Source organism: Crotalus tigris, unplaced genomic scaffold (genome assembly GCF_016545835.1).
Source record: "Crotalus tigris isolate CLP2741 ecotype Arizona unplaced genomic scaffold, ASM1654583v1 scf7180000017933.3771270, whole genome shotgun sequence".
Lineage (NCBI taxonomy): Eukaryota > Metazoa > Chordata > Lepidosauria > Squamata > Viperidae > Crotalus > Crotalus tigris.
The window spans coordinates 375123-638922 of record NW_024096726.1 but is presented as its reverse complement, the minus strand read 5'-3'; the positions used below and the strand labels follow the sequence as shown (position 1 = coordinate 638922).

Sequence of the window (263800 nt, the reverse complement as noted above, 5' to 3'; positions counted from 1 at the left end):
ATATTCATCTATTTATATATAGAAATTACAATGATTAAATATAATAATAACTGTTTAAGATTCAACCACTGTCTTGCAAAAAAATTTGTTGGACTATCTTTGGAATTTTAAAAATGTATTAGATAGGAGGGAATGTGGAATGTGAGTTGGCAAAGAGAGCAAAGAATTATTTGCTTTCTGAAGCAACCATAAATCACAGCGATAATATTTACCACTTCACAAACTCCTGTTGTCACTAGAGTCTCTAAGGAATTCACCACTAATTGGGAATAGACTTTCCGTTTTAATGGCAACATTACAAATGATAACTATTCATTTCTTATGTTGCTGACTTCAGCATAAAAGAATGGTTGTGAGCATGTACACGCACACGAACAAACACAAATTTAAAATTATAGCAGAATTCCCACCCACAGGTTGGTACCCTAGGAATCCACATATTCTTGTGTTGTCTAGAGTTTGTTGTTTCTTTGGCTACCCATCTCAAATTCACCATTCTGGGCAGCTAAATCAGCATAAAACATAAAAGAACAAGATACATATAAACTGCAACTGAGATAAAAATATTTCCCCTGAACCAATTAATATGTTGATTAGTGCAATTGTAATAGGAAAGAGAAAAGTAAACTCAGCAAAATTACAGCTTTCAGCTTAGCTGGTTTATCACCAGCATGATTGTTCATACAGTTAAGAAGCTTTCTGCTCTTTACAAATAAGGATGAAAGGTACATGTACTGTAAAGACTGCACAAGGGTTTGGCAGCTCTGCTTTTTAATTCATTTGATTCCTGCTGGGTAGTGGCCTTTTAACAGCTTTAAGTGGTCTTTGCTATATAAGTGCCATGAATCCTTACAGTGTATGGAGATGTAGAAATAAAGGAAATTAAAACTGTGCTTTCATGGACTTTCTTTACTTTTGAAATGAAGTGTTTTCCGGAAATACGCTAACCCTATATTGATTGACCTTATTGTCCATCCTGTTCTTGCCTCTATTACCTCTCTTCCTAGTCATGTCTGGTCGCCTGACTCTCCTTTCTCCCAACAATAATAGCTGACAAAGCCTAACCCATTTTATAATCTGCCCTGGCATAGTATTGGAATAAGGAGGCAAAGGAACCACTGAAAACTTGCTAAGAAAACTGAAGGGACTAATCTAGGCAATTATCAGCACACAACAAAGACTTGAACGCATCAAATATAGGTCTAGTAAACCATAGGAAAGGAGGAGGGAAAAAGACATTGTTATTCACTGCTGATAACGTAAGAAGGTTTTTCTAGCGAGGACGATCACCTGGTTAAAGTAGCTCCAATCCACTATGCAGTGAGGACTTTTTTTTTTTTTTAATCTAGCCATGGCACATCAAATGCCTGGGATCTTCTGCTGTGTTCTAGCCAGGGAGCTTGAAAATATTATATGAAGCATTCCATCATTCAAGCCTATTTGTATTTTTTTGCTATATCAATAGATGTATAATAAACATATTGACATTCATATATTTCTCAATCACCAACCTGATGAGCAAACAGCTGTTCTTCAAACCTCTGCATGGCATCTCCCAAACCCCTTCCCAGGCACACTTGACAAATAAATCTCCCTCTAGTTTTACATTCGTTCTTAATAACTTTTTCTTTGGAACAATAAAAGCATTCATTCCCTCATCCATCACAAATGCAGTCCTCACGAACGGATATTAAATATAATCATTTCGTAAGAACCCACGTTCATATTTTATTCATATTTTAATGTTTCTCAAGTTACACTGACTATATCTGTAACCTTATCATGCTTGCCATGTTCACATCATTTACAATTTCCCTTCCATTCCTTTTTAATGGACACTAATGCTTAGAGCACTAATTCCAACCCTATTTTTGACATATCACTGTTATTACCATGCAAATCTCTAAAATACTCTTTCCGGCATTGCCTCACACCAAATTTAATCACTTTTAGTTTTGATTCTGACCACTGCTGGAGCGGAAGGAAAGAGAGAAAAGGAAGACCGGCAGCCAAGTGAGTAGATTCAGTTATAGTGGTCATGGATGCATTATCAGAAGACATGAAAAACCAAATTAGGAACAGATTGTCATGGAGAAAAATCTATCTATGCGATTATAATGACTCAAGAGCAACTTGATGACACAGTCAGTCAGTCAGTCAATCAATCAATCAATCACTTCTGGAGGGTTTTTGCTTAGTCCCTTTTATTAAGTTCCCAAACACTTTTTTTTTAATTTGCATCAAATTCATTTATTACTTTCCCTGCTGAAAATCTTATTTTTTTTCCTTCTTTTTATGACCTTGTAATCCCTTGATTTGGGGTAGAGTTGGGGCGATTGAATGGAGCTAAACATTTACTGGCTGGATGCCTTTCCTGATGCCTACATGGAGTTCAGTTCACAGCAGATATTTTCTCTTTGCGCTCTAGGAGAGACACATCTGCCACTACCTAGGATTGAACTCTCAACCTTTCAAATGGGAGGCAAGTGTCTTCTCCACTAAGCCACCATGCTGCTCTGCTGAAAATCTTAAGCATTACATTAATTTCATTATGGTCTTTATCTAGAAAATAAAACAGATAAAAAGAGTGGGGAAGAATAAAAATAAACACAAATAACAATATATACAGTAGCAACCCTTTTTAATTCCTACTATGGAAATCCTGCTGAAGCCTTGATGCTAAATAAACTTTGCACCATTGTAAGTAATATAAAAACCTTATCAACAATCAGAAAATCAGTACAGGAACAAATTGCTTGGGGATTGCTGCTACAAGAGAGAAAAAAAAGATTTTGATGTAATGTCACATAAAATTGCAATATAAAAGAATATGTGTTATCGTGTCTACTTCTTTTGTACTATGAGGGCAGAGAGACTGGGCCATGGAGAGTTTGCAATCTGAAGGAAAGGTGTTGTATTTAGCCCCAACAATAGCACAGTTGTAGTTTGAGTAAGTCAGGGTGTAAATATAGCGAACCACACCTCTTTGGTTCATTGTTTTTGATAGCACAAAAAAGCTGGGAAGTCAGTTCAAATTATACTGCAGCTCAATTTTGAGTAATTGTTGGCAGGTCAAGTTTTTTTAGCCCGAGACCAGTCAAGGTTGCCTAAAATGGCCTGGAAGGGCCACATGAAAGAAGCTTCTGCTTAAGGGACTTCTTTCTGACAGAATGAAGTGCACCACTTCGCACAGAAGAGCTAAAATGGACTGACAAAATAAGTCAAAGCCAAGAATTAAATATTAGTAGTTAAGCTTCTGACATTGCTCTGATCAACCCTCACTGCATTGAAAAGAAATAATTTAAAAACACTGAAAAGGAATGAACTGCCTCTCATTTCCTATGAAGAGAAACTCTTTTGACTCACAGTCCAACCAAGCCTAACAATTAATGTTAAAGGAAGTAAATCCCGTGTTTGTTTTGCTATTTTGTATCTTAAGTTTAACTTTTACCTTTAAATGGTTATCACCCACTCCTTACAATGGAATCCTATTTTATCCTCATAAGAATAAAACTTACTGAGCACTGTATTCACCAAAAGGGTTGCTGATCTGGTACCATACTGATTCCTCCTTAATCTTAAATAATTCCTTGCTCTCTTTTATTAATTTTTTGCAGCTATCTTTTTCTCTATATTCTCTATATTACACAATCTCTTACATCCTATTTTTTTTGCAGCAATCATTTTTAATATACATTTGTTTTTCATCCATGGCCTCTTTCATTTAATCATTCCACCAAGCATTCTTTTTCTTATTTCACAAGCATAATTACCCACACTGAAATATAATTGTTTGAACTCTGTTCCAAGGTTTCTTATCCACATTTAATTCATTTTGGGAGATTAATCTTATCTTCTTCTTTTTTGTACTTTCTCTTTCTGCAAGTGTTCTATTTTTCCTCTAGTCCCCCCCTTCTTTCCATCTCATCACTTTATATATTTCATCAACTCTTTAAATATTTCATTTGAAACAATTAAATCAATTGTACTTTTGATTCATTCTTTTTCCATGTATGTAGATGAATGTGCCACATATTGAAAACAAACTGTTTTCTAAACAGCAAATATTTATCAAACAATTCCCATTCTAATTCAGTCTTGGATGTCTGACTGGTCCAATCATTTTCATTGTTTTGCTTCACCATGGTCCCACCCATCTGAAATTCACGACATCTGGATACAATAGTAACCCCCCCTCCCTCTTGGAGTACTTTCATTCAACCAATTACAGTGAGGCCTATGTCCTTACAACATGGCCTCACTTTACCCATCCCATCTCATTGTCCTTTGTGCAATGGTTTAGCAATATTGGCTGAAGTCCACAAATGTAGAAGCCAAGCTGAAGATCTGACACAAAGTCCTTCCCTTCTTTCACGGTGCAGATGTTCAATGCTCTATCTATTGACCATCTGGTGGACAGTAAAATAAGAACCCAGGGTCTATCTTCCCCTTAAACAGTGAGGTGTACTATTACAGCTGATAGCATTGGCCATCTTAGAATAGAATAGAGCTGGAAGGGACCTTGGAGTTCTTCTAGTTCAGCCCTCTGCCCAAGCAGGAGAACCTATACTATCTCAGACAAGTGACTATCTAGTCTCTTCTTAAAAACTTCCAGTGATGGAGCACCCACAATTTTTGAAGGCAAGCTGTTCCACTGGTTGATTGTCCTGTTAGGAAGTTTCTCCTTAATTCCAGGTTGCTTCTCTCTTTGTTCAGTTTCCAACCATTGTTTCTTGTCCTGCCCTCTGCTGCTTTGGCGAATAGTTTGACGCCCTCTTCTTTGTGGCAGCCTCTCAAATACTGGTATACTGCTATCATGTCACCCTATTTCTTCTTTTCTTTAGACTAGCCAAACCCAAGTCCTGCAGCCGTTCTTCATGTTTTAGTCTCCAGGCTTTTGATCATCTTTAGTTGCTCTTCTCTGAATTTTTTCCAAGGTCTCAACATCTTTTTTGTAGTATGGTGAACAAAATTGGTTGCAGTATTCCAGATGTGGTCTCGCTAGGGTTTTATAAAGCGGTACTAATACTTCACATGATCTTAATTCTATACCTGTTTATACAACCCAGGATTGTATTAGCTTATTTGGCTGCTGCTACACATTGCTGGCTCTGCTGGGGGTGGGGTGGGATGGAGAGAAGATGATGAAACACAATATTTTCCTTCTTGGGTGTTTGTTAGAAGGCGATTCCTCTCCGTTTCTTAGTGCAGCCCGTGAAATTGGAAATTGTTGTGTACTCCATCTGAGAATGGTTCTCCTCTGTCCATTTGGATTGCTCCTTTGGAAACTTCTATTGGGTAGTCCTCCTCACCCCTGAAATAATTCGGCTTGGAAGAGTCTATCTTGCCTGCTACTTGTTCAGCAGTTTATCTGGCAGCTCCATGTTCAGTTCTGGTAATATGCAAAACTCTGTATCTATGTTTGATTACACTATCTCACAAAAAAGGGAATTTCTAGCCCAAAGAAACTATAATCCAAAATCTGATAGATGAAGAGCAATATTAATACCATAGTGGTATGCTCTATTTTCAAAACTTTGTTTCATGAGTACAAACTGCATTAATCATCCATCATCCTGGCTATGCCTCAACACTATTTTTATTGTTATTATTGAAGATTGTGTGCTTTTCAGAACAGTTATAATAAAAGTATTTACAATCTGCTTCATAGGAAACACATTCAAAACAACGAATATTGTAACAACACGCACATACCATCTGTGGACATCATTGTCTGTTTCAGTCTGAAGTTTATAAGAGCTTTCCTTCTCTAGTGCCCTCCAAATATCTTAATCCACAAATTCTGTCATCTCTGTTCCCTTTGCTATTTGTGGATGCTAAACACTGTAATCCAACATCTCTGGGGAAGCTAAAGTTTGGCCTACAATGTTTTAAATATAAAGTATTAGAGAGTAGCACTAGTCTTACAACAAAAACAAGATAAAAAATGTTTCCTTCACTCAACCTAAGGGTCTTTGGGGGCTGACAAAAGGGTAATAAGAGGAGGTCTGCATTCAGGGGTAGGCAACCTTGGCTCTTTTATGACTCATGGACTTCAACTCCCAGAATTCCTGAGCCAGCATAGAATTCCAGGAGTTGAAGTCTACGAGTCATATGATAGCCCTAGATCAGGGGTAGGCAACCTTGGCTCTTTTATGGTTTGTGGACTTCATCTTCCAGAATTCCTGAACCAGCCATGCCAACTCAGGAATTCTGGGAGTTGAAGTCCACGAGTCATAAAAGAGCCAAGGTTGCCTACCCCTGGACTGTATAGCTTGTGTCTGAATACATGATTGAGATGGGACATGAACTATGAGACAAGACACCATGTTGAATCACTGAAAAGTGAAGGGCCAATGACCCTCAGAGTTCAGGTTCATGGTATCTTTTTTGCCTTCTCTAACCAGAGATGCCACTTGTACTTGGTCTATTCTACAAGCAATTTAGCATTAATATAACTTTAGTCTAAGCAAATATGTATCTTATACCTGTCTCTCAAGGAAATTGGTATGATGTATATATTGGATTTTTATTTGCTATAAGGGATATCGGAAAAATATTTTAAATAGATTTTTGTTGATATAAATGGAGATGTTGTGAGAACAAGAAGATCAGAATTAAATTATATACAGCCAAGTATCTCCTGAAGATTATAGGTTAAGGTTGACCTTGAGGTTAAATGCTCACTGGTCAATTCGATCTCACTCCTAAGATTTTAAAATACATTTAGATAATGTCATTTTCTGCTGGCAAACTTAATCTTTTTTCTTTTCACAGAACATCTGTTGAAGGAAGACAACAGCTGCACAATGTGGTGAGACGATGATGCTTAGGTGTCATCTGTCTACAACAAATTGAATGTTGCACATTTTTGGGAGAAGGGCCACTAATGACAACAGTGGGTGGGATTATGTTCTGATGACATCACAGAAATACAAAGGAACAGGGTTTAGGGAAGAATTCGTGAACAGAAGCTTTTCTCATTTTTAATTGCTTTCTTTTTATTTTATACCCCCTATCCCAGTGGTGGCGAACCTATGGCACGGGTGCCAGAAGCGGCACTCAGAGCCCTCTCTGTGGGCACGCGCGCCATCACCCCAGTCCTAGGTCTTCAGCTGGGTTTTATAAAACCTTTTCGCTTTAGGCCTCCGCCGCCGTGTACAAAAAAAAAAAAAAGTTCAGTCAATTTCAACTTCTCATGGGAAAAAAAAAGATCTTGCAAAGTTGGAATTGATTGATTGAACTTTTTAGTGCCACCCAGTCTGCTGTTACCACCGCAGCCACGCCCACCCAATGGGTCACACCCACCCAGCACCCAATGAGGCATAAGTGGGTTTTGGGTTGCAGTTTGGGCACTTGGTCTCTAAAAGGTTCGCCATCACTGCCCTATCCTATCACTCGCGTGCCCTTTTCATGTTGTTTTTCCCCCCCACAAGGCATGAAAAACATTGCCTATTTATAAAGGATCCTCTGCGGAAATGTCAATACCACAAATTCTGGAGAATGCAGAAAAGAGATTGGGGACAGATATAGGCTGCCCAATCCTGATCTAGAAGCATCCACTCATGCTTTTGAGGATCTAACGGGCCAAGACTTTGTTGACCCATCTCTTCCTGTCTAGTTCAGTTTTTAATAGTTTTTGGAAGGCTAACAACATGGGGGGCTAGAGGGATTTTTCCTGAGGCTGGTCTATAATGGAGTTGCAGCCACTGAAAAACTGTGCCTGGAGTCCTCAGCCTTCTTCGTTTTGCAGAATTGTGGGGCCATAACAAGTTCTCTGAAAGAACTTGGAGAAGGGATTGGTGCAGGTAAAAAAAAAAAAAATCTTCCTATGTTACAGTGGAAGATTAAAGAAGCATCCGGGGTTATCTCTGCCTGAAATGAAACTCTTCCACAAAAGGGTAGGGAGATTATTTGCTTTTAAAACAAACTGAATTGCACCTCTGGAATCTGCATTCCTCTCGACAAGAGATTTGAAGAGCTGTCAGGACCAAAGGTGGGCTGTACGCGAACGAGCACGAGGCGTGGCAGCCCTAATTCCGCCGGGAGTGAATTCCTTCCACAGGCGGCAGTTGGGGTGGGACGGGGCTTCTTCACTGGGGAAATGAAAAAGAAACATCTGTCGCCGTGGTTCGGGCAAGAAAAGGGCGTCGATCTTCCCCAGAGATTCCAAAGTGTGAAATCGTCCCCTCCCCTCCCGCGCTTAGACAATGCCTGGGCGCGTGGCCTCCGCTCTTTTCCCCAGGCTGGCGGAGAAAGAAAACCTCCTTCCCACCCGCTGAATATTCATCGCTATTTTGCATGGCTTGCCCCCACCTCCCGACGGCCATTTGTAGCCGAAGCGGGGGCTGCTGTCGCTTTCACTCTGTGCGAGGCCGCCGCGCAGGAAAGGAGGAGGAGGAGGAGGAGTCTGGAGCCGCCTTCGAGTCGCGGAGTCGGCTTCTTCGCCCCTCCTTTCGCTACTGTTCGCTCGACGCTCAGAAGCGGCTGGGCCTGCGGTTCTCGCGGCTGGCAAGCTGCGCCCAGCGAATCCACTGCCCGGACACAGAAGGAGCCGCGAACCCGGCAGCGCTGCGCCTCGCTCGCCTCTCCTAGCCTGGGCTCTTCCTCGATGGCCGCGGGCTGCAGGGACGGCCCGGGGCAGGAAAAGTACCGGCTGGTTGTGGTGGGCGGCGGCGGAGTGGGCAAGTCTGCGCTCACTATCCAGTTCATCCAGGTGAGAGGCCCGGAATGGGGCGGCGGCGGCGGCGGTGGTGTCAGTTTTCTCGTCTTCCTCGGCGCTCTGCTAAGGGTGGGGCCCAGAGGAACGGCCAGGCGCCTGGAGCCCCTTCCTCTTCGTCTGTCCTGGCTTCGCTGCTGGAGGGTAGTTGGGCACCTCCTCGGGAGGTGCCCTCGCCCCATAGCGAGAGCAGCGCGCGCTCCGGGGAGAGGCTTCGAGGCCTGGAGGGGCCCTTCTCTGCTTGGAAGCGGGAGAAACCTGGCGCCTAACCTCGGGAATGTTCTGTCTGGATGCCGAGGGGGTTCCCTGGTAGTCTGCCTGGGCGCTCTTTTTTGTCTAAGAGGTATCCGACCTTCGCTGCCGGCTTTTGCGGGACTGACGGGAGCTCCAGGCTGGGTTGAGCCGAGCGCCTTGTAAACCCATAATTTGCCTCATCGCTGTTGTGTGCAACCGAGCTCCAGCTTTCTGGACGCAGCACCGCTCGGGGCTGCCTCGCTTCGCTCCCTTCCTTAGCCATAAGGTCCGCGGAAGCCGGCGCTCGCTGGAGTTGCAGGCTGGTCGCTTCTGGTGCGATGAAAGCGGGACTCTCCGATGCCTTTCAACAGGTTCCCTCGATCGCTCTCCGGAACCCAGCAGCGTCCGGCCGCCCTCGTTGTATTTATCATCTATTTCAGTTACTTTTATCCCGCTTCGATCCATTCCGACCCTCTGCTCGCATCATGGCTGACCAACCACCGTGCAATACTTCCACGGCGATACCCGATGTTTAAACTTCATAAAGTTTGAGATCTTTTACGGTTAATTTCTTTTATCGAAAACGCTGCGCAGCGGCTTTTCATAAGTACGGTGTCATCTGTTTAACCTAATGCACTGTATAAACTTGTTTCCTTTTTGCTAACCGCTGCCCTTCGTGTTAACTATATTGTGGGGAGGGGACTGTGTTCCCTCACCCGCTTCCCGACAAGCTTTTGTGAAACTTTAATCTTGGGTCTTGGAGCAGATGAAGACTGTTACAACTGAGCAGCCTGAATAGAAAACGCAAATCCAGCTGAAGGCATTCTAAAGGGAAAGAGGCTCCAGTTTGTAACAGCTGTTAGTCTCTTATTTAGCACCATTTTTGGATTCCTCTTTCTTTACTCTGTGGTCATTTTAAAAACTTGTTCTAAGGGAAGCCGGGGCCTTTAGCCTGTTCTGGAGGTGGGGGAAATATTTGATAAACAATTTATTTTTAAAAGTTTTGCATTGGCCTTGATAGCATTCATAAAGCCTGTAAACTGTTGCTGCATTTTAAGACAACAAGCTTATATATTCTTTCCATGGAATCCTCCCAACTGAACACATTGTTACTTGCATTTAAACCTAAGCATGCCCAGAATTGAGTTGTTACTGTATCTGGTGACTCTTGAGTTCTGGCTCTCTACTGATGTCATTTTGGATGCCAGACTAATAAAGCTGAAAATGAAAGGCCAGGCAGCATCGAAAAAGTATCCATTTACATTTGAGTCCTGGTTTGAATTAAAGGACTGTTTATGGCTATCCACGCATAGACTGGATTTGTTTATCACGCTGAATGTTTGCTGTCTTCCATTGTCATGTGGCAGCAAAGAGCCGAATAGTTTGGCGTCTCTGAAATACTGGGATTAGAATTATTATAATCCTATTTTGTTAATCTTATCAGTGGATCTTTACCGATGGATGGAGATAATTAGTTTATCCCTGCATGGCTGAAGCTATAGTTTACATTCAGGCAGGCTGTGTTTAGATGGTGCTGTCTGGATGCTGACTATGGCTAGATAGTTTTATTGTACAGAAGGATCGTCTTGATAATCTTTTGTAGCGCAGATTTATTGATGTGGCATTGTAAAGCTGCATGGTAGAAGCTTTTGTGAGCTTAGGATCTGGCCTGCTAAGCAAACTTTCATCTCATGAGGCCCCAAAGACAGAAATACATAGAAGGGAAGCAGTGTTTCATTTGTCCTCAGCAAAGTGATTCTGTATAGAGATCAGTGAGTAGCAATGGCAAGAGATTAGAAAGGGATTTAAACCGGGGTGAGCCCCTGTCTGCGCCTACTGTACATGGTTGCCTCAAAGAGTTTTTGAAGCTCTTAAAGCTGAAAGATTACTGTAGGTTTGAAGGCCAAAAAGAACATTTTGCTCTACTACACACTGTTATATGACACATAGTTTGTTTTAATGTACATTTTCTCATCTAGTGAGAAGAATGTAGGTGCAATCAGTTACAAATTTGCAGGTATATTCAGCTGCCATCCGCTTGCTATGCCAACTGTCCATCCTGTTCTTTCCTTATTGCTCTTGAGTGTTGTGCTTTGATGGATGCTGCAAACCCATCAAAGCAATCTTTTTTTCCCCTCCGTCCACTGAGAACCTACCTGAGGAGCTCATCCTGCTTGTTTTCTTTTGTGCCAGCAGCCCAAACCATCTGCCTTCTTCCATGCTACCTTAAGCAAGCTGGATGCACACTTGGTTGCTTCTTTGCCAAGTTCTCCTGCTTCTCTGAAAAGAAATGTTTGGTTTCTTACCATGGAAATTTAGAAATTCAGGAAACTACGATAGGATAAAGGAGCAACCCGAGTCCTGAAATAAATATGCTTCAATTAATTTTAGATAAAAGCGGAGGTGTACCATCTCTTCTGTCACTGAATTTGCTTGGGGATGGTGTATTTTTAGGATATACTCTTAAGCCTGCAAATAGAAAAAAAACTAGTTTATGGGGGTGGGTTCTGGAGAGAAACCAAGATAGAATCCTCTTGATACATAGTATTCCATGTCATACTTCATTCTCTTGTTTGGTTGCATATATATTTTGTTTTACATTTGGTCATAAAAGACCTAAGCTGTATCTGAAGCAGAATTCTAGAATCAGGTTGTGTCATTTACTATCTGAGAAACAGATCACAAAGCCATTATTTAGTCAAGTTTCTTTGGCTCAGCATGATCGAAATAAAATACCTAGGGAACTACAGTACATCCTCTCCTCCCCACCCCTCCTCTCTCCTCTCCTCTCCTCCCCACCCCTCCTCTCTCCTCTCCTCCCCACACTTCACCCTCCCCTTTACTGGAATCAAGGTATATATGTTTGATGCTGTCTTATCTTCTGTTCCATTGAAATGTCTAATCTGCTATCAGCATTTATTAAGATACATGTGACTCCAGATAGACGTTAATAACTAAATAGGTTATGTTTGCCAAATTAATAATTGACTTTAAATTACCTAAGAAGATGGGAAGATGTATTTTGCTAGATTAACTTTACCCAGTTGGGACTATATTGAACAGTTTTCCTTCTGGATAAAATTGTTTGTTTTTCTTTCATTGTTACATCTGAATGATAAGCAGACTTGTTCTTATTGGGCTTCAGTACACATCTCTTGTCAGCTGTGCAGACTTTGCAAAAATTTCTTTTAGGCAAAGATCACTGGTTTCAAATTTGCTTTGTCTTACTTTAGAAAGTTAATGCTGTTGACAACATTTGCTGTCTAGACTTGAGCTTAGTTTACTTCATTGATTTTATCGTTGACATAATTTTAGCAACACATAATTGAAATGGAAGGAGTCATTTCGTGTGCCGTATCTTTTGGTGTGCGGCAGGTCAGTTGCTGCTTCCACTGGGAAGCGAGTAGAGATAATACAGTTCAGGCATTTATTGGAGGAGCTTCAGCATCAATTATATATTGAACCCCATGAGCAGATTTGAGTCTGAACACTGTTCTGAAGATGTGTGGCACACTGCAATTGTGCCCAATTTTGTAAAATCTGACTATAGTGTGGCGTGGCTTATGAAGAACAACAAAGAAATCTGTAATGCCAATATATAATATATTGTATACAGAGGCAAAAAGGAACTTTAGAATACACAGGGATGCATACCGTCTGCAACTTCTTAAAGCAAAGATGGTTTTTCCAGAAATTGCAGGGCAGCTACAGAGGTGAGTTGCATCATCATGGAGAAAGACACAGTTAGCTTAATGAGTTGCAGGCAGATGCCAGGTTGGTGCCCTCATATTTTCTGTTTTGGCCTTGAATCTAAAGTCTGTATTCGTGTCAGAGCACATACAAAGCTGATCACAGCCCGAATATATAACTAAAATAAATGTTTTGAATATATTTACACCGTTTCTATGATATCTTAGTTATTAAACTTCTTTCTTGCTATAGAAATTTAATTGCTCAGTTGTGTTTATAAAAGGCAACCCAGGTCTTTTAGATGGAGACTAAATAAAATGCGGCTACAAAAAAGCAATATTGGAGGATTATAAAAAGAAATTAAAATATATTTTTAACGATAATATAGGCAAAGGCACTAAGAATGGTTTAGGATACAAATAAGCTTTTATTGGAAGTTATTTTATACAATAAATTACAGTAAATTCAAGAAGAATTAAAGAAATTCCTCAAGAAGATTAATATTTCCTAGAAGTTTAAGCTGTTACAATGCCAGTTATCTATGTTAACAGTAAGAGAAATGGAAATAAAAATGAATTATGCAAAACAAACAGATTTTGAATTTGCAAGTCAACCAGGGTATTGGTTGGCATATAAATTATGAAAAGAAAAAAGAAAGAAAATGATATTGAAATTACAAGAGGGAGATATTGTATTAGTAATATAACCATACAGAAAGCATGTTGTCAATATTATTCTAATTTTTATAAAGAAAGTGACATCTCTTTAGAGAAAATAGATGAATATTCAAAGTTTAGTGAAGATTGCAGAGGAATAGAGACAAATTATGAATAGGCATATAACAATAACACAAGTTTCTGAAACTGTAAAAAAGATTAAACCAGGAAAGATGCCCGGACTCGACCCACTATCAGGTATTTATTACAGACGTCTTAAGGATAAACTTTTACAATCTCTACAAGACACAATGAATTCTATCTTACAGAGAGGAAAGGTGCCGGGACTTGGAAAGAAGCTAATATAGCATTAATACCTAAAGAGGGACAAGATTGAAATTTAACAAAAAACTATAGTTTGATATCACTATTGAATAATGATTATAAATTGTTCATGATTCTAGCTGATAGATTGAAAATAATTATGCAAGATTTTATTCATGAGGATCAGTGTTGTTGTTTTTTACCTAAAAGATAATTAAAGAACAGTGTTAGAAATGTGTTGGACATTTTGGAATACTTAGAGCAACCTAATGAAAAACAAGCCACACTAATCTTCTTGGATGCAGAAAAGGCCTTTGACAATTTCAGTTAGCCCTTTTTTTGTTCAAGGTATTGGAAGATGTGAATTTTGGTGTACTTCTTACCATGCTTGATGGACTTGTAAAAAAGCCAGAAAGTTTTGGATTCAGATACATACGCTAATGCAGAGCACTTTAAAAATTAATATACAATTGAAACCGAAGGCTTTCATTTTGTACTGATAGGTGAACAGTTCTAAAAAAAGTCATGGAACTTTGGTTTTATGCATGACAATTGCGGTGAGATTATGGAAAGATTTGGAATTATCCACAATGGAGGAATGGATGGTGAAGATGATGGAATTTGTGGAAAATGGCCAAGCTGACTTAGTTGATTAAACAGAAGACTTTATCTACATCTATTGCTGACTGGAAAACTCTCAGGGACTTTTTACATGAAAGGGGGGGGGGAATGAACTTACGATGTATGGTTATGATGATAGGGTAGATTATAGGAAAAAAAACCCTGAGTAATACTGCAATCATAGAGCAAGAGGTAAATTTATTACTGTATTTATAACTGCTGTGAAGAAAATTGGAAGCTACCTCTTTGTGTTTTCTTTGCTTCTGGACCCTTACCTTTTTCTTGCTTTATATTAATTTCTGTTCTTTTTTATTTTCTTTCATAAAAGTTTTAATGAAATTATACTAAAAAAGAAATTAATTGCTCAGTAACAATTAAAAATATGGGAAAATGTGTGGTAACTGAGTCAGGTCTAAACAGTAGCTTCATGACAGTAGCAGAGAATTCTAGATCAAAGTTAGTGTGTTAATAGGCTTTTTAATTATGCCAACTATTTCCACAATCCATTCATTGTCTCCACACAAAACCCTTCATAATTGACATAGAAACACAATAAAACATTCATTTAATTTTAGCAATAAAGTGGGGTCTTTTTAAAGGCTAAATAAAGTTATTGCTATTATATAAACCAGCCCCAGTTCTATTCTGAACAACTGGGGGTGGGAAGGAGAATTGCTATCATCTTTCTGGCAGGGAAAGAATGATCTGATTGTACGAGAGTTCTTAGGAATGTCTAAAATTAAGTAGTATTAGATGCATGTTACAGTATCTTTAACAGTGCAAGGACTGTTTGCCATATCTCTGTTACTCAATGCGGGGATAGGTGAAGTGTTTTCAGTCTATGAATTCTTGCACTATTTCAAACTTAAACTGCTTTGTTTTCATTTATTATGCTGCTGTGCTCATAATAATGCTCTCCTTTGTTTTCAACTTATACTGGCCATCCTGAATCAAAGTCCTCCTCCTTTTATGATGGAATAGATCAAGATACGTTTATTGTGTAGCTTGATTAAGCAACAGTAGCAGGGAGACATATTTAAAGGACTGTGGCAAACAGTAGTGTTTACAATGGGATCAGCTTTAAATCAGGAGCAAGACTATTCTCCAAGTGTGCATACCAACATAGTCACTAGACACAATGGGAAGAGCAATAACACAGAGATATTATGATATATTAACTTGCTTGGATTGTTGTCTTTTATTTTTTTTATGTCATTTCAGTCATTAATTCTAATTAGGAATTGTAAATGGACTATTGACTGATGAGGAAATACAGAAAAAATAATTTTCTGGATGTAAGTAATTCTTATCTTTTCTGCTTCCAAACAAAACATCAATAACAGTCAAATATGCCCCAGTTTGGATATCTGAAAAAGAAATGCTACATTAAACACGGGTAAGATAAGGTTAGTTATTTCAGCAGGGAGATGAGGATGGGAACAAAGCAGTTTATATGCTGAACTCATTGAAGAATCTGATCTTAGCCAATTGCTTGGAAAAGTGACCTGAATAAATTGCTTTTGCCTGAAATAAGGTAGAAATGAGCTCCTTTGTGATTTTACTATATAACAAGAGCAGCTGCTGTCACAGAGCTTTCTCCAGCTGTCACACACCAGCCTTTCACAGTATAACTCTGCATTATCTTCCAATTTAACCCTCTTAACATTTGTGCTTCTCTGCTTAGAAGAACGGAGTATAGTGGAATTACTGCATCTGTAGACTACTAAAACTCCCCGTATTTGTCTGTCTGTAACCTTCAGTTAGCCAAAATGGTGCAACAATTTGAATCAATGTATCTCAAGCAGCTAACTTAAAGAACGTGTACAAGACTTAAGACCCACTACTCTAGTGGAATTGAAATTTCAAAGATCTTCAGACCAGTTGTGTTGGCAAAGTTATGGCTGCTGCAGTGCTGCCATACTGCCACAGTCAGATGCAATCATGTGATAGTGATTTCCATGCTTCCTGCCAGCTTCCCACAAGCAAAGCAAAAGGGAAAGCTGGCAGAAAATTGGAAATTGCTTTTGCTCCCACTGATTTTTTTTTTTTTTTTTTGCCCTCCTGGCAAAGTAATACCAGTACCATTCAGAAAAAAAAATAATGTTAATTCTGGTCACATTACACTGCACTACCTTTTTCTCAAAGAATGACCCAACAGATCATAAGTTGTCTAGTAGTTTTTTTTAAACCTGTTAACAGCAACTTACTTTTTACTTATTTTACACACAAAATTTGAAGAGCAGCCTTAAGTTTTTCCCATAAACACATATGTTACTATATGTTTCATTTTTTTTTAACAATCTAAAGGTACCGGTAATTGATTTAACTTCATAAGCATTTTAGCTTATTTTAGTGGGGATATGGTTGTGTAATTGCAGCAAACCTGCCTTTGCCAGCATTAAGTTCATTCTCAGAATATGGAAGGCGAAGATCTTTATTATGGGGGAAGGACAGCATAATTCAGAATAAGCCATTATTCATTAAACTTTTGGAGAGTTGATAATTTATGTGGATGGTTCATAATATAAATAAAGTGATGTGCAAAAAATGGGGTAATAGAAGTTTAAGGATGTTGTATATCTTAGATATTTTCCTTTTTTGCCTGTTCATTAAAAAACAATTGTTTACAGTGTCATTCAATATTTTGGATTGCATATTTGACAGACAGCCTATTGGGATCCTTAAATTAAAACAACACATTTCATGGGCAATCAGAATCCCAAAATTGTATAATATAGCGTTTATCCAAAAATTACATAATACAGCCTTTTACCAACAGTACAATTGAGAACTGTATATATGGATCTGATTGGGGTAAATTGTAGCGTTAACACAGAAATATGATTTATATTTCTTTTACTTACTCTGCTTATAACACATGGTCTTATTATTGTCCTATATTTTATACTTTGATTTTTTTTTACTTTATCTGAATTCTGAACACATTGATTTGCTGTACACATTAACTTAAATAGCACCATATTTCCCAATATGAATAGATTTTAGTGAAATTACAGGATATGCCAATTTTTAAAATTTTAAAAGTCAAGCTCCAAAAGTGGCTTGTTTTTTTCTTAGTAAAATTGCTTTTCCAAGCAAGAAAAAAAGAATGCTTATTCCTCTTACATCCCCAATCCTAATAGATATGACTATTTTTTAAAAAAACCTTCATTTTTGTTGCAGTTATATTTTTGTTTTCACAACAGCTTCTGACAGGTACTTTGATAATCTGTGCTCACTTTTTTCCATTAAAATAGGAATTTAAAATACTAAAACATTACACAATGTGTATGTGATGGTGATGGGAAGACAGCAGAAACTGGTACCTCTATATCACACTGAAATTGTAAAACTCTTAAATGGATAAATATATCGAGAAAGAAACCACTTGAAACTGAGAAATGTTTTATTGTCAATATTTCGATAAGGCTGATGCAAATACATTAACAATTGCAACAAATATAGAAATAATACACAAATGGAGATACACTTTGACATTTAGGATTTCTAAGAGATATACAGGAAGAGGACAGGAAGACCTGGAGGAACATTGTCCATGGGGTCGCGATGGGTCGGACACGACTTTGCAATTAACAACAACAACAAAGAGATATACAAATAGATAGGAGGAAACAATTTTATTTTGGGGAGAATTGATAACTGTTTGAATTGATAAGTATTGATATTGGGTGTTGAAAATGCTTAATTTTCAACAATTTAAAACCAGGACTCTTTTTCATTGGGCTGGTATTTAAGCTGTTTTTGAGGTTTTTACACTTTTCTTTCTGTATGTGTTTAGTAGGGTAGAATAAAGGAAGTGGTGAACAAAGTGTTTAAGACCTGACTTTACCAAAAAGAAAAAAAAGAAGAACCACGTACCCTAAAGTAGAATATGAATGTATGATATACGCTCTTAAAATAACACTGTGGCAAATGGCTTAATAAATAAAACCATACACACATTTGTATACATGGGTTTGTATCTCACATGTTCATATTCTCTCTCTCTCTCTCTCTCTCTCTCTCTCTTTCTCTCTCTCTCCCTCCCTCCCTCCCTCCCTCCCTCTCTCTCTCTCTCACACACACATACACATACACACACAGCGTATATACAGATTCAGCTACTACTATTTAATATAAAGACTACAATTTTATCATTTTGACAGTGAAAAAGTGAATAATAAGCAGTTCCCTTTTCATCTAATTGAAAAAAAATAGCAAAAATGCAGAATAAATTCTAAATATATCAAAGGAAACATTCTAATATAAAGATCACATATTTTATAAATTTCTGGAAGAATAAATTGGCATATAATTTATTTCTGTTAGCTGACTTGGAAAGTAATGAAGGGTGAATTTCCTATGCTAACCTGATGCAAATTTGACAGTTCAAAGAGTCACATATCATAGGGATAGGATATCAAAATATCCAAAATCTGGTTCAATCCAGGGATATATCTGTGAATATAATGCATATACATTTTAAAGTATCTATATTTCCTATCTATATTCAAGGATAAACTGACCCTTGAACCAAAATACCCCTCCCCAAAAATAAAAAATTGCAAGTGAGTGGAGCATTTTTCATATTTTGGATAACAAAGAGGTTGGCTTATCTGTGGATGGGCTTATATGCAAGTATGTATTGTAAATAACCAAAGGAGAGCCACAACTACATCTTTCCCCATCAGACATGGCATAATGCACTCTAGTAGCCACAGGGACTTTCTTGAAAGAACTCCATTTAATGCATGTTAATGTGATATTTGACCTACAAAAATCCAGATGGCATCAGAAGGAAATAGCATCAATATTTCATGTCAAGTTGTAATTTGGATGTTTGCAACCCCAATGCAGGAGCCTTATCTAAGGGCTGCGCATTATTGCAAAGTCTGTCTACTTCAGGACTTTTTCAGATAATAGTGTTTATCCTCATGGAACCACAGCATTTATCCAAATAGAGGAGGCCAGCTGTCACAGTACTTTTAACAAGTGGCCTATAATTACTGCAAACCTGCTGTTAGATAGGACAGTTCTTTTCTTAAGAGAAGTGGGGAAGGAGCCTGATTTGAAAAGAGGTTGGGTTCCAGTCATATTGAGTAAGATTTCATCCTAAATCTTTACAGTGCGAAAGAAGTTGAATTTCCTCATAATATGTTAAAATACTTTTCTGAAATACAACTCATTCCCTTTTGTGGAACTTTAAAAAGAAAGAACTTTTGAATATGTCATGGCTAAAAGATGTATTTACCACAAACACCAGCACGCTTATAGGAATTTTGTGATGGTCAGTTAGGGTAGAAGAAAATGCCATAAAAATGGCTCATCAGATAGAAATGCCAAGGCAACATTAAATGATAACTTGATAGTCTGAATCACTGGATCCAAATATGAGGTACATAAGACACTTCAGAAATGTAGGATGATGATAATGTGCCATCATCTGAGCAACCACATATATAGATTTTCTCCATGACAATCTGTCCATAACCTGGTCTTTCAGGTCTTCAAACAATGTACTCTTTGCCATTGTAACTGAGTCCATCCACCTTACTGCAGAGGTCATCTTTTCTTTCCTTCCATAGGAATGCAGGACCTTTATATAAAATCAAAATTTGGGGGTTTCCAACATTTGGAGAGAAGTGGGTTACAGAACGTTAATAACTGATATACCTTGAGATAAAGCCTGTTCCTTCTGCCTCAGTTTGAGCTACCAAATGGCACATTGACTTACAACAGAGTGGAAGTGGCACATTTTCTTACTAAGAGACTGGATTCTATAAGCTGTGAGCAAATTAATTTTCTGTTCCTTGCATAGATCTTTCCTGTTCTCTACAAACAGCTTTTGAGTGCATTTTCAAGAGTAATATGTGGCAGGATTACACAGGTTTACTATCAAATCCTTGGATAATATTAGCATAATTTATTATCCTTATCATGAAAAAACGTATGAAAGTGGTTTGCAGACATTGTTTCTTGTCAGACAATACAGAAAGCTTCCACGTAAGCTTCTCTTAAGGACATAAATGCAACCTTTGTGAGTAGGGGTACTTTCTAATTCAAGGATCATTTGTGACAGGATAAGGATCTTGAAGTAAATTAATAACTGGACTATATGAGCTAAGCTTATTTTACGAAGCATCTTGTCTTCTTTAAAACTAGCAAGCCAGCAAAATAGGAGTGAGATGTATTATCTCCTTAAAACCTTTTTCTGGAGTTCAGAAACTGATATAATGCTCCAATGCACAAAATTGCAATTTAGTGAATTCTTTTTATTTGCCAAAAAAAGGCAAAAAAGCTTTTATTTTGCAAATAAAAAGAAAGTGGCTTAAGAACTCAAATTGCTTGACAGAAATATTGCATACACATCCTGTATATCCTTTTATTTTTAAAAAAACAAAGCAACCTCAAATACTTATATAGAAAGTAAAAATGCTAAAAGTGTAGTTGGGAAGAACTACATTTCACACACCATTTTTTTTCTTGTGTCAAGTTTGCTTTAAAATTACTTTTAATAAAATAGTTTAAGTTCTAGTTTCAACTTACCTGTACATATAGCCAGTTAGGAAGGTCCTCTGTGATAACACTTAGCTGCCCAAGAAATTTATTTAAGCTTACAAGCCATTGATATCTTAAGTCTGCTCTTTTCTTCTTTACTCTCAACTATTAATATTTTCCTCTTCCTTTCCCTCCCCTCCATTTATTTTACTCTAAATCAGTGGTTCTCAACCTGTGGATCGGGACCCCATTTGGGGTCGAACGACCATTTCACGGGGGTCGCCAAACAATGCAGTCTGACATTTTTTTCCCCTTTTCCTTAGCTGTGCTACTCCCTTTTATTCCATTGGCTTTTGAAAGCCAATAGAATAGACTCTCTGGAATAGAGTCTAATTCTGTTGGCTTTCAAAAGCCAATAGGAATTGTCCAGGCTGTCTCTGCCCTGCTGAGCCCACCAAAAGTCCCATTCTGCAAATGGTGCTGCACCAGTTGAGTAGTCCTCGACTTACGACCGGTTGAGCAGTCCTCGACTTACGACCGGTTGGGGGTCGCAGCATTAAAAAGGTTGAGAACCACTGCTCTAAATCAAGTTAGTTCCAAATGTGCCTAGGAAGTCAAAATACCATTGAGTTGGTTCCACTGGTGATGAAACTTATAAAACAGATATTCTGCTTTAAATAGTCATCTTCTCCAATTTAGAAGGTTGCTTTGTTTTGATGCTTGGATCTGAAATGGGAATAAGTAAATAGTGTTTGGGGAAATTACAAATATCAGTTCATTTTTATGAGAGTGGAATGAAATTCATATGAAAGTTATATTTTCTATGCTCGGGTGAAGTTTGGCAAGCTTCATAGGATTAAGAAGAGGCATTATCTTAAAAAATGAGGATGCCCCTTCTGAATGCAATGGAGCTGATTGTCAGAAGTTAAAGTATAAAAGAGTAACACAGTGGTCTTTTCTATAAAATAATTTGTGTGGAAATATAAATTATAAAATGGTATTAAACTACTTTTTAGGATATAAGGCTGCATGACTATTGCTTAAAATGGTAGAATTAATTTTTTTCCCTCAGTCCTCAGCCTTGCAAAACTGGACCTTTGTGGTAGTTCAAAACAGAATGCTTCCAATTCACCTCCATAAAGGTGGACTTAATTCTAAATTCTACTCTGAATTACATTGTTCCATCCTTACAATCTGGGCATTGAGTGAGTCTATTGCAAACCCTATCAAACATTAATTAACTACAGCATAGGGCAGGGGTCTTCAAACTTGGCCCTTTTATGACTTGTGGACTTCAGCTCCCAGATTTCCTGAGCCACAAGTCATAAAAGGGCCAAGTTTGAAGACTCCTGGCACAGGGCTTGTAGACAGAGTCTTACTGTCATTAGCAAAGCTTGTTCTGTTGTTAGATCTTATTTTGTTATGTATAAATGTATTTATCTTTGTATTTGGCTAGATGTAAGAATCCATTTTTGTTATACTTATTTACAGTACCTAGCTGATGTTAGCTGATCTCAGAAGCATTGGCTGATCTCAGAAATTAAGTAGGTTTTACCTTGGTTAGTATTTGGGTGGGAAACCACCTAGGAATTCCAGGACTGACAGCTAGACAGGGAAGTTGAAACTAAGCTTGATAGTGGTATTCACTTCCATAGTGAATGGTCACCAGGAGTTGAATTAGATTTCAGGGTGTTTTAATTCATGGAATTACTGTTTTTCTACAGCCTGGAATTAATGATCCAAAAATTTTACGTAACTGTGAGAGATGGAAATTGGAATTTGTTAGCAAATGATTCTTATTTGTTTCAAATATGTCCAAACTTAGAGTCTTCAGTATGTACCTTCTTAAATATGCAGGTTACTCTTCATTTTATGTTGCAAACATGGAAGCTTTATGACCATGAAATTCAAAACTTAAGAATCCTGCTGAGAACAACTGTGGTATTTGGTCTGCTTTTCTTTCCCATTCAGATAGCCAACATTGCTTCATTGTTATCTCTGTTTTAGAAGGCAGTTTATTTGTAACCTGAGAACAACTGTTATGCAAAGAACAAGGCATGAAAATTAGTTGGGATGAAAGATATCAAGGGGAAGCACCTTTCTGGAAACCCCCTGCAGTTAGTGCATATGTAAGTTTGTACCTAAGTGTGTATATTCTTATTTATTTATATTTAAATGATCTGAATTTTATTTTGATTTTATGGTACATGTTTTCTCATGCAGCCTTGAGTTAAAGATCAACTCTTAGTGACTTCACAGATATAGTCCAACTCTTGGTGACTTCACAGATACATCCAAGTAGATTTTTTGCAATAGTATGGAAGTGGTTTGCCGTTGCTTTCTTCAGAATCATTTTTTCCCCTCCAAGTTCCTTTTCTGGCCTATAGACTTTATGTTCCCCAAATTCATGTTTTGAAAAGCAAGTTTCTTATTCTTAATTAGTGTTCAAAGATCTAATGTTATTTCTTTTTTGTTGTAGATCTTGTAGATATATTTGCTATTCTGCCCCACTGCATTGCAGTGGTTAGCATGGTTGCGAAATAGTGTGTGCCTTCTAGTGAATGTTGGCTCCTGGTGACTGACTGGCAAGTCCTTACAGCTTTTTTGGTGAGGCTTGGGACTCCTGATTTCTAGTCTGATGCCTGAATTACTACACCAATAGAAGTTATTTTAAATTTGGAGGGTAGGGGATAGGGATAGATGGAAATTATTGCTATATTTGTCTTGCTTCAATGTTGCCCCTCAGTAAATTGGATGGTGGGCATGATTAGTCAAAGCCAGGTTATCTTAAGTATTTTGCCCTGATGTAAATTAATGATTAACATTGTTCCAACATCTAAACAGCGTCCAACCTGATTTGCTGATCTAATCATTAGCAGCTAAAGATTAACCGAGCTGTCTTGTGTATGTGCTGTATGTGAAAACTGTGATGTTATCTGGAGTATGACTACCTTTTTCTCTTTTCCTTTGGGATATGATACGCAATGGGAAGGAATTTCCCAGTCTAACGAGAGGTGCTTTGAATGTATTCTTCTCATGTTCTTTGCTTGATATAGGGCAGGGGTAGGCAACCTTGGCTCTTTTATGACTTATGGACTTCAACTCCCAGAATTTCTGAGTCGGCATGGCTGGTTCAGGAATTCTGGGAGATGAAGTCCACAAATCATCAAAAAGCCAAGGTTGCCTACCCCTGATCTAGGGCTATCATATCTGAGTTTGGAAAATAGCCATTTCATCCCTAGATGGCAGCAAAAAAGATAGAATTTTCTTACTTTTTGCTGCCATCTAGTGGTGAAATTGATTTTTGCAGCTTAGATACAGGATAAATATAAAGTATCATCACTTTTCCACTTATTGTGTCCGCAGATAGCTGCCCTGTTCTAAGTGACACAAGTCTTCCTGGGTGACACAAGCCCTCTTGCAGGGGCATGTGAAGGAATTTGCTCAGTCAGACAAAGTCACTCAGATTTGTTCTCAGTTGGGTGCCAACTTTGTTACAGAGCAGGGGTGTCAAACTGCCGGCTGGTGGGCCAGTTTCATCATACCAAAGCCGTGCCCACCTCATCGCCGGCAATGCAAAAAGAATTGCGATATATCGCGACACATCGCAAGATGTGGCGAGTTTGACACCCATGTTATAGAGCTATTAGAGGAGGGTAGGGAGGAGTCTTGCCCTATTATCTGGGAACGGATTGAAATTGTCGGAAAGTGGACAGGGTCCTTGAGGCTGTGAGCTCAGCCCCTTCTAGCCTGATAAAGCAGCCTGTTTATCATGCAGTGGGTTCTGATGATGGTTAATTCTTTCTTGAGTAATGGGGTTGTTCCTTCCCCTCTTAAGGAAGCTTTGATTCACCTCCTCCTCATAAAGCTTTCAGTAGACCCCCCACTATACTGGATAATTTTTGTCCAGAATCTAACATCCCTTTTTTGGGGGGAAGGTATACTGAGAAGATGATTCCACGACAGCTTCAAAGGACCTTGGATGAAGTGGATCATCTAGATCCCTTTCAGTAGGATTCAGAGTTGGGCATGGGATGGAGATGGCATTGGTTGTGCTTTTGGATGATCTCTGGCAAGGGCAGGATGGGGGTCATTCTGCAGCTTTCAATACCTGACGAATTAAGCATTACTGTGAATGTCTCCCCCTGGAGCCTGGAGAGCTCTGAGGCTCTGGAGGGAGAACAACAGGCTTCCGCTGAACCCTTGAAAGACTGAATAGCCTTGAGTTTTGGGGTCTTCCAGTTCTAGGAACATGCCATACTTGGTATTGGATAGGGTGCCACTGCCCCAGGCGGAATCTAATCTGCAGTATTACATCATCCTGGATTCATGTCTCCTGCTTGAAGAGCAAATAGTAGTCATGGCTAAGAAGGCCTTTGCACAGCTTTGTGTAGTGTGCCAGCTGTGGCACTTCCTGGGTTAGAGAGCGATGTTCATTGTCACTCTTGCTCTAGGAGGTAATTGGAGTTCTAGCTTGAGCTGGTGCAAAATGTACTGGCGTGGGCCTTGGAATGGCACATATTATATCTCTGCTCTGTGAGCTGCTTTGGTTGCCATTGTGCTGGTGGATCTCATTCAAGGTGCTGGTTTTGATCTTAAAAAGCTCTTACGGCCTGGATCGGGTTTCCTGAGGGACCATCTCCCCCCATCTAGTTTGTCAACCAGATCTGATAGAGAAGGCATGCCATAAGTCTTGTCTATTGGGGAATTACACCTGGCTGGTCCTAGGAGGTAAGCATTTCTCTGCTGTGGCACCTGCATTATGGAATCTTCTCCCCCAGAAGTGAGTTTAGCTCCATTCCTTTCAATGTGGCTAGAGATCCCAGGGGACCAGGGACCTCCTGTGATAGCTCCCTTATTAAGGCTTTTCTGCTTTTAAATAGCTTTTCTCATTTTTTTTTAATGATGGCTGCGTTTATACATTGATTAGCTTTTCTTTTTAATTCACTGGGGTAAGCCACCCTCATTCCATGCTTTTGTGAGATTGGCAGCAATATAAATATGATAAATAAATCATAAAATAGAAACCACACATGGCAAGAACATGCATTTATTTGAATATTAAATGGTAAACATTAGCAGGTGTGAAATGCAATGTTACTTTGTCTTAGGCAACGTGCTTCTTAATACTAGTTGCTGGGAATAAAAATAAGATAATTGCTGGCAGATTTCCATAGGTATCTGGTTAGTCATTGTGGGAAACAAGGTCTAAAGTTTTGTAGATCTGGGGCCTGATTCAGCAGAGTTCCTCTCATTGTCTAACTTTTTTGGGGGGGGGGGGAATGTGGCTACATTTCTTTATTCAGTGATGAATAATATGGAATCTGAAACTTCTGCCCAAAGCATCCATTCTTTCAGTTTCTTGCCTGATGCTACCCATTGCAAAACTCTTAGAAATGAATACACCTCCTAATAGAAATATTTCATGTTGGGTTGTTAGAATATAGTAACATTTGGAATAATCCAAGATCTAGAACTAATTTTTTTTTGCCCCCTTTTCTTTCTCTTTTGCCTTTTACTCTGTAAACCAAATACTGAACTATTTTTAAATAGCGTCCAACAAGCGGAGCAGCAATATTTATTTAGTAAAAGCTTTTAAAATTTCAAAACAGTGTTGGTAATGCATCCTAGATTTATAAGGTTTAAAAATCAGAGAAAATTTGAAAGTAGTATTTTCCATATCTTTTGGGATAAAAACTAAACAAATACTTTTGCTTTGTTTATTAGAAGAGAAAGAAATCAGGACTTCAGGGAATCTTAACCAGAGGCTGTCCAGCTTACCATTCAGAGAATTCCATCTCTTAATGTCCTGTATATAATGTTAATTACTTTTTCTGATGGTCTTAGTGCCAAATTAATGCTGTTAATGGATAAGAACATGTGTTATGAGAATTACTCTAAAACTCCAGTTCCAGAGTATATTGGTCCTAATTTCACTTATGTAGAGGGAATATTTTGTTAAATAAGTGCCTTGGACTGAAAAGGAATCACTTTATTTAGATCTTGGAGAAAATCCATTCCTTAAAATAGTTGACTTATTCCTTTAGAAAAATGAAATTATGCCAAAAGGTCCCAAAAGTTAATTTCAAACATAAAAGCTTTAGGATAAAAAAAGGATAAAATTGTTGATGCATGTCCAGTTCTGAAAGCACTTTCTCTCAATTGCCAACAGTTTAGCTGCTCTTAAGAAAAGAAGACAATAATCTACACTACATATAAGTGAATTTTTGTGTGTTTTTCTTTTGTTTTATAATTGCTCCATTAGCTTAACTAGAAATTGCACAATAATATAAGTTCCAAAAATAGAGATTTGGATATGAAGACAAAAAAGTACAAATTGTCAAGTCGTCCTTTTTGATGCTCCAAAAATAGCTGGCAAGCAGGAACGAGAGACAAATGGCAGTTTTAATCACTCCGTACAACGATAAATTCAGTACTGGGAGTAAATTGCTCCCAGTACCTTACATAAGCCACACACGCATTCCCCACCCTCACCAGACCTGCCCCACCCCTCAAGTCACCATCCGGTCTGCAGGAAGAAAAGCCGGCCAACCAGAATGTCCGGTTCTGAGATCCTCTCATTGGCCCTGTGTGACGTCAGCCTGGCTTCCGTTCCTCGCACAGAACAGCTGGCAACACATTGTCTAGGCTCTGTGCCTATCAGTCGCACAGCGTCTCAGCCTGCTTTCGGCCATGGAGGCCAATGGCAGACAGACTCCTCCCTGCCAGTAAGTGTCGACCCCGCGAGGCACTCAGTGACGGCAATGGCGAAGGGCTGCAAGGACGCGGCGGAGCATGCGAGGGGCTGCTGAGTGGTGACGGAGCAGCGCCGAGCTGCCCTTCTGCCCAGACAGGTCAGCCTCGTGTGGCTCGACATGCGGCTCCGTCTACCAGGGTTCCTCCTGGAAGGTAACCAGAACAGTATAAGTAATCACGTACCCCTGTGGCCACAGCTGCCGACCAACCGTCTGGCCTCCCAGGATACTTCAGATGGTATTTCCTGACCAAATGGGGGGGGGCTGAACGTCGGCATCTTTCACCCATGACGCTTCTGACAAAGAGTACCCTTCCAGAGAATGAGATAGTATAGATCACCCCGTTTAAATCGTGAATCAAGGATTTCCTGGACCTCATATTGGTCATGCACAACGGGGCCCGGGGCTTTGGATAGGCGGTCACGGGATATCTCCTCTACTGGTTTCAACAGGCTGCTGTGGAACACTGGGTATATCTCACACAGAAACCGAGGTAAGTGTAGACGCACCGCCACCGGTTGATGACTTGTGCGATCCGGAAAGGGTCTATATATTTTAGTGCCAGCTTTTTACATGGCACCCGGAGTCGTATGTACTTTGTAGATAAATAGACCAGGTCGCCCACCTGGAATGGTTTCTGGGCCCTCCGTTTCTTGTCTGCCTGCACCTTAGTAGTATCACTTGCTTTTTCTAGGGCCTTCCCAACTATGCCCCACAGCCCGCTCACTCGGGCCAACCATTCACTGGGCTGACAAGATGAGGACCTCTCTGAGCTACACTCCAGTATAGGGACATAGTCCCTGCCATATACCACCTGGAAGGGGGTGAAACCGATGCTACTGTGCATGGTATTGTTGTACGCCACCTCGGCGAACACCACCAGATCTACCCAATCTGAGGTAGATCTTGTTGGTGGGAAACATAGCTCCGGAAATATCGCTCCACTGCGGCATTCGCCCATTCTGCAGCTCCATTGGTACTAGGGTGGTATGCTGAACTGAGTCCTTGGGAAGATCCGAGAAAGCGAACAAACTCGCACCAAAAGCGAGCCGTGAACTGAACCCCCTGGTCCAAGATAATCCGATGCGGCGCCCCATGTAGACGGTGGATTTGTGTTAGGAACAGTCGGGCCAATCTCCGAGCCGATGGCAACCCCTTACAAGGGATGAAGTGGGCTTGCTTGGAGAACAGGTCCACTAGAGTCCAGATTACTGTATAACCCAGCTTTCCAGCAGCTCCACAATAAAATCCATTGATATATCCTGCCATGGTTTGCTTGGGTCAGCTACCGATTGCAGCAACCCCAGGGGCTTTCCCATGTGAAGCTTTGAAGTGGCACATACCGGGCAGCCTTTGACATATGTTTCAACGTCCATCCTCATTCGGGGCCACCAAAACTGATGCCTGGCCAAATGTAAGGTTTTAAGAAAACCAAAGCGGCCCGCCTGATTCGCATTGTGACAACGGTGGAAAATTCGGGACCACAGTGTCAATGGGACATCCAGTTTACTGCCATGCCAAGCCAGCCCATCTCGCTTTGTAAGCAAACCTGGATTATCTTATAACTGTGGATCATCCAGGAGAGCTGCTTTTAGTTCGTTTTCAAGATTGGTTGTCACCAAACAGGAGACTGCTTTTGCTTCATTCTGGCTATAAGAGGGCATGATTGCTTGTATTACCTCCTCCTTCCTACTGTCGTATTGTGGTAATCGGGACAAAGCATCTGCCAGGAAGTTCTTTCCCCCTGGCATGTACTTGAGCTGGAACTGAAACCGGTGGAAGTACTGCGCCCACCTGACATATTTAGGAGACAACTGCCTGGGGGTTTGTAGTACCTCCAGGTTTTTGTGGTCAGTCTAGACCTCAAATGCTCCTTTGCCCCCTTCAGCAGATGCCGCCATGTTGATAGGGCCCACCTTACCGCGAACGCCTCTTTCTCCCAAATAGCCCATGCTCGTTCGGTCTCTGTTAATTTCCGGGAAGTGTAAGCGCAGGGCTGTAATGTCCCTTGGCGGTTGTGCTAAAGTAACACCGCCCCACAGCTCCATCGCTGGTGTCTGCTTTTACCACAAATGGCTTTTCCGGATCTGGGTGAAGCAAGACGGGCTTCCTCGCAAACAGGACTTTCAAGGCTTCAAAAGCACTCTGGCACTCCGTTGTCCAGGCCAATGGTTATCCGGGACATGGCTTTGTTGTGGCTTTCTGGGTACGCAGCAGGTCCGTCAGGGGTAAGGCCACCATAACAAATGAAGGGATAAAATGTCTATAAAAATTAGCAAACCCCAAAAAACATTGCAATTGGTGGCGCATCTTCGGTGCCTGCCATTCTAGCACATTCTTAACCTTATTGGGGTCCATTTTGACCCCCACCGCCGAAATCCGATACCCCAAGTAGTCAAGATATGATTTCTGGAACTCACATTTCGACAGCTTTACATACAACCAGGCCTGTAACAGTTTTCGCAACACATCGCTTACCAGTTTAATGTAGTCCTTCATGGTCTTAGTATAAATGATGTCGTTGAGGTAAACGAGCACCTCGTAATGGTGGTCATGCAAAACCTCATTAATGAGTTGCATGAATACCGCGGGAGCCCTTTGCAAGCCAAAGGGCATCACCTGGAACTGGTAACTCCCCAAAGGACAGTTAAAGGCTCTCTTCCATTCATTACCACTCTTAATTCTGACCCGATAATATGCTTCACGAAGGTCCAGTTTCGTGAACACCCGACCCTGCGCCAAATGAGCCAGGAGGTCCTTCATCAAAGGAAGGGGGTACATGTGCTCAACACAAACCGCATTGATGCTGCGGAAATCCACACATAGCTGGAGGCCTCCATCCTTCTTTTCCTGGAAAAGAACTGGCGCTGCTATCTGGGAACGGGCCAGTTGGATAAATCCTCTTGCCAGGTTTTTGTCTGTGTATCACCACAATTCCTCCAACTCTTGGGGTGTCATGGGATACATGCAGGGTTTCGGCAGTTTAGCCCCCGACAGTATATCGATAGCACAGTCAGTTGATCGGTGGGGTGGTACGCTGTTACACTCCTGCTCACTGAACATTTCCGCTAAGTCATTGTACACCACTGGGAAGCCAGGACCTCATTCCATTTGATCCTGGGCCGCTTTTATACCTTCTTTCTCCCTCTCTTCCGCCTCAGGATCCTTGACCATTGGCCGAGGACCAACCCTGAGGCATATGTGGTGAAATCCATCCTCCAACCATATAGTGGGACCCATTTATCTAGCCAGGCAAGCCCCAGAATCACGCCTTCGGTCATTGAGGGGACCACGGTGAACCTGAGGACTTCACAATGCTTCCCCATGTCCATCCTGACTGGTTCTGTTATGAGAGTGGCTGGGGCCTCACCCAAGAGGGACCCGTCCACCTGCTTGAAGTGAATTGGGTGAGCCAAGCAAGTGACCCCGATGCCCACCCTTTCCACCACATCCTTACTGACCAAACATTGGGTACACCCGGAATCAATCAAGGCCTGGTACTCACCAGTATGGCCCGTATGTGGGCTCGTTGGGGTAATAGGGATTGCGAAAGGACATATTGACTGGCTTACCATGGGGTCGCCAGCAGAGTCCATGCTGTCATACTTGGCCAGCAGGCTTTCGGAAGCAGCTGGTGTCTCTTCGATCAGGGACCATTGGGGGGTATCACCCTCCACTTGACGAGCTGCCCGTGACCGTTCCATGGTCTTCTTGAGCATGGGCCCTGGTTTTCTGGAGGTTACCAGGCTGCCTTGCAGCACAAGGACCGGACACTCTGCCGCCCGGTGCCCTGGTTAGTTGCACCTGAAACACCTGAACACAGGTCTAAGAGTAGGCCCAGGGGTCTGGGTTTTGTGACTGTCGCCCTTTGGCCACTCCAGAGCCCGTGGAGGGGTGGGTGGCTCCTCCGTAGTCCTCCAGAATTCCTGCAACCCCGCATCCAGTTCGGTCACCACCCGAAACCACTCTTGGAGCTGGCATGGTATGCCCCTAACCACACATGCCTGATGTAAGTCCCTATCCAACCCAGCTCGGAATTGGTGGACCAAGAGGTATTCTGGCCATGAACGCAATCTGTCGGCTGCCCGTTGGAACTCCTGCACATACTACCTTGTGGGCCGGCCCCTTTGCTTCAACCCCAATACCTCCACTTCCACATGGTGGACCTGGGAGGGATCTTTGAATCTGGCCTGCAATGCATCTAGGAATAGTCTGGCATTGGCCAACTCCTGGGTGTGGTCACTGTACGGGTCCACTGCCCAGGCTGCCGCCTCATCCTGCAGGCTTGCCGTCACCGCCACCACCATTGCCCAATTGGATGGATAAAGAGAGGCAAACCAGTCCAGGTGGCTTATGACATGGCTCATAAACATCGCCAAACGTTCTGGATTGCCATCGAATGAGACTGCAATAGGCAGTGGGCCCCACATGAACCCTGAGGCCCATGGACCCATGGCCTGTGCTCCACACTGACTGCCATCCGTAGGAGAAGAATGACGGCCCCAGGACTCCAGGAACCCGGACGACAATGCAGGCTGCCCAGTGGGCACTGCCACTGAAGCTGCAGCCATCTGGTCCTCCCGTCGAGGCCGGGACTGTGCAGCTGAAACACCCACCTCAGGAGCCCCTGGCCGGAAAAGGCCACTGCTAGGAGGTATACGGAATTTTGGGCTAGTTAGCTGAAACCTGGATGACTCAGCTGGGACCCCGGAAGTGGGAGTCCACTTCCACATGGTGGACCTGGGAGGGATCTTTGAATCTGGCCTGCAATGCATCTAGGAATAGCGGCATTGGCCAACTCCTGGGTGTGGTCACTGTACGGGTCCACTGCCCAGGCTGCCGCCTCATCCTGCAGGCTTGCCGTCACCGCCACCACCATTGCCCTAAAGAGAGGCAAACCAGTCCAGGTGGCTTATGACATGGCTCATAAACATCGCCAAACGTTCTGGATTGCCATCGAATGAGACTGCAATTGAACCCTGAGGCCCATGGACCCATGGCCTGTGCTCCACACTGACTGCCATCCGTAGGAGAAGAATGACGGCCCCAGGACTGGCAGGCTGCCCAGTGGGCACTGCCACTGAAGCTGCAGCCATCTGGTCCTCCCGTCGAGGCCGGGACTGTGCAGCTGAAACACCCACCTCAGGAGCCCCTCTGCTAGGAGGGAATTTTGGGCTAGTTAGCTGAAACCTGGATGACTCAGCTGGGACCCCGGAAGTGGGAGTACCCCTCAGTCATGGTGGCGGCTCCAGATAACCTGCCTCTCTGAACTGATCCCGAAGAATGTCCATCGTTTGTTGATCCGGCGCTGTGGAATAGTCCTCATCTCCGGTCACACGTGTCTCCCTCCATCCAGACAGGGCCTCCCCTGTTCCTGATGCATGCAGCCTGCCAGGGCAGTGCAGAGCAGGACTAAGCCACCATTCCCCTGAAGACACTGGTTCCACGGGCTGCTGGGTCTTCTCCTTGGGCCTCACTAATGGCTGGGCACCCCTGCCTCTGCTGCAGGCACTTGCTCCATTACCACCACCGGCTCAGTGACCTCCTCCATTGGCGCAGCCCCTTGAATTCCCTCTGCCATTCCTTTCACCACCAGGAACCGGAGCAGGTGAACAATAGAAAATGATGAGTGCTGACTTACTGTCAGGTTGTCCTTTTTGATGCTCCAAGAATAGCCGGCAACAGGAATGAGAGACAAACGGCAGTTTTAATCACTCCGTACAACGATAAAGTCAGCATTGGGAGTAAATTGCTCCCAGTGCCTTACATAAGCCACACACGCATGCCCCACCCTCACCAGACCTGCCCCACCCCTCAAGCCACCATCTGGTCCACAGGAAGAAAAGCTGGCCAACCAGAACGTTAGCTCCTCCTGACCCTGTCCAGTTCTGAGGTCCCCTCATTGGCCCTGTGTAACGTCAGCCCGGCTTCCGTTCCTCACACGGAGCAGCTGGCAACACATCGTCTAGGCTCTGCGCCCATCAGTCGCGCAGTGTCTCAGCCTGCTTTAGGCTACAGAGGCCAATGGCGGACGGACTCCTCCCTGCCGGTAAGTGTCGACCCTGTAAGGCGCTCAGCGACGGCAGTGGCGAAGGGCTGCGAGGACGTGGCAGAGCATGCGAGGGGCTGCTGAGTGGCGACGGAGCAGTGCCCAGCTGCCCTTCTGCCTGGACAGGTCGGCCTTGCGGGGCTCGACACAAATTTGGTGTACTTTGGGTACACGTTCTTCCCTTCCCATCCCCCTTCCATTATCCCATTAAGTACTAATAATTTAAGTTAGGCTTGAACATTAAATACTGAATGTTTATTGCTTACATTGTAGCTGCTAAAATAATTTCATTTTATGTTTCTAACTAATCTCTTCACTATTTTCCTAAAAAAATGCATTCTAAATGTCTAATTCACCTTGCTACGTAACACGTTGTATATAAGGGAGCCATTCCTGCTTAAATTTGGTTAAACTTCTGTTATGAATATAGTTTTGATATTGCTGAATATTATTCAATGTTGCACCAAAATTATTCTTACCACTGTAAACATATTTCTTAGCAAATTTTGATACTTTTCATTTACGCTGTATGGAATGATTCCAAACAAAACTCTTTTTGAAGGTGGTTTCCCCCCCAAATTTTATGTTTATTTTTTTTTCTGAATGTTTTGGTGTATATCCTTCCAATATCTTTGAAGTTTATTTACATAACCACCACATGTACATTTTTTTAACTTTAAAAAGGGAGATAGCTTTGCAGGCTCCTTCTATAATTACTTTTAAAGATCTTCTCTTGGTTTACTCTTCTTTCATTTTGTCCATTAGTATATACATTTCTCAGACAGAAAAACAAATCTTGGTTTCTACCAGAAATCAGTATTTGTTCCAAAAATTATTCTCTAGTTTGTTTTTAATTAAAAAACATACTTAGCAAATGGTGACTAAATATATATTTTAATAAGTTATTTGTGAGCCCTGCAAAAGAAACTTATGCTTCATACTGTATTGACTGTATTTTGACCAATGTTATCTGTGTTCTTCCACCACCCTTCCTGCCTGAGTTGTACTGACAAATGGAGACTTTTGGCAACAGCACTACCAGAATAAATGATCAGAAATGAGATCATGGGGAAGGGAGGAATTTAAAATGACAGTGGACAGAAATGGAAGGAATTACAAAAAAGGGATACTGAAATAAAGTTAGAAAAGTGAAGTGCCTTGAAAAAACAGTGGAGTAAGAGGAGATCTCTTCTCCAAACGTAGCTATTAGTAACATATTTTTTAACTTTCCCTCTCATCAGTCTAACTTTGTGTCTGCCCAAGTATTTTAAAAATGTGGTTCCCAGCTGCCCATCAGAATAGACTCTCATTTGGACTGGCATTCCTGAAATTCCATTGAGGCTAACTGTGGTATGATGAAGTAATTACTGAAAGAAAAGAGCTTCAAATTGTTGAGCAAAAGTTTCACAACAAAAATGACATGTTCATTTTATCTGTAGACTTATAAGTAGATGGAAGGAGCCATTTTAAATGTTGATATATAAACTAAAGGGATGAGGATGAGGATTCTTTGCTCCAACTATGTCTCCTTTCCCAGACAGATAGAATGTACTTTGAAAGCTAATTTGTATACTTGTGGACTTCCAGTTGTATTGGAACACAACTTTTGTGGCCATACTACTGGGAGTTGATGGGAATATAACCTAAGTATTTAAATTGACTGGACCATGAAAAAGGCCCAGGCCTAAATCATTACATGTGGTCCTCAACTTGGTGCTTGGTCTGTGGATATGCTCTGATTTTGTTTTGTCCTTGCAAGCTACGATATTACCGTATTACAAGTAGTCCTCATTTAGTAACTTGTTTAATGACTGTTATGACAGTGATGAAGAAGTAACTTTGTGACCGGTCCTTATTTCTGCAATCTTTTCAGGTCTGTAAAGCAAGAGAAAACCTCTAGTAAGCCACAGTCGTGGTTTCACCTAGCGATTACTTCACTTAAGGACTGTTGACTAGTTTTGGAACTGTGAAACCATATAACAAACTTCACTAGCTGTTATTTGTCATCACTGACAGATAGTTTTGATAAATGAAGCCTTTCAGGGCTCAGGATTTTATTATCTATCTCTCTGTATCTGTCTGTAAGTTATGATGAGGTACTTTTCATAGCACTATTGTCATCCTCATCATTGAGAATCATAGTAATAGCTTTTTGTGGTGTCACCCTGACCTGAACTTCTTTTTGCTTTTAGAGTTGACCCCCAGTCCTGGTCGTCTTTTGTAAGACCTTGAAGACTGCAGGGATGAAGGCTGTAGTTTTGGACTTGGGTAGGGGTAGGCAACCTTGGCTCTTTTATGACTCATGGACTTCAACTCCCAGAATTCCTGAGCCAGCCCTGGCTCAGGAATTCTGGGAGTTGAAGTCCACAAGTCATAAAAGAGCCAAGGTTGCCTACCTCTGGGCTTGAGGGTTGGAATGTCTGTGCAACCTATGAATTAGTTTGGTGAAATATTTGTCTTGTTTCTATTTTAATGGGGTGTTTTTGGGGGAGGAGTGTAATTGTTTTTAATTTTGGCTGCCAGTTGTCTATTTTATTTTTCTTGCTTTTTTCTGGTTTTTAAAATTATTGTTAGCCACTTAGAGTTGTTTGAGAATTTTTGATGTAATATGTATAAAACACAACAACCATTGGATTTTAAATGTTGTTGCAAAATTGGGGATTAATATATGGTAATATTATCATGGAGGATAGGGTATAAGAAATTTTATTAATCAGTACTTTTTGTTTTTATTGGATGAAAAAGTGCCACTCTCTTTGTCGATTTGACTAAAGAAACTAAGTATATTATTTAGCTTCTCCAAAGATGCATAAACTCATTAACCTAGACTATTCTATACCGAATATATCACACGTATATTAAGCTTCTAGCCACTGTCTTTGATGGGAAACTCATTACCAGACTCATGTGATGTTATGGATGCTTGTAACTTAGGTATTTAGCTTAAGAGGGATGTAAGATGAGGATAAGTCTGTACCTTTGCACTTTGTAGTGCTGATCTATGACTATAAATAAAATTTAAAAAGTCGTTCTTTTGCCTATATAGAAATTTGTGAAATTTTGGCATCTGTAACAGTCATACTAATTTGTCTTTCTTTCTGTGTAAAGATTCAACATCCAAAGAAAACTTTATGATATGTTTTATATATGTTGTATCTAACCTGGCCCCAGTTGAGGAGTACCTGATCTGGTTCTCTATTCACTTTTATAAATACAAAGTAATTCTCCATTCTCTTCCCAAAAAAATTTAAGCGCTGATGATAGATGTCTTTTCTAACATATACTTCTTCTACCTCCTGCTGTCTCTTAATTAGCTAGAATTAGCTTTGGCTATTTTATATTTGGTTAGAGAAATGGGAGGAGCTGATAGATAACATTTTTCCTAGCTTTGAATATTTCTGGGAACACAAAGCAAAAGTCTAGTTTATTTTATATATATCCAGGGCTTTTTTTTCTCATAGAACGCCCAGAACAGAGTTCCAGCACCTTTTTGGGATGGAACCTTGTAGGGTAGGCAAGGTGGGTTGTATGACATGTGTGAGTTCCAGCACCTTTTTTTTTTTTTTTTTTTTAGAAAAAAAGCACTGTGTATTTCAGTTTACATTCCAGTTTTCTGCTCAGAGGATGCTTAATACATCAAAGCAAAGTTAAGCAAAGCTTGCTGCTGTTTACATATTTGGATCTTTTTTGAAGTGGTTAAAAAAACACGAGTGATGTTAAAATTTGAAATAAAACACCTCTAGTCATAATTGTTATTGTAGACTAACAGTATTTTCTTGAACTTGTGCCAGTTCATGGTGGCTTCTCACGTGCCCTCCCTTATATACTGAACTAAAATTAGCAACAATCAGCAAGTCAGCTTTGGCAAACAATTAAGAATTAGATATCTTATGATTTTGAGCTGGCTTTTGAATGTCAAAGACAGCTTGTGATGTTTACTAACTCTAAGAAAACAGCTTTTCCTGAGATTGCCAACTCTTCAAACCTTGAGGCATCCAAATGTGTTGGACTAATTCTCACAGGTTCTTTTGGGAGAGTGGGAGTTAGTGAGAAATATAGTTCATTGTAGACTGGTAAAATGAATTCATACACCTAATTTGATTTCTTGTGCCAATTAATAGGCTTCTGCAAAAAAACCCAAAACCCTAGGTTTGTGATTAGCAACAGTTTAGTTAATACGATAATTGTTTTTAAGGGCTGAAAGCACGCTTGGGACCAAGGGTGAAAAACAGGAGGGTATGAGCCTGTTTGGTCAATTTTATAATTGTCAATTGTGACCAGAAGACAAGTCAGTGTTAATAAGCATGTTTTTGTAGTAAGCTTTGCTTTTTATACACCAAAAAGAAAAGCTTGGTTTTGACACTGTGGTGTGCAGACTTAACACTATTTAAAGGACCTCTGTTCCTTTAATTACTTCATTCTGACCTCTGAAAGCAGCCACATTTAATTTCCCACTTCAACTTGGTTTTGCCTTTCAAAGATCTGCATTTCTGAAATGTGGGTTGATGTTGACAAAGAACATTTTCTAAGAAATGTCAAAAGATAGATTTTAGTCATCACAGCTTGTTTTGCACTGGTAATCTGCTGATGCAGTCTTTTAAACACTCTGTTTGCATCCAGTTACTCTGTTGTAAGAATATAATATCAGGATCTCTTCTTCCCTACCCTTATCTACTGCAGGGATGAAAAACAAAATGCAGCATCTCTTTTTGCTTAAAAAGAATGTGTATATGGTATGCTCTGTTTTGCTATCTTCTTCAGTGCTGCTGTGATGAATTGACCTGGACAGAGTAAATGTTCTGAATGTAAGCCCATGGGTCCCATCGCTGTTAGGGAAGGGACTATAGAACTTTTTCACAAGGAAAATCTGTTATATGTGGGCTTTCTATGAGCAGCCCTTGAAAATATAAAACTAGTACCCAAGTTCATTTGTTTTTCTTCAAGTTCATGCATTTGGATTGTAAGCCCGAGGAGCAAGGGATGCCTCATTTTTGTTATTATATGAGCTGTTCTGGGAGTCTCTCAGGATGAAATGGAGGATACATGCTTCAACTAAATCTGTGATTTGAAAAAGGGGCTAAGGTCAGGTTCAAGTCCATTTATAGATGAAAATTTTATAGGTTTAAAATAATACATTACAGTGGTTTAATAAATTAAGCCAAATTTTGTTAAGTGTTATGTCTATTTTCACTTTAATCAAGTGTACTTGGATACATGGACATTGTAGGAGAGTCATGCTAATCTGTGGTGGCAAAAAAAAAAAAAAATCAGGAGAAATCTGGTAGCACCTTTTTGAACATTTTATTAAGAAGGCACAATCTTTCATGAGCTACAACATCTGATGAAATGAGCTTACTTCACAAAAACTTTATGTGTCTCAAAAATGTGCTTGTTCCTCATCCTTCTGATTTTTTTGAATATATGAAGAAGATCAAAATTGCTTTGTCTTTAAATTATAGAAAAGAATTAAATAGGGGTGAAAAGTGGGTGTTTAGAAATTATCCATTCTGCTTTCATTGTGAAGTTGGAGCATTGTAAAGAATCTAACAAAGCTTGCAAAGGTCTGACTTGGAATCCAGATCAGGAATGAAGTTTAGAAAAGTGAAATTTCACCCTGTTGTTGTTTAGATAGTTATAACTATTTGCATTGCAATACAATGGGAATGATGGACTTCCATTTTCTTCAATGAAAACGTTGAACAAGCAATGTCAGGCTATGCTTGTTTAAAAACTTCTTTTTAATTTGCCTTTTTCACTGCTTCAGATGTCATGCCCCAATAGTAAAACTGAATAAACTGTGAAACAAAACATTTTTCTTTCAGTGTTTCTCAACTCTTTCCAAACACTGTCACCAATAATGGTCAGTTTAGAAAAGCCACTCTGATTTGACAACAGTGCTATCAGTACATGAAGTCAGTGTAATCCCCATCCTGTCCTGTTCAGTGAAATATTTTATATAAGCAATTTCACCTACTTTTTGCTGATACACCTGCAGTACTCTCAATTTTGGAGAAACAGTTTGATGGACTGCTCTCTGGTAATTTTGTGGAAACTTGGATTTCAACCTATTTGGTCCACCCCATGTTAAAATCTGTTCCAAATTAGTCTGATCCACCTTGGGCATCAGGGAGATGCACCTCTAATAAACTGAGAGTTTTTGTAGGCAATTTAATAATTAGGCTGAATTAAGATTAGGCATTCAGCTTGTTTGAGATTGCAACCAGAATCCTTTCGAAGTTCTGACATGCGGTTCAGTAGAACCTATGAATGGCAACAATAACCCGTAAATACATTATAAGTATAGTATACTTAAATCAGTAAGGCATTTGACAAAGTAGACCACAACCTACTTCTTGGTAAGCTAAAAAAAGGCGGAATTACAACATCACCACCAGATGGATTTGTAGTGGATTTGGCCGACAAACTGTATTCAACAAGTGGTCCTCAATGGCATTACATCCACATGGAGAGAAGTAAGCAGTGGTGTACCATAAGGCTCAATCTTAGGCCAAGTACTCTTCAATATCTTTATAAATGACTTAGATGGGGGAGTAGAAGGGGAACTCATCAAATTTGCAGATGACACTAAACTGGCAGGAATAGCCAACACCCCAGAAGACAAGCTCAGGATCCAAAAAGATCTTGACAAACTTGAACAATGGGCCCTATCCAACAAAATCAACTTTAATGTGGAGAAAGGCAAAGTTTTACATTTAGGCAGGAAAAGTCAAAAGTATAAGTACAAATTAGGTGAGAACTGGCTCAAAAACAATAACTGTGAGAGGAACCTTAGAGTCCTAGTGGATGATCACTTGAATATGAGCCAGCAGTGTGCAGCAGCAGCCCAAAAAGCTAATACAATCCTGGGATGTATAAACAGAGGCATAGAATCAAGATCACACAAAGTATTAGTACCGCTTTATAAAACCCTAGTGAGACCACACCTGGAATACTGCAGCCAATTTTCATCACCATATCACAAAAAGGATGTTGAGACTTTGGAAAAAATTCAGAGAAGAGCAACTAAGATGATCAAAGGCCTGGAGACTAAAACATACGAAGAACGGCTGCAGGACTTGGGTCTGGCTAGTCTAAAGAAAAGAAGAAATAGGTGAGACATGATAGCAGTATTCCAGTATTTGAGGGGCTGCCACAAAGAAGAGGGGGGGTCAAACAATTCTCCAAAGCACCAGAGGGCAGGACAATTTATTTTCACATTCTTTTCAGAACTGATAAAACTGACCAATCCATCTGGAAATATTTTCATCTAGGTACCAATAATAACTGATACTGAAAACACACTTTAAAAAGAGAATCTCCAATTTTATCCCCAGACACAAAAAATAAATATTAACTATTACTTTTGACCTGCTGCAAAGATTTCCTACTGATTGATTTATATAGACCTGTTTTGGTCACACGCAAGAATAAATGTCCTCAAAGATGCCACAGAAAATTCTTTCTATTTATAAGAATTGCCTAGCTGACTTATTTGGAAACTAAAAAAAAAAAACACTTTACTTTTCAGAATGATTAAAAAAAGGAACAACTATTGTAAAGCAATGACTATGGCTGATTCTCATCAGTGCTCATGAGAAGATTACGGTCTTTCCTTTTGTTCTTTGAACCTTTGAATTCAGGAGTTACCAACAGATACTATGATCATACTCCATAGGACCTTTTCTCTTTTGAGTTGAAAGTGTGGCCTAAACCTACTTTCAACCTAAAGTTTAAAAACAAGGCACAGATCAAGAAGTTATCTAAAAGTTATCTGATTGAAAACATTAAATATAAACTTACTTGGAGCCACTGGCCATTCTAGTGACAAGAAACAATGGATCAAAACTAATCAAGGAGGGAAGCAACCTGCAATTAAGGAGAAACTTCCTAACAGTTAACACTGGACAATTAACCAATGAAACAGCTTGCCTTTGGAAGTTGTGGGTGTTTCATCACTGGAGGCTTTTAAGAAGAGATTGGACAGTCACTTGTCTGAATTGGCATAGGGCAGTGATGGCGAACCTTTTATAAGATGACCAACTTTTTTACAATGAAAAGGAGGACACAAATAAATTGAAGAAAAAAATATTGTAAATAAAAGAAACATTTTATTCATTGCAACAATAATACAGACAACTTACATGTGCAAAGTTTGCCCGCCGGGTGTTTTGGCGCGCTCAGCAGCAATTTCTATTGGCTTTCGAAAGCCAATAATGGGAGTAGCATAGCTCATGCAAAAGTTGAAAACAAAACCATCAAAAAAAGGTGCCGGAACGCCGTTCTGAGCATTCTATGAGGGGAAAAAAAAAGCCCTGCAGATTAGTCTTCAAATATCAAAAAGGAGGACATGAAGGAGGACACTTTTTGAGGGAGGACAGAACTTACAAAAGGAGGACTGTCCTCCCTAAAAGAGGATGGTTGGTCACCTTACCTTTTAGTGACCGAGTGCCCAAACTGCAACCCAAAACCTACATGTATCGTCGGGTGCTGGGTGGGCGTGGCCAATTGGGTGGGCGTGGCTGCGGTGGTAACGGCAGACTGGATGGGACTAAAAAGTTCAGTCAATTCCAACTTTGCGAGATCTTTTTTTTCCGCGAGAATTTGAAATTGATTGATTAATTGAACCTTGTTTTTGCACACAGCGGCAGAGGCCTAAAGCGAAAAGGTTTTATAAAACCTAGCTGAAGGCCTAGGACTGGGGCAATGGCGCGTGTGCCCACACAGAGGGCTCTGCGTGCCACCTGTGGCATGCGTGCCATAGGTTCACCACCACAGGCATAGGGTTTCCTGCTTGAGCAGGGGGCTGGATTAGAAAGACCTCCAAGGTCCCTTCCAACTCTACTCTCATTGATTGATAGTGGAAGGATGCTGCATAGAAAAGAATATATGATGGGAATAGGTAATGGTCCCTTTCTGGAAAGTGTCAGCTGACTATAGTACTTATGGAAGAATGTTTGTGGGACAAATGCACACAAATACATGCAGAAACAATTAGCACAGCCAATCCATATAAACATTTCAAATCATTTTATAATGAGACCAATAAATAAAATGTAACAAGAAAAAAATATCATTCTGTACCCAATAGTTTTTTTTCTTACTACAGGCTAGAAGGAGAAAAGTCAACAAGAATAATTTTTGCCACATTTACAGAAACAAGCACAAACTAAAATTTAGCAGGATCAGGTAGGCCACAGCAGGGGGAAAAACCCAGAAGCATAAGATTTTGAGAGTTGAAGAAAACAGTTACATTATCAAGAACCATGACAAATATTTTGTTCTCTTCTGGGTTCAGTTTGGAGAGCAAATATAGAATAATGTTTTAGATATTATAAAAATACATACTTTTTTGAAACATGGCTTGATGGGTGGGTGAGTGAGTAGAGAGCTATTTGGCAACTAGCCAGGTTAGGAAAGTCCCTGAGTAATAACTCTAATTCTAAGTTAATTCAACATCTGTTCTGCTGGGTTTAGTCAAATCATTTTATTTTAATGACTCATCAGAACGTATTTTTTATTTATGGAGTCATACACTGGGACTGTTCCTCATAAGAGGACATTTTCTTTACTAAAATTGCTGTAAAAATGACTTTTATTCATTTTTTTCACTTTTACTAGGAATGCTTGTTTCTAAGTGGTCAGTTGTTGCTTTTCAGGCTCTGTATTATACTTCCAAGTAGTGTTCTGTACAGGAGATGGGAAATATTAAATTTTCTCAAGAATTTCAAAAGATAGATTATATTTTAGTAGCAGTTGTTTCCATGGACCTCTACATGGTGGCTATTGAGTAGCATACACCTCTTAAATATGTTACAGCTATTACCTCAAATGATTCAAAACTTGCTTTTGTTTGGTTTGGGTTGAAAATCCCCTGAGTGTGCTTCAGAGGGAAGTCCATAGATTCATTTGTCTTGCTGGCCTCTGAGAGACTTTCATACCTGCAGCCAAAAATAAAAACAACTGTTGTGCTATAGCAATGTATATTTTTGGACCATCTTTTCTTGTACAGTATGTATGGACACCAGGAAAGGATGATGTCCCCTCTAGAATTTAGAAGTTGTTGCTATTGTTGCTGCTGCTGCTAAACAACATTCTGCAGCTTGCTTTTTAAAACCTAAATTAAGAGTCTGAGGCAGGAAACAGGTTGTCTTCTGAAGTTTTTCCTCTTGGAATACCTTTCAGTAGGTTCTCTGAAAAACGTGGAATAGAAAATTGTAGGTAGCCTTTATTTGACAGGTATTTTAACTTTTGAATTGAAACATCTGGGGAAAAGAGTCTAAGCATATTGAATCTGGGCTTGGTTCTACGTTCAAACCTTTGTGTGGAAATGTTTGCATTTTATGGAGTATTCGTAAATAATAAAGTATAAACAGCTTAATTGCATACACTTTTATTATTTCAACTAACAAAAAAGGAGTAAGAAACTCTTACTCTTAAGTATTACTAAATCCAGCAGGAACACATGAAGTCCCAGTGACTCACAAAAGCACCCAGAAGTATTGAGTGTGGTCCCAGTGTCTTGAAAAGTTGCCACCAAAATTGTAATTTTTTAATGAGAAAGAACAGGAAAGTTAACAATGCATTTTGAAGAAGCATAACCATATTTCATTCAGCTTAATTATATTTAATTAATGAATGAAAATTAAAGCTAACACATTTTCTGTCCTAATCTTGTTTACTTTTAGAAGTATATAACCCAGTATTGACTCAAAAGTGCTTCAAAAGGTGAGGCACTCCTGGGAGCATGTCTGTCTAGCTGCTTTTTAGGTATAATCAGTAATGTAAAAAGAAAAATAATATCTATGTATTTTACATTCAACGGCTATAACACTAATTCCAGTTGTGTGAAGTTGTATTAATTTATTCTAACACGTTACTTAAAAATAGAAACACTTACACCCCACATCACTGGCTGCAGACTCTGGTTTGTTAAAGTGGTTTGTTAAAAGACAGATGGTTTGTTAAAAGACAGATTTGATGGTTTGTTAAACTGTGGTTTATTAAAAGACAGATTTGATGATAGTTTATAAGGATTCCTGGCAGAATCCAGTTACTTTGTTTGCAATGTATTATCTGCATAAGTATGTTACCTTCAGTGAAAAACACTTCTGAGTCAGCCTATGGCTTGGATAGAAATTGTATTCTTTTCAGGCATTATGCCAGCCATGCCTATAAATCTTGTTGGAATATTCATGAGCAGGAAGAGTCATGTGGTAACTCAGTCAGCCAATGTGAAGAAAGTGCTACTGAGTCTGTGTAAAAGGGTATTGAGTTAGGAGCTGAATTTTCAGTCTCAGGTTTGTCTCTGTATCTCTCTGTAAGAAGTCTTCATTAAGCTATGTTGCTGTAAAGAAAAATGTATGGTATTGTAAATATTTTGATATAAATATAAAGAAGTTATTTTGAATCAGCTAAATGCAGTCAACTGTGAGAGCTTATGATTTATTTTTTCACCAACCGAGAAATTAAAATTCTCTAACAGGTTATGGGCCCAGAGCTTACTAAGGACTGCATTGTAATTTAAAGCTGGAAGAAATTGCCTGTGTTTAGAAAGTATAAGAAAAAGGCAGAATTAGCAGAATGGCTGCAATGGAATTTAAGGAAAGCTCTGTGCCTCGTTTAGGCCAGAAGAATTACATTGTATGGGCTGCTAAAATGGAATGTTTGCTGAAAACTAAAGAGTTGTGGTATATCGTATAAAATCCACTACAAGTATTTGCAGTTGCTGATCAGAAAAGTCATGATCGAGCAATGGCTTATCTCATCTTGAATTTAGATGATGAACACTTTCTAAATGTTGCAAATTTAAAGACTGCAAAGGAGATTTGGTTGAAGTTGAGAGCTGTGCAGGTGAATGTTTCTGCATGCAATATAGTGCAATTGTCAAGAAAACTTTACAGGGCCTGTTTGCAACCAGGTAAATCTGTGGAACAGCATTTAAATAAAATGCAAAGTTTATTTTTGGACTTAGAACAATGTGAGATTAAATTCCCTGAGTCCCAGAAAGTTTTATTGGTGTTGAACAGTTTAGATCAGTGGTTCTCAACCTGTGGGTCGGGACCCCATTTGGGGTCGAATGACCATTTCACGGGGGTCACCAAACCATGCTGTCTGCCATTTTTTTCCCTTTTCCCTAGCTGTCCTACTCCCTCTTATTGGTGGCCACACCCACTTGGGAGTCACCACAACATGGGGAACTGTATTATGGGGTCACGGCATTAGAAAGGTTGAGAATCACTGGTTTAGATAAAACCTGGGACACAGTTTCTGCCATATTTGAGTGTAAAGAAGAGCAAGACTTAAATTTTGAGGTTTTAAAGGCATGTTTGCTTAATGAAGAATAAAAGCAACATTTTAGGAACAGCCACAAGGAGGTGAAATTCCTGAAGAGGGGGTCCAGACTGCAAGTCTCTGGAGAAGAAACAAGGAGCAGATGGGACCAAGTTGCATCAAAAGAGATTTTTGCAAGCAGAGAGCTCAGCAAGAAAAGAATTGCTACATTTGTGGAGCAAACACACATCTGAAAAGGAACTGTTTGCAGAGGAACAATTTGCAGCGAAGGACATTTGTGCAAGCAAAAAAGACTGATTTGCAAAAAGGAACATTTTGGTGTTGCAAAAGTTTGTTATAGCAACAACAGAGACAAGTGGCTAATAGATAGTGGGGCAAGTCAAACAATTGTTAATGACTCTGAATTATTTTGTAGGTTTGTTCCAGTAGCACAAGAAGCTGTGGCTTTGGCAAATGGCCAGAAAGCAAAAGTCATCGGAAGAGCGATGTAAAAATTCCATATTTGGAATCAAAGTTTACCAGTGTGCTTTGTGTACCTGAGATGGAACATAATTTGTTAAGTGTGTCTAATTTAGACAAACAAGGTTTTGAGACCATTTTTGTAAATGGGAAGTGTCTCATCAAAAGGAATGGGAATATTTGTGGAGAAGGCATAAAGGAAGATAATCTATATGTATTGCAGGGACAAAAGGTTCAATGTTCCCATATATATTTAAGAATGTTGCAGAGCATGATTCGTGTTTTCATCTTCTACATAGAAGACTTAGCCATGCAAGCTTTAAAGTTTTGTAGCAAATGCAAGAGTTTGCAAAAGGGCTAAATTTGAAGAGATGCAAAACATACTTGGACTGTGCAGTATGCAAAGTATCGAAGTCAAAGGCATTCCCAGTTAGTAAATATAGCACAAGACAATAGCACAAGACAAACAAAAATAGCTCTAGAACTGGTCCATGCAGATCTGGTAGGACCTATGCAAGCCAGTTTGGGAGGAGCAAAATATGCACTGGTAATTGTTGATGATTATAGCAGGTATTCGTTTTGCTACTTGCTTAGAGCAAAGACAGAGGTGCTACAACAATTCAAACAGTGGGTAAGTTTTGTAGAGAGAAGGTACAGACAACAAGTGTGTCAGTTGCAAACTGACAGAGGTACTGAATTTATGTCAAGTAAATTCCAATAATGGTTGGGGCAGTTGGGGATAAGACACAGACGTACAAATCCTTACACAGCAGCAGAGAACAGTGTAGCTGAAAGAAGGAATGGTGTTTTGCAAACAATGAAAGATTCATTATTAGAGGATTCTGATATGAGCAGATCATATTGGGGAGAAGCCATATTGACTGCCAATTATATAGTTAACAGGCTGTGGAGTTACTCCATTAATAATACTCCATATGCCATTCTATATGGGAGAAAGCCATCACTGGCACATTTGAGAATTTTTGGAAGTACTGCATGGGTACATATTCCAAAAGCAATCAGAAGAAAGGGACAGCAAAAGACAAGAAAGCTCAGGTTTGTGGGCTATGAGCCAGGGTCAAAAGGATATCGCTTTAGCGATGGAAATAAAAGAATTGTAATTTCAAGGTCTGCTAATTTTGCAGAACAAAATTGGGACAGAATTAATGCAAATTCTGGGTATGTCTCACTTATTGACGGTGATCTATTTAACGACAATAAGTCATCTAATGATGGAAAAATGATTATTAAAGATGTCAATGTTCAGGGAGAAGAGGCTGAACAAGACATGAAGCCAGAAAGACTTGAGACACAGAAACAGTTAATGCCACATAGATCAGAGCAATGTAACAAAGGAATTCCGCCTGACAGGTATTCTGCCAGCAAGGTAAAGGTTTGCAATGTGTGGTATGAGTCAAGAAGTGATAAAGAGTTGTTGGCATTACCAAAAGCTGAACAAGTCAAGAAATTTGCTGATAAATTAGGAAAGAAATTTGAATTAAAGAATTTGGGAGAAATAAAAAATTATTTCGGTGTAGAGATACAGAAAAATGAAAAAGGTGGTTATATTCTCCGTCAAAGGAGAAAAATTGAGCAGTTATTGGAAAAATATAATATGAAAGATTGCAATACTGCTCCCACACCCATGAGTATGGATTTTTATAAAAGTTTAAGTGCAGACAAAGGTGAAACCTGTGATCAAGAGATATATCAGCAATAGGGAGGTTTTTGTTTTTTTTAGTGCGTGCTCTGCACGTTCAGGCACAAGTAGTTTACAGTCGACAAGAGTTATTAATTATTGGTAGAGAAGGCAGCATTTTTGAACCAGGAGTCTCAAGTTACAACATTCCAGCTGAGCTGGTTAGAATGACGCCATGGATTACTCTGCCTGCTAGAGAGCGAAGGAAACGAAGGAGACAAGGAAACGCAGGCAGAAATGAGGCTGTAGAGCCAGACTGCGTGTAAGGTTAGGAAAAAATCCTCATAAGCCTGCATTGCCAAGTCTTTTTGTTTCAAATGTTAGATCTCTCCCTAATGAGATTGAGGAGCTGGAACTTACTATCTCTCTGCAGAAAAACATTCGGGACTGCTGTGTCATGGTCTTTACAGAGACGTGGCTTGACCCTACCATTCCAGGAGAGGCTATTGAATTACCAGGACGCTCAGTTTATCGAGCAGATAGAACCATGGTCTCTGGGAAGAGTAGAGGAGGGGAACTTGGTGTTTACATAAATAACAACTGGAGCACAAATGTTAAAATAATGGACACTCACTGTTCTCCTGATTTGGAATACTTGGCAGTAAAATGCCGCCCCTTTTATCTGCCTCATGAGTTTAACATTGTAATAATAACTGTAGTATACAGTGGGGCAAAAAAGTATTTAGTCAGCCACCAATTGTGCAAGTTCTCCCACTTAAAAAGATGAGAGAGGCCTGTAATTGTCATCATAGGTAGACCTCAACTATGAGAGACAAAATGAGAAAACAAATCCAGACAATCACATTGTTTGATTTGGAAAGAATTTATTTGCAAATTATGGTGGAAAATAAGTATGTGGTCACCTACAAACAAGCAAGATTTCTGGCTCTCACAGACCTGTAACTTCTTCTTTAAGAGGCTCCTCTGTCTTCCACTCATTACCTGTATTAATGGCACCTGTTTGAACTTGTTATCAGTATAAAAAACACGTGTCCGCAACCTCAAACAGTCACACTCCAAACTCCATTATGGTGAAGACCAAAGAGCTGTCGAAGGACACCAGAAACAAAATTGTAGACTTGCACCAGGCTGGGAAGACTGAATCTGCAATAGGCAAGCAGCTTGGTGTGAAGAAATCAACTATGGGAGCAATAATTAGAAAATAGAAGATATACAAGACCACTGATAATCTCCCATGATCTGGGGCTCCACGCAAGTTCTCACCCTGTGGGGTCAACATGATCACAAGAACGGTGAGCAAAAATCCCAGAACCACACGGGGGGACCTAGTAAATGACCTGCAGAGAGCTGGGACCAATGTAACAAAGGCAACCATCAGTAACACACTACGCCACCAGGGACTCAGATCCTGCAGTGCCAGACATGTCCCCCTGCTTAAGCCAATACATGTCTGGTCCCGTCTGAAGTTTGCTAGAGAGCATTTGGATGATCCAGAAGAGGATTGGGAGAATGTCATATGGCCAGATGAAACCAAAGTAGAACTGTTTGGTAGAAACACAACTTGTTGTGTTTGGAGGAGAGAGAATGCTGAGTTGCATCCAAAGAACACCATACCTACTGTGAAGCATGGGGATGGCAACATCATGCTTTGGGGCTGTTTCTCTACAAAGGGACCAGGACGACTGATCTGTGTATAGGAAAGAATGAATGGGGCCATGTATCGTGAGATTTTGAGTGCAAACCTCCTTCCATCAGCAAGGGCATTGAAGATGAAACGTGGCTGGGTCTTTCAGCATGACAATGATCCCAAACACACCGCCCGGGCAACGAAGGAGTGGCTTCGTAAGAAGCATTTCAAGGTCCTGGAGTGGCCTAGCCAGTCTCCAGATCTCAACCCCATAGAAAACCTTTGGAGGGAGTTGAAAGTCCGTGTTGCCTAATGACAGCCCCAAAACATCACTGCTCTAGAGGAGATCTGCATGGAGGAATGGGCCAACATACCAGCAACAGTGTGGGTCAACCTTGTGAAGACTTACAGAAAACGTTTGACCTCTGTCCTTGCCAACAAAGGATATATAACAAAGTATTGAGATGAACTTTTGATATTGACCACATACTTATTTTCCACCATAATTTGCAAATAAATTCTTTCCAAATCAAACAATGTGATTGTCTGGATTTGTTTTCTCATTTTGTCTCTCATAGTTGAGGTCTACCTATGATGACAATTACAGGTCTCTCTCATCTTTTTAAGTGGGAGAACTTGCACAATTCGTGGCTGACTAAATACTTTTTTGCCCCACTGTATATACCTCCTGATGCTAACACGACCACAGCCATGAGTTACCTGTTAACTGCTATTAGCAAACAGCAACAGGCCTACCTGGATGGAGTGCTGGTGGTTGCAGGTGATTTCAATCAAGCCAACTTAAAGACTGTCCTCCCTAAGTTCTATCAGTACATAGACTGTCCCACTAGAGGGAAAAATACTTTGGATCAGGTATATAGTAATATCCTGCATGGATACAGGACTATGTCTTTACCCCACCTGGGACAGTCAGATCATATATCTGTGTTCTTGATCCCATCTTATAGACCTCTTGTCAACAGAATTAGACCATCAATTAGAGAAATACAGGTGTGGCCAGCGGGTGCATCGGAGCAACTTCAAGATTGTTTTGGGAGTACTGATTGGGCACTGTTTGAGGAGAACAATATTGACATTTACACTTCAACAGTACTGTTTTACATTAAAAGTTGCATTGATGTTTTCACTACCACCAGACAAGTACGGGTGTTCTCTAACAACAAGCCCTGGATGAATAGAAAAGTGTGTCTTTTATTAAGCGCAAGAAATCTGCTTTCCATTCTGGTGATGCGCTACAGTATAGTGAGGCAAGAGCTAAATTGAAAAGGGGCATCAAGGACGCTAAAGCTACATATAGACGGAGGATTGAACATCTTTTTGAGAACTCAGACTCTGGTCGTGTATGGCAAGGTCTGCGACAAATCACAGGACAAAGCAATAAAAATAGTTTGCCTGGGAGTAGTGACTCTTTGGCTGAGCAGCTAAATCAATTCTTCAGACGTTTTGAGGTGGACGCAGGAATGACCATCATTCCAGCATTTACTACTGATAGTGCACCATTAACTTCTACCATCGATAGACAACCACTTCTACTGCAGATCTCTGATGTGAGACGCACTTTCCAGAATGTTAATATAGGGAAGGCAGCTGGGCCTGATGGAATTCTGGGGCGAGTTGTCAGGGACTGCGCTGCAGAGCTAGCTGAAGTGTTTACGGATATTTTCAATCTATCCCTGTCGCAGTGCTCTATCCCTACCTGCCTGAAGACATCTATTATAGTGCCAGTTCCTAAGCAGACAGTAGTGGTATCTCTTAATGATTATAGATCAGTAGCTTTAACATCTGTTGTTATGAAATGTTTTGAGAGGCTGGTGTTGAACTATATCAAGGCTAATCTTCCATCTACTTTGGACCCATTCCAATTTGCATATAGGGTAATAGATCAACTGAAGATGCTATGTCTCTTGTTGTCCATACTGTATTGAATCACTTGGAACAACAGGGGACACATGCAAGGCTGTTATTTGTGGATTATAGCTCTGCTTTTAACATCATTTTACCCAACAGGTTGTTTTTTTAAATGTCCAATTTGGGTATAAATCAGAGGATTTGCTTGTGGATAAGGGATTTTCTGAGAGGTAAGCCACAGTCAGTAAGGATGGGATCTCACCATTCCTCTACTCTGATATTAAGCACAGGAACTCCCCAGGGTTGTGCGCTAAGCCCTTTCCTTTATTCCTTGTACACGCATGACTGCACCCCACTGTATAACACCAACGCAATTATTAAATTTGCGGATGACACAAAAGTGGTGGGGCTCATTAATAAGAACAATGAGTCTGCTTGCAGGAAGGAGGTACAAGGGCTGACATTGTGGTGTAATGAAAATAATCTCACATTTAACACCACAAAAACTAAAGAACTTATAATTGACTTCAGGCGGAAGAGAGATGTTCATCTACCATTGTACATAAATGGTGAGGAGGTGAAGAGGGTGGATAGTTTTAAATTTCTGGGAACTTATATCTTGGAGGACCTCTTATGGACTATGAATGCTAACATGCTTGTGAAGAAGGCACAGAAGAGGCTGTACTTCCTGAGAATGCTCAGGAAGATAAATTTATCTCAGCATCTACTTCTGTCCTACTATCACAGCACCATTGAGAGTGTCCTGACATATGGCATTCTTGCATGGTATGGAAGTAGCTCTGTAGTGGACAAAAAAGCTTTACAGAGAATCATTAAAACTGCCCAGAATATTATTGGATTTCAGCTACCAGCCCTGGGCAACATCTTCGAATCTCGTTGTTTGAGGAAGTTGTATAACATTCTCAGGGACTCTTCCCATCCTGCTTACAATCTTTTTGGATTGTTGCCTTCTGGCAGAAGATACAGAATAATTAAAACTCAGACCACACGTTTTCTGAATAGTTTTTATACCAGAGCTATAATTGCGCTCAACAATGAACTAAAGGGCCACCATCAGTGAACTGTTGGACAGTATTATTTGGTCTGTTGTGTGGATGTTTGGGTGGTCTTAGGGGTGGGGAATTGTGGTGGGTGGGAGTGTGTTTGGGGATTATGTGTGTGGGACCTGGTCTTTGGGTGTCAAGTAAATTTTGTTGTATGTGTACACTGCATATACACATACAATGACAAAGTTTATTTATTTATTTATTATTTTATTTGTTATATCTATCACAGTGGTCCAGACCAGACATAGCTTGCGCAGTAAGCATTTTGAGTCATTTTACTGCTGCACCTACAAAGTTACATTGGATGGGTATAAAAAGGGTTCTCAGATATTTAAAGGGAACCATAAATTTGGGTCTTCAAATACAGATTACTGAGGAATTGAAATTAAAGTGTTATGTCGATAGCGATTATGCAAATGACATAAACTCAAGGAAATCAAATTCTGGGATTATAATATTGTTTGGAGGGACTCTGATTGGATGGAAGTCAATAGGTCTGATGTCTCTTCCTGTCATGAAGGGAGGAGTGTTGGAATATTTATGAGCAGGAAGAGTCATGTGGTAACTCAGTCAGCCAATGTGAAGAAAGTGCTACTGAGTCTGCAAAAGGGTATTGAGTTAGGAGCTGAATTTTCAGTCTCAGGTTTGTCTCTGTATCTCTCTGTAAGAAGTCTTCATTAAGCTATGTTGCTGTAAAGAAGAATGTATGATATTGTAAATATTTTGATATAAATATAAAGAAGTTGTTTTGAATCAGCTAAATGCAGTCAACTGTGAGAGCCTCTGATTTATTTTTTCACCAACAGAGAAATTAAAATTTTCTAACAAATCTCCTCTCCCATTTCTCTGTTTAAAAAGATTCTGCCCCTCTACCCCACAAGGCACTCTGGACACTGTGAACAAATGGAGATCTCTAATGACATTCAGATGGACAATGGACAAGCCTTCCCTTTTAGCCCTGGTAAAGCAGAGAAAGTCCTTGGGGCTGTTGGGGAAACTACCTGTTAAATCCATGCCACCTCCCCGGCTTCCAGAGTGGGATCATGTAAAGGATCCAAACACTGGTAAATGCATCCTTGAGACTTTCCAGTGGCTTTTGCTACTACCGGACATGGTATTCTTTTGGATCAGCTCAGTGGATTGAGAGTATGGAGGATTGCATTGCAGTGATCTTCTTTTCTCCTTCAGGATTGGAGCCATGTTGGAGTCATGTTCAGGATTGGAGTCATGTTGGAGTCATCTTGATTATTGTGATGGTTTCACAATAACTTTAGGGTTTAATGTGCTTCTTTCTTCTTCTTTTTTTCTGCAGTCATACTTTGTTACCGATTATGATCCCACAATTGAAGATTCCTACACAAAACAATGTGTAATAGATGAAAGAGCAGCAAGATTAGACAGTAAGTTTCCTACTCAATTTGTGTTGGGTGTGGAACGTTTATTTGAGGACTGGGTCCATTTTCAGTATTTGTATTCACTTCTTTAATTGTTCTTCTCTTGACTTTCTGCAAGCATGTAGAACTTCTACATACATGGAAGGTGGAACATATCAGCTCCATTTCTCCCCTACAATGATTTTCTATAGTCTTCCCATGCAGAAATTAAATCTATGTAACCTTCTACCTCCTATGTATAGAATTATTATAGAACAGTATTATAGGATGGAGAAAACCTCACTACTCTTGTTCTAGAGGTGTTCCAAGTTCTATAAGGTAGTACTGGACATGGTATATACATGTGTCTGTATAATAAATATGTATCACAAAGTACATATTGCTTTCCCACAAAGTCATGTTAGAGTTCATTTTTAAAGATTAAATAAAGGTATGTGTGATATGTCAGGGAAATATCTGCTATTGTACCTCCCAACATTTGACTGTTTGAAGTTTCCTCTTTGTTGACTTTCAGTATTGCAGTTAATCTGGAGACAAAGTTTAAAAGAAGCATTGGAGTGTGTAGCAGAAAGGCATGGGTGGGGGCATGTTTAGTTTAAGAGAATATGAGCTTGGTTTTAAAAAATAATTTAAACTACAGTTAATGCATGGAGGTTGCAAAGAAGTTTTTTTAGGTAGGAAAACTAACTAGTCTTTTTATTTTTAGTTCTAGATACAGCAGGCCAAGAAGAATTTGGAGCTATGCGGGAACAATATATGAGGACTGGGGAAGGCTTTTTGCTTGTCTTTTCAGTCACAGACAGAGGAAGGTAATGGAAGTGGGTATGAGATCTATCAGATCTACTGTAGCTAGAATAAGTAACATAGATTACTTAGGAGTATTTGGCCCTGGTTTTCAACACAGTGAAATAATCTTTCTGCAGAGATCCACGGAAATGTCTGACTAATTCAGTTCAAACAAGAAAATGGTAGATTTAGTTTTGTTTAGTTTTGTTGAGTTACCATCCCACAAAGAAGAATTTCAGGACAGGACAAGAAGCAATGGATGAAAATTAATCAAGGAAAGAAGCAACCTAGAATTAAAGAGAAATTTCCTGACAGTTAGAACAATTAATCAGTGGAACAACTTGCCTCCAGAAGTTGTGAATGCTCCAACACTGGAAGTTTTTAAGAAGAGATTGGACAACCATTTGGCTGAAATGGTATAGGATTTCCTGCATGAGCAGGGGGTTGGACTAGAAGACCTCCAAGGTCCCTTCCAACTCTATTATTCTTTTAAGTGTTGTGAGATAACAGAACTACCAATTTGGATAGTTCCTAACAATTTTTCTTCCCTTATTTCTCAGTTTTGAAGAAATTTATAAATTTCAAAGACAAATTCTTAGAGTAAAAGATCGCGATGAGTTCCCTATGATTCTAGTTGGAAACAAAGCTGACCTGGACCATCAGAGACAGGTAAGAATTTGGTAGGAATGAAATGCCAAAAAGAATGTGGCGCTTTTTCTTAATACACGTATAGAAGAATATATGGCAGTGAGTTTAGTTCTTAACATCTCCAGATAGAATGCTTCCATTTGAAACTCTGGAGAGGTACTGCTCTAATTTTTCAGGAATTTACCCTCTTGATGAATTAATTATTTGCCATCAAGTTGACATCGACTTTTAGCAACCACATTTTGGCATAAAGTAGGTCAGGCTGTCTTGCTCTGCAGTTAAGAAGTTTCATACTTAAATATTTAGATAAGAAGCCATTCTTCTTAATTTACGAAAGCCTTTCTGCATTAAATCAACTTTTTCTCTAAGCAATTGCCATATGAATGTTATTCAGGACAATATCTAAGCGATGAGACAATTATCATGACATCATTATTAAAGCACGAGTCTCTTTCCAATTATGTTTCCAGCATTTCCGATACCAACAATTACTCAGCATTTGAGACTGAGGATTGTTTTTCATTCGTACTAGTAATAATAATAACCCTTTCAGAAAATTGATTTATTAGAATTAAAAGAGAAGTTATTTTGAAATAAATAAACATGTAAAGAGGAAATCATTTAGCAATATGGATGAAAAATAGTAGAATCTTCCTGTCAGGGAAAGTACTTGGCATTTATGGGAGATGCCTCTCTTCTCCTTTCCCCATCAAACAGCCAGCATCATGGATGCTTACTGAAGGGATGACCCAGATGCCATGGCAATATGATATATAATACATAATTTGCACATGGTGCACATGACATCACTTGCTCTCCCCTCCACCTGAACACCATGTCCATTAGTACATCACAGTGGCTACTGATATGGAATCCTGTTACGTATGACTGTAACATTTATGTAGCATAATTTCTTATAACAAATTGGATATTTGGCTTCATTGGTTGATAGTCTTTATCTCTGCTTTGCTTAATCTCTTGTGGGCTCAAATTAAAAAGCATCTTTACTGTTCAAAATAATTTAATCACAGTTGATGGGAGAAATTGCAGTCCGGCAAAAGAATTTGTTCCATGGTGAGGAGAGAGCCTGAATTAGGTTACCCAAATCACACCAGTGTTTGCTGTTACCTGCAGCATATCTTTTATTTCTGTTCTCAGGTAACACAGGAGGAAGGTCAGCAACTAGCACGGCAGTTGAAAGTAACCTATATGGAAGCTTCAGCAAAAATACGACTCAACGTAGATCAAGCTTTTCATGAACTTGTTAGGGTTATAAGGTAAACCTTGAATTGTAAATACACTGAAATACATTTTAATTTCTTTTCTTTTAAAAAGTAGATTTTTTTCTTTTTTCTTTTATTATTCATGGAGTTTATTCTTTGATTATTTTACATACAGGGAGAGGGCCAAAGTCATACATAAAATTGTCATGTTTTTATAAAAAACCCCAAACTTAACGTGTATATGAATTCTCTTTGCCAAGAGCTATAGGATGCTCTGTTCCTTAGATCAGGGGTCCCCAACCCCTGGTCTGTGGACTGGTACCAGTCTGCAGCATGCCAGCAACCGGTCCGCACAAACAAGCAAAGCCCCATCCGCGGGATGCAGGCAGCACACAAAACCACGCTCCCTCCGGTCCATGGAAAAACATCTCTCCAAGTAACCTTTTGGGCACCTCTGCCTTAGATGATATAATGAGACCATTTCAGTAATGTAACTCTAACAATGGATCAAAATGAACACTTTTTTTCAAATCAGTTTTCACTTCATTTTTAATCAGTTTCTTAAAAGAGAGTGCTTATTTTTTCTATTAGCATGACATTCTTTGGAAAGTTATTTTTGTTCACAAGTCCAATTTGATGGATGAAACTTTTCCCAAGATTTGGAATCTCTTTTCTTTGCCATCCTTGCTTTTTGTTATTAATGTTATCAGTAAAAATTGCCTGCTGCTAAATACTTTGAATATACCAGAGATCTTTATTAACTTTATCATATTTTTGTTAGCATTACTGAATTTATACTTTTGCTAATTTATTCATTAAATAAAATGAAGAGCTATCCATTCAAATAGAAATATCAGGGGAAGTTTGTCATGGTAATGATTTAGAAGCTAAATGATGCAATGTTAGGAATGACTCAGCAGGAGTCTGTATCCCTTTAAGAGCTTGAGTATAAAAGGGAAGGTCTTGCTGGAGTCTCTCTCATCTGTTTCCTGCTGTAATTGCTGTGTATTGAAGTTTACTGAATGGCCACATGTATGTATCTTATTTCTAGTGTATATTTGTAGATAGTATAAGGTAAACCACCATTTAAATACAAACCATTGTGTACTGTATTTACTCCTGGGTTACCTCAGTGCATGCTCTGACAAAGTTAATGGCTAAAAAAGTAAAAAGATATTTTGTACGATACCTGCAATCCATCACTATTGAGATATGCAGAGGAGAGATGGATTCTGAAACATAGTCCATGGAAAAAGACATCAGCATCACAACCAGCATCCAGACGTTAAGAAACAGAAAACAAAATGCCCCACAAAGGTTGTAGAGGCCAAAAAGCCTGATGTAATGGAGAGTTTGCTTGGTCCCAAATTATTAAGGCTTTCTTTGTATACTAATGCAGGCATCTTAGTCTATTCCAACTACAGGCTTCCTGATGATACTCATTCATTAGGATGACTAAGGACTTTCCTGTCCCTTAATTAGGCAGAACTTAATTGGAATGATCTAGTATGAGGATGGTGGGAAAAGATTGTGCTTAACATTTGGGGGGGGGGGCTATAAAGCAGATGACCCTGGTCAGCTATGTGGATGGTGCAGGGTTTGCAGGGAGAAGTCTTGGAACTTTTTGTGAATTTAGCAATCAGGTGAGGCGCTGAGGGCCACTAATAGAAGCTTTGGAGATTTTGACAGATTACCTACTTCAGACTTGTCAAACTTGCGACGTCATGCAATGTATCGGAGCTTTTTTGCCATTGCCGGCAATGGGGGGGGGGCGTGGTTTCCTGATGATGTGCCCGTCCATGGGCTGGCAGTTTGACACCCCTGGCCTACTCCCTATTCTAGATAATTGATGTCTTCCAACTACTTTTGCAGCTGTTTTATCATCACTCTCTTAAGCAGTCTCTAGAAATCTATTTGTTACTAGGCAATAGATATTACATTCCTCTATCCTACAATACCTTTTCTAGAAACAGCTGTATAGCCATTTCTTTATTATATTTGCATATTTGTTTTCAAGTTTGATCTTTCTGTAAAGGAATAAGATAGCATGGCTTATCTTCTTGCCACTTCCCCAAGTACTATTTTGTGATAAGATGGTTTAGGATGGTTCTATGGTTGAATGGTGATATCAACCTGGATCTTCCCAGTCTGAGTCTAAAATATTGGAAATCCAATTCCTGACCTTTCAAATATGACCACAAAAGTTAAGCCTGGAACATAAAAGTTGAGCATGCCAACTAAATATTGGCAGGATATGCTATACCATAAGAGAGGAAGCTAGAATGGAAACATTCAGGGTATTGCTGACAAGACGTGCTGAACAAATATCTAAATGGCCCGTCTCAGTTAAACCCATTAGTGTGAAAAAATTCACTTCCCATCCACTTCACTTTTATGTGGGTGCAAAGTGCTGTAATTAGCCCGGGCTCAATGGATTCCAGTTGGACCTTAAAACAGCAAGACAGGAAGAAAATTGACTCATTTGGGCTGTGGTGCTGGTGAAGACTTCTGTGTACTCCTTGGGACAGCAAAGGTGACTTAACAAGCAAGTACTAGAATGCATAATACCAGACATGTCACTGGAAGGCAAACTCACAAAACTGTGTCCCACTTATTTTTGGCCATGTCATGCGAGGGAATTCACTGGAGAAAGCAATTATGTTTGGGAGAATTAGTGGTAAAAGGAAGTTAGGCCACCAAAGAACATGGGCACCATCAAAGTCAACACTAGCCAAAGCATAGAACAATTCAAAATAGTAGTGCAAGATTGGAAGATGTGGAAAGGCCTGGCCCATAGAATCACCAAGAGTTGGACATGATCAAATGGATAACATCTTTATCAATGAATTTCTAAAATTAAAATTTATTCCCATTGGGGGGTGGTGGATACATGGGAGGAAACCAGGCATTGGTCTGTATGATATAATCAGAGAAAGTTGGAGCAATGCATAAGCTAAACAGACTTATATGTGGAACTGCATAGATTGAATCCTTAAATCTTACCTGATATTTTTTTCTTTCTTAGGAAATTTCAAGAACAAGAATGTCCTCCTTCCCCAGAGCCAACAAGGAAGGAGAAGGACAAGAAAGGGTGCCACTGTGTCATCGTCTAAAAATCCTTTAAAACAAGCTATCGACTGCCAGATTAATTCTCCTCACTTTTCTTCCTGTGTATCTTGATGTTTTGTCTTGCTTTACGTGTGCATGTTGTATAAATGGTCACCAAAATAGCCTTAGTTGGAAAGAATCAGACTGGTCCAGACCTAGAAGACACCTTAGTCATCTCACATCAGAGGTCAATACACTAAGGCTTCTTTTAATATTCCCAAATTCTTTTTCCCTTGAGTCAAGAAACTTGCACTTTGTGGAGTTTTATTCACAATGGACAAAAAAGTAGTTTTAGGAGTCTACTGAGGTCAAGCTTAAAATGGCTGTAGCTGTATGGATATTCTCCCCCCTTCCCCCGTGAGATCTTTGTTGATCATACTCAAGAGAGAGAGAGAGAGTTCTCTAATCAATATGTAGAGTATTTTTTTAAAGAGTAGATTTGGAGGTTTTACCCTTTGATTAGATTAGACAACAAAATTCAGCCTGCCTTACAGGAAGCCAATACACTGAATTTCATTGGCAAAGTTTTGTGTTACAGCTCTTGTTTATGCTGCAGTTTTTTCCCAGTGCTCAACTGTCTACTGTATTTATTTTATGGCTCCAACAATAGCTACAGGATTATTAGTATTACAGCTTTATGGCCAAATACCTGGGCTCATTATGGACTGGAGCATTTTAGTTTTAAATAATGTTACATCATGGTTTGGAATAAAATTGTGTCTTCCTTTTGTATTTCCAGATAAGAGATTCCAGAAAAGTTAATCTGTAGCTTTTGTTTTTCATGTAATATAAAAAGAGGATTTTGCTCTTTCCATTGTCAGATGATTAAATGTTTTTTGCTATATACTTTTATACATTATTTTCTTATCAAACTAGTTAACAAGTATTTTTATATGTTTGTAAGCAAATATGCTTTCACGGCATAAGTTGTGTATATGTAAAGGCGAGTATTTAATTCTCACAGTATACTTTCAACTGATGGAACTACATAATGCAAGATTTGTAGAACTGTGGCAGAACTCTTTCTTATTCCAGCTTTACTGAATGATGGCAAGCCGATGTCTGCCCAATATACAGTATCCATTATCGTATCATGTTTTTCAAAAAACCTTCCGTATGCTCCACAAATGACTGACCATTATATAACTATTAAACTGTACAAACGTTTAACTGAAAGTTCAGTTCAGTGGGCGAAATCCAACTTTAAAGTATGCTAAATATGGTTAAGAATTTTGGGTTTACTCTGTGGGATTACATACTTAGTGGGATTGATAATTTGCCGTTTTCTGATATTGTAAAATTTCTAAAACTGCATGTGTTGGTGATTCTCTACCATCTTTGAATATTCTGATTATTTTACAAAGTTTGATTATTTGATTATTCAGTATATTCTTAAGTAACATTAAACTGAATTTAAGGCAATAATTGACAGATCCACAATGAAAAGGTGAAAAAGACCTCAAATAACCATTTTCAGGCTGAAATTACTTAAAAATCAGAATGTTCCAAATTCACCTAATGAAAACTGAGCAGAGTTGCTTTATAATCTAAATTATGTTGTCAGTATATACTAAACAAATTATTGAAACAGAACTTGAGCATAACATATTTTAGAACTGCACATACATTCACAGCACAATAGGAGATGGAGGCCATAGTTCTCCTTAATACAGCTCCTGGTACTGTAGTTATATATTTATAAAATAAATAAAACCTTCACTCCCTGTGACATTGGGGACACATCCATATAATTTGGGCAACAATATGGAAATGGTGTGCCACTGCAGCTTCCTCAGATTTCCAGACAAAAATGCAACTCTATTTAATTTCCTAGTAGTCTTTCCTACTAGGACTAACTAAATTTAGTGCTGCTTAACTTTTTGAAAGCAGCTAATGTCAGCCAAGTGAGTACACATAAGCTGTCATTTACAAAACAAAGTTAACCGGAGCAAGCAGGATGAATAATACAATTTAGATAAATTTGCTCTTTTTGTAGAAGAGCAACATTAGTGTAGAGTGGCAAAAAAAAAAAATCAGGAAACTTTTATCTCTACCAGATTCCCAGTGTTGTGCTCTTCCTTGATGAGTAACTGATTGATGTATACATTAAAGTGCACAATTATATTGAAGTCCCATGTTTGTTTGTTTTTGGCTTTTCTGTACTGATGACAGTTAATAATAAGTTTTCCCCATGTTGCAAAATCAATTATCTCATTACCATGATTGTAGAACTTTAAGAAAACATTGTGCAAACTTTATAGACTGCAGAAAAGTCAGTTTCATGTGATGGCTTAACAGTCATGTCGTCTCCTTCCCTCTGTCCCCTCCCAAAGCTCTGAGCACCTATCCACAACCAAGTAAATCAAGCCTAATTGATGTGGCTTTATTGGAGTATTGCTATGTTGCAAAAATATAAAAAATTTCTAAAACTGCATGTGTTGGTGATTCTCTACCATCTTTGAATATTCTTTGAGGAAAGGTTAGGACTCATATCATTTTCATAGGTATTATCTACTGATTTTTAAAAAAATAGATTGGGATTTTAATTCCCAGGAAGAAAAAATTGGAGTTTGGAAAATCCTTTCTGGAGTTACAGAGGTGATGATTTAATGTATGTTCAAAACACACTGCCCAATCTCCAGAGGATGAAGAATAAATTGTAATAGCTGAGAAACTGACATTTTATGAAGACCAGTTAATTCTATGTAAATATGAGTTTAGATTTTTGGATTTCAGCTCAAGGAAAAATCTCAGACAAGCTCCTTATGATCCTAGTCTTAGACACTAAATGTGTTACATCCCCTGAATCTTCCTGCTCTTAAATGATTTAAATAAAATGCAAACAAGCTGGAATGGTGGTAGTGATGGGTCGATAGTTTCATAAAATGTGGTCTGAACTGCAAGTGGTTTGTGTAAATTATATATACTTGTACACTTTTAAATATTGCTCTATTATGCTTGTATAAATTAGCTAAAGAAAGTTAATTAGAGAGCAGTTCATCGTACTGCTTAAATGACTGGTCAAACAGTACACATTAACTTTCTCTCGTACAACTGGGTTTTTTTTTTTTGAAATGTGGAATACAGTCAGTTATTGATAACTTCTTTTCCCATTTTGAAAAATTGTGTTTTAGAGGAATCCAATTTCTTTTAGAAATCTGAAAACCATTATGTGAAGCCTTCAATTACCGTCCAGAAACTGTGTGTATGGAGAAACAATTAGTCAGACAAATTGGGTGCTTCATCTGTTTGTCTCCTTTCCTATAGCACTCTCTGCAGTTCTACAGTTCCAGTTCACTGATGGGGTGGACCCCACTGCAGTTCAGGTTGTTCACTAAGAAGAGAGGAAAGTCTCATAATTCTGTTTCCCTACAGCTTCAGATGGTCAGAAAGAATAGCCGATACTCCAGCTGTGTTTTTCCCTCAGCAACCACATAAACTCACATCCAGAAAAAAGAACAAGAGCCAGCTGTTAATGTCAGGCAATTGCCACAACACAAAAGTAAACTGAAACTGACTGTCTCTCACTTGTAACCTTAAACCAGGGGTCTTCAAACTTGGCTCTTTGTGGACTTCAACTCGGCTGAGGAATTCTGGGAGTTGAAGTCCACAAGTCATAAAAGGGCCACGTTTGAAGACCCCTGCCTTAAACTGTCAATTGCAAGCCCCACCTCAGTAGCAGTTAGGGTGAAAATATTAATGTGAAATAGCTTGTTTCACCCTGCTTGCCCACAGATGAATTGTGGAGGCAGGTATACATGAAATGCAGACTGCAACCTACATTATTTTTCAAGTTTGGTAGTAGGCCAGAAATCCCACCTTTCAAGTAGAGACCACTTGGCATCTGTTGTTAGTCCAGACCAGAATTCCCAGGTACTTTTGATATATAACCTTCCAAAATGTTTTGGAGTAATAAGCAAATGGTCATGTCAACCTTGCAAGTAGACCACAGGAAATGATAATAATCACAACTAAAAAAAATCAAGAGGTATAATTTATTCAGGTACATCTCTCTTATAATTGGGGCAAGGTGACACAAGCCATTAAGACTTAGGCTTTCTCTACCATCAATAATGCTGTGTGTGAAGTCTTCAATATTCTCCTGGTTTCATTGTAATCTTCCAGGTGCAGTTTTCAGTTCAACAAAATGAATACAATGCAGGTTTTTTTCGAGTGACTTACACATGGAATAGGATTCATATAAATTATTCACACTGTGGGAGGTGTGCATTTAGCCCAAGAAACTGCTCTATGGGATATTCTAACTCAGAGGTCTTCAAACTTGGCCCTTTTGTGACTTATGGACTTCAACTCCCAGAATTCATCAGCCAGCGTGCTTAATCTACACACTATTCCTTCTTTTTATCACTTTTTTCCCCCAATTCCACCTCATCTGTAAAGCCCTTGAAAATCTCAATCCATTCCTCCAGCGAACTAAGGCAGTAGATATAAAATGTCATTGATAACATGTTTGCTCCTAGTCTTACCTTTGATACAATATAGATTGTAGCCTCCTGAAGGCAGGAACCAATCTTTTTGCTACTGTTATTCTACAACATTCTATCTGTTGGTATGATGTAGCAGTAATAAAGTTAAATTATCGCCTTTATGGGTTTTACAGAAATGTGGAGATTCCCCCATCCCCGCACACATACAAAAAAGTCTTACTATCTTTACTTTGTAACTCAACAGGATCAGATTGTGAGAAAATCCTCTTTTTAAAAAATGTGATATTTTGAATGTAGGAAAAATGACTGAAGTCTGAGGAATTAAATCCTTGAAGGTACCAGCTTTTTAGCAGGAAAATATACTGGTGTTTTTTTTTTCTTGCCCACTAGTTTTTCAGTAGATGGCCTTCCAGACTTGCAAGATTGATATCAGCTTTCTCTAGTAAAACAGACCCCCCTCCCAAAAGGACCAGATAAGTTAATTCTACTTTTCATTGTAAGACAACATTAACACAAACTTGCAAAGTCTAAATGTACAAATCTGTTTGCCTCCTTCACTGAAAAGGGATGAGAAACTAGGGACAGATCCTTCTGAGCCTCTTATTAAGCAGTTGTGGACAATGTCGTCTCTTATCTGACTGTTCCCTTGGCAACATCTTGACTCTCAAGGTCTTTCTCACATAGATACAACAATGTTCTTTGCACTGTATATTGTGCGGGAACTCTGACTCAATCATTTTCTTGGAAGTGTTAACAGTTGAATCAACTATTTGTCCAGCAGAGGGGGCTTAAACGTACAGCAGACAGAAATGTTTTCTCTTAACAATGTGAGAACAAATGGCTGCAACATATTTTTTTTATTTTATTTTTTTACTATTTGCCGTTCTAACCAGTAGAAATGGAAGAAGGACAATGTAAACTAGTAAATAACTGCATTAAGTATGTTTGTAAGACAACTACGTTAAAAGCAAAGCTTGAGTTGCCTGAATAAGACAAGGCACCAGGATGGTTTCTCTTTTTTTTTTTTAAAAAAAAAAGTGCCATTCTTTCGTTCAGTGGTGAAGGTGCTTGGACTTATTCTTCAAAAACTATCTTTAAGAAGAACAATGGCAATGCCATTTCCATGCCAGCAAGTTAGAAACTTTGCTAAGGAAACACTAGTAATTATTAAACCAAAATTCTATTCAACTATTGCTCAAAATCTGTGTAGGTCTAAAGAAGATATGGCTGTGCACAAAACATCCATCCATTCCTGCCATCTCAGTAAGCTGGTGTGAGGATCTAGATTTTTATTGAATGCAGATCTTAATGGATTTTCTTACAGGTGTGTGTATCTGACAGAGGAAGCAGGTTAAGAAATACAGATATGTACAGATAAGTTAACATACTGCAATTCTTGTGGTTGGCATGACTTATTTGCTGCTTCTCCACCCCCCCCCATAGAAACTAGATCTCTAGGAAAGATAGAGAGGTGAATATGTTAATAATGAATACAACCGATGTTTTTCCTTGTTTAGAAAGTATTTAAATCAAGTTGAAAGTGTTCAAATTTATTCAAATAGAAAGAACTATATATTAATTTTATTTTGGCCTTACGTTTCTGAAAGTTGGCTGTATAGATTATTCTGGAGAGTTGATCTCAGTGACAACACGAAACAGACATCTTTTAATTACAAAAATAAGAAGAGGCATTAAGCAGTGAGTTGCAAATGTCATCTGTGCAGCGGTAGAATTGTGCATATAGACATGTATCAGGTTTTTTTTTTGTATAAACAGTTAAGTATGTAGCAGTGACCACTCCTAGATCTCAAAGGAAATAATGCATCAGCTTGCCCTCATGCATCTGAAAAATTAACAGTTCAGAGTTGTTAGCAATTCAGAATCAATCACTCTGGAAGCCTTTCACCCATTTTCTTTGCAGCGATTAATTCATATGCAAAGATGTTTTTCTTTAAAGAACTTTATTTGGACTTGGAATTGTGAACATCAGCTTCCAACCTGCTGTATCTGTTTCAAAAAGTCCTGCTGGGGAAATATTCAGCTCTGTGCAGGACTCTGGAAAATGAAAGGAACGCAAAAATTACTTTATTCTCTGACAGTCATCCACCAGATAAAAAATAAGCCTGTGTCACATATCATGAGAAAACACAAAATGTCTGGTTCTGTTCCCAGCTTGATGCGTTATTTATAAACCTGCACATGTTGAGAGAAATTCTGGATCAGTCTGATTTTCATTCCATGCCCGCTGCCAGTGGGCTGGTGCCCCCAGTATAGAAAGATGTTGCTGTTGGCAATAAAACATCACTTTCAAAATATGTATTTGGATGTGTGTGTGTGTGTGTGTGTGTGTGTGTGTGTGTGTATCAGCATTTTGATTTGTTCAAAGTTGGTAGAGCTGGTACCCCGGTTTTTTTGGAGGGAGGTTGAAACATTATGTGCGTCTGAGAGCATTCCTGAGAGTTGGGATATGACCTGCGCAATGACTAGCGAACCAGACTTTACAGCTATAAAGGATTTAAATGATAGGGAGAGGCGAAAGACTAGCACCTTGCTTGCCACATCCTACTGGGAGGAGACCTCAAGAGCATTTGTATGTGCCTGGGAAGAAAAGCTGAAGGAAGGAAGTGATCTCCAATGAGTTATCTCATTGATAAACAGCACTCGGTGATAGAGCAAGAGGGAGGGGACAGAATAAAGCCCAAACTACCTGCAATATTTTTCCTTCTTGTAGTTAGTAGTCACTGTAGTCAGTGCCACTGGATGTACACCAGGAGGTTTTAAATCAGGGGTCTTCAAACTTGGCCCTTTTATGCCTTGTAGACTGCAACTCCCAGAATTCCTCAGCCAGTGTGGCTGGCTGAGGAATTCTGGGAGTTGAAGTCCACAAGTCATAAAAGGGCCAAGTTTGAAGACCCCTGTTTTAAATTATAGTCATGGCATCCAGGGAGTCTTACTGGTTTCATCAAACAAAGGGACTGTCATGGATTCTTTTAAACCAGTAGCCCACAACTGTTTGGGCACCAGAGACCAGTTCCATGGAGGGCGCTTTTTCCATGGACTAGCGTGGTTTCGCGCATTGCCTAGATCTCAAATCTGCATGGATGAGGCTTTGCTCACTTGTGCAGCCTATTCCTGGTGGGCCATGGACCGGTGCCAGTCTGCAGCCCATGGGTTGGGGACTCCTGTTTTAAACTATACCCAATTTGTTGGCCCTAAGACATAAAAGAGCTAACAACAACACAGGTCTCTGGTCCACACACACTCATACTCACATATATACCATTACCCGCTAGTCACCACCACTCACCTTTCTCCGCTCCTACTTTTTACAAGTAGTGCTAGAGAGAACTCACCCTTTTTTGGCTGCTTCGGACTGCTTTACTTCCACACGCAAACACACAAACCTCTTTTGTTTTCTCCCACACACACTCGGCTATTTCACAGCAACGCTTTTATAATCAACTTTGCTGTATTGAGGCTAGGGAGAGGGCTTAAAGGATTGTTTTTCTCCCGTTTCTATTCTGTACCAAAGCAGATAAACCTGGTTGTATGGTGAACATATGTTTACAGTCCTGCACATCTTTTCTATATTTTTCTTTAGACTGCCCCCTAGGTCAGAATATGTACTTTCCCATAGGATGGCTGCATTATCACATCCCAAGTCCAACCATTCTGGAGGCATTTCTTTCAGTACAAGCAAAGCCATTCTAAGTTCAGATCTATTGTGCCAGTTCCTCAGATTAGCATGGTAGATTTTCTTTTTTCCATTTTCCAGTTCCATTTTATAATTCATTGGCCCAATTCTTCTCTTTACTATGTATGGATCCTGCCATTTCGCCTGTAATTTTGTTTTCTTTACTAGGCAATAAGAATACGTATGCTTTGACTTTAAACCCTTACCATAGTGTCTTATTCCTCTGACCTTCCTTGGCTGTTTCTAAATATTCTTGGCAATGGGTTCTAGGGCTTTTAAATTTATTCCTCTGAGTTTATACCCTAAGATTTTAGGGCCTTCTTGGTTTTCACACCAGCCTTCCCTAATAACCCCTCAAGGTTGTCTCCCAGAAACTAACTCAAAGGGGCTAAATCTTATGGAGTCCAGGGAATTTCCCTATATGCAAACAATAGAAAAGGCATCAATGTATCCTAGTGTTTTGGGCCTGTATATTTCCTAAGCATAATTTTTAGGGTGTAGTTTATCCTTTCAGTAAGAATAGACCTGTCCGACCCATGGCCCTCATACAGCCCTGGACTGTCTACTACAGTGATGGCGAACGTTTTAGAGACTGAGTGCCCAAACTGCAACCCAAAACCCACTTATGCATCGTCGAGTGCCAGGTGGGTGTGGCCCATTGGCTGGGTGTGGCCCATTGGGTGGGCGTAGCTGCAGTGGTAACGGCAGACTGGGTGGAACTAAAAAGTTCAACCAATCAATTCCAACTTTGCAAGATCTTTTTTTTCCCATGAGAAGTTGAAATTGACTGATTGAACCTTTTTTTTTTTTGCACACGGCAGCGGAGGACTAAAGCAAAAAGGTTTTATAAAACCCAGCTGAAGGCCTAGGACTGGGGTGACGACGCACGTGCCCACAGAGAGGGCTCTGAGTGCCGCCTCTGGCACCCGTGCCATAGGTTCACCACCACTGGTCTAGTAGTAATGCAGTCCCACAAGATCATATAAAAAATAAAGTTTTTTTTTATATCTTGTTAACTATATTATATATTTTATATTGACACAAGACAATTTGCACATCCATGAGTAAGAGCCCCAGGTTGGTATGCACCCTTTTATTCCTCAGTCTGCTTAAAGATATTTAAGCAGAGCTGATTGGGAATTAGATCCTTGATTTCCTTTGGTATGCCTACCCTATCAAAGATTTTTACCAGCTCCTTTGCTATTCTTTTAGCTGTCATATTCCTTAATGAAATTGCGTCAGGAAGCTGGGTTGCAAATCACAGACAATGAGGAAATATTCATTCCCTCTACTGTGTCATGGCAGAGGGCCTACAATGCCCATGGTTATTTTAGAAAAAGGATCAGGAATTAAAGACTGTCTCTCTCTCCATTGGAACTTTATCGTGTTCTCCTTTGGCTTCACTAATTGACAAATGGGGCAGGATTTACAGTAATGGGCCACATCTTTAACCATCCTGGCCAATAACATCTACCTAATATTCTGAATGTGGTCCTGTATCTACCCCTATGTCCAGACCATGGATTTTCATGGACTAGTTCCAATATAACCATGCAATATTCCTGAAGAACTACTATTTGTTCAACTTGTTTCTTTGAATATGGATGAAGCCTAATTCAGAACAACAACTCTGATTTTTTCTGATAATCTGGGTATTGTTTCCTTGTTTCTCTCTTTTCTGCCACTAACAATGCCTTAACATTAGGTCTCTCTTTTGTAAGGATCCTAAGTGAATTTCCCATTTAGGGGTCTCTATCCTATGGTTCACCCTTAGGTTTCTTGGCCTTTCATAAGGCTTTCTCCTTTCCAGGACATCCCACTTCTATTAAATCAGTATGACTAGAAAGGATTCCAAATTTCATCCTTTCTTGCTTCAGCTTCATCCTCATCTTTGCCTTCTATTGTGTTCTTGTTCTCCCTATCACTAGGTTACACGAGAGATTACGGATTACTCCTACCACTATTGTGTGTTCATTTTTCTGTGCCTCTACTACGGCTTTAACAAATGAGAGCATCTCAGTCTTTTCCTATAGATGCTGTCTTTTTTACTAAATGAAGACCTACCAGTATCCCTCTACTCCCAGTGTCTAATATGTCTGTAACACTCACCCCATTAACTTTTGCTAGGGTTATGATTTTTCTCCCAGGTGGTGTTTGCACTACTGCAGATATTCCTTTTCTCTGACTTTTACAAGTTATTTTTTTTTTTTTTGACAAATATGTATCTTTCCTTAGAGAGATACCAAGTTCTCTAGCTTTCCAATGCCTTCCTTTCTTCTGGGCAGCTATTAAAGGCTCCTTTAAACCTTTCTCCTATAACCTTTTCAGTCCAAAATCTCACATTAGGCAGTACATGTAGAAAATGTTCTAAAATTATTTCCTCTACTTTTTCTTTGCTCCTTTCTCAACCATTTCCTGCCTAGAACTTCCAATCTTGCCCACAATTCACGAATCCCTTTATGTTTGTCATGGGATTCATGAATAAACCTCTGCCTATAGGTTTAAGGAGCTACGTCATTCCTGTATAGGATTACTTCTTTAACATGGTAATAATCCATTACTTCTCTAGTTGGAACACTGCTAGAAACCCTTAGAGCTTTTCCTGTTAAACATGGGGCTAATCTGACACTCATTCATTCTGTGTCCATTTACAAGAGATAGCAACTCTTTCAAACATGGTTAAACAGGCTTCTGCGTCTTCTTCTTCCATTAATGTAGGTATTTTGATATCTTTGCTACCATCTTCCATCTCTGTATGTTATGAAAACCCTGGAGATAAATGTGCCTCTCTTAGTGACTAGACCCCTTTAAGTCTACCAGCTTCCTCAGCTCTTACCACCTTGCTTCTCTTTCACTCTTTTCCCATTTTGGCTTGTCCTTCTCTCTCTCCAAAGCCACTCTTCTTCCTTCTTTTTAATGAATCAAAGCTTTTCCTCTTGCTGTTGCTCCAACATGTCTGTAATGATGTTGGCCCAAGTATCTGAGCTTGTCCCTTTTCTTTGCTGCTTTTTTTTTTAAAAACCTACCTACCCATCTCTACCAAAGCAGTAGCCTCTTCTAGGTCTAAACGAGAATCTGCCTCTTCTGCCTTTTTCATCCCTGTTTGTTTTGGTGTAATAAGAGGTGCGGTTTCTTCCACAGGATGTTGGCTATTGCATACAAAGCCAGAGCTCCGGGAGGGCCAAACTCCCTTTTACAGCTACTGTTTTTCTTTTCATACAGAGAACTTATACATTCCTTGACTCTGAGCCAATACAACCCATGTGGGTGCCACCTTTTTATGGGTATCCCACTCTCTTTTGGCTATCCCACCACAGCGACCACTCTGTCACAAAGTCTTTTAAATAAACCCAATATGGTGGGCTCAGGACACAAAAGAGCTAATAAAAAAGTCCCTAGACAACACACAAACATATTCATATACTACCTAATTTTTGCAATTCTTCCCATTTACTACTACTACTACTTCTACTATTGCTACTACTGATACTTCTACTGCTACTACTACTTGTGAGTACTGCTAGAGAAAAACCACCCCTTTCTGGCTGATTTAGGCTATTTTCTTTCCTCCCACAGACACCCCCTTCCCTCTTGTCACCCACATGCTGTTTCACAGCAAGGCTTTTATAGTCAACTTCCATATGCTGACACGCCCTGGGAGAGGGCTTAAAGAGAAAGGAAGAAAGCAGCACATGTGCTAGCAATTTTTCTGGGCGGTCTGCTCTCTTACAAGGACAAGTGCTGCACCTTTCACACATACAGCCAACATCAGCATGCACACACAAAAGTGTGGGGTTTGCATCCTGATTTTTGCAATGCCTAATAGACCCTGAAAACTGAGGGGGCAGCAAGGCAATTAAATAGGAAACAGGGCTAAGACAGAAGAGATTTTTGAGTCTGGGCACAGGACAGAGCATGGGAAAGAGACTCGGTAACTCTACTTTAATTAGACTAAATATAAATTGTAAAGGATAATTAATTTGATAGGTTTTCAAGACTGTGATACATCACCTTACTAGCAATAAAGAGCTTGCCATCTCCGAGGACTTTGCATTATGCTAAAGTCTCCTATACCCCACCCCCACCCCAGATGTCACAGGTTATAATTTTGTTCCAAACAACTGTGAGTCAGAGCAACATTCATACCCCTTTTACAATGTGTTGAAGGCACAGAAATGAGTCTGGGTTTGCTAGTCCTTTTGCCAATACAGTCGTGGTTTTAACTTAAAACAGCTTGAAAAAAGTAAGTATTGTGATGTGTAGCCTTTTTACACGACCACCAGTTCACTCAGTTCATTCCTCAAAGTATAGCAAAAGATTGCATAAATAAACCAAAAGACTAAGGCAAAGGAACAAAAGACAAAAATTTACATAAGCCGCTGTTTGACTTTCTGTTTGCCACATTTTAAATTTTTCCCTTAAAAAGTTTCTCTGTATTTTTACAGCAGTTATAAGATGTGCTCCAGCAAGCTATTTAAGAGTAGATCATTTAATAATGGCATTAGTTAAAATACTTTTAATTACAATTAAAGAAATTAAAATACATTTATTTTTTTAAAAAAATAGTTTTGTTATAAAAGGAGCAGCAGGCATATCAGAATCCAGGACTCTGGTCAGCTGTTTGAAAAACAACAAAGCTGTTTAGAGCAGAATTACATTAGAATGGCTAATTCAGTTCATCCTGTAATTCAAAAGTAGACAGACTGGATTCACTTACCATGCAAAACATGTTTTAACTGTAGATTCTCAAATCATAATTGAGTGGCTTCACCCAATATACCAGCCATAACCACAGTTTACATGATGCAGTGGTTAGGATTATACAAATGGCTAGGTCAAACCCCAAGCAAATGATGTTTTTGGTTTCGTTCAGTGTGTAAATCTAGACAATGGGATTTTGCAAGCTTTCATACGCACAAGAGTTCAAAGAACACTAATACACTGCATTCTTCCATAAGCTATTTTCTGCAAGCATACCATTATTATTACAAATAAATAAATGAACTTAATTTTCTGTTTTGTTAATTGTTCTGTTCAGTTCCAAATTCTATAACATTTGGACTGACTGAATTTTTCTCCCCTTTTCACTACTGAAAATTGGCAATTACTTTTCTTACAAGTATTTCCAGAAAAAAAGGACTCAATTATTGTGGAAATTGGGATAGAAAGTACAATTATCTCTCTGCTTGTTCTTTCCTGCCTGGGCCTGGAACAAAAGCGTCTCCTTTGAAAGAAAACGGATCATACAGTATTAGCATCCACAGCACACTGAACAATACTCGCACTTTTTGCAAGCAAACGGGTTTATTTTCCTCTACTTTTTGCAAGCAATCCAGTGTTTGGAAAGGTTGGCCAAATGGCTTTCCATTAACAGATCTAAATTGCTCTGTTCTTGTGTCATTAATGGAGAGACTAGTGTCATTAATGGGGAGAACACTTAGTCAAACCTATATACACTATTTATTTATTACAGCCCCATGCTTACTGGGAGCTTCTGTTATGTGCATTTTCCTGCTCACTATAACACCTGAAGATTGGTGCTTGTACAATATTATAATGCTCAATGTTGTGCCAATGTGAGGAAGAGTACTTTGCTATGCAACGCAGCAGTGGATAAAATATGAGAAAGGAAGAGCTGTCACATTTTTCTAGAGCCAAATACAGTTCATTCAGACCAAGGCATAGCAGACTTAGTTTCCAAATCTCTTTTCAGTGCCTGACATCGTGTTTGAAGTAATAATTGCATCCCATCTTTAAAACTCTCACCATTTTTTCAACATTGAATGATATTGTGGCTTGTGTTTTCCTGAGTTTTATTGTTTCAGGTAAATCAGGTCTAAAAATGAAGGAGAAAATTTTGCTGAGAGCTGATATATGGATACTTATTCCCCTGGTCAGAATGCAAAGAAAGGCTACCCTTATTTTGTATAAATGCAATTGATTCAGATGTGGGGGATTTTAGTTACAGCCAATTCTTTGAAAGAGAATTGAAACATTAACAGCAAAACAAAAAACAGAAAAACAACCCCTCCCTGATTATAGAGTTAGGAAAATAAAACCCTAAACCTATGTACAAATTGGCATTCATAGGAAAATATGAGCACAGAATAGCTTCAATAAATCATTTTTGTTGATTTCAACTGTCCTTCTTCCTGATTAGTATGACCATGTTACTATTTTTCATGCTATCTATGCTCCTTTGCTCTGGCTCCTTTGAAATGTGTCTAATTTATATTTCACATTGGATTTTTCTCATTCTTTATTCTGGCTTGATTCCAGAACTGAAACCAAAACCCTCTTGGTGAAGTTTTCTTGGAGATCTGCTGCTTCAAGAGGGATAATTATGCATTGCACCAACTTATGCAAGCTTTCACCAATCTGCTGTCCAAAGATTTCACTTGGGACTGAATCCACAGTCAATTATAGCCCCAAACATCTGGATCCCATCAGTTTTAGGAAGTCTGTTTCATACCATAAAAGGATTTGATTACGAGACCATGCTGTCATATTGCATTACAGTTTGGTTTGGAAGCATCACTGCTTCAGACAGGAAGGAAGTGCAGAGAGTGGTGAGGATGGCAGAAAAGATTATTGGCAGTTCACTCCCTTCTATCCAGGACATAACATATGAGCAGTGCTTTTTTTCTAAAAAAAAAAAAAAAAGGTGCCGGAACTCCCACATGTCATACAACCTGCCTTGCCTATCCTACAAGATTCCATCCCAAAAAGGTGCCAGAATTCCATTCTGGGCGTTCTATGAGAAAAAAAGCCCTGCATATGAGTGTTGCAGGATTGTCCGGGACATGACACATCCTCTTCATGACCTGTTTTCCTTGTTACCTTCTGGGAGGAGGCTTCGTGGTATCTGAAGCAAACATCCAGATTCAGTCACAGTTTTGTTCCGTACAGTATTAACCTTGTGAATCTTCCTCTTTCTGCTATGTATTCAAGATGGACAATGATTAATATTTATGTGTACATATATGTAAGGGTGTAAGTCTATACATATGTTGTATATAGCATGTTTATATGTGTGTTATGTATGTGTACACTTTTGACAGCAGGCAACAGAATTTCATTTTTAATGTTTGCCAATGTGCCCACAGTAAAAAAAAATGACAATAAAGGTTAACTTACCCCTTATCTTATTAACATAACACATTAACAATCTTTCTGCTACAGCAGATAATGTATATGGAATGAGATGTTTCAATTTTTTTTATCTCAACCAGTGTAACTACATTTAGGTCTTACACACTTGTGGGATTGTTCTGACACATAGTTCTCTTTATACTTTTCAGCTTTTTCAGATGTTGTTGATAGAACAAACACAGAATCACAAATGAAAAGGCAAGTGTAAATATTTGATAGAAGAAGCATTGTTACTCACTCTTGAGCAGCAAGCATTCAAAAGTGGCTTACAGATCAACAACTGACTTGAAAACAGCTACACTAATAACAGTGATTTGATGATGATGATGAAGAAGAAGATTCAAATCCTTTTGGAAAAGATCATTTGCTATTTGTGGGGAAGATCAAGAGTGGACATGCCCATAGCCCTCAGATTCATTTCATGCAGTTTTGATTTAATTTCAACAGGTATCTGAAAGTGATGCATTTCAGATCCTGGTGAGAGTGGCCTTCACAGCAGTGTCTACAGAGGGGATCAAAAATTCAAGATGGCAATTGTGACAGCACAGCGAAATTCTGCCCCCTTTATATGTGTGTGTAGCTTGGCTAATATATATGAGTGAAACTTCAAAAGAATGGTTGTCATCTTAACTTATTGACCCTTCCTACAGCTGCTCCTGATCCCTCAGCAGCTGGCTGGAAAAATGAATAATAGAAAAAGAAGGGGTGTTAGGAAAAAGAAGGGAAAAAAGAGGGAGGGGAGGCAAGGGGAGAGAAAGAAGAGCAATGATTTCTCCTCCTTTTTAGCTCTAGCCTATCTGCACATCTATCTGCTTTGGATTTCTCCATCACAAAGTGACAATCCATTAAAGTAACAGATGGAAACTTACCAAGGAGTGATCCAATCAAAAACTAAGGAGAAATGTCCTGATAGTGAGAACAATTAATCAGCGCACAGTTTGTTTCCAGAAGTTGTGGGTATTTGGAAGTTTTCAAGAAGAAATGGGGTCTCCTGCTTGATCAGGAGTTGGAGTAGAAGATCTCCAAAATCTCTTCCAACTCTGTTATTCTGTATTCTGTAAGATGAGTTCTCTGTCATGCTACCATTAAGGGCGTGCAACCATCCGCAGGGAGAAAAAACATCTCTCCTGCACCATGGCCATGCAGAAATGGATGGAAACTAATCAAGGAGAGAAGCAGCCTAGAACTAAGAATAAATTTCTTACTGGTGAGAACAATCAACCAATGGAATGCTTTGCCTTCAGATGTTGTGGGTGCCCCATCACTGGAGGCTTTCAAGAAGAGACTGGACAGCCACTTGTCTGAAATGGTATAGACTCTTCTGCTTGTTCAGGGAGTTGGACTAGATAACCTCGAATGTCAATTTCAACTCTGTTATTCTATGTTCTAAAATAGATCTATTTTTTTCTTACGATTCTTCATTCAGTTCTTTCAAAGAGGGGCTTTTTGGAGAAATTCTTCTTGAGTAGAATGTAGTCTTCTGGAACTTACTGCAAAGCAGATAATGGATTTGTGTGCATCCCTTGTCTTTGATTGTACAGTCATCTCTTCAGCAATTTTAATTATATACTAAGGGAACCCATCATGAGAAATTTTGTTCTAGTGGGTTTTCCCAAGTTGGGCACTATTGTGAAAATCTGATTTAATGGAGTATTTAGGAAAGGAACTACGCCAGGCAGCTGTCAGGAATCAACAGAGACTTGAAGGCATGCATGCATGCATAAATAAATAAATAGGAAAGAGTGCTTATTGTTCCAAACATTGATCAAAATGTAAATTAAATAAGTGTCTTTTACGTTATTTGTACAATAAAGGTGTTATATAACTGATATAAATTGATGCAAATTATGTAACTTGCATCATTTCTACAAGAATAGCATTAGGAGTATGATATAAATTGCCAAGACCGGCATAAAATTAATGTAAAATAAATTTGATATTAACATAAACCAAGTCAGCTGAAAAATACTTTCTTTTTTTAAAAAAAAGTTTTTTATTTATAAAACAGTTAAAACAAAGATGGACATAACATAACATTCCACTGTATATATTCCTAACAATTTGTTCCTCATCATACATATAATTCTTAATCTCTATATGTACATATTTTTCTATACAATTTGTTTCTCTATATACTACCATACAGTTTTATATATCTGTCTTAACACTAACTTAAAACCCGAACAGTTCTCCTTGATTTACACCAACAACAGAATTTGTCCCAGATTTCAAAATAATCTGACTCTGTCTTGTCCTTCATTTCCATTTTGAGCCTATCCATATCAGCACACGATAGGATTTTATATAAAATCTCTTCTTCTGTTGGAATTTCTTTATTCCTCCAGTTTTGTGCATATGCCAATCTAGCAGCCGTGGGAATATGCAGCATCAAGTAAAGTATCCCTTTGTCGTATTTCTGCGTAGTTATGCCTAGTAGGAAGAATTCTGGTTTTAGCTCTACCTCTATCATTAGCATTTCTTCCAGCCATTTTTTAACCTTGTTCCAAAAGTCACGGGCTTTTGAGCACTCCCACCACATGTGGTAATATGTCCCTCTTGCCAATTTACATTTTCAGCATGTGGAAGAAATATTTGGACATTTTAGCTAATCTTGTGGGTGGGAGATGCCATCTGTAGAACATTTTATAGAGATTTTCTTTGTAGGAGGTGGCCAAAGTAAGCTTCCTATTTCGTACCCATAGTTCGTGCCAGATATGCAGATCAAAGTTGAGATCAAAATCCCTGCTCCACGTTAACATGGTTTCTTTTACCTGTTCTTCATACATTGCCTGATCTAACAAATAATGATATAACTTTTTAATCATTTTATCCTCAGTACCTAGTAATATTTTTTTCCAGCCCTATTGGTTCTATTTTTATGTCTAACTCTTTTTTATCTTTCCAATATCTTGCCTGTAGTTGAAGGTATGCCCACCATTCTAGCTCTATCCCTTCATCTTGAAGAATTTTCCTGGGTTTCAATTCCCCTTTCTCGTCTAGTACATTTTTATGTGTTATAATCTTCCCTAATTGGATAAACTTTGGATGTACATGCATTTCTAACTATGAGATCCAGCTGGACACTTGAGTATAGTTTGGTTGCCAGGTTTTAACCCATACATCAATTAAAGCTCGTCTGTTATAATGCCTTCGAAAATATTTGTGTGTCTTATATTTCTGGTCCCATAGCATAGCATACCATCCTATTTGTAAATCATGACCTTCCAGACATAATAATCTCCTGTTCTTCAAAAGTATCCAATCCCGCACCCAAAATAGTTCTATGGCCTGATAGTATTTTTCCAGGTCAGTGAGGCCAAGTCCCCCCCTTTCCTTTGAATCCTGTAGTAATTTTAATTTAATCCTTGCTTTTTTTCCTTGCCAAATAAATTTGAGTATAGTTTTGTTAAAGTTTTGAAAAAATTTCTTATCCAATTTTATGGGTATACATTGGAACAAAAATAAAATTTTCGGTAGCACATTCATTTTGATTACAGCTATTCTGCCCATAAAGGAGAGCTGTAGGTTGGTCCAAATATCGGTCATTTCTCCATTAATTATTACTTTTGCTGCCTGATTAAAATAAACTGATTTAAACATATTTATAAAAATTTGCCCGAAGTCCATATACAACAATTGACTGAGCATAAAATCCCATTTCACATTGTCAAATGCTTTTTGTGCATCAAGGAAAATTAAACCCATTTGCTTTTCAAAGATTTTAGGAATCTTTGAAGTCTTTGCGCCCTTATGGCCATAAAAATCTTATAGTCCAAATTTAATAATGAAATGGGTCTATAGTTTTTAATATGCGCCAGATCTGCGTTTTCCTTAGGAATCAGAGTGAGGAGAGCTTCTTCCCATGAGGCTGGTATTTTAGCTTTTGTTAAGACCTCGTTAAATAGTTTCAACAGTATTGGGCTTAAAGATTCTTGTATGATTTTATACATTTCTGCAGGTAGACCATCTGGCCCAGGTGCTTTGTTATTTTTTTTTTGTTTGTTTGTTTCTTAATTGCCTCCGAAAGTTCTAAAGGTGTTATCTCTTTGTTCAACAGAGTTTTAAATTCTTCTGGCACTTTCGGTAGGTCAGCTGTTTGTAAATACTGTACAATGTCATCATTATTTCTCCATTCATCATCTTTATATAAGTTCTTATAGAACTCATATTCCACTAATTTCTTTCCTTCATTTTGGTACGCCATATCACCTTCTGCATTACAAAGTTTGGTAATCCTCTGTTTAATTATAATGTTTTTTAATTTTATAGGCCAGCCATCTCCCCAGTTTATTGGCATTTTCAAAAAAAATTTGTTTAGTACGTTTTATCTGCTGTCCTAGTTCTTCCTTTCCAATGATGTTCGCCTTATGTTTAATTAGGTCTATCTGTTGTTTCAAATCACATCTTTGTGGTTCCTTTTGTAAAAGCTGAAAAATACTTTCAAGGGTAATGCAAAAGAAAAAAAAATGCCTGGAGAAAAATAGAAGCCCTTTTGACTAGAGAAGAAAACCTTAGATACTTTGCAATGCCAATTTTATAATAACATTCCTCAGATTTTTCACTCTATTGCCTAACTGCCATTCCATCTTTGATGATAGAACAAATGCACCTTTTTCAATAAGTTAGACTCATAAAATAATTGCTATACCAGCAACATGCCAAAGTGAAAATGACACTAAAGCAGGGCAGCATACTGATTATGTATTGCTGAATTCTGAGTGATAGCAGGTTTGTTCTGTCACTTACAAAAAGTACATGATCTTACTACTATCATAGTAATTGCTTAATGCATATTTGTATAAAATAAGTTAGAACGAAACTTTTAGAAACTTTTCTTCCCAAGTTCTAGAGATGAGACATTGTCTCTAGGTTTTGCTACTCGTCTAGGAATGGGCAGCCTACTTTTCTCCAAGTGAAGTTGGACTACAACTCCCAGTTTTGTTGATCATGTCTTATTTGGGGCTGAGGGAAAGGCCTCAGTTTCTCCCAACCCCATTCAAGATCATGAACAGTAACAATTACTGAGATGGGAAACAGAAGCTTCTCTTTTCAGTTCAAAGGAAGGTTAAGTTAATGACTGGATGTTACAAGGATGAACATTGAAATCAGAAATCCAGTAACTGATAAATACTAACGTCATTTCTAGTCCAATGAAATAACATGATATGAAGGGCAAACCAACAAAAACAAAAGAAAATTGGATGTCCATGGGCCTGGATCTGTTTAGGAAAATGCATGTGTGCAAGGGCCTCCCACCACCACTGCCCGTTTGGGCAGTTCTGATCTTACCACTACAGTCTGCATCTCTTGATTGCTTAAAGCATGTTTGTGCCTAAGCAAACAAAATAAGGTGGAATGACAACTTCCCCACAGTTGCTAAAAATATAAAAATTAACTCGCTACGTACAAATAGTTTTGCAAATTTGCTATCTGCCTTGAGACAAGCAATTTCTTTCAGAGCCATAAGGAAAATGAAAATCTATTCAGAATCCACCCTACTAGATTCATCCAGCCCAAGCATTTTGATAGATGCATATTAATTTATCCATGTGATACTTTTTAATTCTTGCCACAATATTTGTTCTTGGCAACTGAAGTACAATTGCATGAATGTTGGCAATTTATTCATCTATGAAATTTATATGGCTGCTCATCTTAAGCAAATACCTCTGGATGACTCACAGTGCCAAGGGATAAAAATAGCATACATTCAAATCCAAACAAACACAATCAATAGAAAACCCAAAAGCTTGAGATATCTCACACGTTTTCCCTAACCAAAGTTTCACCTATATGAAGCAATGCTAACAACGCAGCCCAAACACTGGTGGGAAAAACTAGGTTTCTCAATCTTCCAGAAGGTGGAGCTATCTGGATCTACATAGAACAGATGTTGTAACAAAAAAGGCATTTCTCCTGGGTCCTGCAAGATAGCAGGGTGTCACTGGGGGGAACTAGAGCAACCCCATTAAAACTAAAGTTGATGGACTAGTCTACAACTCTTTATCTTATTCAAAATTACTGTGCTGGGTGATGACGACCATAGTAGATTGCAGTTAGGAATATAAACAAAATAAAGAGCATGAAATGGTACTCGAAATGAGAGAAACAAAAATATGGTATTAAATTCAAATAAATAAAGTGTGATCTATGCATTCTGAATGTATGTCAGTATACCTTGTGCATTTTTAAATTAGTGCCATGCAGGAGACAGTATACTGACTTGCAAAATACTTTCTGGATTAGAAGCCTAGATTGCACAGTATAGAAATCCAGGAGAAGACTGTAATAAAATTGGTTCAGGTAACATTTCTGATATACTGCCCAAAGATCAGTTTTAGAAAAAAACAATGTTCTGAATGAATGGGATCTAGAGTACAGATAAAAAGAGAAGGTAAGCAAAAGTGCCTAAGTTATTCAGAGATTTAGGAAGAATGAGAAATAAACTGCTAGACAATTGTTTTAGAAAACAAAAATGTTTAATTCAGATATACAGTGGCACTTTGGTACTCAACTGCTTTGAAACTCATCAAATTTGGTACTCAACACATTTTTTGTCTTGGTATTCATCACACAAGCTAGAATTTGTCGGTGTTGGTGGCCTTGTGACTCACTACATTATTTCTTATGGGAAAAATTTGTTTGGTACTCACTGTTTTTGGTCCTCATCTCGCCTCCTGGAACCAATTAACGATGAGTACCAAAATACCACTGTATAGCTGAAAAATGAATTTATTCATCTGTTCATATTGGTAGGTAATGAATGAAAATTTAATGCATGACTGATTTGACTTTATTATGAAAGACTGAAAGAATTAATGAAGGAGTCAAGGGACAATGAGAGGTTCAGAATGAAGAACAGACAATTTGTGGTTGATGTCAACTACTGATCTGCGGGGGAGGGATAAAAGAAACAAGAGTAACTTACTGTAGAAAGAAATAGCCCATTCCTGCATGAAAATCTATCACAGTGGTTCTCAACCTTTTTAATGCTGTGACCCCCAACCGGTCGTAAGTCGAGGACTACTCAACCGGTCGTAAGTCGAGGACTACTCAACTGGTGCAGCACCGTTTGCAGAATGGGACTTTTGGTGGGCTCAGCAGGGCAGAGACAGCCTGGACAATTCCCATTGGCTTTTGAAAGCCAATAGAATTAGACTCTATTCAAGAGTCTAAGGAAAGGGGGGGGGGGAAATGGCGGACTGCGTTGTTTGGTGACCCCCGTGAAATGGTCGTTCGACCCCAAATGGGGTCCTGACCCACAGGTTGAGAACCACTGATCTATCAGAAAACAGATTAAACCTCAGTGGAATTGAGTAGAACAGTGGCCCCCAACCTTTTGGGCACCAAGGACCAGTTCCATTGCCAGAGTTTTTTTCATGGACCAGTGGTGGCGTGGTTTTGTGTGCTGCCTGCATCCCGTGGATGGGGCTTCACTTGTTTACGCAGACCAGTTTCTGGCATTCCACGAACCAGTGCCAGTCCACGGACCGGGGGTTGGAACCTCTGGAATAGAACATAGATGTAAGAAAAGAGAATTAGACTGCTACTGGGAACAGAGTCAAAATAAAGTGTATTGAGTTAAAATACTGAGAAGTATGTAAAAGGATGCCTAATGGAATGATTACATGAAGGAAATTAATGAAAAACAATGCACACAAGAAAACAATTGATGCCCAAATGAGAATGTCTGCAGTATGGGAAAAAAAATACAGTAGTTGCAAAGTATATAGTCAAAGACAGCAAGAAATAGTTTATATCAGGCGAGGCAGAAAAGATTAAGAACAATTTCAGTGGAAATAAAAACAATTCTTGGAAATGGTTTAGAGAGCTAAGTAAGAGAGGCTCCAGCAGAGAGAAGGAACTTTAAAATAAATGTGATAAAACGATTTGAAATAAAACTGAAATGAAGGAATACTGGAAGGAACGTTTTAGAAAATTGTATGGAACTGAGGGCAATGTGCTGAAGATTGCAACTGAGTGAATGTTGTAATATTTGTATCCAAAATGATGAAAGTCATGAAAGCTATGAGAATATTGAAAAATAGTAAGCTGTATGTGTAGATGGTGAAAGAGGAGAAATGCTGACATATAGCTATGATTTGACTATGAAGTATCTCTGTTACTTGTTTAACATGTGCAGAGTTACTTGTGGAGTCCATTCTGCTCTCTGAGCTTGATCCTTTGCTTGAAGACCTTTAATTACCTGACAAAGTAAGTCCATCAGTGTGAGTGAGTGTGGGGTTTGCTGTCTGTTTATACACAGTAAAAGTTTCCTTCCGCTCAGAAATTGAACGCTTTATACCACTTCATTTTTCTTTCCATATCTTTCCCATCCTCCCTTCATTCTGGACAAGTTGTCCGAAACTTATATTTTAATTTTTGTTATATTTAAAAATGACATCTTCAAAAGTTGAGTTCTGCTCCTTGTAGTTTTTATGGACATATCTATGTAATTTCCTTGGAAATGGTACAAAAAAAAAAAAAGAAAGAATTTGCTAATGCCATCTTCCAGAATTATTTTTTTTAAATAATCCCTATTTAATTTGTTGCCTTGGTATTTTCAGGAGATTTATTGTAATATTAACCAGATTTGTCTTTACTATCACTTTACATGTTCTATTTTATTCTATCAGTAACTCTCTTTTTGGAAATGGATTTTGCTACTGTTATTTCTTTCTGAATACCTTATATCAGCACTCAGATAGCAAATGTAGAACTCCAAAAGTTAATTTTCTAGGAAGCTTCATGTTCATAAAATGTGGTTCGGCTATTACAACCCTGCTGGAAAGAAAACAACCTGTTCTCCAGGGGAATAAAGCATGGCTGCAAAGAGAAAAGAGCCAAAACACAAGAAAAGTGAAAATGGATGACGAGTTGAGAGCTTCTATTATTACATTGTTATTTACAGAACGTGAAACATTCAAAAATTGCATTTGAATGTGTCTAGATACACATTCCAAGCAATGATGATCACAAACAGAATAACAGGATAATGGGAATAAATGATATATAATCCACTTCTTCTAAAAGAAAAAGAAAAATAATTTTGAAGACTATCAAAATGTTTAATCTCAAAATATCGGGTAATTTTAATGTGAAGACATGAGCATTTTTTTTTACTATAATCTGCCTGTAAAGTGTAATCTTTTGAATGATGCATCTATATCTGGAACTCATATGATATATATCTGCATTCACTACCTTTGCACATTAATAGAAAAGATTGGACCCTCTGGTGACGGTTCCTATAATTCTTCCTTCATGCTAAAGGAATATGATTTTTTTCTTGAATTCTTAGTCCCTAAATCACTGCCTACTTTGCCTTGCGTTGGGATGCAAATTGATCCATTTCTGCTTGTGCTTGTTTTCTCTGGCACCAGATGCAAACTGGATTTCAAGATTTCATTCAGAAATGCTCTGGGGAGCCTCTGTTTTTTTCATGTCAATTATCCTATATGTGAGCTAAAATCATCACAGTGGCTGTGATGATAAATTGAGTCTCTACAATTCCTTCCCTCTTTCATTTTAAGACTGTGACATTTGCAGATTCCATAGCCAACAATCGCCACTGTTTTCCTTACTAGATTTTCTCCCTCTGTACCTTTCCTGTTTGCTTCCTTGCCCAAGGAAAAGCTGGAGAACTCCAAAACTTGAAGACAATTGTCTGTTGGCCACATTCTTACCTACTACACTCTTTGGATGCTAGAAGGTAACTATCAAACTTTCAGTTCATCTCAGACACTTGCTTACTTCAATCTTGTGGAGAGTATTGCCTCCAAAGTAGAAAAATGAAAATATGTGCTTGCATTGTGAAGCAGGAGCCTTCAAGGCATTTTTTTTTAACAGATCAATAAATAAATACATATGAAACAAACTGTACATGTGCAATATTCTCCCTGGGTCTGTGTTTGAATCATTTTTGGACCTTCCTTTATAGAAGACAGTCTTCTCTCTGAAGGACTGCTATGTCCAAATCTACCTGAAGAAATTCTAAATCTTCAGAAGAGTCAACAGCAAGGTCCAATCAGCATTTGGATCTTTGACAGCAGACCAAGCAGGCACTCAGGTCATCATTTTCCCACTACACTGAGAAGTATTACATAGTTATGCGTTGTATATTTAAGTGTTCATTATTTTAAAATCTGCAACGGTCTATATACTATGTATGGCAGATCTCTGTTCTCTTTTTTCTCTTCTTTTTGCGATAGTATATGACTTTCTAGTTCTCCCTGCAGTGGGGAAGGAATGCATTGGCTTCTGAGATTCCTTTTACTGAATCCAGAATGCCTTGGATGTCTCCCTTTGCAGTTTCACTTTTTTAAAAAAAGAGAGCTCTGAATATAGGCAAAAGGGGACGAACTTTCTTTTTTCTTTCTTTTTTAACAGTGATCTTCATCAAGCAAAAACAATGAACCAGTTAAACTGGGGTTGTGGTTCATTTGAGTTACAAGCAGAGGTCTCCACCATCACAAATCCATCTGCAGGTAATGTTTGAAAGATTGAGGGTGTGTGTGATTGGCCAAAGAAAAGTGATGTAAATGAGATGGAGCTGTATCTGTGGTAACAAGGATAAATAACAAAGGCAGCTTCTAGTAGGAGATGCATCCTTCAAATCAACTGTTATACATCTACACAATGACTTGAAAGCATCTCTACATAAAGCTGCAGTCTATCACCAGCCTGAGCTCTGCCCCAGAAAAAAAAACTGCAGTCATATTCCTGGTGCTGGCACAGCATGTGTGAATTAGAGCTCAGACAGAATCCCCTGGTCTTGAAAAGACAGTGGTACATTCCTCCGATTATGAACCTCCACTAAATTGGTTGCTGTGCATTTAATTCTACTTCCATCTTTCAGAGCTTTCAGGTCCCGTGCAGCATCTTTCTAACTAGCTCAGGTTTTCAGAGACAGGTGCGTCTCCATTTCCAAATAATTAGAACCACAAGACTCAACAGCTCATTCAGCTATTTGTCTCATTTGACAGTCTGGAAGACTGCCCAGGACTACAAGCAAGTGCTGAGCTGCAGAGGATGGATGGTGTCGGTGGCAACAGGACTATGTCTTACAGTCGATGGAGTTACGACAGGTACTGTGCATCACAATCTTTATGTTCCCTCCCACCTCCTCCTTCCAATGGGGAAAGGTGCACACTCAGGTTGACGTTGATTACTGCTCATTCCTTAGCAAAGCCTCAAGTCTTTTGCAGCTGTCCTACTGAAGCAGTTCTGGGTTTAGAAATGGAAAGCTAGCACTTTCCCTTCCTTCCTTCCTTCCTTCCTTCCTTCCTTCCTTCCTTCCTTCCTTCCTTCCTTCCTTCCTTCCTTCCTTCCTTCCTTCCTTCCTTCCTTCCTTCCTTCCTTCCTTCCTTCCTTCCTTCTGACATTAACTGGCAACACCAGATTCACTGTTTTTTTTTTCAACTTATGGTTCCAAGAGAAAGTCACCCTCTTCAGCCAGGTATACCAGAGATTGGAAAGTTCCTAGAGGTGTGCCTATTTTTCTTCTTCCACAGAAGTGGCTTCCCCAGAACAAAGTGTAAAGGAACGCCGCATGCTTAATTGCAAAAAAGTGTTATACAATTTAATTAGAAATTCATCTGTAGGCAATCTCAAAGGGGACAGATTGGTGAGATTTTCTTCATCATAATTTTGCAAAGTCTCCTTGAAGCATTAAGGTGACCTCTCCTCAAAAGCTAACCATATTGCTTTTTGGAGACTGTCAATCATCTGGCAACAAAGTATCATTTTCCCCCCATTGGTTTCCTTCCTACTGCATTATTCCAGTGACATTTTTCTGTTATAGATAGTGATGTGGGCGCAAGTTAAACCATATGAATAATTGAACTGCAAAACCTTGACAGGCTTTATCAACTGTCAGATTCCTTTAAAAAAATGTAATTGCGTATGTGTATTAGCTTGATATGACTATATGTTATCCCTAAATAATAAGTAATTGATGGACCATAAAATGGAAAATCCGAACACGGAAGAACTACTGGCTGTGTGTCTGGATTGAAGAACATGGGTTTGGTAGTCATATAAAACCTGGCAATAAATACTTTGTGCAATTAAAAAAAAGGAAAATGAAAATACATAGGTAGTAGCCAATGCTTCTTGTAGTCTTGTTCCATTATATCCTCTCTGAATGGATTTTGATAAACAGCTAGTTTTTAATAGCAACACACAAACGTTATTTATTGTAACAATAGCTTTTATTTAACAATACTGTTAAAGTTCACCATATTTATTTACTGTTACAACTGATACTGGCTGAAATATGGACAACATTCTTTCTCCTTTCCATCGCCCACCTCTGTTGCTAAGGTCAGGACTGCTTGATGTCAGCTGTGGGTTTGCAGATTCATTTCAGATCTTGGGACTAACTCCAACAATTTCCAAACAGATTGAGAATGATCCTAAATCACCCTAAACTAAAGTTGGGCGATTGAGAAGTTGTAAAGAGGTTTCAGTTGCTCATTAAAAAAAAATTCCTACAATTATTATGATTGACCACTACTAATAATAACTGATCTCCCAAAAGTCTGTGATAGATAGCTATAGCAACGGGAACTCAAAGAACGTGTTGCATCTTGAATAATAAGATCTTAGAGGTACATGTGTTAACGGAAGAGTAGCTGCATTAGCATTGAAGTACTACAAGGAATAAGCAGATTCCAAGCTTGTTAAAGCATCAGCAGATGTGGAAAATGTTAATGTTACTCAGGATACTTGTCTGCAAGGTCTCATGTTTATTTTCTCCTCTGTCTAGAAGACCCTACAGATACCTCAACTATACATGATGTAGTTATATTTTTTATTACACATACCACATATAAGATAAACAATCTATTCTATACAGATATATAGTTGTTTAGATGAGGTTTTTTTTTTCTTAAATAGATGGGCTTACTCTTATGTAGACTAAGAATTGTCCACTGCAATGATCTCATCTTAACCTTGGATATTTCTGTCAAAAACATTTTCAAGGCATTAAGAAACAGGCATTTTGCTTGCCTATGCTGGCATAGATTTTGCAGATAAATAACTAAATACTCGTATATTTTCTATATGTTTCATAACTGGTAATTATTGACTGTAGAGAAACAAGGGTAGCATATAAGCCATATGTGGTCTACAACTACTCTTTTGGTACTCTTAGAGTAATTTCACTTTTCAATCTCGTAGCCCCTCAAAACATTGGGCCCACTTGGATCCTGCTTCGGTCCACTTCTGGAGTGTGGCCTTTGAAATGAAAATAAAAACCTAGTGGAACCCTCAGGTGACAGAAGTTGTACATCCCTGATTTATTGTCTGAAATGTAGACTGGCATCCATTGACCATCTTTGACTTAAATATTAAATCAGACCACATGTTCTCTCTATCCCCGTCCTCTCTTTCTCCTCTGCTTTTTAGACTCAGTTCAAAAATTAGCACATTTACCAAGCAAAATGATGGTAGCATTAGTTAGAAATATTCAACTAGCCAAATTTTTGCACAATTTTAATGCTAGTCCAATGCCATTTTTGCTGATTTGGTTATTGCTTCTTACTTACTGCTGTCCTTCACCTTCTTTTTTCTATATACTCTTTGATTCAGTGTTTAGTGCATATAGCAACCATCTGCATTATATAACCACAAAATAAGCAGAAAGCACCATGACTATATTGGGGGAAAACCCACTATAAGGAATTTACCTTAACCCCTGGTTTCTATGTACAAATCCATTTTTTTTCTTTACTCTATCCTCACATATAGCATCAGTCATGCTAAATAATCCTTATTTTTTTATTAATTTTTTATTAAGTACAAAGAAAAAAAGGATTAAAAACATTGAACATGGCAAATCGTCTTTGACTGACATCTCAGTCCATATTGTACATTAATTACATATAATATACCTATATACAACTATACATTTCTAGTCTCTATCTCAGTTTATCTCTTTATTGTGACCTCCATTTTCCCCCTCCATCTATAAAATTTATTCCATATTCGATAAAATTCTGTTTCTTCCCGATTTTTTAATCTTTTAGTTATCCTATCTAGTTCTGCACAATACATAATTTTCTTTATTAGTGCTTCCCCACTCAGTACTTCCACTGCTTTCCACTTTTGAGCAAATAGTATCTTTGCTGCTGTGACCACATGGATAATTAAATATGTGTCCTCTTTAAATAATCCTTATTTTGATTGCAGATACCATGTGGCCATAGACAGCAGTACTACAATAATATGGCAACTAGTAGTAGAATAACTGATGGGAATTAAATGGGTGGTTTTGTTTTGGTTTTGCATTCTCAAAAGCATATGAAATGAATTTATAGACCAGTGGTTCTCAACCTTTTTAATGCCGCGACCCCCAACCGGTCGTAAGTCGAGGACTACTCAACTGGTGCAGCACCGTTTGCAGATTGGGACTTTTGGCGGGCTCAGCAGGGCAGAGACAGCCTGGACAATTCCTATTGGGTTTTGAAAGCCAATAGAATTAGACTCTATTCAAGAGAGTCTATTCTATTGGCTTTCAAAAGCCAATAGAATAAAAGGGAGTAGCACAGCTAAGGAAAAGGGGGAAAATGGTGGACTGCGTTGTTTGGCGACCCCGTGAAATGGTCGTTCGTCCCCAAATGGGGTCCCGACCCACAGGTTGAGAACCACTGTTATAGACTCAGTCCTATGTGTTGGAACAGCAGTTCCCTCTGACACCTTACACCAGGGGTGTCAAACTGCCAGCCCACGGGCCGGAGGCATCATAACAAAACCGTGCCCATGCCATTGCCAGCAATGGCAAAAAAGTCATGATATGTTGCGACACATCACACGACATTGCGAGTTTGACACCCCTGCCTTACACCTTTGGTTGGCTACTGCTACTGATTGTTACTGAAGTCCAGCAGAAAATAAACAAAAATGCAGGGAATCCTTTGGGGGTATAGAGGCAGAACTCAGAGGAGTCATAGTAGCTAGAAACTGCCTTTCTTGAGAAGGATGTCCTTGGGAACCAAACTGAAGTTGGCTTAGTTCTCAGGCTGTCTGTAGGGCTGCAGCAGGTGGAGATTTCTTATCTGTCCACTCATGTTATAAGAAATGGGTGTTTCTCAACTCTGGCAACTTGAAGATGTGTGGACTTCAGCTTCCCAAGTTCCCCAACCAGTTTTGGGACTTCAGCTCCTGAAATTTCACAGCCAGGAATTTGGGGAGTTGACGTTCACACATCACGTGAAGTATTAATACCACTTTACAATGCCTTGGTAAGGCCACAGTTGGAATACTGCATCCAGTTTTGGTCACCACGATGTAAAAAAGATGTTGAGACTCTAGAAAAAGTACAGAGAAGAGCAACAAAGATGATTAGGGGACTGGAGGCTAAAGCATATAAGGAAAGGCTGCTAGAATTGGGTATGTCTAGTTTAACGAAGAGAAGGACAAGGGGGGACATGATAGCAGTGTTCCAATATCTCAGGGGCTGCCATAAAGAAGAGAGAATTAAGCTATTTTCCAAAGCACCTGAAGGCAGGACAAGAAGCAACGGGTGGAAACTAATCAAGGAGAGAAGCAACCTAGAACTAAGGAGAAACTTCCTGACAGTGAGAACAATTGATCAGTGGAACAGCTTGCCTCCAGAAGCAGTAAATGCTCCAACACTGGAAGTTTTTAAGAAGAGACTGGACAGCCACTTGTCCGAAATGGTGTAGGGTTTCCTGCCCGAGCAGAGGGTTGGACTAGATGACCTCCAAGATCCCTTCCAACTTTACTGCTACTATTATTATTATTATTATTATCGATCATCGCACAGTCAGCCAGATGTTCAGACTGGATTTGGCATTTTGTCTACCTATCGAGTCCTTACCCAGGACCTGGGATAGGCAGATGTGGATGTTTGATGGTATTACAGATATCGTCGCAGGATGGAAGCAGTTCCTAATAAGGCCGCCTTTTGCAATTGACTAATAGCGAATTTGTCAATGCCAATTGTGTTCAAGTGGTGCTCCAGTTGTTTTGGGATTGCACCCAAGGAGCCTATGACTATTGGTACTACCCTTGCTTGCTTTTGCCACAGTCTTTGTATTTTGTTATCTTCTCCAGTTCTTTCTCTTCTATTCTGCTATCTCCAGGCACTGCCACGTCCTCTATCCAGACTTTTTTGTCTTTCTTATCGACAATTGTTAAGTCTGGGGTGTTATGTTGCAGGTGCTTGTCTGTTTGAATTCTGAAGTCCCAGAGCAGTTTAATTTTATCATTTTCTATGACTTTCTCTATTTTATGATCCCACCAGTTTTTGCTTACAGGCAAATGATATTTTTTGCAGATCTTCCAATGCACCATTGTTGCTACTTTGTCATGCCGCTGCTTGTAATCAGTCTGTGCAATCTTCTTGCAACAGCTTACCAAGTGGTCCACTGTTTCTTCAGCTTCTTTGCATAGGCGGCACTTACTGTCTGTTGCTGTCTTCTCAATTTTGACTTTGTATGCATTTGTCCTTAAGGCTTGGTCTTGTGCAGCCAGAATTAGTCCCTCGGTCTCTCTTCTTCAATTTTCCTGCTCTTAGCCATTGCCAGGTTTTATTATTATCTGCTTTCCCAGCTATTTTTTTCATGTATTGGCCATGTAGTGCTTTGTCTTCCCATGCCTCTATTCTGTTCTTCATTTGGTCTTTCTTGTAGGCCAGTTTGGTCTCTCCAGTAGTTAGTAAGCCTTCCTGATATACTAATTTCAGTGCATCTTCATCATTGTTCTTCAGATATTCTTCCAAAGCCATTTTTTCTTCTTCAACCATCTGATGTACTTGTAGCATTCCACGCCCACCTATTTGCCTTGGTAGATAAAGTCTATCAATGTCACTGCGTGGATGAAGGGCATGATTCATTGTCATTATTTTTCTGGTCTGTCTATCCATTGCTTTTAGTTCTGCTTGAGTCCAGTCCACTATTCCAGCTGTGTACCTAATGACTGGGATTGCCCAGGTGTTGATTGCCTTTATGGTATTTCCTCCATTGAGTTTGGATTTTAAGATCTTCTTCACTTTCTTGATGTATTCACCTCTAATCTTTTTCTTGACTTCAGTGTGCTTGATGTTGTCAGCTTGAAGGATACCCAAGTATTTGTAGTACTCTTCCTCATCCAGACTCTTAATGTTATTTTCGTGGGGCATCTTGATTCCTTCAGTTTTCATTATTTTTCCTTGTTTGATAGTAAGTGTGGCACATTTGTCCAAGCCAAACTCCATTACAATATCTTGGCTATATATACGGACAGTGTTGAGCAGCGATTCTATTTCAAATGATGTTTTTCCATACAGCTTCAGATCATCCATATAAAGGAGGTGGGATAGTCTGGCAGATGTTTTTGATGTTTGATAGCCATGTCCTGAGTTATTCAGTATTGTTGAAAGAGGAAACAGTGCAATAACAAATAGTAATGGTGACAATGAATCTCCTTGAAATATTCCTCTCTTGATATTAACCTCTCCCAGCCTCTCACCATTGATCTGCAACTGTGTTTTCCATTGTGCCATCGATCTTTGCACAAATTTTCTGATGTTTCTACTGACTCCTGTTATTTCTAGGCACTTTATTATCCAATCATGTGGCAGAGAGTCAAATGCCTTTTTGTAGTCAATCCATGCCACATTCAGGTTGGTCTTCCTTCTCTTGCAGTTTTCCAAGATCATTTTGTCTATTAGGAGTTGATCTTTTGTTCCTCTGCTATTGGGGCGGTTTCCTTTCTGCTCAGGTTGAAAGAGATTGTTTTCAACTAGATGCTGTTGTACTGCATCAGCTACCACACCAGTTAGTAATTTGAAAGTTGTTGGTAAGCAGGTAATTGGCCTGTAGTTGCCTGGTGTTGCCCCTTTTGCTGGATTTTTCATTATTAGGTAGGTTTTCCCAGTTGTTAGCCACTTTTCAATTTCTCCTCCTTGTAGTATATTGTTGAACTGCTTGGCAATGAGTGGGTGTATAACAGTTAGATGTTTCAACCAAAACCCATGCAGTTCATCTTCACCTGGTGCTGGACCAATTTTTGATTTCTTTGCTCTTTTTTCTACCATTTTTGTTGTTATTACAGTTCTTTCATTTCACCTCTGTTTTATTGCATCCACCTCTTTTAACAAGCCGCATCCTTGTTGTATTTCTTTGGGTTATCCCATTCTGCTTCAGAACTGCACTGTTTCTTCCTTCTCAGGTACTGACTTGGATTCCTTGCAGTTTCTCCATTGATGATTTGGTAGAAATGTTTCTGATTGATTGAATTGGAGGTTCTGCCTATAGTTTTTGCAATTCGAGCTTCATATCTACTGATTTTCCCGGCTATATCTGTTATTTGGTTTGCTTTATTATTTCCAGTGCTTCCTTGATCTTCCTTGTTTCTAAGTGGTATTTCTTGATTAGGTATTCTTTGGTCTTCTTGTTCTTCAGCTTCTTTTCTTTCATCTGTTCTAGCTTGCTTGCATGTGATCTTAACTTGCTGATCTTATTTTCTAGTCTAACCTTCCATTTTTCTGGTGCACTGTTTGTTTTTCTTTTTTGTTGATTTTGCATCCCAGGTATTCTGTTATAACTGCAGCTGTGCTGTACATTAGTTGGTTTGTTTCTTGCAGTGAATTGGTGCTTATACTTGATATTGCAGTATTTGCATCTTTTAATGCTTGTGCTAGCTGTTTCTTTTGAACAAGCTTCAATGCAGGTAGCCTTATTCTGTTGTTTTTGTGCTGTTCTAGATGCTCAGTTATTCTTTGTTTCAATTCTTTTATTTCTTTAGTTAGAGGGTTTTGTTCTTCCTGAGGTAGAGGTGCCTGGTTTCCAAATGAGAACAGTTGTATATCTCTGCTGGATTCCTTCACTGCCAACTCCCCCTGGTTTGCCTCTACATTCTGAATTACTTCTGGTAAGGCTTTGATTTCTTTGCCCTGGGTAAACCTTTGCAGTTCGTCCAATTCGGTTTCTGTGAATACTTTATTTTGTATTATAAATCGGTGTTGATCTGCTAGTCTCTGTTCTGTTATTTCTGATTCTGGATGTTGTTCTTTCCAGAATTGGTGCTGTTATGTCCCGAGCCTTTGCAAACGGCTCGGGCGTTTGCAGGCAGTCCCGGGCAGGTGCAAAGCTGCCCGGGACCAGACAGGCTGTCGCCAGCGCCGTGCGCATGCGCGGGTGCTGGCGCGGGAAAAGTAACCCATTTACCCGGGAGTTGCCTATATAAGAGGCGGCGAGGCGTTTGGGCGAGGCTGAAGCCATCTTCCTGTAAGCTGAACGCTGAATAAAAGAAACTGAGAACTCCAGCTGCTTCTCGTGTCTGTTTTCCCGCCAAGGACGCAACACTGGCGACGAAGGTGGGATGCCTTGCACTACCTGGAAAGGAAAAAGTGTAAGCTTACCCAAGGAGTCCTGAGCGGCGGAAGAGGAACGGCGTCGACTCGGCAGCTGCCCGCCCATCCGGTGCGCATTCGGGGGTAGGCTGGCTGATAGACCCGTCTCCTGAAGATCCGAAGATGGCGAAAATCGGAAGGCTTTCGGAATTCGACGTCTCACATCCCGAGCGGTGGGAGTCCTACGTATCCAGAATGGAGAACTACTTCAAGGCAAACCAAGTGAGGGAAGATAGCTTGAAGGCCGCCACCCTGCTTTGCGTTTGCGGCCAAGACGCCTTCGAAATCGCAGAAAATCTTGTCGCACCTGTTCCAGTAGAGTCTGTAAGCTACGCAGACCTGAAGAAGCTGCTGAAAGAGCACTTCCACCCAAAGGTGTCCGTTATCTCATGGCGCCACACCTTCGAGCAGAGGGATCAACGGTCCGGTGAAACAGCCAAGGAATACATCGCCGCGCTACGGAAGGCCGCCAATCCCTGCGAGTTCAAGGACCTCGAGGAACGACTGAGGGACCGATTCGTGTGCGGGCTAAGGCATCGAGAGCTACAACAGAGACTTTTTGCCAAGGAAGAATTATCCTTCCAAGACGCCTTAAGGAAAGTCACCGCAGAAGAAGCAGCAGGCGGCGCCATCAAAAACATGCGGCCGATCAGAAACAGTGCAGAGGGTGCGTCCGTGCACCAGGAAGACGTCCGACGAAACTCCGAGGAGGATCCGGACGAAGAAGTCGACCGTCTACACCCCGCGAAGGAAGAGAACCAGAAGGGAAGCTCTTCGGCTCTGCTCAAGTGCATCGGCTGTGGAGGTCGCCACAGGAGAACCGACTGCAAGTTCCACTCCGCTACCTGCCGGGCATGCGGCAAACAAGGGCACATTGCAGCTGTGTGTCTGGCCCGACGAAAGGCACAACCCCAAGAAGAACGCCTGAAGGTACCAGACTCCCCAGCCAGAATAGGGTAGGTTTTTGCGCTTCGCGAAGAAGCATCTGTAGGACAGGCACACACAAGCCCATGAAGAAAAAGCTGTCACTCAACGTGAAGCTACAAGGGGTTCCATTATCTATGGAACTAGACACAGGGTCTGCCCTGTCCATCATTTCATTGCATACATTTAGGAAGATTTGTTCCAGTAGTGGGTCTAAGGCCAAGTTAAGGCCTTCTGATATTGTATTAACAGATTTTCAGAACTCAAGAGTGTGTGTTAAGGGGGAGGCCACCCTTAACGTGCAATACAAGAGCTTTGAAGGTCCACTAGACTTATTAGTAGTAGGGGGTGAACGAACGAGTCTCATAGGACTCGATTGGTTTGAGGCCCTGGGATACACGTCACAGGACTCAACAGCTTACAAACACTCGACCTACAGGAAGTCTGCAAAGAATTTGCAGATGTTTTCAGCCCCCAGCTGGGCACATTCAAAGGACCCCCTGTGTCCTTAAAGCTAGACCCCACTGTCACTCCCATTAGATTAAAGCAAGAAGGGTCCCTTTTGCTTTAAAGAGTAAAATTGACACTGAGTTAGACAAACTGATTCAACAGGGAATCCTAGAACCTGTTGATTCCAGTCCTTGGGAGACCCCCATTGTCACGCCTCTAAAGGCAAATGGGACATTCGCATTTGTGCTGACTACAAATGCACTCTGAATAAGGCATTGCAGCAACATGCCTATCCTGTTCCTGTGGTCAGTCATATTCTGGCCTCTCTCAAAGGGGGGGCGTGTTTTTGCAAAGCTTGACCTAGCTCAAGCATATCAACAGCTGCCTGTTGATGATGATGCTGCCATAGCTCAGACCATTGTGACCCACAGGGGAGCCTTTAAAGTAAAAAGGCTACAGTTTGGAGTAAATGTCGCTCCTGGGATTTTCCAAAGCGTAATGGAAAACACACTACGAGGTATACCAGGGGTCTGCCCTACTTTGACGATGTCTTGATTGCAGGAGACTCCACACACATTCTAGCTGAAAGGCTTAGGGCTGTCCTGTTAAGATTCAGGAATCAGGCCTCAAGCTCAGAAAAGACAAATGCAAGATTGGGGTGCCTTCTACTGAATTTCTGGGATTCAAAATTGATGCTGCTGGGATTCATCCTGCTGAATCCAAACTAACTGCTATTTTAGAAGCACCCAGGCCAAAGTCTAAGGCCGAACTTCAGGCCTTCCTAGGCCTCCTGAATTTCTACAATTCTTTTCTTCCACATAAAGCTAGTGTAGCTGAGCCTCTTCACAGGCTACTAGACAAACAAGCTGTGTGGCTGTGGTCACAAGCACATGAGGCTTGCTTTAAAGAAGTCAAGGCCTTGCTCACTTCTAACAGTGTTCTTGCACATTTCAACGAGTCTCTTCCTGTGTGCATCGCTTGTGATGCATCCCCCTACGGGGTTGGAGCTGTCCTGAGTCACCTCAGGTCTGATGGAACTCAGGTTCCTATTGCATACTACTCCAGAACACTGTCTTCTGCCGAGCGCAACTACGCTCAGATAGACAGGGAGGCTCTGGCTGTTGTTGCTGGAATTAAAAAATTCCACGATTTTCTATATGGCAGGCATTTCACGGTCTTCACTGACCATAAGCCTCTGCTGGGACTGTTTACCACACGTAAGCAGACTCCCCACATCATTTCCCCTAGAATGCTTAGGTGGTCTATTTTCTTGTCTGCATATGATTTTTCATTACTCCACAAGCCTGGGAAAGAAATGGGCCATGCTGATGGCCTCAGTAGGTTGCCTCTGCCAGTAGTAGAAGCTGACCCCGCGCCAGCTGTCAACATTCTATCAATCCAAGCCTTGCCCGAGCTCCCTCTTAGTGCCAGGGATGTTACCGCTGAAACGGGTACAGATCACACACTTTCACGTGTCCGCTCCTGGGTCCTGTCCGGGTGGCCTGAGCACTGCCCTAGTCCTGAGTTTCAGAGTTTCTGGTCCAAAAGAAACGAACTGTCCCTTTCTCAGGGTTGTCTGCTTTGGGGAAACAGAGTTGTCATTCCCACCTCAATGAGGACTAGGGTCTTAGAATCCCTCCACGAGGGTCATCCTGGCATTGTTCGTATGAAGGCTCTTGCACGAAGCCACTTGTGGTGGCCTGCTTTAGATAAAGATATTGAGGCTAAGGTGCACGCATGCCACCTCTGCCAACGATCTCGCCCAGAGATGCCCCAAGCTCCTGTGCATAGATGGGAGGAAACACAGTCCCCATGGTCTAGGGTGCACATTGACTACGCTGGGCCCTTTCAGGGCCAGTTCTTCTTGGTCCTTGTTGACAGCCATTCAAAATGGCTTGAGGTTGTGCCTGTCTCATCCACCACCACTGCAAAGACTATTCAGGTACTGAGGGGGATTTTTGCTGCACACGGGCTGCCAGATGTCATCGTGTCCGACAACGGCCCTCAATTCACCTCCTCCGAATTCCAAGCTTTCTTACAGGCAAACCTGATTCGTCATGCCACGTCTGCGCCTTTTCACCCGTCCACCAACGGTATGGCGGAACGCATGGTGCGCATCGCAAAGGACGCCTTGAAGAGACTCACCTACGGGGACTGGCATCACAGGTTGGCTGACTTTCTCCTTTCTTATCGCACCACACCGTCCACTTCTACAGGGAGAAGTCCAGCTGAACTTCGTTGGGGGCGCCAACTTACTACTAGACTTGACCGGTTGCATCCGGACAGACTGCCTTCATCTACCTCACATCCTAGGGCACCTAGACAACTACTTGTGGGTGCCCCGGTTTGGGCTCGCAATTACGGGCCTGGTCATACATGGGTCCCCGCTTCTGTGTCCAGGATCACAGGTCCTCTCTCCTACGAGGTTGCCCTGGACAACGGTCGTGTCCTGCGTCGGCACATCGACCAACTTCGCTCTAGGCGAGACTTTTCTGCTGAGACTCCTGGGTCTTTTCCAGGGGGGGAGGGGGACCCTTTGGAGCAAAGGGAAGGGCAAGAGTTACTGCCCATCTCCACTGAGGGAGCCACAAACGGCCCATCCCAGGGTTCCGCGAGAGCTCCGAACAGGAATTCCATGAGCTTACCTAACTACCAGGCATCCACGCCTACTCCAGCCAGGGAGTCACCCCGGGGGCATACTCACGTTCCACACACGTCACACAGCACTCCAGTCACGGAGGATACCCGGGGGCATCCCAACAAATCATTCCCCGCAAGAGAGCTGGCACACAATCCCCAAAGTTGGCCTGACCTTACCCCAAATCCTACAGGGGGTCAAACATACACAGAGCTAGTCGAGGAACCAAGTCCCGACTACAACAACCCTAGCACAAATCAGGGAACACCTGAGTTTTGGGAAAGTACAGAAACCCACACGAGCCCGAGCACAGAATGGGGTTCAGGGAATGGACAGCCTCCTGACAGGTCTTGGACTGACCTAGGAGGTTCTACAGAGACGCCCAGCAGCGGCTATCACTTCAAGGGGCCTGAGGGTCTACAGCTAGGTAGGTCAACCAGGTCACAAAGTAACAGAAGCCCTGGCCTGACGAGCCCGGTGGGCAAGCAAGCAGGCCAGGCATCGGGGCACAGTCCTTGGAAGACACCAGGACACAATAGAGAGAACAGGCTCACGCCTCCCTCCAGTCAGGGGACTTATGCCAGTAATCCACAGCTAAGAAGGTCACAGAGAGCAAAGAAATCTCCCAAGTACCTAGAAGACTACATAACATTGCTGGCAAGGCAAAGGCCAGTAAACAGTGGGAGCACTGGGGAGCAAAATGTCATATAAAATAAATGTTGTATGTTGGTAGTAGTTTTAGCCCGGGGGAAAGGGGTGTTATGTCCCGAGCCTTTGCAAACGGCTCGGGCGTTTGCAGGCAGTCCCGGGCAGGTGCAAAGCTGCCCGGGACCAGACAGGCTGTCGCCAGCGCCGTGCGCATGCGCGGGTGCTGGCGCGGGAAAAGTAACCCATTTACCCGGGAGTTGCCTATATAAGAGGCTGCGAGGCGTTTGGGCGAGGCTGAAGCCATCTTCCTGTAAGCTGAACGCTGAATAAAAGAAACTGAGAACTCCAGCTGCTTCTCGTGTCTGTTTTCCCGCCAAGGACGCAACAGGTGCATTCGTTTTAGATATCCTCTTCTTGTTGGACTTGATCTGTAGTAACAGATCAGTATTTCTTTGTTTTCCATCACTGTGTATCTGTGACGGGTAAACACCTTTTCTTCCAGTAGTTCTGCAGCTGCTGGCCCTGGTTGCTCAGCCAACAGTCCTGAGTCCTGTAACCCATTTTTCACCAGATATCCAGGAACTCTGATATCTAGCACGGACCTTGTTAACCCGGGCGACGTCCGAGCCGGTATGGCATTCTGCAATTTACATCTCACCATATTTTTTATGGGAGAGACACTCTTTGTCTGACTCCTCTGATGAGACCTGTCCAGTATGGTTGAACCTCTGGCATAGCTCTCATCTTCCTCAGAGTACACAAGCCCCACAACCACGTCAAGGTAGTGCCTCACTGGGGGTTGTTTATTATTATTATTATTATTATTATTATTATTATTATTATTATTATTATTATTATTTTCAAACTGCCAAGGTTGTGAAACACTGCTTTATTCCTGTTTGGGAGCCTCTACATTAGGGCTGTGCACACATTAGAAAAACATTTGGAGAAATGCTTTGGCTCTCGTAGAACCACGTAGCATACCTCTGTTATTAATCTAAACTGGTTCAACTTTTTTTCAGACTTCTGTATTAGTTGCTGCTGTTCTACATCCTGGATTAATTTTAATTAATTTTAATTTAATTAATTAATTTTAATTTTAACAAGTGGATTCTTAAAACAGCAGCATCTTTTTTTCCAAATTTGGGAGGAAGCCTGAAAAATGTCTAGCTACCTCAGTGAACAAATGTGAACAATACAGTTAATAATGGTTGTTATGAATGATGATTAAGGCAGTTACATTAAACCGAAGCAATACATGCAGTTTATTCCTTCTTTTTTAAAACACACCTTTCTGTATTGGTCAGTTCCAATTTCTATCAGAATAGTTGTCAACTGAAAGGAAAAATTAGAAAGATATCCCAGCATCTGTAGTTACAATCTTCTACTGCATTTTGTTTTCTTCTGAAATAATCAGGTTTTTAGTTGAAAGGTTGTATCTTGCATTCAGTTAGATCTGAACTTTATTTTATGACAACATATTATTAGGTAGCACTGCAATGTATTCTAATGTCTGGGAAATTTGGGTTATAACTGGAGACAGCATATTTTTCTGTAACATTTTAGAGGCCACAATTCTCCAAGTATTTATCCAAGTACTTTGTGACTGATATAGACACTTCCCATTTTACGCGGGAGAAAACCCGAATAACCAAAGACCTATACATACATACATACATACATACACACACACACACACACACACACACACACACACACACACACACACACACACACACATATATATATATATATATATATATATATATATATATATATATATATAGTTAATAACACTAAAAATATGAACCCTGGGAATATTCATATCTAAAATAAAATGAACACCAAGGTACTAATTAAAATTATATATATGTCTACTTTGTAAAGGTGTGTAAGTATGGCATTGGAAATAGTTTTGAAAAGTACATTTTCAAAATATTAGAAGTGCTGTTAAAAGCAAGAACATCTTTATTTCTATGAGCTGATTTTTTTTTTTTTTTTTTGGACTCAATTAAGACCTGGCTTTCAGAGTCCAAAGACCTGTTTTCATTACTAGGAGTGCTTGAGAAAAGGTGAGGAGATAATTACTTTCGGTTCATGACTATCATATCTGTTGCCATGAGCACACAGAAAATGGAGGAGGAGCAGATTTTTTTAATCAGCTTGATTCAAATATGAAATGATCAGCTGTGGAACAAGGCCTATCTCGTACTTGGACTGTTGACTCAAGAGCATTTCACAGTTGCTACTTAAGGCTTCTGAGCACATATCAATGACGTTCATACTACTAATCAGAAACATTCAGCTCCTTGATAGTGGCAAACCATTCCCATTAGCCATTTCCGCAAAACAGATATTAAGGATCATTATTGTTTAAAAAGTCTGCTGTAAGAAAGAAAGAAACAATTTTAAAAGTTGTAGTACTGCTCTTTGTCTATTTTTTTCTAAAAAAGAAAACTAACAGAAAAGGATCTGGGAAGGTGAATGGGTAGAAGTATCAAAAGAAGGGTGGTTATGACATTAGTTAAAAGAGGAACTTAAAGTAATGGATAAAGAAGTACTAAAAAGGGAGCATTTGACATCAGGATAAAAATATTTTATTACAATCATAGAATAGAATAGAATAGAATAGAATAGAATAGAATAGAATAGAATAGAATAGAATAGAATAGAATAACAGAGTTGGAAGGGACCTTGGAGATCTTCTAGTCCAACCCCCTGCTCAGGCAGGAAACCCTATACTATTTCAGACAAATGGTTGTCCAGTCTCTTCTTAAAAACTTCCAGTGTTGGAGCATTCACAACTTCTGGAGGCAGGTTGTTCCACTGATTAATTCTTCTAAATGTCAGGAAATTCTTCTTAGTTCTAGGTTTGCTTCTCTCCTTGATTAGTTTCCATCCATTGCTTCTTGTTCTGCCTTCAGGTGCTTTGGAGAATAGCTTGACTCCCTCTTTTTTGTGACAACCCCTGAGATATTGGAATACTCCTATCATGACACCCCTTCCTTCTCTTCATTTGAATAACATAACCAGATAAGATTAATAGAATAAAATAGATTAGAGGAAAATGAGGTAAATGCAAAAGTATAGTAAAATTGAACTGTTCCTAGGAAAGTCCTGATGGATTTTGACAGTTTTTAAGCAAAATTTGATGACTTTATAAAAGAGTACATTTTTCTGATCAGCTAAAAGCTAACAAAAGTAAAAAGAGTCAGTGTAACTCTAAAACTGAGATAATAACAATGCAATAAGATTGTAATAAAATTGGCCATAAAGAAGTACAGAGGCTGCTGTTTTATTAGCTCCTGGTTTATAAGGAAAAAAGCGTTTTTTTAAAAAAAAACAAGTTTTGATTTTTCAATTTTTACATCAAGTGCTTAGGAAATAACGTGGTGATGGGGTAATCAATAATCCAATAACAAAGTCATACATATATTCCTCACGTTAACTCCTTAAAGATTCCCTCTCTATTTCCCTTAATTAGTATAACATATTAAAGTTAATACATTTCTAAATAGAGCTCAATCAATCAATATATTTATCAATAACATTTTATTTATACAGATCCACATCCTGTTTTTAAGCTTTACATAATTCCAATTACCATATTCCAATTAGCCTTAAATGACCACATTATTTACACTTCAGGTAGCCCTAATTTCCCTCATTTCATTACATAATAATTATGATATCTAAAATAAACATATTATTCCAAAAATTACATTCTTACTTTTCCCAGATCTATTCTATTTCTTATCCTAACAGCTCCTCATTTCACAAATCCATTTCCTTATTCTCATTCCATTACAAAACAGTTATCATATCTAGAATAGCCATATTATTCCAAAAATTACATTCTTACTCTATTTCACAGATATATTCTATTTCTTGTCCTAGTAATTCCCCAATTACTAATAAAGTATCTTCCATTGTCTCAAAACCTTTTCCATATTACAATTCAAAACTATAATCTAACAGTTAGTTTTCATCTCCATTATGAATCTAAATCCTAACTATTAAATCAATCAGTATCTCTAAAAATCTTTTTAACCCATTAAATGTAATTTTAAATCCCATTTTTAAATCTAACTCTAGCTTTCTTTTTGTGCCAAGCAGGCTTCCATGCCAGGACCTCTGTATCATCAGATAGGTCTCCCTTCATTCCTACACATATTATTTGAGTCAAAGGAGAACATCCAGTTATCAATTTTTCAAAGGGACTGGCTCCTTTGTAATTATTAGGTTGTTGCCCTAATAATTCAGATCTCAATGTTTGGTTTATTGTCAGTTATGTTTATCGATGTTATGTTTATTGTCAGTTCAGTCTGCTCTTGTTCCTCTTCTCCTTTTTCCGATATCATCTGAGTAGCATAGTCGGTCATATCCAGTATCCAGTGGTTACTAATTGGTTGTCAAAATTGTCAAAGTTTTCCATATATCGTGTTTATAGATCGGTTCTTGTTGCTTTTGAAATTACATGTGGTTTAATTAGAGTCGCTCTTTGCTCATCAAAATTCTCAATAGGTTGTAGGTAATATTGTGCAAAATCCTTTTTAATGTTGGTTTGTTCCTCTTCTATTGTTTTTTGGCTTATAGGTCGATCAGTTGGAGTCTGGAATTCAGTTTGTAGATTTGAGGTAGCATCTTTGGCTTTCATTCTGGAATTCATTTGTTCAGTGGCTTCAAGAATTTTTTCCAATATAAGTTTATAATTAAGTTGTGTATAAAGTTCCTCCATCTCAATAGGTTGTATGTAGTATTGTGTAAAGTCCTCTTTGTTGTTAATCTGTTCCTCCTCTGCTATTCCTTGGCCTTTAAGTTGATCAGTTGGAGTCTGGGGTTCAATTTGTAGTTCTAGGGTAGCTAGAACTTTAGCTACCCTAGGGTAGCTAGAATCTTTAGCTTTCATTCTGGAATTCATTTGCTCAGTAGCTTCAAGGATTTTTTTCCAGTATAAAGTTAGTTAAGCTGTGGGTAAAGTTCCTCCATTTCTATGGTGATTAAAAATATTTTTTTAGTGGAGGCTATGTTTAGTGTTTAATAACAGTCAGCCAGTATCCACCTCCACAATTTCTAACAGTTGGTTTCACCACCCAGCTGTTTCCAAGTCTTATCTTTTCTCTTTTGTATTGGTTTGAAGGTCAGATCTGGCCTCAAAATAAAAAAAAAAATCAGTTGCTGTGCCAAATTTTACCACAAGATGTCCCAGTAGGCTATAAAATCTTTTTCCAGATGCCAATATAGTTTTCATCCAGTTAAAAGAAGTGGAAAAAACCAATATTTTCCAATTTAATAGGTAGATAGAATAATAAAATTCTATAATAGGGACTTCTTGGGACCCCAAAGTATCCAAAAATAGAAATCCAGTTATTTAGTCATTAAAAATTAATTATTCTTTCTTTTCTTTCCAAAACTTATATTCCCAGGGTAAGCAAATGCTGCTCAATTAGAAGCAGGGAAATAATTCTAGGGGCTTTTCACAGGAAGGTAGTTAGGGTAACAGAAAGGTAAGAAAGGATCTCACCTGGACCTTCCATGGTGGTTCTTTGTGCTTAGTTGTTCTTCTGGCTTTCAGCTGGTATGGCTAAGTGATCGGCCATGTTAATGGCCGATCTTTTCTTCGTCGGTCCTAAGGAGCTGCCTCGGATTGCAGAAGGTGCTGCCTCTCTTCCGTGGACTAACGAGGGTCCTCCTCAATGGTGGTTGCCCCTTGAGGGTGACTTTTGACCCTGTCCAGGGTCTACCGGCGAAGGGAAACTGGACGGCGAAGAGAAGGCTCTCCTGACGTCCGCTAGTGCCGCGATCTGGAACTGGAAGCTGACAAAAGCATTTTTATATAAGATTTTCTGGATTTTTGATCCCCAAACCGCAGTTTGCAATATATTACAGGATGCAAATTTCAGACCATTTTGAAATTTTGGTATAGTAATTTGCTTGAATGAGGCTTGTGCGGCGACTTGATTACCTAAATAGACATCAGTGGGAATTAGGCCATTCTCAATTTGTTGTTCCATTTCAAATTCTCATTGTCTGCTGTTTTTCCTGGGTGAGTCATATGCCATGATGATGAATGTCTAAAGGGAGAAGCTGCAGTAATACAGATTCTCTTTCAAGCCCCTTTCCCTAATTATCCAGATGGTTTGCTATTTGATGTCAGATTCTGTACAAAACTCCATGGCAAGATTGTATCTACTTCGTTACAAGGAGGTGATGAGGATTCTTGAATAATATTTGATGAAGAAGATATAGTTTAGTGCACATTTACTGCATCTTAAGGTAGCAAGGAGAATCTGTATTTACCTTAGAACTGTTTCTCCATCATTAGAACATATATTTTGCTTTGTCCTTGGAATGAATTAATATATGAAAAAGCAGAAGCAACTCTTATGCTTGATTTGGTAGTTGCAGCTGGGGCTTATTGTTTTTCATAGGTTGTTTAATGAGCATACATTATTCCTATCCATTGATTCTTATTCACCTCTTGGGCTCTGTGAAAAATAAATTCACACCCTCTTCCTGGTGATAATCCTTCAAGTATTCAAAGACTGCTATCTTGTCTCTTCTTAGATATCCCTTTAACCATTCTTCATAGAATTTTGCTTCCACACCCCTCACCATCTTTTGCACTCTTCCCTGCAGTCTTTTCTATTCCTCAGCATATTTCTTTTATTGTGGAGACCAAAACTAGACACAGTATTGCAGCTGCAGTCTGACCAGTACAGCAAAGAGGCAAACTATCACTTCTGTTGATCTAGCCTAACATTGCATTGGTTATTTGGCAATTCTAGCACACTGCTGGCTCATGGTTAATTTATGGTCTACCAGTATACTAAAATCCTTCTTACAAGTACTATTGCAAAGCCAGATCCACCTATCTTGGAGGAGGAGGAGGAGGAGGAGGAGGAAAAGGAGAAGGAATTATTGTTGTTGTTGTTAGCCAGGTGTTCAGACTGGGTTTGGCATTTTTGACTATCCATCTAGTCCTTACTAAGGATCTGGGATAGGCAGATGTGGATGTTTGACGGTGTTACAGATATCATTGCAGGATGGAAGTAGTTCCCAATAAGGCTGCCTTTAGCAATTGACTGCTGCCAAATTTGTCAATGCCAGTCGTGTCCAAATGGTGCTCCAGTTGTTTTGGGTTTGCACCCAAACAATCTATTACTATTGGTACTACCCTTGCTTGCCTTTGCCACAGTTGTTCTATTTCTATTTGTAGGTCTTTGTATTATGTTATTTTTCTCCAGCTCTTTCATTCTTCTGCCTCCAAGCACTGCCACGCCTACTATCCTGACTTTTTTGTCTATCTTATAGACAATTAAGACCAGGGTGCTATGTGGCAGGTGCTTGTCTGTTTGAATTCTAAAGACCCAGAGCAATTTAACATTTTCATTTTCTATGACTTTCTCTATTTTACGGTCTCACCAGTTCTTGCTTGCAGGCAAATGATATTTCTTGCAGATCTTCCAATGCACGCTTATTGCTTCTTTGTCATGCTGCTGCTTGTAGTCAGTCTGTGATCTTCTAGCAGCAGCTTACCAGGTGGTCCACTGTTTCTTCAGCTTCTTTCCATAGGCACTGAAGGTGGATGATGATGATGATGATGATTTGGAATAGTTTGTTTTTCACAAAACATGCTGTTCCTTTCTAAATGCTTACAAAACCATTGTTTGATTGCTTTTTCTGTATTTCTCCAAGAGATCTCTCTTTCATGGTTTTCCTTCTGTTCCTATTGTCTACATAAGAACCACTTGACCAGCAGATTTGTGCATCGCAAAAAGGAACAGAAATTGCCCACCATATTCTAATAATGTTGGATCTAAACCAAACAGTACATTCTAGAATGCCGAGGGCATTTTCTCACAAATTAGGTCATTTTGTTCAATTTTTTTCCAACATGTATAAAGCAATGGATTCTATTGACTCCAGAATTTAATGTGAGCCATTCCCAAAGTATATTAGCAGGAAGCTGACCAAATAAATACAAACTGCTTCATGAATACATAGTCATTTCCTGAAACCATGTTCCCTTCTGGCAAGAATATAAATGCTGTTATTACCTCAGCACAAACGGTACCTGCTTGATTTTCATTGCTCTTAATTTCCTTTTCAAGTCATACTTGTTCTTATAGGAACAAACCAAGTGGAAGCTGCCAAGAAGCATTGTTACAACAAGAGCTAACACAGGGATCTCTCTCTCTCTCTCTCTCTCTCTCTCTCTCCCTCCCCCTCTTTCTTTCTCTCTCTGCTCTTTTTCAGTCCCTGGAAATGTTTTCTATCCTTTGATAAGAAAGTGGGAACTGTAATGAAGCTTGCAATTCAAACAAGACAACAGAGAATGAAAACTCTGGAGCAGAGCGAGTAACTTTACCTTTGATCTCTGCTTGCAGGGATCAACGTACCCCACACCATAGAGCTGTCCCAGACCTTTGAAATGCTCCACTATTACGTCTGATTGTATGTCACTGCCTTTCTTGATCAATCTTATTTCAGAGAGCTTTTGCTGCCATAGGAGTTGAATTAGCCCTTATCTTTATTTAGTTGCCACTACCTACCTTTTTATCAGATTAATAGTATACCACGTTTTTGCTATCCTTTTAAACATACTGCTGTTAAATTTGAATCCACTTCTTCTTTGAAATGATCTTGTTAGTCTAACCTGGAAAGGCAAGATGGAAATATTTTAATAAAATAATATTTTAGAATAATTAGGTGATCCTCCCCAGCCACAGGCTGAATGTGTGCTCAACAGCCAACAGCTATTAATAGGTATTAGTTGGCCTTTTCCTGCAACTATTCCTGAGTGATAGTACTCTCTATCCATCCTTAATTTGGCAAAAATAATATTGGTGTGAAATTTGCCATCCCCATTATCAATCCCTTTTCTGCCTCTATTTCCTCTGTCTACTTCCAGGTACCTGCCATTGCAAATGGGATGCATGTGGGGAAAGACCTTAAGTCTTTCTCCCCACCCACACACAAATAACAGTATAACAGTATAACAGTATAACAGAGTTGGAAGAGATCTTGGGGGTTTTCTAGCCCAACTCTATACCATTTCAGACAAAGAACTGTCCAGTCTCTTCTTAAAAACCTTCAGTGTTGGAGTACCTACAACTTCTGAAGGCAAGCCATTCCACTGATTAATTGTTCTCACTGTCAGAATTCCCCCCCCCCCTATTTCTAGATTGGATCTCTCCTTGATTAGTTTTCATCCATGTCTTCTTGTCCTGCCTTCAGGTTCTTTGGAGAATAGGTTGATCCCCTCTTCTTTATGGAAGCTGCTTAGATATTGGAACGCTGCTATCATGTCATCTCTGGTCTTTCTTTTTATTAAACTAGACATACCTGGGTGCATACACACAAACACACACTATATTTTAAAATTTGTTTTAATATATTGTTCAGTGATTATTCAGGTGTTCCCTGATAAAGTATTACAGTGGAAACATACTGGGTGATAAATACAATTATATCTGCTAATTATGATATAATTCCTATAAAGCGCCTGTTATTTCCTTGAAACATAATATTTACCTTGGGAAGATAATGAGCATCTGTTTTACCTCTCTTTCCCTGTCATTTCAACTCTAAATGTCCTGATTAAACACTATAACAGTAACATGATTGTTTTTCCAATATATAACAGGGTTCTGAAAAAAATAATAATGCTGAACTTTGTTTTAATTACCGTTAGATAATACTGGGATATTTTCAACATCCACTATAATTAGGCATAGCTGAGGCAATATTTTCATGTTATCTTTTACAGGCTTCCCATTGTATCATTATCATCCCTGTTTATACTACATAGAATTTAAAAAAAAAAAAATTCAGTTGAAGCTGGACTCAAATTGAATCGCTCAGAACTGGAAAAGAGTATTTCTGTATCTGCTCTGATGCTCGCTGTCTGGGATAGTGCCTCATTTCCAGAAAATGTTGCATACGTCATGCAACCATTTTTAAGCCAAGTATGGGGAGAAAAGAGGGAAATTACTACCTGGGACATAAATCTGATTCAAAAACAGCTCCTTACCAGATAGACTGTGGTAAATTAAGCACTTCCTTCAGCTATGCAGTGCATCTTTTCCTTGAAAAAAAACTAAAAGTCCAACAAATTGTACACCGCCCAGAGTCACACGCTTGTGAGATAAGTGGCAATATAAATTAGACAAACAGACAGACAGATGGAGAGAAAGAGAGATGTAAAGATAGAGATAGACTAGAATAGAGCTGGAAGGGACCTTGGAGGTCTTCTAGTCCAGCCCCCTGCTTGAGCAGGAGAACCATCCTACACCATCTCTGACAAGTGAATGTCTAGTCTCTTCTTAAAAACCTCCAGTGATGGAGCGCCCACGATTTCTGAAGGCAAGCTGTTCCATAGGTTAATTGTCCTCACTGTCAGGAAGTTTCTCCTTAATTCCAGGTTGCTTCTCTCTTTGATCAGTTTCCAACCATTGTTTCTTGTCCTGCCCTCTGGTGCTTTGGTGAATAGTTTGTAATGTTTGTAAGGAGAGATAGAGGGATGAGAAGTTATTCTCAAGTCTAAGCTGAAGTCAAAGATATCCACAGCAAAGAGGATCTGTTTGCCCTGCTCTCTTACATTTTCCAGCATGTAAAGAATAACAAAAGTTGCTGTCCTTCTTGGAACCTTCCCTAGAGCGGTACTGTATCTTTTTAAATGTGCAGTAAGTAACCAGAACTGTGCACAATATTACGGATGCAGTTGCACCATGGATTTATGTAAGGCCTTACGATATTAGCAACTAGATTTTCAGTACTGTTTCTTATTATCCTTCCTGTGCTGTTAGCCTTTCTAAACAGTAGATGCACACTGCGTCATCCTCCTACCTTCAATTTCATCAACCTCATCTGTCATGGCTAGCTCTGATCCCATTTGCTTCTATGAGTAGTTAGGATTTTTGGCTCCAACATGTATCCGTTTATACTTGCTTACGTTGGATGGCATCTGCCACTTTGATGCCCACTCCCGTAACATGCAAAGATCCCTTTGGAGCTCTTCACCATCCTTTTTTGTTTTTATCATGCTAAACCAGAGACCCCCAACCTTTTGGGCACCAGGGACCGGTTCTGTGGAGAGAGGATTTTTTCACGGACCAGAGAGAGGATGGTTTGGCGTGCTGCCTGCAGATGGGGCTTCACTTGTTTGCACGGACTGGTTTCTGGACTGGGGGTTGGGGACCCCTGTGTTAAACAATCTACAGTAATTTCATTAGCAATAGTTGACTTGGTGGTAAATGTTGCTGGGAGCTGAGTTTCCTATTTTTGCACTAGAATCTTGGAGAAAGACTAGAAAAATTTCAATCCTTGATCTAGTTTTTACTTGTCCTTCTGGAATGGAGCTGGAATGGTCAAAGTGTGGAGCTTACACAAGGGAACCCAGTTTTTAGTGCACAGAAGCTTCTTGGATGACTTTGGGACAATTATTCTCTGCCCAACCTCCTTACAGGATGGTGGCTGAAGGGGGAAAAATAGGAGGGGACACAGTGTAAGCCACCTTAAACACTTCATGAAAAGCAGAATGGAAATATATCTCTCCTTGCCATTTTTCTGCATTCCCAGGCAGTCTCTAAATGCCAACTCTGAGTTCTCTAGTTTCAAAATTTACCATTTGGTAGGTTCTTGCAAGTCCCCATTCAGAGAGAGGCGCAACATGTTTGGTCTTAGGAAACAAGAAAGGTTACCATTTAATCTTGTAGTGGATTGTCATTTTGCTACACGTACAGGTCCTTCTCACTTAGCGGCTGCTTCCTTTAGTGACAGTTTGCAGTTTCAACAACGATGAAAAAGTAACTTTATGAGGAATCCTCACATTTATGACTACTATGTCTATAAAGCAAAAGAAAACTAAAGAAAGATCATAAGCACATTCGCAGTTGTACTTGGGGATCACTTTGCTTAGCAACCAAGTTGCTGGTCCAAGTTGTGGGTGGCGAAATGAGGACTGCAGGTAGTCCTCAACATACAACATTTTGTTTAGTGACCATTCGAAGTTACAATGGAATTGAAAAAAGTGACTTATAACCATTTTTCCACATTAAGACCATTGCAGTATGCCCATGGTCACATGATCAAAATTCGGATGCTTGGCAACTGATTCACCATTAAGATGGTTGCAGGGGTCGTGTGATCCCCTTTTGTGACCTTCTGACAAGCAAAGTCAATGGGGAAGCCAGATTCACTTAACAACCATGTTACTAATTTAATAACTGCAGTGATTCACTTAACAACTATGGTAAGAACGATTGTAAAATGGGGCAAAACTCACTTAACAAATGTCTCAGTAACAGAAATTTTGGGCTCATTTGTGGCCATAAGTGTAGGACTATTTGGACCTGAATATGCAAATGACCTTTGTTTCAGATCTGAAAACTGGAACTCAAGGTTTCAAAGAGTTAAGTGAATAAATTACGTACGACACATACATGACTATGAGGGGCAAAAGATTTGTGAAATGGGAATTGGTACAATGGTTAGTGCTTAAGCAGTTATTTCTTTTTTTAAAAAAAAAAACTTAAAAGTTTACCTACACAAACAACTGCTGTAAGGCAATTGAGGGGATTGTAGCAAGGTTTTGTACTGCATCACCAGTACAGACATTGCTCTCAAAGGGGAAGAATTAACACCACCCAACAATAAGAATCGTTTCCCTCATTAATGGTTGTCTTTAATGAGAAGGTTCTCTCAGTGGGCCCCTGAGTGCAATTACAAGGGTGTTGTTTCTTGCCCCTGTTTTAGTTATTTATTGCACTGAGGCCCAAGAAGCAGAGACTGTTGCTATTGGTGATTATCTACCCAGACTGGTAAATGTTTTGGAACCATCTCTAAACATACTTTCTAATCTGGATTATCCTGGCGATGGAAAGGGTGAAAAGAAGAGAATGAGGAAGAAGGATGCTTGTTTAGAATTTAGTGGGGGGGGGGGAGGGGGCTGAGCATTTGTATCCAAACTGCCAGTAAACAGAGTCAGACAGATATCATAGCTCCCAACAGGCTGATTAAATGGCTCCTATTACTTGAGGGTTTTTTTTTTTAAAAAAACAAACATCTTGTTTATTTTCTTTTTATTTGAGCTTCATAAACACTATAGAAATGCTTATTAAAAATAGCTTTTTAATGCTTGAACGTTGCCAGCAAAGTAAATTCATTTTCTACTTTACATTTCCTAATCTAATGATATCAGATTATTGAATTGGGGGGAGAATGATTTTTGGCGTTACTGCTATTTTGTAAAAATGGGAGTAACTCAAATGCAACTAACACAACCCAACCCAACCTAACAAGCTCAGGTCTACGCATGCAGTTTGAGATGCCATTTTATCAGTTCAAATATATGTACCATTTGCAGCTAAATTAATATTGATTAGTAAAAATAAAAAGGGGTCTTCTTTATATTCTCCAAAAGACAAAAAATGAGTTGAAAATTTATTCATTTATATTTATATATTTATACTTATATAACATATTCATTTATACTTGTATAATATAACTTATCTAAGTAACAAATGGTTAAACAATTTAAAATACTTTTTTAAAGTTTAAAATACATTTGAAAAGGAATGCAATAAATCATAGCTGCCAAAAGACAGTTAAAAATAAAATTGGTATAAGTTCCATAACCACAGGGGGGGGGGGAAAGGGATAATAAAAACTGTATAGCCCGGAGTGCTTATAAATTACATTTTTGTTCTGCCCTGCCTCATTCTTGGAATTTTACAGTTCATGTGATGACAGCAATCATCTCAAGTTTTCTACAACTTTTATCTTCAGAGAGCTGAAGCAATACCATCTGGCTTAAACCATCACTTTCTTGCATGAAAAGCAAAGACTGAAATTAAATATGTAACATGTTGTTAAAATTTCTTTTTCTCACTTTAACTTCACAGCTCTCTGTTATTGGAGGGTGTGCATGCTTGTGTTTAAAAGACTTGTTTTAAGCATGTATGAATCTCATAGTATTTAAACTATTCCTGTCCTCGGGAACATCATCTCCCGAGAGAATTGTAGGGCTCCTACACTGGTCTTATTTAAATAAGACCTTAAATCCAGGCTTTGGGTTAGAGAGGGTGATGAAACCCTTGTCGTGTTTCGGATCTATTATTTTGGCTTTATTGTTGTATTATGTAAGTCATCCAGACTGGTAACAGATTGGGGTGGCATATAAATCTATTTTTCCCCACTTCATCTCAGTTCTAATTTTGGCAATGAATTCTAGAGAAGTAAAACATTGGAGTTTCATAAGATTTAAATTGGAAACTCTTATTAACTTTCTCCCATCCATCTGCAAATGTTTGACCAAGTGAGTTTTGTAATGGTTTTTGATTATATTATGATTTTAAATAGGGATAGGAACCATCTTGAGAGTGAGCCTTCTGTTGGAGGGCAAAACAAACCCTTTGTAAATAATTGATTACATTGGTGCTCATTTAATGGGCTGAAATTCTGGGAGTTGTATCTCAGTCTATCTGAAAAGCACATATGGGGAGAGGATCAAAATAGTAGACTACAAATACTCCACAGATGCTCTTTTTCTTCTTTGTTGTAAGGGAGCTGTCCTTATACTAAACATTTATGGAAGGGAATTGAAGCAAGTCAACTATTGTTCTGACAATAGTAACTAAATTCTCTGCCTAAAATCTTCAGACTTTAAACTCAGTCTGTTAGCCTGAGTTTAAAAGGGTGCAATGGCTCAGCAGTTAAAAACGCTGATCTTGTCAGTAAGCTGACAGCCCAGGGTTCAAAACCTAAGTATCACATGATGGGGTGAGCTTCCATTACTTGCCACAGCTCCTGCCCACCTAGCAGTTCAAAAGCATGCAAATGCCAGTAGATAAATAAGGTACCACTTAGTTGGGAAGTTAAAAACCTTCCGTGCACCCCGGTGTATAGTCATGCTGGCCACATGACCACAGAAATGTCTTTGGACAACGCTGGCTCCTTTGGAAAATTATCACTGCCCCCAAGAGTCAGACGCGGCTGAATAAGGGAAAGCTTTACCTTTATTAATTGAAATGTTAAAGAAGTCCTTAGAAGGAGTAGTTGAGGGACCTCCTTTTCCAAAAAGCTTTGATTGTCCAGAAAATGTCCTTCTGGCTGGAAAGTGGCTTCTGCAAAGCTGATATTTAAGCAAATAGTATATTCACAAAGATCCGTTATTTATGAATTACAGATTTGTTGCTAGGGCAAAAGGTTCAACTTCAGACTAAAACAATGATCTTATATCAGAGCTCCCCAGAGATTTGAAAAGGCTCCCAGTTTGCTCTTTTTAAAACATTATTAAACAGCCATAGCTATACAATACAAGAATAATAATAATAAAAGATAACAGGAAGTAATGGGAATATAGAATATTGGTTTGTAACTTGTAATAAGATTTGCAAGCACTGTGAACCTGAAGATTTGCAAATCTGTGAAGATTTGCAGAAGGAAATACTACTATACTCAGAAACCCCCCTGGCGTCCTCCAGGAGGAACTGCAAGCTTGTTTTATTTCAGTTGCATCATTTCTGTTTTAGAAAGGGCTCCTGTTTGTGCCATGTAGTTGGTCTTGTTCCTTGTTTTTTCCTTTCTCTTCCCACTGTGTTGCACAGACATCTTGTAACATGTGATTGTTCACGTAGGTACCGGCTCTCCAGCTGTTTGGCTTGCTGGGTACTACAGTGAGTTCTCACCCTGCCATACTGTGTTTTGATGCAACTCTTTTTGTGTGACAGTGGATGGTTGCTGTTGAAATTCAGAATGTGTGGGGTGTTTGTGGCCTTGCGATAAACTGGTTTCTAGGCTTCCATCTTCTTGTCTGTTGACAAGCACATCTAAAAACAGTAATTGGTGTTTCTTCCTCCATTGTGAACTGTATGTCTGGGAAGATGGAGGTCAGTATGGTATGAAAGTCTTTCAGTGCATGTCTTTTTATGATGACCAATGTGTCATCCATGTAGTGGCATCAAAATTTAGGGGTGTAGTATTTTTTTTTATAGAATTGATAGTATCAAGCACACACCTATATTTAGATATGTGTCCTTAGTGTTTATTCAAAGACTTTGGAAAAGGAGAGTCTTCAAATTTAAAATAGGACTTTCAGTAAAATTTCCATCCAATATCTCATTGCAGAGAAAAATAGAAAGAACACTCTGATGGCCCCCTCCCCTTTTGATCTACACTGGCTGACTTCTTGCAGTAGCCAAAATCTGCTCCATTGGATGGCTGAGGGCCATTTTAATTTCCCATAATGCCATAGGGTATTGGCAAATAAAAGGCATTATGGTAAATTCAAATATCTGCTAGGCTCAGCTAGGTGTTGCTCCATTGCTAGGAAAAGACCTTGAGGCGAGCATTGGTGGTGGCTTTGCAGGGGTGCTGGTCTTCAAATGCCAGATAATGACACCAGCCCTGGAAATGAGAATAAAAGCCAAACCAGAAGCACATACGGTACCATCTGAAATTTCAGAGGGGGATAATTTAGTTTCCTTCTGTACCTTAAGGCGGTCCAGACGTACAGTTGTTTCAAAGTATGCTTAGTTAAGTCGGTCAATTACTTGAATTCTTCAGATTAAAGCATTTTGCAAGCAAAAATACATATTACCCTTTTAAAAGGATGAATGGTAATGATAGTTCAAACTTTTTTTTGCAAATTATACCCCACTATGTAGATGTTGTGCATTAGCTGTCAAAGGAGCTAAATGTTTTGAGCAACATTTTGCTTTGATGTTAACAGTTTTCTCTGGTGCTTCCTTTCCTTACCTTACATGTCAAGTATAGGGCATAAAATAGCTGAAAAACTACATGAACGAGCTAGATTAACCTGAGAATATTTGAAAAATAAATATCTAGATTATCCTGAGCAAGCCTTGCTTACTATATCACATATACTTATGTCTGTACCTCTACATGGATATGAGTTCACAAATGTTATTCTTCATTTAAAAAAAATGTCAGTGGCTTATAGTGATAGAATTATGCAAAACAACAATATCCACTATAACAGAAAGGTATCTATAGTCCACTGTCCCTTAAGCTTTCAGACCCACGGATGTTTCATTATAATCTGTTACCACACATGTGGTTTTACATGACTTAATTCCCACTTTTTCAGGGTGGGGGGGAGGATTGACTCTATTTTTACACGTTTCCTGTGTGGCGTTTTTAAATCTAATTTATCTATAGAAATTTTTAAAAAATCAACTAAAACAAAAATAAATTGAATGCGGTGAAAATTTAAGAAATACCTGTAATAAAGCAAAAATGAAAGGATTCTGAATAGGTGAACAAAAGCAAAAGTAATACAAAAGAGAGTAATTCAGATAATTCTCAATTTGTGACTCTTTGTTTAGCAACCATTTGAAGTTATAACAGTGTTAGAAAAAGTTACTTATGGCCAGTCCTTGCACTTACGACCATTGCAGTGTCCCCACAGTCATGTAATCATGATTCGGGTGCTTGGCATCTATTTCTGACAATTGCAGCATCCTGGGATCACATGGTCACCATGTGGGACCTTCCCAGCCAGCTTCCGACAAGCAAGGTCAATAGAGGAGGCCAGATTTACTTAACAACCACCATCACCACAACAAAAAAGTTGCAAAATTGGGGGTTGTCATATGATGACTCATATAATGACTTGCATCACTTACTGATGGAAGTTTCAGTCCTAATTGTGATTGTAAGTCAAGGACTACATGTATGAAGATAGTATGTAGAGATAGTTTGGTTTAATGGAGAGGAAAAAAAATCAGGATTGAATTGAAAACAAATATAAGGAAGAAGGAAAAGAGAGATAATCATTTAAGTGGAAGAAAACCAAGAACATTATTCTTGGAGACAGTTGATAAGAAACCACCAAAATCTGAGATGAGAAGTTAAAAAAAAACAAGATATAATGTATGAAAAGGTACATGGAAGTGATGGTTTGTAAGGATAGAACTCTATGGTGGAGTATACAGAATAGTATCTCTGCAAATTAGATTTAGTTAATAGTTATATAATTAGTGGTTTTATTACTATTTTTTCTGTGCTTTACACAGCATTGTTTATCCCAAAAGAGTATAGTATTAGGTACAACACAATGAGGCAGGACACTGCTCTGTGTAGAGCATCATTTGCACAGTGGATCTCAAGTGTTGGACCATCTCAATAGCCATTTTGTGCCTGAGTAATCCCAATAGCATCCATTGTTTGAAGTCACTCATGACATTTTCTTAAGCGTGCCCAGAATTCACAATGGCTGGAGACCCGAAATCATCTTGAAATTTCCAGTCCAGATGAAATCCAGAATTTATTCTAGATTTTTTTTTGGGGGGGGGAGGTATATTTTTAAAAATTGCTGCAAAACATTTAATCCTCACCACAACATTTATTTTTATCGAAAACAGAAATATATATATTTATAAAGGCTTTCTAGGTAATTCATAGTATACAGATGCAATTTCCTTGCCACCCATGGAAACACAAACAGAATACTTTACAATGGGAGGAGTTCAAACATTGCTGAGAATTACTAATCAAGTGCGTGAAATAAGCCTGACAAGAAACAATTTGCACTATTATGCTGGCAGCTTTAGGAACTGAGTTGAATAGATTTGGTATTGAAGAGACATATGAAGAGATCAACCGATCCCTAGAACTGGAAGACAAGCTGGATCAGTGGATTTCATTCAAGCTATAACACAATCATTCAAATTTATAATCAGGACCAAACATGGCTTCTTATCATTCAACAAACTAGTAAGTGCGCAGTTTTGTTGTTAGATACCATTCCTCACTGCTTCATTGTTCTGTATAATAAAATGTGTTGCTTTTATGTTACCACAACTGACAGGTTTTCAGGATATAGTGATCATACCTGAAAAAGGGAGAACTTCCAACTGAAATGTGCAAACGTTTTAGCATTTTTTGCCTTTCTCATCTTACATTCTGTGGCAATATGCTGTGGTATTTTTTTTATCGCATAAGTCATCTTCTTGTTTTACATATAAAAGTTCTTCCAGAAAAGTGTCACTGTGAAGAAGAGTAATGAATAGTATAAAGGTGAAACCAGACTGAAGTGAAAGGAGGAAATGTTATCAGATGAATATTAATGCTTTGCAATGAAAGAAAAAAGTCTGAAAGTGGGAAAACTGACAGCTATGAGAAACAGACTTATAAGTAAGTTGTAATGCTTGTACTAGAATATTTCATTGTGGAACCAATTCAGTTCACTGGAATGTATCTCAAAGTGAACACACATAGGACAGCACCATTAAACAATATGTACATGGAAAGGGCTTTGAAAGGGTTTGTAAGTAGACTAGGCATATTTTCTATTTATATGAACTGTACTGAAATTGTGGCATAGTTTCTCTACCATAAAAGAGAGTTGTTACGATAAAAAAGATTGCTGGAATGTTTGTAATGGGATAAAGCTTTGTAGCTATTCTAAGACTTATATCAGGATAACACAGGTGTAAAAAATAAAATAATAAAAAAGAAATGCTTCGGGATGTTTTAGAATGGTAGAGTGGAAAGGACCTCAGTTCTCTAATCCAACCCCTTGCTGGGTGCAACTTTAATTATCTAATATGTTACAGAATCTCTTTGAATTTTTATAATAACAGTTTTTGTGACTAGTTTGTGTTAGCTCTTACAAATATTCATTTATATTGTGCAGATGTATACATAAATTGCCATACACTAAATAAATAATAACTAAATAAAATATATGTAAACAAACATTATAACACAAGAGCACCAGAGATCTTCCTTAATAGCCTTACAAAGAAATGCAATTTTTATAACAATCTTATTATACAGAAATGTTGTTCGTCCATCGATTTCGATGAAGACCTTGAGATCTTGTGGGTTATGGGCCATCAACGATGTGTCCGTAGGTGGCTAATAAGACCGATGTTAGCACGGAATGTTCTGCCACTTACTGAACAAAGAAATGTAGACACTGTTAATTCAGCATTTGCAGCTCTGGCTTTGCGGAGTGCTTGCTTTTCTTGTGCCAAGATTGTCCTTCTGTGTTCATATGTCTGGCAACCCTGGTACACCAAGGTGCTCCATGTCGATCGATCATGCGCCAGAAGTTCCCAAGAGATGGTGTTAATATCCAGGGACTTAAGAGAAGCTTTTAACGTGTCTTTGTATCGCTTCTTTTGTCCCCCGTGTGATCGCTTTCCTTGAGACAGCTCATCATAGAAGAGCTGTTTAGGGATGCGATGATCTGGCATCCTTACAACATGGCCCGCCCAGCGCATCTGGGCTTTCATCAACAGAGTGTAAACTGATGATAGACCTGCTCTGGAGAGGACATCTGTGTCTGGTATCTTATCCTGCCACCGGATCCTCAGAATTCTACGAAGGCAGGTCATGTAGAAGTAGTTCAGTTGCCTAACATGCCTCCTGTACACTGTCCAGGTCTCACTAGCCTACAATAGGGTAGTTAGCACTGCTGCCTGGTAAACTTTAAGCTTGGTAGCAAGACTTATTCCATGGCGGTCCCACACGTTAGTCCGCAATCTGCCAAATGCAGAACTTGCCTTGGCAATTCTACAGTTGACCTCGATGTCAATTGTCACTGCACGGGAGAGGGTACTACCAAGATACGTATACAGAAATAAGACATCTACAGAAAACAGTATATTAATTTCAGTTGAGTGTTGTGGATACCTTACCAGCTTTAAATCCTGGGTATCTTGCCTGTATTTCCCAAATATCACTTTTTCGAAATGGTATTATCATATTTTTCCCAGTTCAACCCTCAGATGCCGCTGCTTTATAAACAATTGTGTTTGAAGTTTTATCTTGGTACAAAATTATATTTTACTAGCTAAAATAAAAGGTTGTCATATTTTATGCTGCCTTCACTGAAAATCTCAGAAGTAAAAAAAAATGGAAAAATAAATAAACTCTTGAATTGACTAAGGTTGTTGCACATTTAAAAAAGGGACAAAGTTTTTATTACATGGTTGTGGCTCCCATCAACTTTTTTGACCCATTGCAGGCTTCCTGGCCTTCAATAATGTTTTTTAAAAAGCATGTATATTAAGTTAGTGTTTCTCAGTATTTGCTTGACAGATAACAATGAGAGAAGTGACCTTATTGAGACTGTCCAGGTAATCATTACTTGAAAATAAATATCTAATAAATAATTTTCTAATCCAGAGGTCCCCAACCTTTTGAACACCCAGGACCGATTCTGTGGAGAGAGGTTTTTCTGCGAACCGGAGGGGGCGTGGTTTCATTTACTACATGCATCCCGTGGATGGGGCTTTGCTTGTTCGTGTGGACCGGTTTCTGGCATGCCGCAGCCCAGTGCCAATCCATGGACCGGGGGTGGGGCTGGGGACCCCTGTTCTAATCCCTTAGACGAGGGGTCTGCAACCTTGACAACTGGCTGATGAATTCTGGGAGCTGAAGTCCACAAGTCTTAAAGTTATCAAGGTTGCAGACCCCTGCCTTAGACCCCGATGTTCCTTTTGCCACATTAGTCAAGCATGGGTTGTTTCTACAACAGCTTCCTCTTTTACCAAGATTAACATTATCTTCGGGATTAGACAGAAATACTTTAGACTTGAGTTGTATCCTACTGGGTTTTTCATCAACAAAATGGATTTGTCCTCATTTTACTTCAGCTTTTCTGTGATCCCTCCCAATCTGCCTGGGGGGAAGGAAGGAAATTTGATGATTTGGGATAAATAAGATGCCATGGTAAACTTTCTATGAGTGAATTACAATAATTGTTTGTTAACAGAGAGTTTTGAAACTTTAATTTTGTTTTGTTTTAGTATTATTATTCTTCCTGTTAATTATTTTGAGGCTAATATAATACCAGTACAGAGAAGAAAGGTCAATAATTTGCAAAATAGATTTAATAGTTTAAAGAGGGCCTGTTTCACAAGGGGTAGGAACAAATGTAGTAATGTATTAATCAATATTCAACTAGAGGGGATAATATGTGTACATGTGTGGGGGAGTGTTGATGCACCTTTTTAAACGTTTTGATTGTTTTGTGTCCGTTGTCCTTTTTTTTTCTGTATTGTCTTTTGTATTTTTTCTGTTGTTTTGTATTTTGCATTTTAACCATGTCTTGAACAAAATAAAAAAAAATTTAAAAGAGCATGTTTGAAGGGACAGAGGGGAGAAGAAGAAAAGAGGCTGTGATGATGCAAATGGAACATTTTGGAATTTCATTTCTGAGAACGGTTGATTTATCTCCTTGATCTGAATAAGGTGAAAGATGTCAGTTCTAAAAAGCAAAAACACCTTGTCCTTCTTGACCTGGACAGCCCAAGCTTCCTCAGAAATCTATTTTCTTTGCTCTGGTATATATAAAACATACCCAAGAACACACATCAACAGATGCTAAACTGGCATTTTGAACAATTATTTCAAATAACTGTTGAAAGATATTTCCCTCATGACCCATCTCCAAGCTAACTCTTAAAGTGCCAAAGAAAGAACTTGGTATTGCCCTTCTTTAACTGCCCTTATTTAGGAGGATAAAATGTTGCTATAAAAAAAAACTATGTACCTTTTAGATTTAATGAAGAACCCTTATTCTACAGCAAATAGACTATTGCTCTGTCAAGAATGCTAAACTGCTATTGCTATAGAAGACAACAAACCCTTGACTTTTTAAAGATTAAGTGGTTAATTAATTTAATTCTTCAGGTGTAAGACTTATGCCCTCTAGAGGCACTTAAGTCACACATCAATAAAGTGCTTCCTTTCTCTTTCTCTTTGCTTTCTAATGAACACATCTTGCTTGTTGAATGCAGACAACCAGCCATTATTTTTCATAAATCTTTATATTGTAACTGTCATCCAGAAAATCTTCTGTCATGAACTGAAGGCTACATTCTGGAATTTCCTATTTTCACACAGTTCTTTAAGGAGATCTATATCTTCAATAATGGGGTTTAATATCACTGTGTTGAAAGAAAAATCTTCATCAGGATCCAATCCAAGCTGAGAATAATCAAAATGGAGACTGCTTTAGAAAGAAGGCTGCAGTTTATTGAAGAGGAGAGCCAGAGAGAAAGATGGCTCTGGAAAAGCAGACCACGTGTAGCAGGGAGTGGTGGGTTTTTATACCTTCTGGGGCTCTTGAGGTTGTTTCCTGTTCCTGTTTGAGACTTTATATTTCCTGTGTCATGTATTTTGACCTGAATCTTAGTGTGCTCTTTTGGTATTGGTGGGTTAATCCTATTATGTCTCCTGTCCTTAGAATTTAGGTGGGGTTTTGTAGATTTTAGGTGTCTTTGTCTTCCTAATAGCTTCCTGGCTCCAACCTTCCTGAATGGTTTATTACATCTGCATTTCTAAAAGCTGGCCTCTGCCTAGTTTCTGCTTGGAGGAGAGGGGCTGGGGCTGGTTTCTGGGGGCTGGTTTCTGTCTTTTTTAAAAGATCTTCTCCATTATTTCTTTGAGAAAATATATTCTGCCTTTTTAATATTCCCCAAAATATTTCTTTCTCTGGATTCTTCCCACAACTGCTAAAAAAAGATTCAGTGTTTGGGGATTTATCTGATAAAAAATAAGGACCTATTTAAAAGTAATTAATTACACATCTGGAAAATGTAATGGCATTTTTTTAAGATGGAAAAAGTTAAAATTATCTTTGTTAGGAGCAATTGCTGCCATTAAAATGAATATTAAAATGAATATTCTATTAAGGCTTATTTTTCTGTTTTGAATGATTCCAAAAAGAATTGAAAATAAGGTATTAAATGATCCTAATTCCACATTCTAAGAAAGACTAGTTAAATGCCAACATAATATTAGATTTTTTCCCCCTCTTTACCCTCCTTTCATTTTGTTTTTTGACCAGTCTGCTTAAAGAGATCTTCAGCTCTTGGTATTTTTTAAAGATTTTGACTTTGCCTCATCAAGGCATTGAATTGGCCTAATCAAAGTACTTCTAATTAAGTATTTCTATATTCGTGCCTGTAGAAAAATAACTAGGCTTATTCACTATTTTCAGGTTAACATACTGTAATGTATTGAGTTAAATTTGAGAATTGAGTGCTTAAAACTGTGTAATAACCTTAGCAGACTACATGGCCAACAAGCCAGACTTTCTGTCTGCAGACTACTTAAGCGGGAGAATACTGTGCTCCTATTGGTTGCCGCCTCCTAGGCTGAATGTATAAATAGGGGCGGAGCATGTGCTTGTTAGTTTCGGTTTTGCCTTTGCAATAAAGAGAGTTGTTTCACCTGCTGCCTCTTCAATGCCTCAACGAACAGCAAACTTAACACATACAAATATTCATTTCTTTTTTTAAAAAAAATGTTTTAGCTGGTTTAATTTTTGCCAGTAAAAATTACATTACTATTTATTTATACAGTATTGATGGGCCTCCCTGAACCACTTAAGACTCTAGGTGACCAACAAAGCAAGAGTTAAATGGAAATAATCATAAACAAATCAGCCAAATAACCCGAATGCATATCCAAGAGGGATCTCACTCATTCAATCAGGACCAAAGGCCTGGTGGAATAATATACCTTTACCTACTTTGCAAAATGCAAGGACAGAAGGGGTTAACTATATATCTGGGGAAAATGTGTTCTGAAGTGGGGGGGGGGGGCTGTTAGAAAAAAAAACCTGGCTCCCAGTCCTTCTCTGAAAGACAGAACCAACTTAGAAGTACTATATGTTTGTATTTTGTTGTTTTCAGGAGCAAAATATTCATCCATACAGCAGCCATTTCCATTCCCCTCAAAACCTAGCAGAGGCTGGAAGTGTCATTCTATCCTTGATCTGACCTCTGAAAGCTCTTAGAGATACAGGAATGTGTCTGCAGGAAGCAGAAGCTGGAACTGGTATTAGTAGAAGATGTGGGAGATGGTCAGGGTTGGTACTAAAATCCTTTACAACTGAGTCTCTGAGTTGAGGTAGCTTCTTAGAGCTCTAGATTCAACCATTGTATGCATAGCATCTATAGAGAGACGCTGACAGAGTTGTGTGGTTATATATTATAAAGTGTTGCTGAAATCATATGTCATTATCACAATCTCATATATAAAATGGCTCATTGACGAGCAAGAGCAGGTTTAATTTTTTTTAAAAAAAATAGTTATCAATATTTGTATGTGTTTGCTTTACCTGAGTTCAATTAAAATGGGGAAATAATGTACTGTAGCAGTAATTCCGTTCATTGATGTATACTAGCGCTACAAGAGTAGTCAATTCTTCTGTAAATATTTTTCTTGTTTCCATGGAAATGCTCCACAGCAAACATGCAGGTTTATCATATTTCCATGGAAACTGGTTCCAGGGCGCCACCAAGTGGATCTACTCTGTATTTGCACCCACTTGCAATTACCGTTCCCATTTCTGAGAAGCGCAGAAGCAGAAGGAGCAAAAGTATTTTAGATAGCAATATTTCTATGAAGTGTCCCTCCATTGTCGCATCTTATCTAGATTGTGAAATAAATCTTCTGTGATAATTGTTCTGTAAAAACATATAGGGTGAACTGTTAAGAGTTGGATTCCCCCCCCCCCCCAGTTTTGTAGATTAGGCCTCTCTTCCTCTTGCCAGTTGACTCCATGGTGATAAATTGTTGTAGCTGATGATTAGGGTGGGCAGTACTTCAAAGGGGCGGCTTCACTTCATTGGGTATCTGAGCAAGCAGCTCTTTGAAATGCCTCCGTTCAGCAAAATGCTGGCCTGCTTCAGTGCAGGAATACTTGGCCCAGCAAGAGTGACTTTTGTGCACACACACACACACACACACACACACACACACACACAGTGCAGTGGTAGTAGGTCAAACCATAGCGCTCCCACCATATTTGTATATGCAACACACACACACACACACACACACACACACACACACGTATATATACATGTATATATGCATACATACATATATCCATATACGCACACATACATACACATACAAAAAAGCTTGGCAAAATTAAACATATAGACACACACACAAACACACACTGTAAGTTGCTGAATAAAACTGAACATCTAATTAGGTATCAAGTTAGGTGTCTCATGGACCTCACATCAGAAACTGAGTGGAACCCCTGCCCTTTTCTCTCCTTCCCTCAGGCTGCTTCTTCAGGTAAATCCAGATGGGCTGGCGGCCATTCAGACAAATGGTTTTGCACTCATTCCATCTCTGAGCCATGGAAGATTTCAGAGGTCAGACCCCTGAATGATCTGGAAGTCAGTGCATCTGGCAAAGCACAGATACTGTGTAATCATAATGCTCAGGTCAACTTTTCATTTATTTCAGGAATGAACTTTTGTTCATTTCAGAATGCCTGATACTTGAGGAGAGCAATTCAAGCAGTTCAAATTCATGGAGATCATGTAGTACAATTACTTGTGAATTATGACCTAGGTGAAGAAAATTAAAATAGCTTATCTCCCAGAAGTCATTCTGCAGGGGTCAACTGGAGAATGATTTGGGTCAGCGAGGAGGAACAATCAAAGTGAAGAGCTAAGAACCAAGTGTGCATGTGTGTGTATGGGGAAGGAAAAGCTCCATGAGACTAACATTACTGAATGATTGGAATAAGTATTGTGTTTAAAGTATACTGGATTGATTATATAAACTAGCAATTTCCAATCTGATAACTTCCCAGAAATGGTCACCTCAGCCAGAAATGATTAGTTTAACCTATATCAATGAATACTCGCTTCAATCTTCTCCCACAGCAGGATGAACGAGAGAATTATACAAGGGTAGCCCTCAGAGATTTATCTTCATGCAAAGAAGATCTGACATGACAAGTACTTGCCTACAGAAAAGCAAAAGGAAATAATTTTGGAGGTGGATAAAGCACTTATGTATATGAAAAGGCAGGTTGCATTTACAAAAGTAGCTTTAGAAAGTGTGAACAGGTAGAAGAAACACAGTATGGCCATCATGAAATAAGATGCAGTCTGATTCTAGGACACACCATCTATGATAGCTTGGGTTTAAAACATGCAACAATTCCCTTGCTTGTTTCTAATCTGGGTTAACATTTACAAACAAAACATAACCTAATGCCAGGCTTAAATTTAACATATCACAATGCAAAGTGTAATGTTGCGTAGAAATAGCAAAAGAATAAGAATACAAGGCTTTGGTGTGATCAGAATTCATTACTAAGCAAGCTGGAGATTTGACAAGCTAATAATTAGGGGGTGAATTTTGGTAAACATTTTTTCCACGCAATTAAGTTAAATAATTTATTGGGGAACTACTATCATCCAAACTGGCCTGCCTATGGACTGTTGTGCCTATTCTGTTTTTTTTTTTTTTTTTTTTTTTGTTGTTGTTGATCTACATCGGGTAGGGAACCTTGGCTTTTTTATGACTTGTAGACTTCAACTGCCAGAATTCCTGAGTCAGCATGGCTAATTCAGAAATTCTGTGTATTGAAGTCCACAAGTCATAAAATAGCCAAGGTTCCCTATCCCTGACCTAGATAGAATAGAATACTTTATTTGGCCAAGTGTGATTAGACACACGAGGAATTTGTGTCCAGTGCATAAGTTTTCCATGTACATGCAAAACAATAAAGTAATAATAATCACAATAAAAAAGTAATAGTAATCATAATAATGATACAATGAAAAAAGAGAAAGTAATGGAACAGATGAGAAGGATAATAATAATACAGCCATACTACATGGGTAAATGCTTACTAAGTTCAGCAATTAAACCCAAATATCTAGGTATATTAAGGAACAGTAAAAGGAATAGTGACTGCATATTATATGTTGAACTGTAACACTCAAAGAAAATTATCCATCATTTACAAACTGGTGGCTTTCTTCCCCTCTCCTCTGCCAAGTTTATATAACTCACATCCTCTAAAATATGGTGTATAAGTAACCAGATGGTTTTAAAAGGTTAAAATACAAACCTCTGCTCATCTGTGAAGTTAATAATTTTTACCAAGGGTGTTGTTGTATGCTTAAAATAGATGTGATGGGAGAATGTTTCCCCAAAATAATTCTTGCTGAGGGAAAACATTAAATGTCCTTTCTGTTGTCACGCTTTAGTATTGATCTTTTTATATATAACCCAAAGCAATAGAAGAAATTGTTAGAGTAATAATGTTACATTAAAAGGAAAACTATAAATTAAAAATCTTCATAAATTTCAAGAAAATAGGTTAATATTCTATTTCTGCTCAACACCAATTAAATATATCTCCAATGTTGATCAACTGCCTTCTCTTTAACAACTACAGATAATCTTCATTTAGCAACTGTTTCATTTAGCAACCATTCAGTTACAACAATGATGGAAAAAGTAACTTTGGAACCAATACTTGAATTTATGATCATCAAAGGTCTGTAAAGCAAAGCAAAGCAAAGCAAAAGTAACATAACATAACAAGCACAGTTGTGATTTTACATAGCAACCACTTCATTTAACAATTAAGTTGCCCTTCCCAGCTACGGTTGCTAAATGAGGACTGCCTGTTTTGGACACCTCTCCATATGAACTATTGCTACTAGGGATATATGAGAAGATTTCTTTTGCCACAGGGGTTCTTGATCTCTTTTCACTTAACCCTGCTGAGAGTTTTCCAAATCTGCTCCTCTTAAACTGGTCAGGATGGAATATAGAGATATAGATAGAGATAGATAGATATAGATAGATATAGAGATAGATGGATAGATAGACAGACAGACAGACAGGCAGACAGACAGACAGATAACCTTTATTGTCATTTTTTACTGTGGGCACAATGGCACACATTAAAAATGAAATTTAGTTCCTTGCTCTCAAAGTATACACATACATAACACACATTTAAACATCCTATATACAATGTATGTATAGACCTACACCCTTACATATAAGTAACATATAAATATTAATCACTGTCCATCTTGAATACATAATGGAAGGAGGAAGCTTTAGATGTTGCTCTTTCACAGCCTTTGTTTTATTATCTTGGCCTTTAGAGTGTATGACTTTATCCATTGTCATTTACTATAATATGTCGCAATGAGTCTATGAGAGAGGAAATATTTTATTTCAATGTTTGCTTGCATCCGACTGAACTTTATATCCTGCACTTCCCATAAGGTTTACAGGATTGTATTTGAAGTGTAGCTCTTTCAGTAGCCTTGGCTTTTTCCATAGTGGTTAATCCTAAATTTCTGAAACTGTTATGAAGGGAAAATGCCCAGTCATAGAGCCCCAGAACCTTATTTTCTAATTGTTATCCAAAAACCTCTTTCAATCAATTCTCCTGCAAATTCTCCTCTCAGATGGTGGCTTTAAAAACTACCCTTTCCCAAGATTTAATAAGTCTTAAGACATACCCAGTTATGAAAACACAGCACACTTTTACTTTCTTGCTTTCAAAACCAAACAGTTGAGACTGAAGACTTGCAGAAAGGAAATGCCTCTGTCTCACACAGGTGTTTCATGTGATTTCTAAACTTAGATGAACATTTTATGCAAACGTATAAGATGTCTGATGTAGGGGATGAGCAGGCTAAATCCAAGGGTGGAGTCCAATGCTTCATCAGTTTGGGGCACCGCTTTTCTACAAGAAACCTAAATCCAGCCGTAAATTCCATTTGACTCTTATCTAGTGTCAGTTTGCCTTGACCATTAGTAATTCAGACAGTAAGGCACCAATTTGAGTGCAGACTTGAAAACTGACATTGAAAAGTAATTAGCCATCAAGTTGTGCAATTGGAATATAATAATCGGAAAACATCTATTATTTCCTAAGTCAAAATTTGAAATCTACACTACAGTGCTTCTGGATTATTTTTCTTATAGCAATATAAAATAAGAGCATAGCATCCTGTTGTATAAAACACAAAAGCATGTAAAAATAACATACTTTTTCCTTGGGATAAAAAAAAAAAAACCAGTTGCCATGGTTAGTCACTCTGGATGGATTTAAAAGATAGTCTGTTTAAAATATCAGTCTCATACATTACTCTGTCACCTTGCAGTTTAAGTCAGATAACAATTGCCATTTTATTTTATTTTTTTGCCTTTTTCTATTAAGGAAAATAAGTAGAAATTGAAATTGGATTTGGCTTATCAGTCAGCCACAGGATTTATTTTTGGTCAGGCTGTAACACTATTTGATATATGACTAAAATACAGAATCAGTTTTGAAAAGAAAAACCCTTTTAGCTGATTAAAAAAAAAGAAAATTTAATTGGGTAATTCAATAACCTACCTTGTTTTTAATGAACAGCTGTTATGAGATTGGTCTTACTTCATGCCTTCCTTTTTCTTATGAGCCCTTTTATTTTCTTTTGAGGAACTGGTCAAGAGGTAGCTTTTCTTGATTTCACCACTGCTTTTCCACTAGTTCACTTGGAGGCCACCAGACTGCAGAGACTGTGGACTTTCCTTCTGAGGGGGAGTCCAGGAACTGCAAAGGTTGATTTCACAATTTTCACATCTGGCTGAAACTTCACTATTTTGGAATTTCAATTGCCAGGAGCAATAGGAGGTAGCACAAATATATTAGGAAATAATAAAAGATTTAACTGAAATACCAGGTGTGTTCAGGCAATATAGCTACACATACAGAAGAAGAAGAAGAAGAAGAAGAAGAAGAAGAAGAAGAAGAAGAAGAAGAAGAAGAAGAAGAAGAAGAAGAAGAAGAAGAAGAAGAAGAAGAAGAAGAAGAAGAAGAAGAAGAAGAAGAAGAAGAAGAAGAAGCGCTAAATGGAATATTCTGGAGCAGGGGTTCTCAACCTTGGCAACTTTAAGACTTGTGGACTTCAATTCCCAGTATTCTCTGGAGTATAATGGCACATCAGTGAGGTTTCAAAATCTCTGCAGATCTTTCAGCTCATGAAAAAGATCGCAAGAAGTACTTATCCAGCTGAAGACCATTGTATGAGCAGTGCAACGTTTGGGTTTAGTTTAGAGCAGTGTTTTTCAAACCTGATATTTTTAAGATTTCAACTCCCAGAATTCTGTATTATTTATGGCTATTGTCATTTTAATGACTATTTTATCCTTCCAAAATATAAAATGGCAAATTAAAGCTAGTCAGTAAGGATGGACCATGGTTACTTTTATGCAATTTCTCCCCTTCTCCACTCTCCCTCTTTTTCTTGCAACTGTGTTAGACTATTCACAACTTTTCTAGTCACAATGAGAAAGTCTCACTCATTCAGATTGAGAGCCAGCTTGGTGTAATAGTTAAGGAATCAGGCTAGAAATCAGAATTCTAGTCCTGCAGCCTTGGGCCAGACATTCTCTCTCAACCCTTGGAAGGAGCCAATGGCAAACTACTTCTGAAAAACCTTGCCAAGAAAACTGCAGGGATTTATCCCCACAATATCCAAAATTGGACACAATTGTATGGAAGAAAAGAATATATACTGCTTTCTTTCACACAATCTTAAGTTGGTAGAAAGCAAGTTAGTCAAAATTTGCCAACCCTACTGCCAGTCTCTGTTCTGTTACCATGTTTTCACTGTCATTCTCAATACATTGACTTCCTTTCAAGGTAGTAGGTAAAAGATTATACACACTTGAGGCTGGCTTCTAAATAAAATGGAAAGACCCACTTTCGTTCCAGCATCAATAATGATGACTTATTGTTGTCATAGTCTGGGGATGAGATGAAGGTGGCATCAAGGAGACACAGGAGAAAATTGCCAAGCCTTTTTTGTGCTGTGCTCAGATGCAAGTAGGGACCTGGTATTAGAATAAATTGTCCTATGGCTATTCAAGAGCTTTATGGCTGAACAGATATCTGAGTGTAGATCTCCCCAAAGAGTGTAGATCTCTCCAAATTTGAATGACTACAAAACTATACTAGCTGTTTCAGTGTCTTCTTTCTACTACTTATCTGCTATTGTCTTGCACTGAAGGGGCCCTTTCATTGTGTAAGTTGATAATAGTAAGCTTTCTGTTGGATGATTACATATAGAGACAGATTACTTTTTGATATCATACTATATTTATATCACCTCTTGGTTTTTCTATTCAATATTGCCAGACTTAATTTGTTTACATAAATGAAATGTGGTTGTAGTGTTAAGAATTAAGAATGAAAATTATTCAGATCCAATAAGTCCAAAACTCAAAGCTACCTGATCTTGCTAGATTTGAGTCATTGTTTATCCTTTCCCTCCAGAGGAGGCAGGGTTAAAACATTTTCAGTTCTCACCAATCTGACTCCACCAAAAGAATCTGTAACTGGTTCAGATAGTTAACTTCTAAAGCCTTGCAGCAATACCTGCCTGTTAACCCCACTACCTTCCCATGTTTTTTCTGTTCAGTATCCTTGATCAACTTAGAGAACATTTGCAGCAACACGACTGTGCCATCAAGTGGTCAGAAGGAGCCCACACAATGTACAAAATCACATAGAATTAGGCAAAATGGTGCCGCTCCTACCCAAAATAATAAAAGCAGTAAACTATACATGGCTATACAAAGTCCTTATTGACAGAATAATAAAACATCCTGACAGTGTTTGTCGAACAGCAGGTAGTCCATAAATATATATTTTTTGAAGTGCCAAAACTTCACAGCTATTCGCTGCAAATTTCTTAAATCCTGAAAGCTATTAAAATGATTTATGACACAGCAAGATGCAATATCTCCAGACGCTCTTCTTTGTTGCTAAAGTTTCAGACCTGAAATATCAGGATGCAGAGTCAATGCTAGAGAGTAAGCCAGAAAGAAAAGCATTTCTTCAAAATAAATGTACAACATTCTAGGGAAGGCAAAAAAAAAAAAAAAAAAAATCCATCAAAGGGACATAAAGCACAAAGAAGAATTTTTATTTATTTTTTTTATTAAAAAGTTTTATTTTCCATTTATTCATACAAAATACAATTCAATTAAAATAAATTCCTAACCATTGGTACCACCTGCCCATCCCCCCAGGCTGTGTCCACCCTCTCTAAACCTTTCCTACTTCCCTCCTCTTTCTCTCCTCCCCTCCTACTCTCTTCCCCTCCCCTTCTCCTCTAACAAAGAAGAATTTTTATAATGTACTTACTACATTACTCAATGGATTATTAATGAACAGGGCCCTGGCTTTTATCCCACAGAAGTGTTAGACTATCCCATCCTCACCAGTAAGAGCAGTTTTGGAATCTTGAAGACCAGCAATCTGAGTTGGTTTAGACTTGGCACCACAATTCTGCGTGCAAAACCAGAATGTGCTAAAAATAATCAGGCAGTTTAGTTGATCTTCAGATACAAGGTTGGGCTCAAAATTTGAAAGGTTCTGAGAAGGGGAAGAAGACGATAAAGGCTCTGGAGGCTAAATCATATGACAAATGGTTGAGGGAGCTAGATATGTCTAGCCTGTTGAAGAGAAGTATTGGGGGAACATGATAACAGTCTTCCACTACTTGAGGGGCTGTCACAAAAAGAGGGGATTAGCTTATTCTCTAAGGCAGACAAAACATAATGGGTAAAGCTTGTTAAAGAAAGATTCAAGCTAGAAATAAGGAGAAGTGTCCTGATAGTGAGAGAATTTATCAGTGGAATAGTTTACCTCCTGAGGTTGTGCTTGCTCTATCACTGGAGGTTTTCAAAAATAGATTGGACAACCATTTGACTGGGATGGTATAAGGTCAAGACCTCTGAGGTTCCTTCTAGTCTTATGACTAGGGCTAAAATGCATACAAATGTATGTGTGGAATCTTCATATCATACCTTCTCTCAGTTACCTGATAGAGAAGGTGTAAAAACAGAATCTGCTTAGAAGGGTACCTAAAGTGAACTGTTAATCTGATGTCTACAGAGATTCTTAGTCATCCAGGTCATGGTTGTCCCAAAAGTGATTTTTCAAGAGGCCACTGGACTTTCTTTGTCTTTGAAGATGCTTCGCTTCTCATCTAAGAAGCTGAAGAACTGAAGAAGCTTCTTGGATGAGGAGTAAAACGTCTTCAAAGAAAAACAAGAAAGTCCAGTGGCCTCTTGAAAAAGCACCTTTGGGGTGTTTATCTGATGGTGATGTTAGACAGATGATGTGTACTGCCCTGTAAATCAATCCAAATTGCTTGAAACTTCATCAACTTGGGACCTTGTAGTAATATCTTGGCATTCTATGTTTCCACTGCTATATATGGTAGCCAATCTGTCCAAAATGCACCAGTGAATTTAGATTTCCTGACATTTTTAGGGCAACATTTCTGTAGCATTTCCAAGTAGAGTGATTTTTAAAAAAAGGAAACAAAAAGTCTAACTTTTCCTTCCAGGAACATCCTGGCCCTACCACATATTTGATGAGCTGCATTTAATAGATCAAATTTGTAGTGGTCCTCTTGCATCTTATTAAATCTCTTACTTTGCCACATGAATTTTGCTAACAATGCTTTAGTAAAATCCTTGCAGTGGTCTAGCTTTTAATTTTCTGCTTCTTGACAGAAGACCTCCTTCCTTTTGTAGTTGTTTTAAGTCACATGAGGAAGATGACAGGCTTTCCTATCAAGAGGGTGGCTGACACACGTTTCAAGAAGCATAAAGAAAAAGACTCTCTCCAAACTTCAGAACGGGAGTGAGCAAAATATTTCTTACTCAGTTTCCTTCTTCACCCTCCAACTTTGTTACCACCTTTCAGGGAAAATAGAATTTCTTATGTCTAATGGAAAAACTTGCCAGGAGAGAGCACACCTCAGAGAAAGCTGATCAACAAATTTGAAAAAGCAATACAAAAATTGTATGGGTTCGCTTTTCTAATTCCTTGAAAGTTAGGGAATGTCTGAGAAACATGGATGTTTAGTGCAAGGTTTAAAGGCATGGGATGTTTTATTATCAGATGTCTAAGCATATTAGAACTGGTTAGAACTAAGCTGGTTAGAACTGGTTAGAACTAAGCTGGGAGATCACTAAGACTGTAGGCCAAAACCTACAGTATCAGAAGACAAGGGCCGATGCCTTCCATATGATTGCTACAATAGCATCTTGTTGTGTCCATGTAGGTTTTCCTTTTAACACATCAGATTTTCATTTTAACACAAAGACATATTTGCCCTGACCATGACTGCAGGTCTACAAGCTTCAGTGCAATGGAACATTGTCATGCAAACTTAATTTTTTTCACTAGCAATCTATTAAAGAAGCTGGATGGTCATTATTCAGAGATGATGTAGGTAACCTGGATCAAGTAGGGAATAGGAGTTGATAATCCCAGAAATACAGTTCAACTATACTGATTCTATGTTTCCTTTTTGAAATATGAAATATGTGAAGTCAATATTCATCAACTGAAAGAGATTTAAGAATCTCTGGTGTGCAGATGTAGAAAGCTTTATAAAGAGAAGGAAGGGAGAGCTTATTTTACACAGCTGTTTTCCTCCAAATGAAGTGTACTGTCAGTTAGAGGGGAAAATTGGACTGTGTGAACAGTGATTTCTTAGTACTTGTAAAGGGGAATAGCATAATATTTATGCTATTTAAGGCACACTTTTTGTGCCTTAAAAGCCTAATGGAAAACAAAAATATTGACTATTGTTTTTCTATGCAAGATTTAGGCCCAGGTGAACTAAATTAGGCCTCATAGAAAAAGTATTAAACCAAAGTCTGTGCTATGCAATCCAGAGGAACTATTTGTAATCTAAACTGCAACTGTACTTTACTTAATATGATTTTGCAAAGCTTGATTGTTTCAAATATATTTAGAATATAAGGACTGGCATTGTGAGAAATGGGGAACTGAAGGTAGCTGATGGGTGCGGGTTCCGATGTACACGGGTATATGAGGAAAGTTATGGTCAGTAGAAAGTCTGTGGAAAGTGCAAGGTTGCTGACCATCTGTCTACGGTCTTAGGACAGGAAAGGATATAAAGAGTTGGGACTGGACCTCATTGATTTGCCATTGGCCTATAGCTGTCCTTATTGGAACTGCTATGTCATTGGACCTCATTGCAATGGGTTTTTAACGTAAGTGTGTGTTCTAAATTATTGCTGAAATAAACCTCTGAATCTTAAAGTAAGAATTATTGCTTTGTGTTGCTGTCTCTTGTTTTTTTCACTGGGTTTTTCCACGACAGTTTCGGTGTGTTGGCTGGGAATAGATAAATGCTGGAAGTGACCTGCTGTCCAGCTAAGATTTCTGACCACTTCCTGGTTCTGGGTCACAGGTAACCTGCCCGCTCTCTCCGAGCACTCACAATCTACTTTGGATCAGAGGTAAGCAAAAGGCCCTTTCCTTGGGACCTTTGGGTAGGTAGATAGGGAAGTTGTTCTGATTTAGTTAGTTAAGCCTGCCCTCCTAATTTGGCAGCAAGGGAAGGGTCACTACTGGACTTGCTTTGAGGACAAGCAGAGTATGGAAGTTGTCATGCCTCACTGGCAAAACAGTCGGGGCTGATCCTGTGGCCGGGACTTGGTGAGGAGCTGACATTCCTGGGTGCTAATCACCCCCTTGTATTGATTTCCACGGCAACCTTAAAGAGCTCTTATGGTTTTTTAGTCCTTAAATTATGAATAGGATGCTCACAAGGCTTCTAAACAAAACCAACATTTTAGTTTGTTTCCTCTTATAAATTGCTTGAGAAAAATATTTATACCATATGCTAGTCTTCCAGTAGACCTCCCTCTCCATCTTTCTATATTATATATCACAGAAGAATATGATTTTGAATATATCCTTCTGTGATATATAACACAGGAAGATGGAGAGGGAGGTCTACTGTAGGGATAGCATATGGTATAAATATATGTCTGGTAGTGGTGTCCTCCAAATTCATATTTTTTGAAACATCTGACTGTATACAGTACATTGTTTCAGTTGTCAATAGGATTAAGAGCCATACAACTTCTTGCTTCAGATTGGCACTGAAATATACGACAAAATATGCATGTATTCCTGAAACAGCAAAACGATTCAAATTCTGGATACCTATTGCATGATGGCTATGAATGGAATGGCTGATGATTCATGTTAGCTTTTGCTTATTGTTCCCAAGGGTCTGAATAAAGCAAGTTCTTAACATGAGACATAACAGAAAACAGGGCATGTGGGATCATTTTAATTTGCTGGCTTATAAAATCTTAATAGCTTCAGCATATAGTAGCAGCTAGCTAATTGCTAAGCAGCGTTGTTCCTTGGATGAGGAACTGCCTGGCAATTCCAGGCTGTTGATCAGATTGGGAAATGGGGGTGGATGGGGGAGAAACACAGTCATTTGGGAGAAAGCAGCAGCAAACAACTTCTGTAACACTAAAAAAAAAAAAAAAAACAGAACTGAACTGAACACCTAGATATATAAAAACAAAGACAAGTTAAAAATATTAATAAATAATAATAATTACCAGAGGATGGGCTCCAGCATGAGTCTGAAAGCTTGGAAGAAGATACCTCTGGTCCTGGTGACCAAACTCAGATTAGTTCCTGCAACATTATCCCAGGACACGTATATTTGCCTTCATTTGCAAAATAAAAAACTTGATGTTTCCAAGGATTCAAAAGAACAAGATCTGTCTAAAGAAGGCTTGTTCCTATGGCAGTCTTATCTGCTGGTCCTTATTTTGTAATATTTGGCGATTTGGTGATTTAGCTTTCTTGTGTTTTGTTTTTGAATAATTGCTTTCAGTCTTTTTTTTAATGGAAAAATTATAGTTGTTCTTTTGAATGAAATACAAAAATTATTTACTGCTAAATTTCTTGGGGTTTTTTTCAGTTTCAAGTTTTTTATTGATTTTATAATATTACATTTACATATTTGAAAAGTAGCATGGCGGCTGAACACAGTAATTCCGTTACATTTGAATATCATCAGTACAAATCTCAAATTATTACAACAAACTAATTCCCTCTCTTTCCCCCATGGTATCTACTGTCCTGTTCAAACCAATACAGTTCTTATTCTATTAATCAAACAAAAAATCCCTTTCTAATATTCATCAATAATCTTCAGTCTATACATATCTTAATTAATTTGACATTCCACCTTTTAGACAATAACCTAGTAAGTTTTTTTAACTTTAATTTGCCATTGATATTAGTTTAAAGATTAGTTTAATCTTTATCATTTCCAGGTTTTAAATGATCCCAATTTCTAAGTCTCTTATCTCACATTTGGAGTGAATATTTTTTTTTCTTTTCTTCCTTCTACTTCCTCCTTTCTTCCTTTCCAGAAAGAGAAAAAAAACCTAAAAATAAACCACCAACATTTATACCACAAACCCATATACAAATTTAATTATTAGTACTTATACTTTTAAGTTTTACTTAACCTTTGTCTCAACTCATAACAATATCTTAAATTCAAATCTTAATTTTTTGTAGACATTCAGATTACATTTAGTATTTAATTTTTCCAAATTTTTAATTAAACACAATTCCTTTATCCCGATTGCTCATACATTCTAATATTTAAAATACACACCTTATATATAAATTCTACCATCTATCTTACCCATCTAATGACAATATAACATTCTTATTTCAACATATTTCTAGATTTTATATGACCAAAATTTTCTTTATCTCAAATCGTTACAATGTCTTGTGTTCAGAATACATATTCAATCTATTTAGATATATTCTATTTTAGATCTCATATATAGATCAGAACCCCAATCTTTTTCAATCTAATCCTGGCTTTTTTCCTCTGCCAGGTCATTTTTCGTATTTTTGCCTTTAAACCATCAAAAAAATCTCCTTGTATTGTTGTGGCTATTGTTTGATGTTGATAAGAACGTCCAGTTGAAGTTTTCTTAAGAGGACTAATTGATTTAGCCGGTAGTCTCTTTATTTTTCCAGTTTGATGCAGTTGTCCCGACGTATTTATCTTCTCTGTCATCTGTTTTTCTTGTTTATCTTCAAATTCCTTCTGGTTTATAAGAAACGTCCTTTCCTTGTTCTCTATTATCAATTTCTTTTTTGTGTTTTCTATTGTCTGTATTTGTTGTATCTAAGTCTTCTGTCATAACATTTGGTTGTTTCACTTTTTCTATAGCATTCTGTATAGATAATTCTTTGATTGAAGTCATAGTTTGAGTTTGTATATCCAGAGCTTGCATATGTAGAGTTTGTATCGCTTTTAACGTACAAAGAATTTGTTCCTGTACTTCCTCTGTAGAAGAAATTCTTTCCTGTTCTCCTTCCATTGTAATATATTAAACTCAAGAAAAAGAAACTGACAGTCAGAAAGTCCACCAAATGGGGAGCTGAGATGAATTTTGCAGATGGTGTTTCAAGGTTATTTTATATCTTATCTATTTTCAAAGGTGTCAACAAGTCTTTTAGAGAATAGCAGGTTACGTTGGATCTTTTTAGGCCCCCCCCTGCTCTATTCTAAGGGGTAAAAAACCCCAAACCTTCAATAGTAAATAGAATAAAAATCAAGGAAGAAATATATATAGAGAGAGCAGAAAGTTGAAATCTTATAATCCACCAATTTTAGGAAACAGGATTCCAATTAAGATCTCAGTATTTTTCCAACGTTTTAAACTCCCAAATAGTTGATAGCTGCTGTTTCTGGAGGGAGGGCTGGAATCCCCCTTCCCTCAACACAGGGGGAAAAGTACTTTAGCAGCTTATGCAGGTAATTAAGTAGTTAGGATGTAAGAGAGGCAAACCTCACCCAGTCCTGTCCGCTGCTTTGAAGTTGCCAGATGGTAGTGTGACTTCGGCTGTTTGCAGCCTAGGGACGAGCCATATTTCTATGGCCAGTCCTTTTGTCCGCCAGTTTGGAGGAATCGCCTGATCTGACGGAAGAGTTACTGCTCTCCCGGGATCCAGCAAAAGCCCCTACTTGCTGGTCGCCTCTTCGGGGCAACTTTTGGCCCTTTTCAGGGCCCCCCCGTGATGCGAAACTGAACAGGGGAGAGAGAACAAGTCTCCCAACCATCCATGGCGGCTGTGTGATGAACCGGAAGTCTAAATTTCTTGTTTTAATAGGCAAGGATTTATTTTTGTTTACTATTTCAGCTATTCATTTATAAGTTTGGAAATCATTTTATGTGTTTTGGCTTTTACTTCTGAGGGCAAAATGTTTTAATTATATCAAATTAGGTTTCAATTTGCATTAAGTGTTTGATAATCTGGTCTGCTGTAAGAATAGTGGATACTTAAAAAAAATAGGATAAAAATTGATATTGTAAATGATTTCTGCCTAAGAACAACCAATATTATAGGAAAGAACATGTTGGATTTATTATGCTGGCAGTAATACTGCATGTAGAAATTTGTATCTGAAAAGCTAATATTTCAAGTCTATCAGCTGTTCTCTAGTATGAGAAGTATCTCAATACAAAGTGTTGAATTATGCCTGGCTGAGAAATAAGAACTGAAAAAAAGAGTAAGAAACAGTAGATTCCAGGGAATGAATGAAGTCTTTAGCTATTTTGGAAAAGACTCCCTAGTGTCAAAAGAAAATTATGAGAACAAGAACATAGAGCCATTAGTATCAAACTTAATTAGGACAGCAGTTCTATTAATTATGTATTATCCTCAAAGGTATCTGAAATCCCTCAACTCAATTAATGTCAAACTTGTCTGCTTCAGAAGGCTATCTCATATATATTTTATGAATATTTCTTAATATCAAGCCTCAGAAGGTAGCAGTATGTGACCAACATTATCAGGGATCAAAGCTAGGCACCTTCATGTGCATCTGTGGGGCTGGGACACATGGGCAAATAACATATTTTGCATCTTGATGTCAAATGATGCATTGTACATAATTTGTTTCATGATGCCACTGATGCAAACTATAACTCAAGTCATTTGTGCAATGTTGATGTGAGTAACATCATGATGGCTTTTATCAAATGACAATAAGTTTTATGCCTGGTTATTACTTGAATGTATAACCACCACCTATATTAAGACAATGAAAATATTTCTGTACTATTGCCAGTAAATTGGATGGTTATGTCCACGTAGTTACTTTGAGTTAATTTTGACTTTCAACTTTTTTTTTCCTTATTATTTCAGATTTTGGAACTCTTAATTCATTTATAATTTTCTTAGATCAAAGTCTTATTAGCTTTTGTGTTTATTCCCAGTTCTTTAAATCCTTATAGTTAATTTTTATTTTGCTCAAGAATGAAGATAAATTCACCAGACAGTTTTTCAAACTTGTTGTTCTGAAGACCTCTAATATCCTTAAGATATTTAAATAGGTAATTTCTGAAAGTGATTACTAAGCAAGGTTAGCAAACCTCACTGTACTTTAAAAAATTCCACTGTGTCTGATAGCTTTGTCTCCTGGCTCTCGACTCTGCAACGGACCACATGCAATCACCTCATGAGGAAGGAGCATATATGGGTAATCTCCTGTCCTCTTCTTCTCTGGAGAAGTTTCATAGAATTGGTCAACTCATCAGTTCTTCAGTCTTTGCCATTGTCATTGTCTCTACTTAGAGACATGCTAATTTGCCATGTTCCAGCCAGAAGTCCAGTGGTCAGCCACATTGCAACCTAGTGTCTTATGTAAAAGATGCCCATGTAATTGATTCCTTATAATTCATTTGTTATGCAAATACAAATGATTGAATTGAGAGAACCATGGGAAATAGTGTATTACACAAATACAACCGCAGGATGACAGAGTTGCTATATATGAGAGAAGGCACTTCAGGGATGGATAATCTGGTGCTCTTAAAATATTTCAAATTACAATTCCTAACATAATCTCAATTGTTAATGACCAATTAGGAATTCAAAATATATTGAGCTACCAGATTTTATAACTAGCTTTATGGTATTTCAGCCCTATATCATTTAAGGCAAAGGTGGGCAAGCTGATTTCTCGGTGTTTGTCAGGAATTAAAGAAAATAGTTGAATGAAGTTACAGCCACAAATTCTGTGAATCTCTGACTCTAAATGTCTCAGATATTTCTCTTAAAGTTTGTATTCTGTGCTACCTAGTATTCAAACACAAAGAATATGCTATCAAAATATGATTGTAATCTATAAAAGGAAGCAAGCTTAGTATATAGCTTGGGTCTCTTGAGAGCTTAAAGTCCTTATACTAGCATAATCTCATGTTATTTTAATGCACGGGTGTCAAATTCACCGTGTCACGTGACGTGTCGCAACTTATTGCAACTTTTTTTGCATTGCTGGAGCTGAGGTGGGCGCGGCCTCTGCATGATGCAACCGGCCCATGGGCTGGCAGTTTGACACCCCTGCTTTAATGTCTACCCCTCAATAGCGGATCCTCATTTTCATAAGAAGCTCATACATCTTTTCCAAGACATCTGCTTTATTTTTAAAGTCTTTCAAATGAACAAAATCTGACTTTCTGCAACAACCTTTGTGCACGTCTCCCAGTTAAGTTTATTTCAATGTGTGAAATATGAAATGGATCATATCCCATGGTAATGTAGTAATGCAGTAATGATTAATATTTAATTATTCTTATAATAACTAGCCTCTTCATATGCAGTTTAGACAATTTCTCTCTGTAATTTCCACAACCCATCTGTATCAAATTATTCATGCCCCAAACAACATCAAACTAGCTTTTGTTATGTCTTATAGAGTTTTTGGTGTTCTCTGAGCTTGGTTGTTTTCTTACAGACATTTCATTATTCACCTAGGTAACCTCATTAGTGCTAGAAGTGCTTTACTCTATGTATGTACAATGGCTTGCCCTTCAGTGTTGGTAGGAGTGCTGTTTTCTTCTTGGTAGTACCTTGATTAGGCTGTTGTTTACTGTTTGATTGTCTGATTTGGTAGTTACTTGATTGAGATATTGTTTACCACTTGATTGTCAGTCTGGTTTTAAGCTTTATATTCTCTACTCATCTGGATGTTGATTGCTGGTGAGGTCTTCTTGATCTTGCTTGCTTTTTTAACATCTCGTCTCTTTGAATGGTATGTAAATATTGTTTATCTCTATGTATTTTTTGATGGCTAATTTGTCCGAGTGTCAGATTTCCAGGAATTCTCTAACATTTTTTGAATTTAGCTTTGTTTTATAAAACAGGTTTTCCAAGAATCAAAAAGATCATCTTAACTTTTTTTTATAAAAGTCTGAAATGCTTACTTTACAAATGGACTTTAAAAATTTTTCAATGAAATAATCAAGAGAAAACTTATTTGTGCAGGTAGCTAACTGATCTAGGCCAGTCCCTCACTCTCAGCCCTAGGAAATAGGCAATGGCAAACCACTTCCAAAATCTTTCCAAGAAAATGGCAGAGACTTTCCAGGCATTCAGAAAAGAGCCAAGACTGATTCAAAGGTACGCATGCCACACAAATAAATAAGGGCAATATTTGCATCATAACATCACTATAGTTGTCATTTTGATGCCATCCTCATTTGCCCGGATGCCTGTGAAGGTGCCCAGATATACAGTACTTAATTTCCATTTGCAATTTTCTCATGTTTCCCAGTTGTTTATCTTTCTCTTTGTTTCATCTTATCCCACAAGGAAATCTAGTCAGTGATTTAAGAATGGGAAATAGCTTCACAATGCCTTTACGCTTACATTGGCAACATTCTCCCATTCTTCTTCTTTTGAGTCCCCATTAATGGTCTCCAGAGTGAGTCAGTTGCTTAAATACCACCGTATTTTCCCCCTCATTATGGCACCGCCCAAGGACCATATAAACTCCTTTGGGCTTTGTCCCTCATTATCTTGAAAAGAAGTCGGGAGTGGCAAAGACTGGAAAAGAGAGGCAGGATAGGGGGCAACAGGGACAATAAATTTCATACCAGTCTAGTTGTCTGTTGGCTCGAGGATGGATGGAGACGTTCAGCTCAGCAGTGAGGAAAAGCCCATGCCACACTAAACACCCAAATAAATACACGATTATACCATAACCCCACGTGGATTTAGTACACGCATAAAACACTGTCCGCTTAACAAACGTATTCTGCTGAAGCAGAGACCGCCGATTAACCATAGCGCCCTAAAGACGACATGCTTCATTTAAGTTCCAATGCAGCTATTACAAACTCTGGGTTTTGCAAATCTGTTCGTGACGATTTCCCCTCCACACACACCCCTCCAAAAAAACCCCCTCCCCTGCTCCGCGCAGCAAAACCACCCGAGCATCCCGCGGCGCCTTTCGAGAGGACCAGATAATTCGTTGCGCGAGAATTGTGATGCGTGACTCGGAGCGAGAAGAATTTTCTGCAGCTTTAAATTATTTTGTCTGCTAGGCCATTTATTTATTTATTTAAATCCTGCGGCGCGCGCTCGAGTACTGGAGACCGCGCGCGCGCGCCGTTTCCAACCCATCCCAACTCAGTCGCTCCCTCCTCCTCCTCCTCTTCCTCTCCTCCACCTCCTCTCCCCCTTCTTCCAGCCGAGTTCGGCTTCCCTTTCTTCCTTCCGAAAGCTTCCCGCGCAAGGCGGCGGCCTCCGCTTCGCCGCTGAGCTCAGCACCACAAGGGAGCAAGAGCGAGGCAGGGGCGCGCGCGTCGCCCGCGAACCTCCCTGAGCCACGCAGACGGCCGGGGCAGAGAGGTTGGGGGAGAGCGAGGGGGGGGCAGCACCAGCGGGCGCGGCGATTGGCTGGCGAAGGGCGGCGGGTGAGAAGAGGGCCGGCCCAGTTGGGCCGGTGCAGTGGCCTTTCCTCGCCGCTACTGGGGCAACGGCGTCCCTTTGGCCCCCGGGAAGACGCACGGACTCGGATATAGGCGGAGGCTCGGCTAAAGAAAGGGAACCACGGCAAAGAACCGGGCTGAGGAGTAGCCGCCGCCGCCGCCGCGTCTTTTCTCTTCTCTCTCTCGCCCCGCCCCGCTGCTGCTTTTTCCTCTGGCTTTCCCGCCGCTTCGCTCGCTCGCAAGTTGTCTCTCGGCCCCCCCCGTTGCAGCTCGAAGGGACAGCGGCCGGGGGGGGGTGCCTGCTCCCTCCCTACCTCCGCCTAACCCTGCCCGAGAAGATGCCGCCGCCGCGGCGGCTGCTGTAGGGTGGTTTGGCTAACTCCTCCCCATGTTCTTGCCGCCGTGTTCGGTGGCTCTGCTTCGCAGGCCGGGTAGAGGATGCTGCCTTGCTCGGTGCGGGGCCGCGACCAGGGGATCGGCGGCCGTTTCCTTTCTTGCTACTCCGGCTCCCGGGGCTCTCCGTGCCGCGGTTGTTAGCTCCTTCGCCGAGCGATGACTTCAAAGCATCAGGCGGACTGGATCCCTTACAGGTACTTCCCGAGGCGCCAGATTGGGCTACTTACTCCCCCCCCCCACTCCCTGGGCGCGGTTTCTAAAGAGGCCGGGAAGGGTGCTTATAGTAGGCAAGCGTGTCATCTTCGCCGAAGTTTGTATTTAATGCTGGAAAACACACACACACACACCCTAATTAAATGAAGCTGTAAGGAAAGTGCTTTTGACATTTTTAGTTTAAAGGGTTAAACAAACATACTTCTGGGAGGTGAGAACTAGGAGCACCAGGCTGAGGGATAACTAAGAACAAGCCCTGTAGGAAAGGAGTTTTCATGAATGAAAGTGGCAAAGAAATAAGAGGTAGTTTGTTTCATTTTGAGGAAGATGTGGCCATTGCGTTTTTGAAACTGTATCCTGTAAAACGCCAATAATAACACCCTCCAGAAGTCTGGAACTATTTTTAATCTATTGTAAATCACAGTCCTTGGAAGGGCTGAAAGTCTTTTGATTTTCGGAATGGAGCTATGCAGCCAGTTATATTATTGCTTTTGTAGGATTGCTAGAGGGATGATTCTTTTGTTGATTTATTTCAGTGGGTCAGATCGTGATGGGGTAATTCTCATCTCTGGTTACTGTCCCAGTTTCTCTTCAGATAGTAATAGGAGTGAATGTGTATCAGGCCAGTGTGCTATCTCATGCAGCTCTATTGTTATTTGCATCCATTCTGTTTCCATACTTCTTCCCCTCACTTATCTGCAAAAGTTTATGACATCTAAGATAATTTCCAAGATCATTGCAATACTCACAACACCTGTGAAATCTCCTTTTCTTTAATTAAATGTTACCTGCTACCCTCAGGAACAGAGGGCTTTAGTGGGTCAATCTTGATGGTAATTCAAGATCCTTGATGGGTTAATAACTGCCTTGTATCTGAAATTCAGTTCTGTTCTTCAGTGTCTTCTCGGAAACTAATGTCTAAACTTAAATTCTTTCTGGATAGGAAATTGATGAATAATTTGTCACAGATGATAAATACATAGATCCTTTGTCATAAACATAGATCCTATATAAAAATGCATAGAGCTTTCATGCAGTTACCTACAAAGAATTATTTTGGCGTGAAGTATTCCAAACAAAACTTGGTATAGACTCAAATTCCAGTTCAGGGTAAGATTGGCAGCTATTTTTCTTTGGACCTTATCTGAGGAATCTTGTTTTCCATGCTGATTTTTTTTCTCTGTGTTACCTTCATTGGGTTAAGAAACAATGATCCTATCACATAAAATATAAATTTAGATAGAGACAAAATAAAAGGGATTTCCTTAGAGATAAGCAACTAAAATTCCTCCCTCCCCTCACTTAGTCCAGAGTTTGTTGATTTGGGAATGGGCAAACAAGTATCTTTTTACACAGGATACCTCAATTCTTCCTCTCTCTCCACTGAATTGTTTTGCTTGGACTCCTATCATTCTATAATATTGGCAGTCAAGTACTTCTGCCACCATTCTTGCTGCTTTGTGACGAGCGGGAATTGCCATGGCAGCATCAGCTGCTATTGTCAGTAATTGGTTCCTTGGTTGCTATAAGCTACCAAAGCCTCCGCTAGTTCTCTTTCTGAGAAAGCATATATGCATGGCTCAAAAATAAGTGAAGAACAGTGCTTGACACTGAGGGCTAAATCCCCTTGCTTATCATGCCTCCCGATCAGGCAGGAAAAAAACAAGAGAAAGTGGATTTCTGTTCATAACAGAAATTCAGTAGAAGTTTGGAGTATGCAAAACATTCATGACTTGATAGACATAAAATAACTTTATTAACTTAAGCATTACCTGTTCCAACTTTGCATCCATAATGCTAAGTATAGTGTCATCACTATCCATGCTCTTTGCTAAGAACCAAATTGGGAGTATTTTTTTCCCCTAAACTGGTGCTTTCTATAACTTGCTGAATGAGGGTGGTCAACATCTGGTTTGCAGGCTGTCTGCACTTTTCTGCCAGGTTTTACGGCCTTTGGAACACAGCTAGATTGCGCTGCTACATTTCTAAGCCAAAGGAGAATACTGAATTTTATTTCCTCTAATACATATATGATGGAACTTATGCTTTTTTTTAAAAAAAATCATGTTTGTTAGTAAATTATATCTGCTCTAGACAGATATTTTTCTTCTGACAATATCTGTTAATATTGCTGTAATATTTTCCTGTATTTTCTTTTATGGAGACATTTTTAATGTAGCTACTTGAGTAATAACTGTTCATTAGACACAAACTAAAAGTAGCCCCAATGGCATTGTGGAAAATTGGTCCAAAATGCCACTATTAAATTATTAGATAGTGTTAGCTGCCAGCCCTCATGCAGGAAGAACTTTACAATTATCAGCCAAGTTCAGACTTGTGTCAAGTTTCTGCTTTTTTAAAAAAAGCCTGACTCAGTGTTGGATGGTTATATGATGGAATGTGTGACTGTGTTCAAATATTATACTTAACCAGGTCAGTTAAAAATCGAGTAGATTTGGTTCATTTTAACCTGCAATTTGTGGTTGTTGCTGTTTTTATGTTTTCTTGTTACGTGTGCTGTTGTTCTGATTAATTTTTAATATTCTCCCTTATTGTGAAAATATGCTTGAATTAAAGAAAATATGAGCTAAATAAGTAATGGTGGAAAGTAAATATATTCTATATTAGATTTGTCTTGTGGCTGGATAGTTCATTGTTAATTTTTTATAACTGTAATGGCTCCTTTGTAGAAGTACCTAGAGATGTAATTTTTTACTTGTAACTGATTTTTTTACTCTGAGATACATGTACCATTTTTAAAGGGTGAATCAAAATTAACACTTTTTTTCTCATGAGGCATTTAAAATAGCACATAGTTGTTTGCACAGAATCTTAGAGAATGCATTTTTTTCAAATTTTATGAGTATGGTTATAGCCATTCTAGTCAGCGTTTTTATCTCCCACAGAGAAAGAATGTACTCTGTATGCAAAGTGGAGAAATCAAATCTTAGCATGGAGTGAAAATAAACTGTATACAATATTTTGGAAGCAAAGATTGTAGCATGCTGTATTTTTAAAAGAGAGAGGCAATTTTAGTTCTAAAACAGAAGGCTGAGGACATGGTCAGATGGCAAACGGTGCAAAAACATTTCTGAAACCACAAGATATTAACTGGTTAAGTTTAATAGAATTTCAGTCAGAAACTCTGTATACTGACAACACATTGAGTTGTCTGGAAAAAAGGGTTGCATAAATACTTCTGTTAACTCAGTGTTTCTCAACCTTGACAATTTTAAGGCATGTGGACTTCAACTCCCAGAATTCCACAGCCAGCAATGCTGGCTGTGGAATTCTGGGAGTTGAAGTCCACATGCCTTAAAATTGTCAAGGTTGAGAAACACTGTGTTAACTGATGGTTTAACACTAGCTACACTATGAGAATACTGTACTAAGAATACAGTAGCATTGAATATATTTTCCAGTAAATGTAGATCAGTTAGAAAACAAGAAAGATATTGAGGCCCTAAAAAGAGTACAGAGGAGGGCAATAAAGGTAATAAGGAGCCTGGAGGCTAAACCATAGGATGAACAGTTGAGAGAACTAGGTGTGTCTAGCCTAATGAAGGGAAGGACTAGGAAGTGACATGATAGTAGTCTTCCAGCATTTAAGGAGTTGTCATAGAGAAGAGGGAGTCAACTTATTCTCCAAAGCACCTGAGGGCAGGATCTTTAAAGAGAGATCTAACCTAGAACTAAGGGGAAATTCCCTGACAGTGAAAACAATTAATCAGTGGAACAGCTTGCCTATAGAAGTTGAAGGTGGTTCATCACTGGAGGTTTTCAAGAAAAGACTGGATAACCATTTGTCTGGAATGGTATAAGGTCTCCATGAACAAAAACCTATGTTCATCCTGAAGATTTGCAGAAAGATAGTATCAATAGAGAAATAACTGCCTTTGCTCTCACTTTAGCAGTCAAATTTTGTAGAGGGCTTTAGAATATGAATAAAGAAGGTAACACATTTTTATCTTTTCCTGACTTCAAAGTATCGTTTTCCTGTTCCCTATTTTGTGTGCTTGAAAAATCTAAATTATAGTTCTCAATCTCCTTTCCTTCCCTGAATATTATCCTGTGGATTATAACCATCATTCTGGATGATTAAGTAATTATGCTAAATATAATCTGAATCCATGAGAAATGTTTCTTTAATTATGATTGATTAAAAGCAAAATTCTAAGGGATGGTTCAGTATATTAGGGTCTATAAGTGTTTTGTTTTTTTTTTGTAAATTAAAATCAAGTTCTGCAGAGCCAAAGTTAGAAGGGAGTTTTTCAACAGCATCCTCAATTTTTTCTCTGCCTCACAAGAAATGTCTTTACAGGAAGTTCAAAAGCTGTGTTTTTAGTTAAAAACAGAAATGTGGTCAATCATCTACACTTACCTTATTGTGGCACCCTTAATAATATGAATGTATTGTCCATCTGGGTATGGTATTATGTGTGTGTGTGTGTGTGTGTGTGTGTGTGTGTGTGTGTATTATACATACATGCATATGTGTGTGTGTGTCAGCTCATTTAATCAGCTCCATCAACTGCATTAATATATTTTATTTGTATTTACACACCATATTTGTTTTCACACATCTCAGACATACTTTGAATCAAAACAGTTATGCTGATAGTGCAAAATTTATTCCAGAAGACCACTAAAGGGAGAATTGTGTCTCTGGTTTCATGATGCATGGACAGATGCAATTTTATTTTTTCATATCTAAAATTGTTGTCAGACACAAAGAATCAGGATAACCACTATGCTGTCCTGTTCACTCACTCACGGACAAACAGTGGTTTAGCGGGTTTATTAATATTCCTCAGCAATCCCAATTAAGTGTCCCAATTAAGTCCAGCCAAAGGTAGACCAATGTTAGTCCACAGAACAATGGTCAGTGAGACCACAAGGGACTTGAAAGTTTCCCAAATGATAAACCTACAAGGCAAAATTAAATCCACAATATAAGAGGGTTCACAAGGCACAATCCAAGTCAAGGCACAGTGTCAATCCAAAGCAAGGTAGGGATCACAACAACCAGGAAATACACGTCTAATGAACACATTGTTCCTAACATCATCTCCATCTGGCTAAATAGCCAGGTTCTGGTGTAGCTCATCAAGAGGGATGAGGTTGCCTCCTCATAAGTAATCAGGCTCACTTTAGCTGTTCCTGCCTTTTCTCTGCCCTACGTGTTCTTGGATCAGGTGCAGAAGGCTCCTTGCTCATCACTGATAGGCTGCAGCTGCATTCTTTCTCCACCTGAAGCCTGAGGGCTGTCCTGCTTCAGTTATGCTTCAGCCAAACCCCTCTCGGACGGTTGCATGGAGCCAATGACCTATTTATTTATTTATTTATTTATGAGACTTATATACCGCTTTAAGTGCAAGCACTCTCTAAGCGGTGTACACCAGTAAGCAATGTATATATATATTTACATTGCCCCCAACAATCTGGGTCCTCATTTTACCTACCCCGGAAGGATGGAAGGCTGAGTCAACCTTGAGCCGGTGAGATTTGAACCGCTGACCTGCTGAACACAGTCAGCTAAAGTGGCCTGCAGTACTGCACTCTAACTGCTGCGCCACCTCGGCTCTCTCAATTCCCCTCTCTCAATTCCCCTCCTGATGTGCCTGGAACTGGTTTATTCTCCTCTGAATAGACATCTGGAGAGGTATCTGGGAAAGCGTCCTGGGGGAGGGGTGTTAGTCATCATAGCCACATATTAAGTAACAATTACACTGATTTATTATTTTTGCCTATACACAAAAATCTAATCAATTAACAGCACTAAATTGGCACTATATAAGAGTTAACTGAATTCAAGAAGGGCTAGACCTGGATTGTTTGTGGGAACATAATAACTCCAGGATGATTCCTCTCTTGATTCCACCCCCATGCTCTGTCTTTCCTCCTCCTACAATTGTTTACACATTACAACATGTGTGTTGGGGGGGGGGGTCTGCTAGAAATATAAGCTTATATGTCTCTATGTGTGTGCTGGGCATTAAGAAAATTATTGAACTGTTTAATTATTGTGCTAATTGTATATTTTAAAAAAGGTTTCATAGTGTCAAAATTTCCCCATGCTTTGCTGAGGGCATAGGATTATATTATATTATATTACAAATAAGTAATTAGTAATGTAAGGACAGGTGACTAAAGAAAATCTGAATGTAGCATGCTGACATCCATTCCTGATCTAATCTCTAGTTGATATTTTTCTTTGCCACATATTAACAAGGGAAAGTCCCAACTGATTATGTTCAGTGTGATGGATGGATTTGCTTGGGCATGCAGAAGAAAAAAAATAAAAGCACCTAAGCCCTTCTTATAAATATGCACAAATCTTCCAAGTGAATTTTAGCACTGATACCAGAACTAAGAATCATAAGGTTTACATTGATCATATGGAAAACATATCCATTAGATTTACTCATAACATCCCTGCTTTGCAGTTTGATCTCCCATGAGCTCATTTTCATTCCATGCCGGATCCTGGGCTTCACTCTCTTCCCAACTGCAATAGTGCAGTTTTGTGAAAGTGAAGGGTTTTTTTTTTTTTTTTAAATATTAAGGGTTTTATTTTATTGTGAAAGGAATGATGTATTGTAGCAGCAGTGTTGTTTATACTGGAGATTTAAGTCTGACTTCTCTGCTCATTTTCTTAAACTGTATTGTGAAGTGTGGATTTTTTTAAAAAAAATCTCTTTGTATATGAAGTGGACTTAACCTCACGGCTTGTGAATAGCAAGCAGTTCTGCGTATTCTGCTCACCTAATCTGCTCTCAGAGCATCCATATCTATATTCCCTTGGTGTTTTAGCATCTTTTCCCCATAGAAAGAGAGTGGGATGATTCCCTGTTCCCCTACAATCCCTTTTCCTCTTGGGTGTTTTTAAAGTATGTTCCAGAAAATCATCCAACCTCTTAAAGTGGAGGTTTTAAAATAACTTTTAATATAGTAAACTAATTTAAAAAGTTAATTAGCATCAATATTTATGAAAATAGAATTAATGGAATAACTTCCAACTTAATAATCATAATTATACTAATTAGACAAAGAAGAAAAAAAAATCAGGCTGTAGACCTGCAGAAGGGCACAGGGTGGCCACAGAAAGGAATGGTAAGTCCATTTTCAGAGTTAGAAATTTTCTCATCTAATTCTGAATTCTCCCCTAAAGATTGAATTTACTTTGAAGAAAGCTGTCCCGTTGATGAAGTCATGCACCATCAACTTAAAAAATTAGAGATACTTTCTCAAAATGAGTGGTAAAGATTCATAAAGATATATGTACTTCCCCCAAGGAGGTTTATCTTGTCATGAACCTACTGTAAATCCTCTGTCAGTTTTTGTCTTCTTTCTATAACTTATTGCTACAGAAATTTCTTTCTTTCCAAATGAAGGAAACTGAAAATATATTTATGTATTAGGTATACTGCACATTCTTTTTTATCCTCAGATGTTCAAGACTGCATACATCAACAGCCAGTATTTTCCACACAACAATCCTATGAGATAGTTTGGTCTAAGTGCTCTTCTGAACTGCAGCCATTAACTACTTATCTGTCCTGTGTAAACTAGCAAAATATGTTGTTATTTTTAATTATTTAATCTATTTAATCATGTCCGACTCTTGGTAACTTTATAGGCAAGTGCTTTCCATGCTACCCTGTCAAGCACAGCTTCTTTTAATTGTTGTATGTTCAACTTTGTGTCAGATTTGATATTATCAAGCCAGCGTGCTCTTTGCTTGCCCCTTCTTCCTTTGTCCACTAACCATTCCTAGCCTTATTGCTTTTTCCAATGAATTTGCATGCATAACATGGCCAAAGTAAATGAGATGTAGTCTTATGATTTTAGTTTCTAGTAACGTGTCTGGTTTTATACGATTTAACACCTCTCTATGGCTTCTCTGGCTGTCCATGGTATACACAGTAATTTATACTAGCATCACAGTTCAAAGGTGTCAATTCTTACGTCAGTCATTTTGGTGTTCAATTCACACCCAACATCATGTTGAGTTATTGCCATAAAGTGTTCTGGTAAGATTTTTTTTACAGAGCAGTTCATCATTGCTTTGAGAACCCCTGCTGTAGAAGATCTTGCTCTTTCTGACTTATTGGCAAATATCTGAGGGGGCTGCTGGTCCCTGAATTGTGAACTGCCAGTGTCATACAATTAAAAGAAATCAGGCCATATTTCACCATTTTTATGCTAAGTCTGTTAAAGAAGATGAACAATGTCCAGCGTTTTACTGTTCCATGATTGAACCATGAAAGCAAAAATGAAATGGTATAATGTCAGACACAATAGCAGCTCAGTACAAAACAGCCATTAAAGGCAAACAGTGGGGAGCAAGGGAACATGCCAGGCAAAGCATAAATCATAGCCAGCCAGTTAAAAAATGGTATTTGTATAAGGCAGTATGAAATGCAGTAGGTGAATGGATCAGCCTTGCTTGCCGCACTGGAGGAAGAAATACATTACATTTGTGGTAGAACAAGAAAACTCAGGGGGAGGGGACTTTCTCAGTAGTTTGGGGGCGAGCTGATGGTAACACAATATATTTCTGCCCTCCTCATATAATAGGGTGATCATTCTTGAACCAAGGCAAACAGGAAGCATGAATCAACCCTAATAGACAATGACTACCTCAGGGTTACCCAGTGACCTTTATTTGCTGAGAGTGGACTTGACCGTGGACACCTCCTGTCCTATCCTAACACCTTAACCACGGCTTAACATTTCCTCCCAGTAAACCAGACTCACCAAGAACCAGCACAAGGAGATCACTTTTTGAGGAGCTGAAGAAGAGAGTGGCATCTCTTTCTTTGTTATGAAAAATGGCCGAGGTTTAGAGGATTGGTACATTAAAAAGTGCTAAGTTGTGGGGAAGAATTATTAAACTGTATGCACTCTACCTGGAAGGAACACTTTATTTTCAAGGACCTCTTCTAGAGAGTTAACTGATGGAGACTAATGCTTAGTATGGCTGGAATTGCTGGTGGAGATAGTGGGAGGAAGAAATTACCTTGAGGGAGAGGAGGAAGAGCCTGTATCAAGACAAGAGTCAGACTGAAAAAAAAATAGAGTTCAAGGTTGAAATGTAATTAGAGAAAAATTTCTCAGACAATCACCCTCCTTAATTCTCACAATGACCTAGTTTTCATGAATAAAGGGAAGGAGGGAGAAGCACAATCAGATTATATTGATTTATTGATTATGTACCATGAAGTAGTTTTTGAGTCTTAGCAACCACATCAATAAATTTTCTCCATGTATTCTATCCCTAGCTTGGTCTTCCAGGTCTTCCAACAGTGCACTAATTACCATTGTAACTGCTTACTGTTGTTCATCCTGTTCTTTTTTCTTTCATTTTTTTTTCTCAGCATTATATCATTTACCAGAAAATTAGATCTTTGGATAATGTGTCTGAAGTAGGATAATCTCAATCTGATCCTTTGTCCCTTGAGTAAGAAGTCTGGACTGATTTGTCCAGTGATCCATTAGTTTTTTGGGTTTTTTTTGGCTTTCTACGGTATTCTCAAGAGTCTTCTCCAACACCAAAGTTCAAAGGCGTCAATACTTATTCTGTCCTGCTTCTTCAAAGTCCAGCTTTTGTTTCCACAGAATGTCACAGAATACCATGGCATGCACAATTCTGATATTTGTATAGGTGTATCATGGCATTTGAATATCTTTTCCAAAATCTTCTATCACTACGATCTTATAAGAGTGGTATTGACCTGCATGACTTTGGTTTCCTACTGTGATCTATTTTGAAAAGCTATCATCAGATCAATGCTGAAGGAATATCTTTGATTTGGCCTGTCGGTATCTGATCCCCTGTCTACTTTCGCCTTTCATGCCGAGTACCCACTTCCGGAATTTCGCTCTGAAATTGAGCTGGTTAATTATCCTTACCTGTTTGTTGGACTGCTAGCCTCTTGGATTGGCTTTCACCTAATTACTTTCAGCCTGGAGTTGTCAACCTTTCTTGATCCATTTGTGATCTTGCCTGAAGGCACAGGTATCCACTAATTAAAAAAGAAAACTTAGGTCAAAATCTTGTAATAATTAACAAGTTTATTAATGAAAACTGTATAATATTTTATAATAAAATTACAATAGCTTATTGTTTTGGTTTATTCTGTATAGCATCCTGAAATCTATTTGAAAAAGGGAAATTGAATGTTAAAATAATAATGAATAAAACAATAAAATCAGCCCAAATACCTGAGATCTTTGTATCAGCTTCATGGAACATCTATGCCACTATTTCACCTTGATGCATGTAGTGCTTGAATAACAGTATGGCTTAAAAAAAAAAGACATTCACATTAGGTGGTTTTATAGATTCCAATCAGAATGAATAGTTGAAGATTCAAGCTGCTTTTTGCAGAAGTGGAACCTTCAAGAGGAAGACTAGCCTAATTTGATATGTATGAATATGTCTTGCCATTATGGTAAACCCCAGCATGTTATTCACAGAGAACTCTGGAAATATATACTGATGTGTAGTCATTTGTAAAGCACACACAAAGAAATAAATTTTGTATTTCAGTTACAAACAGCAAGAAAATTTTACTTTGGCTACATAAACAGTACCAATTGGGGAAATACACCATGTTTAGAATAGCTACTCATAGTTCTAGGAATACATGACTATAACTTGTGGTATTATAAACAATCTCTAGATGTCTTCTCTTCAGTCTATTAAAAATGCAGGTACATTGTTATTTCAGTAAATGTTAAGTGATCAAATATCCTTCTCTCCCTGTAAAATTCCTGCTTGGTGTTCAGGCACATTTTCTGAAGTATTAAAGGGTTAAGACATGATTAGGCAGTATGTTTCCATACTGTGAAGGATGAGGCTTCTCCATCTTTGTATTATAGATTAATATTACTTAGTAGGTCTGTCATTTTCTCTATTACCTCTTGGCAGTTTTCAGTAGTAGGCCTAGAAATATGACCCAGGATCTGATCATAACATGTTTCTGCAGCAATAAATATTATTCAGATCAATGTTCTTAATATCAGTGGAAATGAGTTTAGCAGCTGAAGATTGGATATTTTCTCCAGTGTAACAGAAATAATTCAGGCTTTTATATTCCTTGATGAAATAAAGCAATATTGTGCAGAAATCAGTTGTTTAGAGCTTCTGTCCTATATATAAAAGTATGGTGCACTGAATTTAAGAATGTTTACTGCTAAGTAGACATATAGCATTGTACTATAAGTCCTGTGGTTTTCCCAAAAATCTATTGGTTTCTCTGGACCAGTGGTTCTCAACCTTTTTAATGCCGCAACCCCCAACTGGTCGTAAGTCGAGGATTACTCAACCGGTCGTAAGTCAAGGACTACTCAACTGGTGCAGCACCGTTTGCAGAATGGGACTTTTGGCGGGCTCAGCAGGGCAGAGACAGCCTGGACAATTCCTATTGGCTTTTGAAAGCCAATAGAATTAGACTCTATTCAAGAGAGTCTATACTAGTGGCTTTCAAAAGCCAATAGAATAAAAAGGAGTAGCACATCTAAGGTAAAGGGGGAAAAAATGGCGGACTGCGTTGTTTGGCGACCCCCGTGAAATGGTCGTTCGACCCCAAATGGGGTCCCGACCCACAGGTTGAGAACCACTGCTCTGGACTGTAAACATTAAAGCCTTTAGACGTTTATGTTAAACTATTGCCATCACAAAAACTTTTCATAGAGTTGATGTTGGGAAACAACTGTACAATGAATTCATTCTTAGCTATTTAATGAACTTGTGCTTTGCAATCACTGCAATCACCCTTAGTACAGTTTTCATAATCTCTGTTGGCACATGGAAATTATCATCTGGGATTACTTGAGTTATTTTAAGTACTTGGCTATTAGGTTTTTTTTTGTATCACTGCCGTAATTGCTTTAGGCATATTTAAATTAGTTGCACTATCTATTTTTTATACTATACATTGATGTTTGTAATTTTATCTGTACTTGGAGTTGGCGCACATTGTTGACGATCCTCCCTGCTGCTTTGGGAACAAAGTTGTAAAGTTTAGCCTAATGATTAAGATATTGGATATAGATTGATGGGATTCATGTTCAGGTCCTTACTTGGTCAAAGAGCTCCCTGAATTATTTTGGGTCAGTCAGCCTCTCTGAGCCCAAGCTACCTCACATCATTATTGTTGAAAAGATAAAGGGATGCCCTTTTATCTAGTGGGACCCAGAAGTATACTTCTTCTGTTGCATCTTATCTTGTATTCAGTAGGTCACATACTACTAAGAAACTTGTATTTTTATTCAAAGATGTGTATTTTAAAAATGCCATGCTATTTTGTATAATGTATTTTTGTTGTAGATTGAATGGGACTGTCAAAACAGAATATCTGAAACAAATTGGGGAATCTAACACAAACTTCTTTCTGTAGTTCAATTTTTAAAAAAACCTCGGTTAATCAACTCTTCTTTAGCCATTTCATTGAATTTGCAAATGCAAAACATTTTAGTTTCTTACAAAATGTATAAATCTGTATTTATAAAAATACCACTTTTTCTCTGTAGTGTTTGGCAAAGGTAAAGCCTGGTCTATTTCATTGTCAGATTTAATTCAGGCTGCGGTCCATCTTGCTCTTGCTGCTTGACTCTTCTTGGGGAAAATGGTCTCAGCAGCACCTGTGATTTTCTGTATATATGAAGCTCCTGTTATGAAAAGAGTGCAGTGGTTAGAATGAATGTTGCAGGCTAATTCTACTGACTGCCGGCTGCCAGCAGTTTGACAGTTCGATTTGCAGTGGCTCAAGGTTGACTTAGCCTTCCATCCTTCCGAGGTCGGTAAAATGAGGACCCAGATTGTTGGGGGCAATATGCTGACTCTGTAAACTGCTTAGAGAGGTCTGTAAAGCACTGTGAAGTGGTATGTAAGTCTTATTGCTATTGCTATTGTTATCAAAACTAATGGAACTGAAGTGGTGCAGAATGTCCCCAAGTTCTGTCTTGTTACGTTCCTAATTAGGCACTCTGCATAAGGTATTGTAACATTAGGAACAGATGTGGCTTCCAAGGAAAGCATGTTGAAGAAAGTTATGACAGCTCAAAGTGGAAGGACAGCTTTGGAAATGTTGCAGAAACTCTTCCCGATCAAAGAGCATACCAAACATTGTAGTCAGTTAAGCATATTTGTACATCACTTAACCAAACGTTCATGGTAATTTCATCACACATTTTGACATATAACAAGGAGACATTCATCATTACCATCACCATTTTGCTTTTATTCTGGAAAAAAAAACCTTTTCTAACATATTTCATCACCACTGTATATAATTGAGGCATTAAAAAAAATTAAGTCACTGTTCATGATTCAGAAACACATAGCATTTTGTTGTTGTTGCTATTGTTGTTTTTTTTGGCTATGTCTTGTCACATAATTTCAATTATTAGTGTTTCTGAGCATCTCCAGGGAGGTTTTCTTCTGTGTGAATAAGCACAGCAATTTTGATCATTTCCCCCCAAATAGACGGATTCTTAGAAACTTAATTTCTGCCCTGAAATTAGCATAAAAATTACTAATTGAAACAAGCATTTTCTCCTCTACAGGAGGAGCCTGTAGAACAGTGGTTCTCAACCTTCCTAATGCCGTGACCCCGCAACCGGTCATAAGTTGAGGACTACCTGTATTTCCCTGCCTGGGAGCACCGCGCATGCGTGGTGCCGCCCCCTGCGCCGGCTGAGGCATAGCTGGCAAGCGGCAGAGACGGCGCAGGCTGACCACCGGCTGGGCTGCCAGCTGGCCCAGCCCAAGGCAGGTAAGGCACCTGCTGGGCCCCACACGTACCAGCAACCCTCCCTGTGCCCGCCGCTGCCCCGCTAGCCTTACCTTGGCCACCACCCATTCGGGGCGGCGGCAGGCAGGCCCAGGCGCTCCTGGGTGGCCACGGCAAGTGGCAGCGACAGCGCAGGCTGACCACTGACTGGGCCACCAGTTGGCCCAGCCCAAGGCAGGTAAGGCACCCGCCGGGCCCCACACGCACCAGCAACCCTCCCTGCGCCCGCCGCTGCCCCGCTAGCCTTACCTTGGCCACCATCCATTCGGGGCGGCGGCAGGCAGGCCAGGCGCTCCTGGGTGGCCACGGCAAGCGGCAGCAACAGCGCAGGCTGACCACTGGCTGGGCCACCAGTTGGCCCAGCCCAAGGCAGGTAAGGCACCCACCGGGCCCCACAGCGCCAGCAACCCTCCCTGCGTCCACCGCTGCCCTGCTAGCCTTACCTTGGCCACCACCCATTCGGGGCGGTGGCAGGCAGGCCCAGGCGCTCCTGGGCGGCCACGGCAAGCGGCAGCGACAGCGCAGGCTGACCACTGGCTGGGCCACCAGTTGGCCCAGCCCAAGGCAGGTAAGGCACTTGCCGGGCCCCACACGCGCCAGCAACCCTCCCTGCGCTCGCCGGCCTCCCACCTCCCACCCCTGGCCCTCTTTTATTTACTTTTAGTAGTTGCTCAGCAGGGAGGGAAGCTTTCCAGAAAGTTTGCCTTGCAGCACCGTTTGCAGACGGGGGCTTTTGGCGGGCTCAGCAGGGCAGAGACAGCCTGGACAATTCCTATTGGCTTTTGAAAGCCAATAGAATTAGAGTCTATTCAAGAGAGTGTATTCTATTGGCTTTCGAACGCCAATAGAATAGAGTTTCTTGAATAGTCTATTCTATTGGCTTTCAAAAGCCAATAGAATAAGAGGGAGTAGCACAGCTAAAGAAAAGGGGAAAAAATGGCGGACAGCCCTGTTTGGCGACCTCCGTGAAATGGTCGTATACCCCAAATGGGGTCGCGACCCACAGGTTGAGAACTACTGCTGTAGAATTTGACAATAAATCTCTGAATCAGTTTTGAAAAACTCCTTAAGTATTGGGGTTACAATAAATAAATATATATTATATATAAAATCCGCTTACTCCAACTCAGCAGTGTAGCAAATTTAGTTATAATAAAATGTATGTGGTTGTTCATTGTAATATTGTATATTAATATCAAATACCCCAAAAATGTCTCTTGAAACTGGGTTCTAAAAGTAGACTTAAAAGAAAGGTAAATAAAATCCAAAACTGTATCAGTTAAGAAATTTATTGTAGCATATATCTAGTTCTTAGACTATTTCCATTCAGCTCTGATAGGTTAATACATTTCAGATTAGCCAGCATACTTGTTCAGCCTTTGTGTTTTCAGTGGAAAAAAACAAATGATGGTCTCAAAACCCCTTGCTAGTTTTCTTTTAGAAAATATATATAATTTGAGATGTGCAGCAGTTGTGCAATAGCCATTTATGTTGTCATTCTCTGCTTTCTATGAACCACGAAAGGCTTTGGGCTCTAAAATAGAAGCACAATCATGGCAATTCAATAGATGACAAGTTTTTACTCCTCCTCCCATCTAATGCCAAACATTTCTGCTTTGGGTCCAAATGCTACAGAATTTCTGCAGTCTACAAGAAGAAACCCAGTGCATTTCAAATGAAACTTTCTGTTACGCTACTTGAATTGGTGCTTATGGCCAAATGTATAGTTCATGACTTGCAGAGCTATTGGAGATGCAACATATTTTTCTGTTGATAATTGTATTTCCTAAGAAGCTTGGCAGCAATTAGATGGGTACAGAGATTAAGACTCGCCCTGTATTTTCCATTTATAAATAAGATGTTTGCTTTGCTGTTTTATTTTTATTGTTCATTTAGAATTTTGATTTTTTTAATGGCTTATCATTGAATTGTCTGATGGTTACTTTTGAATTTTCTGTGTTTACACTTTTTTGAGCTAAACTCCAACTCCTGTGAAATTGTCAAATAATTTTAGGGTTGCGTGCAAAAAAGAAAAAAAAAGAATAAAGGAGATTTATAAAGAGATCAAAGGAAGCAGCTTGGGGTGGGTGGGTGACGTTTCCCCTTTCTAGTTCTCTTCAAGTATTTCAGATTCCCCAGAAATAAAGTTTACTAAGAACATTTGGGGAAAAAAAGTGGTAATCTCAAATTGATCTTTGTAGCACTTATCTTTATTATGGTAGAGTGCTGTAATGATAGCTTTGCATGGGTAATGCGGTAGTATAGTGCCTGCATTGAAATGGTTAATTCAGTTGAATGGGACAAGAGATAAATCTACATTATTCTTTCATTATCTTTTAGATAACTCTGTCACTTCTTGATCTTTGTTCATTTACCAGGAGATTGAGGATTTAGATCCCTGTTTGTTTGTTTTTAATCCATTGTGTTTTGCATTATTTTATATCTGCAAGTGATATTTGGGGGGACTGCCCAGATAATTAAATATTTTACAACCTCTGCTATCCTATACCATCATGGTTTGAAACCAGCATGGATCCAGGACCCATACAGCATTGTTCTCCAAAAGGCAAGGAAGGGCTAGTTTGGAAGGAACACCCTGTCCTCCTATTCCGAAGATAACCTGTCATGACATCATTTCATCTTTTTCTTCTTAATGGATTTTCTCTGGTAAAACAAAATTGAAGGAATTGGTGGGAAAAGAGATGAGAACATCTGAACCTTCCCAAGCTATCTTCCCTTATGTAAAATTCAATTAATATATATTATGAGCCGGGAGGGTTAGTAATTCAAACCTTATTGGCAGACACCTTATTCCAAAAATTCCAGTGAAAAAAAATTGAGACATCAGTCAGGCTGAATCTCTTGACACACCTTTGTCTTTCTGACTAGAGAATTTTGAACTGATCTCTCATACTTCTACCACAGTCTCTCCCTTTAACTCAGCTCTAGAGAAAATAGAAAAGAAGGTGTTTTGAATCTTTTTTTGGCCAAACCCCAGAAATGTAGAATTTAACAAACCTTGTGCCAGATATAAAAGTTGTAGCTGTACAACAGTGAGGTCTTGCTCATGGCGAAGGTTTTAATGAGGAATTCCTGTTTAAAATGTATAGATATAAAAGGGATATATTGAAAAAGGAGGAACACGAGAAAACAAAGAGAGCCAACAATTGCATACACAGAATTCCAACAAAAATATGTACAGTCTGTCTAGATAATCTAGTAGTGTTAGTTTCAGCAAAGGCTGAAGTCCATTGCAAAGGATAACTAGAAAAAAATAATCTGATTTTCCTGCTTGGATGTTGTCAGATGGGCCTTCCTCATCCTGTTCTTTTTCTCCTTGAGCAGCACTCTATTTTACACAATACAGAAGATAAATGAAAACTTGATTCTTTGGGGAAACTAATCATGCAAACACCTGCATTTGATAGGTGTAGCTAGTGAAACAAAGTTATCCAGTGGCTGAAGCTATCTTTGTAACAAAGGAGTGGAAAAATGATAAAAAGTGCTGAATGATTTTCACCAGTTACAGGAAAAGGGGCAAGCTTTAGCAGAAAAGATGAATTGCCATCTGTTCAGGTTTCTTGGAGTATTTTGGGTGATACAATTATGCCATGCACAAAGTAAATGTTTGTCACATGAGAACAAGGTGATTTGCACAGTAAATGAAGTAAAAAATCACCTGGGAGAACTGCAAGAGAAAGTTTTTCTAAATTTGCATTGTGCTTTGTATCAGTTCTGGGAAGAATAGAATAAACTGTTGGAATTAGTGGATTGTTAAATACTCATTTTCACTCCTATATCTATTGTTCAATGAAGGATTTTTGCCAGAAGTATTGGTAAAGTAGTAAACTGTCTTGATTTTGTTTGACGTTCTAATATTGATTCTCATGCTCCAAAATAATTTGTGGTCTAAAGTGTTGATTTCTGTATAGATAGAGAGCTGTTCTCCAGAACCTGGTTTGGCTTTGAATAGTCAAGAGTTTACATACTGTAGTGTGAAGTGCTCTATTTCAAACTCCCAGCTGTGTCTGAAATTTACAGTGGAGTGGAAAAGGATTTGAAAAATATCAACCTGAAGTGGACACACTCTCTGCATTGTACTTGTCACCTAAGGGCCATTTATCTGTGCTTGTTGGGTGTTTCTGAAAATAACTTTTATGCACTTTTGCAAATACACATATATCCTATTCACTTCTGGTAGTGAAGGTCTATTAAAGTCAAATGTTAAAAATATGGAATAAAGCAAAAGTTAGAACTGTAAGCTGTATCCAATTTTGATAAATATTTTAGTTTTAAATAAATTATGTTCCAGTACTTCAAAGAATCTTACCTATGCACAGAGGACATGCAAACATGTACAAGTTTCTTTGAAATAGCGTAGCATATTTCTGATATAAATCTGAATTTTCTTCTGTTAGAAGTGCTTTATACTACTAGCAATATAGCCAAGTAATCTATGGTATAAACCAAACCTTGCCTTTTTCAGAAGGTAGATTCCAATGAGGGGAAATATGCATTAGTTTTCCAAGTTTACAGCATGGTGCACATATGCTATGATCAGCTTTACGCTCAGACAGTCAACAAAACTACAAAACCTAGAACTGTTTGGAGATCTAGAAGAGAAGGTAACAGGAAAACTCTTGATCAGACTCAAAGACCTCTGGAACTGGCCACGATGATGAACAAAAATGTACCCAGTGAGGTGATCCATACCCATCTTTTCATAATTGCTTTCCAATGTCAGACACAAGTATGTAAATCCCTGTGTTGTTAAATCAGGTCTCATCATTTTCCTTCTCCTTATTCTTCCCATGGATACCTGTAGTCAAAGTGTAGTTGACCTTATAATAACCTTTTTACATGGCTATCCCTTGGCTATAATAGTAAATCTTTTACATGACTATTCCATGGCTGTTCAAGAAGGCAAAACAGAAAAGTCTTAGTATTGAGGAGTCCTTGGTGCTCTCTGAGCTTGGTTGTTTTCTTGCAGATATTTCATTACCCAAACTAGGTAATAGTATCATGTTTTGATGTTATCTAGTTTGGGTAACAAAACATCTACAAGAAAACAACCAAGCTCGGAGAGCATCAAGGACCCCTCATTTCAACTTGGAGCTACAAATATTCTCTATCACAGTGTTTCCCAAACTTGACAATTTTAAGGCATGAGGACTTCAACTTCCAGAATTCCACAGCCAGCAACGCTGCCTGTGGAATTCTGGGAGTTAAAGTCCACATGCCTTAAAATTGTCAAGTTTGGGAAACACTGCTCTATCAGCCTTAATATTCATTTAGTTAGCCACCCATACTATAACTAATTTTATGATTATGAAGGTGAATATACGTGTCCCAAAATAATGTTGCAGAATCCAGTCTGGGTTGGTCATCGGGATCAGAGTCCAAGCTTTCAGACTTGTGCTGGAGCCCATCTTCTGGGAACTTCTCTCTAGCCAGTTAATCATAATTTATGGTTATTGTAAAAATCTATTTTTTGCTTCTTATAGTTTTGAACAGTTGTGTAACATCTTTTTTCAGTTAAGAGTTTTGCTAGACATCATTACTGCTGTATCTTGGCTCAAATGTGCAGTTTCTAGATCCTAATAAAGCAATGATGCGCTGTTGTTCCAATTTATAGTGTGGCATCGACTTTGTTCTTCACCTGGGAATTTGAATCACCTGCAAGGTTTTGTTTGTTTCTTTTTATAGTAATCAGTCCTGAAAAAGGAATGGGAAATAACCACCCAATTTCTCCTCCTTCAGATCAGAAAAATTAAAATGTGCTTAGTAGCAGCTTCTGTACCGATGTCGTGTTTCTCACAAGTGATTCCTTAGAGTTCTAAGTTCTGTCAGTGTTTCTAGGTCATGTTTTATTGCTAGGAGATTCCCCACCCCCTCAGCTATAACTGCCAAATATCATTCAGATGCTGATAAAGGAGCAAAAAAAGCTGGTGATGGATTTCTAAAGACGTGCCATGGGACCTGGCTTAGCATAAGGAACATGGAGTTTTAAAATAGGAAACTTCCTGGCAATGAGCTATGAAACCAGTTGTGATCTGCAGGAAAGAGTCCATGAAATGAAATAAATTATTAACCACCAGCTCAACAGGAACAACTGAACTTTCCTACAAAGATTGCCCTAAAGGGAGTCCTCAATTTACACAATTTGGACTGGAAAATTCATTATTATGTGGTGCGGTTTTAGGCATCCAATTTTATGACCTTTTTGCACCCAATTTTATGACCTTTCTTTGCCAAGGTCATTAAGCAAACCCCTATCATAATTAAGCAAGATAACAGCTGGCTATGATTTGCAATCTTCCTTACTGGCTTTCTCACTTTGCTGGTCAGGAGCTGGCTGAGAAATGGTCCCATGAGATGGTCGCATGAATTCAGGAAGCTGTAATTGTTCTAAGTGTGAGCTGATTGCAAAATGCCCGGATCGAGATCAAGTGACCATAAGACCACTTTTTTCAGCATTGTCATAACTTTAAACAGTCGCTAAACAAATAGTTGTAAGTCGAGGAGTGCCTCTATTAAAATAATATAAATGCACTTAGGTCAAATTCTAACTTCATTTTCACCACTGTTGTTTCTGCAAGATATAAACTTTAAATGAACACATAACCTTTTAAAAGAAATTATTTTGAAACTTGTCAGATATTTAGCAAGGTGGGTTTGTTCTTTGAAAAGTGAGTTATATCAACCTGAATCATGTTATGTCAAGCATCTAGCACTAACTGCAAAGTTTGGTAGCATGGTAATTAGATTGGAGCCTCCTCACAGAAAGTGTCAATGTTATTTGATTCAATTTTTGATTTGATTCAATCATTCTGTTCCTTTAGAGTCCCAGATTGTGATATTAAATGTCAGCATGAAAGTACTCCCATTAATCAAGCAAAACTTGGTTATGTACTAAAACTTACATTTCACAGTAGAAAGTACCAGCAACTTCCAATAAAATGCAAAGCAAACATGAGGTGAGAGATCTATGAATAGGCTTTTCCTCAAAACCTTACGCGCTATTTTCTTGGCAAGGTTTTTCGGAAGTGGTTTGCCATTATCTCCTTTCCAGGGCTAAGAGAGAGTGAGCGGCCCAAAGTCACGCAGTTGGCTTTGTGCCTAAGATAGGACTAGAACTCACAGTTTCCTGGTTTCTATAGTCTGGTGCCTTAATCGCTACACCAAATTGGCTCTTTATATTAAACCTCCATTCTCTCTCTGCTGCTTGATCAAGACTATTCTTTTGCAGAAGGAGTATAGGTGAACTGTGTCTTAGCTCTTTGTTGCTGTTGGGGTTTTATTTTTATTTGTTTTGAATTTTTAGTATCATACCAAATTCTTTTACTTCTTCTTATGGTGGAAAGGAATTACAACATTAATCTGTTCCCACTGTGATGTTATTGTAAGTTTGCATACAATGAACCTTGTGCATAAATTATACTATTGGATCATAATAGTTGGCTTGGATGAATCTATGACATCAAATTCCATCTTGGCTGTTACTGGCTAGGCTGAGAAAAATCATGCATTTTTTCCTTCATTGGGTGGGGATATCACCTGTCTTGAAGGAGGTGATGACATAATTCTTTTTTTTAAAAAAGAGTTTTATATCCCTATCATTTAAATAACTTTAGACCAGGATTAGTTTCATCTTTTCCAGTCAAGGTAGGTCTGAGAGTGGTGGTAAATCAGTTCTTAGTACAGCTGGGTAGTTTTTTGGTTCTCCAGCACTGGAGATGGATAATCCACTCAGTGGGTTGAGACTGTATTCCTTGCCCAATCAGATCAGTCAGCCAAAGTTGCCACGCCTGTCCTGGACCACGGCTTCCCAGTCTTGACTGATCTGGCCCAGAGAACAGACGTACAACTTTGGCTCCTAGGCAGGTATAGTTCCTTTCCATTGGGGGATTATCTTCTAGTAGCTGAAATTGCTTAGTTTAAAAGTTAATTAGAGATAATTTAATTCAATTTAATTGATTACTCTAAAATTCCCTTACTAAATTGTAAGACTCAGGAAGTCAGATTCCCTACAGGGGAAACCACCCTCACTTAAAAGGGGGAATTCCCTAACTCCCCTCCGTCACCCAAACCCCAACCCCCACCCTCCCACAGCCGGAGCAGCCGGCAGCCACCTTAAACAAACGGGGAAGCTCGTGCAACCCCTTGTGTTATAAAAAAAAAAAAAAAGAAAGAAAGACAGAAAGGCAAGCGATTAGCGAGGGGAGCGGAGGACAAAGGGGACGCATGCCGGGAGGGAGATTGATTACGGGAAACAGCTGGCGAGCGAAGGAGCAGTTTCTTTCACTCACCAGGCTGCTCAGGGTCATTTAAACGAGGTGCCATTGTCTGGGCAGCTGGGAGCATGCGCGGCTCTTTGTTACAACCGCACGTGGCACCGGCAGCCTGTTTAGCACAGACGCAGTAGTCTCCTGCTTCTTCAGCACATGTGCAGTAACCTCCTGGCCTTTTTAACACATGCACAGTAGTCTCCTGGCAGCGGCGACCATATTTTTGTGCAAACAGGGGATCCAAGGCTCCCTGAGAAGCCTAGGTCCAGCCGCTGGAGTAAATTAATAGGCAAGCAGTACTAAGGTAGTAGAGCACCTTAGCATTCATTTAGAGACATTCAAATCAGACACATAGCTGCTTGTTCCAGGACTCTTCAATCCAAAGTAAATAAGAACCTTTCATAACTAACTGTGTTCAGTTGCCTTTGGCTCCTTCCGGACTTCGGGTCCCCCATTAGTGGCCCGTACGCTTCTGGATTTAGTGGTGGGTTCCAGGCATCCCCAGTTGCGTGCCTGTCCTTACCCACCATAGTCAAGCCAGGTTCCAGGCATTCCCATTAGCGTGCCTGTTCTTATCCGTGCACAGTGACTAACTCTGACAATTTTGCAGAGTCTGCTCCGGAGTTCCAGACGCCCCCTGTAGTGTGCCTGTCCTTACTCAAAGTTGGAGCTCTCCTACTACCTGGGTCCCCCCTATCGCGGCCCGGCATTAGTGGAGAATGGAGGAAGCAATCATTCCCTCCACTGGAGCCCTGCCTTCATCCTCTGGAGCACCCGCTTCAGAGGATTCGGAATCCTCTGCAGCCCCTAGAAAGGCTGCAAGGAAGTCATCAAAGAAGGCTGACAAGCAGGCAATCAGAAGACACCAAGCCCTAGAAAAAGAGTTCAACAGAGCCCAGAAAAGGGCCAGAATTGAAAATAGGCAGAATGGGGGGATAGGTCCCGATCTACCGCTGGGTCTCCCTTCATCCCCACGGGGCGTTTGGTCAATAGGGAACTCATCACAGTCCCAAACAGAGGGTGGGATAGGCGAATTCTCATCGCTGTCCCGATCCCCCTCCCCACGGAGGTTACAGGAAACCCCGAGGACCACACTAACCACAGCACCTGCAGGGTCGCAGGCAATGCTTACTCCTCCTGCATTGACGGGGGATCTGCTAGCTACCCTAATAGCACAGGCAGTGGACCGAGCATATGAGGCCAGGGCTCAAACTTCAAAAGCCAAGCCTCTAGGACTTAGAACGAGGCATCGGGAGGAAACGGAGGACCATCAGGACCTCTCCTCCTTCTCAGACTCGTCAGTCTCAGAGGAAGCTTACCTGGACCAGCCAAGTATGTCACAAGGGATTCAAATGTCTGAGGAAGAGGAGGACACCTCACCTCAAGGGCCGTCCTTCAGCGGCCTGTTTAACCCTTCTCTTTTTGTTACCATTCTGCGCAAGGCTGAGGCCACAGCCCATCTGGGGCATGGGACACCAGCGGAACCTGTCACAGTTGACACGGAGGCTGAGCCAACGTTCGCCAAAAAGGTAACCACTCAACACCGCATACCATGCCCGACCATGTTCCTAAACACAATAAGGAAACAGTGGGCAGCGCCAACCTCCCTACCGCTTCCTAGCAATGCGGAGAGGAAGCTATTTAACGTAGCAAGGCAGCTAGAGGGAACATTGGAGGTGCCGGTGGTGGACGAGCCCATAGGTCCCCTGATATTGGACACGGCCATATCAGGAGATTTTGCTGAGGCTCTTAAAGCCGAGGACCGAAAGAGTGAGTCCAACTACAGGAGAACGCACCAGGCAATAGCTTTGGCTACCAGGGCGACTACCTCCACGTCCTTTTTCACCAGAGCCACACTCTGTTGGCTCCGTGAGTTACAGGGCCGGGTTCCCATGGAGGACGTACGCACTCACCAGGAACTCAGCAAAATGGTAGCGGCCACGGAATATGCGTCGGACGCGACACTTTTAGCGACCAGGTTTTCAGCCAAGGCAATGGCGGCAAACAACACGAGCAGGCGCCTCCTCTGGCTAAAGAACTGGCAGGTGGATACCAAATCCAAGTGGAAATTGGCTTCGGCTCTGTACCAAGGGGCAAAGCTGTTTGGTGAGGCACTAACGCCATACCTGACAGAGAACAAGGACAAGCGCAAGGTCCTTAAACACATGCTTAAAAGGCAGGACAAGAGACCCGGCTCCTGGGGAAGGAAACAATCCTTTCGTACGGAAACCAGGGTCAACTATTTTCAAAATTCCCAACCCTTCCAAGCTAGACAGGATAGGGAAAGACAGGGGGACAGACAGAACACAAGACATAGGCAAACGCAGGGAAGATGGCCCTTTCGGGGGAACAACCGCCCCTTTCGCCGTACCAGATGACTCCCACCCAGACCTTCCCATAGGGGGCAGACTAGCAGGGTTTGCTCCCCAGCGGGAAGAGACCACCACGGACGTATGGGTCAGGAACACCATACGTCACGGTCTATCTCTAGAATTTCTCTCAAAGCCCCCGAACCACTTCCGCCCATGCCTCTGTCCCACGAACCCAACAAAGAGAAGGCCCATGAACAGCACCTTCTAAACATACGGGCCGTAGAGCCGGTGCCTATGAACCAGAGAGACCAGGGGTTTTATTCTATCCTCTTTGTGGTCCCAAAACCCTTGGGAGGTTGGAGAGCCATTCTGGATCTAAAAAAGGCTAAATTTCTACATAAAATACCGCAAATTCAAAATGCAGACACTACGCTCCATCTTTGGAAGCGTAAGGAAAGGGGATTTTCTGGCATCGATCGACCTCACGGAGGCATACTTGCACATCCCTATCTCTCTGGCTCACCGCCGCTTTCTACAATTCACCTACAGGGGGCACCATTTTCAATACAGGGCACTTCCATTTGGCCTGTCATCAGCGCCCAGGGTGTTCACCAAGATTCTGGTGGTTCTGGCAGCACGCCTAAGAAACGTCCCGGTCAGAGTCCAGTGCTACCTGGACGATATTCTAATCCAGTCATCGTCCGCCCAACAATCTCAGGCAGACCTATAGTTAGTGATAAAACTGCTGCAGGACCACGGCTTCTCGGTGAACTTTCCAAAGAGCCACCTAACCCCAACTACGAGAATACTCCATCTGGGAGCGGTCATAGACACAGAGGAGTGCAAGGTGTACCTATCACAGGAACGCCTCAGCAGCATAAGGAAAGCCGTAAAATAGGTAAGCCGCGGTCAGTCAGTGACGCTGGTCTGCCTCTCCCAGCTGCTAGGGAAGATGATATCAACCATAGCAATAGTTCCTTGGGCAAGGCTGCACTCAAGAGAACTGCAGTGGTTCATGCTCCCGTTTCAGAGACAGCAACTCAGTGCATCCCGGAAGAGGGTAGGCATACCTCTGAGAGTACGACACTCCCTCAGGTGGTGGCTATCTCCAGCCCTTCTCAGAGGGTCCCCCTTCAGGGAACCAGACAGAGTAATAGTCACAACAGATGCGAGCTTATTCGGCTGGGGAGCCCACTTGGGGACTAAGTGGACACAGGGCCGCTGGTCAGCGGTGGACCTCCGACACAACATAAACTGGCTCCAGCTGTGGGCTATTCACCTAGCGTTAAGGCATTTCCAGAGCAGCATAAAAAGCAGGCACGTACTGGTCCTGATGGACAACGTGACAGCCAAGGCCCACATAAACCGTCAGGGGGGCACACACTCTCGCTCGCTCTTGGCCGAGGCCCTCCTACTGGGGGCCTGGGCGGAACAAAATCTGGCCTCCATAAAGGCCGACCACATATCGGGGGAGGCAAACATCCAAGCAGATCTGTTGAGCAGATCAACAATAGATCACTCGGAGTGGCAACTACACCCGAGGATCTTCAGGGAGATCTGTCACTGCTTCGGGCTTCCCCAGGTGGACCTATTTGCCTCTCCTTCCAATGCCCACCTAACTCGCTTCTTCTCCTGACTCCCATCCAGGGGAGCAGAGCAGACGGATGCATTACGGAGCCCATGGCCAAGGGGACTCCTGTATGCGTTTCCACCCTTACCTCTCCTTCCGGCGGTAGTACGCAAGATTCTGCGGGAAAGAGCTGAGGTAATCCTTGTGGCCCCTTATTGGCTAAGGAGACCTTGGTTCGCAGACCTGAGGAGTCTCTCCCGCACGAATCCATGGCAGATTCCTCCGGAGAGGATCTCCCTCAAGCAGGGGGAGATCTCCCACCCAGAGCCACAATGGCTACAACTAGCCGTCTGGCTCTTGAACAGTCAATTTTAGCCAAGGGGGCTTGCTCACAGGGTGTAATTAGGGTCATACAGGCATCAAGGCACCCCTCCACGAACCGTATCTACGAGGCCACCTGGAGAAGCTTCCAATCATGGTGCTCTAAATAGGAATTGTTACTTGAAGGGATCACAGTCCCCAAGATCCTAGAATTTTTACTAGATGGCCTAGAGAGGGACCTCTCGCCAAACACGCTGCGCAGGCAAATCGCCGCCCTCTCAACTATACTTTCTGCCAGCCCCGGTGAATCCTTGGGCAAGCATCCCTTAATATAATCCTTTCTCAAGGGGGCTGCGAACATCAAACCGCCAACCGTGCACAGGTATCCATCGTGGGAACTACCACGAGTACTACAAGCTCTTACCAGAGCGCCCTTCGAACCACTCAAAACATGTGACATTCGCTACCTGACCCATAAGGTAGCATTCTTAGTAGCTATCACGTCAGCTCGACGGATATCCGAGTTAGCTTCTCTCTCAACGAGGAAGGACCTGTGTCACTTTCACAGGGACAAGGTAGTCCTAAGAATAGACCCTTCCTTCATTCGAAAGGTCAACTCCTTTTTTCACAGATCACAGGAAATAGTCCTACCAGACTTCTGTCCAAACCCAGCTCATCCCCTGGAGCAACAATGGCACACCTTGGACGTACGAAGGGCACTAAGACATTACATTTCACGCACAGTGGAATTCCGATGCTCGGAAGCGCTTTTCATATCCTTCCACCCCGCTACTAGGGGCCGGAAGGTCTCGTCCTCTACCATTGGTAGGTGGATTAGGGCATGCATCACTGGGGCATACCAGGCGGAGTCCTTGCAAGTCCCCAAGCATATCACGGCCCACTCCACAAGGAGCGCTGCCACCTCAGGAGCATGGGCCATGCAGGCTTCTATTGAAGAAGTATGCAGGGCAGCCACTTGGGCCTCGCCCTCGCCATTCATTCGCCATTACAAAATCGACAAGTACTCCTCTGCAGAGGCCTCCTTCGGTAGGAGGGTTCTCCAGCAGGTTCTAGAGCAAAGTTACACACAGACCAGTCTATTCCCCAACCCAAGGGACAATAGGCTTTGGTATGTCCCACTGAGTGGATTATCCATCTCCAGTGCTGGAGAAGGGGCGTTGACTTACCTGAACGCCTTTTCTCAGCACGGAGATGGATAATCCACACCCACCCTTATAGACTAGGATAATAGGGTATATTTAGTTGAGCCAAAGCGTCTTACTGTCAGTCAATGGCTGCGCTCGTGTCAAGACTGGGAAGTCGTGGTCCAGGACAGGTGTGGCAACTTTGGCTGACTGATCTGATTGGGCAAGGAATACAGTCTCAATCCACTGAGTGGATTATCCATCTCCGTGCTGAGAAAAGGTGTTCAGGTAAGTCAACGCCCCATCTATTTCAATTTGATTTCAAGACAAATCATGACATACAGATGTATTAATTGACCTAGGAGACGATGTGAGAGATTAAGATGGGAATGTTTGTGCTTCTGATATTTCTATGGTTTTTGATGTCATTGGCCTTAGACTCCTCCTGGACTGTCTTGGGAAGGTTTGGGGGGGCGGGGCAGAGAAGAGAGAAGCAAGCCATGACTCTACTATCTACTACTAGGATAGTATAGTTCAGTGGTGGCGAACCTATGGCACGCGTGCCAGAGGCGGCACTCAGAACCCTCTCTGTGGGCACGCGTGCCGTTGCCCCAGCCCTGCCTCCCCCTGCAGCCCCCTCATCAGGAGAGTTGCCCCCGGGCGCAGAGCAGCGCAACCAAGTACATGGCAGCTGGGCAGCAGGGAAAGACTCTGCCCCTCACACCCCATCGCGCGCAGATGATGCAGGGCGCGGGTAGAGGGTGTAGCCACCATGGCGCTGCAGGGCTGCCTGAGCGTCTGCGGCAGGCCGTGGAGGTGGTGGGTGGCCTAGCAGGTGGGGCAGGGGTGGAGCGGAATGATGGGGCAAGGGGCAGGGTGGTTTTGGGACACTCGGTCTCTAAAAGGTTTGCCATCATTGGTATAGTTCTACTCCTATCCTGGAAGAAGATTTCTGATGAGATATTTGGGGAATACTGATCCATCTTGCAGTGCCTATACTGTGTGGTACCATACGGTTTTTATTCTGGCTGTTTAACATCATATGAAGTTGTTAGGTATGATCATTAGGAATTGTGGATCTGGCTGACAATTTTCCTTAAGTGTAGGTATGCCAAGTTCCTGCATGGCTCTTTCAATAAATTGAAACATTTGAATAGTGTAGTGCATAGATCTAATACATCTAGTTCCAGTTTATATGGTCATTTCCCACTTTTAATGGGGAAGTTGATGGTCTGATTTAGAATTCTGCAACTATTCTACTCTATTCTATTCTGCTTATATATTTTATTGAAGTATTCTCCTATGGCAAAGTTATCAGAACTGTATATAGATGAGCCTAGTGATGTAGTGAGGAAGTGTTACATGAAGGGGAAAACGAAGGGGATACATAATTCAAATCTCTTTGAAGCTGAGAACTATTTTATAAAGCTCCTCAAGCCAAAGATGGATAATCATATGAATCAGACTGATATCCAATGCACATAGTTTTTATAATTTAGCCTTTTCTATCGTGGAACTTGGCTAGGGAGAATGGGAGGAATCATCTAATCCAACGTGTATGGGACTGAGTATTTTAAATGGAGGTTATACTGTAAGTGCGTGTGTTTTTTGAAAATAGCAAGAATTTCTTCTGTGAGTAAATTAATATTTTTTTAATATTTATCTTGGCAGTGTTTTAGATGACGAGAGCAGCAACCTGCGACAACAAAAGCTTGACAGACAGGTGAGTTTTTAAAATGTAATAATAATGATAATGATAATAATTAAAAAGTTGGAAGGGATCTTGGAGGTCATCTAGTCCAACCCCCTGATCAGGCAGGAAACCCTATACCATTTCGGACAAATGGCTGTCCAGTCTCTTCTTAAAAATTCCAGTGTTGGAGCATTCATCACTTCTGGAGGAAGGTTGTTCCACTGGTTAATTGTTCTAACTGTCAGGAAGTTTCTCCTTAGTTCTAGATTGCTTCTCTCCTTGATTAGTTTCCATCTGTTGTTTCTTGTCCTGCCTTTAGGTGCTTTGGAAAATAGCTTGACTCCCTCTTCTTTGGGGCAGCCCCTGAGATATTGGAACACTGCTATCATGTCCCCCCTCGTCCTTCTCTTCATTAAACTAGACATATCGAATTCCAGCAACCGTTCCTTATATGTTTTACCCTTCAGTCCCGTATCATCTTTGTTGCTCTTCTCTGTACTTTTCTAGAGTCTCAGTATCTTTTTTACATAATGGTGACCAAAACTGGATGCAGTATTCCAAGGATGCAGTGTGGCCTTACCAAGGCATTGTAAAGTGGTATTAATAGTTCACGTGATCTTGATTCTATCCCTCTGTTAATGCAGCCTAGCACTGTGTTGGCTTTTTTTTTTTTTTGCTTTATGCTTGTGCTTTTTCATTCATGAAAAATAGAGTGATGTACCTGGACTTGTCTAGTATAGGGAAAATATATTTTATTTAATTGAGAACAGTTAATTTTTTTCACAGGAGTAATCAGGACTAATTATTAGATCCTTTCTCTAGAAGGAATTCAGAGCGAGTACAACCCAACGTGGGCTCATTTAGGGATGTTAGGGATGACTTTGTGGCAGTAAGTGGCAAAATGTTATTTCTTTACCCTTATTGTATCAGTGGATAGTCGTTCAGTGGCCTTGTTTAGGATATGCTTGTTCCTATTAGGTAAGGATTGGCCACAGGATCATAGAGGGTTGCTGTGTGGAACATTCTGGCTATCTAGCAGATAAAATTGCTCACATCCAATCCAACTTGACAGTTCTGACAAGTTGCTGGGGGCTTAGTCTTCTCATTGAAGAGTGTACACAATCTGGAGGTCTTCATGGACTCTGAACTCCTGTTTGATGAGCAGGTGGCAGCTTTGCACAGGAAGGCCTTTGTTCAGCTCCATCCACAACTAGTTGTGAACCTTTCTAGAACAGGAAGCTCTTCAGGTAGTGTAGTCACTCACAGCTTGTCTATTTACCTGGGATTGCCCTCAAAGACCTCATGGAAACTTCAATTGGTTCAGAATGTAGTAGAAGGGGCAGTTATCAGCCTGCCTTGGTATCCGTACATCAGGGGTGTCAAACTCAATTTCATTGAGGGACGCATTAGCATTGCGGTTGCCCTTGGGGGGTCGGGTAGGTGCGGCCTACTGGATGGGCGTGGATGGAGTGGGTGTGGCTTACTGGGTGGGCGTGGCCAGCTCTACATCATTCGCGTCAAGGATGCTTGTGGGGGCCTGGGCAGGAGTGGGACAGATCTGAGGGTCTCTGGCAGAAAGGGGTGGGACCGGGGCAAGCACCAAGGCATAGTCCATTTCTTCATTCCTCACAAAGGAATGGTTCCTTGCTGTTTCCAGACAGCCTTGTGGAGCTAAGACTGAATGCGTTTCAGCATAGATGGCCACCACAAAATTGTACATTGGCTCTTGGCTGGCCTGGGCCAGGGCCAAGGCAGAGGGGGCCGTTCCAGGATGGCTTTGCGGGCCACATAAAACCACTTTGCGGGCCGCATCTGGCCCCCAGGCTTTGTGTTTGACATGTCTGCCCTCTGTCCTGCAAGCTGTGTTGGTTGCCAGTTTGTTTTCAAGTGCAATTCAAGGTGCTGCTTATGATCTATAAACCCTTGTATGGCATAAGGCTTCGTTGAAGCACTCACTAATTTCCTATGACATCTGTGTGGCCAAATCAAGCTGACAGGGTGGAAACGCTTCAAGTTTCTTTGATTAAACAATGTTATCAGGACTCAGGAAGCGTATTTTCTCTGTTGAAACTCCTGCTCTCTGGATTAAGGTTCCCCCTGCCAGAAGGTCATGAAGGCCCTGAGCTTGGGCTTCAGTCACTGAAGCCCCCTTCATGGAATGTTTTGGGGTTGTCTACTGAATTCACTATATTGTTCCTTTTTTAAAAAAGTTTTTGTTGCATCTCAACTAGGAATTAATCTGACAATTCATACTACATTCATGAAATGGAGCACTTACATTTTAAGCCTAATGTAAGGACCCACCCCACTTTGCATCTTAAGAAGACAGAACTCTTGGAATAGCTCTTCCAACAGGAATCCTTTATTAAGAGAAAATGGTTGCAGGCATGCTAGACAGGACTTGGGGTTCAAGCTCTCCCATTCAAGGTTTTAAGGGGTTCCCCAGTAGTCCCACCCAATCAACCCCCCTTCCAGTGATAGTTTCAAGTATCACAATTCCATCCCCTTTCTTCTTCCGTCTGGATGGAGACTTCAGATAACTACATGAAAGGCAATTACTCTTCTTTGATATGTTAAAGCTTAGAGGCCACAATAAACACACATTCAGTCCTTTGAAGTGTGCTGAAGGAAGTGAGGGCCATAAAGCCCCTTTGCTCTCCCCCTTTTCTCCCTCTTATGGCAGAATCCAGAGAAGGCAGAATTGGGAGTTTCTATGTTTGATAATTAAAGATGAAATATAATTGGATTCTGACATCCGGCCCCTCTTAACAATAAGAGAGATCCACCTGAAAGAAAACACAAGTAAAAAATTTAGTTAGGCTTGTTAGGATACTCTGTGTGAAACTTCTTCAATAGCTTCGGGGCTCTGACGTGACGTTTATGGACCCACTCATTTTGTGAGGCAGGGAGGTGTTTCCAGGCAACTAGGTACTGAGTTGTTCCACGATATCTCCTAGAGTCAAGGATCTCTTTTATTTCGAAGTGTTGTTCCCCCTCCACCATGATTGGAGGTGGTGGGGGGGGGATTTTTGGCCGTAGAGGTGACTGATGCTCTCTTTTCAGCAAGCTGCAATGAAAAATTGGGTGTATTTGCCTGAGGTTTTTGGGTAATTCTAATTCTACTGTTACTGGATTTATGATCCTTTTAATTGGAAAAGGTCCTATATATTTTGGTCCAAGTTTTTTACAGGGCTGTAGGGACTTTAGGTATTTTGTAGATAAGTACACCATTTCTCCTATAATGAATGGTGTAGGCTCAACCCTTTTTTTATCGGCTTGTGCTTTGTATGCCCGCCTAGCTTCATCTAGTGATTTTCTGACTATTGGCCAGGTGTTTTGTAGGTTTTCCATCCATTCTTTCAGTGAAGGGATCGTTGGTTCTTTTGGGGTTAACTCTGGCATAGGGTTGAAACTTTGGCCGTTGGCTATTTGAAAAGGAGTGTAGCCTGTGCTGGAGTGGACTGCATTATTGTAGGCAACTTCTGCAAAAGGAAGTAAGTCCGTCCAATCACTCTGTTGGAAATTTAAAAAACATCTCAAATATTGCTCAAGTACCGACTGGCAGCGTTCCGCTTGTCCATCTGTCTGAGGGTGATGGCTAGATGTCAGTCCCTGAGTGGTCCCTAAGAGGGATAAAAATTCCTTCCAAAATGTAGACGTAAATTGCACTCCCCTATCAGAGATGATGCGTTGGGGTGCCCCGTGCAATCTGTAAATGTGCTGGATAAAAAGTTTTGCTAAGGCCTTTGCAGTGGGAATTTTTTGGCAAGGGATAAAGTGCACCTGTTTGGAAAATAGGTCCGTGACTGTCCAGATAACAGTATTCCCATTGCTTTCAGGCAATTCCACTATAAAATCCATGGCTATTTCCCTCCAGGGGGCTGAGGGACTTGCCACTGGTTGTAACAGCCCTGGCGATTTCCCTTGCAACCTCTTTGCTGATGCACAGGTTGGGCAGCTGGCAACATAACTTTCTATGTCCTTTTTTATTGATGGCCACCAAAATTGCCGTTTAATTAAGTGTAAAGTTTTTACAAATCCAAAATGCCCTGCTGATTTTGTGTCATGGCAAAGTTGCATGAAAGTTAGTCTTTGAGTTGTTGGTATATATAACTTTTCCCCTACCCAAGGCAATCCGTCTCTCATTGTGCACACATGTTTGTTTTTCTGGAACCAATCATCTGTTTCCAAACTTTTTCTGAATTCAATCCCAGTTTGGCTGTCCAGTTGTGGTTTTATTTTGGCTTGGGTTCTTGTGGTTACTGGCGCTGCCAGTTGTGATTCTGCCATTATTGGTCTAGAGTCTGTGGTTCGTGCGCTGTTATATTGGGGCATGCGAGATAGTGCATCTGCCAGGAAGTTCTTTCTTCCTGGTAAATGTTTGAGCTTAAATTGGAATTGGTGAAAATGCTGGGACCAGCGGGCTTGTTTGGGATTGAGTTTCCTGGAAGTTTTCAGGGCTTCTAAATTTTTGTGATCAGTCCATACCTGGAAGGGGATTTTGTTGCCTTCCAGGAACTGTCGCCACGTGAGTAATGCCCAACGTATCCCATAAGCCTCCTTCTCCCATACGGGCCAGCGCTGTTCTGTTTCCGTGAGTTTCTTAGATGTATATGCACAGGGTTGCAATACTGCATCATCATTTTCTTGTAATAGCACAGCCCCCACTGCCACATCACTTGCATCTGCCTGTATTATGAAGGGCTTGTCCATATCTGGGTGCCTTAGTACTGGTTCGGCAGAAAAAAGTCTCTTTAGTCTCTCAAACGCTGCTTGGCACTCCATTGTCCATGTTAGTGGCTGGCTAGGTTTTACTGAGGATGTTCCCTTCGTTTTTAGTAAGTTGGTGAGGGGCAAGGCTATCTGTGCAAATGAGGGGATGAATTGGCGGTAAAAATTTGCAAAGCCCAGGAAACTTTGTAGTTGCTTTCTTGTGCGGGGTGGTGCCCATTCTAATACTGCTCTGACCTTCTCTGGGTCCATTTCAATGCCCTGTGGGGATATGCGATAGCCTAGGTAGTCTATCCTTTCCTGGTGGAATTCGCATTTTGAGAGTTTGGCATATAGGTGAGCGGCTCGCAGCTTCTTTAAAACCGCTCTGACAAGTTTGACGTGTTCTTCTTTTGTTTCGGTAAAGATAAGAATGTCGTCCAAGTAAACAAGGACCCCCTTAAACAGGTGCTCCCTTAGAACGTCATTGATTAATTGCATAAAGACTGCAGGGCCCCCTTGTAATCCAAATGGCAAGACTTTGAATTGATAGCACCCCATGGGGCAGTTAAATGCAGTCTTCCATTCGTCCCCTTCCTTGATTCTCACGCGATAGTAAGCTTCCCTTAAGTCTAGTTTAGAAAAAATTTTCCCTTTCGATAGGTGTGACAGCATGTCTTTCATGAGGGGCAGCGGGTATAGGTTGCTTTCACTGATTGTGTTCAGGGCCCTATAATCCACGCATAAACGTAAAGAGCCATCCTTCTTCTCTCTAAAAAGGACCGGGGCAGCCACTTTAGGCTTAGCTGGTTCAATGAAACCTCTCTCCAGGTTTTTTTTTATAAATCTTTCCATTTCCTCCTTCTCCTTTGGGCTCATGGAGTATAATCTGGGCTTCGGGAGTTTTGCCCCAGGCTTGAATTCAATGGTACAGTCTGTGGGTCGGTGGGGGGGAAGCTCATTCGCCCTCTCCTCACTGAAGACTTCAGCAAGGTCCCTATATTCCTCTGGTATTTCTGTTAATCTTTTTTCCTCTCCTATGGATGCTTTTTCTATTCTTGATTCTGGTAGCCTCTCTTGGGGTTTTAAGTCCATAGGGTCCCCCTTCGGGAATTTGATTTCTGTCGTCCTCCAATTTACCCAGGGGTTCCATTTTTTCAACCATTCCATCCCTAGAATCATTGGGCATTCCATACCTGGGGTCACCACAAACGTTAAGTCCTCTTCATGGTTGCCCAGGGAGAGGTGTATTGGCAGAGTGGCTAGGGTAGCTGGCACCCCCCCTGCTATGGATCCATCTAGCTGGCCAAATGAGATTGGTTGTTCCAGTCTCCTGGATGGAATGCCCAGATTCCCCACTAGTGTTGGGCTAATGAGGCAGCGGGTGCAGCCAGAGTCTATTAAGGCTTTCACCTTCACAGCTTCGGGCATGGGGGGGATTAATATAGTCACTGTTTTGAAGATGGGTGTGATGCGTCCACTTACCAGGGGTTCGCCTTCCGAGCTGTCATCTGAGGCATCCACCGTCCCTGTGGTGTAGGCTGGAGTTCTTTCCCCTTGGTGAGCAGAGGTGGGGTTTTCTGCAATTTCCATCATTTTCATGGCTGTTTCTTTTGGCTTAGCTGAATACCCTCTGGGTTTGTTGATTGGGGATCTGTCTGGGTTGTGCTGGGGGGCCTTTGAGCGGCATTCTACAGCTCGATGCCCTTCTCTTCCGCACTTGAAACACCCCATCTGCTTCTTGGCTGTATCCGATGATTTCACCGGTTGGTGTGTCAGCTCAGGCGGGGGGCGGCTCCATTGTTTTCCTCGGCGATGCCTCTTCAATATGTCGATCTCTGCTTCCTCTGCCAAGACGTACCATTCCTCAAGTCGATGTGGGTCTCCTCGGGGCAGGCAAGCATCATATAGATCATAGTTTAGTCCGTCTTTGAAACGGCCAAGGAGGATGTCTTCTGGCCAATTCAGTTTGCTGGCAATGGCTCGGAATTCTTGTGTATACTCAGCCACTGGGCGTTTGCCCTGCCTCATCGTTGTTATTCTTTCACGGGCTTTGCGATCAGCCAGGGGGTCTTCAAACCGTCTTCTCAACGAGGACATGAAACGGTTGAAGTTACTGAGTTCTGGGGCATTGGAGTCATGCAGGTTCACCACCCAATCTGCAGCTGGTCCATCCAGGGCAGATTGCACGATCCGGATGCGGGCTTTGTCGCTGGGGATGTCCTGCCCATATTCCTCCATGTAGCTGAGGACTTGGGTTAGGAAAAACCCCAAGCGTGTTGGCTCCCCTTTGAATTTCACCTCCAACGGTGGACGTCTTGGAATGGATCGGTGCCTCCATTGTGGGTGGTAGTGTCTTCCGTCCAGATTTCCATCTGTGGTCCGGTAGGGGGTGGGAGCTCCTGGATCAGTAAATGTCCCTGGGGTTGCAGGTTCCACGTCCCCCTCGGTGTCTCTCCCTTTGTGGCTCCAGGAACTGGGGCGGGCGTAGGGCTCAGGAATCTCCTCTCCTAGGGAGCTGAGAGTTCTCTTCATCAGGTCAATAGCTCTCTCTAGGATCCAGTCTGAGTACGGCATACAGCTTCCTCCCTCTTCACTTGCGTGCAGGGATTTCTCCATCTCCTGCTTCCATTCTGGTTGCTTGGTTCCCCGTCTCAGGGTCACTTTTCTTGATTCCTTTCCCCACTCGCTTTTCTTTCCAACGCCCATCGACCAGCGAGGCTTGTGGTCCTGTGTCTCCACCACTTCTTCTTCTGAGAAATCTGGCCTCTCGGATCCCAACATCTGGCAAGGTTCCAACTGGGTCAGCGGCTCTCTTTCCAGGGAGTTTTCTCCCTCTCTTGCTTCGTTGTCTGACATGGTAAATTTTTGCAAAATCCCCCGGCAAGGGTCTACCTTCCAGGTGGATTAATTTTGCAAGTCCTGTCTAATGTAAGGACCCACCCCACTTTGCATCTTAAGAAGACAGAACTCTTGGAATAGCTCTTCCAACAGGAATCCTTTATTAAGAGAAAATGGTTGCAGGCATGCTAGACAGGACTTGGGGTTCAAGCTCTCCCATTCAAGGTTTTAAGGGGTTCCCCAGTAGTCCCACCCAATCAACCCCCCTTCCAGTGATAGTTTCAAGTATCACAATTCCATCCCCTTTCTTCTTCCGTCTGGATGGAGACTTCAGATAACTACATGAAAGGCAATTACTCTTCTTTGATATGTTAAAGCTTAGAGGCCACAATAAACACACATTCAGTCCTTTGAAGTGTGCTGAAGGAAGTGAGGGCCATAAAGCCCCTTTGCTCTCCCCCTTTTCTCCCTCTTATGGCAGAATCCAGAGAAGGCAGAATTGGGAGTTTCTATGTTTGATAATTAAAGATGAAATATAATTGGATTCTGACACCTACTGGGAAAGATAGCCATAATTTTATACCATATTTTTAGATTGGTTCCAGTTAAGTGGGTAAAGGAGTACAGTCCTACACAACACCTACTTCTGAGGGGCTTCCCGATCTTAGTTTTTATTTGAAATATCTAGCTTTCAATTGTTTTCTTTTCAATACTGTAAGTAGTGTTTATTTTCACACAGATATTAGCAAAAGTGATGATGTTTTGATAGTGTTAAAATCAAACCGGATAACATTTGTTTCAGTACATCAACCATGATACCTAACAAACTTTATGTTTGCAGTTACCATCCTGCTGTAGCATTCAAACTGTTTTTTTTTTTGTTTCTTTGTATTCTTTGTAGAGAGCATTGCTAGAACAGAAGCAGAAGAAGAAACGTCAGGAACCAATGATGGTTCAGTCCAATGTAGACAGCCGCACAAGGACCCGGAGAATGAAACAATCTGAAGAACAAGCACCACTGGTTGAGTCTTACCTCAATAGTAACAGCAGCACTATCTATCATGGTATACAGCAATTTATTGTACAATGTTATGTGGACTGACAAGATATAAATATCTCTGAGAATGATTTCATTTTACAAAATAAGAATAAATTTTAACTTAATACAAAGTTAATACAGGTAGTCCTCAACTTACAACCACAATGGAGCCCAAAAGTTATGTTGCTAAGTGAGACATTTGTTAAGTGAATTTTGTCGCATTTTACGACTTTACTTTCGACATTTGTTAAAAACTAAAAAAAATCACTGCAATTAAGTGAATCTGGCTTCCCCATTGACTTTGCTTGTTAGAAGGTCACAAAGGGTGATCAGGTGACCGCAGGACACTGCAACTGTCATAAATGTGAGTCAGTTGCCAAGCACCTGAAATTTGATCAGGTGACCATGGGGATGTTGCAACGGTCATAAGTGTGAAAAACGATCATAAGTAACTTTTTTCAGTGCTGTTGTAACTTTGAATGGTCACTAAAATAAACTGTTGTAAGTTGAGGACTACTTGTACTAGTTATATTCATGTTGAATTGATTTAAATATTTATTATTTTTTTCACTGCTACCATGTTTACCCAAAAGTAAGGCCCACACCTACATCAAGCCCTAGCTTGATTTTGGGGGGTGGGTGGACCTAATATAAGCCCTATCCCAAAAATAAGCCTTAGTTTTGGGGCGAGACACACATCTAAAAATCAGACTGGAGTGGGGGTGTGGAGCTGCCCCACCCGTCCTGTACCCACTTACCTTGTAGCCAGGCCTCTCCTTGCCGGCCCACTTCTTCTTCTGAGGCCTCTTCTGCAGCCAGGCTGCATTTCTGCAGCCAAAAACTGAATAAGGATTCAATCCATAGCTTGGTTCTGCAAGACCTTAGCAGCTGAGCACCAAGAATCCATAACTTGGTACTCAGCTGCTTAGGCTTTCTGGAAAGGCCTGAATGCAGCTGCAGAACTTTGGCTCCAGAAGAAGTGGACCAGCTGGGTGGGGCTGTCGGTGCCGGAGGTGAGGTAAGGCTTATCCCAAAATAAGACCTGGTCTTATTTTGGGGAAAACATGGTATATGATTGCCTGTTGCACAAATAAAAGACACTAGGCAGGGTGATAACAGCACTGAAGATTTTACTAGTTTCAAAGACCTGTTCAAAGCCTCAGCTGAAGTGGGTTTTGAGGAGGATTTATGAAACATTGAGGTGCTTGGTACTCATGGAAGGCCTCTGTCAATCTGCACAGGTACAAAGACACCCCTTCCAGCAGTTTTGGAAAAGCAGCCGTCTGAAAGAACATACCTTGCTTTGATGAGTGCTGCTGAGGTGGAGCATCTTGCCACAGATCAAATCATTCCTTTGATCTAACTTAAGGCAGCTCCATGAAGCATTGCCGCTCCACACAGGCCTCATCATTTATATATGCAGTTCAGAATGAATTCATATAAATTCATAGCCTGCTTGGCAAAGGGTAATTGTATTCTGTACTAATTTATTCAGCATAAATCATGTTTTATTTATGCCTTCTGTCCCTCCCATAGAGATTCTTTTTTTCTCCCTCAAATTGTCTCAGGAAACGAAGGCTGTTGCTTTTATTAATAAGCTGTAGTCTAGTAGAAAACAAACAAGCAGATCATTGAACAAATCAATTCAGAGTTCTCGCTCAAGATATAAATGACCAGGGTCAAATTATTTTACTTCAGATATATTAAGCCAAGCTCTGGAGAATGTTGTAATGTTGGGAAAGATGGAAGAAGGAGAAGACGACAACCAGTAACCTAATAGAATGCAATAACCAAAAATCCACTTGTTTGTGGAACTTTCCTTAATGTAGTCAGTTTATAAATTCTGTAGGCTTAGAATATGCAGTGTTTACATAAGATTCTGGATGGAGTATTCTATATTGTGAGCACAGATGTTTATCATTTCTGTTTTAGCCATTTGAGACTTACCCCTTTATCAAGAAATAAACACAGGGAGAATCCCTACCATAGCTTGCCTGAGGCTGGAAAGCTGTTTGGCTGGAAATTGGTAAGGTTGATTGCAGGCTGATATTCCTAACAATCCCTCCATGTAGGTAGAGGCCTCTATCACATATAATCCCTGCTGTAGCATTTCTTGAATTTGGCAACTAAAGAAATTGTGCCACATCTCAAAATTGTTGGAGGAATCAAGGAATTATTGATTTTTTTTAAATAAGAAAAATATTTTTCTGATATCAAAATATACTAAAATATATGAGGTGGAATGTAGTCTAGAGTCATAGGAGGGAGGAGCTGTTTCTCAGACAGCGGAAAAAATATTGGAGCTTGGAATCTTTGATATATAGGAAAAGGCGGTCCGCTCCCCCACCTAGAAATTCAAAGGCAGATCTAATAGTTATGCAGTTAAGTACTTCAGTCTGGCAAGATTTCTGTATATAGGCGAACAACAATAAACTGCTCAGAAATATCTCTAAGTGTCACTCTTGGACCTAACAATATAACACTAATTGGAACAGGCATCTAGCAATATGTGTGTTTCTTGCTATTTATTTGGCAGTCCCATTAATTAGTCTTCCAAGTTGTTTCCCTCCATCATTTCTATATTCTGGTTTAAGGCCATCTCTTCAGAAGAATGGCTTTTAAACTGTCACATAATTAGCTTCCTTGGAGCTTGCCAAAGTTCACTCAGAATATATCAGCAAAGCTAGATGCATATAAGGTTTTTTACTCAAATTAATAGCTATCTTTTTGTTGGCAGATATTGCATTGTGTGCCTTTAGTTTCACTAGCAGTCATGGAAGAAAACTGTACTTTCCACACTATGCATTATATTGCATTGTACTGGGAGATTTCTAAAATAAGAAATATCAATTCAGTACATCTTTGGCTTGTTACAAACTGCATCATAGGAACTCGGCAAAAGCTATATAATTAGGCTAGAATTTTCTCTCTATTGATCTGCCAGAAGCCACACTAAACTCAGTTTGGGGCTTTACTTCTGGTTAGACATATAAGATTTCACTAGAAATGGCATTTTTATCTTGCAGAGCAAAATATTCACAATAATTATATTTATTAATTAAGCAATTTACTATGACCTGAATCACATGAAACTGTAGGTAGCAAATGATATTTAATCTGATTAAAGCACTTTTATTGTAAATCTCTTTTACTGTATATTATTGTATCTTTGCTATTGTTGCATTGGCTATGAAGACTGCTTTGATAAACCATTCATTGATAAATGTTTGAATATAGTAAAACAAATCACAGTAGTAACAAATAGTGCAAAATAATACATTAATATAATAGAGCTAATATTAATTTTAATACATGTCAGGTTCTATGACAAGCCAGCTGATAAACAAAATCCATCATGGCGTCACTATTGATGGCTTTGCTGTAGACATTAGGCAAAAACAAGAACAATGCAAGAATAGGTGGAGGACCCAAATATACAGGAGAAATGCTAAGAAGGTCAACAGCATTGAACTCAGCATATTTCATCATGACTTTATCATGGATGTTTGGTCATTCCCTTTCCTCTTCCTCCCCACCGCAGTCCTGCAGAAGCCCACTTGAAAGCCTCATTTTGTTGTTTTTATCACAAAGGATGTGATTTTAAGCATCCAAAAGAGAATGTTTTGTGCTCTGCAAATGAACTACTGCCTCTCTCTAAACTACAGCTAACATGACAGTACTAATTATAAGTATTCCTCGAGTTGCTTGGTCAGCGACCATTCAAAGTTACAGCGGCACTGAATGAGGGAGACTTATGACTGGCCTATGTAGTTGCAATTATTGCAGCATCCCTGTGGTAATGTGATTGCTCAGTGCCTGGCTCACAATTATGTTGCAGTGAGCAGCAGTCAGATGATTGTAATTCTGACATTCCCTGCTAGCTTCCCACAAACAAAGTCAATGGGGAAGCTAGCAGGAAGTCACTCTGACTCCCGCTTTTTTTTTTTTTTTTTGCCCACCTGCACTCCATAGTGCCTACATGTGATACCCCAACCATTGTGATACTTGTCTATGCTTTAGTTCCTGCCCCTGGCATCTCCCACAACATCCTCTGGCCATCTTACCTGGGACTCCTACATCTTCCGACTTAGAGACCTGCTCAGTCCTGGGGTTACAATGGCACCTAGAAGTGCAGGATTGTTGTTGCTAACTGATATTGGCACATAAAGTCATGCTTTACGACCACTTTGCTTAGTAACAGAAATTCTGGTCCCAGTTACCATTGTTACCTTTAGTTTGGGAGTTGTGGTCCAAAACATTTGGGACTGGACCACAATTTTGTTTGTCTACTCTTTTGTATAGAATCATTAAGATTCATCTTGGATCATAAAAAGACAGGTGGATTGCTCACATTCTTGCTGACATACGCATGAAAACTTAAGCTTTAATAATCTTTGAAATAATTCCTTCTCTTTAATACTAATTCCTCAAACTGCTACTCATAGTAATAGCTTCTGGCTAAATGCTAACTAAAGACTCCAATTACTGATATAATAGGAAGACAAGTGGCAGTTGTAAGAAGTTTGTGTATGTCTTAGAATAAGTAGAGTAGCAACACATGTAAATGGGTCTGCAGATTACATGCTTTAATGAATGTTTGACATTTGTTAGGATTTACCAGCTTTATTTCTAGAATGCTGAGAAAGAAAATATTCCTATAATCACATATAACTTCAGTTTGAATGATCAGATACTTGTTCAATAAGAACCATGAGGCAATAGATTCATGTACCCACTTCTTGCCCTTTTACCATCACTAAATATAGTTTGGTGACTAGTAATTACAAGGAACTATACAGTACTTAATGTTTTCGAAGTAAGCCAGTGTTAAAAGTTAGCTACTAAATCCTAGCATATTAAGATGCCATTGGTTTTGATATAATGAGAAGTTATGATTACTTGCAATGTTTTTGCTTTGCTTTGCTAGATTTAAGTGCATCCTGGGTAATTTCACAAAAAAAATCTGAATATTCATACAGCTACAGTATACAGTGTTAAGAACAATGGTCAGATCATAGATGAAGTGATGACTGCAAATATATATGAATTATTCAAATAAACATTCACTTTGTAACAACCATGTGATAAAGTAATTTATTTGGGAACACTTTAGATCTATGAAACTAAGTGATATGGTGAGTCATTCTCACTGGTAATATATTCTACAATCTACATCAGGTTTTAAGAGTATTTATTAGTCAACAGGGAAATCATTTGCAGTTTCCTTTTAAATCATATGAAGTTCAGTGGGGTTTATTCACAAAGAAATAGAACAGTATTACTGAATATTATGTAATACTGTATTTCCATATTACTATAATACTGTTTTTCAGTATTCCTTTAAGAAAATAAAGTTTGTTCCACCATTAAAATGAACATCAATGCTAGTTAACTCTTTGTTTTTTAAGTCAATTTAGCATCCTGGCTTCTCTTCCTTGCCAGATTTAGAATAACAGATGCTGAAGCTATTTAAAAAGACACTTTTTTGTAAGTAAGAATCATTTGAGAAAGAACAGACATATCTATAAAACTGCATATCTTTGGAAAAGTCTAAAATTGTAATAGTAATATTTAAAAAAGGAATCCAAGGATTTCTTGGTCAACAAGACTTCCAATGGGAACACTGGTGTTCTGGAGTATTGACCCCCCCCCACCCCCGGGACATCAGATTTCCCCCATATTAGCTTTCCAAATGTTGTTTGAAATTTTGTAGAGCATATAGGAAGTATGACAATGCTGTTGAGTGTTTTGGTTAATGTCATCCTTGACACACTGTTGTTTTGCAATATAGTTTTAGTAAGTGGTTTAGTTTAATTGTTTTGTTATGATCTGCTGAGAGGTTAATATGATTGCAGTATTAAATAAATAAACATTATTATTAGGTACTATGCGTTAGAGATGCAACATATTTTAGGAGCAGGGAGTCATATTTTTCACAAAACATTTAGGAGTAGATTAGCATTTCTCCCTGTTTTATCATATTTGGCATATGATTTATAATGCACAACATAATCATATAATTTATAATTTCTTTCTCTTCTTTGTCATAGATTTTTGAAACATATATGTATTGGTTTCAAAAGAGGAACCCTGATTATACTATGAAACTGGGTGATTTTCATTTATTTTACAGAAAACATTGCCAAAAAGTTTGGACCAATGGGGATAGTGCCAATTTTTGGAACTGTGTTCTGGATATTCTCAGCAAATGGGAAGAATGTGTTAGTTCATTAAATGACTGTCATGGGATCATTTATGAAGAAAAAAAAATCTAGTGAAATAGCCACTTGCTATTTTTCCTTATTCATCAGGATATGTCCCTACATTCTTGGTTTATTTTATCTTTTTTTATATATACACTTCCAAATAAGCAGTGTTTTTCAGCCACATACCATAATTTAGTTTCTAAGGGTATGCCTGAGACTTAGGTGTTCCTTTGGGATCCTGTAAGAGTCATTGCATTTCAGTTTTTCATGTTTTCTCCAGTGGAGCAGAGCCTGCAATTGCCAGAATTATTCCTTGCAGTACATGGTGGGAAATTCTGGCTCTCCCATCATCCTAGAAAATATGCTTTCCTTCATGAAGGAGAAGATAGCAAACAGTACAGGTGGACTAGCACTGATGATGTTACCTAGTTTGGATAATGAGTCTGCAAGAAAACAAGCAAGCTGAGAGAATACCAAGGACTCCTCCATACAGGCGGGCCTTGAGAGTGACATCAAACCCATACCTTGTCTAGAGAGTAAGAACCAACCATAAAGGATTCCATTAAAAATACTCCATCTTTTTGTCCTATTCTGGTTTATTCTGTATTTTTTTCCTGTTTAATTCCTTGAGAAAATGATTTTACAATATATTTAACCTGCTTCTCAGTGGCTTCACGCACTGGTAGCACTTCTCTTTCTTTTCTTTCTTAAATTTTCCCTTCTCTTTTTTTTAATCTGTCTCTTTGGCTGGATCACCCCAAATATCTCAAGCAGTACAAGAGACTGAGCAGGAAGATGTCAAGGTGGCAGCAGACCCACCGGGTCCAAAGTCAACTAAAAAACCCAAAGCAGCGACAGGAGGCTGTCAAACAAGCAGTACCAGGAAGGAGAAAAAAGGGAAACAAAAAGGTAGGCTGCATGCTGGTCATCACTGAATAAGAATAAGACATATAATTTAAAAGGGAACAGTATTTAACCGACTGATTTGTTTAAGCAACACGTCCTTGAGGAGTTTACGTTATCCACTAAAGTCATCTGAGCTCTGATGTGATTTGTCTATCTCCCTTTGCATGTCTTCAAACAAATTACAAGATTTTGGGAACATGAAGCATGGCACTCTAGTGATCATAATAACAAGGTCACAATAATGCACATCAATAAAATTATCTGCCTTCCTAAAGTTAGCTTAACCCCAGCTCTCCAAATCTAAATGAAGAAAGGAACTTATGAAAGGATGCTCGTACTAGTTTCCACTAAGTTTCCTAAAATGGGTAACCACGTGTAGAGCTTGCTAAACCCAACCCCCACTTTTGCCAAAGTCTTCTTTTTGCAAAAGGATGTTCAAAGTCTGTTGTACCAGCTGGTGCTGGAAATGATGATGGTCAAAGCAGTTGCCCTTATGTATGTGAGATGGTCCGGTTTCTCTTGTAAAAGCCTTTAAATTGCATATATTCTCACAACAGCTGTTTATATAGATGTTCCCCTCCTGAAGTGCTTCCTGGTAAGTCCTCTATATTCACACAGTGTACAATGCTTGTGGGTAAAAAGCCTTTACACCACAGTGAGTGCACAGGAGACTTTTGCTGTTTTTAGAAATAGAAACTGAATACTTTTCAGCCATCAAGATAACTGCTATCCTCCTGTCTCCTAATTCAATATTTATCAGCTTTGTTTTAACCAGCATTTTGGTTCTTGTTTCGTTTTGTATTAATCCTGCTTGAACTAGGGGGGAAAAGAGCAAGGTTCAGTACAGTATTAGGTTTATGCATGTATCTCTTGTTGCATATGCAAAGCTCCATAAAACCCTTTGCAAATGACACATGATTGTTTTTTTAAAATAGTATGTTTTCATGCTGGAATGTTTTTCTTCCACCCTGTCATAAAGACCTCTGTTTAGTGATGAGAACTGCTTTGGATTGGGACATAATATCTCAAGAAGCTTGATTCTGTTGCACAAATGCAAACCATGTGACAAATATCATCCCTGGGTTTGGCAAGATTCTCACATTGCTGTTATGTTATCTGTGGTAACTCAACTCATCCTTTGGTTTGTTATTTTGGACAAGAAGTTGCTGAACTTACAAATCTCACTTGAATGTATCCTGCTTCTGAAGATGCATGTAGATTTGCAAAATGCTACCTCCAATGGTGTGTCCTAAAATAGGTATACCTTCTTATTCAAAGTGTTCTGATTAATTTTTAGGTTATGCAGAGAAATAACATTATACAATACTTGGCTAAGTCTACAAACATTCATTTGATTTCTGACTCTGTAAAGGCTATTCATTTTAGCCCAAAGTGCTAGTGTATTTTCTAATTCTATATTCATTAGACTCTACAAAATGTTCATTGAATGATTTTCTGAATCTCAATCATGAAAGACCCTCTTATAAATGTATTGGGACACAGCCAAATACTGCAGGTGTTCTTCTACAATGTGACTTTTTCTTTAACTGTGGTTACAGATCTGGCCAAAAATGCCTATGGACTATTAAATTTAAAACCCATTGATTTTCTTTTTTAAACTATGAGCTACATATCCGCCCTCATTAGAAATTTATGGGATATTTAATTTTCAAATAGTGTATTCAAACGGTAATTTTTAATACCCAGTTTACATTAAGAAAAGGCAGAATTCTGCTTAAAAATGAAGCAAAATTGGTCAAAAAGCCTGAAATGGAAGAGCTGTTAATAATAAGTTTAAATGTATGTATATATAGTACTAGTGTATCAATATAAAATAATATATAATAGCAATATACAGTGTCATGTTGTCATAGTGCAGGGGTAGGCAACCTTGGCTCTTTTATGACTCGTGGACTTCAACTCCCAGAATTCCTGAGCCAGCCATGCTGACTCAGGAATTCTGGGAGTTGAAGTCCACGAGTCATAAAAGAGTCAAGGTTGCCTACCCCTGTCATATAGTGTCTAAAGTTTTGGGCTAGAAATTGGAAGACTGGGAGTTCTAGGCCTACCTTAGACAGGAAAGCTGCGTGGGTGACTTTGGGTCAGTCACTCTTAGCCCACTACCCACAGGATTGATGTTTTGGGGAAAATAGGAGGAGGAAGCAGTGTTACATATGTGTGCCATCTTGAGTTATCTAATAATAAAGGAGGGATGAAATTCAAATGACTGTGTAAATAGCTAATACTTATGTTTCTAAAGTATGATAAGATTAAGAATGGTATTCATTGAAGTGCATTTGCTGGTAGGACAGACCCTGTTGGTGGAATAGAGGGTCCCTACCTCCTCCAAATTTGCCAGAGCTTTGAGGACATTCCAGGTTCAGTGGAAAGGAAAGGGTACTAAAGAGAAAGAAAAAAGGGGAAAGTCCTTACGGATGGGTGCAACTTCAGCAGTCACATAGAAATAATATGTTTTTCTATTTGAACCCTATATTTGAACTTGGAGAACTTGGTCTGTGCAGGCAGTGGAATGTGATAGCTGTAGGTTGAAGGAATGATTCCCCCCCCTCGAGATTCCACCATTGGTGGAGATGGGGTTAAATACAGGTAGTCCTTGACTTATAACGTTTCATTTAGTGACTGTTTGGAGTTACAATGGCACTGAAAAAGTGACTTATGACCATTTTTCGTATTTAAGATTGTTGCAGCATCCCCATGTTCACGTGGTCAACATTTGATTACGTGATCAAAATTCAGTGGGGTCATATTTATGACAGTTGCAGTGTCCTGAGGATATGTGATCACCTTTGTCAACCTCCTCCCAAGCAAAGTCAATGGGAAAGCCAGATTCACTTAACCATGTTACAAACTTAACAATTGCAGTTATTCACTTAACGGTTGTTTCAAGCAAGCTTGTAAAATAGGGAAAAACTCACTTAACAAATGTCTTGCTTAGCAACATAAAATTTTGGGCTTAATTGTAGTTATAAGTTGTAAATGTTTCAAATCCTCAGAAAACAGATACTGCAGGTAAAGGACATAATGCGTGTAGAGAAAGCCCTGTCTTATGTACATGAATGGATATTTGTGCCTCTGATCCACATGCAAAGAATTTCATGCTGCAAATAATTTATATCAGAATAATTATTTGCTAGATAGGCCTTACAACAGTGATGGCGAACCTTTTAGAGACTGAGTGCCCAAAAAACGGCCTTGCCCTTGGTCCCCCCCTCGGTCTGTCCCCTCCGCCCTGTCCCCCACCCCGCCTGCAGGGCCACGACTGCCTCCAAAGCCTGCCACAGATCATCCAAGCAGCCCAGTAGCATCATGACATCCATGCGGAATCTTGGCCCTGCTTATCCGGCTGCCATTCCTTGGCTGCACTGCTCCGCACGGGCCACGCTCAGGGGTGACTCTTTGGGGGTGCTGCTGGTGAGGAGGGGGCTGCGGGAGGAGGCAGGGCTGGGGCGACGGCGTGCGTGCCCACAGAGAGGGCTCTGAGTGCCACCTCTGACATGCGTGCCATAGTTTCGCCACCACTGCCCTACAATATTTGTATATGGAAGTTTTCTTCTAAATAGAGAGTATTACTTTTAAAAAGCTGAGGAGAAAAGCTGCAAACAGTATATGCTACACAGTAATGATCAAAATAAACCTTAAAATGTAGGGAATGAGTATAAGGAATAGATTGGAGATCTGTAGGCACTGACTTACAATCTCAGGCTAATCCTATCTAGTGTAGAAACCTATTTTATTAGATTATATAATGAGTGTAGTTCCTTGGTATTTGACTCCAACTCTTAGCATTTGAGAATTCCCTGCACCTTAGTAGTGCTTTTTCATTAAACTACCGCCTAAAAAGAAACAATGTACACATGATAGCAGTGTTCCAGTATCTCGGGCTGTCACAAAGAAGAGGGGGTCAAGCTATTCTCCAAAGCACCTGAAGGCAGGACAAGAAGCAACGGATGGAAACTAATCAAGGAGAGAAGCAACTTAGAACTAAGGAGAAGTTAGAACAATTAATCAGTGGAATGACTTGCCTCCAGAAGTTGAGGGCGATGCAGCACTGGAGGTTTTTAAGAAGAGACTGGACAGCCACTTGTCTGGAATGGTGTAGGATTTCCTGCCTGAACAGGAAGTTGGACTAGAAGACTTCCAAGGTCCCTTCCAACTCTGTTGTTCTGCTCTTTTTTGTTAAGTTACAATAAAGTCATCCCTTATGAGGTGCTGATTTTGGCAGAATGCTATGGAAATTCAGTAGATGATACATCAGAAAATACCGCCTCCTTGCACAATCCTCAGCGAATTTTTTTCTAAAATCATGTTCTCATAGAAATCATGTCATTGAAAATACTGTGTTCCTGTTAGCTATCTACAGTTTTAAAATATGGGTCACTTGAAAATCAAGAGATATGAATTAGATCAAAGTCTTGCTGATGAAGTCACTTTCTGGTAAGCTATACGCAAAAGTAAATTTTATTTTAAAAAAGAGACAAGGCGTCTTTTTTTTTTTAAACTGCTATTTTCTGATCATTCTTATTTTAAAGCAATCCAGCCTTTCCTCCAAGAGTTACAGAGCCAGCTTTCAGTAGGGATGGAATTTTTTAGTCATGCTTTAGAATTTTAATGTGCAGATGTCACCATGGTGGAGACACTAGGCTTTTGAGTATATTAAATATTCCAAGGAACAGAGCAGCAGCCGGCTCTACATCCGCTCAAACCAGTTTGTTTATTCTGCAGTTATGTATGCAGTAGGGATGAACCAAAACTGCTTACACAAGTTCACTTTTGTTTTAATTGGAAGCAGATCCTAAACTAAAGAAATAAAGTGTGTGTGCGGTAGAATTTTATAATGTAGCTTTAGTAGCAAATTAGTTTTACAGTATTTATTTATTTCTAACAATAGTATAGCACCTCCACTAAGTTTATTTTTCCGGACTTTTTTCCCCCTTCCATCTTTAACATTTATGAAATTGAGTTGCTGCTATGTTCTGCTCTTCATATCACTTGGAGCCCTGTCCCTGTTCTTCAAATTGTACTGTAGTTAAGATAATACAGTAAGACCTGGAGACATGGATTCAAATCTACCTTCAGATGAAAGCTCTGAGATGATTTTAGGCCATACAACCTCTTTTAGTCCAGTTTACCTTGCACAGCAGTTATGAGGGGAAAAAAATAGAGAGTGCTATATACACCACACTCCTGAAGGAAAAGTAGACTGAAAATCTTAGCTAACAAATAATTCTAAAACTTCTAAATATTAATTAAATGAATTGGGCTGGATCTTTGTTGCCATCTAGTGGTTATCTGGATAATTGCCACCTTATAAAAGAACCTCATTTGCTTCTGTTTGTCCAGTAGGCAAATGATGTCTTTTATAGGCACAGGCTTTAAAAAAAAAACCCAACCCTCTAATCGACTTTTTGTTTTTGTTTTGTTCCAAAAATATTCACTTATTTGCTTATTTCTGGGATTAGTTGTAACCCTTTACTTTGCTCAATTTTATCATTTTATTAATATTTTTTTCTGCTTGTTCCTGTTATAATACCTTCAGTGACTCCTATTTCCTGTCAAGTTGAATTTATATTAGTCTAAAAGACTTATTCTTACATATGTTAAAAAATGTGAGATGAGTCTTTCAACAAGTTGTAATTGTGGCTATTGCAGCATCCCTATACTCACATGATGGTGATTTTGGTACAATTACAATAGTTACAGTGTCCCGCAGTATTTTAGATTTTGTCATTAATTTCCAGAAAAGCAACCTCATGAAAACTTTGTTAAAGCATCCTAGCTTTGTGAGAATTTAAATTATATGTGCTAATTCATAGATAGCAGTTAATGGTTGAACATATCTAAAAGAGTGTATACATAATCTGGCACTTTAAAATTTATTGTGGAATATGTGAAAATGAATTCGAGGCCCTAATTTTTTAAAAAAGTAAGGTGGATGAAACAAATTAAAAATAGTAGCCAAAGAGGGAAATAGATCATACATATCCATTTTTAGAATATTTTTGCATGAAAAGTTGTTAAAACATTAACATTTTGTAATAATGACCAATTGTTTGCAATTTCTTCATTTTTAAAAGCCTTATAGAATGAGAAGTGCACAAACTGCTTTACAAAAGATTCAAAATATTTTATTATTTCAAAATACACTTCCCTCTTTCCAAATTAGAAAAATATATATGGACATAAATTATTTTATTGTTTATATATTATATGACATTGCTGCAATTCTTGGTTGGTAGGTATTGATGGTCCAGCTGCTTTTCAAGATGAAGTACAGGTAGCAGGGAGCCAAGTTCAAATTCTTACTGTTGGAGAATCTTGCCATGATGAGGATGATGGAGAGATGATAGCTACCAGCCAACAACAAGGCAAACAAGACATTAGAGTAACAATGCAGAAGAAAGGTAAGAACTCAGTGATATTTTCAAATATTTTTGGCTTTTTCATCATGGTGTCTGCAGGATGAGGAGGAAAGAGCAAAAGTAAACCTATACTTTTTATGTCATCATCATCATCATCATCCTCATCATCATCATCATCATCATCATTATAGTTATCATCTCTCTCTCTCTCTCTCTCTCTCTCTCTCTCTCTCTCTCTCTCTCTCTCTCTCTCTCTCTCACACACACACACACACACACATACACACACACTTGCAAAATTATACCAGTATGCATCCTTGTGGCATTGAGGGTTCATATAGTTTGTGGGTAGGCATTACTTAGGGCCAGTAAATTATGCAGTGTACAAAGCTGAAGTTTCATTATATAATTACCTTCCTCTCCATACAAAAAAATGCTAATGGATTGTATTGTAATCCCAGGATGATCAAATGCATCCATTAGGGAAACTTAGTTTGAAGCCTGGGATATGTTATTAGCAATAAGCAAAATTCATAAAATACAGTAGATAGTCGAGCTTGGCAGCCTCCAAGTGATATTAGAAATATGTCTGATTCCTCCAATGTCAGGGCCTCTCCACATACCATCTAATAAACAACAGAAGGGAATTAGAAAAATATCTGGCAGATATTTTGTGTGTCTTACAATTGTTTGGTCCTGGATTGAATTTATCTGCTTAACATGTTTGCTGGTAACTGACCAGAGTTTGCTATTAAGTAATCTATGTTATTTCCCCATGAAGCTTCTAGAAACTCTTGCTGTAATTTGGTAGATAAATTAAGTGGGCAGGAAATACAGATTAGGCTGAAAGGCACCAAATGTTTCATTTAATATTCTTGCCAAAATTATCACTAGCAGCATCAGTTGTTAGGAAATATTCTGCTTTTCATTTTTTTTCAGTGAAGCAAATTAAAAGAACAAATAATATTTTGTTACATTTTACCAAAGTTCCACTTCTTAAATACTGTCAATACTGTTATTGTAAGAATATGAATATGAGCAGACATTAGTAGATCTTACATGGTCTTAAAAGCATCATATTGGTAGATAACTGCTACACTGCACTAATAAAAGAAACATAAATACCTTAATTTTGCACCTGTGCATCCTAGGAATTTAAGAACATTTGAATCCATTGCCACTGAATTGGCAAGTACAGAATTATGCCATACAGTGCCAGCCTTTGTGGACACAATTGAAAAAGAAATGATGAAAGGCCCATATCACAATTTTTAAATTTATGTAAGAATAAGATGCAAAATGCATTGGCGTGGGATTTGTCATGTTGAGTTGAACCAGTTTGCTTAACCAAGATTTTGCCCTATAAAGGCAGTTTCACTCTTCTGCAATCCAAGGTATGCTTTTTCCTAGTACTTCAAAACTGATGGAGATGAGAAGCTTTGATATAGTAAATAAAATGCATGTTCTGAGAGCAAGCAGTTTTGATTATGCAGTAGCCATATAGTCTATAAATATAATGACTATCCCTTAGGCATTTCAAGTAGCATGAATTTTGATGAAGAGGAGGATGAGGAAGATGAAGATAGCTCAAGTTCTTCACAATTAAATAGTAATACCCGACCAGGTTCTGCAACAAGTAAGAAGTCAAATAAGGTGAGTGATCTGATGCGGTGGACTTAAACAGACCTCAGAGTTACCTAATCTAGACATTTACAGTAATTTAGACTTACCTTGTCTGTATGGAATCTTCGTAACAATTTTTCCCCTCAAAAGATTTCATGTCTGTCCTGAGCTCTTTGCTAAAGTATAGAACCATTTCTTATTTACTCTTTTCATTTTTTTTGGTGCAACTGTAACACCACATCTGCAGTATGATATTCTACGAGATGCAGAAATGGAACAAGGAATTGCTTCCACACATTCTTTGCAATTTATTCCATTAATTCTTTTAGGTATACAAAGAGCTGAATAAAGCTGTTTATAAAAGGGTAAAAACTTCACAATAGAATCTTATGGTATTCTGTGAATGGGGGATAATTGGTGAAACTGGCACTGCCAATGAAGGATATTTTTAGTATATACTATTTTATATAGTATATAAAATAGAAAGTTTTAGCATTGAAACTTAGAAGAAGCTCCATGACTACTTTTAAAAATTTTAGAAAGTCAGTGTAGCCTCTCCCTTCTACCCTCACTATCCAGCAAGGCTAATATTGGTTATAGTATTGATATGTTGCCTACCAAATTCCTAACTCACAAAAGATCCATGTTTTTAATAACTAGTCTGGAAAGTAGCAAAACAGTGGTGAGATTGACTGCATTTAAGTGTTCTATATATATATACAGTGTGTGTGTGTGTGTGTGTGTGTGTATGTATGTGTGTGTATGTATATATATATATAAATAACCAGGCATTAATCACAGATAAGGGAGAATTTCAATATCATTAACTTTCAAATTATCAAGTTAGATTGATTTTATTTATATTTTTTTGACAAATATTCCTTTTCTTCAGGCTTTGACCCCATTAAGTGCTATCAGCAGTACAAAGTGGTGCTATGCTAAGACCAACTAAAACCTATTAAGATTCTTCTGAGCTGGTTGTCATCATTAATCTTCCAACAAGACTTTGTACATTTCCAAAGGTTGTTCTTTGCTCCAACAAAAGTTTGAGTGAAGCACTTTGGGAAACATGGTTTGCAAAACAAAGCCACTCCCTTGATTTCAGGATCAAAGAGAAGCAGGCACATTGTGCTGCTTTAGTGCGTTTCATTTATGCGCTGCTGATGTTTGCAGTACCTGGAAAGGCCAGATAAGAGACAATGAATAGGCTGAAAAGCAACAGAAGGTGCTTCTTCAAGGCACATTTGGTACATCTTTCCAGGTCACACCCAGTTTTGTTCCATTGCATTGCATTCTCCCATGTGGTCTTTTGTGTGGAAAGTTAGCTGTCCAGAATGCATGCATCCCCTGGGTTTCTTATGTTGCCTTTACAGTACCAGATTTCTGTTGAGATTTCTCTCCACATTAATGGCTGTTTGTATGTTTAAAATGTGATGCAACTTTTCCTTATCCTCTAGGAAACAGCGTCAGGGCCCAGCCCTTCAACCAATAACCCTATAATAGAAGTGGATGATTTGGAGGAGTTTGCTGTGAGGCCTGCTCCTCAAGGAGCTACTGTCAAATGCCGAATTACAAGAGACAAGAAGGGAATGGACCGTGGAATGTATCCTACTTATTACCTCCATCTCGAAAGGGAGGATGGTAAAAAGGTCATAAAGCCTATTTTCTTGGTTGCCAAAAAAGTAACAATAGTAAACACATAGTGCTAGAACTTGCATAATTAGAGGTGTTTTTAAATGTGTGTGTGTGTGTGTGTGGTTGTATCCCTATCACAAGTATTTGTAATGATGGGAAAATATAGATGAAAATGCAGCACGTTCTGAAAAGGAGAAAGAATATCTGAGAAAAAAATAAAACCGTATGGACGTGCTTTAGGCTATGACCTTTTTTTTTTGTTATAAGTCCCATTAAACTAAGTCGAAACTGTTTCTGAGAAGATTTTACTGCAGAACTGGAATACGAACCTCCCCTGATTACAGTGTAGGTATTGAATTGTTTATCACATATCAGCCATTCAATTACTGTACTTCCACAATACTCCGTCTCAACAATAAGAACTTCCCTGCTGGTTTGGGCAAAGTCTACTTTAGTGCAGCATTTCGCTTCTTGTAATAACCAATCAGATGTTCCTGGAGTGCTCACGTACCCTTTCCCCTGCAATTGTTGTCCTGCAGCTGGTTGGTAGGCTGCTCCTGATGTGCTGCTAACACTGAACTTCATAAGTGATAGCCCCTCAAAGTCTTGTCTTCCATGAATTTATCCAGACCCTACGACAAACTCTTTAGAAAAAGGAGATACAGTTGGAAACTGACAAACAGAAAAGCAAAGAGGAATAGGGGAATTTTCTATGGCTCTTTAGCAAGGAGAGGAATAAGTCAACTTTAGATGCTGGACAGTGGAGAGTAAAGAGGGAGCAATGATAGTGATTTGCCAGGCAAATGCCATGCTTGTAATTTTAACAGACAAATATGCCAATTACCTACATGGAACGGAAGAAATGACCTCAGGAAGCTTGAACAGGAGAATGCTCAGCCGTGACAAATGTAAGCCTATTCGCATCTGGGTTGGAAAAGTAAAATGTGTACATATAAGGTTGGGGAACCTGGCTTAGCGGCAGACATGTGAAAAGGATCTGGAAATGGTATCATTTGTGCAAGAGTAAGCAGCTGCTAAGAAAGGCAATGCAATTTCAGACAGCATTTGTAGAATCATTTGCATCCAGAACATGGAAGGTAGTAGTGTTGATTGTATTTTGTGCTGTTTGGATTGCATTCGAAAAATTGTGTCTATTTCTAAGTTGGAATGAGTTCAAAGAAATGCCACTAGAATGACAAAAGGTCAAAAATCCAATGGTTTAAAGGAGCTAGATATTTTTAACTTGCAAAAGTAAAGGCTAAGGAGAGATAATGATACTAACAATTTAGAACTATCTAAAAGGCCATTATACAGAAGAATGTGAACTGTGCATTCTAGCTAGAAGAGCTGCAAATCACAACAGGAATATCTGTTTTAAAAAAATAGAGTTTATTAAAAAATACAAACAAAGATATGAACATAGATGGCTATTTGGCTAAAAGAAAAGAAGTTTCAAAAGAGGAAAAATGATCAGAGGGTGATAGGTAGCATCTAATTAGGCTTCAGAAAAGAGATAAACTTGGAAGGAAATCAGGTGATTGCCTTGAGTACAATAAAATAAAATGACACTACAGTATTTACTTACTATTATTTATTTAATGTTCCTAAATGTCTGTGTGGGTTAAGGTTCCTATTTCCTGACAAATTTCATTACAACATGGAGGGGATCTGTAGTCTATTTTTTCCTTTTCCTACAGGCAAATCCAGCTTCATAATGTACCGTGTAATCTATTCCTTGCTATTTAACTTCAGGGAGAGAGAAAATGTTCTTGTTCAGAGGTTTGATTAACCGTCTTTCCTTTTTCTTGCCCTTTAGAGTTAGATGGAATTGGTCTATAGGTGTAATGGTCTGTGAGAATGTGTTTGGGAGACAGGAGGAAAAGTCTCAGACTAGACAATTGTCAGATAAGGGGCAGCTGAGACCACAGAACCAACGGAGTGGAAGGGTTAGAAGGAACCTTCCCATGTTTCTTGGACTGTAAAGGCCGGGGGGGGGGGAGAGAGAGAAGAGGTGCATTTTCAGACCTGCAAGATTCTGTTAATGTAACCTTACAATAAAGCGAGAGTAAGTATTTCTGGATAGATCTTTTGCCTGGACTACCTTGCAAGGCTTCCAATAGATTAGTTTTTGGGTATGTTATGATTGAATGGGAATCATTGCTAGAGGTACCCCTTCCATTACAGAGATGATCTTTTTTTGTCTCAAATATGCGTATTTACCCATTTCCATTTGAGCATTATTTCTAGATACTCTGAAACTGGTAATGCGTCATCTAACCAATTTGCATGGACAATTCATGTTGTGATAACTCCCTGAGCAATAAACAGTACACCAAGTTATTTTCAGAGGCAATAGCATCATTTCTGTTGGGATATTTATTTTTTTGTGTCTATCCTAACAGAGACTGAACTTAGAACTTTCTGCATGCAAAGCATGCACTCTGATATTAAGCACCTCTTTTTTTCTTTTAGTGTGCTTTGATATACAGGCTGAAACTGCATTGTGAATTGGTACATTGCAATCTATCCAGCTTAAAGCTGAAAATGATTTTTAAAAAATCCAAATATTGTGTCATGCTTTGCAGTTGATAGTTAGATTCATTAATGCTAACTCCACAGTACTGTATTTGCCCAACTGGGAGGTGAGCCCACCCCCTTCTGACAAATAATTACCTATGAATTGGTCGGTAAGTGGGGGGGGGGTCATCTTACATTCCATGAAAAGAAAATACGGAAGATAAGTTTGAAAATTATCCCTTGTTGCTTGCCTGGTGAAATTTCACTCCATTTATGTTGCCTAGATATAATTTCAAGTGGTTGATAAATTGAAGTTCCTTGAAAAAAAAAGAGAGTAAATGAGAATAAACAATGATTTAAATACTCCATTTAAAGTCTACTTTCTTCTTAGATAATTCCATGTTTGGATTCTTCAAATTACTTACAACAGGATTCTGCATTCTGATCTCAACTGGAAAGTGTTTTCCTTTCATTAAAAGGAAACTATTTAAGCAGAATGTAAATCTTTAACAAAATGTTCTAGGTTAATTATTTAAACCATTCATAATGGATCCAAGAGAGTAAAATTCTCTACTGATCTTTTCAACCCATTTTTGCTAATTCTCATTTTCTTTAATTCCTCATATTGTCAAGAAAAAATCCACATGATTTCTTTTTTCAATGGTTCCACCAGATTCTACTTAGAATTTGACTTTTTTAAAATTATATATTTTAGGTATTTTTATTAGCTGGAAGGAAACGGAAAAAGAGCAAAACCTCAAATTACCTCATCTCCATTGACCCAACAGACCTGTCACGAGGAGGAGAGAGTTTCATTGGAAAATTAAGGTAAACAGCTACCTTTAAAATGTCTGCTAAAGTGTGAAATGGTTTGAGATTTAAAGCAATTCAAACCTCTTGATATTTGTAGACTTTCATAGTTTCTGTATGTAGGTAATAAGGAATAGCCTCCATACTCATTAGCACTGATGACATTGCCTAGTTGGATAATGAAACAGCTGCAAGCAAATAACCAAGCTCAGAGAACACCAAGGACTCCGCAGACTTGAATTTCTCCAGTTTTAGTCTAAACTGTTGTTATACAACACCTATACAACACTGGCTTAGGAATTCTGGGAATTGAAGTCCATAAATCATAAAAGGGCCGTAGTTCCCCACTCCTGGTTTAGGGGAAACACAATTCCAGTCTTCATGATAATAAATAAGGTACCATATTTAGTACTGGACAGTGATTACTCTTTTATTTCAATAATAGGTCAAATCTCATGGGGACTAAGTTTACAGTTTACGATAATGGAGTTAACCCAGTGAAAACGACATCGAGTTTGGAGGCAAGTAACTTACGCCAGGAGTTAGCTGCTATTTGCTATGTAAGTAGTTTTCCTACGCCAAAAAAGCAAATATGTATTAGTAGAATAAATAACAATTGTTGGATTGAGTATTAAAATACTTCAACATGTTGATACTTCCAGAATACATACTATCTGGACTCTACATAAAGAATAGTTACTGCATACCTATGCCCTTTGCATCATGGATTTGCATCTTTACACTTATATCTTAGGGGTATATTAGTACCATAGCAGCATAATCTTTGCATTAGAATAGTATTATAAAATAGCATTCTGGTATTACTCTCATTTTTAATTTCCAACTTTCATTTCTTTCCTGTTGTGTTTTTTATACTATGGATAGGAATTGCCTTATTTGTATGCTATTCTATGTACTTTCTCCAGTGAAAGAACAAAACATAATATCTTTTAAAAAGAGGCCATAGAACAATCATTCTTACAAAATAAGACGTCCAAAGGTCCAAGCAATGTTAAAGGAATTATTTTCATAAAGGATGACAGATATCTTGGTCCAGCCCCAAATGGAATTACTGAGGAAATGCAATATGTAGGCTGATCCAGTTGGTTTATTCCTGTGCTAAGTAATATTTAATATGATATGTATCTCCTCTGCCCTCATTTCCAGGAATACGAACCACGATTACCACCATGAATGAAAAATAGATTGAGCATGTACTTGCTTTCTGTATTAGTCTGGCAGCATGATGATGCTGTTTAACGTGGCATTGTATGAAGCATAGTTCAGTTTTAGCCAAAGCAATGAATAAAAGGCTAATAAATACTGTGAAATTAACCATTCTGTCACTTTGCAAGACTGCTCTTTTCCTTCAGCTCCATGATTTGGTGTTGTTCAATAAGGGGTTCTTAGTATTATTTGTGGAGTTACCTTTGAAGTCACCATCTGTAAAACATCTACAGTTTACAGTGCACCGAATCGGATGTGTTAATACTGGTTTTAAGTCCAGCGTAATTAAAAATGGTAAATATACCCATTAATTCATGAAAGTGGCTGGATAAGTCATCTGGCTACAACAAACACCCTAGAGTGACTTTTCCCATTGAAGCCCTGGGTTTCCCTGAAGCAAGAATGACTCACTGATATACAAGATACCAAATATTCAAATATACACACCACATGCTCTTAGCTCATGTTGATCACTTGTCTGTGATCATAAAAATATACTAAGAATTAAAATAAATTCTAGGGAAAGTCCCTGTCAAATAAAATTCTTACAAAAACTTCTTTAACCAGATTTCTTGAAAAGGAGAAGGAATTAGGTAACAAGATCTGGAGAACTAATACTTTCGGTTTAACGCTGCAATTATTTCTTGATTTGCTAAGCTGGGATCTTCATAAATATCTTGTTAACTTGAGGGACAGGAGAGGTGACTAACCTTGTTCTTGATAATGGAGGAATATCTAGATGCCCTGAGCCAGCATTATTTTGCAAATAAAATAAACAGTCTGTCAAAGGCTAAAAGAAAATTGGGATTCTTTGCTACAGATAATCCTTTCAGACAGTTTAAGGTATTTTCTTTTCCTCAAAATATTCAAGATAATCTAATCTTAGTGAAGAATAATAGAAATGAAAAACTACCAAAGTAAAGCAACTCGTATACTTTTTAGGTCACATATTTTAGGGTTGCTTGGTATCAGGAAGGTTTCTAAAAATATTCTTGGGTACATTGGAGAAAACCCTCATTACAGATTCTTTTTTAAACCGTGCTCAATTGGAGTGATCCGGGATCAAGAGGAACACAAAAGCACAGGACCCTGGGCATGGGGTTTCTTTATCTCTCCCTAGAAGAGTTGGGGAGATGTTTTATTTTGTGAAAACAAACATATAAAACTGATGTGTGTTTCTATATTCTGTTTTATTACTATATACTATTACAATGACAATTACTATCAAGATGACTATATTCTATACTACCACTATTGAATATACTGTATTCTATACCTATATATTATGCTCTACAGCAGGGATAGGCAACCTTAGCTCTTTTATGACTCGCGGACTTCAACTCCCAGAATTCCTGAGCCAGCCATGCTGGCTCAGGAATTCTGGGAGTTGAAGTCCACGAGTCATAAAAGAGCCAAGGTTTGCTACCCCTGCTCTATAGTATTACTAGCATGCATCAATGTTTCTTTCTTAAGCCTCTACTGTCTTAAGTCCCTTCTCTCTGAAATGCCTTCTTCTTTTACTGGCTGGCATGTACAGCTCTTGAGTCTTTTTTACATTGTGCTTTGTGTTGCTGGGCTGCTGTACTTCCCGCCCCCTTCTGTTTTGGACCATCCATGTCTTCTGAAGAAAAAAACCATCCTTTCATTTGGCTGCTGTACCCAGTTTGCTGTTGGCTTCAGAGCTGAAAAACACATGCCTCCTGTCACACCTGTGTCAAGGTTGCAGCTTTATTGGCAACTCTGCCACGCTGATGCCGGTGAGAAGGCTCAAATGAGAGGGAAAGGAGGAAGCACAGCTTTTTTTTTCAAGCAGCTTGCTCTTGGCTCACACATACACAATAAATTCCAATATTCATTTTAAAATATAGTAGTATAATAGCACTGGTAGTAAGAAGAACTGCATTATGCATTTTAATAAAACCTTTTCCTATTCAAACAGAAAGTTTCCAAAATTCATCCCATCTTTATTCTATTGTAACCCATATCCATTGAGGGTTGAATTGTTGATTAAATCCTAGATGTAGAGACCTTTTATTATGTTTTTTAAGTAAAAGCAAAATTGAGCAAAACTGCTTTCATTTTCTTGTTGCTGTTGGTCATTAATACAGCTGCCACGGCACCTAATGGTCACTGTCAAAATTGCAGTAGTAGAGAAATTCTAAATAGATCATTAGAAATACAATCGCATTTGGAAGGAGAAACCGTCTGTTGTTGATCTCTTGGCCATTTAAATACGGATCAGTTTCATAAAACTGTTATTTGAAGCTTAGCTCATGATTAACCAACTGGCTACAATGCTTTTAATTTTCTGTTGAAAAGAGTGTAATAACAAAAATAAGCAGATGGATTTTGCAGTCCTGACACATTCAAATCTACTTCAGAAAAGAAGAATCTGAACACTAACTGCCAATTGACAGAGGAGGGAATTATAGAACAAGACGGGTTTGTCAAAAACAGATCATGCCAGACAAATCTTATTGCATTCTTTGACCAAGTGACAAAATTAGTGGACCAGAGGAATGCTGTGGATATAATTTACTTGGACTTCAGTAAGGCATTTGACAAAGTAGATCATAACCTACTACTTGATAAGATAGAAAAATGCGAGTTAGACAGCATCACCACCAGATGGATCCGTAGCTGGCTGACCGGCCGTACTCAGCATGTGGTCCTCAGTGGAATCACATCTACATGGAGGGAAGTGTGTAGTGGGGTGCCCCAGGGCTCTGTTCTGGGCCCAGTGCTTTCCAACATCTTCATCAATGATCTGGACGAGGGGATCGATGGGGAACTCATCAAATTTGCAGACGACACCAAGCTGGCAGGAATAACCGACACTCCAGAAGACAGGCTTAGGATACAGGAGGATCTGGACAGACTTGAACATTGGGCGCTATCTAACAAAATGAAATTCAATGGTGAAAAAAGTAAGGTTCTACATTTAGGCAAGAAAAACCAAATGTACAAGTATAGTATAGGGGGTACCTTGCTCAATAGTAGCAACTGTGAGAGGGATCTCGTAGTCCTAGTGGACAATCATTTAAATATGAGCCAGCAGTGTGCTGCAGCTGCCAAAAAAGCCAACATAGTGCTAGGCTGCATTAACAGAGGGATAGAATTAAGATCATGTGAAGTATTAATACCACTTTACAATGCCTTGGTAAGGCCACACTTGGAATACTGCATCCAGTTTTTGTCACCACGATGTAAAAAAGATGTTGAGACTCTACAAAGCGTACAGAGAAGAGCAACAAAGATGATTAGGGGACTGGAGGTTAAAACATATAAGGAACGGTTGCTGGAATTGGGTATGTCTAGTTTAATGAAGAGAAGGACGAGGAGGGACATGATAGCAGTATTCCAATATCTCAGGGGCTGCCACAAAGAAGAGGGAGTCAAGCTATTTTCCAAAGTGCCTGAAGGCAGGACAAGAAGCAACGGGTGGAAACTAATCAAAGAGAGAAGCAACCTAGAACTAAGGAAAAACTTCCTGACAGTTAGAACAATTAACCAGTGGAACAACCTGCCTCCAGAAGCGGTGAATGCTCCAACACTGGAAGCTTTTAAGAAAAAACTGGACAGCCATTTGTCCGAAATGGTATAGGGTTTCCTGCCTAAGCAGGGGTTGGACTAGATGACCTCCAAGGTCCCGTCCAACTTTATCGTTATTATTATAAGATGTTCCTTTACTACACTAAGTAGTAAATGAACAAAGAAGCATGAATCCTTCCCCTGCAGCTTTCCCCTCTTATTTTTCACATATTTTTCAATATGGTGTTCTTCTAAGATATAAAATTAGGTGGCTAAGAGCTGAGCCCATCTTTCTCCTACACCAGGGGTATCAAACTGCCGACCTGCCGGCTGGATGTGTCATGCCAAAACCATGCCCACCCCATTGCCTGCAATGGGAAAAAAGTCATGATACGTCGCGACATGCCACGTGATGTCACGAGTTTGACACCCGTGTCCTATAACATCACTACATAGGCAACCTCTATTTCTCAACTTTGGTTGATAGATAAATGCAATGCTAGGTCCCCCCCAAGTGTTTTGGATTTTAATTTCCAGAATGCTCATGTGGTCACCTTAATTAGAGACTATCAGGCCGAGGAACAATGCTTTAAAGTGACTTACTTTAGTAGATTACCATGGCATGTATCAAATACATTAGAATGATCAAAGCACTATATAAATGTTTAAATTATGTTGTTGATATTGCTGCTGTTGAAAATAAATTATTAATCTCACAACTAAAGTGTAGCCAGTACCAAATTCTGTGCATATTTATGTTTTCCTTCCTTCCTTCCTTCCTTCCTTCCTTCCTTCCTTCCTTCCTTCCTTCCTTCCTTCCTTCCTTCCTTCCTTCCTTCCTTCCTTCCTCCCTCCCTCCCTCCCTCCCTCCCTCCCTCTTTGACAAATGCCTCTTTCAGTATTTTTATCGTATTATCTTAAAACAGGAAACAAACGTTTTGGGATTTAAGGGTCCTCGTAAAATGAGTGTTATCATACCCGGAATGAATATGGATCATGAGAGAGTTTCCATCAGACCACGGAATGTAAGTCAGTCACCATTATCTCAAAAATCATAAGCTAGCTCAACCAAGTTTAAGGATGCAATTACATATCAATCCTGGGAGACATGGATTTTTTAATTTCCTTCTTCATAGCCCAGAATTCATTTACAAATATTTTCCTAGTCACTGAGGACAAATTCAGGGAATAGGAAAAAAAAGGGAATTGAATACAGAGGGTGGACAGATGCTATAACACTATCCCGGATTCTGTTATAATTTATATTCTTTGCAGTGGGAAAGAACGGTTTTTTTTTTAAATTTTTGTTTTAATCTGAAAAAAATGTTTTTTAAAAATAGAAAAGTCACCCCATCTCTTCTGCTTGGATTCGTTATTAGTTAGATTTACATTCTGTCATTCCTCCAGGAAGTGAAAGAAGCCTAAATTGTGTTTTTGCTCTGCTAATGATTTCTCCGTAGCAACCCTGTGAGGTAGATTGGCTTTTTAATGCCCAGTTGTCATGTTAAAATGAGACTGGCAGGTCTTTAGGTTTTTAGTTTCCATTTGTTCCTGAATTGGCTGTTCTGAAGTCAGGGGTTTGCTAACCTTGTCATAATGACTCTCATTCAACCCAGAGGGAAAACTAGAGACTGCTGCTAACAACAATTGTTATCATTGTTATGACTAAAAGATTTGTCAAGCTAGGGAAAAGAGATAGGAGATGAAAATAATACTTATCATAAACTAGAAAAAAATACCAGGTGAGGTGGGACCTGTGGAAATCCATTCCCATATATTGTATAAGCAATTACAGGGATCAGTAGCTTCCCAAATTAGTGTATCTGAGATCTATGAAAGATAGATATTAATCATTTTTCTATCGCAGATACTGCATATGCTAATTTGTAGTTATTAGCACAGTTATTAGATCTGTAATTGGCCACAGATCATTTGCTTGGTTTGTATTCATTGGATTTATGCATGTTGACTTTTAGCATGCCGTTGTCAACAGCAGGAGTTGGTTTGCTAAACATTGTGTTCAGAACCCTGTGCTTGGTATCAAGGTTCATACAAGCTCTTCTGCAGATAGGACTAAAAGATTGCTAAAAGTTGTATTCAGAACCCTGTGCTGAGTGTCAAGGTTTACACAAGCTCTTCTGCAGACAGTACTAAAAGATTGCTAGAAGTTGTATTCAGAGCTCTGTGCTGAGTGTCAAGGTTTATACAAGCTCCTCTGCAGACAGTGCTGGAGTGACATGTTCACACAGACAGTCAGTGTCCTTCTGGCAGAAATGCTGAGAATGGAGAGAAAAACATAAGTGACAGCACAATATGTGCAGCTTTTTTTAAAAATTTTCATGTTTTAAAAAGTGAACCAAGAAAACCATCCGAAATACAAGTTTATTCTTCCAATTTTGCTTTTTCTCTGGCTCCTGTTGCCCACTCCCCCCCGTTCTTTAGGTTGTTGTGCTTGTTCTTTTGTAAACCAAACAAAGCCTGAGGACATAAGTCTGTCCAGGGATGTCTTAGCATGTTCAGTCTATGTGTGAGGAGCAGGGAGAGGACCTTCTTCTCTCCTAGATACAATGGTAATATAAGTGAACAGATTATGTTCAACATTGTCTGCTGCAAGGAGTCTTCACAGGTTATGGATGCTTCTGTCTGATCTGAAGCATTCAATTATCCAGAGTTGAGGATAATATGCTGCAGTCATGCATACAACAAAGCTCTCTGTTGCCAGCAGTCATGTAGTAATTAATAGAAGTCCTTCTCTTCTAACACCAGAGTAACTACTTGCTACAAGGAACTGTTTACCGCTACTTGAAATCTGCACTGAAACTATGAAAGTCCTTCATGAAGAGAGCAGTAACAATACAAATATTACTTCTTAAAATTTGAGACAGTGCTATCCCAAATCTGTAAAAGTGTCAAGGTTTCATTCTTCTCATATCTTCTAATAAAAAGGTTTAAATGGAGTTATTGGAATAAACCAAATACTTTCTTGGCAAATATGGAAAAATATGTCGACATATTCGTATATTTATTGGGGACTGTGTCATTTTTATTCTTTCAATTCTATATTTTTGCCTCAGCCTTATAGATATAATTAAGTTCTTATTCTTCCTCAACATTGGTAAAATAGGTGCCACTGCCTCTCATTAAAACTAGTAGAAATGCTTAGAATATATGTTTGTGTTATGATTTAATACTGGGTCATCTGCAAATCTGCTTATCCATTTGCTCTGCCATATAGAAGGTCTCAAATGTAATCCAAAGCTTGACCCTCTAGAAATATGAACTTCTATAAGAGGATCTGGGAAATGTCTTGGCATATCTGTGATTTCCTTGGCAGGCTTTAATTTTTCTTCTCTGTGTATGTATATTCATGGCTCATCTGTTTATCAAAATATACTTTAAACACTGTTTATCAAAAACTGATTCCAAACTAGTTTATACCACTTTATGTTATAAGCCAAGAATGCAATAGAGTCAGTGTTAGTGTTTGTTAGTTGATCTCAGTATGCTTCCCAATGACACATGGAGTTAGAATAGGATGTGGGTTCTGACAACGTAAGCAATTGATTTGGGAGGGCCAGAGATTTTATTTTAGGGTGGTTTTGAACACTGGAATGGAAAATCGGTATATATACAAAGAGTGGAAGATAGCTTTTCTCTGCTTGGTTTTGACAGGAACATGAAACACTCCTCTCAAGATGGCAAAATAAAAACACAGAGAGTGTCATTGAGCTGCACAACAAAACTCCAGTCTGGAATGATGATACACAGTCTTACGTTTTAAATTTTCATGGTCGTGTAACACAGGCCTCTGTGAAAAACTTCCAAATTATTCACGACAATGATCGTAAGTATGGCTTCTTTAATTAAATTTGTTGGAAACAGATTGCTTTTCTGAAATCTAATTAGATCCTTTGTATAATGATATCAAAGAGATGTTAGGTTTCCTCAAACCAAAATTCATGTTGTATTCCTCTTACTATAGTTTCCTGTTCTCAGATGTTGATAGCATATCTATGAAGAGGATAGTTCGGATGATTGTCATTCATTTGTTTTGATGTTTTGATGAAGTTTTTGGCAAGGGTGGAATCTAAGGCAATCTTTTCTAATGAGTTATTTTCAATTATTTTCAGATTAAAGCTCTCATCTCTGTTCTTCTGACTTGAAGTAAAGTCCATCTATATACTCAAGGACCTGGGGTTGAGCTAGCAGGGGCAAAGAAGTAAAATGAAATAAAATATGAATAGCTAAGGCACTAATAGCTTGTTCTCAGAGTAGCACATAAACAGCTTCTAATTTAATTTACCCTATTACATAACACCTGCCACATAATGCCTTAATGACTTAACGACTTGTCAATAACAAAAGACAAAAAAGCCCAGATAATGGACATGGCAGTATTTCTCTATTTATATATCAAACTTTTTAACTGCCCATCATCCTCATAGAGAGGCTTTGGGCAGTGTACAATTTAATCACCTGGAGATAGCAGAATAGAAGAGGAAGAATTGGAGAAGATAACAAAATACAAAGACCTGCAGACAGGAATAGAACAACTGTGGCAAAAGAAAGCAAAGGAAGCACCAATAGTAACAGGCACCTTGGGTGCAATCCCAAAACAATTGGAGCATCATTTGAACACTATCAGCAGGGACAAAATCATGGTCAGTCAGTTGCAAAAGGCAGCTTTATTCAAAGCAACTTACATCCTGCCACAATACCTTTAAGACCATAAAACATCCACATCTGTCCATCCCAGATCATTGGGAAGGATTTGATAGGTGGATAAAAATGCCAAATCCAGTGTGACTGTGCGACAAACCATAATATAATATTTCTGAGAGAGGTGAAACCTTTATAATGGAGGCATAGTTTCTGGTGGGGTGCATACTTTTAAAATTTGCCCTCTTTAATTCAGTCTATAAAGATATACTAATGCCCATTGTTATCAGATGTAGTTTTGATGAAGTTTTGATCCCGATCATTTAATGCGGGGGCAGATGGTGTGCCGTCACCATTCTTCTGGTGTGCCAGAAGAAACATCATCAGTCTGATGAAAGCTCCCCCCCCCCGAAATGCCTGCTTAGAAAGTAGTTCTTCTCTTCACTGGTTCTTTCACCACAACCTAACTTTGCTCTAAGCGTTGTTGGCAGGCTTCAATTTTATCCTTTCAGCAGTGTTGGGAGGCAGCTATTTGGGGAATCTGCCAGCTTAACAATATGGAAGCTGAAGGAGGAAGGGAAGGGAGGAAAAAGAGTCGCTTGCTGAGTCTTTTTCAGGCACTGCAGCTGTCTTCTGATTTTGTTCTATTCATCCCACCGACGTTTTTGGATCCTTTTCTGTTTCCTGACTTATAAAGAATGCCATTTATAAGGATGTCTCTGCCATGGGCGGAAGTGCCAGATACCACACAGCTGGGCAACATTTCTTTTTTCTTTTTTCCCCCTTTTTATCAGAACATTTCTTTTATCTATTTTAAAACATTCAAGGAACAAAATAAATGAATTACATAAAACAAAACAAAAAAAGTACGGTAAATAAGCAGAATTTACAAATGGTCATGATATTTAAAATTCAACATTTATTGATGAAATAATTCATGATATTTATTGATGAAATAATTTAAAGTAGACTGATCATACCTTAAGGAATAATTGACGATCACCACTAAAATTTAGATTTACCAAGGTGTCACCACTATTTATTCCTAAAATAAATGCACTTGATCCTATGGAAATGAAATTTTTTTTTTTTTTTAAATCAATAAAAGCAATATTAATCCTAAATTCTCTACATAGTATCTGGTGATTAAAATACAAACATTAAAATAGCTTCGGGTTACTATCTTTACATCAAATATTTCCCCGGTAAACATAGTCTCAACATCTGAATTAGCTTAGCTGCGTGATTTGTAATATAAAGGCAAGCCCTACTTGCTTCATTTTAGTCAAAATTTAGTTCTGAATGTACACTTTTAATTTTGCTGTGGCTTCGTATTCCCCAGCTGCCCTGCATTTCATTGCTTTCTGAAGAACACTTGTGTCCTAGTTCAGATTTCAGCTAATCTAGGAGATACACATTACTTCTTTTTTTCTAATTTTACAGTTTGGTTTAGTACTATTCACATAGTCTAAAACGTGTTAAAAGCCACATTGATGTATCTTTATGTTTCTTTATTCTTTCAGCCGACTACATAGTGATGCAGTTTGGCCGTGTGGCAGAAGATATTTTCACAATGGATTATAATTATCCTATGTGTGCAGTACAAGCCTTTGCTATTGCACTGTCCAGTTTTGACAGCAAACTGGCTTGTGAGTGAACAGGTTATACCTAAACTTCACTACAGCCAAAACCATGTGCCACTGGAAGAAGAAAACATACAGTCCACATTTTCTGTAGTGTCATCAGTGGTCACACATCCTTATGAGGCAGGTAAAATTTGTTTTCTGAAGGACCAACCTTTTTTGATGAAGAGAAAATATTTTAAAAATTCAAGACTTTCAGGAATGTTTTCCCCTCCTATTCTCTATTTTTGTGGAAGTGGCATCAGAGCTCTATAAATAGAAGTCTTACCTTAATGTCCTCAGTTCTGTTATAAAGATGCACATAATTGTGGCTTAAGTGAAAACACCATTGGGATCAATGATGTCTTTTTTTAAACCCATAAAAGCTATCACGACACAGATCTAGTTTTGGATTTAAGACATATTCGGAGACTGTCAGCTTACCTCAAGATTTCATTCACACCTTTGAGAATTTTGTGTCACTCATTTTAAACATAAGACCGTGAGAAAGATGCAAACTTTTTTCCAAGAAAGAAGCAAGGTAGCATTTACTCTCAAAGCCAAGACTGAAATTGATTTGTGATAATGTTTATGTGGGAAGGAATCTGACAAATTTTTAATCCGGATGGGGAATGGAATGGGGGGAGGGGAGGGAATCGGAAGCACAAGTTAATATTGCACAACTCACTTGTACTCCAAGGTGTTAGTTTATAGATTGTGTTTTAAGTCTCACTTTCTGATGTCAGTTCACGCTTATTGTTAAGAAGGGAAGTTTGATCATGCAAAGTCACCAAATGGATGGGAGAAATGATGCTGAATCGTTAACACTAACTAAAAGAAAGAGAAAATGTGCTTCAAACCTGTATGATGTCTCAGGTCCCATGTGTGGCATGTTCTGTCAAAGAAAAATTTTCTGTCTTTTACCCTGGAGAACTGCTGCCCTTTGGGTAGACATGAATGATCTAGAAAGGTGAAGGGCCAACATTGATAAAGCATCTGCATCTGCTGTAAATGAATTGAACGACATCTAAGTCTTTGAATAAACCTGTCTTGATAGAGCTGCCTCTTTTAAGAAATTGTTTAGAAGATAACTGGAACTAATAGTGAATGGTATTTGCTCTTTTTCTGCCCCAATAGAGATAGTCCTTGACTTACAATCATTTGTCTAGTGACCGTTCGAAGATACGGAGACTTATGACCAAGTCCTTGCACTTACGACATTGCAGCATCCCCACAGACATCCGATAAACATTTGAGTGCTTGGCAACTATATTTATGACAGTTGTGTTGTCCCAGGGTCATGTGATTGCCATTTTCGACCTTCCCAGTTGGCTTCTGTCAAGCAAAATCAATGGGGGAAGCTGGATTTGCTTAACAACCACATGATTCACTTAACAATTGCAGTGATTTGCTTAACAACTACAGGATGGAAAGATCATAAAATTGGGCACCAGCTTACTTAGCAGTGGAAATTCTGGTCCCAATTGTGGTTGTAAATCGAGGACTACCTGTACTGAAAGTTATATGCAGAGAAAGCTTCCAAAATCAGAAATTAATTGCAACGCCTTTTTTATTTTAAACAGATGGGTTGAATTAGAGCTTTTATTTTGTTGGTGCTTTGTCCCAAAGCAAAGGGACGCTCCACCAGGGTACCCCTTTTCAAAATAATATTGGTAGCAAAAGAGAATATTACATAGATAGCAATTTCTACAGCCCCCAATTATACGGACTTCCCTACTGCAGAGGCTCCATTAAATTTTGGGGCAGATTTGGAGGGCCTAATAGAAACACCTGGAGAGATAGAATCAGTAAAGATGACCTCATCTCTTCAGCCAGAAGAAAACCTCTGCTGGATCAAACTATTCCTACTACCGGTAATAAGAGGGAGATGCTTCTATCTGTGGAAGACTTTTTCTGGATATAACTACCGGTACGTATGCATGTTTGTGCCTTTTTACTAACAAATCATTATATTTCAGAATGCAAGCTCTAGCTTATCTCATTTTCTTGTTTTTGGAAACATGAGTGTACTAAACATTTGAAATCAGAGTCAGCTTTGAAGGGGATCTGACCATTTAGCATTAATTTTGTGACTGTTTCCCACAATATGATATTGCATGTGACTGGTATACATAGAATATATACTAAGACTCAGCAGTACCAGATTTGAGGGGGGACATACCTTTTGGCTACATTTTCACTGGATTCTACAAGGGCTGTTGGGTTAATTTTAGCAGGTTTGCCTTTCTGTGACTTACTAAGGACAAAGTGCCGGTGCATCCAGTGCGGATTACAATTTTGCTGATGCTTATATCAGCATAGAAATGCAGGTGGTTGGTCTGTGAATCTTCTTTTGTTTTAGATAATTTATGGTCCTTTTGTAGTATGTGAACACCTCTATGCAAAAATGCAATCTGTTTGGTCCACTTTGAAATTGCCATTCTCTCAAGTCAAAGAATATTGAAAACAAAGATGAAGTGATCACTCTGTCAGCTGGAGAAAAACCTAAAAAAAAAAAGCTAATTCACCTAGCAGTACCACAATTTTTGTACAATAACACACTTTGTGATAAAAGGCATGTGAGTCAGAGAGTTAAGTAATTACAGAATGTGGAATACATGAAGATCTATTTCAAAATTTTGCAGCGATCGTTTATTAATAAGTGCACTCAAAATTAGATTTATTTAAACTAAGGCTGCCATTTGGACAACATATTTTAGGATAAGCCCCCTTGCAGTTAATATCACTTGTTTCTGAGTACTGTGTTAGAATTGCCCCTTAGGAAGTATATTTAAAGCTGTGGTCTCAAATTTTATGACTTGGTCATAAAAAAATAGCCTTGTCAGTATGAGTGTATATTGGGCTGTGTCACATTTAAACTCCTTGAAATCAGACTTTCTTCAGCTAAGATTTAGTCATAATATCTTAATGGGTCAACTATAAACCTGATGAAGCCTAGATCAAATTTGTTGTATGATATGAAAATAAAATTCAGTTGTTCGGCTTACATTTGTTCAAGACTGAAAAGGGTTCACAAGAAGGAATGCTTGTCCCTATCTGGACTATTTTAATTTTATGCTGTTGCATTTTTTCTCTTAGTGAATACTTGCAAGTTGAGATAAGGAACTTTTAATGGATAAGATTTCAAAGTATTGCTGGTTTTTTATTTTATGTTTTGCTTCGATTTTGACACTTTTGAAAAGAAGAGCGCCTCAGTGATCCTTCCTACCAAATTTGGGTAATGGATAAATTTTCCCTTGAGCCAGTCTATCTGCAGTGATCTAAATGGCGGGTAGGGAGCTGCAATCTTGTGATTGTGAGCTACTTATTTTGTTTTCAATTATTTTTCTAATCCCAGGGAAGCATCTTGATGGTGACATCATTTGGGAGCAGGTTGGATGATTTTCAGAGAGTTGTAAAGTTGTTTTGGGGCAGGGTTGGAAAGTTTAGCATATCTTTTGTCCTTTGTTTTTGCAAAAAAAAAAAAAAAAAGAAAAAGAAAATGCCTAAATATAGGCAGTTTTTCATTTCAAGGTAAGATCATGGAGGTGAGTTAAAGAACAGTAGAGATAATTTTCTCATTAGTACAGATACATATATTGGCATGGGTGTTTGTGTTAGAGCAGCCTACTGGCTGTTGTTACTGATTTGACTGAAAACTGTAAAAAGCAAGCTCAGCAACCTTACTTTCTGATTTGTACTTTAAACAATTTGAGTTAATCTTAAAGAAATGCATTTTCCTCCCCAAATGATAAGAAAACTCACACTGTGAATGGAACACTGTTTTCTATACTTTTCAGATTCTCTATGTACTTCATCATGTCAGTCATTAGACAGTTTAAAGCAATGCAAATGTTTGGGGGGGGGACAAGAGAAGTAAAGGGGGCATAATAGCATAGGGATTAAAAGGGAGAGGCGGGCAAAGGATGAAATGACCATCTTAATTGAGGATGCAAACTGCCAATTTCTTTTACATGGATGGAGCTTGTGTTATGACTTTGTGAAAGTTGTTTGGTCATTCTTGATAAAACATTCAGATTCTATGGGCACCTATTTCTGGTAACTAGGAATAGAAGCATGTGTGGTATAAAAAGTGGATTTAATGTTCCTACCACCCACCTCACTACCTCCTGTCAGTCATGCAACTGCATTGATTGGTCTTTAATTCAGCACAGCAAATATTTCTTTAAGCAACATACGGACTTACATGTAACAGATTTTACCCTCACATTGCAAAACATTGACTAATGTGATTTTAAAATATTGACTAAATATTAATGGTATGCAGTTCATCGGATGGCTAGTGGTTTGGTAGAATATCATAGATGGATGGATCCACTTGTGAACTTTTAAACTGGATCTTAACCAATATTCTTAATGAATAAAGGAGAATATTGAATATATTTGATATTCTCAATTATTGAATCTTAATCATTTTGCAAAATGAGATATTGGACTCAAAGGACTCTGAATCTGAGTCAGCCAATCTTGCTTATGTTCCTATAAAAATATTTCTAGAGCTTTCAGAGAAGATACTTTTTTCTTAATTTGAAGTGCATTAGCTGGATGACCGCTCTTTACAAGAGCTTTCTACCTAACCCTAATCCTAACCCTAACCCTTCTCAAGAGTAATCATACAAAATGGCTAATATTGGCCATGTTCCAATTGACTCATGCAGGCTATTCATTACATTTTTCTGAGTTCCATATTTCAATAAAATAATCCAGGTCTGTTTATTAAATTAGGCGTTGATTACTTTCTCAATATTTTGCTACATTTTCATCCTCATCAAAAGTCTTTGAGAAACTCCCCAAGTCAAGGTCAGCAGCCAAGTAGTAGCACTCACCCAGTTTGACTTGAGCTTGTGGAAGTCTAGTGAAAAATACCGTAGGGCATCAATGATACTTTGAAAAATGTCTTTAATGTGAACAGGGAAAAGAGTGTAAAAGAATTAAGAAAACACAAACTTTTTTGAATGCTCAGAACATATGTACCTGGATGTGTAAATAGTTCCACGTGCTTTTGTAATTTTGGTATATCTTCCTTGGCACTAATTTTAGGAATTCAAGGAGTTGTCATACTGTTTCAGTTTTTATCTATTTTGTCACTGAAAAATAAGAAATGCTATGGATGTTCATTCCATAATGTTAAAAGCACTTTTGTTAAGGAATTATGTTTAGTCACGGTCAAAAACAGAGTGCAGTGAATAAAGCCTACAATGTAATTTCAGCTCTTCTCCACACTGTTCAAACTCTGCCAAAGTTTAAAAGTCAGATTCCATATATTATGTAGAACTGGAATAAAGCACATCAAGAAGGTTAGCCAGAAGTGCTCTATACTTTTTCAAGTCAAGACAATTTGTTATCTTTGCTTAGCTCTCTTTGTAGACATGTAATATTTCGGCTGCAGAAATACCAAGATGGTTGTGTAAATGTCAGGATATGAAAGATTAAGAAGGCGTAGCACTGCTGCACCATCAGAATGAAAATGAAAAGCAAATAAATTAAAGCCAGCTTGTAAAACACATGAGAAATTATATTCCATTTCCTCTTTCTTATGGGGTTCTAAGAATTATTGTTTAATGGAATTTATGCTGCAACTTGTTCATACCTTTTTCCTCATTCCTGAGACTGCCATTCTAACCACAGAGAAAAACCTAAAGAATAGTGACCCTTATTTCCGACAAAATAGTCATACAACTGCATTGATACTCTAGTTCCGCTTTGTCGGGTAGACCTGTCCCAGAGAACAGGCATGTCTTGTTCTAGTTACTGCTTCCAAAGGAAAAAACAAAAAACAAAATTCAGATTGGTGCTTACCAAAAGAAATATTCCCAATACAGTTCTCTGCTTGTTTCCTAAGAGGTGAATCGCTCTAATGCAACATGGTTTAGATCTCAGCAGAAGCTGAGATTTGATTCAAACATCACTTAAGCTCAAAGTGAACAAATGATATCATGATTTGGTGCTGTTAATTGAATCTAGTGCTGCAGGAACATGCCAGGGGAAGGTGCCGGTCAACCAACATACCCCTGAAGTGAGCTGAATCAATTCAGCTGCTCAAAGCAGGCATATCTGACATATGTATATGTATTCTTTTCCTCCCCCCCCCATTCTGCTGCTTTCCAGATTTTATAGAGACTTTATTATTCTTAGATAGCTGGACTAAGGGCATTTTGAGAGTTGCACTTCAACATATTTGGGTAAAGTCCATCTTGTCTGTTATACGTTCACCCAGAACAATTTTCCTAGTAACATTTCCCTTCTTACGGAATTTTATAACAATGTTATTGCAGTTCTTCACTGGAGGGAATTTGCCCTTCTACTATTCACTTAGACCCAATCCTTCTGAATAAATCCCTGAATTTTAATTGAGCCAAAATCAAACTTATGTCAGTCTTAACGTCAGGTTAGGAATAAATTGGATTGATGTAAAATAACCTGATCTCTGGCCATTCTGAGTAGAGCTGATTGCATTGATGTAAAATAACCTGATCTCTGGCCATTCTGAGTAGAGCTGATTGCATAGAGGACCATAGTTTTTTTTTTAATCACTGAATTATAGTGTATTATAGTGTATTTCAAAAATAATATGAATATTGTTTAGCATTGTTGCTGCTTTTCTGTTTAGACTTTTATTGATTTGCTTAAAAAAAGGAAAAACAAACACTGTTTGCTTTGAAACCCATTATTATTGCATCAACAACTAATTATTGGGAATATCTCCTGGTACTTTGCATATAGTTCTGAAGAGCAAAGAGCAAAGTATAATTCAGTGCACAAGTGGCTTGCAAATACTATAGTACCTAATGGAAACACTTAAAGCTGTTGCATGATTTTCTGGGTTTATGCAACTGTCTCCCATAACCGGTGCACAAATCTAGAAAAGACATGTTGAGTTTAAGATAGTCACAAGAGGTGGTACAAATGCACCAAATCATGTTTGCCCTTTAAATCTGGTTGCATAGCACAAATATCTATATTTTAGATTTAAGTGGTTAAGGCACCCACTAGAACAGAAGTGTCAAACTGCCGGCCCATGGGTCGGATGCATCATGGCAAAACCGCACCCACCCCATTGCCAGCAATGAAAAAAAGTCACGATACGTCATGACACATCATGTGATGTTGCTAGTTTGATACCCCTGCACTAGAAACCAGGAGACTGACTTCTAGTGTTGTGTTAGGCATGAAAAAGCAGCTGGTTGACTTTGGGCCAGTCACTCTTTCTCAGCCCAGCTCACCTGTGGGGAAAATAGGAGGAGGAAGGAATAATTGTATGTTTACTGCCTTGAGTTATTTAACAAGCCTTACTTGTTACATAGTTTTTGAGATGCTTGTTTTATTAAGCGGATTCCTTAGTGTATGGGAGCTTCAGCTGATAAAACATAAAAAGAAGTACTGGATAGCAATTTGGTATTGCCGTCTTTTAAGTATGAAATTTTGGGAGGTCATGACCTTCAAATGTAGCCTATAGCACAGATGGCTAGACTTGGTAACATTCCCTTGAGAGTTGAAGGCTGCATTTAGTGAAGAGTAAGTTGAAGCAGAATTACTCTTTTATTCTGCCATCCTTTATTATCACTCCTTCTCCCGATGTATTTCTGTTACTCTTGCTAGAAAGCTGCTAGAAGAAGACAAAATCATCATGATTTTCATGAATATCATGCTCTCTCACCTACATGGCCAATTTGTATAGGAATTTTTAAAATTAGGACCGGGATGAAATGTTGCCCAGTCTGGCCCTCAAAATTTGCAGCAGAAATCACTCAAACTGCTTCCTGATTTCTTTGAATCCTGGTTAGTTTTTTATGTTTCTATTCCGCTCCCTTCATCCCCATGCATTTGTTCATTGGATATCTATTTATCAGTGAAGAACTGCATTTCCTTTAGAGTGTTAGATTTCTATTCTGTCTTTTCTCCAGGAGCTCCTTTGGGTGTAATACTTTCTTTTGCAGTTTTTCTTGTAACAATACCCTGCAAGGTGAATGAGGTTGAGAGAAAGTGCCTGGCCAAGTGGTCCTGGTAGCTGAACCCCTGAAAAAGTCTTGAATTCATATCTTGCCAACTGATACTCAACAATGTAAATCTACAACATTATGTTATGCAACCAATTAAGAAAAAAAGCAATGGTGAAGCAAGGTAAATTAATAGCTTTAGCCAATTGGCTACTGTCAGTGCATAAAGGTGGCCATCCTCTTTGCACCTGAGTTCTAAAGAATAAATCATTGTCTTGTACATTGGCAAAGAACAGTATAGGGAAATTTATGAAAGATCCAATCTTTCTTTTATACATGTTCTTCCTATATAACAAAAAGAACAAATTAGAAATGTAGTTTTCCTGGGCTATTGTACTAATATTTTACAAACCAAGGAAAAACAAATGAAGTAAGGTTTTTCCTTTTTTTTCTAAATGGTGCTTCAAAATTGCAAATTCAGCAGATGCCGCCTGACCCTGTTTATGGGGCTACCATCCTACTACTCTCTTTTCAAAGAATGTTTTGTTGGTTCACATCAGAATGGACATATCTTTGATTACCTAGTGCAAAAAAAAAAGAAAGAAAAAAAACAGTTATTCAGTCAGTCTATCGGCAAGGCGAAGGCTTCCTTAAATAGTTTTCAACTGGAAAAATAAGGACGAGAAGAAGTTGTTCCTATTCTGTTAATGTGGCAAATATTTGTTTAATTTTCTGGACAAAAGTCCCAGTTTTATCCTGGGCTACTATGAATGGTTTGTAAAAAGATTCAGGTGATGACAAGACTGCAACAAAGAGGTAGAGTTTTCCCTCTCTCTCTTTTTTTTTTTTACACCATCTAGTAATTGTCAGTTTTGTACTGATCTTAATAATATTAAGTATTATAATGGGAGAATGAGCCACATTGAATACAGCAAAACTCACTTCTTAGTAGGCATGCAAGAGAAACTGATATCTTTGCTACTTTTAGAGGCAGCTGTTGTTCTTTTCTCTCCCCCCCCCCTCTTGACATTGACTGTGGCCCATTGAAATGTATCTGTCCTTCCCAGATTTGGGCTATACAAGTTACTCAGCCCCTTGTGAGAATATAATGAAGACCCTATCAAAGAAAGCATGATTTGGATGTCTTGTTTGATTGGACCTAAAGAATGATGATTGTTTTGTGGCTTGAGAAGTAGAATACACGCAACTGGATCAGTGAGGCAGAGAAATAAGTGTATATTTTTTTAACTGCATGATGTGCTTTGCAAGGCATGTAACAACCATGTTCTACTCTCTGACTCTGGAACATTGACAAGTGTGCCACAAGCACTGAGTAAGCCAGCTGCCTTTTCTCTTTTGTGTTTTTTTCAGGCCAACGAAAACAACTCAGGAGAATTTAGAATAGGGAAAACAGGGCAAGAAGAATGAGCTGTCCCCTTCATTATCCCTATAGCCTTACTGGCATATATCTTTGACTCTAATTCCAAACATCCTAAACTCTGCCATGGTTGAATTTAGTTTTATAATTTAGGCTGGTTTGAAGGTTGTCCTTGGAAAATCTTTCACATTTCGACTTCACAAATGAAGTGCCAATTTAAAAATATTTCTTTTTCAAGGACTAACTATAGATTTGAGAAAGCATTATCAGGGCAAAAGACCTCTGGAAAGATTTTTGTTGGCACTGAAGCTCTAAACCAGACTTTGACACATCTGATGTCCTCTGCATGCTTTGGTTTGTAACTCCCAGTATTAGAATGAATAAAAGTCCCATCTCTTTTATATCCAGCAACATCTTACAGCTTCCAAGTCTCCCATGGAAGAGGGGAACAGTGTCAAGTCCATCAGCCATCTAAAAATATTGGCTATTTCCTCTCAGAGGAAAGAGTCTGTAACAAGGACATTTGGGATATTAACCAAGGCCAGCCAACAGTGCTGAGCCCTTGCTTTCTCATTTCTGATTCCAGACTTCTCTTTAGATTGTTGGCCTACAATTCTCTTAGGAGACATTTTGAGAAAACTGGCAAGAACATTTCCAATTTTCTCAGACGTTATCAAATGTGGGAGTTCCTGGGAAAAGTTATAGCTAGACTCCCCTCCTCTCTTAGTACTCACATTATCCCTTTAAAATTCAGTGAGATTTGGAGCATCAAAATTTTGATGTGCCTCATTATCATATGCCATCTATAGAGAACATCAACATACACACATCTATACAACACTCAAGAAGTTGTACCATTAATGGTTCACTGTTACTCTTTGGCTTGAAAAATGGCAAGCAATGAACAGGTAGATTATGAATCTCAGTTATGATTGAGGCAAAAGCTGTCAGGCCAAAATGCTGATATTCAATTACTCTGAAGTGTCCATTCCATCACAAACTTAAATGGTTGGTGAAATATAGAAAATATATTGCTAGTAGGCTGCAGACAAATGTGTAGCATCGAGATAAAATATTTAGATTTAACTGCCTCCTCAAAAATAGGTATGTGCATATATATTTTAAATGTCAGCTGGCTTCTCAGTTGTACAAAGCAGAACCTGAAGTGCAAGTGAACAAAATTTGCTAGCAATGCTTTCTTTCATGGCTAACACATTCTAATTCATCACTGTGCCTTTCTTAAAACAAACCAATGATCATTCTAATAGACTTCGACCACAGTTTCTGTCTCAAGTTGTTTTAAATGGTGTTTGAGTTAAGGAGGGAGGGATATGGGGCGTCTAAGAACAATTAGGAATAAGAACAAATATTTAAGCAGTTGTATTTTTGCATAAAGCTTAGAATGCGTTATGTCAATTTGCACAAGACTGTCTTGTCCTGTTTAAGCAGTCAGGCATTCTTTTGTTTGTTTCAAACTCTATAGAATTTTAGATAAATCTGAGAAAATGTGGTTTTATGATGCCGATTTTTTAAAAAAATACTTTGGTATTTCTGAAGCAAATGTATTTATTTATGTGTATAACTAATTTGGTATTTTCACATAATTTACATTGTGTATGTTGTAGAGATTACAGTACATGTCAATACAGAAAAACTGCAGAAAAAATTAAAACTTGAATTTGTTTCAAAGGATGGTGGTATTTTTTCAAAACAACCATATTCATCACTTTCCATTTGTCTCTCTCTTTTAGAATGTAAATTAAAATCACTTACTTTTCTAACAAAAATTGTCTCTGCTGTAATCTTGGCACTTCTTGTTTCTATGGAGGATTTTAACAAATGCCAACTTCCTTCAGTTGAATTTTTGCTGATTGGTCCAAGTGAATTATGTAAAATGTTTATCTGAAATCTTGCCTATCATTCGTTTAAAGCATGAAATGGGAAAACATTAACACTGCAGCCAATAGAAAAATAGAAACTGATTCTGTATTGTTAAGATTGATATTTGTACCCAGAGACATAAAAAATGTGCTGGAATTTTTTCTTACTGTTTATCCCCGTAAATAAAAATATGAGGTTTAGAAGAACAATACATTACAACACTTCTACTACAAGTAGCGCTAGACTTACAACAGTTTGTTTAGTGAGAGTTCAAAGTTACAATGGCACTGAAAAAAGTGACTTATGACTGTTTTTCACACTTATGACCATTGCAGCGTCCCCATGGTCATGTGATCAAAATTCAGACAATTGGCAAGTGACTCGTATTTATGACCGTTGCAATGTCCTGGGGTCATGTGGTCACCTTTTGCAATCTTCTGACAAGCAAAGGTAATGGGGAAGCCAGATTCCTTTAACAACCCTGTTACCAACACTGCAGTGTTTCCGCTTAACAACTGTGGCAAGGTAAGTTGTAAAATGAGGCAAAACTCACTTAACAAATGTCTCACTTAGCAACAGAAATTTTGGGCTCAATGACTATCTGTATTATTTTTGTTATTGTTTCAAGGGGGCCAGCACAGGCCATGAAATTATGCCGAATGGGAGGACCTCACAAAACTAGCCTTTCTTAAAGTTTTCAGTAATTAATACCTTTGTAACTCAAGTAGAAACTGATAAGACACAAAACTGCTGATAGCCCTTCCTAATCTGATGCTGTTTATTTGTTGGGATTATAGTTCCCACCATATCTAGTCAATAGCTATGCTAGTTGGGAATTTAAAATATCATTCCAACACATTGGGAGACACCAGGTTGTGAGGAAGGGTGAACTCATTGTAAAACATTTTTCAGTGATCATAAAAGAAGTTCTACCTACAAAAGCTAAATATATTCTTCCAGTAACTAAGTAAGTTTCTATTTTCCTTTCTAGTTGGACTTTACCAGAAAGAGAAGAAATGACAAAAATCTAAGGCAATTTCTTTAAGCTTCCCAACAATGCCATGACATATAATTGCTGAAACCTTCTATCCAAATATTACACTTGGAATTAGCTACAACCAATGTCCATTGGCTCAGTCTTTCCCGTTCTTACTTGAAAACAAAGAGATACATTTATGCTGGACAAAGCAGGCATAGGGAGTCCTTGGTGTTCTCTGAGCTTGATAGTTTGCCTGCAGGTGTTTCATAACCCAGCTAGGTAACATCATCAGTGCACTGAAATATCTGCAAGCAAACAATCAAGCTTAGAGAGCACCAAGGACCCCACAGTTCAGCCCTGAGCTTCAAATATTCTCTTGTAATGCAGACATAGTATGACCCTTCTTCCTACTTGCATATTCCTTTGAAGGCAAGCTTGCATAAAACAGCACATTTAAATGCCAATTATTTATAATTTACAGAGAATTTTAACACGTAGGACATTTCTGCACAGTAATTTATAGCACCTTCTGGGATCATCTACTCTTATGTCAAAATGGCAGTAATGCGGGCAGGCTTTATATCACTTTGATAGTAGCTGAGTGATGCTGGGCAAATGTTGTAAGTCACTAGTGTGGAAATCATCAAGCAAAAAAAAAAAAATATCCCAGTGTAGATCAGGCTATTAATGCTCTGCAACTATGCAGAAATGGGATATAATGATGCTTAGTTTGTCCATCATCTAGTTTTATCCTGAATATCAAGTATATGCTCCTAGTTTCTTAAGATTTTCACAATGTTGTTAAGTTCTGTATCAGTTTTTGCAAAACTTGTTCTTTGTTTCATCTAGATTATAGCCAAATATACTCAGGCTGAAGTGTAATTTGACAAGATGTGATAGAAACCATCAGTGTAAAAGCGAGATAGCAGACAATGAGCTACCAGTGAGATGAGCAAGATTGCTTGTTTCCTTTAAAAAATATTAGCAATCTTTGGCAAAATGAAACCACCTGGTCTTTTTTAATTAGACAGAGAAAAAGATACTTAGATGCCCCAATGCGTGTCACTGCATGGGGAAAAATTCCTGTCACTTCACATCCAATGGCAATTCATCAAACTGCCAGAAAACAATAGAAATTGCAACCTAATACATCTTGAAAGTCCCAGCTGGGAATGAATGAAGCAACCAATCAATTATGGAGAATTCTGGCTACCAGGCAAAATGATCAACTGATATTTTTCTGGATGGGGTGATACTGAAGTACTAGGAATGTACAAATCGACCTTAAACCAATTCAAATTTTGGAGCCTTTGAAAAAAAATGCACCTCTTCTACTTAGACTTCCAAACTGATTGGGAAAATCAGTTTAGACTGTCACTTCTATTTGGGGGAAAAAAAGCACAAAAACTTGTCAAATTTCCAAATTAGGATTTATTCTTTCCAGATTGATTCACAAGTATCCAATATCGATGTGCAACACTTCAAATTTGACCCACAAGTCATGTTTTTGAATCCACAGGTGCCTGAATGCAAACTCAGTGTCGGTTTGTAAACTCATTTAGGAAGCAATCGCATTTGTTCTCAGGATTGCATGATTGCAGCACAGGTTTCCATGCAGCAGCTGCACAATCCTATAAAAATGAGGCCATTTTAATGAATCACAGGAAGGTGTCATACTCTTGTGTGATCCAACAAATCTCTTCTTATTCAAATCCAGATCACTGGACAGTCTTTTAACGTCCATTTAAATCTGATATTTCACATCCCTTCAGAGATTCAGCTTGGAAATTTGAATCAAACCACTACATCGACTGAACGGCCTATGAAATATCTTTTGCATGCTGTAATTTCTTCATTTTTAAGATATGAAAGGTTTTATCTCTTAGCAAAATGAACAAAGAAATCTATCTAAACTGTACTTCTTATATAATGATTAAATTGTATTGATCGTTTGCTGCCCTTGTATGTTACTAAAAATGAACCACATCAGTTTATGTAGGACAAGTTTTGCTCTTAATACATAAATACACTGAGAAAAATAAGAACATTTTTTTCTTGGATTACTTTTTGCACTTTTTACAGGACTAGGTAATGCAGTAATCTAAGCTGCACTCTTGAAGGCAAAAGCTGATGAAAAGTGCATAGGAAAAAACTATGTAAAATTATTTTGTTTTCAAAATCTTTGGAGGCCATAGCAAGGGAGACAATGAACACTGTTGCAAGATTTCAATGGGGCACACAACAGAGAAGTTAAGCTTGGTCCTAAAAGCAAAAATCACAATCTGTGCAAGTGACCCGTTTGTACACAATCCTCAGTGTCCTAGTAACTCGGTGACTTTTGTGTTTCGCTTTCTTAGGATACCAATTTCATCAGGATTCTCATCCTTTTGCTCTGTGGATACAATATTTCCATAATCGCAGTCCACTGACAGCTCCCCTTTGACTACCTCTTCTGTTTCGCTGCAGCTATCAGAGAAGAATCCTGCATTTTCTGCTAGAACAGCAGGATCATCCTCTTCATAGTGGCCACAGTAGCACTCCTCAAAGTTATGGCCAGTCCCATTCTGAGCACCGAACGTGGTCTGCTGGTTCTTCTCAGATCCTGCTGCAGAGCCATTGTTCACTATGGCAAGAGCAGACAAAAGAGTTTCACTATGTAAACAGTCCTCATTGTCCAGAAACTCCATTCGCTCAGCTATCTCTTCAGCAGAAGGCTGGCTTGGATCTGGGAAATCTACCAGAATCGTGTCCTGTCTGTGCTTGAAGCAATCAGAATTATCATAAACAGGAAAGGTCTCTTCTGGATAACCTTAAGACACAAAATGAACTGATCTTAGATTATGCAGTGAATCCAAACAACTTATTTCCAATATTATCAGAATTTCTGATAAAAGTTTCTAGACTTTGGGAATTTGGGGAAGCCGTATGGTAAATGCATTTACTTGACATTAGTTGCAGTCACACTTTCTTTCAAGCCAGTGTTGCTGGAATTCTAGATTGACACAGCTTACTTGGAGTCAGGAGGGCCAGCTTGGTGCAGTGGTTAAGGCACCAGGCTAAAAAGTGGGAGGCCCTGAGTTCCAGTCCCACCTTGAACATGTGGGTGACCTTATGCCAGTCACTCTCTCTCAGCCCTAAGAAGCAGGCAATGGCAAACTACTTCTGAAAAACGTTGCCAAGATTAGCCCAGATAGTTGTCATGAGTCAACTACCTATTGGAGACATACAATGTGGTACCTGCAGACACCTCACTTTGTACCTGCAAAGTGCCCTTTTCACTATAAAGGGAGTAAAAGGGAAGGTATAAAGCTGAGCAGGATTCACTCTAACCTTCCCAGTCTTGCATATAAGGAGCCTCTTCTGCTTCTTTCTCTGGGGAGATGCTGTCAATGAGTTTGCCTTCTTTCATGACTTTAGTAATTTCCCGGAGTTGTTGAAGAAGTCTTTTCTCCTGATCAGTTGTGACATTTGGGGACCTGCTGTGGAATAGGAATTAAAACACACCCAGTAGCAGTGTCTGGCAATATTTACACACATTTTTAATGGAATGGTCCTAGTGAGGGTTCCTGGGGGGAGGGGGAGATTCCAAATTCCATAAGACTTTGCAGGCAATCTCGATACCAAAGAGAAAAAAAAAGAGTGCAATTTCCTTCTTGGGAGAAGGAATGATTTACAGAAAAAATGTGTGAGGTTACATGGTGACATAGTATGTTTTAAATGCTCTCACAGGAAGGGCACTGCAAATACTGATATCTTTGTGTAATATCTACCATGTCATGTTGACTACTTGAATCAAAATAGAAGGTAAGTTACAGTTCCCCAGATTCAGATGAAAACTGATTAGAAAACTGATTAGTTTTAGACCAAAAACAGAAACTTCTGTTTTTGTCTTGTAGCACGTGAAACTGAGGAGGAGAGATGATGGCCCAAGCTTCAGGGTAGCTTATTTTGAAACAGGAAATCTTGGTTGGTTGGTTAGTTTAAACTGACCTCCACAAATATATTTAAGTCACAGAGTGGTCTAATTTTAAGGAGAAAAATAAATTTTACTCGAACTTTGATATGATACGGATTGTAACATTTCAGCTGTTCTAGATTCAGCCCAAATATAATTATTACAATGACCAACATATAAAGCAATTATACTGATGTTAATTTAAATATTTTCTATCCTCTGAAATCAGACTACTCTGGTATCTTATAGTCCTAAATATCCCTAAATCAGAATTAAGATGAAATCTTAGCATCCCGGCAAACATGGTCAATAGGAAGAAGTGGTGGGAGCAGCAGTAAAGAATGGTAGTATCTGGAAGGACACACTTTGGTTGTCACCTGTACTACTAGTGCAAGGAAAGGTCTTTGCTACCTTTCCTTCTGCACAATTCCATTGAAAGAGGTAAAAGATGAGAGAAACAATGGAACTAAAAAAGCGCTGACTTAAAATAATGTCCCAAATATTTTACTGAGTGTCCATTTTCCCCTTTATTTAATGACTCACATTATTGTTAAAGAAAATAATGACACTAAATAATTATATAACAGACCCAAAGGCATTGGCCATTGGGAAATAAATGGAACGAGGGGCCTTTTATATGTATTCATCTCTTGAGTGACTTACAGTTTTTATCATCATTTTCTCCCATGCTAATTAAATATCACAAGAAAGGAGAAAGCATTCAGAATACTTATCTAACTTTCTTTCAAGAAATAAAAAAACCATCACCATGCCACATAATGGGATGGGGTACAAACGAAAATGCAGCTCGGAAGCCATAGATTAGGGTGAAGAACTCAAATTCAAGTTGTGATATAGTGAAGAATGACCACCAGAGTCAAAAGAGCCATGTGGCCCACTGGGGGGGGGGTACTACTGTCATCTCAACTGATTACCCCCCATCCCAAATGGTATGGCTGTTCTTAAAAATGGCTACGTGGGCCTCATTTCTGAAAGGAAATGGAATGATAAGCTGTAAGGTTTGCTTCATTTTGAATATTGGTTTCACTATGTCATCTAGAAAGGGAATGGCATAAATAAGTCTGTTTCAAGACACTGTAACTTGGTATTTGGTCAGGCAGATGGAAAAGATTTAGGAAAGAGTAATTTTGACTGCTCAAGAGAGCCTCCCCTTCACCTCTTCTGTGACCAAGCCATCACTGACCATTTTGCATGGTCACTGGACTGAAAAGTTGGTAAGTTGTCTTCTTCTTACCCTTTCCACTTTGGAATGTGTTTGAAGCAGCTCATTTTGTCATTTGTCATCCTTTGCCTTGGGGCATTTTGAGTTTTGCTTTCCCTGTTAGCATTTCTATAAATCTGGTCCACCTGTTCTTGTTGCAGTCTTCTTTGGTGTTTTCTCCCTTTTTTCACCTCTTATATATGTCTATAAGCTTCACCATTTATCCAGTCTTATTGTTGTTGTTTTTTAATTGTCTCCCTTAAAAAAAACACTTTGGGATTGTTTGCACTTGCACTTTTAAAGAATTCCCTCTACTGTAATTTTGGTTCTTTTTCATTAGATTTTCTGCCATGGAATTCTAATCTAAGTTTATTAAAATAGTTTTCAATTGCATTATAGTACATTAGTTTGTCTTAATACCACATTTCCAACAATTATTTATCTGCTTTCCTCTGAAATTCCCGCTATATCTTCCACATCAGTTCAGATTAAGTCAAAGATAGCTGATCCTCTGAAAGGAGAGAGAGCAAGACCACAAATTTAACATTTGAAAATGTGAATTGGCCTGGTCTGTATGTAAGTATAAAAACTGAGCCTTCAACAAAGAATAATACCTTTCACAGTTGGGTCCCACTCTGTTGATTATTTTTTCCATGGCTTGTTCGGTCTCTCTCAGTTTATCTTGAAGCTGAGCAAGTTCATAGTCAGCTGTAATATAAACACAGTTCCAGGAGGTGTCACTAGCTGCAGCTGAAACAGTTCAGTCCATTAAATAAGCATGGATTGTCTTAAATGTACATCCAGAAAAAATGGAATTTGTTCTAAACCATGAATGCTAGTAAGCAGACCTATCTTTTATTCTTTCCAAACAGAAAAAGAGAGGAAAAGGATTATCCCTAAAGCCACAGAAGTATCATACATGATGCATTCAATTTTTCTTCGCTGATTTTTATTGCCCAAAGAAAGGCAAGGCTCTATCATGGTTAGAAACATAACCTAGTGATACAAATAATATTCAGCAAAAGAAGAAAATTAGTGATTATTTTGGATGAGAAGAAGGAGAAACAAGGCTACAGCCTTTCTCAAGAATAAATCTCACTGGCTGCGGTAAAATTTATTTTAAAACGTATATGTCTAGGACTGTGTGAAAAATAAATACAGCACAATCAGTTAAAAGGATGGGGATTCATTCTTTGTAAAACATATAAAGAATAGAAGTACAGGAAAATGGTTTATACTATGCTTCAGGAAGCAAAGAACATTTCTACTTGTATATAGAAGAGTTCAGACATATTCAACACACACACACACACACATTTTTGGACTGGGAGGCCCTTCTGACACTTATTCATGTTTTAGTCACCTTGTGAGTGGATTATTGAAATATTCTGTACATGGGGTTGTCTTAAAGACCACTCAGAAGCTATAGCTGGTTCATATATAGGGTGTGGGAAGTAATGGGCATGCCTTGGTCTGCCCATGTGACACCACTGCTCTGCAAGTTGTACTGGTTGTCAGTTGACCTTCAGATGCAATTTAAGGTGCTGATTATCACTTATAAAGCCCTTCTTGGCATGGGACTGGGTTATCTGAGGGACCACCTCTCCCCAACTACAACAGCTCACCCCATTAGATCTGGAAGAAGGCATGTTGCGGCCCTCCAATTAGGTTAGTTCCATCTTTCTGATGTTCTGGAAGTTCCAGGCACGGGGGTCCTGAAAACCAGAGGCATGCTTACATGGCTCCACTAGTAAGATGGATCTACTCATTCTCTCTTTCTGCCTGTATATATTTTACTTTTAATTTACTTTTTTAAAATGTTATTTATATTTTCTTAATGTTTTGTTTTAGATCTGTACTGTTCTTTATTTATTGTACACCAGTCAGAATCATTTCTTGTTAGAGAGGTGACTATATAAATTTCATTAATAAATAAAATTGGAGTGGGTATACTCTGGGTTCCTTTGATTAATCAGGGTCATCTATCGGGACCCTGTCAGTGTGCCCTCTCTATCACACCACCTACCCTCTGGAACAGCATCCCCCCCAGACATTCTATAGCTCCAACCCTGATAATATTGAAGAAGGCTCTGAAAACCTGGTTATTTCCCCAAGCCTTGGGTTAGGGTAGATGCTAAGTCCCTTGTAGAATTTTGTTGAGGGGTTTTCTGGATTTTATTTTATTTTTTACTTCCTTATTGTTGTATTGACTTTTAGCATAGTAAGCCTCTCAGGGTCTTTTAAGCCACATAGATAAACAAATTCTATCTCAAACTTGAAATGGTACTTACTGATCTTCCGGTTTTTATTTCCAGGTGTTGAAGGAAGGTATTTATGCTCGGCTGTTGAGATCATCCCTTTAGAGGAAAGCTATTAATTGGAAGAAAAGTTACTAATGTAGAAATAGTGAGAATAGCATCTTTAAAAAGCCTCATGAGAATGAGAAAAAGCCCAGTTTAACCATAATTAGAAACTATCATTTTAATTATATTAATGAATTATTGCTATTGTAAGTCTTGGATTTAGTATCTCCATTTCTATCCCCTTTCATACACCAGGAGAAGTCATAAAAAATCTTCTTCCAGTTTTAAAATGACCAAACTGAGGAATCTCTGGCTTAAACGTATAAATTAACAAATGAATTAGCCTTGAAAATCATGGTTTGATCCTAGTTTAAAATCACTTTCTCAAAACTCAATCCTAAAAGGTCCTTTTTTATATTTTGGCAAGTATTTCTGGTTCCTTATTATGCTTAAACTGAAACAAAGACTAAGCAACAGATTATGTATTTTATAGTGCTACTTGGTAGAAAGTATATTGCGTAGTCAGAAAGAATATGATTTCCCCCCTTTTCGTCCCATATTTCCAAACAAATTGGCTGCAGTGTGAGATAATGTCTGAAAATAAAATTTTGTACCGTAGTACCCATGTGTGCAATATCAACTATTCCATAAGCTCCCAATTACTAGAATCTTCCTACATGTCCTTGGAAACCTTTCTTAGAGCAGGAGGTTACCAAAGAAAGAGATATTTCCACTGTAGGATTGTCCTTTCTGATTAGGCAATACTGGATGCCATCCTTAAAATGAACAGCTTCAAACTCCATTAAAAAAAATGGGCAAACATCGGCAAAACTTGACAGAAGCCACTGAAATTCTATTTACCAAAATGTTTTATGCAAAGAATATAAAGAGAAGGGGGAAAAAATAACTAGATTTTCTGTGATATTTGTCCCTAACTTTTGCAACGTTTCTAAGGATAGCATCAGTTTCAACTTTAAATCCTTACTTATTTATTTTCCTTTAAATAGGGGAGAATATCTGGCACTTCAAAGGCTGAGCTCTGAACATCAGAATCTGTCATGTGGCCCTGTGCTGGCTGTTTAACTACTCTTAAATAGCACCAGTTAGGTTCCACAATGACAGAAGCAAAAACAATTGATGGAATGTATCTGTCTATTGCTCAGCCATTTCTTCTATATTTCTTCTATAATTTTCTACAGGATAGAAATAAATATTGTCTTTACCAAAAAGATTCCTGTAACGTGACCTCAAGACCCACGATTTGCAATGTACTTTCTTGACACAAGAATTAATTTAAGGGTGAAGATAAATATCTTACCTTAAACAGAATATATAGGATGTATAACAGGATCCCAAATCCATATATTGGGATGACCTGTCCCACAAGACCTCTCCCAGTACCACTGCCTCCACCTCCTCCGCCGCCTCCACCCTTGGCTTTGGCAATAGCCTCAGCAAGGTGAGATCTTGGAAACTGGGAAGCAGGTGGTCTGACCTCTGGAGACATCTGGGGACGTGCTGTTGGAGGAAAGTAGCTACTGCTTTTTCCTGAAAAAGATCAAATCGTAAAGATGTATTCAGTAAAGAAAATGAACTTAGCAGTGGTTAGAATGCAGCATTTGAGGCTGACTCTGCTCACTGCCAGGAGTTCGATCCTGAGCAGCTCAAGGTTGACTCGGCCTCATCCTTCCAAGGTTGGTAAAATGACAATCCAGATTGTTGGGGCCAATATGCTGACTCTGTAAACCGATTAGAGAGGGCTGTAAAGCACTGTGGAGCGGTATATAAATCTAAGTGCTATTGCTAAGAGCTATTAATTAAAGCAAATAATCCTGTCGATCCATCTATAATAGGACACTGTTTTTATCTAGATCCCAATCTATAGGTGAAATGCAAATGTTAACATGTCTGGTTACATACTGTAAGCTAAATGGAGCCATTGAATAAGTCATCATAATAGTCTTTCCAAATGATAATGACTCCATGAATTGGTAGCATATATTTTGAGCTGACAGTGGATAGTTTAATATATCTGGGAATGCTTAAAATTGCGGTTATAAGCAATGACACTGATAGCTTGTTTAAAACAAATGTTCGCAATTTACATGAAATACTGCTGTTCTGCTTAGATAACAAAAAAAGTTAAAGTTGAAAAACTGGTAGAAAAAAATTGTATTGAACTAACATTTATAAACAAAGAAAAGCTACATTAACATCCCCAGGTATAGAAATATATTTGCTTCTTCCCCCTATTCATGAAGATGAAAGCTCTCAAATCAACAAGAACCAAGCCAATCAAATCAGTTAGTTTTGCAATTTATAGATAGCTCTTGACTTATGACTATAATTGAGCTCAGAATTCATGGTCGTAAGTCATGATTCTTGTTAACGGGTCACTCCATGATCAATTTTATGACCTGTTTTGTGGTGGCCATAAAGTGAACATAGTGGTCATTAAACACATCTGTTTTCTTCAATAGTTGTTTTTTGACAGAAACCAGAAGTAAACACCAGAAACCAGAAAAAAAAACCCCTAAAAATCGGTCATGTGACCATTGCATGCTGCAAACCGCCATGAATGCATGCTTGTTTCCTAGCACTCAAATGCGATCATGTGACCTGTGGCAATTAGAACTCTGGAACTGGATGTAAATAGCTCTGAGGAGATCTGTTATAAATTCAAACTGTCACTAAGTGACCAGTTGCTAAGTCAGGATATGTATATACATTTTAAAATATAAATAGAATTATCCAGAACTTGTCAAGGGCAGGCACTGAAATTACATTTTAGGAAATTTTCAGGTTTCCCAGGTTAGGAAACTTTTTATCAACCATTAGTGACACTAGAGAAACTTGAGAATAGTTTGGCAATGACCATCAAGGTTTTCAAGATTGGACAATCTCAGCATTTTTTGTTTGTTTGCTTTTGTGTCAATAGTTTTGATGGCAAGATTTCAGAAGCAGTTTGCCATTACCTTCTTCCTAGGGCTGAGAGAGTATGGCTGGCCTAAGATCACCTATCTGAATTTGGGCCTAACGGAAAAATAGAACTCATGGTCTCATTTCTAACCTGGAGTCTGAACCACTGCACCAGGGATGTCAAACTGCTGGCCCATGGGCTGGACGCGTCATCCAGAAGCCACGCCCACTCCATTGCCAGCAATGGCAAAACCGTCCCGATACGTTGAGTGATGTCACATGACGTCGCAAGTTTTACCTGTCTGCACAACACCAAACTGGTTCTTTCCAGTTTATGTTGAAATTAGTATGCATTCAAGAATATGCTCAGAAACTTTTGATCTTGATTACTATAGATGCACAGGAGTTCTTAGCTTAATTTGGCACTTACCCTTTGAATTTATAGCTACTTAAAACAAATTAGGTCTGAAATGATAAAACTGCAGTCAGGTTGTCACATAGATGAGCTGACTTTTGTCCATAAATCCCCCCCCCATACTGTTTTTCAGTATGATTTCCATTAGAGAAATAAAATCTATTGAGACAAGACAGGTTTGTCAATTTTCCATATTCCAATAACAAAATTGGAAGGGACCTTGGAGGTCTTCTAACCCAACTCCTGCTCAAGCAGGAGACCCTATACCAGGTATGTCAAACTCATGACATTATCTGACGTTGTGCGATGTATCGCGACTTTTCCCCCATTGCCGGCAATGGGAGGGGTCCGGTTTCGATATGACGCATCCAGTCCCTTGGTCCGGCAGTTTGACATGCCTGCCCTATACCATTCCAGACAAATGACTGTCAAATCTCTTCTTAAAAACTTCTAGTGATGGAGCATCTACAGTACAACTTTTGGAGGCAAGAGAATAGGTTGACACCCCTACTTCTCTGTGACAGCCCCTCAAATATTGGAAGACTGATATTATGTCACTGCTAGTTCTTCCGTTTGTTAGATTAGACATACCCAGTTCCTGCAGCCATTCATCATGTTTTAGCCTCCAGGCTCCTAATTAATTTTGTTGGCTCTTTTCCGCACTCTTTCTAGAATCTGAACATCTTATCTGTATCGTGGTGGCCAGAACTGGATGCAATATTCCCAGTATGGTCTTACCAAGGCATCACTTCACGTGATCTTGATACTACCCCTCTGTTGATGCAGCCTAGGAATGGATTGGGGTTTTTTGATAGCTGCAGCACACTGCTGGCTCATATTTAAGTGGTTGTTCACTAGGCCCCTCTCACAGTTACTGCTGCTGGTATGCCGTTCAAAGATATTTCCAAATATCTTTACACATTTCCAAATGTGTAAAAGAATCTTCTTCTAAAAAAAATATCATGTAAATACTGCATAAAACCAATGAAAGATTGATAAGAATTATTAGTTAAGAATTCTGGAGAAAGTTAGTACTTATTAATCTCCAATGATCTTGTTGCACATTATCATTAATGCAGTGCATTTGATGGGAAATTTCAGCCAAACTAGTGGGTTTCCCCATTTACAAAACTATAATTCTATTGAATACTGACATACTCAAAGCATAAGTAACTTGAAATACTTTTATCCACTTAGGTATACACATTACTGGAAGATTAAAAGAAAGGAAATAACTACATGTTCAGCAAATCGTTGATTTAATTGAGTTTTCTTCAAATGTCCTGATTGTGGTTCTTTTTTAACTTTTATATTTTGCAGCCATGTTTTATTATCAGTAGTTAAAAGTATTGATTCTGTTAATAACTGAAACCAATTCAAGAAGAATGCATACACATTTTATATCCACCTGCCTATGCAAATATTCAGATCTTGAAGTTCTTCAGTTTTGGAAAAGCAGATAAGCAGTATCTCATCAAAATTGGTGCCATTCAAACAGAACAAGAAACATATATTCATTGTTAAATCTTCCAAATTAAATAAAAAATATGAAATAAAAAGGTAAACTTGTTTAAATAACGGCTTATGCAAATGCAATTGAAATATAAACATTATTGAATTTCTGTTGCAATGAAAAATATTTACTACTTTCATTTCGGTAGTAAAAGTGTGACTCTAAAAAATGACATGAGGAAGTAATGATATGGTGGTGACTTCTAAGATTCAAAGGGTGCAGATAAGCTATATTAAAATACAAATAACAATTTTCCCTATACATGTACATTTCAAATGATTTGGGCAGCAACAGTAAACACACTTTAGAATAATGGCAGTGATGCATGTCCAGTAGAAAAGGATTGAGGAAAACAATAAGTAGGAAAACACATTGTGGGTCATTTGAACAATCTTTATATTTATTTATATTTAATATAAAACATCCAAAATATTGTATAATCAGCAAATAATAATGGACATGAGAACATAAAATGTATGAAAATAATTGTGATCATTACAAAAAGCTAGGAAACTAATGCAATGGAAGATAAAACAAGTGCTTATGAATGAAATAATTCAAAGAAACAAAATAAAACAAATTTTCTTAGAAATATGTATTGAATTTATTGCTATTTTAATCCCATTTTAAGATCACACTGAGATAAAATACTGTAAATGCAAGCGTATAGAATTAGTATAGTAGTACTAATTGCTTTGTTCACACTTCCTACAATGTAGTTTACAGAAGATTTTGAATGTTGAACAGGCATTAAGGATATAGGAAAAAGTTCTAGGTAATAACATTTTACAGCCCAAAGATCTACAGTAATTCACAGATCAAACTGGTAATTTTATTTAGCTTTGACTAAAACTCAACTGTACCAATTAGAGTGGCACTCCTTCAAACAAGGATGAGACAACCAGTGAAAAGGTGAATTCTTCAGTCCTCTCCTCCTTTACATCTTTATGCTGGTCTAGAAATTCGTAGGCACCTTTGGTAAAAAAATAACTAGCAGACTTTAATAGCTTTGTGAAAAATGACTAAAACTAAAATGTTACTTGTGAGATTCATGGTCTGTTCATTCCTTAGCCCGTTTTGATAAGAATCCACAAATTTTCAAATGTATTACCTACTATAATATTTGAGCTTGCTGCCCCCAGACATGTTTTCCAAAATGCCACTGCAAAAATTAGGAAGGGCAACATCAGCCCTTCTATCCCAACCCAAACAGGATATGTTGAGCCTGCAACTTCCAGTTTTCCCAGCCAATCTGGCTCGCAGTTTTGGGAATTGAAGCAAATCTGAAGATTTGGAAAAGGGGTGTGACAGACTAGCTGAGGGCTATATAGATGGCTTTGCAAAGGGGCTTATAGGGATAGATATGGTTGTGCCCAGAGATACAACCACATCTGCTATTCTTTCTTACCTCACACTTTTTCAGGATTTATCAAAGATACAGTTCAATATTAATCATTTCCCGATTATTATTAATTATTATTCAATATAAAGCGGGATCCACTGTTGTCTGTATCCTTCTTAGACGCCTAACCTCTGCAGCATAAGGCAAAATAGAGAGCGACCGTCTTCCGTGTAGCTTCCTTCGCAACTGCTAGGAAAAGATCGAGAGGAGCCGCTCCGGGGAGCCCTGCAAGCTGCCTCTTACCCTCGGGCGTGGCGGTGGACGGGGTGACAGTGGAGGGCTCCGGCTGCCTCCAGCCCCGCGAACGGAAAAACTTCGGTAGGAGCAGCGATACGCATAACACTAAGCAAGAAGCCAAAGCCACTTTCCGGAGCGTAGAATACGCCATGGCAACAACTTCGCACCCGCCACAACCGGAAACAGAATCAACCCGGCCTATTTCCCCTTAGCGTCACATCCACCCGCTTCTCCCTACAGTACTAAGCACGGCATTACCATAGAGTTCAGGGTCGTGAGAGAAGCGTGCCATTACTGCGCTTGCGTAGGAGCCCTGGCCATGCGCGCGTGCAGCTTCGGAAGACACGGCGAGGCTTTTAGTTGTCCGCACAGGGCCTGCCAATAGAAAACTGCTGCTGACTCGAAAAGGCGGGGATATAAGCAATCACTCGGCTACGATTGGGCCGCCGTTGTAGCGGCAGCACTTGAAGAAGACTGCGGGTCTTTAGACTCTAGAGTTAAAGCAGCTGCTGCTCTCCAAAGGTTGTTCGGTCCAATTGATGGGTGCCCCACCTGTTATGACCGATTGGTGGCAGCACTCACGACTTCCCCTGCCTGGAGATGAAACCATGCAGATATTTATTTATTTTTATTTTATTTATTTATTTACTTATTCATTCATTCATTTTTTAGAAAATTTATATAGCAAATGAACAGCTGTCTGCAAGGAGTATAAATCTTTCCATTTCCCCATCATCCAGAGCTGAAGAAGCTTCTTGGATGAGAAGCAAAATGTTTTCAAAGAAACACAAGAAAGTCCAGTTGCCTGGTGGAAAAGCACGTTTGAGATAACTATGACCTGGATGACTGAGAATCTCCATAGAAACCTGGTCTCTTGTTTTTGTTCTCTGGTATACCTGATGGGATGAAAGCAGAGCCAAGCATGAGAAGTCAACAGATCAAGCCATTTGATAAAAGAGAAGTCAACAGATCAAGCAACTTGATAAAAGAGAGCAGCATGTTTGCTCTTGCAGCTTTGTGTGGGTTTGTGGGCATGTATTAGCTGTCTCGGATAATTCACTTCTGTATCCTTTGTTTGCTTGTTGTGACTCATTCTTATTCTTGTGGGAGACACAAACTACTTGCATGGGTTGGGTTTGCACGATACAGGAGGCGTGCGGTTGGTTGGTTAGCTGGCTGGCTTGTGGCTTAGTGTGCCATGCGAACACAACCTCTATCTATGGCTGGCCTGTCAGTTTCCATGCTGTTATTCAAAAACCAAATAGCCCTTGTGCTGCCAGAAAAGAGTTCAAAGGAAAATAGAGAGGTGGTATGTACAGTATATTGGCTGGTATCACCCAATGATACCCAAACCAAAAACCTGGTTATTGAATGAACCCATCTTCTGCTTTTGCTCAGTTGACCCAAAAACTAGTCAAATAACCTGATTTTACATAATCTGGGTTTATATATGAAGCTGCACATAGACAAGTCAGGGCTGCTGCAGCTTCCTATTTATAAACTTAGTGTAAACACAATCTGTTCCTGGGGACTGCAGGAGAACGATATGGAAGTCTTGTGATGCTGTGCTATCCAGAAAGAGGAAACAGCCTCTGTCCCTCCCAGTGACTTAACAATGTTTAATGGCATCTGCCTCCATCTTCTCACCTCTTTTCCTGGCTGTATCTGGTATCTGAATATAATTTAGTAAAATGGAAAGCACCATCCAATGTCTTTTCTTGCACTCGGAATAATTTCTCTAGTTCTCATTTGTTGAACTATACTTGTAATAGTTGTGGGCATTTATCTTTCAGGATCCTATTTTATCCTGATTTAAAAGCAAAGGTGAATTGTTAGTCTTGAGGCCAAACTAGACTTGGGGTAATTCTACAAGAGAAAGCTGCAAGTGCTTCTAAATGAAAAAAGATTGCTTCTATTTGATATACTTAGTATATTTTTCATGGGAAGAAATAAAGATGAAAGAAGTTGATTCTTCTGAAAATTTCATGATTGTAAGGCTTTTACCTAATAAAACTTTGTATTTAAGTTGTTGCTGGTTTTTTTAAGAATAATTGGACATCTAATGAGTTCTGGTGTAACTTTTCTTGTTCTATTTATTCTCCTCTTTTCACCTCTTAGTATGTCAGGAAGATGGTTACCTTAATGTTGATAGAACTTTCCATCATAATGTCAATAGCAGTTGGGTTGGAAAATTGATTTTAAAAGATAGTTTTCATTAGTGCCATCCTGTACAGAAATATGACAGCATGTGGAAAGTGACAGAACATGAAAATTGGTATAAAAGACTGAATTGAGAGGGTGATGGCAATATTGCTCTTCCTATCCTTCCCTCTTGGTTTCTACATCTTGATGATCAGATCAGACATCAGTGCCACATTTCTTCTATAGTAAAATTGGATCTGTTCTTTAGAGTTCTTTTTCTTAAATTTGGAATAGTTGCTTAATTACTTTTAATGTTTTGATTGGGTGTAGGTAAGATCGTTGGGCACAAATATAATAAATTTAGAGCATGGTTTGGTAAAGGACTTTTAGCTCTGATTCTGAGAATCAAAGTAGGAAGAGACTCCACTGTGAAGTTATTAAAAAAACTCCATGGTTGTGTCTACACAATCATCATGCATACTCAAGTGAGAAGAGATAAGTTACATATAAATCAGGACTATTCTTGTTATGTAGCTGCAACCTTTGTATTTTATTGAGCAAATGCAAAATGATTGGCTCCAGTTCTGAAAAGATATGCAACAACATGTACTGTAACAAGATGTCATGGTACCTTGATCTGCATTTCCATGGCAAATCCCTACAAATTTTCTATACATGTATTTCCCTGGTAACCCTTACCCTAGAAATGAATCTGCTGTGCTGTTTAAGTCCAGTGTTACTTTTTATTAGCTACATCTTATCCCTAAATCTTTAGTATTAGTCTCTATTTATTGTATTGTCTCTGCTATTTACACACTAATATGGGGAGCATTCAAAAAAGCTATATCTTTAGAGCAGTGATGCCAAACCTTTTAGAGACCGAGTGCCCAAACTGCAACCCAAAACCCATTTATGCATCGTCGAGTGTCGGGTGGGTGTGGCCCATTGGCTGAGCGTGGCTGCAGTGGTAATGGCAGACTGGGTGGGACTAAAAGGTTCAATCAATCAATTCCAACTTTGCAAGATCTTTTTTTTTCCCCACAAGACGTTGAAATTGACTGATTGAACCTTTTTTTTTTTTTGCACATGGCGGACGGAGGCCTAAAGTGAAAAGGTTTTATAAAACCCAGTTGAAGGCCTAGGACTGGGCCGATGGCGCACATGCCCACAGAGAGGGCTCTGAGTGCCGCCTCTGGCACCTGTGCCATAGGTTTGCCACCACTGCTTTAGAGTAAATGTCCAGGTATCTGATGGAGTCAGCAGTACTATTTCTGCATGTTATTAGACTTTAAGAAGTTATCTTCCTCCTAAAAATGTCTATGCTGCTTTTTCTTTTTCTCAGATGCAGGCTGCATTGCCATTTGAAGAAAGATAATTGTTCCATTATGGGAAACCCTTGGAGGCCGACAGAATGTTGATGAAACAAATTCCACTAGGCTTGGACAATATGAAAAATGTTGGAAAATGCTGGGAATTGTTGTTTCAGCAATATTTGGAGGACTCAGGTTCCAAACACATTTCTAACAGAAGTCAAATACTCTAGTCTAGTGGTTAGTATAAGTATATATCCCCTTCAGGGTATATACAGCAAGATTGTATCTTCACTCACTTTAGGCTTGAGCAGTTATACCCAAGATGAATTGTATATCCTTGAAGATGTCTGAATGTCAAAACTTATTTCAGCATAATGCATAAAATTAATAGTTTCTTCAGTTAGGGCAGAGGTCTTCAAACTTGGCCCTTTTATGACTTGTGGATTTCAACTCCCAGAATTCCTCAGCCAGCGTGCTTGGCTGAGGAATTCTGAGAGTTGAAATCCACAAGTCATAAAAGGGCCAAGTTTGAAGACTCCTGAGTTAGGGGGACCTCTAAATTATGTCCTCCAGAGACAAAATCAGTATCCTAGCTTAGTGGCAGCGGTACTTGTACTGGTAATGCTTAATAGACAGTAACCACTTAGAATGGCCATGACATCCCTTCAGTTCTTAGCAAGGACAGATTCCTGTTCTTTGTTATCCCTAAAGACCAGGTTGCTTTGTAGTAATGCCCAAGTTCAATGCTGCATCTTGTCTCCTCCGCTGCCAAATTTGTTTACATGGTCACTGAATAAAAAGGTACCTGCACTTGGATTCTTGGGTCATTTTGGATGCAGAAATTAAAAATAGGCAGCACCAATTAATTAAACCAATATAAAATGCCCAGGCTTAAATTGTACTTTGCATATCCATAATCTCTGTGCTACATTTTATGTATACTTTACCCTTGGGTAAAAAGTGTAAGCATATAAATGCTTTCTCACATAATCTTACTAAAGCACATTCCTGCCTATAAATATTCATACTACTGCCAAAACATTTACAAGCTTTCCCCAAAGGTGAAATATGTGTAATGTACTTTGCCTTCTGGGTATAAATATTATCCAATACATTTTGGTTAATATGAATGCACTAATTATTCTTGCAACCCTTTTGAAAAGGGTCATCCTCATGATGTGATTTTTAAAAAAAAAATGTAATTACAGTAATTGGATACTTAATCTAATTAAAACTGGCTTTATCTTTAATGGGTATTTTTCTAAAGACACAGAATGACAATTGACTTTTTGATAATCACCGTTTTTCTTTCTGCTGCAGGATGCATTTAAAATATACTAGAAATCACAGAATGCCGCCTTCATACCATCTGCCAATGGAGCCAGGCAAGATTACATTTGTATCCACTTTAGGCAAAACATTTATATTAATTATGAAATAGGGATGTTCTTATATTTAATGATATTGTTGATTATCCCTGAGACACTGTTACAGTTGATTAAAGGGACCTAATAATGACTTTAATGACAGGTGTTCTATACATACAGGACAGTGTGGGGAAGTAAAAAGATACATCTAAATATAAGTTGTCAACAATTTGAGAAAACATCAATAGTTTGATTTTAACAGCAACAAAATGGCCTTGCCAGCAAAAAGTACTGGATTAAAATTTAATCTACATGATATACAACATTTTCCATAAAACATAATGCCTTTTAGTTGGGAAATTAATGAAGTACTAGGTGTTGATGAACTTCAACTCTTATTGGCCAGTAGTGAGTGATTGTGGGATTTAAGAAGAGAAGACCACGAAAAAAATAAAGGATTAGTTGGAAATGATAGATATAACATTTCTTTGAAGCAACTTCTTACAAGGAAGAAGTCATTGGCTATCAAGGTATCTGATGCTGTATATCCACTGAGGAGAAAGAAGAAGATGGACTGAATAGTCCATGATTTAGTTTAACAAAATTCTTACTAAATGAATTCAGGTTCCAAGCAATGATGTATTCTGTAATATCTGTTGATTGCTCAATGGCAGAATCTTTTAATGAAATGCCAAATCCTGAAAATGGATTGTGCACAGAAGCAGCACAAGATGGCAGCATCCCTCTGGAAAAGCACCCAGGAACACTTCCCATAATGATTTCTTTTCTGCAACCATTTGCTAATGAAGCACTGGCATATTAGAGGAAGAGAGAGCAATTATATATATGAAAGATAATCAGATAGGGGTATTTCAGTGAGATTATCAAATGTTCTCTTTGCAACTCTGAAGTATGCCTATTTCTCACAAATTCATTGAATATGATAATTCTTCCAAACTGAAATTGAGAGAATGCTTGTTCTACAAGCTGTTTCTATCAACAATTAATTTTAGTTATACATCTTCCAGGAGCATATTTCTGTCATACCTAATGCTCAACAATGCAGTCTATTTATAATATTGTTGCAGTTTCATGGGGGTCATCATTGACTAAAGCACTTCCAATATTGTATGCAAAACTTTTAAAAAGTCAGCTAAATGTGCCAGGAATTAATGAAGAATGTGGAACTTCATCAGAAGCATCAAATATGCTAAACATGCTGCTAAGTAAATTGCAACAAGTTGATGAGGGTGTTTCTATTATTCCATTTGCTTTCAAGAACTATAATTTCCATGATTTTCCATACATATTCATAATAGTGAGAACAGTGACTGATGTCGGTGAAATCCAGTATTTTTTTTTAAAAAAAAACCACAGGAGAGATAGGCCTGTACATCCATTTCTTAGAGTTTACTACTGTCTTTTCTTTGATGACATCTTCCCAGCTTAGTGTATCTGTTCTTCAGATGAAAGGGAAAGGGAAACATGATTTTGCAACTCTGAATTCCTCTATGTTCCCATGTATGCCATTCTACTTTATTTTATTTATTTACTTCTTTGGATGCTACTCAGTTCTGAACTCTCTGGGGATTAAAGTCTTATGAAGAATTATGACTTAATCAAAGCTTTTTTTCTTGACAATGTTATTCAGTTGGATTTTAGTGAATTGCAAATGTGCTTTCTTCAGTAAATGGAATATTATGGGGAGTTAGAGGAAAAAGAAAAATCTGAAATTATACTGTTATCACTCTGCATGTTTGCTTCTTCAACGTTGAGTTGAAAGAAGCCATGAACTAGTTTATGTTGTGTTGATTGTTTGCAACTAAAAATGTTTTATGGTACCTTAAATCTTAACAAACTTATACAATTGTAAGACCACAGCCTACTTCATCAGCCTACTTTGTCAAATGCAAACCACACAATAGCTGGGTCTATGCATTGTGCTAAACCAGAACTGAACCACATTGCAGTCTTAAATTGCAATTATTTTGTAAGATGTATACCATATTCTTTCAAAATATACAACATTATACAAAATGCAGAAAATTAAATAAGAGGGATAGATATTATTTATTTTAGTCAGTGACCAGATAAAAAAGAAGTAAGAAATACTAAACCAAAGAAACATGTAAGTTAAAAAAGAAAAGGAAATACAACTAAAACTATAGCATTTTACACCCAAACTGTTTGCTCTCCACACCAAACCATTTTTGCTTGAACTATTTCTGCATACTACTTTTGATTTTTTCAGATTTTTCTTTTTGAGGAATTAATCAACTTGATACAGCCATAGATGTCTTTTCCCCTCCCTCTCCATTCTTTATATAAGTGTTTTGCAGTTTAATGCTAATTTATTCTCTATATATGACCAAGCCACCTCAAAGTACTTCTTTCATACTGGCTATTCACTTCTATATTCAATCCACATTCACTCAAATACTTGTTCTTTGTGTCCTTGGTAGATACCACATGTATTCCTAACATACCAAACTTCCACTTCCATATAATGAAAATGATGGAAACCTACCCTACACAGTCACTTGCATTTCTTTGAATAAATATTGCTTGCAGGAGATCATGGTCTATTTCTGCTGACATTTTCATATCTTAAAAATTCTCAACTTTCCAAATTTACTAAATATTCTACAAAGATACTCAAATTATTTTTCTTTGCTCTAGTTTTCCCTTGTATGTATAACTTACAATCATTTTTGCTATTTCCCCATAATGGTGGCATGATGACTCAGCAGTTAAGACACTGGGTTTGTCAGCTGGAAAGCTGGCAGCTTAGGTTTGAGACTGGAGCATCACGTGATAGGATAAGTTCCCATGCTTGCCCCAGCTCCTGCCAACTTAGCAGATCAGAAGTAAGCAAATGTGAGTAGATTACTAAGTACACTTTGATGGGAAGGTAACAGTGCTCCATGACATCATGCTGACCACATGACTGTGGAAATGTCTTCAGATAGTGCTGGCTCAATGGCCTTGAAATGGAGATGAGCACTAACTCATATAAACAGCAAACAAATAGAGGAATAAAATCTGCAGGGACTCCATTACCTTTTTTTTACTCCATCACATACAATTTCTTTGCTCTTTACTAGCTCAGTTTTCAGATCCATATTCCTTGTGGCATAATGCACTTTGACATTCACTGCAAATCAATCAGGTCCTCAGCCATCAATGTATCATAATCTGCATATAAGAGTATGTATACATCCATGCCCCCAACCAATACACCTCTAATATCACCACAAGCATTTCATATATATTACTCCATCAATAAAATGAACAGCTATAGGGACATCATTTATTCTTATCTTACTCTCTGCTCAAGGTTGACCTATTTACTAAACATTCTTTTTATTTTGAATCATGATTTACTTCTACTGCATACTATTATTATTGCATTGTAAGTTTCAAAAATACAAAATATTTGCAATAGTAGTGAAAAAAGCCTGCAGAAGAAACTCAGACATCTGGTCAATGACTCAACCAACTAAATAAACTCCCCAGAACAATTTCTCCAATACATCAAGCACAACAAGGAAGAAGCCATAGTCTCCTTTGACGTCACCGCTCTCTTCATCTTAATTGACATCAACCTGGCTAAACAAACCATATACCACCTACTCATTAAACCCCATATACACAAAGATGATGCCATCACAAAACACCCCATGTCCACAGAAACCATCATGAAACTTCTGGATCTATGCCTCACACATCAAGTTCAATGGGAAAATCTATAAGCAAGTACAAGGTACCTTGATGGGATCACCCATATTAGATCTAATAACAGAAGCAGTCATGCAATGACTCAAATCCATAGCTCTACCCACCATCCAATCAAAATTCTGGACATGCTACATCAATGGCACCTTCGTCATCATCAAATGTTCCCAAATTGAAGGAACACACCACCTACTCAATAAATATTCCCTAGGATCAAATTCACACATGAAGAGGAAAGTCAACAGACACCCATTCCTCAACATTGACATAAGGAGACTAGACAATGGAGAACTGGAAATCCATGTTTACTGCAAACCCATGTGCAAGGACCAGATCCTCAGCTTCGCAAGCGACCACCTCACCACACACAAAAGAAGCTGTATCCAGACCCTCTTCAGAAGGGCCAGGACACATTGCAGCACCACAATACTAAGAAAAGTGGAAGAGAAATGGCTGCTTGATGTCTTTCTCTGTAACAGCTATCCCCAAAACTTCATATTCTGACACACAGCAACAAACGACAACACATCACATAGCCAACCACCATGGAAAAACTAACCCTAAAAGGTGTGTTGGAAATGACAGCCAGAATTCTCCAACCTCTAGGAATAGCAATAGCCCACAAAACCACAGGCAGGAAGAAAAGAGGAACTTGCTGAATATGTATTTGGTAGATTTTTGGCCCTCTTACTTAGAATGCTGATTGTAAGATCTGGAAAAATACCATTAACCTGTACTTGTTTCCTCAGCAAACTACTTACAGATTAGTTATGCATAAAATTGAACTCTTAAGGGTTGGGTCTTTTTACCTGATTTACACCTGACCATGGCAGGAATACATTTTGTTTGTGTCCTTTTTCCATGAAGTTACTTTCAACTCACTGGAGTGAAACAAGTGGACTTACCCTTAGCTGTATCAAGGTCATAATAGTCTCCCCCACTTCTGAAAACATCCAAGAGCAATCTCACTGGATAAAATTAGTTTTACTTTTGTCCCCTAGGGCAAAGTTGGGACTGCTGTGCCAGGATCAGGGGCAATAGAGGCAAGATAGGATTGACAATGGGGGTGGTTAATTTAGTGCTAAGTTTGTATGATGCTATCTGAAGGATGGGTGGAGGCCATTTAAACTCAGCAGTGGAGAAAGGTCCTAGGAATGTTACAATGCCATAAATCTATAGGAAGCTTTTAGGGTTGTTGCTTTTTTGAAGAACAACTAACAGACACAGATAACTGAGAGCACTTTTTGCCATTGGACTTGCAGATTTTAGTGTGTGCGCTAATAGGGTCCTGGAAAAAACAGAAGTAGTCAGTTAATTAATCAGTTCATCAATCTTCTGCACTTAAAGATTGGAGGGTGCTGTGCTAGCAATTAAAGAAAAAACAAGCAAGCAAACAAAAGCAATTAAAAATCAAGGTCAAAAGGCAAACCAAGACTCTAATCACATGCGTATGCCAGAAAAGAGACAATCATCACTACTTATTCTTGTTTCTGGATTAGTAGCCAAAGCTCATTTTCTGTTCAGAGTTTAGGTTTGCTCCTTGCATTGCATAATGGCTGTATTCACACCCAACAACAAAGCTATGCTCTTTTACAAGGTCATGGTTTGCTTGAACAAACCAGAGGATCCGGGCTCACATATCGCACTAAATCAAGGATCTCAAACGCAAATGACTACGAGGCCTGCCTAAGAACCAAACCAAGGACCGCAACATTGAACCTCCCCCTCTCCTCAGAAAAGTCTCTAGTGAAACAAAGCGAATGTTAGGACAGGCCACCCACACTTATCAAACAAAAATAAATCTGCGGTGCATCAGAGCTACAAATGATATCCTACTTCCCTCCACCTCCCCCAGAGGCTCCGTAACTCAAGAAAAGCTCCAGTCATTAAATATACAGGTAATCCTTGACTTACGAACACAACTGAGCCCAACATTTCTGTTGCTAAGTGAAACATTTGTTAGGTGGACTTTGCCCCATTGTGCGACCTTACTTGCCACAGTGATTAAGTGAATCACTGCAGTTGTTCACTTAGTAACACGGTTGTTAAGCGAATCTGGCTTCCCCGTTGACTTTGCTTGTCAGAAGGTCACAAAGAGGTGATCACATGGCCCCCAGGATATTACAACTGTCATAAATACGAATCAGTTGCCAATTGTCTGAATTTTGGATCACATGACCATGGGAATGTTGCAATGGTCATAAGTCTGAAATATGGTCATACGTCACATTTTTCAGTGCTGCTGTAATTTTGAACAGTCACTAAATGAACTGTTGTAAGTCGAGGACTACCTATATTTGATTTTCACAAGTATACAACAAGCTCACCCTTGCTGCAGCTCCATCCCCACGGATAAACCAGAACAGCATCCTGATTCAGAGCTAGGAGGCAGCTGGTTCTTAGCCTGACCCACAGGGATGGCCCACCCCTCCCCAAGAAGTAAGCACTGTGTGTAGAATGTGGAGGTAAAATATGACTGTGACAAAAATATGCAGCACCCATTGCAAAAATAACTGCTTAGCCCAGAAAGGCAGGAAGGGTGTTTGGAAGAAACTCAATATTGTTCTGCCTTGATTCTCTGTGGTATAAGAGGGAGGGAAAGAAAAGCTGTATCAAGCTGTTTATTGCAGCCTATTCTGACAAGTTGGTTTGTATAAATTCAAATATGGTTGATACAACTAATGAATGTCGGTGTCATCAAAATGCTCGCATGGAACAGAGAAGGCTAACATAAAAGTAAGAATGGGCAAAATGTACATCTCTTATTCCCCCTGGGAAACATGACATGTCTGACCTTTAATGGAATAACAGAACAGAATAACAAAATAACACTTGGAAGGGACCTTGGAGGTCTTCTAGTCTAACCCCCTGCTCAAGCAGAAAACCCTATACCATTTCAGACAAATGGTTGTCCAAACTCTTAAAAACCTCCAGTATTGGAGCAACCACAACTTCTGAAGGCAAGCCGTTCCACTGATTAATTGTTCTAACTATCAGGAAATTTCTCTTTAGTTCTAGGTTGGTTCAAAATATAATAGAATGCAATATTTGGGAGAAGGGTTTGCTGTACTTCGTAGTGATAACGATTAAATTGCAAATGTATTAATTTTTTAAAATATATAAAATATTTAAACTAGTCATCAACTAATCCCCTCAATTTGATTCTTTGATAAAGGTGTGGAATGCTTCAAATTTTGCACTATTCTCCAGAAACACTTATTACAGCACAAAAGTAAGAGTGTCCCTTTGCCAGGGAGATGGGGGACCTCTAAATTTAATAAATAAATAAATAAACATTAAATAAATAAATAATAAACAAACAAACAAACAAATAACTGTTGTAAAAGTAGGGTTACCAGATATCTGAACAGTCAAAGGAGGATGTGGACAACTGGGGGGGGGGAACAGAACACATTAACTGTTTAACTTTCTTGCCATCTGTGTGACAAATTACAGTGAAAAACTGCAAAAAATGTACTTACCTGTATATGAAATTACTTTTTCCAGCATCAGAAAGACTGGCTTCGCAATTGCAATATTCTTCCAACAAATCTTTGTTTTCAAAAAGATACATTAGCGATAATATAGAATTGACGATGATGATGCACTTTTCAAATTTCATCCTAGAAACATATGATGAGTCATCTACACAGTAAAATGATCATAGTTTTGAAAGAGCTGGATTAAAAATGATTGCTGGAATGAGGAGATAAATTAAACAATGTAAATCTAGGCTGTTAAATCTGCAGACAGATGAAGGAAATAAAGCAGCAGATAATTTACAAGGTCACAATAACCATATGTTTCAATAACTACTATTGAGTTAAAAAAAAGATACTCAAGAAGCTGGACAGTATTTTAATTTTAACTCTACGCCTGCTGGACAAAGGATGTGAGGATGAAAAGGAAAACATGTCCTCCTTTTGCTGGACATTGGGAAGCCACAACGAATCCTTTTCTGGAATCTTACACTGTGTTGATACTGAGATAACCAGTTGTCCTTGAAATAAGTCCTTTGGGACTGGTATCTGAAAAGCACCTGGAATATATTTGCCTACCTGTAATGTTTCTTTAGGAGATATTCATTGTATGGCAATATAATTGAGAAATAGGTGCTTTCAGCTTTACAGCCTCCTTGTGGCAGCTCAAGCAGAGGCTCCCCTAGTCCAAATAGTAGGATTACAAAAAGGTACTATGCCCCCTCTATCATCTGTACCTTCTACTTTCAGAGTAGAACTGCCCAAACTTTGCAATGCAGAATTTCTTCTGGTTTTCTTTTTAAAGAAAGAAAGCGGATAGGAATACCGCTTTTAAATATGGCTTATTTATTTGTGTGCTGTTGTCGGGGTGGATGGATGGGGAGCCATTTTTTTAAAATAATTTTCCCCCAGTTTTGTGTTTTTATTCTTTGTAAGCCACCTAGAGTCGCTGTGATCGAGTAGGCGGCTATATAAATGTTCTAAAATAAATAAATAAATACAAGTCCTAAGAGCGCAGATTGAAGAACTAAAGGAGAACATTCAAGATATTGCTTGAACCTTTATAAGTTCTCCTATTATTTTTTGGTTTGAGCTCCCCAATAGCTGAAAATCACAGCTGCAAAAATCCAGAAACCCACTTCATAATAGTGCAAGGAAGTAGATTTCTGTATCTGCTTAATAGAAACATCTTAACAGAAATTAAGAATGTTAACATCAAGCTCCGGTAATCTCCATGAAGGCTTTCTCTTTCACTTAGCACAGAATTTCAGAAGGATAATGCTCCTATGATAGAAAAAACAATACTGCACAACTTTGGGCATGAAGAACCGCACATGAGACAGGAGCAACAAAAATAAGATCTACATTTATCTAATTTTAGCTCAAGTAATTCTCTTTAATTGTTTAATTGCAATTCTTATTTATTTATTTATGTATCAAATTTAGAAACCACTCATCTCTCCCTTGCAGAGGGACTCTGGGCAGCATACAAATAAAATATCAAAATATAACGAAATATATAAAAAATTTTAAAAAGACAAAGATGGCTAAAATTCAACAATAAAAGTTAATTAAAATATGTGAATGGTGGGGAAAGACCTTTCCAAAAGGCCAGGAGAGTGAGGGCCTACCTCACCTCTGGGAGGAGAATATTGTACAGGAGGGGAGGGTAGTAGCAGAGTAGGCTCTTTTTCTGGATCGCCCCAGTTGGAATTCTGATTATTGAATGAGAATCATACTCAAATATGATTATTCTCTACGCATCTATTCTCCCTCTTCTGTCATATTAAAATTACAAGTTGGCAGCAACATTCACAAGGACTCTTGACGTTGGAATGGACGCATGCAATCCTCAGGCTACCGTGGGGCACTTCTGCTGATGTCCAAGCTCTGACAGGCCCTTTATTGAAGGAATGTTTCAAGGAACAATTTTGTTTACAAGCATCTTATTGCGAGCACAACCATTTGATTTTTTGAACTTACACCACTGAAACAAGTGACTTATGACCATTTCTCACATTTATACTTGGCAGCTGGCACGTAGTTATGATGGGTTGACGTTTCTGGGGTTTGTGTAATCTCCTCTTGTGACCTTCTGACAAGTAAAGTCAGTGGGGAAGCCAGTTTCACTTAACTGAGTTAGTAACTTGGCAACTGCAATGATTCACCTGGCAAGAAAGGTCATAAAATGGGACAGAGCTCACTTAACAACTGTCTTGCTTAACATTGGAAATTTTGGACTCAGATGAGGTCTTACATCAAGAACTAACTGTACCCATTTGTAGAAGCTTTTTGGTTATGCATAGTTCCATCACCTCAAAAGGCTTCCTTCAGAGGGAGCAGGCGTTTTCTCCCTTTTTCTGCCCACCCAAAGGCTAAAACTCTCTGCAACTTTTTTTCAACTTTGAAGTTTGTTAAAATACAGTTTTAATTACGTTGCTTTTGCCTCGCTCTCTTGAAGGCATTGTTTGTAAAATCTCAATCTCTGCTACTGCCCCACACTCCACACTTTTTGTTTTCATGACATGATTTATTCATAACATATTTACTCGGAACATATTTTACGCCATAGAAAAAGGAGAGGGGTGGTGTGGAAAGCACCCAAACTCCAACAACTGTACACAAAAAAATGTACCTGTCTTATCACAAATGATTTTAAACATGCAAGCACCCCAATTTGCAGCTATGAGGCCCACTTGAGGGATCAGTTAAAATTTACTCCTTTATACACATGCCAACTCTGACTTCAAAAAGACTTTATTCCCAAGGATAAACAACCCAATATTTGTGTAATATAATTAAGTGAAGGCATCTTTTAAATGTCATACCAGCTTGTGCCATGCTTTAAATTGTTATGCATCAACAGAATTTAACGAGATGGCCAAGGATCCGGCATCCTGCATAAATGTGATAAGCCACAAATACTGTATAGCTCTTTAATAGATTGCCAAAATAAAGCATTTTGTATGCAAATTATTCATGGAATAGCAGAGCTAATACAGTGCCAAAATTACGCCCACTGGTCCCCTGCAATTAGCAGTTAAGTTGAAGCTTCTTCAAACTGCAGAATTTCTTTCAGGGCCTCCCAATACTTCAAAAATCTTTTTTGTTGATGGAAAGGCAAAATGGACATTTCATTTTCTTTGCCTGCTTGAGTTTTATAGCAGAAAAGTAACAATTGGCATTGCCTCTGAACTATTACATGGAAACTCTAGCTGAATTCAACACCAGAGTTTAGAATTAGAAGTATGGTTTGGGCTGAGAGGAATGAAAAAGGCCCACTTGCAAAGGGAAGAAGGGAAGGAGAATTTTGCTCAAAATACGTGTAATCACTACCGAACATTAAATATTGTTTTTGTTAACCTTTATTGGGTCTTTTGTTGTCTGTTTTTTATCTTTTTTTTCCTGGTCCAAGAAACATCCATCTGCTGGTAATTCTTATGGAAGCCTATTATGCGCAGGAATATAGAGTGGAAAGAACCATGTAGGAAGTGCTCCTGAATCAGAAGTGCAATTCTTTTCAGTCCTATCATAAATGGTATCTAAGTAGACAGTCCCTAAGAATTACTTTGCTCCCAATGTTCATTTAAAATATGAATATCCACTTCAGAATGTAGAGATTACAACTGCATGCTATCTTTAGTAGCTAATCCAGGGCCTGTCATCCAAAAACTTGTTGAATTTGGCTTTGCCAGCCTTGTGACTTCCTCATCTTTTGGATTACAGCATCTATTACTCCTGACTAACAGTTGTAGTAGGGCTAATGGAAGTGGTAGTCCAAGATCTGAAAGACTTGTTTAATCCTCCTCATAGCCTATTAAAGTAGATTACCTCTTATGATGATGAATTCCTTATATTAATACTATTCCCTTCATTTAATCTGTATGTGATACAGTACATGTTGGGAACTGCTCAAAGTCAGCCTTTGGATCCAATGGCAGCACAATCCCTTCTCTCTTTCAAAGTTTAACCTGGAATCCCAAATCTACTAAGGGGGTATTGCATACATTTTCATAATTTTATTTTAAAATACCATGCATATATCCTTGGCTTTCACAGAGGAAAGAAATGTTTGCAGCTCTTGACATTTTGTCTATTAAATGTCTAAAATTGTTTATAAAATGATGTTCTTACTGATTGTTCAACAGTTTGAAAAGCATTAAAACAGAGTACCTAGAATCATCATTATAAAATTGAACATTTCTCTGTACAGTATGTGTAATATATGATACTAAACTGAAATTAGCCTTCAAAAAGGACTGACAGAAACTGGATGGTGAGTATTGCAGATTCTGTTCGTTTTGGGTTGTTTTAATGCTGACTATATTTTTCATTTACAATCTAATCATCAAAAGAGTATATTACATGTCAGAGGGTTGTGACAATGATTTAAAGAGATGATGTCAAACTGCTTCGACTTAAATGGCTTTCCTAAACTAACTTGCAGAATTTACTACCAACTAAATAAAAACATTAATTCTGATCACAACTATTTTATAAAATGTTGTGAAACATCATAAAGCATTGTGTACACTCCAGTGAACTTTAAAAATTGTAATAACAATCTTTAGATTTGTATTTTTTTTTTACTCCTCACTTTGTTAGTTTGTTTTTCAGGCAAGAAGACAAGCTAAAAACATTATTTTTCAGAGACCTCTGCATTTTATTTTCTGATGTATTAAAGTCACACATGACCTCTATCTATCTATCTATCTATCTATCTATCTATCTATCTATCTATCTATCTATCTAATCTGTCATGTCTTTCTGTCTTCCATCCATGTATAGGAAGAAATCATGTCTATTAATTTATTATGAAAATGACATTTATCAAAAGTAAATTCCCAACATAACACAGCATTAAAGGATAGCATATTGAGGAGCCAATCTAGATCATTCTAGCTCATGGAAGCAGAATTCTTTGCTGTTTATAATAATCAAAATAGACATAATTTCATTTAATTTGACTCATAGAACTAATGGATTGAAAGTTGTGATTGTAATATTATGTATTCAGTCATGTATATATTTATGCTTAAATACTAACGAATATAGTTGTTATTAGTAAAAAGCATTGAAAATTAGGAATGTCTTACCAGAGGTAATAACCCAAGTATTACAAAGTATCTTTCATACAATAAATCTCCACTCAAATAAAATATCAATTGCCTGAGAAAATATTTCAATAAGAAGATGTAAAAGGTAATTGCTAGTGGCACTCATGGATCTGGTATATACATTTGTGGATATCATTTGAGTTCTTTATATCTGATGTGTATAAAGCGGCAGCTGAATTATTGTCTCCATGGGAAAGGATTTCATCTGAACATTATGAGTAAGTCGTTTGTGTGATGTTCTGTCAATGATGGTCTAACCTTTTTATAAACACATTGGCATCTGAAATTCATATCTTGAACTTATGGTCATTGAATAAACCCCTTCCTTCCTTCCTTCCTTCCTTCCTTCCTTCCTTCCTTCCTTCCTTCCTTCCTTCCTTCCTTCCTTCCTTCCTTCTTTCCTTCCTTCCTCTATTATGCATTAAAGTATATGCTAGTGCTATCATAAATGAGCTGCAAAAATCTAGATGATAGCTACAGGTCTATCAAGGTAAACCAGTAACTCTTAGTTGCCAGGTAATAGTTAGCTGGATTTTTTCAACCAGATATGTTAGTTCCAACACATGTACAGAATCAGAACATCATCAACATATTTTTATTTTTTAAATTCTCCAATATCATACATGTTTTATGAACTTATGAATTTTAATTTTCCATCAGTGGATGCCAACTGTTTAAAATTAGATTTGTAGGTTTCTTTATAGAGATAATAACCTTGTCCAACTATATTTTGTACTAATTCTGCATGATTTTGATAAGCATAGAATAGAAAGAACTTATGATACAAATGACTATGAATGTGTGTTCCCTCACTGCTCAAGGGGCCCGGTTCCAAACAGGCTGTAGTCTAGCAGTGAGCTGCAGCCCAGAAGGTTGGGGACCCTTGTCTTAGGTATTAACTCCGGAATTGTCATTCACTTTTGTGAGATGAGGGGTATCTAAATCACATTATCATTGAATTACAATGCTTTTCTTGGAACTCATAAAACCCTTTTGTTGAAAGGCCAGCTCTTTAGACTACAATCTGCACAAACAAAGAACAACTTAATATCCTTTTTCTGTCTTTTTGTAACTCTTTTTGAGAAGAAATATGATCTCAATGTTTTGTGCAGAAAATTATTGTTAATATCCTTTTTCTGTCTTTTTGTAACTCTTTTTGAGAAGAAATATGATCTCAATGTTTGTGCAGAAAATTATTGATGTGCCTCTACTTTAGCAATATATATATATATATATATATATATATATATATATATAGGTCTTTGGTCATTCGGGTTTTCTCCCACATCACATTGGAAGTGTCTTGGCCAAAACCCGAATGACCAAAGATCTATATACAAACACCCACGAAAACCTCAGAAAACACACACACACACACACACACACATATTGTGTGTGTGTGTGTGTGTGTGGTGAATGAATTTTAAAATATTTATGTCATTTTAGCAGCCTGTTTATTTCACTGTTCTTTCCCTCCCCACAAATCCAATTAAATGAAAAAGTGTTTTAGAAAAAATGAATAACAGATTTCATTTTTTTTAAAAAAATCTCTCAAATGATCAACTGGCATGATTAGGTATAGTATATCTATTTGCCTGTCTGTGACTCACGAGGTTATCATAAACATGCGTAGAACATAAGAGATGCAGACATTTGGAAAAAAGGATACTACAGTAATTTAAGTGCAGAAAGTCAATAGTAATTCTCTGTGTTGTTTACAATGAAATAACAATGCTTGGGCATTGCTAAAAGTTGCAGGTTGGATAGCACTGTAAATACTGGGAACAATGGAACAATATTTCTTGCACACAAATAGCTGAAGCTGAAAGAGGCTAGAATACATTATGGTTGCAGTTTAGTGAAATATTCAGAAATGATGCTTCCTGTGTATGTCTGTTCCCAAAAGAAATTACTTTGTGTCAGGGCTTTTTTTGTCATAGAACACCCAGAACGGAGTTCTGGCACCTTTTTTGGATGGAACATTATAGGATAGGCAAGGCGGGTTGTATGTCATGTGTGAGTTCCGGGACTTTTTTTTTTTTTTTAGAAAAAAAGCACTGCTTTGTGTTGTTCCAGGAGAACTTTGAATGGGCTCTGTAAATATGAGCTCAGAAACAAAACATCCTCCCCCATTACACACACACACACACACACACACACACACACACACACACACACACACACAAATATATATATATACAGAGAGAGAGAGAGAGAGAGAGAGAGAGAGGGAGGGAGGGAGAGAGAGAGAGAGAGAGAGAGAGAGAGAGAGAGAGAGAGAGAGAGAGAGATATCAGAAGCTACAGAAGCCCAAAAGAAAACAAGGTCATATTTCCTGTAATTTCCCCTTAAAGTCTAACTGTTGGTATCAAAATGGATGCCATTGTTTTCCAGATGGGTCTTTAAACAAAATTGGATTGTGCTTCAGGCAGAAGACTGGCCTCCCAATTCTGACCTACAGAAAGCTTCTTAGCTACATCTGAGCTGCTATGGGCCTTGGACTGATTTGGTTGGCCACATCAGACCCTGACAGCTTGTCCCTGACTTTGTGGAGGAGAAAAAAAAATGGTGGCCAATCTAAATCAATCTTTTGGCTGCTTCGCTTCTTTAAATACCAGCGGAGCAAACAAACACCCCTAAACAATATAGCAGGAGCCATATATCAATTACACTAAATGCTCAAGCATTTTTACTTCCCAGCCTGCAATATCCACATGTAGTATCCCCTACACTGTGCTGAGATGATAATGGTCCTGTATTGTTCTAAGACATCTGGCAGCTAGATAAGGCCTGCCTGCTCTCAGATGATAATGCAACTGGGCAGACTTAACACTGTGATTTGAAAATTTCTTGGGTCTCACAAAAATGTTCTATTAAGCCCACTGACCCCAATTGAATATTAATTAGCTAATTAACGGATTTATTGTTCCACACAATTTCTAGAGAGGCATTTTTGGGTGTGCATTATTTTTCTCTAAATTATTTTTTACATTGTGTATAATTGAATCTTTGCAGCTGCCAACATCTTCTGCATCATTTGGCAAAAGAAAGAAAGAAAGAAAGAAAGAAAGAAAGAAAGAAAGAAAGAAAGAAAGAAAGAAAGAAAGAAAGAAAGAAAGAAAGAAAAAAAGAAAGAAAGACCTCCCCCAAACAACAAAACCTCGAGAAAAATCCACAAAACAAGAAACAGAAAAACAAAATGAGCAAACACAAAGCAGAAAGAAGGAGAGTGTGCAACATATGTATATACCACAGTTTCCAAATCTTTTTAGTTTGGGAAAAAGAGAGAAAACACAAGGACAATAATTGCTTTTTATTTGGGAAAGGTAAACTTTGAACTAACTGCAGTCTCAATTCTCTCCCATACCTGATTCTGATTCGTTGTATGAGAAAAGGGTTGTTTGCTCTTAAAGTAACTATGAAAAACATATATTAATACTAAGAAAAATAGAGTTATCACTTTTTTTTGTTTTAAAATTTCCCTTTTTGTTTTAACTTTACTTTTTTTTAATATTTGCCAAATTCAGACCTGGGAATATTTTGTTTCTAATTATTGTAGTATTGATAATATTTGTATGATTGGCGAAGTTGCTATTTTGTGATGGTAATAACTTTTTAACTAAAAGCAATATAATATGAGGAAATCATAAAAGTGAATTTTGCAGGATGGAGAAAAGCATAACATCCAATACCCAATATGCCCAACTATTCCTGAAATTTGTATCAAAGGAGAGGTGGCGCAGCAGTTAGAGTGCAATACTGCAGGCCACTTTAGCTGACTGTGTTCAGCAGGTCAGCGGTTCAAATCTCACCGGCTCAAGGTTGACTCAGCCTTCCATCCTTCCGGGGTAGGTAAAATGAGGACCCAGATTGTTGGGGGCAATGTAAATATATATATACATTGCTTACTGGTGTACACCGCTTAGAGAGTGCTTGCACTTAAAGCGGTATATAAGTCTCATAAATAAATAAATAAAACCAGAAAGACCAAATGTTTATCATTTGAACTGTATCAGGGCTACAGGATATACAAGTAGTTCAAATATAAAAAGCAATAATATGACTCCACCTTCTCCAACTCTAGAGTCCTTCCAGTGTTGGGGTTCTACAATCTCCCAGGATTTGAAATGGACACCCAACATTAGAACCATTATCAAAAAGGCACAACAAAAAACGTTCTTCTTGTGTCAACTCAAAAAGCTGCTGTTGGTACAGTTCTACAGAAGAATTATTGAGTCTGTCATGTGCACTTCTATAACTGGCTGGTTTGGAATAGCAACCAAACAGGACAGGTACAGACTTCTACGGCTATTTAGGATTGCAGAAAGAACAATTACAACCAGTCTGCCTTCCATAGCAGACATGTATACTGCATGGGTCAGAAGGAAGGCTGAGAAAATATCTAGAGACCCCACATGTCCTGGACATAAACTGTTTCAACTCCTCCCCTTGGGATGCCGCTAATGGCATTGCATGCCAAAATAACTAGACAAAGAGACAGTTTTTTTTTCTCATCATGCCATCAATGTGCTGAACATCTAATTCCCACAGCACTGCCTTATGTCTAAGTATATTTACCCATGTAGTATGGCTGCATTACTATTATCCTTCTCATCTTTTGTTCTACCATCTCTTATTGGTATCATTATTATGATTATTATTACTGTTACTTTGCATGTACACTGAGAACTTATGCATCAGAGACAAATTCTTTGTGTGTCTGATCACATTAAGCCAAATAAAGTATTCTATTCCATTCTATTCTATTCTGTTCTGTTCTGTTCTGCTCTGCTCTGCTCTGTTCCACTCCACTCCACTTACTCCACTCCACTCCACTTACTTCTGTCCTATCCTATCCTATCCTATCCTATCCTATCCTATCCTATCCTATCCTATCCTATCCTATCCTATCCTATTGTATATGGTTCTTCTTAGATGCTTATGTTGTTTTCATATTCCCCAATTTCTCCAACTATGTTAAACCAGTCCGGCATAAAGCATCATTGATAGTTCCCACTCCACAGGTGGTGATTTTGAAGCTGAAGATAGAACAGAGTTTTGCACACACACAAAAGTCTCCAGATCTAGCTTCATCTTCTTCCTCTGGATTGGGAAAGAGTCTGTAGTCCCTGGAGAGCTGTCAGGTTATCATGACACTTTTTTCTTTGAACTTTGTTTCAATGCATAAGTCACAACAGCTGGTTTCAAATAGTGGGCTAAGCCATCATGCAGTTTTGTTTAGATCTGGCTTAGTCATTGTGTGAACATGACCAGTGTAGGTCTGAATTCAAATCCATAGCTTCAACCAGAGTGCAGAGTGCATCGCTTCAACCAGAGGGCTGTATCAAAGCTGATCAAAGGCTGTCTGGCAATGAGGAACTAAAGGCTAAAAATGGGCAGACACAAAACTTTAAAATGCATAATAATTTACAATTATTGATTGATTGATTTTCCAGAGAGCTGGGGCATTGCATGCTGTAGCCAAAATAGGATAAACTAAGCCTGGTCATTTGTGTCTCAAGTGAGAACTCTGGGTTGATGTTTTTCAATTATCCATCAGTTTGTTTTCTTGGCTGTCCATGGTATTCTCAAGAGCTTTCTCTAACATTGAAGTTCAAAGGAATCACTACTCTTCCCACCCAGCTTCTTCAAAATCCAACTTTTGCTTCCATAGTGAATACCATGGCTTGCATAATTCTAACCTTTGCAGATATAGATACATCATGGCATTTGAATATCTTTTCCAAGACCTTCATAGCTATCTACCAGATGCTAGTCTGCAGGATATTTATTGGGTGTTTATACCTTTACTGTTGATCCTAAAAGCCAGAAGCCAGGCACCAGGTCAGAAACCTGGAGACTGTGAGTTCTAGGTGGTTGATCTTGGGCCAGTCACACTTTTTCAGGCCTAGTAAGCAGGCAATGGCAAACCACATCTGAAAAACTTTGCCAAGAAAACCCTGCAGGGACTAGTCCAGGCAGTCCCATGGAGTCAAAAACTGACTCAAAAAAGTAATAAATAAATAAATAAATTACAATTATTACTTGAAATTAATTGCATTATTTAATAGTTCATTCCCTTCAACACATACTGATCCCAGTCCCCACAGATCGCAGTTAATTTCTAAATTTAAAACAAATTAAAACCACTTCTGAAAAGCCAAGAAAACTTCAGGGACTTGTTCAGGCTGTCTCCAAGAATCAGATACAATTGAATAGAAAAAAAAAGAGGATATGGCTGGCACAGTTTAATCAACATTCATCACCATATTCTGAATTCACAGTATGAGATTAGGGGATCACCAATGAAGATTGGAATGGCAGTAAATTGGCACTTCAGCCAATAAAAAATATTGGAGGGAAAACAAAAAGGGACCATCATTCACATGTATTTCACTGTGATCCTTTGAGCCAGTCTATTAAGAATGACTGCCAGATACTTTTCATGAGAAGTTTTATAGTTGCTTATGAAAGTTTATCAGAGCCAGTTTGATCTAGTGGTTAAGGCACCAGGCTAGAAAACAGGAAGCTGTGAGTTCAAGTCCTGCCTTGGTCATGAAAGCCAGCTGGGTGACTTTGGGCCAGTCATTCTCTCTCAGCCCAACCCACCTCACAGGGCTGTTGTTGTGGGAAAAATAGCAGGAAGACGGTGTGTTGGATATGGTCATTGCCTTGAGTAATTTGTAAAAATAATAAGGGCAGGAAATAAATAAATAAAGTCCAAATCCAAACATTTAATGTCATTTGTGAATAAGAGGCCCTGGTTGAACATCCCATTTGGTGCAGCAAATATTTTGAAGCCAGGACCAAATTTTGCTTGTGTTCTTAAGGAGCAACTTCATCCAATCATCAAAGGACAGAAGTGACCTTTTACTGTAATATAATAGCTGGGATCATTTTATAAAGAAACAATTTGAATAGCTTTCTTTGGGGGGAAGAAGAAAATCTTTCTCTTGCTGGAAATGGAAAACAAAATGTTTGATTGAGGTCATCTTGACATCCATTAGTGTGATAAATGAAGTTGAATTCAAGGTTGTTCTATTATCAAGGTTCATTTTTGTGTGTTTAGTTCTGGATTCCCCCCTCCCTCCATTTTTTAAACAACATTCCCTCAGACTCAAGGCTGATTATGGTAATTACACTTTCTACTCATAATAATACAAATGATTCAAAGAGTTATTCACAATGTTTCAATGTCAGCACTTAGATAAATGCCCATTCTTTCCTGAGGATTTTCATTTTTTTCCTTTTTTTTTAATGCAGGTTAGTTAGTAGCTACAATAACAGTCTAGCTGTCAAAAAACTCTGGATTTACATGGCCAGTAACTCTCTTTGCAATTGTTTGGCAATCTGGATGGCAACTAGAACAACTGGGTTACTAGATAATTTATAACTATACCCTAATATAAGAAGAACAATTATATTGCGTGTTGTATAAAAAGGCCATTATTTAGCTCAATTTTTAAAAAATGTATTCTGAACAAAATGCCCATCCTTTCCAGGCCTTTTTTCTTCTTGGTTTCTAATTAGATGTCCTAGGAATATAGGAGGTATAAATTTTCAAGACAAAATATACTTATGGAATTTTAATTTGCTTCTTGT

The 263800-nt window shown here is 39.0% G+C and overlaps 3 protein-coding genes across 9 annotated transcripts; 2 read left to right on the top strand and 1 right to left on the bottom strand.

Moving 5' to 3' along the window:
• The first annotated feature begins 8089 nt into the window (after positions 1 to 8089).
• Positions 8090 to 62110, top strand: RRAS2 (RAS related 2). Its single transcript, XM_039344575.1, has 6 exons — positions 8090 to 8716; positions 53832 to 53919; positions 54620 to 54722; positions 55260 to 55368; positions 56506 to 56624; positions 59596 to 62110. The coding sequence occupies exons 1-6, from the start codon at positions 8105 to 8107 to the stop codon at positions 59681 to 59683; spliced, it is 1119 nt and encodes a 372-aa protein (XP_039200509.1). The 5' UTR covers positions 8090 to 8104; the 3' UTR covers positions 59684 to 62110.
• A 23490-nt stretch (positions 62111 to 85600) lies between these two features.
• TUB (TUB bipartite transcription factor) lies at positions 85601 to 213942 on the top strand. 5 transcript variants are annotated; one of them, XM_039344571.1, is made up of 13 exons: positions 85601 to 85884; positions 85958 to 86059; positions 173156 to 173207; positions 181630 to 181792; positions 188745 to 188882; positions 195137 to 195301; positions 196791 to 196912; positions 198340 to 198531; positions 201750 to 201862; positions 202290 to 202404; positions 207529 to 207627; positions 210275 to 210446; positions 212785 to 213942. In XM_039344571.1, exons 2-13 carry the CDS (start codon positions 86004 to 86006, stop codon positions 212916 to 212918), a joined length of 1521 nt encoding a protein of 506 aa, XP_039200505.1. In that variant the 5' UTR covers positions 85601 to 85884; positions 85958 to 86003; the 3' UTR covers positions 212919 to 213942. The 5 variants fall into 5 exon arrangements, with proteins under 5 accessions (XP_039200505.1, XP_039200504.1, XP_039200506.1 ...); XM_039344570.1 differs by having other exon boundaries at positions 85601 to 86059; XM_039344572.1 differs by having other exon boundaries at positions 85602 to 86059; positions 188748 to 188882.
• Positions 213943 to 226490: 12548 nt separating this feature from the next.
• Positions 226491 to 239265, bottom strand: RIC3 (RIC3 acetylcholine receptor chaperone). Of its 3 annotated transcripts, none has more exons than XM_039344568.1 (6): positions 239052 to 239265; positions 233878 to 234107; positions 232548 to 232626; positions 230871 to 230964; positions 228410 to 228555; positions 226491 to 227888 (listed from the first exon to the last, which is right to left on the bottom strand). In XM_039344568.1, the coding sequence occupies exons 1-6, from the start codon at positions 239194 to 239196 to the stop codon at positions 227392 to 227394; spliced, it is 1191 nt and encodes a 396-aa protein (XP_039200502.1). In that variant the 5' UTR covers positions 239197 to 239265; the 3' UTR covers positions 226491 to 227391. The 3 variants fall into 3 exon arrangements, with proteins under 3 accessions (XP_039200502.1, XP_039200500.1, XP_039200503.1); XM_039344566.1 differs by having other exon boundaries at positions 228410 to 228558; positions 239052 to 239263; XM_039344569.1 differs by having other exon boundaries at positions 226491 to 227702; positions 228410 to 228558; positions 239052 to 239261.
• Positions 239266 to 263800: the final 24535 nt, after the last annotated feature.

What these genes read in the sequence shown, in the direction of transcription:
- RRAS2 (XM_039344575.1), top strand. Translation starts at nt 8,105, where the DNA reads ATGAAAAAGAAACATCTGTCGCCGTGGTTCGGGCAAGAAAAGGGCGTC. An exon ending in AAGAGCAGCAAGATTAGACA is followed by an intron (nt 53,920 to 54,619) that starts GTAAGTTTCCTA and finishes TTTTATTTTTAG; the next exon opens with TTCTAGATACAGCAGGCCAA. An exon ending in TCAGTCACAGACAGAGGAAG is followed by an intron (nt 54,723 to 55,259) that starts GTAATGGAAGTG and finishes CTTATTTCTCAG; the next exon opens with TTTTGAAGAAATTTATAAAT.
- TUB (XM_039344571.1), top strand. Translation starts at nt 86,004, where the DNA reads ATGGATGGTGTCGGTGGCAACAGGACTATGTCTTACAGTCGATGGAGT. An exon ending in AAAGGGAGGATGGTAAAAAG is followed by an intron (nt 198,532 to 201,749) that starts GTCATAAAGCCT and finishes TATATATTTTAG; the next exon opens with GTATTTTTATTAGCTGGAAG. An exon ending in AGTTTCATTGGAAAATTAAG is followed by an intron (nt 201,863 to 202,289) that starts GTAAACAGCTAC and finishes TTTCAATAATAG; the next exon opens with GTCAAATCTCATGGGGACTA.
- RIC3 (XM_039344566.1), bottom strand. Translation starts at nt 239,196, where the DNA reads ATGGCGTATTCTACGCTCCGGAAAGTGGCTTTGGCTTCTTGCTTAGTG. An exon ending in TCCTATATATTCTGTTTAAG is followed by an intron (nt 232,627 to 233,877) that starts GTAAGATATTTA and finishes TCCAATTAATAG; the next exon opens with CTTTCCTCTAAAGGGATGAT. An exon ending in AAATAAAAACCGGAAGATCA is followed by an intron (nt 230,965 to 232,547) that starts GTAAGTACCATT and finishes TTTATATTACAG; the next exon opens with CTGACTATGAACTTGCTCAG.